This window comes from Triticum urartu, chromosome 7A (assembly GCF_056163025.1).
Source record: "Triticum urartu cultivar PI428250 chromosome 7A, HENAU_Tu73, whole genome shotgun sequence".
NCBI lineage: Eukaryota > Viridiplantae > Streptophyta > Magnoliopsida > Poales > Poaceae > Triticum > Triticum urartu.
This window is the reverse complement of record NC_141879.1, coordinates 69,153,638-69,441,995: the sequence shown is the minus strand read 5'-3', so window position 1 is coordinate 69,441,995 and position 288,358 is coordinate 69,153,638. Positions and strand designations below refer to the sequence as shown.

The 288,358-nt window shown below is 44.1% G+C and overlaps 2 protein-coding genes across 2 annotated transcripts; both read left to right on the top strand.

Annotated features, from left to right (window-relative positions):
- The first annotated feature begins 226,356 nt into the window (after positions 1-226,356).
- Positions 226,357-228,020, top strand: LOC125524324 (aspartic proteinase CDR1-like). The gene has a single exon (XM_048689395.2). The coding sequence runs from the start codon at positions 226,421-226,423 to the stop codon at positions 227,924-227,926; it is 1,506 nt and encodes a 501-aa protein (XP_048545352.2). The 5' UTR covers positions 226,357-226,420; the 3' UTR covers positions 227,927-228,020.
- Positions 228,021-254,863: 26,843 nt separating this feature from the next.
- LOC125525035 (uncharacterized) lies at positions 254,864-256,165 on the top strand. The gene has a single exon (XM_048690057.2). The coding sequence runs from the start codon at positions 255,074-255,076 to the stop codon at positions 255,755-255,757; it is 684 nt and encodes a 227-aa protein (XP_048546014.1). The 5' UTR covers positions 254,864-255,073; the 3' UTR covers positions 255,758-256,165.
- The last annotated feature ends 32,193 nt before the right edge of the window (positions 256,166-288,358 follow it).

Below are 288,358 nucleotides of genomic sequence, written 5' to 3'. Positions count from 1 at the left end.
TTTTTCTTAAGGCTATTTGCCGTGGCTATAAGCCGGCGTTTTAAGCGCTCTTGTTCGACGGGATCCTCTGGCACGACGAATTTGTCATCGCCGAGGCTTGCCTCGTCTTAGGAGGGGGCATGTAATTATCATCCTCGGCCTCTCCATCTGTCGCTCTCTCAGGAGGGCTGGCTCCTCCATCGTCCTGCTCTAAATCTTGCTGGAGGGGATTGTTGTTGTCTTCGGCACTATCTAGAGTGTTATTATCTCCTGTGCCGGTATCACCACTTTTGCTTTGGCGGGACTTAGAGCGGTGCCGCTGACGTCGGCGTTTGGGTTGCTTCTTGGAGGGGTCATCCTCCGCTATCTCGTCGCCATTGCCTTCTTTGGGTGTATCCACCATGTATATATCGTATGATGAGGTGGCTGTCCAGTGCCCCATGGGCAGTGGTTTCTCTTCGTCTCCCGCATCATCTTCCATACCGTCGATGTCTTCGGAGTCTAAGTCGAGCATGTCGGTTAAGTCATCGACAGTGGCTACTAAGTGGGTGGTGGGTGGGCCGCGAATTTCTTCATCATCCGCATCCCAATCCTGCCGAGCATAGTTCGGCCAGGATTCTCCTGACAAGGAGAGAGACTTTAATGAATTCAGTATATCGCCGAAGGGCGGGTGCTGGAAGATATCCGCGGAGGTAAACTCCATGATCGGCGCCCAATCAGATTCGATAGGAACGAGCGCAGGTGGTTCGGAGTCTGTGGCCGGAAAAGGATCCGGCAGTTTAACAACATGGCTCTCGTGCAAGGTAAGGTCGATGTTTGGCTCGATCGCCGCTGAGGGTAAGGCCTCCGTGGCGGGGTCCATCCACCCGTCCATGGGCGGCGCAACTGGCTCCAAATTGAGGGTCGGAGAGGCTGCCTGTGCGATCTCCTGAACACTGTCCGATGGTAGAGCTAAATCGTACTCATCGTGACTGCATGACGCACAAGACAGAGGCTCGAATCCATCGAAGATCAAGTTTCCACGGATATCGGCCGTGTAGTTTAAGCTTACAAACCTGACCTGGTGGCCAGGGGCGTAACTTTCAATCTGCTCCAGATGGCCAAGCAAATTGGCCCGCAGTGCAAAGCCGCCGAACACGAAGATCTTTCCGGGGAGAAAAGTCTCACCCTGGACTGCATCACTATCGATGATAGTAGGAGCCATCAAGCCTAACGGCGACAACATAGAGGAACTCTCAATGAAAGCACCAATGTCGGTGTCAAAACCGGCGGATCTCGGGTAGGGGGTCCCGAACTGTGCGTCTAAGGCGGATGGTAATAGGAGGAAGGGGACACAATGTTTTACCCAGGTTCGGGCCCTCTTGATGGAGTTAAAACCCTACGTCCTGCTTGATTAATATTGATGATATGGGTAGTACAAGAGTAGATCTACCACGAGATCGGAGAGGCTAAACCCTAGAAGCTAGCCTATGTTATGATTGTATGTTTTCCTACGGACTAAAATCCTCTGGTTTATATAGACACCAGAGAGGTTAGGGTTACACAAGGTCAGTTACAAAGGAGGAGATACACATATCCGTATTGCCTAGCTTGCCTTCCACGCCAAGTAGAGTCCCATCCAGACATGAGACGAAGTCTTCAATCTTTTATCTTCATAGTCTAACAGTCCGGCCAATGGAGAGAGTCTGGCTGTCCGGAGACCCCCTAATCCAGGACTCCCACAGCCATGCCTCCGCCTATGCCCATGGTATCTTGAGTGCGTAATTATGTACGCGCGGCGCAAATTTCGCCGCTTGACTGGGACTAGGACGGAGGCTGAATTGCTAGGCGAACTCTAAACGTGCCTAGCGATCCTCTTGCAGGGTACTCTGGACTCGCTTGAAGGTGTCCGGGGTCTTTTTCGGTGAATTTCTCATAAGGCTGCTTTGCACTTCTGCTGCGAGGGCCGCAGTGTGCTCCTCCGTGCGGAGCGAGCGTTTTGTGTTTCCATTAACTGTTATAACCCCACGAGGTCCTGGAATTTTGAATTGAGGTATGCATAATGCGGTACCGCATTGAATCTGGCAAATACGGTTCATCCGAGCAGTGCATGATAGCCACTTCGGAAGGGGACGACATCGAAGATTAACTCCTCGCTTCGGAATTTGTCCGGAGATTCGAAGACTACTTCCAGTGTTATTGAGCCCATGCAATAGGCCTCTACACCTGGGATGACACCTTTAAAGGTGGTTTTGTTGGGTTTGATCCTTGAGGGGTCTATACCCATTTTGCGCATTGTATCCTGATAAAGCAAGTTCAGGCTGCTGCCACCATCCATAAGGACTCGAGTGAGGTGAAATACGTCAATGATGGGGTCAAGGACCAATGCGGCAGAACCGCCATGACGGATACTGGTGGGGTGGTCCCTGCGATCGAAGGTGATTGGACAAGCAGACCATGGGTTGAACTTTGGGGCGACTGGCTCCATCGCATATACGTCCCTCAGTGCACGCTTCCATTCCCGCTTGGGAATATGGGTTGCGTATATCATGTTTACCGTTTTCACTTGGGGAGGAAATTTCTTCTGTCCTCCTGTGTTCGGCGGCCGAGGCTCCTCCTCGTCGCCGCTATGCAGCCCCTTTTCCTTGTTTTCAGCATTCAACTTGCCGGCCTGTTTGAACACCCAGCATTCTCTGTTGGTGTGGTTGGCTGGTTTATCGGGGGTGCCGTGAATTTGACACGAACGATCGAGTATGCGGTCCAAGCTGGACGGGCCCGTATTGCTTCTTTTGAATGGCTTTTTCCGTTGACCGGATTTAGAGCCACTGAATCCGGCATTAACTGCCGTGTCTTCGGCGTTGTCTCCATTGTTACGGCGTTTGTGTCTGTTGCGACATGGCCTGCCGTTGCTATCTTTGGCATCTGAATTGCCAAGGTTTCTTGGTGTGTTGTTGCTGCGAGCCAGCTAGCTATCCTTGCCCGCACAAAAGCGGGTCATGAGTGTCGTGAGGGCTGCCATGGACTTCGGCTTTTCTTGGCCGAGGTGTCGGGCAAGCCACTCGTCGCGGATGTTATGCTTAAATGCCGCTAAGGCCTCGGCATCCGGACAGCCGACGATTTGGTTCTTTTTAGTTAGGAACCGAGTCCAGAATTTCCTGGCTGATTCCCCTGGCTATTGGGTTATGTGACTCAAGTCATCGGCATCCGGTGGTCGCACATAAGTGCCCTGAAAGTTGTCAAGGAATGCATCCTCCAAATTCTCCCAACTGCTAATGGAGTTTGCTGGCAGGCTATTGAGCCAATGCCAAGCAGGACCTTTGAGTTTTAATGGGAGGTACTTGATGGCATGTAGATCGTCACCGCGGGCCATGTGGATGTGGAGGAGGAAATCTTCGATCCATACCGCGGGGTCTGTTGTGCCATCATATGATTCAATATTCACGGGTTTAAAACCTTCTAGGAATTCGAGATCCATTACTTCGGTAGTGAAGAATAGGGGGTGTGCGGCGCCTCTGTGCCGGGCTATATCACGCCGCAATTCATACGAGTCTTGTCTGCTGTATTCGGCCCGACCAGATTTGCTTTTGGTATATCCGGCGTGACGGTCGTCGTCACGCGTTGGGGCACGCCCCCGTGATCCGTAGATCGATCTTGCATGTCCTACCTTGTTTTCCAATACATCTCGCAGGTCCTACGTATTACCCCCGGCCTTGGTATTTTTGTTTAGCTGGCGATGGGGTGCGGGCTGGACTTCGGCTTGATATGCCGCTTTGTCTCGGCCGCGAGGTGGTTGGTCAGCCGCATCATACGCTGGGAGCGTAGGCTTTAATGCTTCCTCCTCGAGTTGGGGTAGCAACCTGCGCTTTGGTTAACTTTTGGTTGGGTGCTCGAGTTCGTATTCCTCGGCTACCAGCACCTCGGTCCATCTATCCACTAGTAGATCTTGATCAGCTTGAAGCTGTTGTTGCTTTTTCGTCACGCTCTTTTCTGTGGCTATAAGCCGGCGCTTGAAGCGCTCCTGCTCGATGGGATCCTCAGGCACGATAAATTCTTCATCGCTGAGGCTCACCTCGTCATCAAAGAGGGGCATGTAATTGTCATCCTCTAATTCTCTGTCTGCCGCCTGTTCCTTAGGGCTAACTTGCCCATCCTCCCGCTCGAAGCCTGGCTGGAGGGGATTGTCTTCATCTTTGGCACTGTCCACAGCGTTATTGTCTCTTGTGCCGGTATCGCTGCTTTTGCCATGGTGGGGCTTAGAGCAGCGCCGATGACGTCGGTGCTTAAATTGCTTTTCGAGGGGATTATCCTCCGTTTCCTTATTGCCATCGCTTTCTTTGGGGGTGTCCACCATGTATATTTCATATGATGAGGTGGCTGTCCAGCACCCTGTGGGCGGTGGTCCTGTTCTTCTCCTGCATCGTCGTCCATACCGTTGATGTCTTCGGAGCCGAAATCAAGCATGCCGGTTAAGTCGTTGACAGTGGCTATTAAGTGGGTGGCGGGTGGGGAATGAATTTCTTCGTCGTCCGCTTCCCACTCAAGCCGGACATAGTTTGGCCAAGGGTCTCCTGACAAGGAGAGAGACCTCAATGAATTTAGTACGCCGCCCAAGGGCGAGTGCTGAAAGATATCCACGGAGGTAAAATCCATGATCGGTGCCCAATCAGATTCGATAGGCACGGACGCAGGCGGTTCAGAGCCTGTGGCCGAGGACGAATCCAAGGGTCCGGCAACACAGGTCTCATAGGGGGTGAAGTCAGTATTCGGCTCTATCGCCACTAGGTGTGCGGCCTCCGTGGCGGGGTCCATCCACCCGTCCTCGGACGGCGCGATCTACTTCAGATTGAGGGCCGGAGTAGCCACAGGTGTAATCTCCCGAACACCGTCCGGCAGCAGAGCTAAGCCATGCTCGTTGTGACTATGCGGCGCACCTGACACGGGCTCGAATCTGTCGAAGATCAAGTCTCCGCGGATGTCAGCAGTATAGTTTAAGTTTCCAAACCTGACCTAACGGCCAGGGGCGTAGCTCTCGATCTGCTCCAGATGGCCTAGCGAGTTGGCCCGCAGTACAAAGCCGCCGAATACGAAGATCTGTCCGGGGAGAAAAACCTCACCCTGGATCGCATCGTTGCCGATGATCGAAGGATCCATCAAACCTTATGGTGACAACACAGTGGAACTCTCAATGAAAGCACCAATTTCGGTGTCAAAACCGGCGGATCTCGGGTAGGGGGTCCCGAAGTATGCGTCTAAGGCGGATGGTAACAGGAGGCGGGGGACACAATGTTTACCCAGGTTCGGGCCCTCTCAATGGAGGTAATACCCTACTTCCTGCTTGATTGATCTTGATGATATGAGTATTACAAGAGTTGATCTACCACGAGATCATAGAGGCTAAACCCTAGAAGCTAGCCCATGATTATGATTGTTGTTGTCCTACGGACAAAACCCTCCGGTTTATATAGACACCGGAGGGGGCTAGATCTACATATCCGAATTGCCAAGCTTGCCTTCCACGCAAAGGAGAGTCCCACCCGGACACGGGACGAAGTCTTCAATCATGTATCTTCATAATCCAACAGTCCGGCCGAAGGATATAGTGCGACTGTCCGAGGACCCCCTAATCCAGGACTCCCTCAATGCCCTACGGAGATCACTTCACCATCACCGTCACCACGCCATCGTACTAACGGAACTCATCTACTACCACGACGTCTTGCTGGATCAAGAAGGCGATGAACGTCACTGAGATGAACATGTGCAGAACGCGGGGGTGCTGTGCGTTCAGTACTTGATCGGTTGAAGCACGAAGAAGTTCGACTACATCAACCGCATTGTGAAACGCTTGTCGTGATTCTAAGTCTGACAGTAATGTAGGGGGTAGGTATGGAGAGGCAAGATCTTAGCTATGGAGTAGTTGTAAGCACACGAGGTTTACGAGTTCAGGCCTTCTCAGAGGAAGTAATAGCCCTACGTCTCGGAGCCCAGAGGCGGTCGACTGGATTATGCGTGTATGAAGTACAGGGGTGCGAACCCTTTACACTGACGAGAGGGGTGGCTTATATAGAGTTCGCCGCCCCCCTCCGGCCCTCAGTTATGCAGGGTTTTAAATACATTAAGGTCGGGCGTTACTGGTAACGCTCCTAATAAAGTGCTATGATGACCATAAAAGCTACTTAATGACCGACCGTTAGCATGCGGAGTGACTTTAGGTCTCCTGGCCGTCGAGTGGTTGGATCTTGGTCGAGTGATTGCTTCTTGGTCGAGTGTCTTCGAGTCTGTCGAGTGGAACACCTCCAAGTCGATTGAAAGGTGATTTCTTCTAGAGATGTCCTTGGGTAGGGCAGTTGGGACAGGTCCATGACCCTACCCTAGGTACATAGCTTCATCATTAGCCCCCGAATGGATCGAGGTTTGAGTGGGGAAGGAGTTGAGAACTTCTCCGACTCATTTTTCATGCCATGAGCATATCTTGTTTCAGATCAATGAACCTGAGTGATGACGACAACTTCCTTTTCAGTCACCTTGATACATTCTTAGTTTTTTGTCGAGTGAGTTTCTTTACTTGAAAAGCTCCGAGTGACGGCGTGGAGGAGATCTTCCGTCTGACAAGTTGTTCTGCTGCCCGCAGATTTCACGGGATTCGAATTTTGGGAAGCGCGCGGGACGGGGGAGGCCGCACTAATCGGATGGGATAGGGCGGAGCTGCCTCGATCTCCGTGCCACCTTTTTCGCCACGTACCGCGCGCGCGATTGTTACGGGATTTGACAGGACCATCTGGGCCTACCAGTCAGCCACTCGGAAGCGACCTCATATAAGGCGTCGGACCGGGGTTTCTTGAACAGTGTGTTCCCATTCCCTCTTCTCCTCTTCAGACTTCTTCGTCGCGCTCGCTCTCGCCCTAGCGCCACCGCTCCGTACGTGTCTCGCCGATGAAGATGGGGAAGGAGAAGACGGCGGCTCTGGAGCGGGCGAAGAAGGCGACGGCAAAGGCGAAGGGGAAGGCGACCAGTCGGGGTGGATCTTCCTCGCGAGCCGGCCTGCCGAAGGGCTGGATCCAGGGCGACTGGATCCGCTCGGCGGTCCGCCAAGAAGACCTCGATGACCTAGCCGACGGAGGGCTGATCCCCCATGGATCGGTGCGGCTTCCGGGGAAGGAATCCGAGCCACAACCTCGGGAGGGTGAGCGCGTTCTCCTTGCCACCCACATCGACCGTGGATTTTCCTTGCCTCCTCACCCTTTCTTTCGGGGATTTCTGAATTTCTTTGGGGCACAACTCCACCACTTCACTCCCAACACAATCGTGTATCTCGCTGCTTTCGTGTCTTTGTGCGATAATTTCTTGGGTTGTCGGCCTCACTGGGGTCTTTTCAAGCACATTTTCACCTGTCGTTCTCAGACGGTGAAAAAGGCCAATCCGAGTGACGAGAGAACACAAGTGATTCAGATGTGCGGGGGTCTTGGTGTTCAGATGAGAGGGAAAAGTTCCTTTCCAGCCATGATTCTTCCCGACTCGGTTCGCGGATGGCAGTCGACCTGGTTTTACTGCAAAGACCAGCCGACGCCAGGGTAGTCGACTGGCCTCCCTCCTTTTCCCATGGACCGAGTGAGGAAACCTTCCTCTTTGAAGGTGCTCCCGGAGGAGAAGGCGCAGGTTAGGGTGCTGGTCGAACGAGTGGTCTAGCTTATCCGTGACGGGGTCAACGGTATGGATCTCTTGGAGGTTTTCCTTCGGCGGCGCATCCAGCCTCTTCAAGCCCGAGACCATCCAATGTGGATGTATTCGGGTCTTGACGACACCACTCGGATTCACCCGGAGGAGGTCGACGACGACACATTGGAGAAGTGGCTGTCAGGCATCACCAGAAACAAGGACAACCCCAGGGGAGCTAGGAGAGTTCCTCCATTCGACCAGTCCCATGAACCAGAAAAGGTCTTATTCTGAGCTTTTGATTGTAATCTGAATTCACTCGCGCAGCTGTCTATACTGCATTGACTGACTTTATTCTTCCTGCTTTCTTTCAGGCCCTTATTGAAATGTATTCAATGCCCAATGGAGAGCAAATAGCAAGACCTGGAAGGAGAGGCGAGCGGCGGCGACAGTGGCGAATGGTATTCTGATGGTGAAGGGGATGAAGAAAGCGACGACCCAAGTGACGAAGAAGAAGTCGAGTCGCCTCCTCGCAAGGAGAGGCGATCCAAGCTTGACCAAGAATGACCGAGCGCCCGTGAAAAGGCGATTGCTCAGGCTGGTCAGTCTTCAAAGCGTCCTCGGACCTCTTCACCAACCCCAACTGAAAAAGCGTCAAAGCATCCCAAAGTTGCAGAGCGGAAGCCTCAGAAGGCGTTGCCGAAGATTAAGATTGACATCCCCGTCGCTTGTGCGTGAGTGTCTCCCTTTGTATTCACTCGACGCCCCGTACTGTTTGTTTTTTCTTGATTTAACCAGACGAACTTTGGAACTGGCAGCGCTGCTACTTCCGGGACCTCAGCTTACAAGGACGAGGACGAGGTAATGGAGGATGCGGTCACTTCCAATCTGGGTATGATTTCTGACATTCTGTCTTTATTTGGTCGACTCAACTGCAATGTGTACCATTGGGTGATGTGATTTTGGCGATTGATCTTTGAACAGCTCCTAACATTATTGACCTCCCCGATGATGATGATGAAGAGCCTGAGAGGCCTTTGACGAGGAAAAATAGGCAAGCTCCTGCAAGCAAAGTGCCACAGTCAACACCGAGGGCGGAATCAGTCATTCAGGACGCTAGTGATGCCAATCGGGGTTGTGTTACCTTCGCCGTACCATTGTCGAGTGCCTTGCCTTCTTCGTCGACTGCTCAGGCCCCTGTCGACCCACCTTCAGTTTTTGCGACCCATCATGTCCCAGAGGATGAAGTGAATGCTGCCAAGGAAGCCATACGCCAGGCGGGCATTATGATGGAGAAGATGAAGACGGTGCGGGACGCCAGTCAGGCCGCCTATGACGCCAGCTCGGCTCTCCAAAGCAACGTTCAGGTTAGTTGGTCACCGCTTGTTCTGTTAGGATATGCTATCTGAAGACTATATTTCGAAAATCTTTGCATCTGTACACCCACTGGGTGCGTCGATTGAATTTTTGAACTAGTGGGGGCACACTGAGTGCACCCACTGGGTGTAGTCCCCGAGACTACGGTGGACTGCTGGCAGTCGACTGTAGTCTTTGTATTTTGATTCTTTCGCTCGATCTGGTCTGGCCGCGTCGAGTGTAAACCGAACCGGTAGTTTGTCTCTTCTACTCGGTCTGGGCGAGTGAAATCAGAACCGGTGGGGGCACGCCAAGTGCACCCACCGGGTGTAGTCCCCGAGACCGCGGTCGACTGCTGGCAGTCGACTGTGGTCTGAGTTCTTCTTTCTCTCTTTTTTTACTCCCTACACTCGACTCCGGCAGGCCGGTCGAGTGGGATCAGAACCAGTGGGGCACGCAAAGTGCACCCACTGGGTGTAGTCCCCGAGACTATGGTGGACTGCGGGCAGTCGACCGTAGTCTTAGTATTTATTGCCTTTGTCGTTTTTCACTGTAAAATAACTTCTCCTCCCTGATTGCAGAAATCTTGTGATCTTGGAGCTCGCTTTGCTGACTTGGAGAAACAGCAGATCCAACTAAACCTTGACATGGAATTGGCCAAGACAGAGATACAAAAGGCCAAGGACGAGGCCAATGGTAAGACGAGCTTGTCGACTGGTTTGTCTTAGGCTTGAGTACCCTTCTGCTCTTTCCGAATCAAGCACCATTTCTTTGGAGAAAAACTGAGAGAAGATATGGCGAAGAAGGATCAGGATTTGGCTGCTGCTCAAAAGGAAGCTGATGACAGAACCGCTCTGGCTGAACAGAAACTGGCTTCAGTCGGCCAATTGGAAGAAGAGAACACCAAGTTGAAATCTGCTCTGAACGAAGCCAACAAGGAGTGCACACGCTTGAAGAAGGACAATCTCAACCTGTACGAGAAGATGGAAGGCATCGCTCACAGGAGGGACGATCTGGAGAGCTATCTGAGGAGCCTTGCCAAGAAGTTGTTCATCAAGCTTGAAGGTATACATTTTGTTCCAGCTGATGTTTTTTTGTCGACTCAGCATACAAAAATTGACTTATCCTTGGATCGTGAATGCAGAGTTTTGCCAGAACTTCGAGGAGGATACTGGGCGGATTGAGCCAGGTTTGGACCCAATCAATTCTCCCGTGAAAGATGAAACTGCCATGAATCTGCTCCGACTGGAATCCCGCATCGACGGTGTTGTGGATTACTTGGCTCGACTGAAGGTTGCCACGTCACGGATCGACACGGCACTTTGGCCAGAGGCCACACTCCAGAATGATCTTGAGTCCCTGATGACTCGACTTAACGAGATCCCTGATCGAGTGCAGGAGTGGAAGAAATCTTCTGCCCGGTGTGGTGCTGATGTGGCTCTGTCTTTGGTTCGTGTCCACTGCAAAGAGGTGTGACAAGATAAGCTGGCAGCAATCAAGGTCGCCAACACCCAGAGGCATGACTTCCGATCTTTTATGGAGACTTTTATTGCTGCAGCCACTCGGATCGCCGACGGCGCCGACCTAGATGAGTTCGTCGAGCCTGCCAGTCCTCCTCCTGCAGAGTGAACAAACTTTTATGCCCCACCTTAAATTTGCCTCGGAATGCCGAGTGGTTTTGGTAACCGTTAAACTCTTTCGTGCTGAATGCCCGAGTACTTTGATCTGTGGTCTGGAACCTTTAGGATTTATCTGAACTTGGTTTATCGTTGAATATATTCATGAATCCTCCATCGAGTGGAACTCGTTCTTCACTCAAGACAACTTTTGTATTTGTGGCGCAGCTCCGAAGGAGAAGGTAGCAGTCGACCTGCACTTCGTCGTCCTTGCGGGCCGATGATGGAGCGCACGTTGTGTTTGTGACGAAGCCCCGAAGGAGAAGGTGGCAGTCGACCTGCACCTCATCGTCCTTGCGGAGTGGGATGGAGCACATGTTGTATTTGCGGCGAAGCTCCCAAGGAGAAGGTGGCAGTTGACCTGCACCTCGTCGTCCTTGCGGATTGAGATGGAGCGCATGTTGTATTTGTGGCGAAGCTCCCGAGGAGAAGGTGGCAGTCGACCTGCACCTCGTCGTCCTTGCGGATTGAGATGGAGCGCACGTTGTATTTGTGGCGAAGCTCCCAAGGAGGAGGTGGCAGTCGACCTGCACCTCGTCGTCCTTGTGGATTGAGATGGAGCGCACGTTGTATTTGTGGCGAAGCTCCCAAGGAGAAGGTGGCAGTCGACCTGCACGTCGTCGTCCTTGCGGATTGGGATGTGTTTCGTACTTAGGTGAGTACTTGACTGCAGCTAAGCCCCCGAGTGGGAGGGTCTCTCTCCACTCAGTAGGATTTTTCAAACTTAGGTGAGTACTGGACCACAGCTAAGCCCCCGAGTGGGAGGGTCGCTCTCCACTCGGTAGGATTTTTCAAACTTAGGCGAGTACTTGGACTGCAGCTAAGCCCCCGAGTGGGAGGGTCGCTCACCACTCGATAGGATTTTCAAATACTTAGGCGAGTACTGGACTTCAGCTAAGCCCCCAAGTGGGAGGGTCGCTCACCACTCGGTAGGATTTTCAAATATTTAGGCGAGTACTGGACTGCAGCTAAGCCCCCGAGTGGGAGGGTCGCTCACCACTCGGTAGGATTTTCAAATAGTTAGGCGAGTTCTAGACTGCAGCTAAGCCCCCGAGTGAGAGGCTGGCGAGCCACTCGGTAGGATTTTCAAATACTTAGGCGAGTACTAGACTGCAGCTAAGCCCCCGAGTGGGAGGGTCACTCACCACTCGGTAGGATTTTCAAATACTTAGGCGAGTACTAGACGGCAGCTAAGCCCCCGAGTGAGAGGCTGGCTCACCACTCGGTAGTATTTTCAAATACTTAGGCGAGTACTGGACTGCAGCTAAGCCCCCGAGTGGGAGGGTCGCTAACCACTCGGTAGGATTTTCAAATACTTAGGCGAGTACTGGACTGCAGCTAAGCCCCCGAGTGAGAGGCTGGCTCACCACTCGGTAGGATTTTCAAATACTTAGGCAAAACGGGTTCGCAGCTAAGCCCCCGAGTGGGAGGCTGGCTCACCACTCGGTAGGAAATTATTTTACAAACTTAGGCGAAACGGATTCGCAGCTAAGCCACCCACTAGGGGATTTCTCATGCAAACAAAAACGATAACAATCACTGGGAAAATTACAATGCTCTTGTCTTTGATAAATAAACTACAGGAGTTTTTCTTATTACATCTCATCCGAGTGAGAATTCAAGTGTAAAAGGGGCGGAGCAGCTCCGCATTCCAGGCTCATGGCTCATCAATCTGGCGATCGACATTATAAAGGTGATACGCTCCATTGTGGAGGACGCTGGTGACTATGAAGGGACCTTCCCAAGTAGGAGCGAGTTTGTGTGGTTTCTGCTGATCCACTCGGAGGACCAAGTCTCCTTCTTGGAAGGCTCGACTCTTCACATTTCTGGCATGGAATCGATGCAAGTCTTGCTGATAGATGGTCGATCGGATCATGGCCATTTCTCTTTCTTCTTCCAGGAGGTCGACTGCGTCCTGCTGGGCTTGTTCTGCTTCATCTTCAAAGTAGAGCTCGACTCGGGGTGCGTTCTGAAGCAGGTCACTCGGCAAAACTGCTTCGGCTCTGTAGACCAGAAAGAATGGGGTTCTTCCAGTCGATCGGTTCGGGGTTGTCCTCAATCCCCAAAGAATTGATGGAAGCTCGTCGACCCATGCACCTGCTGCGTGCTTGAGATCGCGCATCAGTCGGGGTTTCAGTCCTTTGAGAATTAAGCCGTTTGATCTTTCCGCTTGTCCATTCGACTGGGGGTGAGCGACTGAAGCATAGTCGACTCGTGTGCCTTGAGAGGCGCAAAAGGCTCTGAATTTGTCAGAATCGAAGTTTGACCCATTGTCAGTGATGATGTTGTGCGGAACTCCATATCTGAATATCAACTCTCTGATGAAACTGATAGCAGTGCAAGCATCAAGATTCTTGATAGGCTTAGCTTCGATCCATTTGGTGAACTTGTCGACTGCCACTAGCACATGAGTGAAACCGCTTCTGCCCGTTCTTAGTGGTCCAACCATGTCCAGTCCCCAAACAGCGAAGGGCCAGACGAGTGGAATGGTTTTCAGGGCTGACGCGGGTTTGTGCGACATATTGGAGTAAAACTGACATCCTTCACATTTGTCGACTATCTCTTTCGCCATTTCATTTGCCCTTGGCCAGTAGAATCCCTCTCGGTATGCTTTAGCCACAATGGTCCGAGACGATGCATGATGACCACAGGTCCCCGAGTGGATATCATCAAGGATTATCCGACCTTCTTCTGGTGTTATACACTTCTGACTGACTCCAGTCACACTTTCTCTATACAATTGTCCCTTTATGATTGTAAAGGCCTTGGATCGACAGATGATCTGTCGAGCCTCTTCTTCGTCTTCTGGGAGCTCTTTCCTTAGGATGTACGCGACGTACGGTACCGTCCAGTCGGGAGTGATGACCAAAACTTCCATGATCAGGTCGACCACAGCTGGAACTTCAACTTCAATCAGATCCGTGGCACTTTTTGGCTGCGGGGCTTCTTCAATGAAGGGATCCTCCTGAACTGATGGTGTGTGGATGTGTTCCAAAAACACATTTCTGGGGATGGCTTCTCTTTCGGAACCTATTTTCGCCAAATCATCAGCTGCTTGATTTTTCAGTCGGGGTATGTGATGAAGTTCTAACCCCTCGAATTTCTTCTCCAGCTTTCTCACTGCATTGCAATAACCAGTCATGGCCGGACTTCTGACGTCCCACTCCTTCATCACTTGATTAACCACCAAATCTGAGTCGCCATAGACCATGAGGCGATGGACGCCGAGTGAAATGGCCATGCGCAACCCATATAAAAGTGCTTCATATTCTGCTTCATTATTGGAGGAATCAAAGTGGATTTGAAGAACATATCTGAGCTTATCTCCTCGGGGGGAGACCAATACTACCCCGGCACCGGAACCATTCAGCATTTTGGAAATGTCGAAGAACATGGTCCAATGCCCCGAGTAAACCTGAGTCGGCAGTTGTTGTCAATCCACTCGGCAACGAAATCTGCTATTGCTTGGGACTTGATAGCTTTATTTGCCTCAAACTTGATATCTAGAGGAAGGAGTTCAATCACCCATTTTGCCACTCGACCAGTTGCATCTCTGTTGTGCAGAATCTCTGACAATGGAGTGTCGCTAACGACTATAATGGAATGGTCAGAGAAGTAATGTGCAACCTTCTTCATGGTCATATAAATCCCATATACAAGCTTCTGATAATGAGGATATCTTTGCTTCGACGGGGTCAAGACTTCAGAAATATAATATACTGGGCGCTGAACTTTGAAGGCTTTTCCTTCTTCTTCCCGCTCGACTGTAAGTACTGTACTGACGACTTGTCCTATGGCTGCGATGTAAATCAGCAAAGGCTCTTTGCTGATCAGGGCAGCAAGCACCGGCTGGGTGGAGAGCAGAGCTTTGGGCTCTGCATACGCTGCATCAGCTTCAGGAGTCCACTCGAACTTGTCTGACTTCTTCATCAATCGGTAAAGAGGCAATGCCTTTTCACCGAGACGAGAGATGAATCGACTTAGAGCGGCGAAGCAACTAGTAAGCTTCTGGACGTCGTGCACTCGCACAGGACTTTTCATTCGGAGTATAGTATCGACTTTTTCTGGATTGGCGTCGATTCCCCGTTCGAAAACGAGAAAACCGAGTAACTTTCCGCCAGGAACTCCGAATGTGCACTTTGATGGATTAAGCTTGATATCATACCTCCTGAGGTTGGCGAAGGTTTCAGCAAGGTCAGTCAGCAGGTCGGAACCTTTCCGTGACTTAACCATAATATCATCCATGTATGCTTCCACATTCTGACTGATTTGAGTGAGCAAACACTTCTGAATCGTCCTCATGAATGTGGCTCCGGCATTCTCGAGGCCGAACTACATGGTAACATAAAAGAAGCACCCGAATGGAGTGATGAAAGTTGTTTTGATCTCGTCAGGTCCATACAGATGGATCTGATGGTACCCAGAATAGGCATCTAAAAAAGATAGTCGCTCACATCCCGCAGTCGAGTCGACTATCTGGTCGATGCGGGGGAGAGGAAAATGATCTTTCAGGCAGGCCCGATTGATATGTTTAAAGTCAATGCACATGCGGAGTGACTTGTCCTTCTTGGGGACCATGACAACGTTGGCGAGCCACTCGGAGTGGTAGATCTCTCGGATGAACTCCGCTGCTAAGAGCCGAGCCACCTCCTCACCAATAGCCTTTCTCTTCTGGATGGCGGACCGTCGGAGATGTTCTTTGACAGGTTTTACTTTTGAGTCGACTCGTAGGCGGTGCTCAGCCAGCTCCCTAGAAACACCCGGCATGTCAGAAGGCTTCCATGCGAAAATGTCCCAGTTCTCATAGAGGAACTGGATGAGCGCTTCTTCCTATTTGGAGTCGAGTGTTGTCGAGATATGAGTCGGAGCAGCACTGGGATTGGTCGGGTAAATGTGAGCCGGCTTCGTTTCGCCAGACGACTGAAAAGCTGATTCTGTAGCGGGCTTCTTGGCTCGCAACAAATCACTCGGGTCTGCAGTCTTCTGGTATTCCTGCAGCTCCACCACTGCCATCTGGGCATCAGCGATCTTTGAACCTTTCTGAAAACACTCTTCTGCTTTCTTCCGATTGCCCGTAACAGTGATCACACCTTTGGGACCAGGCATCTTCAATTTGAGATACACATAACATGGTCGAGCCATGAAGCGGGCATAAGCCGGCCTGCCCAAAATAGCATGATAAGCACTCTGGAAATCCACAACCTCGAACGTCAACTTTTCTTTGCGGTAATTCTTGGAATCACCGAAAACCACATCAAGAGCAATCTGGCCGAGTGACTCAGCCTTCTTCCTAGGAATGACTCCATGGAAACTCATGTTGCTGGTACTTAGTCTGGACATCGGAATGCCCATCCCTTTCAACGTCTCAGCATACAGTATGTTCAAACCACTACCACCATCCATCAAGACTTTGGTCAGTTGAGTGCCTTCAACAACAGGGTCGACCACCAAAGCTTGCCTCCCAGGGGTGGCAATGTGCGTTGGGTGATCGGATTGGTTGAATGTGATGGTAGTCTGAGACCACTTCAGATAACTGGGTGTCGCCGGAGCAACCATATTCACCTCACGGTTGATAAATTTCAGTCGAATTTTGCTTTCAACATCAGCAAAAATCATCAGGGTGGAATTGATCTGGGGTTATCCATCATCACTGTCTTCCTTGTCCTCAACTTTGTCCGACTCCTTTTCCTTGTCTTTGGACTGTTTGCCCTGGAACTGCTGGATCAAGAGACGATACTGTTGAGTGGTATGTTTCGGGTAAATGAACTTACCCTCTTCATCTTTCTTGGCGTGGATGTGACATGGCAAATCCAACACATAATTTCCATCTTGGTCTTTAACTTTCTTGGGGTTCCAAGGCCCTTTGGGTTTCCCCTTAAACTTTCCTTGAGTCGCAGCCAAGGCCTCCCCAAGAGCAGCTGGCTCAGCTTTCCGCTTCTGTTTCCGATTGGAATTTCCTCCTCCAGTTTCTTGGGCGACTGACTTGTGTTTGCCACTCCAGAGTCGATCCTCATCTTCACCATTAGCGTACTTGGTGGCAATCTCCATCATCCGATTCAGAGACATGTCTTCGATTCGACCGAATTTCAGATTCAGTTCTCTGTACTTGACGCCTTCTTTGAAGGCACAGACTGCTTGGTGATCAGGTACATTCTCTACCGTGTGATGTAACGTGATCCATCTCTGGATGAATCCCTAAAAGTTTCATTCGGCTTCTGCACGCAAGACCGCAGTTCCGTCAGCCCTGCCGGTCGCTTGCATGTTCCTTCAAACATGGTGACAAACACTCGGGCGAGATCTTCCCAAGTGTAAATGCTGCTGGGTGCTAACTGATTCAGCCACGCTCTGGTCGAACCCTCCAACATGAGAGGCAGGTGCTTCATGGCCACTTCATCATTGCCACCGCCAATCTGGACAGCCACTCGGTAGTCTTCAAGCCAAGTATCGGACTTGGACTCACCAGTGAACTTACTGACTCCAGTCGCCAACCTGAAGTTGGGAGGAATCACAGCGGCCCTGATGGCTCTACTAAAGCACTCTGGCCCCGAAACATGTACTCTGCTGCTGGTAGGTGCATCTCTGTCGTGACCTTCTCGGTGAGCTCTGTTCCTGTCGACCAAACCTTGAACGAGAATGGATCTCGCATCAAAGCCTGGTTCCCTGGGGTCGACTGGAAACCTTTGCCCAACACTATGAGGGCGCCTGTCATCCTGTTGTCGAGGCACATACGATCCACTCCTCGGGGGAGGGGTGGGCACTCGACGTCGATCGTCACGATCGAATCGGTGATCATACTGCTCACGATTCCCGTACTGATCACGCCGGTCCCCACGTCCCTCACGCCTCGGGGGCGATCTTGGGCTATGAGCCGACTGGACTATGTCTGCAGCAATGGATCTGCTATGAATCCTGTTCCGCGACTGAGAAACAGCGGAATTCTGGTCTCCTGCTGCCCGGAGTAATGCTCTGATCTGCATCAAGCCTCTGCCAGCCTCTGACTGGGAAGGCTGAATTGACTCTGCTATACGGGCTGCAGCTGCTAAATTCTGAATCGGAGTTCGATATACCCGCGGGGGCGGAAAGAGCTAACGTCGACTGGATTCTGGAACCCGTTGCCGCGCACGCTCGTCGAGTGCTTGCTGGAGGTTCTCCAGTCGAGTGCGCTCGGCCAACTTTGCCAGGCGCGCGTCCTCCAAGGCACGAGCCTCGGGGGTTTCTCCAACGATAAGAGTGTGCAGTGCATCCATGTTCCGGTGACGAAGTTCTTCTCTCTGCAGCGACATGAGAGGCTCGGGGAGATATTCCTCATGGGGACGCGACGGGTCGCCTCCACCCGCGCCTCCGTGGGTGCGGGGAAAACCGGGAGGACTGGGCGGTCCATCGACCATCAGAACCTCCACCGCCGGATCACTGCTGTCGCACTCGGATGCGGTCTCTGCGGAGCCAGTCGATAGGTCGAACAGGCCGTAGAGGGATTCGTCGGGCTCGATCGCCGCGACTTGAGGGGTGGCCGACTGGCGTGCCACCGCGTGTCTCACCCACCGCTGAAGTCTCGACCGTCCGGAACGCTTGCGCCGGCGGGAAACATGGAGGGAGGACAACACAGGAGTCGACCAATAATGGGTCGACGGTTGCCGCAAGAGGACGCCGCGGACGCACGCGCGAAAGTGCGCTGCCCCGTGGACAGGGAGTGCGTCCACGTCGAGCGGAGCCTCCTGAAGCCAAGCGGAGTCATCGGCGATGAACATGAGCGCGCCGAGACGGATCTCGCGGCCCTCCACCAAAACTCCGCCAGAAACCATGATGATTTGGATCGGAAAAGATCGCAACTCCTCCAACAGATCGCTAAAACACCTGCCCCATGATGGGCGCCAACTGTCGTGGTTCTAAGTCTGACAGTAATGTAGGGGGGTAGGTATGGAGAGGCAAGATCTTAGCTATGGAGTAGTTGTAAGCACACGAGGTTTACGAGTTCAGGCCCTTCTCGGAGGAAGTAATAGCCCTACGTCTCGGAGCCCGGAGGCGGTCGACTGGATTATGCGTGTATGAATTACAGGGGTGCGAACCCTTTACACTAAGGAGGGGGGTGGCTTATATAGAGTTCGTCGGCCCCCTCCGACCCTCAGTTATCCAGGGTTTTAAATACATTAAGGTCGGGCGTTACTGGTAACGCTCCTAATAAAGTGCTATGATGACCATAAAAGCTACTTAATGACCGACCGTTAGCGTGCGGAGTGACTTTAGGTCTCCTGGTGTAGCGACCCGACCCGAATGGGTCAAGTCTCTGTGCTTAAGTGTCATCCTTGGATCGGTATGCTAACACACACAGTACTCGAGGATTTATAATAGAGGTAAATCACATGTAAAAATAACGTAAATACTATTACCTCAATCCAAAATAGTGGAAGTAACAAGGTTGTGGATTCCCATCAACACCAACGACAAAGTTGAGTGTCGAAATCGTAACCCTAACATATCACTTACTCGTCGTAAGATAATCCTGCAACATGAGACGTTGCAGCCACAAAGGGTCAGTACATTGAATGTACTGGCAAATTCACACCAGAGGATAACGAATAAAGGCTATCACTACATGCATATTTGGCTGGTGGAAAAGCTCTATGGTTATAAGGTTTTTGCGAAATGCCAATTTTTCCCTACTACAAAGGAATAAATTTTATTTAACTATCATGGTGGTTGTTAAACATTGAGAATGGTTGACAGCATCATCAATCCCAATTAAGTAACATCATTAAACCCAACAAACTTAATTTAAAGTAACATGATGAGATTCACATGATAATCCAGGTACTAGATACTCAAGATGTCCATAACCGGGGACACGGCTAATCATGATTAGTTTATACACTCTGCAGAGGTTTGCGCACTTTTCCCCACAAGACTCGATTGCCTCCGTTTGGTTTCTCGCACTACATGGTGTTTGAGAAGACGGATGACCGAGACATAGTCTTTCAGAAGCGCTAGCACCTTGCGATGGATAGACCGTTACACCTACTTTCCCCTACATCTGCTAGTCTACCCTGTAAGAGTTCGCACGACATAATCAACTATGCTAGAGCCCATAATAGCTTGTGGCTGCACACGGAAGTTTCTAGTATGAAAAATCTCATGATCCCTTTGAGCCTGGGTGGCGGTCCATAAAAAAAATAGGCAATCCTGGTCTACCGAGGTGCCTAGACAGGAAATCCTGGAATACCCAGGTACCTCAATCCACCCAGATGTGTGTTTAAGTTGCCACCTTAAGTAAACCATTAATTAACAAACTCACATCTGTCATGAATACTCTCAAAACCCAATCCACGTCTACGAGCATAGCATGGCACTATAAGCATAATGTAATAGTAACTCCCAAGGTTTGAATGCAGGGCAATAGTTTCCTACCTCATCAACTACTTCCCAATACCAACAATTTAATAAGATCCTAATCATGCAATGTTTGAGGTTTGATGTAATGCAATAAAAACTGGGTATGAAAGAGGTATGATCAAAGTGTGAACTTGCCTGCAATGTTGATGAAGATGATTCTCACTCATAACTCTTGATAGTTCTACGTGTCACACTCCGTTTAATCTATCGTAGACAAGCAATAGTAACCACACATAAGCAATCACTCAAAAGATCAAAAAGATCGAAGAAAACGATTCGGAAAACATCAAAACCAAGCAAATAACTCTTGCAACATAACACAATTTCTAACAGTACCAAAATTATATGAATTTGGCCTTATCAGAAAGTTTAGGTCAAGAGCTTCGATTTGCAAAAAGAATCAACTCAAACGGAGCTACGAAACTCAAGTTATGATCAAACGAAGTTTGAATTCAAATCTGATCTAATTTAAATTTAAAACTTTTCAAAAATATGTTTGAGTTGGATTACTGGATAGAGGAGATCATAACGAAGAAGTGGGCGTTGGTTTCGTTGGATTTGGACAAACGAGTAAAAAGTTATGGCTCTTTGAAAAATCAGGGCCAAGCTGTTTTACGGAAGAAAAAATAGCTACGGGCTAGGGTCTAATGTATAAATGCGTAGACTTATTGGTAATCTAATTATTTTATCATATTAGTCTAAAAATAATAAACTATGGAGGTATAAGAACAAGAAAAAAACAAAGAAAGATATCTTCATAAGGCAGAGAAAAGATGACTTTGGAGAGAAGATAAAATTTCTAGAAGTCGTGCCGGAAAGGAGAAATATATTTTTCTTAAATGAATCTAGTCAAACCAAAATATTGATTTAACCCGAATCGTATGATTTTTGGAGGCTATATGGATCTATATTTATTGGTGAAAAGAGGGTTAGGGTCAAAGGCTACGCAATGTGAGACTAAACGTAGATGTAAATATATGCAACACAGAAAAAAAGAGGCGGATGGGCATAAAGGCCTTCGGCCGGCGGCGCGCACGCTGCGGCTGCGTTTATTTTAAAAGAAAATCGGCCTAAGAGAAAAAAATGAAAAGGCTGGCTGGGCCTGGCCCATTTAAGAGAAAAACATTGGGGCGCCAGAAGCTACTATACTGCGCATGTAGGCGATAAATAAATATGGGCCGCATGTACAGTTTTTTTAATAGAAACAGAAGGAAAACCGAATAACAAAATAAAATAGAAATTTTATATAGGCATATTATATATCAAAATTTTCGGAAAAAGATTTTCTACGACATGAACATTTTTCTAGCATTAAATAAAATACACACAAATTCTAATAATTCCAACTGTGCTCCTGCTCTAATAAGATCCAACAAAAATCATTTTAAAAGAAACAAAATGAAATCAAATTTATTTCTCTTTAATTTTCTGTTGTAGGGAATCATGTTACCCGATTTTCCATGTATTTTATTTTTAGAGAAAAATGATTTGAATAAAATCCAAATAACTCCAAATTGAAAAATAATTCCACAAAGACTTTGAATTTGATCCTTTGAAACTCCCAACTCATATTTCATATAATTTGAAGAAGTCATATTATCTTCTCTCATGAAAATCATTGAGTTGCTTGAAGTTTCTGAATTAAAAAATATTTCCAAATGAAATTCAAATCTTTGCAAAATTCTTTTCATTTATTTAAATGGAAGAAGTCATGTCATCTTCTCTCGAGGGTTTTGTATTTGAAAAGAATTTGAATTCACGGAGATCAAAATGCAAAAGGTGAAAGTTTGGGAAAGTCCTTTTATTCCCTCTCATTTAACTTTCAAAAAGTTTCGAATGTCACTCAATCAATCACACAACAATTGTAACGCCCCGAGACCGATGTGCGAGGTGTCTTCCAGTTATTCGATGTCGCTGTCATGTCATTTGCTTGCGTGTTGCATCTTATCATGTCATCATGTGCATTGCATCATCATGTTTTAAAACTTGCATTCGTCCGGGTTGTCTGAGTTCTCTCCGTTGTACCTTCTGAGCCCGACCACACTTGCACGCGCCCGCGGCATGTCCGAAATAGTATTTTTATAAGTGGCCATAAAATGTTCTCGGAATGGGTTGAAAGTTGGCATGCAGTGTTGTTATAGTGTTAGTAGGTCGCCTACCAAGTTTCATCGCATTCGGGGTTCGTTTGATAGGCCAAACATTAAACTATAGCGGCACTATAGCCGGTCTATCGTCGGACGTTTTCGGTCTCCGGAAACAGTCGTCGGGCCTCTCTCTCTTCTCTTCTCTCAGCCTGAGGACTTCTGCACAGTCCACTACTCACCGTCAGACCCTACCTAACCTCTCTCGTCAGCCCGCGGCTCTCCTCGCGCGCGCGTCCGAAAAGCTGTCCCGGACCCGACCCGGACTGTCGCCGCCGTTGTGTCCGGATCATCCCCAAACGTCTACAAAACATCTCAGTTTTGTTTATTGGACTTCCTAACCTATTTTTTTCTCAGCCGTCTGATTAAATCGAAGGGCTTCCATTAATCTGCGTATAGACCCACTATATAAACCTGCAACCCTAAATTCTAGGGGCCTTGTCCCATCCATCCTTTCCCTAGCGCCGCCTCCACTCTCTCGGGATATCTCCCGATCCAAACCCACCAATCACCAGCCCCTCTCGATCCCCTCCATCCCGAGAACCTCTGCCCGAGCTCCTCCCGCAGCTCCCCATCGCCCTCGACCTCGACCCACCGCCCCGCCAAGTCGTTGGAGTTCGCCGTGGCGTCCGATTTCCGCCGGAGTTGCTCCGTTCCTCGCACGATCTAGCAGGCCGTCCTCACCGCCCTGCCTTTTTTTCTCTCCTTCGCTGAAGCTCTCTCTGCCTCCCTGACCTCTCTTCCCCTCTTGGAGCAGCAGCAGCAGATGCTTCCGCTGTCGCGCCATGTTGCCGTTCCTCTGCTTCGACGCCGCCGGAGTCCCTCCTCACCTACAAGACCACCGCCGCCCTACCACCTCGTCTCCTCGTCCGACGCGACTCCTGCCTCCGCTGCTTCTTCCCCAGGCGCCCGAGGCATGCCTCTTCTCCCCTCGATCCTGAGTGGATCGTGAAGCTGTCCGAGGCCCTCTTCGCCCGACGACCAGCGCCGCTGCGTCGACCACCACCAAGAACAGCGCCACCTCTCCCTTCCTTTCCTATGGTTCCTTCCTTCTCTCATGTCTAGCCCCTCTCTGTGTTTTCCTCGCAGAATCCCCACGCCATGGATGCGCCCCACCGAAGCTTGAAGCTCTGTAGCCGCCATGCCCGACGCCTCCCAGGGACCTCCTTGCAGCCTTCCGTCCACAGCGTCTCGTGCTGGACCTCGCCAGACCACTTCATCGATGTCGCCGTCCCCTGCCTCGCCACCCCCTGTCGCGGCCTCCCCTGCTTCGGCCTTGCCGTCGAGCCGCGCCTCCGCATGTCCCCGTCTGATTCTGGCTGGGTCCCCGCCGAGGCCGGCTTGCCGGAGTTCCAGCCATCGCACCTCCAGGTCCTTGCCCCACCGTGGCCTCCCTAGCAGGTTTCCGCGTCCCCGTCGGTCCTCTGCAACCACAGCAGCAGTTGCTGTTCGCTCCCGTCGCCGGCGAGTCCCCGTGCGCCCGCTTCAGGTTGTGTCCTGGCCGAGGTGCCCACATGCTTTATTTTTTTGTCCATCTCCCTTTGCATCACAAAAAGAGAGCTAGCTCAATGGCTAACGAAGCCTCTATCCATTCGAGGGGTTTGGGGTTCGAATCCCAGCAGCCCCCATTTTGCTTATTTTGCTTTTTTTCCTGTTATTTTGCACACCCACGTCTGCTTCGGGCTAGATCTGCTGTTGGGCTTGCACAGTGCGTTGCATTCAGCCCGGCTTTTTTCCCCTGCTGACGAATTTCCTAATATCGAGTGCATGCATAATTACATCTTTTTGCCACTGTTTTGCATTGTTAATAACAAATTAACCACGCATTGGTTTAAAATGTTTTATCTGTCCAACTTGACTAAAATTTCATCTAGTTTCTTAATATGCCACTTTCATCCATGTTTAAAATGTTTAATATGCTAGTTGTTTAAATTTGCTTATTTTGCCACTGTTGGGCTTGCACAGTGCATTGCATTCAGCCCGGCTTTTTTTCCCTGCTGACGAATTTCCTAATATCGAGTGCATGCATAATTACATCTTTTTGCCACTGTTTTGCATTGTTAATAACAAATTAACCACGCATCGGTTTAAAATGTTTTATCTGTGCAACTTGACTAAAATTTCATCTAGTTTCTTAATATGCCACTTTCATCCATGTTTAAAATGTTTAATATGCTAGTTGTTTAAATTTGCTTAAATAACTTGTTAAGATGCTTTAATTCATAACTAAATAACCGTAGCTCGGATTTAAACAAACTTTATATGTAAATGGGGTAGAAAAATGCCTAGTTTAACATGGTGGCATCACTTTGCATGTTTAACAACTACAAAATATGGTTTAGGGGAGAACAGTACCAAAACAAATATATGCATATGAGGGTTTTCCGGACTTGTTGTTTGTTGTTCCGGCCTAATTTAAACTTGCCTAGATAGGTAGTTTTCATTTGCTTCACCCTCTTGCCATGTTTAACAACATTTAATATTGTTGGGGGTACATAAACGAGATCGAACTAAATAACTTGAATGTGGTATTTCGTCAATATGCAACGGAGTTGCATATTGTGCTCCATTTAATTTGTAGGGTTGCTTGTGCACTTTGCCATGCCATGCTTCATTAAACCGGACATGCATCATACTTGATTGTGCATCATGCCATGATTATGTGACGGTTGTTTACTATGTTGTTTGCTCCTTTCCGGTGTTGCTTCTTCGGGTTGGTTCAGGTAACGTTGCATTTGTGAGGATCCGTTGACTACGTCCGTTTGTCTTCTTCGTGGACTCGTTCTTCTTTCTTGCGGGATTTCAGGCAAGATGACCATACCCTCGAAATTACTTCTATCTTTGCTTGCTAGTTGCTCGCTCTTTTGCTATGCCTATGCTGCGATACCTACCACTTGCTTATCATGCCTCCTATATTGTTGAACCAAGCCTCTAACCCCCATTGTCCTAGCAAACCGTTGTTTGGCTATGTTAACGCTTTGCTCAGCCCCTCTTATAGCGTTGTTAGTTACAGGTGAAGATTGAAGTTTGTTCCTTGTTGGAACATGGAGATGTTGTTCCTTGTTGGAACATGTTTACTTGTTGGGATATCACAATATATCTTATTTAATTAATGCATCTATATAATTGGTAAAGGGTGGAAGGCTCGGCTTTATGCCTGGTGTTTTGTTCCACTCTTGCCGCCCTAGTTTCCGTCATATCGGTGTTATGTTCCCGGATTTTGCGTTCCTTACGCGGTTGGGTTATAATGGGAACCCCTTGACAGTTCGCCTTGAATAAAACTCCTCCAGCAAGGCCCAACATTGGTTTTACCATTTTCCACCTAGCCTTTTCTTTCCCTTGAGTCGGCCGGCTCAAGGGTCATCTTTGTTAAACCCCCGGGCCAGTGCTTCTCTAAGTGTTGGTCCAACCCAGAGCACCGTGCGGTGCCGTCCCTGGGCAACTTGGGTTACGTTGGCTCCCGTACGCTTAGCTTATCTGGTGTGCCCTGAGAACGAGATATGTGCAGCTCCTATCGGGATTTGTCGGCACAACGGGTGGTCTTGCTGGACTTGTTTTACCATTGTCGAGGATGTCTTGTAACCAGGATTCCGAGTCTGATCGGGTTTTCCCGCTAGAAGGAATATCCTTCGTTGACCGTGAGAGCTTGTGATGGGCTAAGTTGGGACACCCCTGCAGGGTTTTGAACTTTCGAAAGCCGTGCCCCCGGTTATGGGCAGATGGGAATTTGTTAATGTCCGGTTGTAGAAAACCTGAACTTGATCTTAATTAAAACACATCAACCGCGTGTGTTACCGTGATGGTCTCTTCTCGGCGGGGTCCGGGAAGTGAACACGGTGTTGGAGTAATGTTTGACGTAGGTTGTTCTAGGATCACTTCTTGATCATAGTTTTATCGACCGTTGCCTTGCTTTCTCTTCTCGCTCTCATTTGCGTATGTTTAGCCACCATATATGCTAGTCGCTTGCTGCAGCTCCACCTCATACCTTTACCTTACCCATAAGCTTAAATAGTCTTGATCGCGAGGGTGTGAGATTGCTGAGTCCCCGTGACTCACAGATACTTCCAAAACCAGCTTGCAGGTGCCGTTGAACCGAGCAGGTGACGCAACCAAGCTCAAGGAGGAGCTCGATGAAGATCTTATCCTTTGTGTTGTTCCGTTCTAGTTGATCAGTAGTGGAGCCCAGTTGGGGTCGATCGGGGATCTGTGTAGCATTTGGGGTAGTCTTCTTTCATTTTGGTTCCGTAGCCGGACCTTGATTGTATTTGAATGATATAATGCTTTATTCATGTATTGTGTGAAGTGGCGATTGTAAGCCAACTATGTATCTCTGTCCCTTATGTATTACATGGGTTGTGTAAAGATTACCTCACTTGCGACATTACTTTTAATGCGGTTATGCCTCTAAGTCGTACTTCGACACGTGGGAGATATAGCCGCATCGAGGGCGTTACAAGTTGGTAATCAGAGCCTTCCCCGACCTTAGGAGCCCCCTGCTTGATCGAATCGCTGGCGTATTTGAGTCTAGAAAAATGTTTTGAGTCATTTAGGAATTATATATATCGGAGAGTTAGGAATTCTTTTTACTCCCCAGTCCCTTCATCGCTCTGGTGAGGCATCCTGACGTAGAGTTTTGACTCTTCTCTTCTCAAATTTCACTAAAAAAAATTTAGGATCACGCGGGTATCTTGGAATCGTTCCGATGGTTTTGTGACGAGAAAATTGTTCTTGGTGCCTCCTGTCATTTAGGGTTGTGGCAGTGTCCCGGGGAGTTGAGCTCCGAGGTGTTGTCGTCACAATTTTATCATTGCAGTTCTGGAATACCTGAGTTTAGTTTCGCCGACATCGAAAATCTCTTTTATGCAGTTGTTGGTGAGATAACCTTGACGCCACCCAGTACTGGGGCGGGAGTTCGGGAGTATTGCCATAACTCGTATAACGGATGCTTTTCGAAGGTTGAGGTAGACGATTTCCGAAGGTTTCTTGGTTATGTGTTGAAGGATGGATACAACTGGATGTAGGATTTGCTAGTCTTGGGTGAGATATTATGCTTCCCCTGTATCCCCAACACCTGATTGCATAACTGGGAAAATTTCGGAAGTTTATAAGTGGGAATTCAAGTAGCTCTTAGGATATCTTTCCGACAGATGTATGATATGAAATTGGGGTTCGACGTCTAGTGGTCCGCCTATCCACGGTTGGTTTTACAGTGGTCTCGTTGTGTCTTAAAGAGTCCTTGGCTATGCCGACTCGGGGACGCTTCGTATGTCATGTGCACTGCCTTGTACATGATGGTGCTATACGATCGAGCCCGTGTAGGCCCCACCACGAAAACTTCGGACGAAATCTCTATCATATGTTTATTCCGGCTTATTCTGCAAGCCAATCCTTTGTTTTTGTTTTGAGTTGTGGTATTCGAGTTGCTTCGACGTCAAATGTTGATTCCATACCCTTTCTAAGCGGTGTTCTCATATTTCTTTGAGAATACAAATCCTTCTCGTTTATTGAGATTGTCATGTCAATCCTTTTTCACCGCTGTGTTTCTCTTCAAGTGGATCCGATCTTTTCAACTTTCACAAGATCCAATCTCAGTTTTCTCAACGGTGTTCGTTTCATCCGCCCCAAGTTGTCTTTGTTTTTTTCCCCACCCACCCCCCTTTTTTCTTCGAGGACTAAGATTTCTTATTCAAGTATCCTTTTATTGATGTGAAGTCTCTCCATTCTTTCCCTCCAATGTTCTTATCCGGTGATTCTCATGAAGATTCTAACGGAACCTCAAGTTCATCATTATTCATTCTCTTTCTTCTCCGGTGGAACTAATTCAGACTTTGTTGATCATATCCTTTCCTTGTTTCAAATGCCTTCTCATACCAGTGCACCTCATAATATTTCATTTCTCGATATTAAATTCTTCCGGAGTGTTCAAGATATTTCGAAGATTCGTGTTTCCACTCTACATTCGTTCAAGCTCTTTCGAGGATGTATTCTCATTCAAGTCATTTAATTCAACCGGTGAAACCTCTCTTTTAAATCATTTCAACGGTGTTTCTTTGAGTGGGCCCTAACCCACAGGTCTTTTTCCAGGATCTTACCTGACTCTTCTTATTTTTCCCGGAGGTATTCGCAAATTCTTTTCAAAGTTTGACGTAAGAATGATTTATCATCAGTCAAATGTCTTCTCCAAGATCTGTCAAAATCGTTTCATCGTTGGCTCAACCTTCCATTTTTCATCTCGGAGTATCTCAACAATTTAGTGGTGTTTCTCATCATGTGAAGACCGAAGAAGATTTTTTTCTCCCAATCTTGTTCTTGTCTCTTCAAGACTCGTCATTCTAGCTTGTTGCCATCCTCTCATAGTTGTTTTTGGATTGTGAGAATTTTTTCACCTATCCGGAGCAATTCAAGATTCTTTTCAGTTTGTTTCTCCGGAGCCCATCATCTCAGAATTTATTCATTCTCAGCTTTCAGCTATGGTTCTCCAAATCTTACCGGTGCTTCGTTCAAGTGATCTCTAATCAGTTCGTGATCCCTTCATTCTCATGTATCTCGTTTCTCTCGAGCATCTTTGTTCATTTGCAAATTCTTCCCGGTGATTCGTTATCTTTTATTCGTTCTTTTTCAATTCTTACGGTGGTTCGTTCAAGATTCTTCTTCCTTCATTTATCATATCAATTTATTCGTTGTTTCAATTCTTACGGTGGTTCATTGAAGATCTTCCCAAGTTTGTGCTATATCTATCTTAATCCTTTCTACGAGAATAAGTAGTGTGCCAAATCCATTTTATATCATCAATTTAACTGGTGAAGGACAAGCATAACATAATTCTTATTCTTGTTCATCCAGGTGATTAATTCCCTATTTCGGAGGTTCTTCAAATTCTCGGTTTCACTTGGGTCATCTCTCTTTTCCCGGAGTTCCAAGTTCTCTCAATTATATCATCACGGAGATCCATCTAAATCATTACAAGGTTTCACCTTGTGTTTTCAACTTCCCTTTCTTTTCGTCATCCTTTTGTTTAACGGAGTACTTCATCAAGGTGCTACATGATGGTTCATCAAAGAAATAATTCCTTCTCCAAGTGTTCATTGAGATTCTTTTCAAAGGAGCTTAAGCTTTCTTCATCTTGCAATCCGGAGTGCAATTTCTTTCTACCGTATCGTTGGAGGTGGTTTTATGTCACTCTTGATAATTTGAGTTCATGTTTCATGACTCACATGTTGTTAAGAATGTGGTATTTTAAATCCATCAATCTCGTCATTGGAGTTATCTAGGGTAATTGTTCACCTAAAGCCTTCCCTCAGGATTGTTGCTATTTATGGTGCTCATAAATGATCCAAGTTCTTCATTTATCCTCCCGGTGATATAGTTTCTCGTCTCCTTGTAATATCAATCCAATTTTTTTCTCGTGAGTGGCAGAATCTTACCTCATAGTTTTGAGTTGTTCTCCATAAGTCCACTACAAGATTACTCTTTTCGTTGTTGGTTTTTTTCCCAACAACTACGTTCGAACCTTCTCCTAAAGATGCTTCAATCTCATTCGAGATAGAAGATATTGTTTTCCTCCTCCATTCATTCCATTCCATTATCTCATTTATTCCGGAGGCATTGTGATGCTGCTCTCTTCAAACCTTCTTCTGTTCTTGTCAGGTTCTTGTTCTTTTCATGCTTATCCATTTAACCGGAGTGTTGTACCCATTTGCTCAAGTTCTTTTAATATTATCAAGTCTTGCTTAACTTCTTAACCGGAGTGGTTTCAATATATATCTTGCCCTTCAACCTCAAGGTTTTTCGCAATGTTCTTTGTTCCTATTTTCTATCGGAGTGTCGTCGACTTTGTTCACCTTCGTTGTATTCTTTTCTCGAAATTGTTCAACCTCGCAAGGTTCTTTGGTTTCACCCATTGGTCAAAGAAGCAACTTAGTTTTACCTCTTCTGTTTCTCTTCCGTTTTTCCCTCCGGTGCCATTCTAGATCTTGGGACGAGATCCTCTCATAGTGGTGGAGTGTTGTAACGCCCCGAGACCGATGTGCCAGGTGTCTTCCAGTTATTCGATGTCGCTGTCACGTCATTTGCTTGCGTGTTGCATCTTATCATGTCATCATGTGCATTGCATCATCATGTTTTAAAACTTGCATTCGTCCGGGTTCTCCGAGTTCTCTCCGTTATCCGTTCTGAGCCCAACCACACTTGCACGCGCCCGTGGCATGTCCGAAATAGTATTTTTATAAGTGGCCGGAAAATGTTCTCGGAATGGGTTGAAAGTTGGCATGCAGTGTTGTTATAGTGTTAGTAGGTCGCCTGCCAAGTTTCATCGCATTCGGGGTTCGATTGATAGCTCAAACGTTAAACTATAGCGGCACTATAGCCGGTCTATCGTCTGACGTTTTCGGTCTCCAGAAACATTCGCTGGGCCTCTCTCTCTTCTCTTCTCTCAGCCTGAGGACTTCTGCACAGTCCACTACTCACCGTCATGTTGGGGAACGTTGCAAAAAACAAAAAATTTCCTACTCGTTTCACCAAGATCCATCTAGGAGTTCATCTAGCAACGAGTGATTAGATGCATCTACGTACCTTGTAGATCGCGAGCGGAAGCGTTCAAAGAACGGGGATGATGTAGTCGAACACGACGTGATTCAAATCACCGATGATCAAGCACCCAACGGACGGTGCCTCCGCGTTCAACACACGTACGGAACGGATGACGTCTCCTCCTTTCTTGATCCAGCAAGGGGGGAGGAGAGGTTGATGAAGATCCAGCAGCACGACGGCGTGGTGGTGGATGCAGGGCGTCACAGTAGCAGGGCTTCGCCTATACTACGAGAGAGAGACGTAACAGGGAGAGAGGGAAAGCACCAAAGGCTGATGTATGAAATCCCTCCTCTCTTCAACTATATATAGGAGGGCCAAGGGGGGGTGGTGCGCAGCCTAGGAGATCCAATCTCCTAGGTGCGGCGGCCAAGGGGAGGTTTCCCTTCCCCCCAAGGCACTCAGGGGTGCCTTCCACTAGTGGGACTCCTCCCCCATGGAAACCCTAGGTGCATGGGCCTATAGGGGCTGGTGCCCTTGGCCCATATAGGCCAAGGCGCACCCCCTACAGCCCATGTGGCCCCCCGGGACAGGTGGCCCCACCCGGTGGGCCCCCGGGACCCCTCCGGTGGTCCCGGTACAATACCGATAACCCCGTAACTTGTCCCGATGGCCGAAACAGCACTTCCTATATATAATTCTTTACCTCCGGACCATTCCGGAACTCCTCATGACGTCCGGGATCTCATCCGGGACTCCGAACAACATTCGGGTTACTGCATACACATATCTTCATAACCCTAGCGTCACCGAACCTTAAGTGTGTAGACCCTACGGGTTCGGGAGACATGCAGACATGACCGAGACGACTCTCCGGTCAATAACCAACAGCGGGATCTGGATACCCATGATGGCTCCCACATGCTCCACGATGATCTCATCGGATGAACCACGATGTCGAGGATTAATCAACCCCGTATACAATTCCCTTTGTCAATCGGTATGTTACTTGCCCGAGACTCGATCGTCGGTATCCCAATACCTTGTTCAGTCTCGTTACCGGCAAGTCACTTTACTCGTACCGTAATGCATGATCCCGTGATCAACCACTTGCTCACCTTGAGCTCATAATGATGATGTATTACCGAGTGGGCCCAGTGATACCTCTCCATTATATGGAGTGACAAATCCCAGTCTCGATCCATGTCAACCCAACAGACACTTTCGGAAATACCTGTAATGCACCTTTATAGTCACCCAGTTACGTTGTGACGTTTGATACACCCAAAGCACTCCTACGGTATCCGGGAGTTACACGATCTCATGGTCAAAGGAAAAGATACTTGACATTGGAAAAGCTCTAGCAAACGAACTACACGATCTTTGTGCTATGCTTAGGATTGGGTCTTGTCCATCACATCTTTCTCCTAATGATGTGATCCCGTTATCAATGACATCCAATGTCCATAGCCAGGAAATCATGACTATCTGTTGATCAACGAGCTAGTCAACTAGAGGCTTACTAGGGACATATTATGGTCTATGTATTCACACGTGTATTACGATTTCCGGATAATACAGTTATAGCATGAATAAAGACAATTATCATGAACAAAGAAATATAATAATAATGCTTTTATTATTGCCTCTAGGGCATATTTCCAACAGTCTCCCACTTGCACTAGAGTCAATAATCTAGTTACATTGTGATGAATCGAACACCCGTGGAATTCTGGTGTTGATCATGTTTTGCCCTAGGGAGAGGTTTAGTCAATGGATCTGCTATATTCAGGTCCGTGTGTACTTTACAAATCTCTATGTCTCCATTTTGAACATTTTCACGAATGGAGTTGAAGCGACGCTTTATGTGCCTTGTCTTCTTGTGAAACCTGGGCTCCTTGGCAAGTGCAATAGCTCCAGTGTTGTCACAAAAGAGTTTGATTGGCCCCGACGCATTGGGTATGACTCCTAGGTCGGTGATGAACTCCTTCACCCATATTGCTTCATGTGCTGCCTCCGAGGCTGCCATGTACTCCGCTTCACATGTAGATCCCGCCACGACGCTCTGCTTGCAGCTGCACCAGCTCACTGCTCCACCATTCAACATATACACGTATCCGGTTTGTGACTTAGAGTCATCTAGATCTGTGTCGAAGCTAGCGTCGACGTAACCCTTTACGACCAGCTCTTCGTCACCTCCATAAACGAGAAACATTTCCTTAGTCCTTTTCAGGTACTTCAGGATATTCTTGACCGCTGTCCAGTGTTCCTTGCCGGGATTACTTTGGTACCTTCCTACCAAACTTACGGCAAGGTTTACATCAGGTCTGGTACACAGCATGGCATACATAATAGAACCTATGGCTGAGGCATAGGGGATGACACTCATCTCTTCTATATCTTCTGCCGTGGTCGGGCATTGAGCCGAGCTCAATCTCACACCTTACAAAACAGGCAAGAACCCTTTCTTGGACTGATCCATTTTGAACTTCTTCAAAATCTTATCAAGGTATGTGCTTTGTGAAAGACCTATGAGGCGTCTTGATCTATCTCTATAGATCTTGATGCCTAATATATAAGCAGCTTCTCCAAGGTCCTTCATTGAAAAACTCTTATTCAAGTAGGCCTTGATGCTGTCCAAGATTTCTATATCATTTCCCATCAAAAGTATGTCATCTACATATAATATGAGAAATGCTACAGAGCTCCCACTCACTTTCTTGTAAATGCAGGCTTCTCCATAAGTCTGCGTAAACCCAAACGCTTTGATCATCTCATCAAAGCGAATGTTCCAACTCCGAGATGCTTGCACCAGCCCATAAATCGAGCGTTGGAGCTTGCACACCTTGTTAGCATTTTTAGGATCGACAAAACCTTCCGGCTGCATCATATACAATTCTTCCTTAAGGAAACCATTAAGGAATGCCGTTTTGACGTCCATTTGCCATATCTCATAATCGTAGAATGCGGCAATTGCTAACATGATTCGGACGGACTTTAGCTTCGCTACCGGTGAGAAAGTCTCATCGTAGTCAACCCCTTGAACTTGTCGATAACCCTTAGCGACAAGTCAAGCTTTATAGATGGTCACATTACCATCCGCGTCTGTCTTCTTCTTAAAGATCCATTTATTTTCTATGGCTCGCCGTTCAACGGGCAAGTCAGTCAAAGTCCATACTTCATTTTCATACATGGATCCTATCTCGGATTTCATGGCTTCCAGCCATTTGTCGGAATCCGGACCCGCCATCGCTTCTTCATAGTTCGAAGGTTCACCGTTGTCTAACAACATGATTTCCAAGACAGGGTTGCCGTACCACTCTGGTGCGGAACGTGTCCTTGTGGACCTTCGAATTTCAGTAGGAGCTTGATCAGAAGTATCTTGATCATCATGAATAACTTCCTCTCTAGTCGGTGCAGGCACCTCAGGAACATTTTCTTGAGTTGCGCCATTTACCGGTTCAAGAGGTAATACTTCATCAAGTTCTACTTTCCTCCCACTTACTTCTTTCGAGAGAAACTCTTTCTCCAGAAAGAGTCCGTCTTTGGCAACAAAGATCCTGCCTTCGGATCTTAGGTAGAAGGTATACCCAATAGTTTCTTTAGGGTATCCTATGAAGACGCATTTTTCCGACTTGGGTTCGAGCTTTTCAGGTTGAAGTTTCTTGACATAAGCATCGCATCCCCAAACTTTTAGAAACGACAGCTTAGGTTTCTTCCCAAACCATAATTCATACGGTGTCGTCTCAACGGATTTCGACGGAGCCCTATTTAAAATGAATGCGGCAGTCTCTAAAGCATAGCCCCAAAAAGATAGCGGTAAATCGGTAAGAGACATCATAGATCGCACCATATCTAATAGAGTGCGATTACGACGTTCGGACACACCGTTATGCTGAGGTGTTCCAGGCGGCGTGAGTTGTGAAACTATTCCACATTTTCTTAAGTGTGTGCCAAATTCGTGACTCAAGTATTCTCCTCCACGATCTGATCGTAGAAACTTGATTTTCCTGTCACGTTGATTCTCAACCTCACTCTGAAATTCCTTGAACTTTTCAAAGGTTTCAGACTTGTGTTTCATTAAGTAGACATACCCATATCAACTCAAGTCATCAGTGAGGGTGAGAACATAACGATAGCCACCGCGAGCCTCAACACTCATTGGACCGCACACATCAGTATGTATGATTTCCAATAAGTTGGTTGCTCGCTCCATTGTTCCTGAGAATGGAGTCTTGGTCATTTTTCCCATGAGGCATGGTTCGCACGTGTCAAATGATTCATAATCAAGAGACTCTAAAAGTCCATCTGCATGGAGCTTCTTCATGCGTTTGACACCTATGTGACCAAGGCGGCAGTGCCACAAGTATGTGGGACTATCATTATCAACCTTACATCTTTTGGTACTCACACTATGAACATGTGTAGTAATACGCTCGAGATTCATTAAGAATAAACCATTGACTATCGGAGCATGACCATAAAACATATCTCTCATATAAATAGAACAACCATTATTCTCGGATTTAAATGAGTAGCCATCTCGTATTAAACGAGATCCTGATACAATGTTCATGCTCAAACATGGCACTAAATAACAATTATTGAGGTTTATAACTAATCCCGTAGGTAAATGTAGAGGTAGCGTGCCGACGGCGATCACATCGACCTTGGAACCATTCCCGACTCGCATCGTCACCTCGTCCTTCTCCAGTTTTCGTTTATTCCGTAGCTCCTGCGGTGAGTTACAAATATGAGCAACGGCACCGGTATCAAATACCCAAGAGTTACTACGAGTACTGGTAAGGTACACATCAATTACATGTATATCAAATATACCTTTGGTGTTGCCGGCCTTCTTGTCCGCTAAGTATTTGGGGCAGTTCCGCTTCCAGTGACCCTTCCCTTTGCAATAAAAGCACTCTGTCTCAGGCTTGGGTCCATTCCTTGACTTCTTCCCAGCAGCTTGCTTGCCGGGCGCAGCAACTTCCTTGCCGTCCTTCTTGAAGTTCTTTTTACCCTTGCCCTTCTTGAACTTAGTGGTTTTATTCATCATCAACACTTGATGTTCCTTCTTGACTTCTACCTCTGCTGATTTCAGCATAGCAAATACTTCAGGAATGGTCTTTACCATCCCCTGCATATTGAAGTTCATCACAAAGCTCTTGTAGCTTGGTGGAAGCGACTGGAGGATTCTGTCAATGACCGCGTCATCCGGGAGATTAACTCCCAGCTGAGTCAAGCGGTTATGTAACCCAGACATAGTGAGTATGTGCTCACTGACAGAACTATTTTCCTCCATCTTACAGCTGAAGAACTTATCGGAGACTTCATATCTCTCGTTCCGGGCATGAGCTTGAAAAACCATTTTCAGCTCTTCGAACATCTCATATGCTCCATGTCTCTCAAAATGCTTTTGGAGCCCCGGCTCTAAGCTGTAAAGCATGCCGCACTGAACGAGGGAGTAGTCATCAGTACGTGTCTGCCAAGCGTTCATAGCGTCTTGGTTCTGTGGGACGGGTGGATCACCTAGCGGTGCTTGTAGGACATAATCTTTCTTGGCAGCTATGAGGATGATCCTCAGGTTCCGGACCTAGTCCGTATAGTTGCTGCCATCGTCTTTCAGCTTGGTTTTCTCTAGGCACGCGTTGAAATTGAATACAACGTTGGCCATTTGATCTACAGGACATATTGCAAAGATTTTAGACTAAGTTCATGATAATTAAGTTCATCTAATCAAATTATTAATGAACTCCCACTCAGATTAGACATCCCTCTAGTCATCTAAGTATTACATGATCCGAGTGAACTAGACCGTGTCCGATCATCACGTGAGACGGACTAGTCAACGTCGGTGAACATCTTCATGTTGATCGTATCTTCTATACGACTCATGCTCGACCTTTCGGTCTTCTGTGTTCCGAGGCCATGTCTGTACATGCTAGGCTCGTCAAGTTAACCCTAAGAGTTTTTGCATGTGTAAAACTGTCTTACACCCGTTGTATGTGAACGTAAGGATCTATCACACCCGATCATCACGGCGTGCTTCGAAACGACGAACTGTAGCAACGGTGCACAGTTAGGGGAGAACACTTCTTGAAATTGTTGTAAGGGATCATCTTATTTACTACCGTCGTTTTAAGTAAACAAGATGCAAAACATGATAAATATCACATGCAATCAAATAATAATAGTGACATGACATGGCCAATATCACATAGCTCCTTTGATCTCCATCTTGGGGCTCCATGATCATCCTGTCACCGTCATACTCATCGACATGTAAGTCGTGATTCCTATTACAAGAACATGATCAATCTCATACATCACATATATCATTCATCACATCCTTTTGGCCATATCACATCACATAGCATACCCTGCAAAAACAAGTTAGACATCCTCTAATTGTTGTTTGCATGTTTTACGTGGCTGCTATGGGTTTCTAGCAAGAACGTTTCTTACCTACGCAAAGACCACAACGTGATATGCCAATTGCTATTTACCCTTCATAAGGACCCTTTTTATCGAATCCGATCCGACTAAAGTAGGAGAGACAGACACCCGCTAGCCACCTTATGCAACTAGTGCATGTCAGTCGGTGAAACCTGTCTCACGTAAGAGTACGTGTAAGGTCGGTCCGGGCCGCTTCATCCCACGATGCCGCCGAATCAAGATAGGACTAGTAACGGCAAGCATATTGAACAAAATCAACGCCCACAACTACTTTGTGTTCTACTCATGCAAGAGAACTACGCATAGACCTAGCTCATGATGCCACTTTTGGGGAACGTTGCAGAAAACAAAAATTTTCCTACTCATTTCACCAAGATCCATCTAGGAGTTCATCTAGCAACGAGTGATTAGATGCATCTACGTACCTTGTAGATCGCGAGCGGAAGCGTTCAAAGAACGGGGATGATGTAGTCGAACACGACGTGATTCAAATAACCGATGATCAAGCACCGAACGGACGGTGCCTCCGCGTTCAACACACGTACGGAACGGATGACGTCTCCTCCTTTCTTGATCCAGCAAGGGGGGAGGAGAGGTTGATGAAGATCCAGCAGCACGACGGCGTGGTGGTGGATGCAGGGCGTCACAGTAGCAGGGCTTCGCCTATACTACGAGAGAGAGACGTAACAGGGAGAGAGGGAAGCACCAAAGGCTGAGGTATGAAATCCCTCCTCTCTTCAACTATATATAGGAGGGCCAAGGGGGGGTGGTGCGCAGCCTAGGAGATCCAATCTCCTAGGTGCGGCGGCCAAGGGGAGGTTTCCCTTCCCCCCAAGGCACTCAGGGGTGCCTTCCACTAGTGGGACTCCTCCCCCATGGAAACCCTAGGCGCATGGGCCTATAGGGGCTGGTGCCCTTGGCCCATATAGGCCAAGGCGCACCCCCTACAGACCATGTGGCCCCCCGGGACAGGTGGCCCCACCCGGTGGGCCCCCGGGACTCCTTCGGTGGTCCCGGTACAATACCGATAACCCCGAAACTTGTCCCGATGGCCGAAACAGCACTTCCTATATATAATTCTTTACCTCCGGACCATTCCGGAACTCCTCGTGACGTCCGGGATCTCATCCGGGACTCCGAACAACATTCGGGTTACTGCATACACATATCTTCATAACCCTAGCGTCACCGAACCTTAAGTGTGTAGACCCTACGGGTTCGGGAGACATGCAAACATGACCGAGACGACTCTCCGGTCAATAACCAACAGCGGGATCTGGATACCCATGATGGCTCCCACATGCTCCACGATGATCTCATCAGATGAACCACGATGTCGAGGATTAATCAACCCCGTATACAATTCCCTTTGTCAATCGGTATGTTACTTGCCCGAGACTCGATCGTCGGTATCCCAATACCTTGTTCAGTCTCGTTACCGGCAAGTCACTTTACTCGTACCGTAATGCATGATCCCGTGATCAACCACTTGGTCACCTTGAGCTCATAATGATGATGTATTACCGAGTGGGCCCAGTGATACCTCTCCATTATATGGAGTGACAAATCCCAGTCTCGATCCGTGTCAACCCAACAGACACTTTCGGAAATACCTGTAATGCACCTTTATAGTCACCTAGTTACGTTGTGACGTTTGATACACCCAAAGCACTCCTACGGTATCCGGGAGTTACACGATCTCATGGTCAAAGGAAAAGATACTTGACATTGGAAAAGCTCTAGCAAACGAACTACACGATCTTTGTGCTATGCTTAGGATTGGGTCCTGTCCATCACATCATTCTCCTAATGATGTGATCCCGTTATCAATGACATCCAATGTCCATAGCCAGAAAATCATGACTATCTTTTGATCAACGAGCTAGTCAACTAGAGGCTTACTAGGGACATATTATGGTCTATGTATTCACACGTGTATTACGATTTCCGGATAATACAGTTATAGCATGAATAAAGACAATTATCATGAACAAAGAAATATAATAATAATGCTTTTATTATTGCCTCTAGGGCATATTTCCAACACATCAGACCCTACCTAACCTCTCTTGTCAGCCCGCGGCTCTCCTCGCGCGCGCGTCCGAAAAGCTGTCCCGGACCCGACCCGGACTGTCGCCACTGTTGTGTCCGGATTATCCCCAAACGTCTACAAAACATCTCAGTTTTGTTTATTGGAATTCCTAACCTATTTTTTTTCTCAGCCGTCTGATTTAGATCAAAGGGCTTTCATTAATCTGTGTATAGACCCACTATATAAACCTGCAACCCTAAATTCTAAGGGCCTTGTCCCATCCATCCTTTCCCTAGCGCCGCCGCCACTCTCTCAGGATCCCTCCCGATCCAAACCCACCAATCACCAGCCCCTCTCGATCCCCTCCATCCCGAGCACCTCTGCTCGAGCTCCTCCCGCAGCTCCCCATCGCCCTTGACCTCGACCCGCCGCCCCGCCAAGTCGTTGGAGTCCGCCGTGGCGTCCGATTTCCGCCGGAGTTGCTCCGTTCCTCGCACGAACCAGCAGGCCGTCCTCACCGCCCTGCCTCTTTTTTCTCTCCTTCGCTGAAGCTCTCTCTGCCTCCCTGACCTCTCTTCCTCTCTTGGAGTAGCAGCAGCAGAAGCTTCCGCCGTCGCGCCGTGTTGCCGTTCCTCTGCTTCGACGCCGCCGGAGTCCCTCCTCACCTACAAGACCATCGCCGCCCTACCACCTTGTCTCCTCGTTCAACGCGACTCCTGCCTCCGCTGCTTCTTCCCCAGGCGCCCAAGGGTTGCCTCTTCTCCCCTCGATCCTGAGTGGATCGTGAAGCTGTCCGAGGCCCTCTTCGCCCGACGACCAGCGTCGCTGCGTCGACGACCACCAAGAACAGCGCCACCTCTCCCTTCCTTTCCTATGGTTCCTTCCTTCTCTCACGTCTAGCCCCTCTCTGTGTTTTCCTCGCAGAATCCCCACGCCATGGATGCGCCCCACCGAAGCTTGAAGCTCTGTAGCCGCCATGCCCGACGCCTCCCAGGGAGCTCCTTGCAGCCTTCCGTCCACGGCGTCTCGTGCTGTACCTCGGCGGACCACTTCATCGATGTCGCCGTCCCCTGCCTCGCCACCCCCTGTCGCGGCCTCCCCTGCTTCAGGCTTGCCGTCGAGCCGTGCCTCCGCATGTCCCCGTCTGATTCTGGCTGGGTCCCCGCCGAGGCCGGCTTGCCGGAGTTCTAGCCAGCGCACCTCCAGGTCCTTGCCCCACCGCGGCCTCCCTAGCAGGTTTCCGCATCCCCGTCGGTCCTCTGCAACCACAGCAGTAGTTGCTGTTCACTCCCATCGCCGGCGAGTCCCCGTGCGCCCGCTTCAGGTTGTGTCCTGGCCGCGGTGCCCACATGCTTTATTTTTTTGTCCATCTCCCTTTGCATCACAAACAAAGAGCTAGCTCAGTGGCATCTCCCTTTGCCATGCCATGCTTCATTAAACCGGACATGCATCATACTTGATTGTTTTCCTGTTATTTTGCACACCCATGTCTGCTTCGGGCTGGATCTGCTGTTGGGCTTGCACAGTGCGTTGCATTCGGTCCGGCTTTTTTTTCCCTGCTGACGAATTTCCTAATATCGAGTGCATGCATAATTACATATTTTTGCCACTATTTTGCATTGTTAATAACAAATTAACCATGCATCGGTTTGAAATGTTTTATCTATGCAACTTGACTAAAATTTCATCTAGTTTCTTAATATGCCACTTTCATCCATGTTTAAAATGTTTAATATGCTAGTTGTTTAAATTTGCTTAAATAACTTGTTAAGATGCTTTAATTCATAACTAAATAACCGTAGCTCGGATTTAAACAAACTTTATATGTAAATGGGGTAGAAAAAATGCCTAGTTTAACATGGTGGCATCACTTTGCATGTTTAACAACTACAAAATATGGTTTAGGGCAGAACAGTACCAAACCAAATATATGCATATGAGGGTTTTCCGGACTTGTTGTTTGTTGTTCCGGCCTCATTTAAACTTGCCTAGATAGGTAGTTTTCATTTGCTTCACCCTCTTGCCATGTTTAACAACATTTAATATTGTTGGGGTACATAAACGAGATCGAACTAAATAACTTGAATGTGGTATTTCGTCAATATGCAACGGAGTTGCATATTGTGCTCCACTTAATTTGTAGGGTTGCTTGTGCACTTTGCCATGCCATGCTTCATTAAACCGGACATGCATCATACTTGATTGTGCATCATGCCATGATTATGTGATGGTTGTTTACTATGTTGTTTGCTCCTTTCCGGTGTTGCTTCTTCGGGTTGGTTCCGGTAACGTTGCATTTGTGAGGATCCGTTGACTACGTTCGTTTGTCTTCTTCGTGGACTCGTTCTTCTTCCTTGCGGGATTTCAGGCAAGATGACCATACCCTCGAAATCACTTCTATCTTTGCTTGCTAGTTGCTCGCTCTTTTGCTATGCCTATGCTGCGATACCTACCACTTGCTTATCATGCCTCCTATATTGTTGAACCAAGCATCTAACCCACATTGTCCTAGCAAACCGTTGTTTGGCTATGTTACCGCTTTGCTCAGCCCCTCTTATAGCGTTGTTAGTTGCAGGTGAAGATTGAAGTTTGTTCCTTGTTGCAACATGGAGATGTTGTTCCTTGTTGGAACATGTTTACTTGTTGGGATATCACAATATATCTTATTTAATTAATGCATCTATATACTTGGTAAAGGGTGGAAGGCTCGGCCTTATGCCTGGTGTTTTGTTCCACTCTTGCCACCCTAGTTTCCGTCATATCGGTGTTATGTTCCCGGATTTTGCGTTCCTTACGCGGTTGGGTTATAATGGGAACCCCTTGACAGTTCGCCTTGAATAAAACTCCTCCAACAAGGCCCAACATTGGTTTTACCATTTTCCACCTATCCTTTTCTTTCCCTTGAGTCGGCCGGCTCAAGGGTCATCTTTGTTAAACCCCCGGGCCAGTGCTTCTCTAAGTGTTGGTCCAACCCAGAGCACCGTGCGGGGCCGTCCCTTGGAAACTTGGGTTACGTTGGCTCCCATACGCTTAGCTTATCCGGTGTGCCCTGAGAACGAGATATGTGCAGCTCCTATCGGGATTTGTTGGCACAGCAGGTGGTCTTGCTGGACTTGTTTTACCATTGTCGAGGATGTCTTGTAACCAGGATTCCGAGTCTGATCGGGTTTTCCCGCTAGAAGGAATATCCTTCGTTGACCGTGAGAGCTTGTGATGGGCTAAGTTGGGACACCCCTGCAGGATTTTGAACTTTCAAAAGCCGTGCCCGCGGTTATGGGCAGATGGGAATTTGTTAATGTCCGGTTGTAGAAAACCTGAACTTGATCTTAAATTAAACACATCAACCGTGTGTGTTACCGTGATGGTCTCTTCTCGGCGGGGTCCGGGAAGTGAACACGGTGTTGGAGTAATGTTTGACGTAGGTTGTTCTAGGATCACTTCTTGATCATAGTTTTATCGACCGTTGCCTTGCTTTCTCTTCTCACTCTCATTTGCGTATGTTTAGCCACCATATATGCTAGTCGCTTGCTGCAGCTCCACCTCATACCTTTACCTTACCCATAAGCTTAAATAGTCTTGATCGCAAGGGTGTGAGATTGCTGAGTCGCCGTGACTCACAGATACTTCCAAAACCAGCTTGCAGGTGCCGTTGAACCGAGCAGGTGACGCAACCAAGCTCAAGGAGGAGCTCGATGAAGATCTTATCCTTTGTGTTGTTCTGTTCTAGTTGATCAGTAGTGGAGCCCAGTTGGGGTCGATCGGGGATCTGTGTAGCATTTGGGGTAGTCTTCTTTCATTTTGGTTCCGTAGCCGGGCCTTGATTGTATTTGAATGATATAATGCTTTATTCATGTATTGTGTGAAGTGGCGATTGTAAGCCAACTATGTATCTCTGTCCCTTATGTATTACATGGGTTGTGTGAAGATTACCTCACTTGCGACATTGCTTTCAATGCGGTTATGCCTCTAAGTCGTACTTTGACACGTGGGAGATATAGCCGCATCGAGGGCGTTACAACAATCAAACAAACAATCAATCTATCTATTTATTATAACATTCCAAAATTTAGAATTTTGGGATGTTACAAACCTACCACCCTTAAAATGAATCTCGTCCTCGAGATTCGGAGAGGCTAGAAAGAAAAAGGTTAGGGTTTGGGGGTCTCCTCAAAATCCATCAATTGTCGCAGGAGGGGGTCTGGGGTGCTACCACCCTTAGAAACATCGTTACGGTCCCATCAATACTCATATACTCCATCCTTATTCTTGACAGGTCCGGTCTTCTCAGATCATAAGGATAATTCCTTCTCTGGCTCTTCCGGCAGCGGCATAACCTTTTCCTCAATTCTTCTGTACTTTCATCCTGGTAAGGTTATTCCGAGACTGGGTCTTCTTAGTTAACGGGTCTGGCGCCAATACTAATCAACTATCAATATCTCATGGTGGTCAACAATTTATGGTTTCTCCTGCAGGAAATGGGTCTGGGTTGATCCTCACCGTATAACCTACAGTTGGCAAAAGTTGCCTTGTACAAGGGAAAATACTTATACCATTCTAAGGTTTAAACAAGGTTTTGATCGTCGTCTCTCTACTATAGGTAAGTCACTCAGATTTACCATCCCATATAGCAAGGAGAATAATAAGAGTAAGTCGGTATGGTGATCAATCCATCCCGCACCCAAATCATTACCCTGTATATGCTTTAGTGAATCTCGCATTCTAACACTCTGTCATCCTCACAAGTATTGCAGAATTTCTCTTGCCGATGAACCAAGGTTTGGATAAATCCATTGATTCTGCAATCCAAACAAACATCTATCGTCCCTTCACAACTCTCAGGTTTTGCGTTACTCCTATAAAATCGTCTGCCGATAAATGTCGTATCTTCCTCCAGGGTTTTTCTTTCAGCAAGAATGTGCTTGCTTCTTGGCAGGTCCTGGGGCCTGTGGGTTATGGCCCATCTCATCACTTGTAGTCCTTGAACTTATCATCGGGCAACTTATCATTATTCAAACTTCCAACTTCCTAGTATTCTTAAATCCATCCAATTCTATTGTCTTCCTTCCTTCTATTGGCACCAAACAACGAAATGATTACTCAGACTCATCATGGGGTTTCCATTGATCCATATTTCCAACATCATACCTCCTTTATATCCAATGGTAACTCATCTCTTCATCCTCATGGGATATCCCTCATACCGAGATAAAAACTTATACTTATGTAGTCCATATTCCACTTCGTGGAACATCATTATCCTTTCCGGGGTCAAGCGTCCTTACAGGGGAATATTGGCCATCTCTGCACGGCACTTCTTCAACTGGGAAATGTGAAACACATCATGAACTCCTGACAGTCCTTCAGATGACTCCAACTTGTTGGCGACTTCTCCCATACACTCCAAAACTCGGTATGGTCCTACAAATCTCGAGGCTAACTTTCCCTTAACTCCAAATCGTTTAACTCCTCGCAGAGGGCACACGAAGACATGCTTTGTCTCCAATTTCATAGACTACCTCCTTGTGTTTTTGAGTGTGTATAACTGTTCTGCCTGGACTGAGCTACCTTCAGTCTATCTCGAATAAACTTAACATTCTCTTCTGACTCCTTGATCACATTTGGTCCAAACAACTGACGGTCTCCACTTCATCCCACATACTCTTGGGGCATCACACATATCGAGACAAAACTCGTATTCATTTTGTCCGAAATCCACTCAATGGGGTATCCTTATGTTTTCCAGGGGTCAAGGGTTCTTACAGGGTACTACCACCCTTAAAATGCACAAATCTTCCATAGACCATATTTCTCATATCCTCAAAATGGCCAAAATTCTTCTTCATAGAGTAATAACTCATAAAATCCATAACAGTACCAACGATGCTAACTTTATTCATTCTCAAATGATTACAACCTCTCACTTTTCCATTACATGTTTCAACTCAACACCACAATATAAAAGAAAATGTTCTCACTTCTACTACTCCATTTCTTTTGTTGCAAACTCACTATCTAGCACAAGTTTCCTTCTCCTTGGGGCATTCTCTGGCAAAGTGCCCTGCTCCATTACAACTAAAACATATTACTTCTGACAAGTATCGAGGTTTCCTTTTGGGCAACTATTGAGGTAGTGCCCTGACTCCTTGCACCAGTAACAGGTGATACGACTCAGGTCCTTCCTGGAATCAAATCTGCTTCTCTTCCTAGACCTTTCCATGGCAATCATGGCTTCTATTTCCTGTGGGTCATATTCTACTTCCTCTGCCGGGATTTCTACTAGATCCCCATTCAAACAATTTTGGGAGATGTGTCCTTCTTCTCCACATGAATAGCAAGACTTAGTGTAGGGTTTTCTCGGGTCTTCTTTAGGTGTGTCCTCCATCTCTTCCTTCATCACAACTTCTTCTAAAATTTCCATGAGGACTCCTTTCATTACTTCTTTCTTCTGTTGGATGGTTCGTTGTACCATGGGGTAAATGTGACACTGAGCAGGATAGTGGGTAGTCCCTTCACACAAGAAACAAGTAATCTGCCTAATTAGGCATTCTTCAACTAGGTGACTTCCTTCACAATTAGGGCATTCATCCTTGTGTTCTTCATGGGTGTGTCCTATTTCTCCACAAATCATGCATGCACAAGGTTTCTTCATATCCTTTCCATAAAGCTTCAACTTCTGGGACACAAGCCGAGACTTTGGCAGAGTCAACTTAAATTCTTTCCAAGTGGTTTCTCCTTGCCATCCATTGATGGTTTGGTACATCCTCCACCAAGTAGTAGCACCTCTTTCAAAGCACTAAAGAGCATGCTGGGTCATATCATGTCCAACTATAGGGTTATTCTCCATGTGATCCTCCATGTTCTGAATCCATTGGTCTGTCTCCAATTGACTCATCGGTCTAGAAAATAAAGCTCATCTTCATTCATCCTCTATTGGGTCCATGGGTTTGGGGTGGGATAAGAGAGATAGAGAGGGATGCACATAATACAAACAAAAGTTTTGAAAAGACAGATTTTATTGTGGCTATCGGAAAACATCAAACAAATGACAGCTCACAATCATCGCATCTAACGTAGGCATATGAAAGGGGTTTGGTCTTCTAAAGGTCAATAAATCTTCAAGGTCGTATAACTCTTCAAGTCTCGTTCATGCCTCCAATGGCTTCTTCCAATCATGCTTGTCTTTCTCAAGTTCTTTTGCCAGATCAACTCTGTTGACGCGAAGTCTCTCGTGACGTCCTTTAAAATTCTGGAGTTGCGTTCCAACTTCTGGTTTCAACATCCTTCGCATGAACCATGGTCCTACTGTCCTTCAGTTCCTGACGAGTCTCCGGTATCTCGAGGTTTTGCTCCTCCAGCTTGGCTACTTCATCTTCTTGGACCCAAGTTCTTCACGAAATGCTTCCTTGTCATATACAACTTCCTACAAGTCCACCTTAAACTTCTTGATGTACTACTCCAGATCCTGGCGATACACCAGCTAAAGTTAAAACTTCGTCTTGCTGATAGGTGTTTTATCAGCCTTGTACCATCCAATCCTTCCATGCATATGCATGCTTTAACTCAGCACAGTGACAATAGCATAAGCGGGCGATAACCTCATGGATAGCCATGTTTCTGCTCTTGTCATTTCCATGAGCTATCTCTCCATAGTTGATATCTCCTACCTTAGGATGTTCCTTGACAGAACTTTGAGTTTTTAACTCTCCATGCTCCGGTCTTTCTCCGATACACCTTGATCTTGGGTATTGACAATTTCCATGGTCTGCCAAGTTCCATAAGTGTAGCCTTCCTAGGTCATACAAATCTGGGAATTCTTCAGAGCCTTCAAATTCTACTTGTCTTCGGTCTTCAACCGTTGTAGTTTCCATTATTCAGATGCATGGAAAATACTCTTCATTCCGAAGTGTCCTTAGTTGTCCGATATCTTGTACTTCTTGGAGTGGTCTCATCAGTCGAATCTTCGTGTGGTCAAAAGGGGAAAGGAGTATGGTCTCACTAAAGGGAATTTTTGAATAAACTCAGAAGAGAAGAGATGTAAAAGATCTTTTGAAAGGGAAAGATGTAGAGAAAAATCCTTGCTATGGGCTTGCCAGTTTCTAGGGTCACGTCCTATAGTCAACATGTGCTTTGATACCATCTTGTAGCGACCCGAACCGAATGGGTCAAGTCTCTGTGCTTAAGTGTCATCCCTGGATCGGTATGCTGACACACAGAGTACTCGAGGATTCATAACAGAGGTAAATCACATGTAAAAATAACGTAAATACTATTACCTCAATCCAAAATAGCGGAAGTAACAAGGTTGTGGATTCCCATCAACACCAACGGCAAAGTTGAGTGTAGAAATCGTAACCCTAACGTATCACTTACTCATCGTAAGATAATCCTGCAACATGAGACGTTGCAGCCACAAAGGGTCAGTACATTGAATGTACTGGCAAATTCACACCAGAGGATAACGAATAAAGGCTATCACTACATGCATATTTGGCTGGTGGAAAAGCTCTATGGTTATAAGGTTTTTGCGAAAAGCCAATTTTTCCCTACTACAAAGGAATAAATTTTATTTAACTATCATGGTGGTTGTTAAACATTGAGAATGGTTGACAGCATCCTCAATCCCAATTAAGTAATATCATTAAACCCAACAAACTTAATTTAAAGTAACATGATGAGATTCACATGATAATCCAGGTACTAGATACTCAAGATGTCCATAACCGGGGACACGGCTAATCATGATTAGTTTATATACTCTGCAGAGGTTTGCGCACTTTTCCCCACAAGACTCGATCACCTCCGTTTGGTTTCTCGCACTACATGGTGTTTGAGAAGACGGATGACCGAGACATAGTCTTTCAGAAGCGCTAGCACCTTACGATGGATAGACCGTTACACCTACTTTCCCCTACATCTGCTAGTCTACCCTGTAAGAGTTCGCACGACATAATCAACTATGCTAGATCCCATAATAGCTTGTGGCTGCACACGGAAGTTTCTAGTATGAAAAATCTCATGATCCCTTTGAACCTGGGTGGCGGTCCATCAAAAAAAAGGCAATCCTGGTCTACCCAGGTGCCTAGACAGGCAATCCTGGAATACTCAGGTACCTCAATCCACCCAGATGTGTGTTTAAGTTGCCACCTTAAGTAAACCATTAATTAACAAACTCATATCTGTCATGAATACTCTCAAAACCCAATCTATCGTAGACAAGCAATAGTAACCACACATAAGCAATAACTCAAAAGATCAGAAAGATCGAAGAAAACGATTCGGAAAACATCAAAACCAAGCAAATAACTCTTGCAACATAACATAATTTCTAACGGTACCAAAATTATATGAATTTGGCCTTATCAGAAAGTTTAGGTCAAGAGCTTCGATTTGCAAAAAGAATCAACTCAAACGGAGCTACGAAACTCAAGTTATGATCAAACGAAGTTTGAGTTCAAATCTGATCTAATTTAAATTTTAAACTTTTCAGAAACATGTTTGATTTGGATTACTGGATAGAGGAGATCATAACGAAGAAGTGGGCATTGGTTTCGTTGGATTTGGACAAACGAGTAAAAAGTTATGGCTATTTGAAAAATCAGGGCCAAGCTATTTGACGGAAGAAAAAATAGCTATGGGCTAGGGTCTAATGTATAAATGCGTAGACTAATTGATAATCTAATTATTTTATCATATTAGTCCAAAAATAATAATTATTTTATCATATTAGTCTAAAAATAATAAACTACAGAGGTATATTTTTCTTAATTGAATCTAGTCAAACCAAAATATTGATTTAATCTGAATCGGATGATTTTTGGAGGCTCTATGGGTTTATATTTATTGGTGAAAAAGAGGGTTAGGGGTTAAAGGCTAGGCAATGTGGGACTAAACGTAGACGTAAATATACGAAATAGAGAAGAAAAGAGGCGGATGGGCCTAAAGGCCTTCGGCCGGCCCCGCGCACACGGCGGCTGCGGTTTTTTTTTTAAAAAAAATTGGCCTAAGAGAAAAAAAATGAAAAGGCTGGCTGGGCCTGGCCCATTTGAGAGAAAAACAATGGGGCGCCAGAAGCTACTATACTGCGCATGTAGGCGATAAATAAATATGGGCCGCACGTACAGTTTTTTTAAATAGAAACAGAAGGAAAACCGAATAACAAAACAAAATAAAAATTCTATATAGGCATATTATATATCAAAATTTTCATAAAAAGATTTTCTACGAGAAGAACATTTTTCTAGCATTAAATAAAATATACAAAAATTCTAATAATTCCAACAGTGCTCCTGCTCTAATAAGATCCAACAAAAATCATTTAAAAAAACAAAATGAAATCAAATTTATTTCTCTCCAATTTTTTGTTGTAGGGAATCATGTTACCTATTTTCCTTGTATTTTATTTTTGGAGAAAAATGATTTGAGTAAAATCCAAATAACTCCAAATTGAAAAATAATTCCAAAAAGACTTTGAATTTGATCCTTTGAAACTCCCAACTCATATTTCATATAATTTGAAGAAGTCATATTATCTTCTCTCGTGAAAATCATTGAGTTGCTTGAAGTTTCTGAATTAAAAAATATTTCCAAATGAAATTCAAATCTTTGCAAAACCCTTTTCATTTTTTTAAATGGAAGAAGTCATGTCATCTTCTCTCAAGGGTTTTGTATTTGAAAAGAATTTGAATTCACGGAGATCAAAATGCAAAAGGTGAAAGTTTGGGAAAGTCCTTTTATTCCCTCTCATTTAACTTTCAAAAAGTTTCGAATTTCACTCAATCAATCACACAACAATCAAACAAACAAACAATCTATCTATTTATTATAACATTCCAAAATTTAGAATTTTGGGATGTTACACCTGGCCGTCGAGTGGTTGGATCTTGGTCGAGTGATTGCTTCTTGGTCGAGTGTCTTCGAGTGGAACACCTCCAAGTCGATTGAAAGGTGATTTCTTCTAGAGATGTCCTTGGGTAGGGCAGTTGGGACAGGTCCATGACCCTACCCTAGGTACATAGCTTCATCAACACTCCTGAAGGAAATATGCCCTAGAGGCAATAATAAAGTTATTAGTTATATTTCCTATATCATGATAAATGTTTATTATTCATGCTAGAAGTGTATTAACCGGAAACTTGATACATGTGTGGATACATAGACAAAACAAAGTGTCCCTAGTATGCCTCTACTTGACTAGCTCGTTAATCAAAGAGGTTAAGTTTCCTAACCATAGACATGTGTTGTCATTTGATGAACGAGATCACATCATTAGAGAATGATGTGATGGACAAGACCCATCCGTTAGCTTAGCATAATGATCATTAAGTTTTATTGCTATTGCTTTCTTCATGAATCATACATATTCCTCTGACTATGAGATTATGCAACTCCTGAATACCGGAGGAAGACTTTGTGTGCTATCAAACATCAAAACGTAACTGGGTGATTATAAACATGCTCTACAGGTGTCTCAGAAGGTGTTTGTTGGGTTGGCATAGATCGAGATTAGGATTTGTCACTCCGACAGAGAGGTATCTCTGGGCCCTCTCGGTAATGCACATCACTATAAGCCTTGAAAGCAATGTGGCTAATGAGTTAGTTGCAGGATGATGCACTACGGAACGAGTAAAGAGACTTGCCGGTAACGAGATTGAACTAGGTATGAGGATACCGACGATCGAATCTCGGGCAAGTAACATACCGAAGACAAAGGGAATAATGTATGTTGTTATTGCGGTTTGACCGATAAAGATCTTCGTAGAATATGTAGGAACCAATATGAGCATCCAGGTTCCGCTGTTGGTTATTGATCGAAGATGTGTCTCGGCCATGTCTACATAGTTCTCGAACCCGTAGGGTCTGCACACTTAACGTTCGATGACGATTTGTATTATGAGTTATGTGTTTTGGTGACCGAAGTTTGTTCGGAGTCCCGGATGAGATCACGAACTTGACGATGAGTCTCAAAATGGTCTAGAGGTAAATATTGATATATCGGACGATAGTATTCAGACACCAAAATGGTTTCGGAATGGTTCAGGTATTTTTTTGGAGTACCGAGAGGTTACTAGAACCCCCCGGGGAAGTATTGGGCCTACATGGTCCATAGGGGAGAGGGAAGGCAGCCCACAAGGGGTGGCCGCGCCCCCCTCCCATAGGGAGTCCGGATTGGACTAGGGGAGGGGGCGCGCCCCCCTTTCCTTCTCCTCTTCCCTCTCCCTTCCCCCTTTCCCACTCGATGAGAAGGAAAAGAGGGGGGCCAAATCCTACTAGGACTTGGAGTCCTAGTAGGACTCCCCTTTCCTTGGCGCGCCCCTGGTGGCCGGCCTCCTCCCCTCCTCCTTTATATACGTGGGCAGGGTACCCCTTGGAGACACACCAATTGTACCAAGCTGTGTGCGGTCTCTCTCTCCATAGTTTACTCCTCTGGTCATATTCATGCAGTGCTTAGGCGAAGCCGTGCACAGATCACATCACCATCACCGTCACCACCCCTTCATGCTGACGAAACTCTCCCTCGACCCTCTGCTAGATCAAGAGTTTGAGGGACGTTATCGAGCTGAATGTGTGCTAAACTCGGAGGTGTCGTACATTCGGTACTTGATCGGTTGGATCGCAAAGATGTTCGACTACATCAACCACGTTAACCTAACGCTTCGGCTTTCGGTCTACGAGGGTACATGGAAACTCTCTCCCCTCTCGTTGCTATGCATCTCCTAGATAGATCTTGCGTGATCGTAGGAATTTTTTTGAAATTGCATGCTACGTTCCCCAACAGTGGCATCCGAGCCAGGTCTATGCATAGATGATATGCACGAGTAGAACACAAAGAGTTGTGGGTGATCATAGTCATACTTCTTACCACCAACATCTTATTTTGATTCGGCGGTATTGTTGGATGAAGTGGCCTGGACCAACCTTACATGACCATGTTCATGAGACCGGTTCCACCGACAGACATGCAACTTATTTTGCATAAAGATGGCTGGAGGCTGTCTGTTTCTCCAACTTTAGTTGAATCGAATTTGACTATGGCCGGTCCTTGTTGAAGGTTAAAACAACAAACTTGATGAAAAATCATTGTGGTTTTGATGCGTAGGTAAGAACGGTTCTTGCTAGAAGCCCGTAGCAGCCACATAAAACTTGAAACAACAAAGTAGAGGACGTCTAACTTGTTTTTCCAGGGTTTGTTGTGATGTGATATGGTCAAGACATGATGTGATCTAAGTTATTGTATGAGATGATCATGTTTTGTAAAAGTTATCGGCAACTGGCATGAGCCTTATGGTTGTTGCTTTATTGTATGAAATGCAATCACCATGTAATTGCTTTACTTTATCACTATGCGTTAGCAATAGTCATAGAAGCAATAGTTGGCGAGACGGCAACGATGCTACGATGGAGATCAAGGTGTCAAGCCGGTGACGATGGAGATCATGATGGTGCTTTGGAGATGGAGATCAAAGGCACAAGATGATGATGGCTGATACGTCCATTTTGCATCATGCTTTTATATCGATATTTATTGCATTATGGGTTGTTATTACACATTATGTCACAATACTTATACCTATTCTCTCTTATTTTACAAGGTTTACATAAAGAGGGAGAATGCCGGCAGCTGGGATTCTGTGCTGGAAAAGGAGCAAATATTAGACACCTATTCTGCACAGCTCCAAAATTCTTGAAACTTCACGGAAGCTATTTTCAGAATATATAAAAAATACTGAGTGCAAGAAGTTCCAGAGGGGGCCCACACCCTGGCCACGAGGGTGGGGGGCGCGCCCTACCCCCCTGGGCGCGCCCCCTGCCTCGTGGGCCCCCTGGTGGCCCTCCGATGCCCATCTTCTGCTATATGGAGTCTTTCGTCGAGGAAAAAATCATAAGCAAGCTTTCGGGATGAGACTCCGCCCCCACGAGGCAGAACCTTGCCGGAACCAATCTAGGGCTCTGGCGGAGCTGTTCTACTGGGGAAACTTCCCTCCGGGAGGGGCAAATCATCACCATCGTCATCACCAATGCTCCTCTCATCAGGAGGGGGCCAATCTCCATCAACATCTTCACTAGCACCATCTCCTCTCAAACCCTAGTTCATCTGTTGTATCCAATTCTTGTCTCTAAGTCTAGGATTGGTACCTGTAGGTTGCTATTAGTGTTGATTACTCCTTGTAGTTGATGCTAGCCAGTTTATTTGGTGGAAGATCATATGTTCAGACCCTATATGCATATTAATACCCCTATGATTATGAACATGAATATGCTTTGTGAGTAGTTATGTTTGTTCCTGAGGACATGGGAGAAGTCTTGCTCTTAGTAGTCATGTGAATTTGGTATTCGTTCGATATTTTGATGAGATGTATGTTGTCTCTCCTCTAGTGGTGTTATGTGAACGTTGACTACATGACACTTCACCATTATTTGGGCCTGGAGGAAGGCATTGGGAATTAATAAGTAGATGATGGGTTGCTAGAGTGACAGAAGCTTAAACCCTAGTTTATGCGTTGCTTCGTAAGGGGCTGATTTGGATCCATATGTTTCATGCTATGGTTAGGTTTACCTTAATACTTCTGTTGTTGTTGCGGATGCTTGCAATGGGGGTTAATCAAAAGTGGGATGCTTGTCCAAGTAAGGACAGCACCCAAGCACCGGTCCACCCACATATCAGATTATCAAAGTACAGAACGCGAATCATATGAACGTGATGAAAACTAACTTGACGATAATTCCGACGTGTCCTCGGGAGCGCTTTTCTCTATATAAGAAATTGTCCAGGCTTGTCCTTTGCTACAAAAAGGATTGGGCCACCTTGCTGCACTTTATTTACTTTTGTTACTTGTTGCTCGTTACAAATTATCTTATCACAAAACTATCTATTACCTATAATTTCAGTGCTTGCAGAGAATACCTTGCTGAAAACCGCTTATCATTTCCTTCTGCTCCTCGTTGGGTTCGACACTCTTACTTATCGAAAGGACTATGATAGATCCATATACTTGTGGGTCATCAAGACTCTTTTTTGGCGCCATTGCCGAGGAGTGAAGCGCCTTTGGTAGGTGGAATTTGGTAAGGAAAAATTTATATAGTGTGCTGAAATTTACTGTCACTTGTTACTATGGAAAGTAATCCTTTGAGGGGCTTGTTCGGGGTATCTTCACCTCGACCAGTAGAGCAAAGAGTTGCTCCTCAACCTACTGAAAATGAAAATGTCTACTTTGAAATTCCTTCGGGTATGATAGAAAAACGGCTAGCTAATCCTTTTGCAATATGTGGGTGAAGTTTTTGGATTATTTAAGCTTGCAGGTATGCCCGATGATGTTATCAAGAAGAAGGTCTTCCCTTTATCTTTGAAGGGAGATGCATTGACATGGTATAGGCTATGTGATGATATGGGATCATGGAACTACAAACGATTGAAATTGGAATTTCATCAGAAGTTTTATCCTATGCATCTTGTTCATCGTGATCGTAATTATATATATTTTTTGGCCTCGCGAAGGAGAAAGCATCGCTCAAGCTTGGGGGAGGCTTAAATCAATGTTATATTCATGCCCCAATCATGAGCTCTCAAGAGAAATGATTATCCAAAAAATTTATGCTCGGCTTTCTGATAACTACCGCACCATGCTCGATACTTCTTGTGTTGGCTCTTTTATGATGAAGACTATTGAATTCAAATGGGATTTATTGGAAAGAATTAAACGCAACTCCGAAGATTGGGATCTCGACGAAGGTAAGGAGTCAGGTATGACACCTAAGTTTGATTGTGTTAAATCTTTTATGGATACCGATGTTTTCCGTAAATTTAGCACTAAATATGGACTTGACTCTGAGATAGTAGCTTCTTTCTGTGAATCTTTTGCTACTCATGTTGATCTCCCTAAGGAGAAGTGGTTTAAATATCATCCTCCCATGGAAGTAAAAGTAGCTGCACCTATTAAAGTTGAAGAAAAGACTATCACTTATAATGATCCTATTATTCCTACTGCTTATGTTGAGAAACCACCTTTTCCTATTAGAATAAAATATCATGCTAAAGCTTCAACTATGGTTCGTAAAAGCAAGATTAGAACCTATACACCTCCTGAGCAAGTTAAAGTTGAACCTAATATTTCTATTGTTAAGGATCTCTTGGCTGATAATATTGATGGGCATGTTATTTATTTCTGTGACGAAACTGCTAGAATTGCTAAACCTTGTGTTAAAGATAAACATAGACATGTGGTAGGCATGCCTGTTATATCTGTTGAAATAGGAGATCATTTTATCATGGCTTGTGTGATATGGGTGCCAGTGCTAGTGCAATACCTATTGACTTATACAAAGAAATTATGCTTGATATTGCACCTGCTGAGTTACAAGATATTGATGTCACAATTAAACTTGCCAATAGAGATACTATTTCACCAATTGGGATTGTTAGAGATGTTGAAGTCTTGTGTGGGAAAACTAAATATCCTGCTGATTTTCTTGTTCTTGGTTCCCCACAAGATAGCTTTTGTCCCATTATATTTGGTAGACCCTTCTTAAACACTGTTAATGCTAGGATAGACTGCGAAAAGGATGTCGTTACTATTGGTTTAGGTGATATGTCTCATGAGTTCAACTTTTCTAAATTTCGTAAACAACACCGTGAAGAGGAATTTCCTAGTAAAGATGAAATTATTGGTCTTGCTTCTGTTGCCGTACCTCCAGGTGATCCTTTAGAACTATATTTGCTAGACCATGAAAATGATATGTTTATGAATGAAAGAAGGGAAATGGATGAAGTGTTCTTTAAACAGGGACCTATTCTGAAACACAACTTGCCTGTTGAAATCTTAGGGGGTCCTCGTCCACCCAAGGGTGATCCCGTGTTTGAGCTTAAACCATTGCCTGATACTCTTAAATATGCTTATCTTGATGAAAAGAAGATATATCCTGTTATTTAGTGCTAACCTTTCAGAGAAGGAGCAAGAAAAATTATTGAAAACTCTGAAGAAGCACCATGCTGCTATTGGATATACTATTGATGATCTTAAGGGCATTAGTCCCACTCTATGTCAACACAAAATAAATTTGGAGAAAGATGCCAGACCGGTTATTGATCACCAACGAGGGCTGGATCCTAAGATGAAAGAAGTGGTAAGAAAAGAAATACTAAAGCTCCTTGAGGTAGGTATAATTTATCCCGTTGCTGATAGTCAGTGGGTAAGTCCTGTCCATTGTGTTCCTAAGAAGGGAGGTATTACTGTCGTTCCTAATGATAAAGATTAATTGATTCCGCAAAGAATTATTACAGGTTATAGGATGGTAATTGATTTCCGCAAATTAAATAAGGCTACTAAAAAAGATCATTACCCCTTACCTTTCATTGATCAAATGCTAGAAAGATTATCCAACCATACACATTTTTGCTTTCTAGATGGTTATTCTGGTTTCTCTCAAATACCTGTGTCAGCTGATGATCAATCAAAGACCACTTTTACTTGCCCTTTCGGTACTTTTGCTTATAGACGTATGCCTTTTGGTTTATGTAATGCACCTGCTACCTTTCAAAGATGCATGATGGCTATATTCTCCGACTTTTGTGAAAAGATTTATGAGGTTTTCATGGATGATTTCTTCGTTTATGGATCCTGTTTTGATGATTGCTTAAGCAACCTTGATCGAGTTTTGCAGAGGTGTGAAGAAACTAACCTTGTCTTGAATTGGGAGAAGTGCCACTTTATGGTTAATGAAGGTATTGTCTTGGGGCATAAAATTTCTGAAAGGGGCATTGAAGTTGATAAAGCTAAAGTTGATGCTATTGAAAAGATGCTGTGTCCCAAGGACATCAAAGGTATAAGAAGTTTCCTTGGTCATGCAAGCTTTTATAGGAGGTTCATTAAGGACTTCTCAAAAATTTCTCGGCCTCTGACTAATTTATTACAAAAAGATATACCATTCGTCTTTGATGATGATTGTGTAGAAGCATTTGAAATACTTAAGAAAGCATTAATCTCTGCACCTATATATCGTTCAGCCACCTGATTGGAATTTACCTTTTGAAATTATGTGTGATGCTAGTGATTATGTTGTAGGTGTTGTTCTAGGGCAAAGACTTGATAAGAAATTAAATGTTATTCAATATGCTAGTAAAACTCTAGACAATGCCCAGAGAAATTATGCTACTACTGAAAAAGAATTCTTAGCAGTTGTATTTGCTTGTGATAAGTTCAGACCTTATATTGTTGATTCTAAAGTAACTATTCACACTGATCATGCTGCTATTAAATATCTTATGGAAAAGAAAGATGCTAAACCTAGACTTATTAGATGGGTTCTCTTGCTACAAGAATTTGATTAGCATATTATTGATAGAAAGGGAGCTGAGAACCCCGTTGTAGATAACTTGTCTAGGTTAGAAAATGTTCTTGATGACCCACTACCTATTGATGATAGCTTTCCTGATGAACAATTAAATGTCATAAATGCTTCTCATACCGCTCCATGGTATGCTGATTATGCTAATTACATTGTTGCTAAAGTTCTACTACCTAGTTTCACATACCAGCAAAAGAAAAAGTTTTTCTATGATTTAAGACATTACTTTTGGGATGACCCACATCTCTGTAAAGGAGTAGATGGTGTTATTAGGCGTTGTGTACCTGAGCATGAACATGAACAGATCCTACGCAAGTGTCACTCCGAAGCTTATGGAGGACACCACGCTGGAGATAGAACTGCACATAAGGCATTGCAATCCGGTTTTTATTGGCCTACTCTCTTCAAGGATGCCCGTAAGTTTGTCTTATCTTGTGATGAATGTTAAAGAATTGGTAATATTAGTAGACGTCAAGAAATGCCTATGAATTATTCACTTGTTATTGAACCATTTGATGTTTGGGGCTTTGATTATATGGGACCTTTTCCTGCCTCTAATGGATATACACATATTTTAGTTGCTGTTGATTACATTACTAAGTGGGTAGAAGCTATTCCAACTAGTAGTGCTGATCATAACACCTCTATTAAGATTCTTAAAGAATTTATTTTTTCGAGGTTTGGGGTCCCAAGATATTTAATGACTGATGGTGGTTCACATTTTATTCATGGTGCTTTCCGTAAAATGCTTGCTAAGTATGATGTTAATCATAGAATTGCGTCTCCTTATCACCCACAGTCTAGTGGTCAAGTAGAATTGAGTAATAGAGAACTCAAATTAATTTTGCAAAAGACTGTTAATAGATCTAGAAAGAATTGGTCCAAGAAACTTGATGATGCATTATGGGCCTATAGAACTGCATATAAAAATCCTATGGGTATGTCTCCGTATAAAATGGTTTATGGAAAAGCATGTCACTTACCTCTCGAACTTGAACATAAGGCATATTGGGCTATTAAAGAGCTCAATTATGATTTCAAACTTGCCAATGAGAAGAGGTTATTTGACATTAGCTCACTTGATGAATGGAGAACCCAAGCCTATGAGAACGCCAAATTGTTTAAATAAAAAGTTAAAAGATGGCATGACAAAAGGATACAAAAGCATGAGTTTAATGTAGGTGATTATGTATTGCTATACAACTCTCATTTAAGATTTTTTGCAGGAAAACTTCTCTCTAAATGGGAAGGTCCTTACGTTATCGAGGAGGTCTATCATTCCGGTGCCATAAAAATGAACAACTTCGAAGGCACAAATCCGAAGGTGGTGAACGGTCAAAGAATGAAACATTATATCTCAGATAATCCTATAAATGTTGAAACCAATGTTATTGAAACCGTAACCCAGGAGGAATACATAAGGGGCACTTTCTGGAACGTTTCAGACTCTGAAAAGGAATAGGTATGTGGTACGGTAAGTAAACCGACTCCAAAACAGTTCTAATGGCAATTTTTCTCCGTTTTGGAATATTTAGAAAAATAGAAAATAAGAAGCAGTCCGGGAAGGACACGAGGGCTCCACGAGGGTGGAGGGCGCGCCCTACCCCCTGGGTGCGCCCCCTACCTCGTGGGCACCTCGTGTTCTCCGGACTCTGTTTTCTTACACGTTACGTATTTTGGTCGGTAAAAATTCATTATATAATCTCCCAGAGGTTTTGACTCCTGTATCACGCAATTGTCCTCTATTTGTGTTTCGATCTGTTGTTGCTGCAGATTAGAGCAAGATGTCCTCTCAAGAGTCAGTTGGGGAGAGCCGGGTGTCTCATCCGGCATCGAGATCAAGGACAAACAGCAATGCTGACCACTTTGGGCAAGTGCTACCTCTTGAGAACTGCGTTGGTTTTCCCTTGAAGAGGAAAGGGTGATGCAGCAAAGTAGCTAAGTATTTCCCTCAGTTTTTGAGAACCAAGGTATCAATCCAGTAGGAGGCCACGCACGAGTCCCTCGCACCTACACAAACAAATAAACTCCTTGCAACCAACGCAATAAAGGGGTTGTCAATCCCTTCACGTTCACTTACGAGTGTGAGATCTGATAGATATGATAAGATAATATTTTTGGTATTTTTATGATAAAGATGCAAAGTAAAGAAAGAAAAATAAACGGAAAAGGAAATAGCTTCTTGATGGAAGATTAATATGATGGAAAATAGACCCGGGGGCCATAGGTTTCACTAGTGGCTTCTCTCGAGAGCATAAGTATTATGGTGGGTAAACAAATTACTGTTGAGCAATTGACAGAATTGAGCATAGTTATGAGAATATCTAGGTATGATCATGTATATAGGCATCACGTCTGAGACAAGTAGACCGACTCTTGCCTGTATCTACTACTATTACTCCACACATCGACCGCTATCCAGCATGCATCTAGAGTATTAAGTTCAAGAGAACAGAGTAATGCTTTAAGCAAGATGACGTGATGTAGAGGGATAAACTCATGCAATATGAAATAAACCCCATCTTGTTATCCTCGATGGCAACAATACAATACGTGCCTTTCTGCCCCTACTGTCACTGGGAAAGGACACCGCAAGATTGAACCCAAAGCTAAGCACTTCTCCCATTGCAAGAAAGATCAGTCTAGTAGGCCAAACCAAACTGATAATTCGAAGAGACTTGCAAAGATAACAAATCATACATAAAAGAATTCAGAGAAGATTCAAATATTGTTCATAGATAAACTTGATCATAAACCCACAATTCATCGCTCTCAACAAACACACCTCAAAATAAGATTACATCGAATAGATCTCCACAAGAGTGGGGGAGAACTTTGTATTGAGATCCAAAAAGATAGAAGAAGCCATCTAGCTAATAACTATGGACCCGAAGGTCTGAAGTAAACTACTCACACTTCATCGGAGAGGCTATGGTGTTGACATAGAAGCCCTCCGTGATCAATGCCCCCTCTAGCGGAGCTCTGGAAAAGGCCCCAAGATGGGATCTCACGGATACAGAAAGTTACGGCGGTGGAATTAGACTTTTGGCTCCGTATCTGGTAATTTGGGGGTACGTAGGTATATATAGGAGGAAGGAGTACATCGGTGGAGCAACGTGGGCCCCACGAGGGTGGAGGGCGCGCTCGGGGGGTAGGCGCGGCCCCCTACCTCGTGCCTTCCTGGTAGCTTTCTTGACGTAGGGTCCAAGTCTCTAGATCAGGTTTGTTCCGAAAATCACGTTCCCGAAGGTTTCATTCCGTTTGTACTTCGTTTGATATTCTTTTTCTGCAAAACTCTGAAATAGGCAAAAAAACAGCAATTCTGGGCTGGGCCTCCGGTTAATAGGTTAGTCCCAAAAGTAATATAAAAGTGTATAATAAAGCCCAATAATGTCCAACACAGGATATACTATAGCATGGAACAATCAAAAATTATTGATACGTTGGAGACGTATCAGCCAGCAACGGAGGAAGAGATGGAGGATGATTTGAAGAGGATAGATGCCATGGAGGAGGATCAAGAAGTCACTTCTCGCTTCCGAGCTGGATTCACAATGGGGGAACTTCAGAGCTCGGCTATCCCAAACTTGGTTATCCCTTCCAATGTTAGATTTCTTTCTTATGAAAATATGAAGAAGAGTGTCACTTGTTCTCCCGCAACTATGCAACACCCTTGGGTGCAAGGAGCTTTGTCCGTTACAGGAAAGCTTTGAAAGGAAATAATGGACCTCAAGCAGCAAGTCAATAAGCTCGAAGAGGAGAATTGTATCCTGAGGGGCATCATCGCCAAGAATATCACATCACCATCCCCGAAAAAGGAGATATAATCACATGGGTATGGGCACTCCCCTTGGCAACTGCCAAGCTTGGGGGAGGTGCCCTGGTATCGTATCACCATCACTTTTATCTTTATCGTTTTTCTTAGTTTGATCCTTTTAGTAGTATCTTTATCTAGTAGAATAAAGTTTTTGGTATGATCTAGTTTTGAGTTTTGCTTTATGATCCCTCTATGTAATCGAGTCCGTGAGCTATATAATAAATATTAGTGTTGAGTCAAGGGTTTGATTATTTTGCCATGATCTTGAGTGAACAAAAATAAAGAGAAAGAATAAAAGAAATAAAAGAGATCATATGGATCTTATGGGGAGTAATGAGCTCACATATAAAGAGTGTGATGATTAAATGTTGTTGAGAGTTGACAAACATAGTTTTGGTCATCGTTGAAATTAATACGAAGTGATAAATAAAGAGAGGTGTTCACATATAAATACACTATCTTGGACATATTTTATGATTGTGAGCACTCATTAAAATATGACATGCTAAAGAGTTGACGTTGGACAAGGAAGACAACGTAATGGGTTATCTTTTCTTACATATGAGATAAATTATATTGTCATGGATCATCCAACATGATTGAGCTTGCCTTTACCCCTCATGCTAGCCAAATTCTTTGCACCAAGTAGAGATACTACTTGTGCTTCCAAATACCCTTAAACCCAGTTTTGCCATGAGAGTCCACTATATCTACCTATGGATTGAGTAAGATCCTTCAAGTAAGTTGTCATTGGTGCAAGCAATAAAAATTGCTCTCTAGCTAAATATGTATGATTGATTGGTGTGGAGGAAATAAGCTTTATACGATCTTCTAATGTGGAAGAAATAAAAGCGACGGACTGCATAATAAAGGTCCACATCACAAGTGGCAATATAAACTGACGTTCTTTCGCATTAAGATTTTGTGCATCCAACCATAAAAGCGCATGACAACCTCTGCTTCCCTCTGCGAAGGGCCTATCTTTTACTTTTATCTCCCACCTTACATAAGAGTCATGGTGATCTTCACCTTTCCTTTTTACATTATATCTTTTGGCAAGCACAATATATTGGAAAGATCCTGGTATATATGGCTAATTGGATGTGAGTTTTCATGAACTATTATTGTTGACGTTACCCTTGAGGTAAAACGTTGGGAGGCAAAACTATAAGCCCCTATCTTTCTCTATGTCCGATTAAAACTCCATACCCATAAGTATTGCGTGAGTGTTAGACATTGTGAAAGACTATATGATAGTTGAGTATGTGGACTTGCTGAAAAGCTCTTATATTGACTCTTTCCTATGTTATGACAAATTGTGATTGCTTCAATGACTGAGATTATAGTTTGTTAGTTTTAATGAAGTTTATGTTTCATACTTGAAATTGTGATTGAATTGTTACTTTAGCATAAGAGATCATATGACAATAACTATATCCGCTACTGTTCTAAGAACGATCATGATGCCCTCATGTCCGTATTTTATTTTTATCGACACCTCTATCTCTAAACATGTGGACATATTTTTCGATTTCGGCTTTCGCTTGAGGACAAGCGAGGTCTAAGCTTGGGGGAGTTGATACGTCCATTTTGCACCATGCTTTAATATCAATATGTATTGCATTATGGGCTGTTATTACACATTATGTCACAATACTTATACCTATTCTCTCTTATTTTACAAGGTTTACATAAAGAGGGAGAGCGCCGGCAGTTGGGATTCTGGGCTGGAAAAGAAGCAAATATTAGTGACCTATTCTGCATAGCTCCAAAAGTCCTGAAACTTCACGGAAGCTATTTTCATAATATATAAAAAATACTAAGTGCAAGAAGTTCCAGAGGGGGCCCACACCCTGACCACGAGGGTGGGGGCGCGCCCTACTCCCCTGGGCATGCCCCCCTGCCTCGTGGGCCCCCTGGTTGCCCTCCGATGCCGATCTTCTGCTATATGGAGTCTTTCATTGAGGAAAAAATCATAAGCAAGCTTTCGGGACGAGACTCCGCCGCCACGAGGCGAAACCTTGGCGGAACCAATCTAGGGCTCTGGCGGAGCTGTTCTGCCGAGGAAACTTCCCTCCGGGAGGGGGAAATCATCACCATCGTCATCACCAACGCTCCTCTCATCGGGAGGGGCCCAATCTCCATCAACATCTTCACCAACAGCATCTCCTCTCAAACCCTAGGTCATCTCTTGTCTCCAATTCTTGTCTCTAAGTCTAGGATTGGTACCTGTAGGTTGCTAGTAGTGTTGATTACTCCTTGTAGTTGATGCTAGCCGGTTTATTTGGTGGAAGATCATATGTTCAGATCCTATATGCATATTAATACCCCTCTCATTATGAACATGAATATGCTTTGTGAGTAGTTACGTTTGTTCCTGAGGACATGGGAGAAGTCTTGCTATTAGTAGTCATGTGAATTTGGTATTCGTTCGATATTTTGATGAGATGTATGTTGTCTCTCCTCTAGTGGTGTTATGTGAACGTCGACTACATGACACTTCACCATTATTTGGGCCTAGAGGAAGGCATTGGGAAGTAATAAGTAGATGATGGGTTGCTAGAGTGACAGAAGCTTAAACCCTAGTTTATGCGTTGCTTTGTAAGGGGCTGATTTGGATCCATATGTTTCATGCTATGGTTAGGTTTACCTTAATACTTCTGTTGTAGTTGCGGATGCTTGCAATGGGGGTTAATCATAAGTGGGATGCTTGTCCAAGTGAGGACAGCACCCAAGCACCGGTCCACCCACATATCAGATTATCAAAGTACCGAATGCGAATCATATGAACGTGATGAAAACTAGCTTGGCGATAATTCCCATGTGTCCTCGGGAGCGCTTTTCTCTATACAAGAAATTCTCCAGGCTTGTCCTTTGCTACAAAAAGGATTGGGCCACCTTGCTGCACTTTATTTACTTTTGTTACTTGTTGCTCGTTACAAATTATCTTATCACAAAACTATCTATTACCTATAATTTCAGTGCTTGCAAAGAATACCTTGCTGGAAACCGCTTATCATTTCCTTCTGCTCCTCTTTGGGTTTGACACTCTTACTTATCGAAAGGACTACGATAGATCCCCTATACTTGTGGGTCATCAATGGCCATATCATGTCACATATTTTGATTGCATGTGATGTTTATCTTTGATGCATCTTATTTTTCTTAGTACGGCGGTAGCATTATAAGATGGTCCCTCACTAAATTTCAAGGTATAAGTGTTCTCCCTGAGTATGCACCGTTGCTACAGTTCGTCGTGACGAGACACCCGTGATGATCGGGTGTGATAAGCTCTATGTTCACATACAACGGGTGTAAGACAGTTTTGCACATGCAGAATACTCAGGTTAAACTTGACAAGCCTAGCATGTACAGACATGGCCTCGGAACACTGAGACCGAAAGGTCAAACGTGAATCATATAGTAGATATGATCAACATAGAGACGTTCACCATTAAAAACTACTCCATCTCCTGTGATGATCGGACATGGTTTAGTTGATATGGATCACGTGATCATTTAGATGACTAGAGGGATGTCTACCTATGTGGGAGTTCTTTAGTAATATGATTAATTGAACTTAATTTATCATGAACTTAGTACTGATAGTATTTGCATATATATGTTGTAGATCAATAGCTCACGTATAGCTCCCCTATTTTATTTTTGATATGTTCCTAGAGAAATCTAAGTTGAAAGATGATAGTATCAATGATGCGGACTGGGTCTGTGATCTGAGGATTATCCTCATTGTTGCTCAGAAGAATTATGTCCTTGATGCAACGCTAGGTGACTGACCTATTACAGGAGCAGATGCAGACATTAGGAATGTTTGACAAGCTCGGTATGATGACTACTTGATAGTTTAGTGCACCATGTTTATGGCTTAGGACCGGGACTTCAAAAATGTTTTGAACGCCATGGAGCATATCAGATGTTCCAAGATGTGAAAATAATATTTTAGACTCATGCCCGTGTTAAGAGGTATGAGACCTTTGACAAGTACTTTTCCTACAAGATGGAGGAGAATAGCTCAAATAGTGATCATGTGCTAAGAATGTCTGGGGTACTACAATCACTTGAATCAAGTGGGAGTTAATCTTCCAGATAAGATAGTGATTGACAGAGTTTTCTAGTCACTAACACCAAGTTACTAGAACTTCGTGATGAACTATAATATGCAAGGGATAAAGAAAACAATTCCCAGGCTCTTTGCCATGCTGAAATCGGCAAAGGTAGAAATCAAGAAATAGCATCAAGTGTTGATGGTTAAACAAGAACACTAGTTTCAAAAAAGGGCAAGGGAAAGAAAGGGAACTTCAAGAAGAATGGCAAGCAAGTTACCAGTCCCGTGAAGAAGCCCAAAGCTAGACCCAAACCTGAAACAGAGTGCTTCTACTGCAAAGGAAATGGTCACTGGAAGTGGAACTGCCCTGGATACATGGCGGATAAGAAGGATGGCAAAGTTAACAAAGGTATATTTGATATACATGTTATTTATGTGTACTTTAATGGTGTTTATAGAAAGCCCTCGGTATTTGATATTGATTCAGTTGCTAAGAGTAGTAACTCGAAACAGGAGTTGCAAAATAAACAGAGACTAGTTAAGGGCGAGGTGACGATGTGTGTTGGAAGTGATTCCAAGGTTGATAAGATCACCATCGCACACTCCCTTTACCTTCGGGATTAGTGTTGAACCTAAAATAAATGTTATTTGGTGTTTGCGTTGAGCATGAATATGATTGGAACACGTTTATTGCAATACAATTATTCATTTAAGTCAGAGAATAATGTTTGTTCTATTTACATGAATAAAACCTTCTATTTTCATACACTCAATATAAATGGTTTATTACATCTCGATCATGGTGATACACATATTCATAATATTGATTCCAAAAGATGCAAAGTTGATAATGAAAGTGCAACATATTTGTGGCATGATACGTCCATTTTGCATCATGTTTTATTACTGTTATTTATAATGTTTTTATCCATAATAATGCTTTTTGGAGTAATTCTAATGCCTTTTCTTTCATAATTTGCAAGGAACACACCAAGAGGGAGGATTCCGACAGCTGGAAATCTGGACCTGGAAAAGCTACGTCTGGCCACCTATTCTGCACAACTCCAAATGAGCTGAAACTTCACGGAGATTTTTTATGGATTATTTAAGAAATACTGGAGCCAATAAACACTAGAGGGGGGCCACCCGCTGGGCAAAACCCACCTAGGCGCGGCAGGCCCCCCAGGCGCGCCCTGGTGGGTTGTGGCCTCCTCGGCCCACCTCCGGTGCCCATCTTTTGGTATATAAGTCATTTTGACCTATAAAAAATAAGGGGAGGACTTTCGGGATGAAGTGCCGCCGCCTCGAGGCGGAACTTGAGCAGGAGCACTTTTGCCCTCCAGCGGAGCGATTCCGCCGGGGAACTTCCCTCCCGGAGGGGGAAATCATCGTCGTCATCATCACCAACAACTCTCCCATCTTGGGGAGGGCAATCTCCATCAACATCTTCAACAACACCATCTCCTCTCAAACCCTAGTTCATCTCTTGTGTTTAATCTTGTTACCGGAACTATAGATTGGTACTTGTGGGTGACTAGTAGTGTTGATTACATCTTGTAGTTGATTACAATATGGTTTATTTGGTGGAAGATTATATGTTCAGATCCATTATGCTATTGAATACTCCTCTTATCATTAACATGTTTATCATTTGTGAGTAGTTACTTCTGTTCTTGAGGCCACAGGAGAAATCATGTTGCAAGTAATCACGTCAACTTGATATATGCTTGATATTTTGATAGTATGTATGTTGTTATTCCCTTAGTGGTGTTATGTGAACATCGACTACATGACACTTCACCATATTTGGGCCTAAGGGAATGCATTGTGGAGTAGCAATTAGATGGTGGGTTGCGAGAGTGGCAGAAGCTTAAACCCCAGTTTATGCGCTATTTCATAAAGGACCGATTGGATCCAAAAGTTTAATGCTATGGTTAGAATTTATTCTTAATACTTTCCTCATAGTTGTGGATGCTTGCGGGAGGGTTAATCATAAGTAGGAGGTTTGTTCAAGTAAGAACAGCACCTAAGCACTGGCCCACCCACATACCAAATTATCAAAGTAGCGAACACAAAACAAACCAACATGATGAAAGTGACTAGATGAAATTCCCGTGTACCCTCAAGAACGCTTTGCTTATCATAAGAGAACGTTTTGGCTTGTCCTTTGCCTCAAAAGGATTGGGCTACCTTGCTGCACTTTTGTTACTATTATCGTTACTTGCTCGTTACAAATTATCTTGCTATCAAACTACTCGCTACTTACAATTTTAGCACTTGCACACAAAACCTTACTGGGAACTACTTGTCATTTCCTTCTGCTCCTCGTTGGGTTCGACACTCTTACTTATCGAAAAGAGCTACAGTTGATCCCCTATACTTGTGGGTCATCAAGGCACTGCCATTTAGGTCATATTGGTGTAAAGCGCATGAAGAAAGTCCATGCGAATGAACTTTTGGAATCACTTGATTATGAATCACTTGATGCTTGCGAATCATGCCTCATGGGCAAGATGACTAAACTCCGTTCTCTGGAACAATGGAGCGAGCCACTGACTTACTGGAAATAATACATACTGGTGTATGCGGTCCGATGAGTGTTGAGTCTCGTGGCGGGTATCGTTATTTTCTAACCTTCACAAATGATTTGAGCAGATATGGGTATATCTACTTAATGAAACATTGAAAAGTTCAAAGAATTTCAGAGTGAAGTGGAAAATCATCATAACAAGAAAATAAAGTTTCTATGATCTGATCATGGAGGTGAATATTTGAGTTACGAGTTTGGTCTTCATTTGAAACAATGTGGAATAGTTTCACAACTCACGCCACCTAGAACACCACACCGTAATGGTGTGTCCGAACATTGTAACCGTACTTTATTAGGTATGGTGCAATCTATGATGTCTCTTAACGATTTACCACTATCGTTTCGGGGTTATGCTTTACAGATGGCTGCATTCACGTTAAATAGGGCACCATCTAAATCCGTTGAGACGACACCATACGAAATGTGGTTTGGCAAGAATCCTAAGCTGTCGTTTCTAAAAGTTTGGGGTTGCGATGCTTATGTGAAAAAGCTTCAGCTGATAAGCTCGAACCCAAATCAGAGAAATGCGTCTTCATAGGATACCTAAAGGAAATTTTTGGGTACACCTTCTATCACAGATCTGAAGGCAAGATATTCATTGCTAAGAATGGATCCTTTCTAGAGAAGGAGTTTCTCTTGAAAGAAGTGAGTGGGAGGAAAGTAGAACTTCATGAGGTAGTAGTACCTTCTCTCGAGTTGGAAAGTAGTTCATCACAGAAACCAGTTCCAGTGATGCCTACACTAATTAGTGAGGAAGTTAATGATGATGATCATGAAACTTCAGATCAAGTTACTACCGAACCTCGTAGGTCAACCAGAGTACATTCCGCACCAGAGTGGTACGGTAATCCTGTTCTGGAAGTCATGTTACTAGACCATGACGAACCTATGAACTATGAGGAAGCGATGATGAGCGCAGATTCTGCGAAATGGCTTGAGGCCATGAAATCTGAGATGGGATCCATGTATGAGAACAAAGTGTGGGCTTTGGTTGACTTGCCCGATGATCAGCAAGCCATAGAGAATAAATGGGTCTTCAAGAAGAAGACTAATGCTGACGGTAATGTTATTGTCTACAAAGCTCGACTTGTTGCGAAAGGTTTTCGACAAGTTTAAGGAGTTGACTACGATGAGACCTTCTCACCCATAGCGATGCTTAAGTCTCTCTGAATCATGTTTGCAATTGCCGCATTTTATGATTATGAAATTTGGCAAAAGGATGTCAAAACTGCATTCCTTAACTGATTTCTTAAAGAACAATATTATATGATGCAACCAGAAGGTTTTGTCGATCCTAAAGGTGCTAACAAAGTGTGCAAGCTCCAGCGATCCATTTATGGACTAGTGGAAGCCTCTCAGAGTTGGAATATACGCTTTGATAGTGTGATCAAAGCATATGGTTTTTGTTGGGGAGCGCAGTATTTCAAAAAAAAATCCTACGATCACGCAAGATCTATCTAGGAGATGCATAGCAACAAGGGGGGAGAGTGTGTCCACGTACCCTCGCAGACTGAAAGCGGAAGTGTTTAGTAACGCGGTTAGTAGTCAAACGTATTCGCGATTCAACCGATCCAAGCATTGAACGTACTGCACCTCCGCGTTCAGCACACGTTCAGCTCGATGATGTCCCTCGATCTCTTGATCTAGTTGAGGAGGAGGGAGAGTTCTGTCAGCACGATGGCGTGGTTATGGTGATGATGAAGTTATCGGCGCAGGGCTTCGCCTAAGCACTACGACGATATGACCGAGGTGTGTAACTGTGGAGGGGGGCACCGCACACGGTTAAAAGAAACTTGTGTGTTCTAGGGTGCCCCCTGCCCCTGTATATAAAGGAGGGGAGGGGGAGGCCGGCCGGCCCCTATAGGGCGTGCCAGGAGAGGGGAGTCCTACTAGGACTCCAAGACCTAGTAGGATTCCACATGGAGGAAGGGGGAGAAGGAAGGGAGAGGGGGAAGGGAAGGAAAGGGGGTGCCACCCCCTTTCCCTAGTCAAATTCAGACCCAAGTAGGGGGGCGCGTGGCCAACCCCTTGTGGCCCTTCTATCTCCCCACTAAGGCCCATGAAGGCCCATTAGTTCCCCCCGGGGTTCCGATAACCCTCCGGCACTCCAATAATTATCCGGTACCTCCCGAAACTCATCCGGTGTCCGAATAACATCGTCCAATATATCAGTCTTTGTGTCTCGACCATTTCGAGACTCCTCGTCATGTCCATGATCTCATCCGGAACTCCGAACAAATTTCGGTCATCAAATCACATAACTCATAATACAAATCGTCATTGAACGTTAAGCGTGCGGACCCTACGGGTTCGAGAACTATGTAGATATGACCGAGACACATCTCCGGTCAATAACCAATAGCGGAACCTGGATTCTCATATCGGCTCCTACATATTCTACAAAGATATTTATCGGTCAAACTGCATAATGATGTCTACTACACAAACTTCTTCTTGTAGATGTTGTTGGGCCTCCAAGTGCAGAGGTTTGTAGGACATTAGCAAATTTCCCTCAAGTGGATGACCTAAGGTTTATCAATCTGTAGGAGGCGTAGGATGAAGATGGTCTCTCTCAAGCAACCCTGCAACCAAATAACAAAGAGTCTCTTGTGTCCCCAACACACCCAATACAATGGTAAATTGTATAGGTGCACTACTTCGGCGAAGAGATGGTGATACAAGTGGTATATGGATGGTAGATAAAGGTATTTGTAATCTGAAAATATAAAAACAGCAAGGTAACAAGTGGTAAAAGTAAGCATAAACGGTATTGCAATGATAGTAAACAAGGCCTAGGGTTCATACTTTCACTAGTGCAAGTTCCCTCAACAATAATAACATAATTGGATCACATAACTATCCCTCAACATGCAAAAAAGAGTCACTCCAAAGTCCCTAATAGCGGAGAACAAATGAAGAGATTATGGTAGGGTACGAAACCACGTCAAAGTTATTCTTTCCAATCAATCCGTTGGGCTATTCCTATAAGTGTCACAAACAGCCCTAGAGTTCGTACTAGAATAACACCTTAGACACAAATCAACCAAAACCCTAATGTCACCTAGATACTCCAATGTCACCTCAAGTATCTATGATTATACGATATGCATCACACAATCTCAGCTTCATCTATTCAACCAACACATAGAACCTCAAAGAGTGCCCCAAAGTTTCTACCGGAGAATCACGACGAAAACGTGTGCCAACCCCTATGCATAGGTTCATGGGTGGAACCCGCAAGTTGATCACGAAAACATACATCAAGTGAATCACGTGGTATCCCATTGTCACCATAGATATGCACGACAAGACATACATCAAGTGTTCTCAAATCTTTAAAGACTCAATCCGATAAGATAACCTCAAAGGGGAAACTCAATCCATTACAAGAGAGTAGAGGCGGGAAGAAACATCATAGGATCCAAATATAATAGCAAAGCTCGCGATACATCAAGATCGTATCACCTCAAGAACACGAGAGAGAGAGAGAGATCAAACACATAGCTACTGGTACATACCCTCAGCCCCGAGGGAGAACTACTCCCTCCTCGTCATGGAGAGCACCGGGATGATGAAGATGGCCACCGGAGAAGGATTCCCCCTCCGGCAAGGCGCCGGAACGGGTCTAGATTGGCTTTCGGTGGCTACGGAGGCTTCAGGCGGCGGAACTCCCGATCTATTGTGCTCCCGGATGTTTTTAGGGTATATGGAGATATATAGGTGGAAGAAGTACGTCAGGGGAGCCACGAGGGGCCCACGAGGGTGGAGGGCGCGCCCAGGTTGGGTGGGCGCGCCCCCTACCTCGTGGCCTCCTCGAAGCTTCCCTTATGTGCACTTCAAGTCTTCTGGGCTACTTTCCTTCCAAAAATGGGTTCCGTGAAGTTTCAGGTCAATTGGACTCCGTTTGGTTTTCCTTTTCTTCGAAACCCTAAAACAAGGTAAAAACAGAAACTGGCACTGGGCTCTGAGTTAATAGGTTAGTCCCAAAAATGATATAAAAGTGTATAATAAAGCCCATAAACATCCAAAATAGTAGATAATATAGCATGGAGCAAAAAAAATTATAGATACGTTGGAGACGTATCAGCATCCCCAAGCTTAATTCCTGCTCGTCCTCGAGTAGGTAAATGATAAAAACAAAATTTTTGATGCGGAGTGCTACTTGGCATAATTTTAGTGTCATTCTTCTTAATTGTGGCATGAATATTCAGATCCATAAGATTCAAGACAAAAGTTCATATTGACATAAAAATAATAATACTTCAAGCATACTAACAAAAGCAATCATGTCTTCTCAAAATAACATGGCCAAAGAGAGCTATCCCTACAAAATCATATAGTCTGGCTATGCTCCATCTTCACCACACAAAATATTCAAATCATGCACAACCCCGATGACAAGCCAAGCAATTGTTTCATACTTTTGATGTTCTTAATTTTTTTCAATCTTCACGCAATACATGAGCGTGAGCCATGGATATAGCACTATAGGTGGAATAGAATGGTGATTGTGGAGAAGACAAAAAGGGAGAAGATAGTCTCACATCAACTAGGCGTATCAATGGGCTATGGAGATGCCCATCAATAGATATCAATGTGAGTGAGTAGGGATTGCCATGCAACGGATGCACTAGAGCTATAAGTGTATGAAAGCTCAACAAAAGAAACTAGTGGGTGTGCATCCAACTTGCTTGCTCACGAAGACCTAGGGCATTTTGAGGAAGCCCATCATTGGAATATACAAGCCAAGTTCTATAATGAAAGATTCCCACTAGTATATGAAAGTGACAACATAGGAGACTCTCTATCATGAAGATCATGGTGCTACTTTGAAGCACAAGTGTGGTAAAAGGATAGTAGCATTGCCCCTTCTCTCTTTTTATCTCATTTTTTATTTGGGCCTTTCTCTTTTTTATGGCCTCTTTTCTCTTTTTTTATTTGGGCTTCTTTGGCCTCTTTTATTTATTTATTTTTGTCCGGAGTCACATCCCGACTTGTGGGGGAATCATAGTCTCCATCATCCTTTCCTCACTGGGACAATACTCTAATAATGACGATCATCACACTTTTATTTACTTAGAACTCAAGAATTACAACTCGATACTTAGAACAAGATACGACTCTATATGAATGCCTCCGGCGGTGTACCGGGATGTGCAATGATGCATGAGTGACATATGAGTTTCCCAGCTGCGTGTGCAGGGAAATAAGTGGGTTGGCATTACTGGGCTTTAGCGCGTGGCCCATGTACGAAATTCTGGATAAACCATATTTCTTTTTCTAGCACATGGATGCACAAAAAATTAGTACCACCTCGGATAGTAAAAAAAATTTATTCACTGGACAACGGATGAAAATTTTGGAGAAACGCACCTTGCTTTCTTAGTAGGTATAGATGTATGAAAGAATTATGAACGGTGGCTTTGCCACAAATATGATGTCAAATACATCATCATGCAAAGCAGTATGACAATGATGGAGCGTGTCATAATAAACGGAACAGTGGGAAGTTGCATGGCAATATATCTCGAAATGGCTATGGAAATGCCATAATAGGTAGGTATGGTGGCTGTTTTGAGGAAGATATATGGTGGGTTTATGGTACCGGCGAAAGTTGCGCGGTACTAGAGAGGCTAGCAATGGTGGAAGGGTGAGAGTGCGTATAATCCATGGACTCAACATTAGTCATAAAGAACTCACATACTTATTGCAAAAATCTATTAGTTATCGAAAAAATTACTACGCGCATGCTCCTAGGGCGATATATTGGTAGGAAAAGACCATCGCCCGTCCCCGACCGCCACTCATAAGGAGGACGATCAATAAATAAATCATGCTCCGACTTCATCACATAACGGTTCACCATACGTGCATGCTATGGGAATCACAAACTTCAACACAAGTATTTCTCAAATTCACAACTACTCAACTAGCATGACTCTAATATCACCATCTCCATATCTCAAAACAATCATCAAGCATCAAACTTCTCTTAGTTTTCAATACTCTATATGAAAGTTTTTACTATTCTTGGATGCCTAGCATATTAGGATTATTTAAGAAAATTACCATGCTATTTAAAACTCTCAAAATGATATAAGTGAAGCATGAGAGTTCATCTATTTCTATAATACCACCACCGTGCTCTAAAAAGATATAAGTGAAGCACTAGAGCAAACGACAAACTACTCCAAAAGATATAAGTGAAGATCAATGAGTAGTCGAATAATTATGCAACTATGTGAAGACTCTCTAACATTTAAGATTTTCAAATCTTGGAATTTTATTCAAACAGCAAGCAAAACTAAATAAAATAAAATGACGCTCCAAGCAAAACACATATCATGTGGCGAATAAAAATATAGCTCCAAGTAAAGTTACCAATGAATGAAGACGAAAGAGGGCATGCCTTCCGGGGCATCCCCAAGCTTAGGCTTTTGGCTGTCCTTGAATATTACCTTGAGGTGCCTTGGGCATCCCCAAGCTTAGGCTCTTGCCACTCCTTATTCCATAGTCCATCGAATCTTTACCCAAAACTTGAAAACTTCACAACACAAAACTTAACAGAAAACTCGTAAGCTCTGTTAGTATAAGAAAGTAAAGCACCACTTCAAGGTACTGTAATGAACTCATTATTTATTTATATTGGTGTTAAACCTACTGTATTACAACTTCTATATGGTCTATAAACTATTTTACTAGCCATAGATTCATCAAAATAAGTAAACAACACAATAAAAACAGAATCTGTCAAAAACAGAACAGTCTGTAGTAATCTTTAACTAATGCAAACTTCTGGAACCCCAAAAATTCTAAACTAAATTTCTGGAGATTAGTAATTTATCTATTAATCATATTAAAAAATAATTAACTCAATAGAACTCTTCAATAAAAACTGGCAGCAATTCTCGTGAGCGCTAAAGTTTCTGTTTTTTACAGCAAGATCAACAAGACTTTCCCAAAGTCTTCCCAATGGTTCTACTTGGCACAAACACTAATTAAGAGCATAAAACCACATCTAAACATAGGCTAGATGAATTATTTATTACTAAACAGGAACAAAAAGCAAGGAAGAAAAATAAAATTGGGTTGCCTCCCAACAAGCGCTATTGTATAACGCCCCTAGCTAGGCATGATGATTTCAATGATGCTCACATAAAGGATAAGAATTGAAACATAAAGAGAGCATCATGAATAATATGGCTAGCATTTAAGTCTAACATACTTCCTATGCATAGGGTTTTTGTGAGAAAACAACTTGTGGGAACAAGAATCAACTTGCATAGGAAGGAAAAACAAGGATAACTTCAAAATTTTAAGCACATAGAGAGGAAACTTGATATTATTGCAATTCCTACAAGCATATGTTCCTCCCTCATAATAATTTTCAGTAGTATAATGAATTAATTCAACAATATAACCAGCACCTAAAGCATTCTTTTCATGATCTACAAGCATAGAAATTTTATTACTCTCCACATAAGCAAAATTCTTCTGATTCGGGAAAATGGGAGTATTATAAGAGACTTGAATACTATAAATTGTTTCCACATTAAAAGAGAAATGTTCAGAAAAGGGGTAACCATAATCATGGCAAGTTTTATAAATATAATCACTACTTTTTATAGCATAAGTATCATCACAATAATCATCATAAGTAGGAGGCATGCTATCATCATTATAAATTTGCATATCAAAACTTGGGAGACTAAAAATATCATCTTCATTAAACGTAGCATCCCCAAGCTTGGGAAAAAATTAATTGCAGCAAATATATTCTCAAAAACATCATCTTCATCAAAAATAGCATCCCCAAGCTTGGGCCTTTTCATATCATAAGCATAACCACTCTCATCATTAATAGTATAGATAGCACCAATATTATAGCAATTATCATATTCTTCCAAGCAAGTGCCAAAAAGATTTTCAAGATCATAAGAAGTATCATTATCTTCCACAATTGTATTTTCATGAGGCACAATAGTAATAGGAGCAGAATTATTTGGGAGAGATATATTTTTACCTCTCTTCCTTTTTCTTTTATTCTTCTTTACCATATCATGTGTGGGTTCAATCCTCTTTTTGGAGCTCCTTATTAATGAGATTGGTTAAATAGGAGGCTCCTCTTCGTTACCTGATTCATCATAAGAAATAATAGAAGGATATTGGGAAGCCTCTTCCCTTTCATTAGTATTCTCTTCATCTTCTATTTTTTTTCTTTTCTTTATGTAGTTGCCAATATAAGGATTTTCAATACAATTCACCGCACAATACATGTAAATCTTCTCTAGATCAAAATTAAGAAATCTATCAAGATTAAACTTTGGAATACCCTCAGTTATACGTTTCATTTCCTCATACCCCAAAAGAAGACTAAGCTCTTTATGATGCTCAAGGGTAATAAAATTATCACAATTTTTGGATACGATTCGGTCATGAAACAATTGCATTGGAGATTTAAATGACCATGTTCATTGCAAAGTTCACCAGGGGTGCGAAAAATATTGAATTTTTCAGCACAATCATCAAGAATTTCTTGCAACAATTTAGTTTCTAAATACTTATATCTCTTGCAATATCTATCTTCCTTATTTGGTGTGTACTTGCAAACCCAATGCGCTCCACAAAAATTGACATGTTTATAGGAGACATTTTCATCATAACTAGTGCAATCATCATTTGTACCATGGATATTCAAGGAGTTCATACTAACAACATTGCAATCATGCTCATCATTCAAAGATTTAATGCCAAACATTTTAATGCACTCTTCTTCTAACACTTTAGCACAATTCCTTTCCATCATACTCACGAAAGATATTAAAAAGATGAAGCGTATGAGGTAGACTCAATTCCAATTTTTAATTTTCTTTTATAAACTAAACTAGTGATAAAACAAGAAACTAAAAGACTCGATTGCAAGATCTAAAGATATACCTTCAAGCACTCACCTCCCACGCAACGGCGCCAGAAAAGAGCTTGATATCTACTACACAACCTTCTTCTTGTAGACGTTGTTGGGCCTCCAAGTGCAGAGGTTTGTAGGACAGTAGCAAATTTCCCTCAAGTGGATGACCTAAGGTTTATCAATCCGTAGGAGGCGTCGGATGAAGATGGTCTCTCTCAAGCAACCCTGCAACCAAATAACAAAGAGTCTCTTGTGTCCCCAACACACCCAATACAATGGTAAATTGTATAGGTGCACTAGTTCGGCGAAGAGATGGTGATACAAGTGGTATATGGATGGTAGATAAAGGTATTTGTAATCTGAAAATATAAAAACAGCAAGGTAACAAGTGGTAAAAGTAAGCGTAAATGGTATTGCAATGATAGTAAACAAGGCCTAGGGTTCATACTTTCACTAGTGCAAGTTCCCTCAACAATAATAACATAATTGGATCACATAACTATACCTCAACATGAAACAAAGAGTCACTCCAAAGTCACTAATAGCGGAGAACAAAGAAGAGATTATGGTAGGGTACGAAACCACGTCAAAGTTATTCTTTCCAATCAATCCGTTGGGCTATTCCTATAAGTGTCACAAACAGCCCTAGAGTTCGTACTAGAATAACACCTTAAGACACAAATCAACCAAAACCCTAATGTCACCTAGATACTCCAATGTCACCTCAAGTATCTATGATTATACGATATGCATCACACAATCTCAGATTCATCTATTCAACCAACACATAGAACCTCAAAGAGTGCCCCAAAGTTTCTACCGGAGAATCACGACGAAAACGTGTGCCAACCCCTATGCATAGGTTCATGGGCGGAACCCGCAAGTTGATCACCAAAACATACATCAAGTGAATCACGTGGTATCCCATTGTCACCATAGATACGCACGACAAGACATACATCAAGTGTTCTCAAATCTTTAAAGACTCAATCCGATAAGATAACCTCAAAGGGGAAACTCAATCCATTACAAGAGAGTAGAGGTGGGAAGAAACATCATGTGATCCAAATATAATAGCAAAGCTCGCGATACATCAAGACTGTATCACCTCAAGAACACAAGAGAGAGGGAGAGATCAAACACATAGCTACTGGTACATACCCTCAGCCCCGAGGGAGAAATACTCCCTCCTCGTCATGGAGAGCATCGGGATGATGAAGATGGCCACCGGAGAAGGATTCCCCCTCCGGCAGGGCGTCGGAACGGGTCTAGATTGGCTTTCGGTGGCTACGGAGGCTTCTGGCGGCGGAACTCCTAATCTATTGTGCTCCCGGATGTTTTAGGGTATATGGAGATATATAGGTGGAAGAAGTACGTCAGGGGAGCCACGAGGGGCCCACGAGGGTGGAGGGCGCGCCCCCCTACCTCGTGGCCTCCTCGAAGCTTCCCTTACGTGCACTTCAAGTCTTCTAGGCTTCTCTGCTTCCAAAAATGGGTACCGTGAAGTTTCAGGTTAATTGGACTCCGTTTGGTTTTCCTTTTCTTCGAAACACTAAAACAAGGTAAAAAGAGAAACTGGTACTAGGCTCTGGGTTAATAGGTTAGTCCCAAAAATAATATAAAAGTGTATAATAAAGCCCATAAACATCCAAAACAGTAGATAATATAGCATGGAAAAATCAAAATTATAGATACGTTGGAGACGTATCACATAACGACATACATTGTTCCCTTTGTCATCGGTATGTTACTTGCGTGAGATTCGATCGTCGGTATCATCATACCTATTTCAATCTCGTTACCGGCAAGTCTCTTTACTCGTTCCATAATGCATCATCGTGTGACTAACTCATTAGTCACATTGCTTGCAAGGCTCATAGTGATGTGCATTACCGAGAGCGCCCAGAGATATGTCTCCGATACACGGAGTGACAAATCCTAATCTTGATCTATGCCAACTCAACAAACACCATCGAAGACACCTGTAGAGAATCTTTATAATCACCCAGTTACGTTGTGACGTTTGATAGCACACAAGGGTGTTCCTCCGGTATTCGGGAGTTGCATAATCTCATAGTTAGAGGAACATGTATAAGTCATGATGAAAGCAATAGCAGTAAAACTAAACGATCATTATGCTAAGCTAACAGATGGGTCTTGTCCATCACATCATTCTCTAATGATGTGATCCCGTCCATCAAATGACAACACATGTCTATGGTTAGGAAACTTAACCATCTTTGATTAACGAGCTAGTCAAGTAGAGGCATACTAGGGACACTCAATTTTGTCTATGTATTTACACATGTACTAAGTTTCCGGTTAATACAATTCTAGCATGAATAATAAACATTTATCATGATATAAGGAAATATAAATAACAACTTTATTATTGCCTCTAGGGCCTATTTCCTTCAGTCTCCCACTTGCACTAGAGTCAATAATCTAGTTCACATCGCCATGTGATTTAACACCAATAGTTCACGTCGTCGTGTGATTAACACCCTTTAGTTCACATCGCCATGTGACCAATACCCAAAGGGTTTACTAGAGTCAATAATATAGTTCACATCGCCATTTGATTAACACCCAAAGAGTACTATGGTGTGATCATGTTTTGCTTGTGAGAGAAGTTTAGTCAATGGGTCTGCCACATTCAGAGCCCTATGTATTTTGCAAATTTTCTATGTCTACAATGCTTTGTACGGAGCTACTCTAGCTAATTGCTCCCACTTTCAATATGTATCCAAATTGAGACTTAGAGTAATCCGGATTAGTGTCAAACTTGCATTGACGTAACCCTTTATGACGAACCTTTTTGTCACCTCCATAACCGAGAAACATGTCCTTATTCCATTAAGGATAATTTTGACTGCTGTCCACAGATCCACTCCTGGATCACTATTGTACCCTCTTGCCAAACTCATGGTGAGGTACACAAGAGGGCTGGTACACAGCATAGCATACTTTATAGAACCTATGACTGAGGCATAGGGAATGACTTTTCATTCTCTTTCTATTTTCTGCCGTGGTCGGGTTTTGAGTATTTACTCAACTTCTGTGACGCCCCCGATTTAATCATACACTAATCATACACGCAAACGTGTACGATCAAGATCAGGGACTCACGGGAAGATATCACAACACAACTCTACAAATAAAAGTCATACAAGCATCATATTACAAGCCAGGGGCCTCGGAGGCTCGAATACAAGAGCTCGATCATAGACGAGTCAGCGGAAGCATCAATATCTGAGTACAGACATAAGTTAAACAAGTTTGCCTTAAGAAGGCTAGCATAAACTAGGATACAGATCGAAAGAGGCGCAGGCCTCCTGCCTGGGATCCTCCTAACTACTCCTGGTCGTCGTCAGCGGACAGTACGTAGTAGTAGGCACCTCCGGTGCAGTAGGAGTCATCATCGACGGTGACATCTGGCTCCTGGACTCCAGCATCTGGTTGCGACAACCAGAATGAAAGGAAAAGGGGGGAAAGTGGGAGAAAGCAACCGTGAGTACTCATCCAAAGTACTCGCAAGCAAGGAGCTACACTACATATGCATGGGTATCAAATGGAGTAAGGGTATCATATGTGGACTGAACTGCAGAATGCCAGAATAAGAGGGGGATAACTAATCCTTTCGAAGACTACACTTCTGGCAGCCTCCGTCTTGCAACATGTAGAAGAGAGTAGATTGAAGTCCTCCAAGTAGCATCGTATAGCATAATCCTAACCAATGATCCTCCCCTCGTCGCCCTGTGAGAGAGCGATCACCGGTTGTATCTGGCACTTGGAAGGGTGTGTTTTATTTAGTATCCGGTTCTAGTTGTCATAAGGTCAAGGTACAACTCCAAGTCGTCCTGTTACCGAAGATCACGGCTATTCGAATAGATTAACTTCCCTGCAGGGGTGCACCACATACCCCAACACGCTCGATCCCATTTGGCCGGACACACTTTCCTGGGTCATGCCCGGCCTCGGATGATCAACACGTCGCAGCCCCACCTAGACCAACAGAGAGGCCAGCACGCCGGTCTAAACCTAAGCGCCCAGGGGTCTGGGCCCATCGCCATTAGCACACCTGCACGTTGCGAACGCGGCCGAAAGCAGACCTAGCCTAGTGGCCTTCCAGTCCAATCCGGCGCGCGCCACTCAGTCGTCGACGTCACGAAGGCTTCGGCTGATACCACGACGCCGGGATACCCATAACTACTCCCGCGTAGATGGTTAGTGCGTATAGACCAAATGGCCAGACTCAGATCAAATACCCAGATCTCGTTAAACGTGTTAAGTATCCACGAACGCCGACCAGGGCCAGGCCCACCTCTCTCCTAGGTGGTCGGAACCTGCCCTGTCGCTCCACCTCAAAGATCCACTCGCGGGTGCTCCTACGAGCCGACCCGTCTTTAATCACCACATGTATCATGTATAAAGTATATAGTATATACCCGTGATCACTTCCCGAGTGATCACGGCCCGATAGTATAGCATGGCAGACGGACAAGAATGTAGGGCCACTGATGATAAACTAGCATCCTATACTAAGCATTAGGATTGCAGGTAAAGGTAACAACAGTAGTAGCAAGGATAGGCTATGCATCAGGATAGGATTAACGGGAAGCAGTAACATGCTACACTACTCTAATGCAAGCAGTATAGAGAAGAGTAGGCGATATCTGGTGATCAAAAGGGGGGGCTTGCCTGGTTGCTCTGGCAAGAGAGAGGGATCGTCAACTCCGTAGTCGTACTGGGTAGCAGCAGCGTCGGTCTCGGTGTCTAGCGAGAGAAGAGGGGGGAGAAACAATAAATATTTAAGCAAACAGATGCATAGCGATGCATGACATGACAAGTAGCGGTGCTAGGGGTGCCCTATCGCGGTATGAGGTGATACCGGTGAAGGGGGGAAACATCCGGGAAAGTATCCCCGGTGTTTCGCGTTTTTGCACAGATGAAACAGAGGGGGAAAGTTGCGTGTTCGCTATGCTAGGGATGCGTGGCGGATAAACGGGCTGCGTATTCAAACTCGTCTCGTCGTTCTGAGCAACTTTCATGTACAAAGTTTTTCCATCTGAGCTGCGGTTTATTTTCTATTAATTTTAAAAGATTTAATCATTTTCTGCTATTTTTATTAATTCGAAATTAAATATTAAATCGCTATGGGTACCCAGCTCTGTGTACACAGAAGTGTACACAGAGGATGACAAGTGGCTCAGAGGGCCCAGTTGACCAGTCAACATTTGACTGGTCAACAGGGGGTGGGGCCCTCTGTCATTCTCTGATCTACTAATTAACCTAGTTAATTTAGCTTATCAGGATTAGGTTAATTAATTAAGATTAACTAATTTAATCAAGGTAATTAAATTAATTAATTAACTATTATTTTTTTAACTACACTTTTCCTTCTCCCCTTTTTTTAACAGGGGCTGGGTTAGTGGGGCTAATTAAGTGGGGGGTAATTAGCTTAGCGCTAATTAGGCCGCGACAGAGGCTATCGTTGGCGCTAACCGGTGCGACAAAGGGGGCTCCGGCCGGCCGATTCCGGCGATGAGAGAAGGCGCGAGCGGGCGCGTTGGGGAGCGGACGGTGACGCGAATGGGGTGGTAGCCGCGGGGTGGCCGGCGGTCCACCGGACCGGTGACAGCGGCGACAGGAGCGGGGAGGGGGTCGTAGGCACGGCCCGCACGGACGGCAACGGGCAGAGGTGCGAGCAGCGGGGCGAGCAGTAGGGCGTAGCTGGGCGAGGCACAACGTGGTTGTGAGCATCGCCGAGTGCGGCTAGGAGGCCAGGAGCTGCCGGAGTGCGAGCTCGGGCGCGGGACGGCGGGGATTGGCCGACGCGGGCGCGTGGCCATGGTGGGGAGCGCGAGCGGCATGGTGGGGCAAGAGGTGGTGACCACAGGAGAGAGGAGGCAGAGGGGTTGTGGCTCACTGGGGCAGTAGGGGTTAGGCAGCGGGGGTCGAGGAGGATGACGGAGGCGACGCGTCGTGGAGGAGGCCGACCGGCGAGGAGGTCCGGCGAGGTCCTCGGGCGGCTGCGCAGGCTCCGTGCGGTGTCCGTGGAGCTCCGGGCGGCGGTGAATCGAGGACGAGGCGGTGGCGTACGGCGGATCGGATGCGGCGTCGGAGCTCGCAGTTCGGGAAAGGGGGAGGCGAGGAGGACGGCGGTGGGGCGGCGGGGACGTGCCGGGGCATCGGGCGGCGGCGCTGATTCCCCCCGATCCAGATCGGGGGAGGCAGAGGAGGGGCGAGGAGTTCGTGGGGGGGGAAGTGTGGGAGTGGGGCGATGGGTAGTGGCTAGGGTTTCGGGGTCCAGGGATAAGGGGAGTGGGGGTGGGCCGGTTGGGCCTTTTGGCCTGATGGCTAGCTGGGCCATTCGGCCCAGGGGGAGGGGGTTCTTTTTTTTGTTGTGTTTGTTTTCTGTTTTTTTTTCTGTTCTTTTTTTTATTTATTTTCTTTTCTGTTTTATTTTATTCCTCATTGTAATTTAGTTTTGTGAAGTACAAAAATGATCCCTAAATTGGTAATAGGAATTATACCACTGCCACAATTAACTTGGCACCTAAATATATAGGTTTGTAATTGTTTATCATTTAAAGCATTTAAATAATCATTTTTGCTACTGTTTTAGTTTATTTAGTGCATTTAGGTATTTTATTAAGAGATGATTTCTTCACCAGCATTTATTATGGATTATTAGACACATTAGGGACAATTTAGTTTTGACTTTTGAAAACTTTAATTGTTTTGACTTTAATTCAAATTTGAATTTGGTTCGGTTCCGAGCTAACACGAGATTATCAACAATAATCGAGGTGACGTGGCATCATTACCAGAGGATTACTGTAGCTTGATTACCCGGGCGTCACAACTTCACACCTTGCAACACAGGCAAGAACTCCTTCTTTGACTGGTCCATTTTGAACTACTTCAAAAACTTGTCAAGGTATGTACTCATTGAAAGAACTTATCAAGTGTCTTGATCTATATCTATAGATATTGATGCTCAATATGTAAGCAGCTTCACCGAGGTCTTTCTTTGAAAAACTCCTTTCAAACACTCCTTTATGCTTTCTAGAAAATTCTACATCATTTCTGCTCAACAATATGTCATTCACATATACTTATCAGAAAGGCTGTAGTGCTCCCACTCACTTTCTTGTAAATACAGGCTTCACCAAAAGTCTGTATAAAACCATATGCTTTGATCACCTTATCAAAGCGTATATTCCAACTCCGAGATGCTTGCACCAGTCCATAGATGGATCGCTGGAGCTTGCACACTTTGTTAGCACCTTTAGGATTGACAAAACCTTCTTGTTGCATCATATACAACTCTTCTTTAAGAAATCCATTAAGGAATGTAGTTTTGACATCCATTTGCCAGATTTCATAAAATGTGGCAATTGCTAACATGATTCGGACAGACTTAAGCATCGCTACGAGTGAGAAAATCTTATCATAGTCAACACCTTGAACTTGTCGAAAACCTTTTTGCGACAAGTCGAGATTTGTAGATAGTAACACTACCATCAGCGTCCGTCTTCCTCTTGAAGATCCATTTATTCTCTATGGCTTGCCGATCATCGGGCAAGTCAACCAAAGTCCATACTTTGTTCTCATACATGGATCCCATCTCAGATTTCATGGCCTCAAGCCATTTCGTGGAATTCTGGCTCATCATCGCTTCCTCATAGTTAGTAGGTTCTTCATGGTCAAGTAACATGACCTCCAGAACAGGATTACTGTACCACTTTGGTGCGGATCGTACTCTAGTTGACCTATGAGGTTTGTTAGTAACTTGATCTGAAGTTTCATGATCATCATCATTAGCTTTTTCACTGATTGGTGTAGGAATCACTGGAACTGATTTCTGTGATGAACTACTTTCCAATTCGGGAGACGGTACAATTACCTCATCAAGTTCTACTTTCCTCCCACTCACTTCTTTCGAGAGAAACTCCTTCTCTAGAAAGGATCCATTCTTAGCAACGAATATCTTGCCTACAGATCTGTGATAGAAGGTGTACCCAACAGTTTCCTTTGGGTATCCTATGAAGACACATTTCTCCGATTTGGGTTCGAGCTTATCAAGTTGATGCTTTTTCACATAAGCATCATAACCCCAAACTTTAAGAAACGACAACTTGGGTTTCTTACCAAACCACAGTTCATATGGTGTCGTCTCAATGGATTTAGATGGTGCCCTATTTAACGTGAATGCAGCCGTCTCTAATGCATAACCCCAAAACAAGTGGTAAACCGGTAAGAGACATCATAGATCGTACCATATATCTAATAAAGTACGGTCACGATGTACGTACACACCATTACACTGTGGTGTTCCAGGTGGCATGAGTTGTGAAACTATTCCACATTTTTAAATGAAGGCCAAACTCGTAACTCAAATATTTTTCTCCGCGATCAGATCATAGAAACTTTTATTTTCTTGTTACGATGATTCTCAACTTCACTCTGAATTTCTTTGAACTTTTCAAATGTTTCAGACTTGTGTTTCATTAAGTAGATATACCCATATCTGCTTAAATCATCTGTGAAGGTCAAAAAATAATGATACTCGCCACGAGCCTCAACAATCATCGGACCACATACATCAATATGTATTATTTCCAATAAGTCAGTGGCTCACTCCATTGTTCCGGAGAACGGAGTCTTTAGTCATCGTGCCCATGAGGCATGGTTCGCAAGCATCAAGTGGTTTCAAAAGCCCATCATCACGGAGTTTCTTCATGCGCTTTGCATATTCATTTAAAAATAAGTTGCACTATCATTATTAACTTTGCATATTTTCGCTTTAATACTATGAATATGTGTATCATTGTGATCGAGATTCAACAAACCATTGACATTGGGTGTATGACCATTGAAGGTTTTATTCATGTAAATAGAACAACAATTATTCTGTGACTTAAATGAATAATCGTATTGCAATAAACATGATCCAATCATATTCATGCTCAACGCAAACACCAAATAACATTTATTTAGGTTCAACACTAATCCCGAAAGTAGAGGGAGTGTGCGATGGTGATCTCATCAACCTTGGAATCACTTCCAACACACATCGTCACCTAGCCCTCAACTAGTCCCTGTTCATTTTGTAATTCCTCTTTCAAGTTACTTATCATAGCAACTGAACCAGTATCAAATATCCAGGGGCTACTATGAACACTAGTAAAGCACACATCAATAACTTGTGTATCATATATACTTTTGTTCACTTTGCCATCCTTCTTATCCGCCAAGTATTTGGGGAAGTTCCACTTCCAATGACCATTTCCTTTGTAGTAAAGCACTTAGTTTCGGGCTTGGGTCTAGTTTTGGGCTTCTTCATGGGAGTGGCAACTTGCTTGCCATTCTTCTTGAAGTTCCCTTTGTTTCCCTTGCCCTTTTACTTGAAACTAGTGGTCTTGTCAACCATCAACACTTGATGTTTTTCTTGATTTCTACCTTTGCCGATTTCAGCATCGTGAAGAGCCCGGGGAATCATTTTCGTCATCCCTTGCATATTATAGTTCATCACGAAGTTCCAGTAACTTGGTGATAGTGACTAGAGAACTCTGTCAATCACCATCTTATCTGGAAGATTAACTCCCACTTGATTCAAAAGATTGTAGTACTTAGACATTCTGAGCACATGCTTACTGGTTGAGCTATTCTCCTCCATCTTGTAGGCAAAATACTTGTCAGAGGTCTCATACCCCTTGACTCGGGCATGAGTCTGAAATACCAATTTCAACTCTTGGAACATCTTGTATGCTCCATGGCATTCAAAATGTTTTTGAAGTCCTGGTTCTAAGTCATAAAGTATGGTGCACTAAACTATCAAGTAGCCATCATACCAAGCTTTGTCAAATGTTCATAACGTCTGCATCTGCTCCTGCAATAGGTCTGTCACCTAGTGGTGCATCAAGGACATAATACTTCTGTGCAACAACGAGGATAATCCTCAGATCATGGAGCTAGTCCGCATCATTGCTACTAACATTTTTCAACTTATTTTTCTCTAGGAACATATCAAAAATAAACGGGGAGCTACATCGCAAGCTATTGATCTACAACATAGATATGCAAATACTATCAGGACTAAGTTCATGATAAATTAAGTTCAATTAATCATATTACTTAAGAACTCCCACTTAGATAGACATCCCTCTAGTCATCTAAATGATCACATGATCCATATCAACTAAACCATGTCCGATCATCACGTGAGATGGAGTAGTTTTCAATGGTGAACATCACTATGTTGATCATATCTACTATATGATTCACATTCGACCTATCAGTCTCAGTGTCCCGAGGCCATATCTGCATATGCTAGGCTCGTCAAGTTTAACCCGAGTATTCAGCATGTGCAAAACTGACTTGCACCTGTTGTATGTGAACGTAGAGCTTATCACACCCGATCATCATGAGGTGTCTCGGCACGATGAACTGTAGCAACGGTGCATACTCAGGGAGAACACTTATACCTTGAAATTTAGTGAGGGATCATCTTATAATGCTACCGTACTACTAAGGAAAATAAGATGCATAAAGGATAAACATCACATGCAATCAAAATAATTGATATGATATGGCCATCATCATCTTGTGCCTTTGATCTCCATCTCCAAAGCACCATCAAGATCACTATAGTCACTAGCTTGACACCTTGATCTCCATTGTAGCATCACTGTCGTCTCGCCAACTGTTGCTTCTACGACTATCACTACCGCTTAGTGATAAAGTAAAGCAATTACATGGCGATTGCATTTCATACAATAAAGCGACAACCATAAGGCTCCTGCCAGTTGCCGATAACTTTTACAAAACATGATCATCTCATACAACAATTTATATCTCATCACGTCTTGACCATATCACATCACAACATGCCCCGCAAAAACATGTTAGACGGCCTCTACTTTGTTGTTGCAAGTTTTACGTGGCTGCTACAGGCTTCTAGAAAGAACCATTCTTACCTACGCATCAAAACCACAACGATTTTTCATCAAGTGTGTTGTTTTAACCTTCAACAAGGACTGGGCGTAGTCAAACTTGATTCAACTAAAGTTGGATAAACAGACACCCGCCAGCCACCTGTGTGCAAAGCACGTCGGTAGAACCAGTCTCATGAACGCGGTCATGTAATATCGGTCCGGGCCGCTTCATCCAACAATACCACTGAATCAAAGTAAGACGTTGCTAGTAAGCAGTATGTCTATTATTGCCCAGAACTCATTGTGTTCTACTTGTGCATACACTAGTGCGCGTCGGTGCTAAACAAACAGTTTTTAACCCCTTTCCGCGATGGCATTTGGAACCATCGCCAAGTGAGTGTGGGCGATAGGGGGGTCCTTCCCACACGACCCAGAAATCGTCGGGGATAGGCCCTCCTGGGACACAGGCTGGGGCTGTGTGCGATTGGGTGAGGCATCGAATCCAATCATTTCCGTCGGTATGTATATCCCAAATGGTAATCTGAGAAAACATTTTCGTAGGTATGTACATCCCACACGGTGAATCCCAGAAAATCATTTCTGTAGGTATGTACATCCCACATGGTTAATCCAAGGAATATGTTTCCGTTCTTATGTACATTCCACACAGTCAATCTAGGGAAAATGTTTCCGTTCATACGTACATCCGAAACAGTTTTATGTGTAGGCTCGTGTGTGAAATGTGTAACTATCACACACGGTCTGTCTTGGTTAACTGTTTGCTTTTATCAACTATATCACACACGATTTGATGAAAAAACTGTGTGGCATTGGACTATCCGTCGCAAGCGCTTTTACTGCTAGAACTGTTTGCAAAGGTCCATTACACATTTAGCAGGTTTATTAGTTTACAATTAATAATTCCAATATTACGCAAATTCACATTTCATATCGAATAGTTGTTTGCCAATTTCATATCAGGCACATAAATATATTATAAGATCACAGTACTGTAGCTACATGAAAACAACACAGTACAACATATAGCCAGTTCAACTTCATAAGAACAATATATTCATTTCCTTAATCGAGATCATCCAGGTTCTTCTTATTCACCTCTGCTTTTAGTTCAGTAAGAACCTGTTTTGCACGGGCCAACTGGGAGAGTGCCTCCTCCTTCGCCAACACCATCTTAGCAAAGTCTGATTTAAAAATCTAAACTCATTCTCCACCTTCAACTTTTTATCCCGCATCTTCAAATATTCTTCAACGTTGACAACAATTTCTCCAAGCCTACGTCTGTTCTCTTCCTTATACATGCTCCAGAGCTTCACTAAGCACATCTACAAAGACTGTGGGCACTCTTGATCAACCCACTCCAAGTAAGAACACTTACGCTCATCCTATAATATTTAAAACTAGATTAGTAACAATTGTAGGGGAAATGGGTTTATAGCAACATAGAAATCACCATTGCTTATTTTGAAAAACTGAAGAAACATGTTAATTATGACATATCTTCTCAAAAAGATCAATGTGCAAATGAATTTATTGCTACTGAGACAACAACCAAATTCTGGAACATCAGAAGCTATAATTAACTACAACAACACTACAAGTTCTTACTCATGTACAATAAATAACAAATTGAACATTTTATGAGGAAGGTAAATATAATTGCAACTGCATAGCGACAGTGTTTGGATGACATCAAATTGATACTAACATGTGTGTACATGCACAAATTTAGTAACATAGAACTAATAGCACTAAGGTCGTCCACTATGTATGCCAAAACTGGGGTAAAGACAACTGTTGCTACATCTCGCGCCGGTGCCCTGCACTAGCGAGCTGATACAACGAAAAAAAATCAGGGACCCAGACTACGGAGCACATAGTTGCTCTGATGCCCAATTCCTTCGTGCCATAAAGATTTAGTATTTTACTGCTTGGCTGCTCGGATGTGTGGACCAAAGTTGGCTGCACAAACGGATGAAGCAGTGCCAAATAAATTTCTAATGGCACCGCTGATGAGATGGCAACAATTTAAGATACTAGGTACAAACTGTGACACTGTCTTAGGATGCATTTGGTCGAAGGTGTGGTATGAATGGGTTGGGACTGTGACAGTGTCTAAATCACATCTACCAAATGATTTGTAACAACGAAAGAGGGTCTAACCTTCTCTACACATGCCAGAAACTCCCTCCTACTATCCACAGATTCAAACGCAACTAGCTTCACTCATGGAGATTGATGGTGACAACGAGCAGATAGATCTTCAGCCACCCCGCTCCATTTGTTGCCATTGATGGTCCTAGGGAGATACAAGAGGAAGAAATGACTCAAATCGACTGCCGGGTAAAAATCCTTCATTCCAAGTTATAGCCCGAGAGAGAGAAGAGAGGCATACCCAGGTGGTGAAGGAGTCATCGCCGGAGGAGGAACCGCTGGAGAGGTCTTTGAAGAAGACCATGGCGACGCCGACGGTAGGATGCGTGACAGCGCGAGCGAGGAAGCGACTATATCTTAGGAAGGAAGGAAGGAAGGAGGAAACATGGGAAATGTGACTTGTGGTTGGGAAGAAAAGGGCATGGGGAAGGGGGGTGATGTCTACTATGCAACTTTATTCTTGTAGACATGTGTTGGGCCTCCAAGCGCAGAGTTTTGTAGGACAGTAGCAATTTTCCCTCAAGTGGATGACCTAAGGTTTATCAATCAGTGAGAGGTGTAGGATGAAGATGGTCTCTCTCAAACGACCTTGCAACCAAATATAAGAAATCTCTTGTGTCCCCAACACACCCAATACAATGGCAAATTGTATAGGTGCACTAGTTGGGCGAAGAGATGGTGATAAAAGTGTAATACGAATGGTAGAAGTATATTTTTATAATCTGAATAAATAGAAACAGCAATGTAGAAAATAGTAAATGGGCACAAAAACGGTATTGCAATGCTTAAAAATGAGGCCTAGGATCTGTACTTTCGCTAGTGCAATCTCTCAATAGTGCTAACATAGTTGGATCATATGATTATCCCTCAAAGTACAGCAAAGAATCACTCCTGAGTTCCTATTAGCGGAGAACAAAAGGTAGGAATTGTTTGTAGGGTGCAAAGCCACCTCAAAGCTATTCTTTCCAATCGATCTATTCAAGAGTTCGTACTAAAATAATACAAAGCTATTGTTTCCGTTCGATATATCCTAGATTTCGTACTAGAATAACACCAAAGCAAATTCATATTCATAATAATCAATCCACACAAAGAACTATAAAGAGACCCCAAAGTTTCCATCGGATAAAAACGTGCATCAACCCCTATGCACAGATTACCCAATATCACTGCAGGAATCCGTGAGTTGAATGCCATAACATATATCAAGTGAATCAATAAGATGCCCCAATTGCCACCTCAAGTATTCATACCGCAAGACATATATCATGTGTTCTCATCTCTGAATATTCAATCCGACAAGACAAAACTTCAAAGGGTAAAGATTCAATTCATCACAACAAGAGTATAGAGGGGAGAAACATCATATGATCTGACTATATTAACAAAGCCCATGATATAGATCACGAGAGAGAGAGAGAGAGAGAGATTAAACACATAGCTACTGGTACAAACCCTTAGCCCCGAGGGTGGACTACTCCCTCCTCATTGTGGTGGCCCCCGGGATGATGAAGATGGCCACCAGAGATGATTCCCCCCTCCGGCAGGGTGCAGGAATGGGTCTAGATTGGTTTTCGATGGCTACGGAGCCCTGTGGCGGTGGAACTTATGATCTAGGTTAACCCCGAAGGGTTTCAGAATATTTGGGAATATATAGTGCAAAGAGGGAGTGCGGGAGGCCATCGAGGTGGGCACAACCCACCTGGGCACGCCCTGGCGCGCCCTGGTGGGTTGTGGCCCCCTCAGGGCACTCCCTCAGGTGGAGCTCTAGCCCATTGGGTTCCTTCTAGTCCAAAAAAATACCCGTAAAGTTTCACGGTGTTTGGACTCCGTTTCATATTGATTTCCTGCGATGTAAAAAACAAGCAAAAAACAACAACTGGCACCGGGCACTGGGTCAATAGGTTAGTCCCAAAAAATGAAATAAAGTTGCTATAAAATGATTGTAAAACACCAAAGAATGATAAAATAACATCATTAATACTTCATAAATTATAGATACGTTGGAGACGTATCAGGGGGCGGGGGTAGATATTTTGGCGGTAGGCCAAAATTTTGGAATTTGCCGCCGGACCATTCACTTTGAATGATTGTGTGCATCACAAATGATTCTTCTGGTTTACATGCATGGGATGAGTTTGATAATTCAAATTTTGGTGGAAAGTTCCCCGGTACGTCATTGTATAATTTAACATCGCCTGCTAATTTTGGCACACAAAAGAACGTACAGCAGACAAACCACACTTACTGAATCAGGCAATTTTAGTAATTAAACAGAGCCAGTTGACCTAAACATCACTCTAACAAAAGACCAGCATTAAAAACAAAGCCTAAGTATGCATAATTTTAACAAATCCGCCACCGCGCCGGCCTATGCATCGCCGGTGTGAAATGAGACGTCGATGACTTGTCCTGGCGACATGCCGCCGTCGGTGGACTCCGCGTCCCCCCTGCTGAAGTCAACCGCGTCCTCGTCCTTGTCCTCGGCACCGCCCTCAAGGTTTTAGTACTCGTAGTAGTGGCTACGCCAGAGCTCGCATTGGTACTCCACCGCCGATTCTTCGACGGACAGACTCTTCTCTACCTCGACCTCGTCCACACGCAACTCCTCCTCCCGACGCACCTCGATCTCCGCCGCCTCCTGCATCTCCAGCTCCCGCTCGGAGACCTCATGAGGAAGCAGATGCTCCATGGCCACCGCCGCCTTTTCAGACGTGGGTTGCGTGCTGGAGTCCGAGGTGGCCCGGAATATCTTGGTGTGTGCATCCCCGATCTTGGCGTGGATGGCCTGGACCCGGGCCAGGGCGACATCGGTGGCACGGACGTCAGCTCGAGCGCTCTCGACGTTTGCAGCCGCCGTCGCAGCAGCAGCTGCAGCCAGCTCGGCTCTTGCAGCTGCCCTGCCGGCTGTCGCAGACGCCCTCTCGGTGGAAGCGGCCGTGCTCAATGCAGACATGGCGACACTCTCAGCGTAGGCGGTAGCGCTCTCGGCGCAGGCGGCGGCGCTCGGGGGGGGGGGGGGACGCGGCCATTGTACGGGCCTTCATGAAGGATTTCCACAATGTCATCTTTGCAAGAAGGGGGTGCGGGAATGGGGATCAGGATTCATGGATTCGGGGGTTGCTGACACTAGAGCAGACGAGCTGACGAAGCTTAAGAAGGGAGACTTAAATAGACCCAGATATTTTCATCGCAAACGGTTCCTAGAAAACAACTATGTGTGATGTTGTAGATATTTTTTATTAGCTATGAAAGAAGAATTTGGAGTAAAGTGGCAACGGATGGTGTTTTAAATGAACGAGAAATTTGGTAGTACTAATACAACTGTGATGTGAAATTTTGGAAAATTCCAGAGGTCATTTGACCTTTTAAGACATTTAAGTGATTTTCTAGCCATTTAATGACCGTAATTGAAATTTGAACTACATGTACATGCAACAGCTAACCATAACGGTTTGAAAACTCATATTTTGTGTACTTGTGTCCGACTTAATTCCATGTGCAGTAAATTGGAAGGAATTTTCCAACATATTTGTCTAACGGTTATGACACAATTAAGCATGGCATGATATGGCATTTTAATTCCAAAAAATAAAAAATGAGAAACACATGAAAACCTTGGTTGATGTAATGTCATGCCACCAAGATGATGTAGTAAAGAAATTGGCATGTTTGATGAAACAATGCATGTTTGATGACGAACGGGAGATAGCTTCCTCTTACAGCCTTCAATTTTTTCTACGTCTAACGTGCACTACTACAACTGTAATGTGAAATTTTGGAAAATTCTAGGGGTCGTTTGACCTTTTAAAGACATTTAAGTGATTTTCTAGCCATTTAATGACCGTAATTCAAATTTGAACTACATCTACATGCAATGCCTAACCAAAACGGGTTGAAAAATCATATATGTGTACTTGTGTGTGAGTTAATTCCATGTGCAATAAATTAGAAGCAATTTTCAAACATATTGGTCTCAAGGCATGGGCACATTCATACGTATGCATGGACTTCCATGGCATTTTAATTCGAAAAAAATAAAAAATAATTAGAAAAACATGAAACCTTGGTTGATGTAATGTCATGCCACCAAGATGTGTGGTAAATAAATTGGCATCTTTGACGAAAGTTTGGACACACACCCCTCACAAATCGGAGCAACTCACTAGAAGGTTCGTGGTTCCGAGAGGAAACAATGCATGTTTGATGACGAATTGAAGATAGCTTCCTCTTATGGCCTTCAAATTTTTTTCTACATTTACGTGCACTAATACAACTATCATGTGAAAATTTGGAAAATTTCAGGGGTCATTTGACCTCTTAAAGACATTTAAGTGGTTTTCTAACCATTTAATGACAGTAATTCAAATTTGAACTACATCTACATGCAACGCCTAACCAAAACGGTTTGAAAAATCATATTTTTGTGTACTTGTGTGCGAGTTAATTCCATGTGCGGTAAATTAGAAGAAATTTTCAAACATATTGGTCTCAAGGCATGGGCACATGCATGGAGTGCCATGGCATTTTAGTTCCAAAAAATTAAAAATGATCAGAAAAACATGAAACCTTGCTAGATTTAATGTCATGCCACCAAGATGATGTGGTAAAAATATTGACCTGTTTGACAAAAGTTTGGACACACACCCCTCACAAACCGGAGCAACTCACTAGAAGGTTCGTGGTTCCGAGAGGGAACAATACCTATTTGATGACGAACGGGAGATAGCTTCCTCTTACGGCCTTCAAATTTTTTTTCTACGTTTAACGTGCACTAATACAACTGTCATGTGAAGATTTGGAAAATTTCAGGGGTCATTTGACCTTTTAAAGACATTTAAGTGATTTTCTAACCATTTAATGACCGTAATTCAAATTGGAACTACATCTACATGCAACGCCTAACCATAACGGTTTCAAAAATCATATTTTTGTGTACTTGTGTGCGAGTTAAAAAATCATCAGACGATGTAAATATTTGGTGTTCAAGAAAGAAAATGTAAAGATCTGGCAAGAAAACTGGCCCCCACACGATTGACACTCTATCTCGTGGCCCGAGATTTGGTAGGTGAGTGGCGGGGATCATTAATCAGACACGGTTCTTTATTGGAAACCGTCGGCTATTATGTTCACACACGGATTTTCCTGCGGGAATCATGTGTAACTCAAACCATAGTACTCGTAAATTCCGGCGACCGGCGTATGTACTGTCCCCGTCGATCTAGATTCCGACCGCCAATAAATACTCCCTTGATCACGTTGTCCCTCCTGCATTCTCATCTACATCTTCCCCTCGCTTGCCCTCTATCTCTCTCTCACAAATCTCTACCATGGCGCTGCCGGTCTGCCCACGCGCCGACGAGGAGTCACCGCCCCCCGAGGACGCTCAATCGAATAGCAACGACGAGGACCCCTACGCGCAACCTGACGAGGTTGCGCCAGACCCCCCAACTTTGGATTGGTTTTGGGGCAAGTACAATCTTTTTCTGTGGAAGTCGCTGTCGCTGACTGAGAAAGCAAGGGAAGTGGCATTCAAGAAGGAGATGGCGGAGGAGGAAGGCAGGTACCAGGCGGCCTGTGAAGCCTGTGATGCCGCCTGGAAAAAGGAGGTGGTGGAGCTTTGGGGGCGGGCGCGTCTTCGTGCAGAGGAGGTGTACGGAGATGGGTACTTCGCGAGGAAGGTCATATGCGCTGGGCACCTCGTCGCTGCATAGAGGTGGGCCAATAAGCTCCGACGTGCCACCGACGAGGACCTCCGGTGGGCGGCCAACGAAATGGCAAGATCATTCGCGCACGTCCGCCAGCAAGAGGTAGATCGGTACATCAAGTGCTGTGAGGTGGAGGAGGCGGAGTACTGCCTCTGTAGTGGGAAGACGCGTGCACCAGGGAGCTGCTGGCGAGGGGCTGCCGGAATATTGGCCCCAGGAGGGATTATTAGTTTTAGTATTGTTTGTTTTCAATTTTATGCATTGTCCTTAGTAGTTAAGTATCATCACGTATATGTGATAATATTATATATATATATATATATATATATATATTATGTGATGAACTAATGAACAATTAATATATATATATATGTATATATATACATGTATATATATACATAAACACTATTCTGCTCATGGGATCAATCAGAATAATATTCTGATCATAACCTGAACTGCCTGAGTAACGCGTCTGAACTTCCCTCTATACGAACCTGACCTTCGGGCTATCTTCGCAATCGTGTCTTGTGACGCCCGGATAATCAAGCTACAGTAACCTCTGCTAATGATGCCACGTCACCACTCTTACTGTTGTAAATCTCACGATGGTTCAATCCCGTTCGATTTCAAAAATTCAAAATCAAGTCAAATGGTAAAGTTTTCAAACATTAAAATTAAAATGTTCTAGAGGTGGCAAATAATGCTTAGGTAATTATGGTGGAGGATCACATTTTATAAAATAATTAAAAGCACTAAACTAAATAAAACAGTGGCTTATTCAAATAATTAGATGCATTTTATAAATATTAAAACATTAAACTATTTTATTAGGTATGAGAAATTAATGTGGCAATAGAGTATTTATAAATACTAATTTAGGGGCTAGTGGTATATTTTATAAAACTAAAAGTAAATAAAACAAAAGAAACTACAAAAAACAGAAACAAACAAAAAAAGGGGAAAAAGAGAGAAAGGCCCCCCTGGGCCGTGGCCCAACTGGGCCAACCCAACCGGCCCAGCCGGCCACCCCACCAGGCCGGCCCAAACCCCACTCCTTATCCACTCCCCTCACCCCCCGCAACCCTAGCCGCCACCCACTCGCCCCCCCACTCGCTCTTCCCCCTCCTCTCTCCCGATCTGGATCAGGATCCAGAGGAGCCGACGGAGCTCGCCGCCCCTCCCACGCCAGGACGCCGCCACCTCGTCGTCCTCCTCCGCTCCGTCGCGCGTCCCCGTCCCCCTCCACAACGGCCCTCCCCGGCCTCCACCAACCCCCGCTGCCCCTCTCCCTACAACGCACCGCGAGCCGCCCCCTCCTCCTTTCCCCGCGGTCACCGCCGCTCACGCGCCCGCCGCCCGCGCCCGCTGCCGCTCGGCCATGCCCTTGGCCGCAGCTTCCACCCCGCGCGCGCTCCGGCCCCGCGCTCACCGTTGCCGCGCCGCGCCTTGGCCGCGCACCGGCGCCCGTGCAAAGGCCTCCTGACGCTGGCCGCGGCCCCCTTCCCCTCTGTGCCCGCCGTGGCCGTGTCCCGGCTCCCTCCGCCTCCCTACCGTTGCCGGCCCCGCCCCAGGCTGCCGTGCCTGCCACTGCCATGCTGGCCGCCTCCGCCGGGCCCCCCTCAATGGCTGCCGCGCCGCGGTCGTCCGCCGGTGGCACCCGGTGGCCTCGCCACGTTTTTCCCCTGTCGGGCTCGCCCCCCCCCCCACTCGGGCCATCGCCCGTTCGGGTGGAGCCCGTAACCCGCACGCCCGCATAGACCCCAGTGGCCCTATGACAATGGGGCCCCACTCCAAAACGTTTAAAAAACGAAGTAAAAATAATTAATTAATTAATTAATTAATTAATAATTAAAATAGTTAATGAATTAATTAAGTTAATTAACCATGTTTAATTAAACTAATTAAGTAGATAGTTTAATTAAACCCTAATTAGACCAATCAGTCAATGACGAATGTGACCCACACGTCAGTTGACCAGTCAACGCCTCTGTTGACTACTGACGTCATGCTGACGTCATGCTGACGTCAGCATGCACTGTTCCGGATAATGTTGAATTTAAATAATTAAATAAATCCTAAAAATGAATTAAGTATTTTAAAATTAATATAAAATAAACCGTAGCTCAGATGAAAATACTTTCTACATGAAAGTTGTTCAGAACGACGAGACGAATCCGGATACGCAACCCGTTCGTCCGCCACACCCCCCTAACCAATCGAACATGCAACTTTCCCCCTTCGGTTCACCGGTCCGAAAACGCGAAACACCGGGAATACTTTCCCGGATGTTTTTCCCCCTTCACCGGTACCACCTCGTACCGCGTTAGGGCACACCTAGCATCGCGCTTTGTCATGTCATGCATCGTCATGCATTTGTTTGCATTATATTTATTGTTTCTCCCCCCTCTTCTCTTGCTAGACATCGAGACCGACGCCGCTGCTACCCAGTACGACTACGGTGTTGATGACCCCTCTCTCTTGCCAGAGCAACCAGGCAAGCCCCCCCTTTGATCACCAGATATCGCCTACTCTTCTCTATACTGCTTGCATTAGAGTAGTGAAGCATGTTACTGCTTTCCGTTATTCCTATCCTGATGCATAGCCTGTCCTTGCTACTACTGTTGTTACCATTACCTCCTATCCTACTGCTTAGTATAGGATGCTAGTGTTCCATCATTGGCCCTACACTCTTGTCCGTCTGCCATGCTATACTACTGGGCCGTGATCACTTCGGGAGGTGATCACGGGCATATACAATATACTTTACACAGTTACATTACCTGTGATACTGTTCGGAGATGGGGGCTGAAGGGGCAGGTGGCTCCATCCCGGTAGAGGTGGGCCTGGGTTCCCGACGGCCCCCGACGGTTACTTTGAGGCGGAGCGACAGGGCAGGTTGAGACCACCTAGGAGAGAGGTGGGCCTGGCCCTGGTCGATGTTCGCAGATACTTAACACGTTTAACGAGATCTTGGTATTTGATCTGAGTCTGGCCACTGGCCTATACGCACTAACCATCTACGCGGGGACAGTTATGGGCACTCGACGTCGTGGTATCAGCCGAAGCACTTCGTGACGCCAGCGACCGAGCGGCGCGCGCCGGGTTGGACCGCGTAACGTGACTTCCTTTGTAATGGAGGTTGCTAGGTCTGCTCTCCAGCCACGTACGCAACGTGCAGGTGTGCTATGGGCGATGGGCCCAGACCCCTGTGCGCTTAGGTTTAGACCGGCGTGCTGGCCTCTCTGTTGTGCCTAGGTGGGGCTGCGACGTGTTGATCTTCCGAGGCCGGGCATGACCCAGAAAAGTGTGTCCGGCCAAATGGGATCGAGCGTGTTGGGTTATGTGGTGCACCCCTGCAGGGATGTTAATCTATTCGAATAGCCGTGATCTTCGGTAACAGGACGACTTGGATTTGTACCTTGACCTTATGACAACTAGAACCGGATACATCCGGTGATCGCTCTCTCACAGGGCGACGAGGGGAGGATCATCGGTTAGGATTATGCTATGCGATGCTACTTGGAGGTCTTCAGTCTACTCTCTTCTACACGCCGCAAGACGGCGGCTGCCAGAAGCGTAGTCTTCGAAAGGACTAGCTATCCCCCTCTTATTCCGGCATTCTGCAGTTCAGTCCACATATGATAGCCTTATTCCATTTGATACCAATGCATACATATGTAGTGTAGCTCCTTGCTTGCGAGTACTTTGGATGAGTACTCACAGTTGCTTTCTCCCTCTTTTCCCCCTATCCCTTCTACCTGGTTGTCGCAACCAGATGTTGGAGCCCAGGAGCCAGACGCCACCTTCGACGACGACTCCTACTACACCGGAGGTGCCTACTACTACGTGCTGCCCGCTGACGACGACCAGGAGTAGTTTAGGAGGATCCCATGCAGGAGGCCTGCGCCTCTTTCGATCTGTATCCCAGTTTGTGCTAGCCTTCTTAAGGCAAACTTGTTTAACTTATGTCTGTACTCAGATATTGTTGCTTCCGCTTACTCGTCTATGATCGAGCTCTTGTATTCGAGCCCTCGAGGCCCCTGGCTTGTAATATGATGCTTGTATGACTTATTTTATTTGTAGAGTTGTGTTGTGATATCTTCCCGTGAGTCCTTGATCTTGATCGTACACATTTGCGTGCATGATTAATGTACGATCAAATCGGGGGCGTCACAAGTTGGTATCAGAGCCGACTGCCTGTAGGAATCCCCCTTCCACACTGCCTGGCCGAAGTTGAGTCTAGACATTACAAAATCTTTTACTAACATGGCTGTGTGCCTTACGGGCCCACATCGCCATCTGGGTGGTATTAGGATCTTTTATTTCTCGTCTATACTCTGGGACTCTGAACTCTCTCCTATTCGGGTTTAATAAATTTACTAAAAATCTAACTTAGGTACTCGAAAATACTTTCTCCCGGAGAACCCCCTTCAGTCCAGATGATCGTCGGCTGCACTAGAGGATTTCGAAGATACTCTCCGATATTCTGTTGAAACCTTATGCCATTGCTTTTGCAAGTCCCTACCATCAAAATATCCCTATGGATAAGTATTTAGACCTGACGTGCTTACTTTTATTCCCAGTCGATCTTGTTATTATAAGATACCCCGAGAATACTTTGTGCCTACTACCTTGCAGTTCTTTGCCATATGCATACCACTAAGGATAATTACTCGCATTTATCGAGTATCCGCTCATCCCTAGATATTCATGCAGTTCACAAAATTCTTCGAAATACCATTCGGTCTTCCGAAAATCCTGAGCAACCTATTGCTCCTGTAATTCTTGCTTGCTTGCATTATGGTTAATCCCATAAGTATAGTAATCTTATTGGAAACCTTTGTCAATATCATTTTGAGTCCATTGACTCAATATGTTGCGAATTCTCACAATCCTCACTCAGATCATAGAATTCATCCTTCCAGCTCAGATGTCATTTAAAACGTGAGCTGGTCCTCGGCCAATCAGATTGCCATCGATTGTACCCCTAAGTCTATTCAACTTGTCCGTCCTTGATCAGAGCGTTTGCTCCTGATCCCTTGATTTGAAAATCATAATTCCTTTGTTATTTAAACGTTGAATTATTCAGATGTTCTGTAAAACGATGCTTTTGCATTCTTTCTTCCTCTGATTGGGTATCGATACTCACATCAGCTCCATTGTGGATCACCATATCCACTGTTGGATTATTATCCGACAATGTCCTTCATAATTAATCACCTTGTGAGTTCTTTCTCCGATACATAATGCCTTTGGTAATTTGTATCCTCTCCTTTTACCAACCATGCTCTGCTTTCGAGCTGGTAATATTTACTCTCAAAGCTTGTGGTATATGTTTCCACGATACCCTGACGGGTTGAACCTATGCCTTCCTTAATTTGTGTGACCTCGAAATTTATGCGGGTTATACCCTGCTGACGCTTCGTCAGATAACTTTTCAACACTACAACTTCGAAAAGGGGAGGTAAATGTAAGGTTATGCATTGAAGAAGTGGGAGTCGACCTTGAACTTTGTGTTCATGCCCATGGACACGATGTAGATCTTATCGTTGAAGCTTCTCTTAAATTAATTACTCCCTTGGTATAAGTTCATATTATATCTGGGATCTGGCCTTTTGCAATCGTGGTTTCGACCATGTTCTCTTTTAGGTACCGTTTCTCGTGCAAGTTTAAGCACTTGTCTTCTGCAGAGCAATACCCCAGTCCAACCTCTACTTTGATCTGTCATCGAGTATTACCCCCTGGTATCTCGAGGATACCACGGGATACATAACTTCTTATGAGTTCTTCATCAACTAATATTCTTGCCGATTCCATTTTTCCAACGGGTTCTCAATTGTTAGAACCCCTCAAGGAGACCGACAACTGAATTGAGTCCGCACTATGATTCAACAACTCTTGGTAACCTTCATTACTTACGAGTCTGAACTCGATCACGTCATTCCGAGCCTACTCGGCTATATCATTATCGTGCCAAATTTTAACTGTTCTACCTGGTCCTTCTTTCCGGAGCACAATTTCGACGATGGGCTAAGCTTACGTCGATCTTCCTTGTCTTATTGATTCACCTCAAACAACAAACTTGATTTCAAGTTTGTGTCTCACCCATGGTTCCAATAACCTTTCGCTCCATCATTCGTTTGACTTGATGTCATCGCCGACCGATTACATCTCCATGAAACCTCTCGACAGAAATTGTCATGATCATCATCAACATTTTGAGCTCCTCAAGGATATCAATTGAATTCCTGATGAGAAATACCATCCTTGCCCTCGATGATTTGTGTTATCATCGACCACTCGATTGCCTTCCGTTCAACACAAACTTGTTCGTGTTTTGTGTTATACCTTGAGATCCTTGCTATCCAGCATTTGTTCTCCTTTACCTTGGAGTATTACCATCTTTTATGTCAAGAATGTTGTGAGAATTTCACCACCTCTTAAGAATTGTTGGTATCGTGATACTTCTCACCATCACCATTCTTTCTAGGTCCTCGTGTTGATTCCAACCGGGGTACCAACAAGTGAACGGTGTTGTTTGGATTCTGCACTTCTAGCAACCCTATTGCTTTGAAGTTAATGGTCGGCTGTTCGTTCTTAGACTACTGATTATTGAATCACCATTATGACATTGGTCGTGCAACCCAACCCATATTTTGGGCGCACCTTTCAACCAATGTTTAATTGTGTATGTTTTCCGTGAGCATACTTCCTTATATCATTTGATCTGACAAATGTTATCTCCTTGTTCACTTAATTGTGGAAATCCATCTTTTGTTAATCTCGATGAATTGTCGCTGATTCCATCAGCCACCTCCTCATTCTATCCTTGATTTAATAATGAACTCATGATTCGGAACTTGCTTCCACAGTTCAATTCCCGAGAATCTTACAATGTCGTCTCGTCAATTTGTCTTGCACCTTTTCTTCTCAGGCATCTTGAGTCTGAGGTTTCCTAACACCGATCAGATCTGAATCTCGGTCAGATATGATGGTTGGAACATACTTTCAAGAGTTATAACATTGATCCTCATATGACCTGGTAAGGTAATTTCATGCCAGCACACCTGGCCGGAGGACCATAGTTTTCTTATTAGCAAGGTTATCCATTCTTCCATGAGGAAATTGCAAGACTTATACTATAAGTTGTTCCTGATGAATCCTTGGTGTATCCAAAGTACGACCTTTGCTTGAAGACTATGTCAATGCTATCTCGAAGCATGTCTATGGTACTCCAATTTTCAACAAGAACATTTAAAGCCCAATGCTAAATGTTTCCTGCTCGATTCTCCAAACACCGTTGTATGGGTAATGCCATGAAATCTCTCTCCCATTACATAAAGAGTTTTCTACATTATATCATCTCATGGATAACATGCTCTGCTTATCCTTGGAAAGGATATACCCCTGAAATATGTGTTTAAACACATTTTCCTTTCCATTGTTTTCTTTAACCTTTCTTGCGACCAATATGATCTAAGCAGTAACAATTCCCTGCTTATGTAAACACCTCGGTGTACGATTCTGTCAGTGAGACCCTGTTTCTACTGTTGATGTCTTTCCAGTAATCGCCGATGGACGAGAACTTTGCCTACTGATCCGCCTCGTTCAACGAGCAGGAAAATGGTTCTCTTCGTCCCTCGCCCTTGGTACTGATGTTGTTGCTGACATAACTGACAGGCTATCCTCTGACATACCTTGCTTACTTGATCATGCAAGACATTACCGCCCTTTCTACTTTTAACCCACATGGTGGGCCCATAACCCACAGTTCCAAAGGATCGAAACCTGACTCTCCTGTACCCCCTATTTCCAAAAGTTATTCCTCACGCGCGGCCTTGTATGTAATTCACGAGCCACCTTACGAGAGCTCACCAATTCTGGTATCCGAAACAATACTTATGCCCATTGCTCTGAACCACTTTCACACTCTGTTTCAGGCAACAAATGATTGCCTATCCGCTTGAAACTTCTTATTGTACCTCCGTACCTTACTCTCGATGCATTTTATATGTTCAACTCGAGAGATAATCTTATGCTGATTCATGGGTTAGCCCTAGATTGTTTCCCTCATAAGCATTATGTCGTCACCGAGCTGACCTTTACCCATTCGTAAGTACGTTGGAGTTCCCGAAGAAAAGGACGACTTCACCATGATGACCTGAAGCAAAGAAATGAAGACATCAATGTAAGGGGTCAACCTCTTTGAGAAGAGAAAGCCAGGATGAGAAGACCCGCTAGATTCGTTACCAAACCTTCCCCCTTTTCGCTACCTCTTAAATCTCGGGACAAGATTTCTTGTAGTGGAGGAGAATTGTGATGCCCGGATAATCAAGCTACAGTAACCTCTGCTAATGATGCCACGTCACAACTCTTACTATTGTAAATCTCACGATGGTTCAATCCCGTTCGATTTCAAAAATTCAAAATCAAGTCAAACGGTAAAGTTTTCAAACATTAAAATTAAAATGTTCTAGAGGTGGCAAATAATGCTTAGGTAATTATGGTGGAGGATCACATTTTTATAAAATAATTAAAAGCACTAAACTAAATAAAACAGTGGCTTATACAAATAATTAGATGCATTTTATAAATATTAAAACATTAAACTATTTTATTAGGTATGAGAAATTAATGTGGCAATAGAGTATTTATAAATACTAATTTAGGGGCTAGTGGTATATTGTATAAAATTAAAAGTAAATAAAACAAAAGAAACTACAAAAAAACAGAAACAAACAAAAAAGGGGAAAAAGAGAGAAAGGCCCCCCCTGGGCCGTGGCCCAACTGGGCCAACCCAACCGGCCCAGCCGGCCACCCCACCAGGCCGGCCCAAACCCCACTCCTTATCCACTCCCCTCACCCCCCGCAACCCTAGCCGCCACCCACTCGCCCCCCCACTCGCTCTTCCCCCTCCTCTCTCCCGATCTGGATCGGGATCCAGAGGAGCCGACGGAGCTCGCCGCCCCTCCCACGCCAGGACGCCGCCACCTCGCCGTCCTCCTCTGCTCCGTCGCGCGTCCCCGTCCCCCTCCACAACGGCCCTCCCCGGCCTCCACCGACCCCCGCTGCCCCTCTCCCTACAACGCACCGTGAGCCGCCCCCTCCTCCTTTCCCCGCGGTCACCGCCACTCACGCGCCCGCCGCCCGCGCCCGCTGCCGCTCGGCCATGCCCTTGGCCGCGGCTTCCACCCCGCGCGCGCTCCGTCCCCGCGCTCACCGCTGCCGCGCCGCGCCTTGGCCGCGCACCGGCGCCCGTGCAGCGGCCTCCTGACGCTGGCCGCGGCCCCCTTCCCCTCTGCGCCCGCCGTGGCCGCGTCCCGGCTCCCTCCGCCTCCCTACCGTTGCCGGCCCCGCCCCAGGCTGCCGTGCTTGCCACTGCCATGCTGGCCGCCTCCGCCGGGGCCCCCTCAATGGCTGCCGCACCGCGGTCGTCCGCCGGTGGCACCCGGTCGCCTCGCCCCGTTTTCCCCTGTCGGGCTCGCCCCCCCCACTCGGGCCATCGGCCGTTCGGGTCGAGCCCGTAACCCGCACGCCCGCATAGACCCCAGTGGCCCTATGACAATGGGGCCCCACTCCAAAACGTTTAAAAAACAAAGTAAAAATAAATAATTAATTAATTAATTAATTAAAAATTAATTAATTAATAATTAAAATAGTTAATGAATTAATTAAGTTAATTAATCATGTTTAATTAAACTAATTAAGTAGATAGTTTAATTAAACCCTAATTAGACCAATCAGTCAATGACGAATGGGACCCACACGTCAGTTGACCAGTCAACGCCTCTGTTGACTGCTGACGTCATGCTGACGTCAGCATGCACTGTTCCGGATAATGTTGAATTTAAATAATTAAATAAATCCTAAAAATGAATTAAGTCTTTTAAAATTAATATAAAATACACCGTAGCTCAGATGAAAATACTTTCTACATGAAAGTTGTTCAGAACGACGGGACGAATCCGGATACGCAACGCGTTTGTCCGCCACACCCCCCTAACCAATCGAACACGCAACTTTCCCCCTCCGGTTCACCGGTCCGAAAACGCGAAACACCGGGAATACTTTCCCGGATGTTTTTCCCCCTTCACCAGTACCACCTCGTACCGCGTTAGGGCACACCTAGCATCGCGCTTTGCCATGTCATGCATTGTCATGCATTTGTTTGCATTATATTTATTGTTTCTCCCCCCTCTTCTCTCGCTAGACATCGAGACCGACGCCGCTGCTACCCAGTACGACTACGGTGTTGACGACCCCTCTCTCTTGCCAGAGCAACCAGGCAAGCCCCCCCTTTGATCACCAGATATCGCCTACTCTTCTCTATACTGCTTGCATTAGAGTAGTGTAGCATGTTACTGCTTTCCGTTATTCCTATCCTGATGCATAGCCTGTCCTTGCTACTACTGTTGTTACCATTACCTGCTATCCTACTGCTTACTATAGGATGCTTGTGTTCCATCAGTGGCCCTACACTCTTGTCCGTCTGCCATGCTATACTACTGGGCTGTGATCACTTCGGGAGGTGATCACGGGCATATACAATATACTTTACACAGTTACATTACCTATGATACTGTTCGGAGATGGGGGCTGAAGGGGCAGGTGGCTCCATCCCGGTAGAGGTGGGCCTGGGTTCCCGACGGCCCCCGATGGTTACTTTGAGGCGGCGCGACAGGGCAGGTTGAGACCACCTAGGAGAGAGGTGGGCCTGGCCCTGGTCGATGTTCACGGATACTTAACCCGTTTAACAAGATCTTGGTATTTGATCTGAGTCTGGCTACTGGCCTATATGCACTAACCATCTACGCGGGGACAGTTATGGGCACTCGACGTCGTGGTATCAGCCGAAGCACTTCGTGACGCCAGCGACCGAGCGGCGCGCGCCGGGTTGGACTGCGTAACGTGACTTCCTTTGTAATGGAGGTTGCTAGGTCTGCTCTCCGGCCGCGTACGCAACGTGCAGGTGTGCTATGGGCGATGGGCCCAGACCCCTGTGCGCTTAGGTTTAGACTGGCGTGCTGGCCTCTCTATTGTGCCTAGGTGGGGCTGCGACGTGTTGATCTTCCGAGGCCGGGCATGACCCAGAAAAGTGTGTCCGGCCAAATGGGATCGAGCGTGTTGGGTTATGTGGTGCACCCCTGCAGGGATGTTAATCTATTCGAATAGCCGTGATCTTCGGTAACAGGACGACTTGGAGTTGTACCTTGACCTTATGACAACTAGAACCGGATACTTAATAAAACACACCCTTCCAAGTGCCAGATACATCCGGTGATCGCTCTCTCACAAGGCGACGAGGGGAGGATCATCGGTTAGGATTATGCTATGCGATGCTACTTGGAGGTCTTCAGTCTACTCTCTTCTACATGCCGCAAGACGGCGGCTGCCAGAAGCGTAGTCTTCGAAAGGACTAGCTATCCCCCTCTTATTCCGGCATTCTGCAGTTCAGTCCACATATGATAGCCTTATTCCATTTGATACCAATGCATACATATGTAGTGTAGCTCCTTTCTTGCGAGTACTTTGGATGAGTACTCACGGTTGCTTTCTCCCTCTTTTCCCCCTATCCCTTCTACCTGGTTGTCACAACCAGATGTTGGAGCCCAGGAGCCAGACGCCACCTTCGACGACGACTCCTACTACACCGGAGGTGCCTACTACTATGTGCTGCCCGCTGACGACGACCAGGAGTAGTTTAGGAGGATCCCAGGCAGGAGGCCTGCGCCTCTTTCGATCTGTATCCCAGTTTTTGCTAGCCTTCTTAAGGCAAACTTTAACTTATGTCTGTACTCAGATATTGTTGCTTCCGCTGACTCGTCTATGATCGAGCTCTTGTATTCGAGCCCTCGAGGCCCCTGGCTTGTAATATGATGCTTGTATGACTTATTTTATTTGTAGAGTTTTGTTGTGATATCTTCCCGTGAGTCCTTGATCTTGATCGTACACATTTGCGTGCATGATTAGTGTACGGTCAAATCGGGGGCGTCACATGTCTCCCCACGCGAATTGTTCTGGTTAGTTGTGTTCTATATGATGTTAGTGTAATCTAGAAACAATTTTCAGCAACTAAATGCCCGTTTTAAATAGGAATCTCGCTCGTTGACAGATTTTCCTCTCGTGTTGTGATGAAATTGTGTTTTTTGCAATTTTACTACCTGAGTTGTTTGACTTGAACTTCTCCTAGTGCTAGGTTGAACTTCCGCCAACATTGCCCAAATTTGGATTGCGATATACCATTCGAAAACTATGGACACCAGTATCATGACACAAGTTAAATTTTTGGCAAAATGTAAGCGATTTAAGAGCAGTTTTGAAACCCGTTTTTTCGTCATACAAAAAATGTGAATTGTATTTTTGATCGCATTTCTAAACCATTTATCAACATGAGGCGAATAATATGGCATTCGAAAGCTGCTGTAAAACCGCTCCTTCCACATGTTGAAAGTTTTCTCTAATTCCCTATGGTTAAAGAGTAATTTGGAAAATCGTAAAATTTCGCAAACCAAACAGCCGAGTTCGTATTTTTGATGTCATTTCTAAATGGCTAGTCCAATTAAGGCAAATGATATGGCGTTGGAAAGCTTATGAAAATGCGCTACTTTCTCATGCTGAAAGTTTTTTCTAATTTTGAACGTTTTAAAAGTAATTTAGAAAATGGTGCAAGTTCACCAAGTTTGTATTTTCGAGCAAATTTTTTAACCCTACGTCCGAATGCAGCAAATGATATGGCGTTGGAATGCTTGACGAAATGCGAAACTTTTATGTATATATTGTTTCTCTCAATTCCTTGTTGTTTTAAGTCAATTTTAAAAATGGCTAAAAACGTATTTTCACCGTAATTTCTACAAACTTTATCGAAATGGGGCCAATAATATACCGTTGAAAATCTAAGGAAAATGCGAAACTTGTTCATGTTGATGGTTTCCTCTAATTGGTAGCCGTTTTCAAGTAATTTTCTAAACGGCGGCATCATACGTTCTGCCTTTATCGCGAAACAGATTCTTCGAAAATGCATCACGTAAAGAACCTGAACTTCTCGGCATGTCTACTTGAACTTCACTCTGTTTTTCACGTGCATTTTTTTGACCTTGGCTCTCCATCCACTCACCAGAATTGAGCAAGTGATATACTAGTGGAAAGCTGCTGTGAACATGCAACTTTCCCGTGTTGATCGTTTTTTCAAACTCACGGCGATTTTAAAGGTTTTTCATCTGAAATCCATCCACTGTAGTAGTTGAACTTCCTGCTATTTTCAGTTGAACTTCTGTGATGTATTTTCATTTGTAATTTTCTCATCCATTTGTCAGTGTTACATAAATGATAATCCTTTTGTACAAATCTCTCTCACAATAATTTTTTAAATTTCTCCAACAAAGGACTTGAACTTATAACAACAAAACTTTTAGCCTTTGCTTTTTTATTCTTTTTTAATACAAAATGCACACCGTGTAGTACATGAACTTCTGGCAGTTATCAACCTGAACTTCTCTCAGTTACATGAAAATATTTGAGTTTTTTATGAATTTTTAATCTGATTTTCTTAATCCTTTTTTATGAATTTTGAAGCGCTCTATTTTTAATAGTTGAACTTCTTGTTATTTGATGACCCACAAGTATAGGGGATCTATCGTAGTCCTTTCGATAAGTAAGAGTGTCGAACCCAACGAGGAGTAGAAGGAAATGATAAGTGGTTTTCAGCAAGGTATTCTCTGCAAGCACTGAAATTATCGGTAACAGATAGTTTTGTGATAAGGTAGTTTGTAAGGAGTGGCAAGTAATAAAAGTAAATAATGTGCAGCAAGATGGCCCAATCCTTTTTGTAGCAAAGGACAAGCCTGGACAAACTCTTATATGAAGGAAAGCGCTCCCGAGGACACATGGGAATTATCATCAAGCTAGTTTTCATCACGTTCATATGATTCGCGTTCGGTACTTTGATAATTTGATATGTGGGTGGACCGGTGCTTGGGTACTGTCCTTACTTGTACAAGCATACCACTTATGATTAACCCCTATTGCAAGCATCTGCAACTACAACAGAAGTATTAAGGTAAACCTAACCATAGATGAAACATATGGATCCAAATCAGCCACTTACGAAGCAACACATAAACTAGGGTTTAAGATTCTGTCACTCTAGCAACCCATCATCTACTTATTACTTCCCAATGCCTCCCTCTAGGACCAAACAATGGTGAAGTGTCATGTAGTCGACGTTCACATGACACCACTAGAGGGATGACAACATACATCTCATCAAAATATTGAATGAATACCAAATTCACATGACTACTAATAGCAAGACTTCTCCCATGTCCTCAGGAACAAATGTAACTACTCACAAAGCATATTCATGTTCATAATCAGAGGGGTATTAATATGCATAATGGATCTGAACATATGATCTTCCACCAAGTAAACCAACTAGCATCAACTACAACGAGTAATCAACACTACTAGCAACCCAAAGGTACCAATCTGAGGTTTGGACACAAAGATTGGATACAAGAGATGAACTAGGGTTTGAGATGAGATGGTGCTGGTGAAGATGTTGATGGAGATTGATCCCCTCCCGATGAGAGGATCATTGGTGATGACGATGGTGATGATTTCCCTCTCCCGGAGGGAAGTTTCCCCGGCAGAATAGCTCCGCCGGAGCCCTAGATTGGTTCCGCCAAGGTTCCGCCTCATGGCGGCGGAGTTTCGTCCCGAAAGCTTGATTTTGATTTTTTTTCCTTGATGAAAGACTCCATATAGCAGAAGATGGGCATCGGAGGGCCACCAGGGGGCCCACGATGCAGGGGGGCGCACCCCCCACCCTTGTGGCTGGTGGGTGGCCCCCCTCTGGTACTTCTTGCGTTTAGTATTTTTTATATAATCTGGAATAACTTCCGTGAAGTTTCAAGACTTTTGGAGCTGTGCAGAATAGGTCTCTAATATTTGCTCCTTTTCCAACCTAGAATTCCAGCACCCTTTCTATCAATAATATGCAAATCAAATTCTTGTAGCAGGAGAACCCATCTAATAAGTCTAGGTTTAGCATCTTTCTTTTCCATAAGGTATTTAATAGCAGCATGATCAGTGTGAATAGTTACTTTAGAATCCACAATATAAGGTCTGAACTTATCACAAGCAAAAACAACAGCTAAAAATTCTTTTTCAGTGGTAGCATAATTTCTCTGGGCATTGCCTAGAGTTTTACTAGAATATTGAATAACATTTAATTTCTTATCAACTCTTTGCCCTAGAACAGCACCTACAGCATAATCACTTGCATCACACATAATTTTAAAGGGTAAATTCCAATCAGGTGGCTGAACAATAGGTGCAGAAATCAATGTTTTCTTAAGTATTTCAAATGCTTCTACGCAATCATCATCAAAGACAAAAGGAATATCTTTTCGTAATAGGTTAGTCAGAGGCCGAGAAATTTTTGAGAAGTCCTTAATGAACCTCCGATAAAAACTGGCGTGACTAAGGAAGCTTCTTATACCTTTATTGTCCTTGGGACATGATGACCCATAAATATAGGGGATCTATCGTAGTCCTTTCATTAAGTAAGAGTGTCGACCCAACGAGGAGCAGAAGGAAATGATAAGCGGTTTTCAGCAAGGTATTCTCTGCAAGCACTGAAATTATAGGTAACAGATAGTTTTGTGATAAGATAATTTGTAACGAGCAACAAGTAACAAAAGTAAATAAAATGCAGCTAGGTGGCCCAATCCTTTTAGTAGCAAAGGACAAGCCTGGACAAACTCTTATATGATGTAAAGTGCTCTCGAGGACACATGGGAATATCGTCAAGCTATAAACTAGGGTTTAAGCTTCTGTCACTCTAGCAACCCATCATCTACTTATTACTTCCCAGTGCCTTCCTCTAGGCCCAAATAATGGTGAAGTGTCATCTAGTCGACATTCACATAACACCACTAGAGGAGAGACAACATACATCTCATATTCTCATCAAAATATCTAATGAATACCAAATTCACATGACTACTAATAGCAAGACTTCTCCCATGTCCTCAGGAACAAACGTAACTACTCACAAAGCATATTCATGTTCATAATCAGAGGGGTATTAATATGCATATAGGATCTGAACATATGATCTTCCAGCAAATAAACCAACTAGCATCAACTACAAGGAGTAATCAACACTACTAGCAACCCACAGGTACCAATCCCGGACTTGGAGACAAGAATTGGATACAAGAGATGAACTAGGGTTTTGAGAGGAGATGGTGCTGGTGAAGATGTTGATGGAGATTGCCCTCTCCTGATGAGAGGATCACTGGTGATGACGATGGCGATGATTTCCCCTCCCGGAGGGAAGTTTCCCCGGCAGAACAGCTCCGCCAGAGCCCTAGTTTGGTTCCGCCAAGCTTCCTCCTCGTGGCGGCGGAATCTTGTCCGGAAAGATGGCTTATGATTTTTTCCTCGTCGAAAGACTTCATATAGCAGAAGATGGACATCGGAGGGCCACCAGGGGGCCCATGAGGCAGGGGGCGCGCCCAGGGGGTAGGGCACGCCCCCACCCTCGTGTGCAGGGTGTCGCCCCCCTAGTGAACTTCTTGCGCTCAGTATTTTTTCTATATTCTGAAAATGACTTCCATGAAGTTTCAGGAAGTTTGGAGCTGTGCAGAATAGGTCTCTAATATTTGCTCCTTTTCCAGCCAAGAATCCCAGCTGCAGGCATTATCCCTCTTTATGTAAACCTTGTAAAATAAGAGAGAATAGGCATAAGTATTGTGACATAATGTGTAATAACGGCCCATAACGCAATAAATATCGATATAAAAGCATGATGCAGAATGGACATATCAACTCCCCCAAGCTTAGACCTCGCTTGTCCTCAAGCGAAAGCCGAAATCGAAAAATATGTCCACATGTTTAGAGATAGAGGTGTCAATAAAAATAAAATACGGACATGAGGGCATCATGATCATTCTTAGAACAGCAACTTATATAATTCTTGTCATATGATCTCTTATGCTAAAGTAACAATTCAATCACAATTTCAAGTATGAATCATAAACTTCATTGAAAACTAACAAACTATAATCTAAGTCATTGGAGCAATTGCAATTTGTCATAACATAGGAAAGAGTCAATATAAGAGCTTTTGAGCAAGTCCACATACTCAATTATCATATAGTCTTTCACAATTGCTAACACTCACGCAATACCTATGGGTATGGAGTTTTAATCGGACATAGAGAAAGATAGGGGCTTATAGTTTTGCCTCCCAACGTTTTACCTCAAGGGTAATGTCAACAATAATAGTTCATGAAAACTCACATCCAATTAGCCATATATACCAGGATCTTTCCAACATGTTGTGCTTTCCAAAAGATAAAATGTAAAAAGGAAGGGTGAAGATCACCATGACTCTTATGCAAGGTAGGAGATAAAAGTAAAAGATAGGCCCTTCACAGAGGGAAGCAGAGGTTGTCATGCGCTTTTATGGTTGGATGCACAAAATCTTAATGCGAAAGAACGTCACTTTATATTGCCACTTGTGATATGGACCTTTATTATGCAGTTCGTCACTTTCATTTCTTCCATATCACACGATCGTATAAAGCTTATTTTCTTGCACACTAATAAGTCATACATATTTAGAGGGAAATTTTTATAGCTTGCGCCGATGACAACTTACTTGAGGGATCTTAGTCAATCCATAGGTAGGTATGGTGGACTCTCATGGCAAAACTGGTTTTAGGGTGTTTGGAAGCACAAGTAGTATCTCTACTTGGTGCAAAGAATTTGGCTAGCATGAGGGGGAAAGGAAAGCTCAATCATGTTAGATGATCCATGACAATATAATTTATCTCAGATGTAAGAAAACATAACCCATTACGTTGTCTTCCTTGTCCAACGTCAACTCTTTAGCATGTCATATTTTAATGAGTGCTCACAATCATAAAAGATGTCCAAGATAGTATATTTATATGTGAAGACGTCTCTTTCTTTGTTACTTCCAATTAATTGCAACGATGACCAAAACTATGTTTTTCAACTCTCAACAACTTTCATTCATCATACTTTTTATATGTGAGTTCATTACTCTCCAGAAGATCCATATGATCTCTTTTATTCTTTTTATTCTTTCTCTTTTCTTTTATTCACTCAAGATCATGGCAAAAAAATCAAGCCCTGGACTCAACACTAATCTTTATTATATATAGCTCACGGACTTGATTACATAGAAGGATCATAAAGCAAAACTCACAACTAGATCATACTAAGAGCTTTATACTACTAGATCAACATATTACCAAAAGGATCGAGCTAAGAAAAACGGTAAAGATAAAAGTGATGGTGATACGATACCGGGGCACTCCCCCAAGCTTGGCAGTTGCCAAGAGGAGTGCCCATACCCATGTGATTATGTCTCCTTTGTTGGTGAAGAAGTTGATGGTTTTGTTGATGGTGTGGGCTTGTCGTCCTTCTTCCAAGGCATAGGCTCACCATCATAGAAAGATGATCAAGTCTCCTAAAACCTCAAATCTGCACCCAAACTCATCCTGTTGAATCTATATTCATACTCACAGTTTTGATTTTGCAGGTCATAGATCTGGGCATGGAGGTGCTCAATTTTCTCATGAAGCTTGAAGATGACCTCCCCAATGTCGTTGATGTCCAGCTTTTGGTTGTTGGTGAACTCCGTGATCATAATGTGATTGGAATTGAGTCCACGCTCCACCATCTCCTGACACTTGAAAACTTCTTGCTCCAATGCCTCGAGCCTTGCCTCTGTGCTTCCGGTCTTCCTTGGTCCCTCAACATCATGGATGTGCAACAACCCCTCACGCATCTCAATGGTTTGAGGGTGTTGCAGCACTTCCGCGAGGTAGGGGTTGATGACCTTCTCGGAGAACTGGTTCTTGGAGGCACTTGAAGACGACATGACGACCTGGATCTGTCAGAAAACAGCTCAAAACAAAGACAGGAGATTTTTGCGTGATACGGTGATCAAAACCTTCGGGAGGTTATATAATGAATTTTTACCGACCAAAATACGTGACGTGTAAGAAAACGGAGTCGGAAGAGCACACGAGGTGCCCACGAGGTAGGGGGCGCGCCCTCCACCCTCGTGGAGCCCTAGTGCCCTTCCCGGACTGCTTCTTATTTTTCTATTTTTCTAAATATTACAAAGCGGTTATGTATTCCTTATGTATTCCTCCGGGGTTGCGGTTTCAATAAAATAGGTTTCAACATTTATAGGATTGCATGAGATATAATGTTTAATTCTTTGACCGTTCACCACCTTCGGATTTGTGCCTTCGAAGTTGTTGATTTTTATGGCACCAGAATGATAGACCTCCTCGATAATGTAAGGACCTTCCCATTTAGAGAGAAGTTGTCCTGCAAAAGAATCTTAAACGAGAGTTGTACAGCAATACATAATCACCAACATTAAACTCATGTTTTTGTATTCTTTTGTCATGCCATCTTTTAACTTTTTCTTTAAATAATTTGGCATTCTCATAGGCTTGGGTTCTCCATTCATCAAGTGAGCTAATGTCAAATAACCTCTTCTCACCAGCAAGTTTGAAATCATAATTGAGCTCTTTAATAGCCCAATAAGCCTTATGTTCTAGTTCGAGAGGTAAGTGACATGCTTTTCCATAAACCATTTTATACAGAGACATACCCATAGGATTTTTATATGCAGTTCTATGGGCCCATAATGCATCATCAAGTTTCTTGGACCAATTCTTTCTAGATCTATTAACAGTCTTTTGCAAAATTAATTTGAGTTGTCTATTACTCAATTCTACTTGACCACTAGACTGTGGGTGATAAGGAGATGCAATTCTATGATTAACATCATACTTAGCTAGCATTTTACGGAAAGCGCCATGAATAAAATGTGAACCACCATCAGTCATTAAATATCTAGGGACTCCAAACCTTGGGAAAATAACTTCTTTAAGCATCTTAATAGAGGTGTTATGATCAACACTACTAGTTGGAATAGCTTCTACCCACTTAGTAACGTAATCAACAGCGACTAAAATATGTGTGTAACCGTTAGAGGCAGGAAAAGGTCAATATAATCAAAGCTGCAAACATCAAATGGTTCAATAACTAGTGAATAATTCATAGGCATTTCTTGACGTCTACTAATATTACCAATTCTTTGACATTCATCACAAGACAAGACAAACTAACGGGCATCCTTGAAGAGAGTATGCTAATAAAAACCGGATTGCAATACCTTATGTGCAGTTCTATCTCCAGCGTGGTGTCCTCCATAAGACTCGGAATGACACTTGTGTAGAATCTATTCCTGTTCATGCTCAGGTACACAACATCTAATAACACCATCTACTCCTTTATAAAGATGTGGGTCATCCCAAAAGTAATGTCTCAAATCATAGAAGAACTTTTTCTTTTGCTGGTATGTGAAACTAGGTGGTATAAATTTAGCAACAATGCAATCTTATATTTACTAATTGGAGGCACCATTCATGATCTCTCACTAATCCACATCAAAATTAATTAAACCGTTAGATTGTAAAATTTATGGTCAAGATAAAAGGAAAACTTACGTAACGCAAATGATCCAGATCTCTAAAAAACACATGTGACACGTCCAACCATTTTTTTATGAATCATGACAAGTCCAACAGTAGGGAACAAAAGAAGGAAAGGCTCACGCAAAAAAAACAAGGTAATCCCCACGCGAGAAAAACACACAAGGAAAACATTCGTGATTGTCAAAAGAATAATAAGAAGGAAACCCCACAAAAAAAAGGAAAGCCTCCGTTAAGATCTCCAACCATAAATAAATGTCAAAAAACAACGATGAAAGAATCCACGATCCCACTAATTGCCCATGGAATAAAAATACCAAATGGAGCCTCTGGTAAAATCTCCAACGAGAAAAAAAATACAACGATAGAAGAGATCCACGATCCGGCTGATTGCCCGTGAAACAAATATACCGATGGAAACTCCACATTAATTTTCAGAAAAAAAAACATAAAATAAATCTGTATATGTATTATACATCTACCGTTCATATCAACAAGTGAATGTGGTTAGAGTCATAGCAATACGCAATTTGTAAATCAAGCAAAACAATCACGGGCGTTGTCGGTGTCAAAACCGGCGGATCTCGGGTAGGGGGTCCCGAACTGTGCGTCTAGGCCGGATGGTAACAGGAGGCAAGGAACACGATGTTTTACCCAGGTTCGGGCCCTCTTGATGGAGGTAAAACCCTATGTCCTGCTTGATTAATATTGATGATATGGGTAGTACAAGAGTAGATCTACCACGAGATCAAGGAGGCTAAACCCTAAAAGCTAGCCTATGGTATGATTGTTGTATCATGAAGTTGTCCTACGGACTAAAACCCTCCGGTTTATATAGACACCGGAGAGGGTTAGGGTTACACAAAGTCGGTTACAATGGTAGGAGATCTTGAATATCCGCATCACCAAGCTTGCCTTCCACGCCAAGGAAAGTCCCATCCGGACACGGGACAAAGTCTTCAATCTTGTATCTTCATAGTCCTGGAGTCCGGCTGAAGGTATAGTCCAGCTACCCGAACACCCCCTACTCCAGGACTCCCTCAGTAGCCCCTGAACCAGGCTTCAATGACGACGAGTCCGGCGCGTAGATTGTCTCTGGCATTGCAAGGCGGGTTCCTCCTCCAAATTCTTCATAAAAGTTTGTGAACACCAAGAGTAGTGTCCGGCTCTGCAAAATGAGTTTCCAGGTATTGCCGCAGAGAGAAAATAATATTAACACAAATCTAATCCGCTGACATATTCCGCAGCGTGACATCACACTACGGCCAAGCCTTTATTCGAATCGTTTTCACTTTTCCACCTCAGCATGTTTTGCGAGGCATTTTCCTTGGCACGTCTTGTCAAAGCAGAGATCGTGTCCCCTTTATTTACGGGATTCTCATCAATACGGACGTGGGTAACCCAATCGTGCCCGTTAGCATGTCTTCTCGATTAAAGGCGAGTCCCAAACGGTCACGGGGAGGGCTCCTGGTATTCAATCTCTTATAAAGAGACCAAGGCCTTACTCCTTTTCTCCAATCTCAAAACAAGTTTGCCCGTCGCCTCGAGTTCCAACACCCTAGGCTCCAGATTCCAGGCGCTTCGGACCTTCGACAATGTCTGGTTCCGACCTTCAAGGCCGATGGATGCCCTCCGCCGTCACGGAGGAGGACGTGCTAAAGTTGAGAGAGGCCAAGTTCTTGACCGCCGAAATTTTGCATAGGTTGCCCGCTCAAAGGCAGGTCATTCCCAGTCCCCAACCCGGTGAGAGCATAGTGTTCAAGTCTCACTTCCTTCGGGGGTTAGGCTTCCCGATGGATCCCTTCGTGAGGGGGCTGATGTTCTATTATGGGCTGGAATTTCATGACTTAGCTCTGGAGTCCATCCTCCACATTTCCTCATTCATCGTTGTGTGCGAACCGTTCCTCCGTGTTACTCCTCACTTCGGATTATGGCTCAAGACTTTTGGAGTGGAGCCGAAGATGATCGAGGGACGGCACGCAAAGTGCGAAGGCGCTGTCATAAGTAGGAATGTTGATGCTCCATGGCCCGAGGGCTCCTTTCAAGAGGAGCTCGGCTTGTGGCAACGAGAGTGGTTCTATATCACCGCTCCCAGGAGCGCCAAGTGGGTGGCGCCTCCTGCCTTTCGCTCGGGTCCCCCACCACGGCTAGCGTCATGGGTCAACAAAGGATTAGATTGGGGGTTATCCAAAGACGTGCCCTTGTTGCAGGGCCGCATTAGGGATCTCTTAGAAAGAGACCTCAACCTGGTCAAGGTGACGCAGGTCATGCTGATTCGTCGAACACTGCCCCGCAAACGTCGCTCCCTTCGTCTATGGGAGTTTAATCCAGAGGGACCACGAGCTCTCCAGCATTTTATGGGCGCAACGCCCGTGGAGATGTATAAAATGTTCTTCGGATCACAAGCAATGTGTCCGGATTTGACCGAGGACGCAGGTTTAAGCTGCAATCGCCCGGATACTCAAGTAAGTAACCTTGTGCCCGGACTCGCTATCCGTAAAATTGTCATAAATTCGCCCCTAAAAGAGTTGTCCTTTTAAACAGGAGTGGATAGCGAAGGTAAAGCTGATCAGGTGTCCGGCTCCCCTTCCTGAGACCAGGCCGGATCCCGTGCTAGTCAGCATGTTGAAGATCATGCCTTTGGAAGGAAATGAGGGGGAGGACAAGGAAACTATGGCCTCCTCGAAGGAGGTTGCTCCGAAGGGAAGAACTGACAATTCTTCTCCTAAGGGGAAGAAGAGGGCCGCCTCTGACGACCCGGAGACCATGGCCTCAAAGCAGGGGGAAAATTCCTCGTCAGAGGGTCCGACGCCGGGGAGATCCTCGGTCGAACTACGCCCTCAAAGGGATCAGCCCTCCAGCGAGCCGTAAGTAGAGAAAGATTTTCCTTTAGAGGGATGAGAGAAATCCTTGACTTTTATCTGAGAGGATTAACCGAAATTTTACTTTGTAGCTCGGACCTCAGCCCTTCTCAGCAGAGCTCGTCTTCGGGGGATCTTCTTCCGGAGATGATGGAGAGTGGAACGCCTCCCTTGCCGTACCGCCTGGCGAGGCGGGCGACCCTGAGGTGTCGTTGCAAAGGGTTTCTCCGAATCCGGCAGGGGTGGAAGGTAGCCATATGTCCCCCCAAGGTTCTCCGCATCCGGCCTTCGATGGAGGTCATAGGACGAGTCTGGCACCGTCCGATGCGCGGTCGGAGGAGCTGATGATTCTGCTGGGGCAAGCTTCTATCTCAGAGGAGCACCGTGTATTGATGGGTACGGTGATTGGAAGGATTTCGTCTGCGGAAAGCGGATTGCATGAGGCCGTCAGAAGTTTGCTGACGGGTTTTGAGGTACGTTTGATAATGTACTTCTTTGTCAGTTGCGCATAAACAGGATGCGCCCTGTGTAGATAGTAGCCCCTGAGACTCTGTGCGTTGTCAAAATTGATGGCGCGCAGAGGATCATAATCCCAGGTCTAAAATGTCGCCTTTGTATACAGGTGGCGAAGTGTCCGGAATCGAGCCGAACTGATGATTTTGCTCAACTAAAGCGGCAACTTGATGTGGCGGATGCCGACATCGCGCTCGTCAACGAGCGGCTTGATGAGGCTCAAGGTATGCAATTCCTCGGGCGGCATCTGGTAAGAGGAGCTTTATGCCAGTATCTTACAATGTGTGTGCTTGACGCAGATGGTGCGAACGCCGTGGAGAGTCTTCGGGCGGAACTTGCCTGAGCTAAGGAACAAGCCAGGAAAAGTGATGCGGCTGCCGAGAAGGCCCTTGAAGAGCTGAGAGCCGAACAGGCTGCTCACTGCCGAAGCAAGAAGGAGATGGCCGTGAAGTTAAAAGGTGCTGCTGACCGTTGCAAGTTTCTTGAGAAAGAAGACCGGGCGAGACAGACGGACTTAGAGAAGGCCGTTGCTGATGCCAAGGATGCCCGCTCTGTGATGAGAGCTGCGAAGGAGGAGCTGCGTCAGGCCCGACAGATTGCGGCTGGAAAGCCCTTTATGCTGCGGAGGAAGTTTTGCGATCCGAAGTTTTTTCCGTTGGACCGGATGTGGAGTGCGGAGGACACCTATCTGGATTTGGCAGCGAGTGCTGCTGATGCGACCGAATACTTTCGAGATCAAGAAGATCGCGAAGTGGAAAGGCTTTTCTGGTTGCAGTTCCAGAATCCAGAGCGTCCACTGGCAGTGGACGATCGTCTGGCTCAATGGGCCGAACTGAATAGATTGTCCGGACTTGCCATGAAGTACGTCATGGGTCATCTGTGGCCGGGGAGATCGGAGCCGAAGAGTTATTTCAGCTTGGTGCAGCAATTCCTTGACGTGGTGCCACGTATCAATGCGATGAAGAGGTCAGCATGCATAGAGGGTGCACGGATGACTCTTGCCCGTGTCAAGACATACTGGGCAGAGATGGAGACCACCGTTGTTGCATCCCGAGATTCGGACAAAAGCCGAGTACCCTCCGAGCACTATTTTCAGGAAGTCCTTGAAGGTGCTCATGTAATAGAGACGCAGTGCTCGAAGGATGCTATGTTCTGATAGCATATGTAATTATAAAGCAATATTTTGATGAATTGTAGTAGCCTTTTATACTTGTGCCTTCAAGTATTTGGAGCACCTCCTGTGCGGCCGTTTTAACATATATATACAAAATCTGAAAGATTGCAGTCGTTGGCTTCAGCCCCCACGCACATAGTGCGGGGGTGCTCGCAGAAGGCGCATTTTCACACTTAATCCAACGTCTTGGTCCTACAAAGGAGGTGATAGCGCAGCGAGCTAGGCAACCGGACTATAATGCTTTAACACTTTCACTTAGCCATAGGAGCTTGACAATGGGACTATTTAGGTAGCCCCTGGTGGCGACTGCGCTCGCCCGAATTCGGGGTGCATATGTGCCTGGCCGGGAAACGACCCTTCGTTAATGCGGAGGAATCCTACAGATTCTGGAGAGTCATCGAGTGGTTGACCAGTCTCACGCCATATCATGACAGTCGGTTTTCGGCTTTCTCTACTGAGGTGCTCGCCTGGCCGAACCAGGGCACAATCGCAGTAGTTCTCCTGGTGCCACCTTAGCCGATAGAGCGGAACGTAAGGCGGCCAAACATAGGAGCCAGGCAACCCAACATTTGACCAAAATCATGACTCGGAGCTGATGCATATAAGGCCAAACTCGTGACGCCGAACACTCCCTAAGGTATTCGGTCTTTATGAGAGCGGGCGAGGTAACGCTCTGAGGTATAAGCCCCTAGTGTCCAGGTACGCGCAAGAATTCTGACGTGGCCACATGCCAAGACGCCAGCCTCCTCCTTGGTCATAGAACCAGGGGATGTGTATCAACAAGAGACAGTAAAAAGGTTTACGCAGGGTCTTAATCTGAAAAGAATCCTTGGAACGGGTCCCTACTGCACGTTTGCGCCTGTGTCTCCGTTGTGCCGTATCCTGGACGGGCGCAGCACGACGTTCATCTGTAAAAAGAGAGCAATTAAGTTGAAAAAGGGGCGTGCCGAACAAAAGTTATATGAAATAAACAAAGTGTAAAGTAAAATATGAAAAATTAAGCTTTATTGTCTCTTATTTTATACATGTGAAGCCCCTAGTGCAGGGGTATATGGTCACTAAGCCTTTATCAACGATACTTTTGTGCCGGACTCGTCTATCCGTGTCCGTGGTCTTAATGACCTGTTCCGATGTTCTGGCTGGTAAAGTCATTGTATTGTGGGGCTGTTAAAGCGGCCGCACAATCCTCCGCTTGGGGGAGGTGTTCTCACTTCTTCCCCTTTAAGGAGATGATGCCGCGTGGACCGGGCATCTTAAGCGTAAGAGATGCATAATGTGGTATTGCGTTAAAGCGGGCGAAAGCTTCGCGTCCCAGTAGTGCTTGATAGCGACTTGAGAATGGGACGATGTGGAAAGTTAGCTTTTCGCGACGGAAGTTATCGGCAGAGCCGAAAATAACCTCGAGCCGGAGAAAACCCATGCAATGGGTGTCCGGACCTGGCGTTACTCCTTGAAAGGAGGTTTTGCTGTGGCGAATTCTTTTTGGGTCGATCCCCATGTGGCGGATTGAGTCCTGATATATCAGGTTGAGTCCGCTGCCACTGTCCATAAGGACATTTGAAAACTGGAGTCCGACAATTATTGGATCGAGTACCAGGGCAGTCCAGCCTGGGTTCCTGACACTTCTAGAATAATCCAGATGATCGAAAATGATTGGTTTTGACAACCAGTGGCGGGATTCCTTTGGGATAGGCCGTGGGGCGCGTACCTTTATGGGCGCCGCACGTTTTGTTATGTGGAGTAAGTTTACTGTTTTTACTTCTTGTGGGAAATTCTTTTGCTTCCTGGTACTTTGCTTTTGGGGTTCGTCCTCGTCTTCGCTTGGTGTGTCGAGCCCCTTGTGTTCGGCGTTGAGTCTGCCGAATTGTTTGAAAACCCAACAATCTCTGTGGGTATGGTTAGCAGGCTTTCCGGGAGTGCTGTGTATTTGACATATCCTATCCAAGATTTTGTTTAGGTTGGATAGGTCATCCCTGTTATCTTGGAGGGGCGGCTTTTTCTGATTCTGTCGTGAGCTTTTGAATCCGCCGTTGACTGCCGTGCTCTTCGGACTTTTTTCCTTAGTCCGGCGACGGTCCTTATTGCGTCGCGGTTTTCCGTTTCCATCCCTAGTTTCGGATGTACTTGGGTCACTGGTGTTGCATCTTGCCAACCAGCTGTCCTCTCCTGCGCAAAAGAGGGTCATGAGGCTTGTTAGTGCAGCCATTGTTCTTGGCTTTTCTTGGCCGAGGTGTCTGGCGAGCCATTCGTCTCGGACATTATGCCTGTAAGCCGCTAAGGCTTCAGCGTCCGGATAGTCGACTATCTGATTCTTTTTAGTAAGAAATCTATTCCAGAATTGCCGAGCTGACTCTCCGGGCTGTTGAGTTATGTGACTAAGATCGTCTGCATCCGGAGGGCGGACATAGGTCCCTTGAAAATTTGCTCGGAAAGCGTCCTCGAGCTCTTCCCAACTTCCGATTGTGTTTTCTGGAAGGCTTCTGAGCCAATGCCGGGCTGGCCCTTTAAGCTTGAGGGGTAAGTATTTTATGGCGTGGAGGTCATCTCCTCTAGCCATATGTATGTGGAGGATATAATCCTCGATCCAGACTCCAGGGTCTGTTGTTCCATCATATGCCTCTATGTTTACGGGTTTGAATCCCGCTGGAAATTCATAATCCAGGACCTCATCGGTGAAACATAGGGGGTGTGCGGCACCCCTGTATTTGGGTGTGCCGGATTCTGATAATGGCTTTACTGCATTGCTTACGAGAGCTTGATTTCTTGGCCCGTAAATGGACCTGGCTGGGCCATGATGCGAATCCTTAAGTGGGTCGCATGCCGGCTTAAGTGCGGCGCTGCTTGCCGCTTTATGCTGGCCATGGGGTCGTCTATCCGACTGTGTGGCTTTCTCACTTTTGGAATGTGAGGGCTCTAAGGCCTCGTCGTCGAATTCAGGCAGTAGCTTTCTCTTCAGATAGCTTTTAGTGTGGCGACTGTCGCCGTATTTATCTGCGGTATTGATTACTTTACTCCATCTGATCCTGAGTGCATCTTCCGCAGTTTTCAGCTTCCGCTTCTGCTTTTTCAGGCTATGTGCAGTTGCAACGAGCCGTTTGTGGAGGTTCTTCTGCTTCGTGGGCTTGTCCGGCGTAGGGTCGTCCAGAATGCCATTTTCGCCGGGGGAGGGATGTTCGGTTTCTCTATCTGGGTTGTCCTGTTGGGACGGTTGCTCTAAGGCATGCTCGTCGTCTACCGGCTCATCCTGCTCTGTGGCTGGGTCTTTATCGAGGCGGGGCTTGGGTCGGCGTTTACGCTGGCGCTTTGATTGTTTTTTGAGAGATCGATCACTCTTTCCATCCCCGTTTTCCTCGTTGTTGCTTCCTTTAGGGGTATCCACCATGTACACATCGTGAGATGAGGTGGCTGTCCAATGCCCTATAGGCGTTTGTTCTTGGTTGTCTCCTGCATCGTCGTCCATACCGTCGATGTCTTCGGAGTCAAAGTCGAGCATGTCGGTTAAGTCGTCGACAGTGTCTACGAAGTGGGTGGTGGGTGGGTTTTGAATTTCTTCATCATCCGAATCCCATCCTTGCTGACCGTAGTCCGGCCAGGGCTCTCCTGATAAAGAGAGAGACTTTAGCGAATTCAGGATGTCGCCAAAGGGCGAGTGCTGAAAGATGTCTGCGGCGGTGAACTCCATTATCGGCGCCCAATCGGATTCGATCGGCAGGGGCGCGGGGGGCTCGGAGTTCGAAAAGGAATCCGGCTCCTCGGAGTCACGGGCCATGCGGAGTGCGGGGCTGGAGTTCGGCTCGATCGCCTCTGAGATCGCATCCCCTGAGGCAGCGTCCAACCGCTGATCCTCGATCGGCGCAGTAGGCTCCGAATCAATGGTCGGAACCGATGCGTGTGCGGCCTCCAAGGCGCTGTTCAGCGGCAGAGCTATATCATGCCCATCGAGACAGTGCGGCACGCTTGGCTGTGGCTCGAATCCGTCGAAGATCAAGTCCCCGCGGACGTCAACCGTGTAGTTTAGGCTTCCAAACCTGATCTGATGGCCAGGGGCGTAGCTTTCGATTTGCTCAAGGTGGCCAAGTGAATTGGGCCGCAGTGCAAAGCCGCCGAAGACGAAGATCTGTCCGGGGAGAAAAGTCTCACCCTGGACTGCATCATTGTTGATGATCGAAGGAGCCATCGGGCCTAAAAGCGACGACACAGAGGAACTCTCAATGAAAGCACCAATGTCGGTGTCAAAACCGGCGGATCTCGGGTAGGGGGTCCCGAACTGTGCGTCTAGGCCGGATGGTAACAGGAGGCAAGGAACACGATGTTTTACCCAGGTTCGGGCCCTCTTGATGGAGGTAAAATCCTACGTCCTGCTTGATTAATATTGATGATATGGGTAGTACAAGAGTAGATCTACCACGAGATCAAGGAGGCTAAACCCTAAAAGCTAGCCTATGGTATGATTGTTGTATCATGAAGTTGTCCTACGGACTAAAACCCTCCGGTTTATATAGACACCGGAGAGGTTTAGGGTTACACAAAGTCGGTTACAATGGTAGGAGATCTTGAATATCCGCATCGCCAAGCTTGCCTTCCACGCCAAGGAAAGTCCCATCCGGACACGGGACGAAGTCTTCAATCTTGTATCTTCATAGTCCTGGAGTCCGGCTGAAGGTATAGTCCGGCTACCCGAACACCCCCTAATCCAGGACTCCCTCAGGCGTCCTGTCAAAAAGGAAAGAAATCATTAGACTGTAAAATCATTATGAGGCTAAAAGGAAAACATCATGGAGTCCTCGGCTCCTCGCCTAATGATCCAGTTTTCCAAACTCTAGTGTTGTATGGAAGAAAAATAAACTCCCATCATCAAGCCGCTGCGGCATCCTCGAGAGAACCTAATTCCTCTATTCTCCATGCCATCATCAATTTTGAAGTTTCATGCACACAACGCCGGCCTCGGACTAGCTAGATGGCCTTGACGCATATGATTCATCCTAAACTGGACGGCCTCCTATTAAGACTGCATGCATGCGTGCACCAGCCTCGGATGTAGGCTTGCTGATCTGCACACTGGAGACGCGAGAATACAAGCCGGCCTCAGTTGCAGGCATGGAGGAGGATACGGCGGCGTGCACTAACACGTTGCCGGTCAGCCGGCCGGCAATGCTAAAGTAACCACAACATAGAACCAATTGATTTCACATGTTCAGTATGAATCTGCTCGATGTGCGGACGACTACAGGCTCATGCGTTATTAGTGATGGCAGGCAGGAAGTTCTTGATCATCAGCGTCATGAATTACCATTGGAACATCACAAACTACGCAACATGGCATGAGCTGAAGCGATGATGACGGAGAACACATGGTGAGTTCAACTTAGCTATATATAAACTGAAGAAAACATATCCGAGACAAGTGTTACTATTCTCACAAAGCAATGAAGTCAGCAGTTCTACGTTAGATCAACAATTAGTTTTGCTACCCTGTATGCAGTTTCTTTGTTGATAAAAGGTCAGATACTGGAAGTAGGTCGAGATACCATCAACTATTATGACTTTAGAGTTCAACTTTTTGCTGCCCTGTAGGGTGACATATATAGGTGACTACGTGACAAACTCCATGTATGTAAACACAGGTGGAATTGATCAAGCAGGCAAGCACACATGTGGATTGATCCTTACATGAAGGCTGACACATGCACGTATGAAACTACAAGGCCGTCGGCCACTTGCTTGATGGACGTCCCGATGCGATGAAACACACACATAGGCGAACTTCACAAGGACATGAGTTGATCGCAAAAGTCCTGTATCGTGCCTTTGGATTTTATTGCTTTTATGTTTCATAGTACAGATTACATAAGTGGTAAATGTCTGCAAACAAGCTAAACTATCCTACTCTAAATCCTATTCGGTGAACGATACTACTCCCAGTCCGTGCCCGACAAGTACAGGGAAACCTAATCGTGGTTCGTCCCAACAGTCCTGCTAACTTCGATGGTGGCGTCATTGAGTTAGGGTGTGTAATGCATGTACACACATGTGCAATGAACTATTCATATAAATATATATGATGATGATTTATACTCCTCAGGTATATAAATACTTATTATGTTTATATTCTTCACAGATCAAATACACTACTCCCATTAGATGACTTTCTATCATTTGCTAAACACGATATCTAGACATATTGCGAATCTTTTGGGTTATAACAGTACAGATGCATAAGCAATTGTTACATAAACAACACACAGATGTCATCAGTGTGACAGTCATGAGATATTTTAAAATGTAAAAAATGTAACATATGCATGTAAATGCAAATTTAAGTTTAGCAGCGACTTGTGGTGGCATCAATGTTATGGAAGCAATCACTTTGAACAGGTATATGACTTTATATGCATATTAATTATTAAATTAACAATTACTTCCATAAAATATTTCATTGTAACTTTCTAAAATGCACAGTCTCTACTCTTGATATCAGGCAATTGTTCCGCTATACTAGAAGGGAGATTTGGTTGGACACCAGTAATTAAGCATTGGTTGCTTAAGTGGGTATGCACAAATGTTACTAAATGTAAACATTGAAGTTTCTCAAGTTTGTATTATATAGATTTGACGAATCTCATCTACATGTTGCAACAAAAACAATATCATGCAAGAAAAATGGTATCAAATTCCTAAAGTATACTACCCTACTATATATAATAAGAAAACTGCTATAAAGTTTCTAAGTTTGTAGCAGCTCAACTCATATATGCATTGTTTAAATTTGTTGTCTAACTATATTGTATTTTATGTGGAAGGAAAAATTAAAAGCTAACCTTTTGAAAATGAAATTAAATTCACTTAAGATTTCTAATTATCATACTATTTATAAATTGTTACATATCAGTCAAAAGTTCTCAAATTCTAGCCCGTGCAGTTGCGCGGGTTGATGACTAGTTAGCATAATCAGCATACCATGGAGCAGTGTGAGAAGCATTTATGACATTTAATTGTTCATCAGGAAAACTATCATCAATAGGTAGTGGGTCATCAAGAACATTTTCTAACCTAGACAAGTTGTTTGCAACGGGGTTCTCAGCTCCCTTTCTATCAATAATATGCAAATCAAATTCTTGTAGCAAGAGAACCCATCTAATAAGTCTAGGCTTAGCATCTTTCTTTTCCTTAAGATATTTAATAGCAGCATGATCCGTGTGAATAGTTACTTTAGAATCAACAATATATGGTCTAAACATATCACAAGCAAATACAACTGCTATGAATTCCTTTTCAGTAGTAGCATAATTTCTTTGAGCATTGTCTAGAGTTTTACTAGCATATTGAATAATATTTAATTTCTTATCAACTCTTTGCCCTAGAACAGCACCTACAGCATAATCACTAGCATCACACATAATTTCAAAGGGTAGATTCCAATCAGGTGGCTGAACAATCGGTGCAGAGATCAATGCTTTCTTAAGTATTTCAAATGCTTCTACACAATCATCATCAAAGACAAATGGTATATCTTTTTGTAATAAATTAGTCAGAGGCCGAGAAATTTTTGAGAAGTCCTTAATGAACCTCCTATAAAAACCGACATGTCCAAGGAAACTTCTTATACCTTTGATGTCCTTGGGACACGGCATCTTTTCAATAGCATCAACCTTGGCTTTATCAACCTCAATACCTCTTTCAGAAACTTTATGCCCCAAGACAATACCTTCATTAACCATAAAGTGGCACTTTTCCCAATTCAAGACAAGATTAGTTTCTTCACATCTTAGAAAAACTCGGTCAAGGTTGCTTAAACAATCATCAAAAGAGGATCCATAGACGGAAAAATCGTCCATGAAAACCTCACAAATCTTTTCACAAAAGTCAGAGAATATGGCCATCATGCATCTTTGAAAGGTAGCTGGTGCATTACATAAACCAAAAGGCATATGTCTATAAGCAAAAGTACCAAAAGGGCAAGTAAAAGTAGTCATTGATTGATCATTGGCTGCCACAGGTATTTGCGAGAAACCAGAATAACCATCTAGAAAGCAAAAATGTGTATGTTTGGATAATCTTTCTAGCATTTGATCGATAAAAGGTAAGGGGTAATGATCTTTTTAGTAGCTTTATTTAATTTGCGGAAATCAATTACCATCCTATAACCTGTAATAATTCTTTGCAGGATCAACTCATCTTTATCATTAGGAACGACAGTAATACCTCCCTTCTTAGGGACACAATGGACATGACTTACCCACTGACTATTAGCAATGGGATAAATTATACCTGCCCCAAGAAGCTTTAGATTTCCTTTCTTACCACTTCCTTCGTCTTAGGATTCAGCCGTCGTTGATGATCACGAACTAGTTTGGCATCTTCCTCCAAATTTATTTTGTGTTGACACAGAGTGGGACTAATGCCCTTAAGATCATCAAGAGTATATCCAATAGCAGCATAGTGCTTCTTCAGAGTTTTCAATAATCTCCCTTCTTCATGCTCTGAAAGGTTAGCACTAATAATAACATCATATATCTTTTTCTCATCAAGATAATCATATTTAACAGTATCAGGTAACGATTTAAGCTCAAACACGGGATCACCCTAGGGTGGAGGAGGATCCCCAAGGATTTCAACAGGAAAATTGTGTTTCAGGATGGGTTCCTGTTTAAAGAATACTTCATCTATTACCCTTTTTCTTTCATAAACATATCATTTTCATGGTCTATCAAATATTGTTCTAAAGGGTCACTAGGAGGTATGGCAATAGAAGCAAGACCAATAATTTCATCTTTACTAGGCAATTCCTCTTCACGGTGTTGTCTATGAAATTTAGAGAAATTAAACTCATGAGACATATCACCTAAACCAATAGTAATAGCATCCTTGTTGCAGTCTATCCTAGCATTAACAGTGTTTAAGAAGGGTCTACCAAATATAATGGGACAAAAGCTATCTTGTGGGGAACCAAGAACAAGAAAATCAGCAGGATATTTAGTTTTCCCACTCAATACTTCAACATGTCTAACAATTCCCATTGGTGAAATAGTATCTCTATTGGCAAGTTTAATTGTGACATCAATATCTTCTAACTCAGCAGGTGCAATATCATGCATAATTTCTTTGTATAAGTCAATAGGTATTGCACTAGCACTAGCACCCATATCACACAAGCCATGATAACAATGATCTCCTATTTTAACAGAAATAACAGGCATGCCTACCACAGGTTTATGTTTATCTTTAGCACAAGGTTTAGCAATTCTAGCAGTCTCATCACAGAAATGAATAACATGCCCATCAATCTTATCAGACAAGAGATCTTTAACAATACCAATATTAGGTTCAATTTTAAACTTGCTCAGCAGGTGTATAAGTTCTAATATTGCTTTTACGAACCATAGTTGAAGCTTTAGCATGATCCTTTATCCTAACAGGAAAAGGTGGTTTCTCAACATAAGCAGTAGGAACAATAGGATCATTATAAGTGACATTCTTTTCTTCAACTTTAATAGGTGCAGCTACTTTTACTTCTATGGGAGGATGATATTTAAACCACTTCTCCCTACGGAGATCAACATGAGTAGCAAAAGATTCACAGAAAGAAGCTACTATCTCAGAGTCAAGTCCATATTTAGTGCTAAATTTACGGAAAACATCGGTATCCATAAAAGATTTAACACAATCATACTTAGGTGTCATACCTGACTCCTTACCTTTGTCGAGGTCCCAATCTTCAGAGTTGCGTTTAATTCTTTCCAATAAATCCCATTTGAATTCAATAGTCTTCATCATAAAAGAGCCAGCACAAGAAGTATCGAGCATGGTGCGATTGTTATCAGAAAGCCGAGCATATAAATTTTGAATAATCATTTCTCTTGAGAGCTCATGATTGGGGCATGAATATAACATTTATTTAAGCCTCCCCCAAGCTTGAGAGATGCTTTCTCCTTCACGAGACAAAAATTATATATATATAATTGCGATCACGATGAACAAGATGCATAGGATAAAACTTCTGATGAAATTCCAATTTCAATCGTTTGTAGTTCCATGACCCCGTATCATCACATAGCCTATACCATGTCAATGCATCTCCCTTCAAAGATAAAGGGAAGACCTTATTCTTAATAACATCTCTGGGCACACCTGCAAGCTTAAATAATCCACAAACTTCATCCACATATATTAGGTGCTCATCAGGATGCCTTGTTCCATCTCCTGCAAAAGGATTAGCTAGCAGTTTTTCTAACATACCCGAAATACTTTCAAAGCAGACATTTTCATTTTCAGTAGGTTCAGTAGGTTGAGGAGCAACTCTTTGCTCTACTGGTCGGGGTGAAGATACCCCGAACAAGCCCCTCAGAGGATTACTTTCCATAGTAACAAGTGATAGTAAATTTCAGCACACTATATAAATTTTTCCTTACCAAATTCCACCTACCAAACGCGCTTCACTCCCCGGCAACGGCGTCAGAAAAGAGTCTTGATGACCCACAAGTATAAGGGATCTATCGTAGTCCTTTCGATAAGTAAGAGTGTCGAACCCAATGAGGAGCAGAAGGAAATGATAAGCGGTTTTCAGCAAGTTATTCTCTGCAAGCACAGAAATTATAGGTAACAGATAGTTTTGTGATAAGATAATTTGTAACGAGCAACAAGTAACAAAAATAAATGAAATGCAGCAAGGTGGCCCAATCCTTTTTGTAGCAAAGGACAAGCCTGGACAAACTCTTATATGATGTAAAGCGCTCCCGAGGACACATGGGAATATCGTCAAGCTAGTTTTCATCACGATCATATGATTCGCGTTCGGTACTTTGATAATTCGGTATGTGGGTGGACTGGTGCTTGGGTGTTGTCCTTACTTGGACAAGCATCCCACTTATGATTAACCTCTATTGCAAGCATCCGCAACTACAACAAAATTATTAAGGTAAACCTAACCATAGCGTGAAACATATGGATCCAAATCAGCCCCTTACGAAGCAATGCATAAACTAGGATTTATGCTTCTGTCACTCTAGCAACCCATCATCTACTTATTACTTCCCAATGCCTTCCTCTAGGCCCAAATAATGGTGAAGCGTCATGTAGTCGACGTTCACATAACACCACTAGAGGAGAGACAACATACATCTCATCAAAATATCGAACGAATACCAAATTCACATGACTACTAATAGCAAGACTTCTCCCGTGTGCTCAGGAACAAACGTAACTAGTCACAAAGCATATTCATGTTCATAATCAAAGGGGTATTAATATGCATATAGGATCTGAACATATGATCTTCCACCAAATAAACCAACTAGCACCAACTACAAGGAGTAATCAACACTACTAGCAACCCACAGGTACCAATCACGGACTTGGAGACAAGAATTGGATACAAGAGATGAACTAGGGTTTTGAGAGGATATGGTGCTTGTGAAGATGTTGATGGAGATTGCCATCTCCCGATGAGAGGATCGTTGGTGATGACGATGGCGATGATTTCCCCCTCCCGGAGGGAAGTTTCCCCGGCAGAACAGCTCCGTCGGAGCCCTAGATTGGTTCCGCCTCGTGGCGGCGGAGTCTCGTCCAGAAGGATGGCTTAAGATTTTTTCCTCATCTAAAGACTTCATATAGCAGAAGATGGACATCGGAGGGCCACCAGGGGGCCCACGAGGCAGGGGTGCACCCAGGGGGTAGGGCGCGCCCCCACCCTCGCGGGCAGGGTGTGGCCCCCCTAGTGAACTTCTTCCGCTCAGTATTTTTTATATATTCTAAAAATGACTTCCGTGAAGTTTCAGGACTTTTGGAGCTGTGCAGAATAGGTCTCTAATATTTGCTCCTTTTCCAGCCTAGAATCCCAGCTGCCGGCATTCTCCCTCTTTATGTAAACCTTGTAAAATAAGAGAGAATAGGCATAAGTATTGTGACATAATGTGTAATAACAGCCCATAATGCAATAAATATCGATATAAAAGCATGATGTAGAATGGACGTATCAACTCCCCCAAGCTTAGACCTCGCTTGTCCTCAAGCGAAAGCCGAAATCGAAAAATATGTCCACATGTTTAGAGATAGAGGTGTCGATAAAAATAAAATACGAACATGAGGGCATCATGATCATTCTTAGAACAGCAACTTATATAATTCTTGTCATATGATCTCTTATGCTAAAGTAACAATTCAATCACAATTTCAAGTATGAACCATAAACTTCATTGAAAACTAACAAACTATAATCTCAGTCATTGGAGCAATTGCAATTTATCATAACATAGGAAAGAGTCAATATAAGAGTTTTTCAGCAAGTCCACATACTCAATTATCATATAGTCTTTCACAATTGCTAACACTCACGCAATACTTATGGGTATGGAGTTTTAATCGGACACAGAGAAAGATTGGGGCTTATAGTTTTGCCTCCCAATGTTTTACCTCAAGCGTAATGTCAACAATAATAGTTCATGAAAACTGACATCCAATTAGCCATATATACCAGGATCTTTCCAACATGTTGTGCTTGCCAAAAGATAAAATGTAAAAAGGAAGGGTGAAGATCACCATGACTCTTATGCAAGGTAGGAGATAAAAGTAAAAGATAGGCCCTTCGCAGAGGGAAGCAGAAGTTGTCATGCGCTTTTATGGTTGGATGCACAAAATCTTAATGCGAAAAAATGTCACTTTATATTGCCACTTGTGATATGGACCTTTATTATGCAGTTCGTCACTTTTATTTCTTCCATATCACACGATCGTATAAAGCTTATTTTCTCCCACACTAATAAGTCATACATATTTAGAGGGAAATTTTTATTGCTTGCACCGATGACAACTTACTTGAGGGATCTTACTCAATCCATAGGTAGGTATGGTGGACTCTCATGGCAAAACTGGTTTTAGGGTGTTTGGAAGCACAAGTAGTATCTCTACTTGGTGCAAAGAATTTGGCTAGCATGAGGGGGAAAGGCAAGCTCAATCATGTTAGATGATCCATGACAATATAATTTATCTCAGATGTAAGAAAACATAACCCATTACGTTGTCTTCCTTGTCCAACGTCAACTCTTTAGCATGTAATATTTTAATTAGTGCTCACAATCATAAAAGATGTCCAAGATAGTATATTTATATGTGAAGACCTCTCTTTCTTTGTTACTTCCTATTAATTGCAACGATGACCAAAACTATGTTTGTCAACTCTCAACAACTTTCACTCATCATACTTTTTATATGTGAGCTCATTACTCTCCAGAAGATCCATATGATCTCTTTTATTCTTTTTATTCTTTCTCTTTTCTTTTATTCACTCAAGATCATGGCAAAACAATCAAGCCCTGGACTCAACACTAATTTTATTATATATAGCTCACGGACTTGATTACATAGAAGGATCATAAAGCAAAATTCACAACTAGATCATACTAAGAGCTTTATACTAGTAGATCAAGATATTACCAAAAGGATCGAACTAAGAAAAACGGTAAAGATAAAAGTGATGGTGATACGATACTGGGGCACTCCCCCAAGCTTGGCAGTTGCCAAGGGGAGTGCCCATACCCATGTGATTATGTCTCCTTTGTTGGTGAAGAAGTTGATGGTTTTGTTGATGGCGTAGGCTTGTCGTCCTTCTTCCAAGGCATAGGCTCACCATCATAGAAAGATGATCGAGTCTCCTAAAACCTCAAATCTGCACCCAAACTCATCCTGTTGAATCTATATTCATACTCACAGTTTTGATTTTGCAGGTCATAGATCTGGGCATGGAGGTGCTCAATTTTCTCATGAAGCTTGAAGATGGCCTCCCCAATGTCCTTGACGTCCAGCTTGTGGTTGTTGGTGAACTCCGTGATCATAATGTGATTGGAATCGAGTCCACACTCTACCATCTCCTGACACTAGAAAACTTCTTGCTCCAATGCCTCGAGCCTTGCCTCTGTGCTTCCGGTCTTCCTTGGTCCCTCAACATCGCGGATGTGCAACAACCCCTCACGCATCTCAATGGTTTGAGGGTGTTGCAGCACTTCCGCGAGGTAGGGGTTGATGACCTTCTCGAAGAACTGGTTCTTGGGGGCACTTGAAGACAACATGACAACCTGGATCTGTCAGAAAACAGCTCAAAACAAAGACAGGAGATTTTTGCGTGATACGGTGATCAAAACCTTCGGGAGGTTATATAATGAATTTTTACCAACCAAAATACGTGACGTGTAAGAAAACGGAGTCGGAAGAGCACACGAGGTGCCCACAAGGTAGGGGGCACGGCCTCCACCCTCATGGAGCCCTCGTGTCCTTCCCGGACTGCTTCTTATTTTTCTATTTTTCTAAATATTCCAAAGCGGTTATGTATTCCTTATGTATTCCTCCGGGGTTGCGGTTTCAATAAAATAGGTTTCAACATTTATAGGATTGCATGAGATATAATGTTTAATTCTTTGACCGTTCACCACCTTCGGATTTGTGCCTTCGAAGTTGTTGATTTTTATGGCACCAGAACGATAGACCTCCTCGATAACGTAAGGACCTTACCATTTAGAGAGAAGTTTTCCTGCAAAAAAATCTTAAACGAGAGTTGTACAGCAATACACAATCACCTACATTAAACTCACGATTTTGTATTCTTTTGTCATGCAATCTTTTAACTTTTTCTTTAAATAATTTGGCATTCTCATAGGCTTGGGTTCTCCATTCATCAAGTGAGTTAATGTCAAATAACCTCTTCTCACCAGCAAGTTTGAAATCATAATTGAGCTCTTTAATAGCCCAATAAGCCTTATGTTCTAGTTCGAGAGGTAAGTGACATGCTTTTCCATAAACCATTTTATACGGAGACATACCCATAGGATTTTTATATGCAGTTCTATAGGCCCATAATGCATCATCAAGTTTCTTGGACCAATTCTTTCTAGATCTATTAACAGTCTTTTGCAAAATTAATTTGAGTTCTCTATTACTCAATTCTACTTGACCACTAGACTGTGGGTGATAAGGAGATGCAATTCTATGATTAACATCATACTTAGCTAGCATTTTACGGAAAGCGCCATGAATAAAATGTGAACCACCATCAGTCATTAAATATCTAGGGACTCCAAACCTTGGGAAAATAACTTCTTTAAGCATCTTAATAGGGGTGTTATAATCAGCACTACTAGTTGGAATAGCTTCTACCCACTTAGTAACGTAATCAACAGCGACTAAAATATGTGTGTAACCGTTAGAGGCAGGAAAAGGTCAATATAATCAAAGCCACAAACATCAAATGGTTCAATAACCAGTGAATAATTCATAGGCATTTCTTGACGTCTACTAATATTACCAATTCTTCGACATTCATCACAAGACAAGACAAACTTACGGGCATCCTTGAAGAGAGTAGGCCAATAAAAACCGGATTGCAATACCTTATGTGCAGTTCTATCTCCAGAGTGGTGTCCTCCATAAGACTCGGAATGACACTTGCGTAGAATCTGTTCCTGTTCATGCTCAGGTACACAACATCTAATAACACCATCTACTCCTTATTTATAAAGATGTGGGTCATCCCAAAAGTAATGTCTCAAATCATAGAAGAACTATTTCTTTTGCTGGTATGTCAAACTAGGTGGTATAAATTTAGCAACAATGTAATTAGCGTAATCAGCATACCATGGAGCAGTGTGAGAAGCATTTATGACATTTAATTGTTCATCAGGAAAACTATCATCAATAGGTAGTGGGTCATCAAGAACATTTTCTAACCTAGACAAGTTGTCTACAACGGGGTTCTCAGCTCCCTTTCTATCAATAATATGCAAATCAAATTCCGGTAGCAAGAGAACCCATCTAATAAGTCCAGGCTTAGCATCTTTCTTTTCCATAAGATATTTAATAGCAGCATGATCATGTGAATAGTTACTTTAGAATCAACAATATATGGTCTAAACATATCACAAGCAAATACAACTGCTATGAATTCCTTTTCAGTAGTAGCATAATTTCTTTGAGCATTGTCTAGAGTTTTACTAGCATATTGAATAACATTCAATTTCTTATCAACTCTTTGCCCTCGAACAGCACCTACAGCATAATCACTAGCATCACACATAATTTCAAAGGGTAGATTCCAATCAGGTGGCTAAACAATCGGTGCAGAGATCAATGCTTTCTTAAGTATTTCAAATGCTTCTACACAATCATCATCAAAGACAAATGGTATATCTTTTTGTAATAAATTAGTCAGAGGCCGAGATATTTTTGAGAAGTCCTTAATGAACCTCCTATAAAAACCGGCATGGCCAAGGAAACTTCTTATACCTTTGATGTCCTTGGGACATGGCATCTTTTCAATAGCATCAACCTTGGCTTTATCAACCTCAATACCTCTTTCAGAAACTTTATGCCCCAATACAATACCTTCATTAACCATAAAGTGGCACTTCTCCCAATTCAAGACAAGATTAGTTTCTTCACATCTCAGAAAAACTCGGTCAAGGTTGCTTAAGTAATCATCAAAAGAGGATCCATAGACGGAAAAATCATCCATGAAAACCTCACAAATCTTTTCACAAAAGTCAGAGAATATGTCCATCATGCATCTTTGAAAGGTAGCTGGTGCATTACATAAACCAAAAGGCATACGTCTATAAGAAAAAGTACCGAAAGGGCAAGTAAAAGTAGTCTTTGACTGATCATTGGCTGACACAGGTATTTGAGAGAAACCTGTAATAATTCTTTGCGGGATCAACTCATCTTTATCATTAGGAACGACAGTAATACCTCCCTTCTTAGGGACACAATGGACATGACTTACCCACTGACTATTAGCAACGGGATAAATTATACCTGCCCCAAGAAGCTTCAGATTTCCTTTCTTACCACTTCCTTCGTCTTAGGATTCAGCCGTCGTTGATGATCACGAACTGGTTTGGCATCTTCCTCCAAATTTATTTTGTGTTGACACAGAGTGGGACTAATGCCCTTAAGATCATCAAGAGTATATCCAATAGCAGCACAGTGCTTCTTCAGAGTTTTCAATAATCTCCCTTCTTCATGCTCTGAAAGGTTAGCACTAATAATAACATCATATATCTTTTTCTCATCAAGATAATCATATTTAATAGTATCAGGTAACGATTTAAGCTCAAACACGGGATCACCCTAGGGTGGAGGAGGATCCCCAAGGATCTCAACAGGAAAATTGTGTTTCAGGATGGGTTCCTGTTTAAAGAATACTTCATCTATTACCCTTCTTTCTTTCATAAACATATCATTTTCATGGTCTATCAAATATTGTTCTAAAGGGTCACTAGGAGGTATGGCAATAGAAGCAAGACCAATAATTTCATCTTTACTAGGCAATTCCTCTTCACGGTGTTGTCTATGAAATTTAGAGAAATTAAACTCATGAGACATATCACCTAAACCAATAGTAATAGCATCCTTGTTGCAGTCTATCCTAGCATTAACAGTGTTTAAGAAGGGTCTACCAAATATAATGGGACAAAAGTTATCTTGTGGGGAACCAAGAACAAGAAAATCAGCAGGATATTTAGTTTTCCCACTCAAGACTTCAACATGTCTAACAATTCCCATTGGTGAAATAGTATCTCTATTGGCAAGTTTAATTGTGACATCAATATCTTCTAACTCAGCAGGTGCAATATCATGCATAATTTCTTTGTATAAGTCAATAGGTATTGCACTAGCACTAGCACCCATATCACACAAGCCATGATAACAATGATCTCCTATTTTAACAGAAATAACAGGCATGCCTACCACAGGTTTATGTTTATCTTTAGCACAAGGTTTAGCAATTCTAGCAGTCTCATCACAGAAATGAATAACATGCCCATCAATCTTATCAGACAACAGATCTTTAACAATACCAATATTAGGTTCAATTTTAAACTTGCTCAGGAGGTGTATAAGTTCTAATATTGCTTTTACGAACCAAAGTTGAAGCTTTAGCATGATCCTTTATCCTAACAGGAAAATGTGCTTTCTCAACATAAGCAGTAGGAACAATAGGATCATTATAAGTGACATTCTTTTCTTCAACTTTAATAGGTGCAGCTACTTTTACTTCTATGGGAGGATGATATTTAAACCACTTCTCCCTAGGGAGATGAACATGAGTAGCAAAAGATTCACAGAAAGAAGCTACTATCTCAGAGTCAAGTCCATATTTAGTGCTAAATTTACGGAAAACATCGGTATCCATAAAAGATTTAACACAATCATACTTAGGTGTCATACCTGACTCCTTACCTTTGTCGAGGTCCCAATCTTCAGAGTTGCGTTTAATTCTTTCCAATAAATCCCATTTGAATTCAATAGTCTTCATCATAAAAGAGCCAGCACAAGAAGTATCGAGCATGGTGCGATTGTTAGCAGAAAGACGAGCATATAAATTTTGAATAATCATTTCTCTTGAGAGCTCATGATTGGGGCATGAATATAACATTGATTTAAGCCTCCCCCAAGCTTGAGCGATGCTTTCTCCTTCACGAGACAAAAATTATATATATAATTGCGATCACCATGAACAAGATGCATAGGATAAAACTTCTGATGAAATTCCAATTTCAATCGTTTGTAGTTCCATGACCCCGTATCATCACATAGCCTATACCATGTCAATGCATCTCCCTTCAAAGATAAAGGGAAGACCTTCTTCTTAATAACATCTCCGGGCACACCTGCAAGCTTAAATAATCCACAAACTTCATCCACATATATTAGGTGCTCATCAGGATGCCTTGTTCCATCTCCTGCAAAAGGATTAGCTAGCAGTTTTTCTAACATACCCGAAAGACTTTCAAAGTAGACATTTTCATTTTCAGTAGGTTCAGTAGGTTGAGGAGCAACTCTTTGCTCTACTGGTCGGGGTGAAGATATCCCGAACAAGCCCCTCAGAGGATTACTTTCCATAGTAAGAAGTGATAGTAAATTTCAGCACACTATATAAATTTTTCCTTACCAAATTCCACCTACCAAACGCGCTTCACTCCCCGGCAACGGCGTCAGAAAAGAGTCTTGATGACCCACAAGTATAGGGGATCTATCGTAGTCCTTTCGATAAGTAAGAGTGTCGAACCCAATGTGGAGCAAGGAAATGATAAGCGGTTTTCAGCACGGTATTCTCTGCAAGCACAGAAATTATAGGTAACAGATAGTTTTGTGATAAGATAATTTGTAACGAGCAACAAGTAACAAAAGTAAATGAAATGCAGCAAGGTGGCCCAATCCTTTTTGTAGCAAAGGACAAGCCTGGACAAACTCTTATATGATGTAAAGAGCTCCCGAGGACACATGGGAATATCGTCAAGCTAGTTTTCATCACGATCATATGATTCGCGTTCGGTACTTTGATAATTCGGTATGTGGGTGGACTGGTGCTTGGGTGTTGTCCTTACTTGGACAAGCATCCCACTTATGATTAACCTCTATTGCAAGCATCCGCAACTACAACAAAATTATTAAGGTAAACCTAACCATAGCGTGAAACATATGGATCCAAATCAGCCCCTTACGAAGCAATGCATAAACTAGGATTTATGCTTCTGTCACTCTAGCAACCCATCATCTACTTATTACTTCCCAATGCCTTCCTCTAGGCCCAAATAATGGTGAAGCGTCATGTAGTCGACGTTCACATAACACCACTAGAGGAGAGACAACATACATCTCATCAAAATATCGAACGAATACCAAATTCACATGACTACTAATAGCAAGACTTCTCCCGTGTGCTCAGGAACAAACATAACTAGTCACAAAGCATATTCATGTTCATAATCAAAGGGGTATTAATATGTATATAGGATCTGAACATATGATCTTCCACCAAATAAACCAACTAGCACCAACTACAAGGAGTAATCAACACTACTAGCAACCCACAGGTACCAATCACGGACTTGGAGACAAGAATTGGATACAAGAGATGAACTAGGGTTTTGAGAGGATATGGTGCTTGTGAAGATGTTGATGGAGATTGCCATCTCCCGATGAGAGGATCGTTGGTGATGACGATGGCGATGATTTCCCCCTCCCGGAGGGAAGTTTCCCCGGCATAACAGCTCCGCCAGAGCCCTAGATTGGTTCCTCCAAGGTTCCGCCTCGTGGCGGTGAAGTCTCGTCCAGAAGGATGGCTTATGATTTTTTTTCCTCATCTAAAGACTTCATATAGCAGAAGATGGACATTGGAGTGCCACTAGGGTCCCCACGAGGCAGGGGGCGCACCCAGGGGGTAGGGCGCGCCCACCACCCTCGTGGGAAGCGTGTGGCCCCCCTGGTGAACTTCTTGCGCTTAGTATTTTTTATATATTCTGAAAATGACTTCCGTGAAGTTTCAGGACTTTTGGAGATGTGCAGAATAGGTCTAATATTTGCTCCTTTTCCAGCCCGGAATCCCAGCTGCCGGCATTCTCCCTCTTTATGTAAACCTTGTAAAATAAGAGAGAATAGGCATAAGTATTGTGACATAATGTGTAATAACAGCCCATAATGCAATAAATATCGATATAAAAGCATGATGCAGAATGGACGTATCGGGACATGGCATCTTTTCAATAACATCCACTTTAGCCTAGTCAACTTCAATACCTGTGTTAGAAATTTTATGCCCCAAGATAATACCTTCATTAACCATAAAGTGGCATTTCTCCGAATTCAGAACAAGATTAGTTTCTTCACATCTCTGCAAAACACGATCAAGGTTGCTCAAGCAATCATCAAATGAGGATCCATAAATGGAGAAATCGTCCATGAAAACCTCACATATCTTTTCACAAAAGTCAGATAATATAGCTATCATGCATCTTTGAAAGGTAGCAGGCGCATTACATAAACCAAAAGGCATACGTCTATAAGCAAAAGTACCAAAAGGGCAAGTAAAAGTGGTCTTTGCTTGATCATCAGCTGACACAGGTATTTGAGAGAAGCCAGAGTAACCATCTAGAAAGCAAAAATGTGTATGTTTGGATAATCTTTCTAGCATTTGATCAATAAAAAGGTAAGGGGTAATGATCTTTTTTAGTAGCCTTATTTAATTTGCGGAAATCAATTACCATCCTATAACCTGTAATAATTCTTTGCGGAATCAATTCATCTTTATCATTAGGAACAATAGTAATACCACCCTTCTTAGGGACACAATGGACAGGACTTACCCACTGACTATCAGCAACGGGATAAATTATACCTGCCTCACTAGTAGAAAACAGGGCTATGGTCCAGGCCGGCTCAGCCCATTAGTCCCGGTTCAGTGTAGAACCGGGACTAATGTGGGCATTGGTCCCGGTTCGTGAGCCCAGGGGGCCGGCCGGGCCACGTGGGCCATTGGTCCCGGTTCGTCTGGACCTTTTGGTCCCGGTTGGTGGGACGAACCGGGACCAATGGGCCTCGCTCCTGGCCCACCACCATTGGTCCCGGTTGGTGGCCTAAATCGGGACCAAAGGCTCCCCTTTAGTCCCGGTTCTTGCCACAATCCGGGACCAATGAGGTGCCTATATATACCCTCGCCCGCGAGCAGAGCACTCCAGTGCTCTGTTTTTCTCTGGCCGGCGAGGGGAGGGGTTTGTGGTGCTCTAGCTCACCTCCTATGCACATGAGGTGTTCGATGGAATGCCCGAGCCACACTACTTAAACTTTCTCCTCTCGAAGTTCGACCTCCAAGCTCCATTTTCCTCGAGATTTGTCTAGATTTAGCGGTCCGTCACGCCCCGTCCCCGTCTTCACCGCCGTCGATCACCCGCGCTGATCTCATCACCGACACCACCGTGGTGAGCCTCTTGTTCTTATCTTCTTTCTGAAAGGAAAAATATTCTTACTTGTCTTTTTAGATAGATACTTGTATCATTTTCTTACATTTATTATTGCATCTTATATAGTGCGATGGTTTTGGTATCCGCCCCCGTCGGCCCTCGTCCTGTCTATGATTCGGATTTGGTATGTATATTGTCTTCATAACTACTGGTTCATTTATTGTTTATGAAAATTATGCCGACCAACGTGACATAGATTTTATTTATCTAGGATGTATGTGAATCGGAAATGCCAACCGACCCTATTGTCGAGAGGTTAAATTTAGTTGAAGAAGAAAACAATTTGTTGAAGGAAAAAATAAAAAAAATTGAGGAGGAGAAGATGATATTGGAGTTGCATGTTGCGGATGTCGTCGATGATCACAAGATCAAGATGGATGCAATGCGCTTGAAGATTAGAAAGATTAGAAAATATGCCATTCATACCGAGGCTTGGTATCATTATGCCGTTGGATCAATTGTTACCTTGGTTGCGATTATGATCGCATTTGTTTTCGCATTGAAATGTTTTACATAGTTTCAATGTACAGTTTAATTAATTAGATGCTATGGAGAGCTATATGTTGTTAGATGAGAACTATGTATGCACTTTGGTTTTAATGTGATGATGAACTTCTATTAATTTGGACACTTAATTATATATAATGCACGCAGATGAACCGGCAATGGATGTACGGTGACAGACACACCCGCGAGTACATTAAGGGCGTGCATGAGTTTCTCGATGCGGCTGAGGCAAACAAGCAGAATGGTTTTATGTGTTGTCCATGCACTGAATGTGGGAATACGAGGTCTTACTCTAACCGGAAAATCCTTCACTCCCACCTGCTTTACAAGGGTTTCATGCCACACTATAATGTTTGGACGAGGCACGGAGAAATAGGGGTTATGATGGAAGACGGCGAAGAAGAAGAGTACGATGACAACTATGTGCCCCCTGAATACGGTGATGCTGCAACGGGGGGAGCTGGTGAAGATCAAGAGGAACCAGACGATGTGCCCAATGATGCTGCCACGGGTGAAGCTGCTGAAGATCAAGAGGAACCAGACGATGTGCCCGATGATGATGATCTCCGCCGGGTCATTGTCGATGCAAGGACGCAATGCATTAGTCAAAAGGAGAAGCTGAAGTTCGATCGCATGTTAGAGGATCACAAAAAAGGGTTATACCCCAATTGCGAAGATGGCAACACAAAGCTCGGTACTGTACTGGAATTGCTGCACTGGAAGGCAGAGAATGCTATGGCTGACAAAGGATTTGAGAAGCTACTGAAAATATTGAAGAAGAAGCTTCCAAACGATAACGAATTGCCCGACAGTACATACGCAGCAAAGAAGGTCGTATGCCCTCTAGGATTGGAGGTGGAGAAGATACATGCATGCCCTAATGACTGCATCCTCTACCGCGGTGCATACAAGGATCTGAACGCATGCCCGGTATGCGGTGCGTTGCGGTATAAGATCAGACGAGATGACCCTGGTGATGTTGACGGCGAGCCCCTCAGGAAGAGGGTTCCTGCGAAGGTGATGTGGTATGCTCCTATAATACCACGGTTGAAACGTCTGTTCAGAAACGAAGAGCATGCCAAGTTGATGCGATGGCACAGTGAGATCCAAAAGAAAGATGGGAAGTTGAGAGCACCCGCTGATGGGTCGCAGTGGAGAAAAATCGAGAGAAAGTACTGGGATGAGTTTGCAAAGGACCCAAGGAATGTATGGTTTGCTTTAAGCGCGGATGGCATTAATCCTTTCGGGGAGCAGAGCAGCAATCACAGCACCTGGCCGGTGACTCTATGTATGTATAACCTTCCTCCTTGGATGTGCATGAAGCGTAAGTTCATTATGATGCCAGTTCTCATCCAAGGCCCTAAGCAACCCGGCAACGAAATTGATGTGTACCTAAGGCCATTAGTTGAAGAACTTTTACAGCTGTGGAATGGAAACGGTGTACGTACGTGGGATGAGCACAGACAGGAGGAATTTAACCTTAAGGCGTTGCTGTTCGTGACCATCAACGATTGGCCCGCTCTCAGTAACCTTTCAGGACAGACAAACAAAGGATACCACGCATGCACGCACTGTTTAGATGACACTGAAAGTATATACCTGGACAAATGCAGGAAGAATGTGTACCTGGGCCATCGTCGATTTCTTCCGACCAACCATCAATGTCGAAAGAAAGGCAAGCATTTCAAAGGCGAGGCAGATCACCGGAAGAAGCCCGCCATGCACACCGGTGTTCACGTGCTTGCTATGGTCAATGATTTACACTACGTAATCTTTGGAAAGGGTCCCGGTGGACTAGCTGTTCCGAATGACGCTGAGGGACACGCACCCATGTGGAAGAAGAAATCTATATTTTGGGACCTACCCTACTGGAAAGACCTAGAGGTCCGCTCCTCAATCGACGTGATGCACGTGACGAAGAACCTTTGCGTGAACCTGCTAGGCTTCTTGGGCGTGTATGGGAAGACAAAAGATACACCCGAGGCACGAGAGGACCTGCAACGTTTGCACGAAAAAGACGGCATGCCTCCGAAGCAGTATAAAGGTCCTGCCAGCTACGCTCTTACGAAAGAAGAGAAAGAAATCTTCTTTGAATGCCTGCTCAGTATGAAGTTCACGACTGGCTTCTCGTCGAATATAAAGGGAATAATAAATATGCCAGAGAAAAAGTTTCAGAACCTAAAGTCTCATGACTGCCACGTGATTATGACACAACTGCTTCCGGTTGCATTGAGGGGGCTTCTACCGGAAAACGTTCGATTAGCCATTGTGAAGCTATGTGCATTCCTCAATGCAATCTCTCAGAAGGTGATCGATCCAGAAATCGTACCAAGGCTAAGGAGTGATGTGGCGCAATGTCTTGTCAGTTTCGAGCTGGTGTTCCCACCATCCTTCTTCAATATCATGACGCACGTCCTAGTTCATCTAGTCGACGAGATTGTCATCCTGGGGCCCGTATTTCTACACAATATGTTCCCTTTTGAGAGGTTCATGGGAGTCCTAAAGAAATATGTCCGTAACCGCGCTAGGCCAGAAGGAAGCATCTCCATGGGCCATCAAACAGAGGATGTTATCGGGTTTTGTGTTGACTTCATTCCTGGCCTTAACAAGATAGGTCTCCCTAAATCGCGGTATGAGGGGAGACTGACTGGAAAAGGCACTCTTGGAAGAGACTCAATAATATGCAGGGACGGATATTCTTGGTCTCAAGCACAGTACACAGTTCTACTGAACTCTACCTTGGTGACCCCGTATGTCGATGAACACAAGAACAGTCTGCGCTCCAAACACCCGGAGCAATGCGACGACTGGATTACATGTGAACACATCAGGACTTTCAGCAGTTGGTTAGAAACACGTCTCAGAGGTGACAACACTGTTTGTGATGAGTTGTACTTGTTGTCCAGGGGACCATCTTTGACTGTATTGACTTACAAAGGATACGAGATAAATGGGAATACATTTTACACGATCGCCCAAGATCAAAAGAGCACCAACCAAAACAGCGGTGTCCACTTTGATGCAGCAACCGAGAGCGGAAAGGACACATATTATGGTTACATAGTGGACATATGGGAACTTGACTACGGATCGGATTTTAAGGTCCCTTTGTTTAAGTGCAAATGGGTCAATCTGTTAGGTGGCGGGGTACAGGTAGACCCACAGTACAGAATGACAACAGTGGATCTGAAAAATCTTGGGTACACTGACGAACCGTTCGTCCTAGCCAATGATGTGGCACAGGTTATCTTTCTGAAGGACATGTCTACCAAACCGAGAAAAAGAAAAGATAAGGAAGCGAATACATCATACGATGAGCCAAAGCGCCACATAGTTCTTTTAGGAAAAAGGGACATCCTGGGAGTGGACGGCAAGACAGACATGTCTGAAGATTATGAAAAGTTTCATGAAATTCCTCCCTTCAATGTCAAGGCTGACCCAAGCATCCTGATAAACAATGAAGATTATCCATGGTTACGGCGCAATAAGCAAATGACACAAGTGAAGAAAAAGTGAAGACTTTCTCCCGCAATAAGCAAATGCTATGTGGGTGAAATTATGATACCATCCCAACTTTCAACTTTTTCAGAGTTCATTTGAAATGCTTTCATGTCTTATGGTTCGAAACTTTGATACTTCGAAAGTGATTGTCCATTTTGTATACGAAGTGCATCAAGTTTTTGTCGTAACCCTCTCTACTTTTTAGAACATGCTATGTGGGTGAAATGATGATACCATGCCAACTTTCAACCTTTTCAGAGTTCATTTTGAAATGCTTTCCAATTTCGGAGTCATTTAGCTCAAAGAATGAATTAATAGCAAACAGAATGAACTACAAAACTTTTATGAAAATAAAAACAATCAATTAAAATATTATGTTATGATCAACTAAAATAAAACTATAATATTCTTCAATAGCAAAAAGAATATAATATTTGTGACCTAAAATCAAACTATAAGTATTTAATTGTAAGTATAAATAAAAAATAAATAGCAAAGAAGAAAAAAAAATTCTATTTTTATAGTAAAGTTATTTATAAACTAGTGATTCACACAAATTTTATAAAATTCCAATTTAAACTATTCAAAATTTTAAAACTAATGGCACTAACAGAAAGTTTATAATTTTTGTGACCTAAAATCAAAAAGAAATCACTAAAAAACTATAAGTATTTAGTTGTAAGTATAAATAAAAAATAAATAGAAAAAAATTTCTATTTTTATAGTAAAGTTATTCATAAACTAGTGATTCACACAAATTTTTAAAAATTCAAATTTAAAGTATTCAAAATTTAAAACTAATGGCACCAACAGAAAGTTTATAATTTTTGTGACCTAAAAGCAAAAAGAAATCACTAAAAAACTTTAAGTATTTAGTTTTAAGTAGAAATAAAAAAATAAAAAACCAAAAAAATGTAGAAATAAAAAAGAAAAACCAAAAAAAATGCCACCTACTAGGCCTCCACGGCCTGAATACGACTAGAAACCCTACATGGGCCAGGATTCAGGCCCGCAGAGGCCCAATAGGCCCACAGGCAGTAGCAAGTTTAGGCCCAAAAGCCTGCATTAGAGAGGAGCTCGAATGGGGAGGCAGAGCAGCGCTTATAAACCAGTGCCGGCGCCCTTCAGCTAGCGATGTGGGACTAAACTTTTGGGCGCGGGGCGCACAAGGGCATTGGTCCCGGTTGGTGGCACCAACCAGGACTAAAGGGGGCATTGGTCCCGGTTCATGGCACGAACCGTGACCATTGCCCCCCTTTAGTCCCGGTTGGTGCCACCAACCGGGACCAACAGCCTTCGCTTCCCGCCCTTTGGGCTGCCGAAAATTGGCCTTTGGTCCCGGTTCGTGGCACCAACCGGGACCAAAGGGTGGCATTGGTCACGGTTCGTGCCACGAACCGGGACCATTGCTCTGGCTATATAAGCCAACACTTGCGAAATTTTGGCCAACCGCTCCCATTCGCCCCGACGCCGCCCGAGCCCGTCGTCGTCGCCGCCCCGAGCCCGTCGTCGCCCCGCGCCCGCCGCTGTCGCCCCGCCCCGCCCCGCCGTCGCCCCGCCCTCCCCGTCGCCGCCCCGAGCCCGTACGTCGTCGCCCCGCGCCGTCGCCCCGAGCCCGTCGTCGCTCCGCGCCCGCCGCCGTCGCCCCGCCCCGTCGCCGCCCCGAGCCCGCCGCCATCGCCCCGCCCTGTCGCCGCCCCGAGCCCGTCGCCGCCCCGCCCCGTCGTTGCCCCGCGCCGGCGCCGGCCCTATGTTGATGATATGATGATGTTGATGATGTTTTTTTTTCCTGTTGATGATATGATGATGTTTTTTTCTGTTGATGATATGATGATGTTTTTTTTCTGTTGATGATATATGTGATGATGTTTTTTTCATATATGCATTTTTTCATATATGTATTAATTTTTTTAAGTTGTTAGTAGATATCGATTTTAGGTTAGTGCATTTTATCACTGATTTTAGGTTAGTTGAGCCTCTTTAGTGCATTTTATGTTTGTTGCATTTTAGGTTAGTGCATTTTATGTTAGTGGAGAGGAAAAAGTAAAATAAGGAAAAGGAAAATAAGTAGAGAAAGAAGGAGAAGAAGAAGGAGAAGACGAGGAGAGGAAGAAAAGGAAGAGGAGAAGAAGAAAAGAATAGAGGAGAAGAAGAGAAAATTAGAATATATATTCTATTTTCTCTTTTCTCCTCCATTCCTTTCTTCTTCTCCTCTTTTTTTTCTTCGAAACATGGGGGGGTCGAGAACGTCGGACATTCATGAGAGAGGCGAGGAAGAAGGGGAAGAAGAGGGAGAAGAAGAGGAGAGGAAGAAGAGGAAGTCTTCTCCTCTATTCTTTCTTTTCTTGTTTTTTCTTCTTCTTCTTCCTCTTTATTTTATCGGGAACGAGGGTCGTCGAGGGTCGCCGAGCGGTAGAGGAGAAACCCTAAATAGAAAGTATCGTCGGTGTGAGATACATGTACCGTCGGTGTCGGACACTACATCCACATCCCACATGTGGCGCGGGCTTCGACGCCCACGTCACTTGTGGGACGTGGATGTAGTGTTCGACACCAAAGGCCACATGTATCTCACACCCACGAAACTTGCTAGCTATTTAGGGTTTCCTCTACCGAAAAGAAGAGGAGAAATAAATAAGAACAAGAAAAAAGAAGAAAAAGAAGAGGAGAAGAAGAAAGGAATAGTGGAGAAGAAGAGAAAATAGAATATATTCTATTTTCTCTTTTCTCCACTATTCCTTTCTTCTTCTCCTCTTTTTTTTCTTCTTTTCTTCTTCTTATTCTTCTTCTTCTTATTCTTATTAGCCGGAAGTAGAGAGAGGTTTCCTAGTGTCAAAGTATTGAAGAAATCCATGCCTTCATCATTAGCCGGAAGTAACCAGGGCATGTTGGTACGAAGTTCTGCAAAATTGTTTTGGAATGGAGTCCCGGATAGAATAATCCGCCTTTTGGTACCAATTCAGCAAAGGCCTTCCAAATAGCGATATTCGGAAGGCTCTTGCTGAACTTTGTACCAAAAGGCGGATTATCCTATCTGGGAGTCCGTTCCAGAACAACTTTGAAGAGCTTCGTACCATCATGCACATGTTACTTTCGCCTAATGATGAAGACATGGTTTTGTTGAATCCTGAGACACTACGCAACCTCCCGACCCCTCGGCGATCCTATCGAACATGAGAGGAAGAAGAGGATAAAAAAAGAAGAGGAAGAAGAAAAAAAGAGGAGAAGAAAGAATAGAGGAGAAGAAGAAAGAATAGAGGAGATCTTCTCCTCTATTCTTTCTTCTCCTCTTATTTTTCTTCTTCTTCCTCTTTTTTTTATCGGGAACGAGGGTCGTCGAGGGACATAGATGTAGTGTCGTCATTGTCGATATATACCCCCTCCCGATAGCTTACTATGATTAGGTAGCTAGTTCTACGTTTGGCACTAATATATCCATCTATCATGTTTGAATAATAATTGCCATGTTGTAAATATTTGTAGAAACTATGGACACCGCCCTAGACGAAGCAACAAAAGAAGCGTTGTTGAGGGACATAATCGCAGAAGGAAGTGATGACATCTCGTTGTTTCTCAACGAAACCAATGGTCTGGAAGGAGAGGGTGAACAAGATGGCTACGGTGACCTAATGCCGGTGCAAGAAGAAGAACATGAGGACGGCTCCGGTGACCGAACCGAGTCCGGCCAGGTATATATATTAGTTAAGCCTATGCTGACTAGCTGATTGATGCATTCATTGTTTTGGTATGTACACATATTAATTAAGTCTTTGTTCTTTTTTCTAGCCCTCCGGATCAAGCACAACTTCGGTAAAGAGACGAGGCCCGAAGAAAAAGTTGAGCTCGGATGAAAAGTTTGAGATCATAGCAATCGCGCCCGACGGCCAACCTATTGAACCCCTCCGGACAAAGAGCGCATTTGTTGCTCAGTGCGGGGTTCTGGTTAGGGACAAGATCCCGATAAGCATCCAGCAATGGTTTAAGCCGGCTACAGAAGACCCTGAGGTCTCTTATGTCAATGATATGCAGAAAAATGATCTTTGGACTGAGCTGAAGTCAAATTTCACCCTACCACCTGAGGATAATCCAGAGAACCCAGTTAAAGAGAAATTAATCGAGTCTTTTGCTCTGAAGAGGATGGCAGAACTATTCAAGAGGTGAAAGAAAGAGCTGAATAAGTTTGTCGAAAATAATGAGACACCAGAATTTAAGGGTAGATATGAGAATATCAGAGATCACTGGCCCGCATTTGTGGCCCACAAGACATCGGAAAAGAGTAAGAAGATGTCGGCGACAAACAAGCAAAATGCTGCGAAGAAGAAGCTTCACCATCGCACGGGGTCAGGTGGCTACCTCGTAGCCTGGCCTAAGTGGTCCAAGACTGAGAATGATCTGGTTCATAAAGGGATCGAACCAGAGACAATTAACTGGCCAGACCGTTGCCGGACTTGGTTCTTCGGGGCTGGCAGAACACTGGACCCTGTAACAGGGAAGTGCATTTGGACGAACGATCAAATGGACATACCAGTCAGTAAGCTTAAGCAGTATATCGAAGCAGCGCAGGAAGGGACGTTCTTTCCAGACAAAGAGAACGACGAGCTCACAATGGCCCTCGGGAATCCTGAGCACCCTGGACGGACACGAGGCACGCCAGGCTCCATTCCGTGGAAGGTTGGGTTTCCGGACGCAGGCGGTTACAAATCCCATGAGAGGAGGAAAAAAGTGCAGCAGACCCAAATGCAGGCGCTGCAAGCAAGGGTAGACACGATAGAGGAACGAGAAGCAAATCGCAGCAAACGTACTACCGAAGCCTCCCCCGAAGCTACCCCGCCATCTCAGCGCAGAAGCAGCGTGGCTTCCACCGAGCTGCTTCAGCCGGAGCATGCCTTGACGGCTCCTGCCAGCTATCCCGTGGATGCTATAACAGAATCTCAAAATTGCCACCTTATGACGCAATGGATGAATTTGAAGGTCAAGGCGGCTGTTGGCTCTATTTTTCCTACTGAACCCGGCGCAACTTTTCACTGCCGGCCGATTCCAGAAGGATATGCTAGGGTGATGGTGGATGAGATAACGGAGGGATTTGAGGACCTCCAGCTTGACCACCCTACCGGTGAAGGGGAGACTCGGCTGGGGTCTGCTCTGAAGACTCCATGCCTATGGCGGAAGGAGCTCATCAACCTTCCGAACTGGACGCCACCACCTCCTCCTCCTCCTCCGGCGAGTCAGGGCACTCCGCCTCCACCGCCTCCTCCTCCGGCGAGTGACGATCAGGGCCCTCGGATGGCTCCTTCTCCGGCGCGCGGCGGCACTCCGCCTCCTTCTTCGCCTGCGCCGACGCGCCCGAGCAGCCAGCCTCCTCCTTCTCCGCCTCGTCAGCAAGGGCGGAAGAGACCTGTCGCCGCTCCAGCTGCTCCGGCGCGTCGTAGTCCTTCTCCTCCGCCTCTTAAGCAAGTAAAGAAGACAACCGCTACGTCTGCTCGGTCGGCGTCTAGCAGTACAACCAGAGGTGGGAGGACATACGGATTCGGTCCTTCTCTGAAGACTCCAGAGAAGTTATCATACGAGAGGACCCAGGAGGAGAACGCCGAGATCGCGCGAGAAGAAGTGAAGAAATTCTTTGAAGGGGTGAAAGCAAAGAAACATCCACCTCCGGAGGAGAAGGTAGATCGGGTGAAAGTGAAGCGCACTCTGGCTGCCCTGACAAAATCACCGAAGTCTGATTCGCCGAAAGGAAACTATGACCGCATTATTGGAAAGGAATTTGCCGAAGCGGAGCGGTCGGGAAGTACTGTCAGTGATCAAAGGCTGAAAGAACGACGAGCTGGGAAACAAATTGCCCAGCTCGGCGAACAAGCGAAGCAATCGTGCCCCCCGCTCAAGGTGCCTAGCCACAACATCGATAATGATCCGAGGATGGTGCCCGGTTATAGCAATCTTGCAGATTACCTGCCCGACGAAGTACATTATGAACCCATGGACGTGCAGATACAAAGATACGAGTACGGGAAGCCTCTCGTCAAAGATGAAAGATCTCTATCAACGATGATGCGAAGATTGCATGATTGGTACTTGAAAATCTGTAGAGACTCTGGGGGGAGGAGTACTTTGTATGCGAGAGTTAAACCGGAGCATGACCTCGTTGGAATTGATCTGTTGCCTGTTCCATTTGAGGAGTTCTTTCAGTTTTTCAATCAATTGGCCCTCGATAAAGCAACGGTCACCTGCTACTGTCTGTAAGTAGTACTACTTGTGTCATTAAGTCTCTCTATATAGCTCAGCTCTTTCATTGCATGTATTTATAATTATCCTCACTATATTATGCAGATTGAAGATCGTCGAATTGAAGAAAAGACAAATCGGTGATATTGGGTTCATTAACACAAATATCATAGATGCAACTCAGGTTAAATTTCATGTCGCAGCTACCGCGGCCAACTTGCTACGATCGTTGGTAATAAATGAAAACAAAGATATAATACTCTTTCCTTACAACTTCAAGTGAGTGTTACTGTCTTGTGCATATTCGGTTTCCCTTATGTATTAGTCAAGGTTATAGTAATGTAATTGATGAGTTATGCATGCGTGTGCAGTTTCCACTATATTCTCCTAGAGATTAAGCTTGAGCAGGGACTAGTAACTGTCTTAGACTCAAGACGAAAAGATCCCCAGGACTATGCGGACATGACTCAAATGCTCGAGAAGTAAGTTAAATCGATCATTATCCAACATATCAGCAACTTTGTTCATTTCCTGATATATCAAGTAATTGTTTTCTTTGTCTGGCAGGGTTTGGAAAAAATTCACCAAAAAAGCTCCGGGACTCCCGAAGAAGCTGCAATTTAGACACCCGAAAGTAAGTACTATAGTAGCATGTTCCGCGCATCTCCTATTGATTCAAGCGCTAGTTTCATCAATACCATTTGGCATTCTTGCTTATCAGTTTGATTGACCTCTATTTCTTGTAAAGTGGTTGTGGCAGGAACAAGGGAATGATTTCTATGGATACTACATTTGCGAGTCCATCCGCCACACGACCTGTGAGCGGGGCTACTCTGATGAACAATATGAAGTGCGTAATAAACAACATTCACAATTTTATTTTATTACCATCATTTGTGTTGAGTTTCATTCATTCATATATATATATATATATATATATATATATATATGTATTGACCCCCTTCTTCAAATTAGATGTTTCGGAAGCGGGATGAACTCCTAGCACCATCTCGCATGCGAGCAATTCAAGAGGAATTGGCGGCATTCTTTCTTGACCACGTGATCCCTGAAGACGGAGAATTCTATGTGGACCCTGAGTCCGTATGATTACATTTGTAAGAGATAATTATTGTATATATGTAGCCGGTAGTGTCAGATAGATATACGAGAACTTGTTGTTCGACCAATCTCTCGGAGAAGGAGAGGTGGTCGATATCACTTCTCTCTGTATATATGCATATATGTTCATGACGATCTTCTGTTTCCTTCGTTTGCTTACTAGCTAGCTAGCGTGTCTAGTCCTCTCTATATACGTATGTATAGTACGTAGCGTCGACCAAGCACGGACATAAGAGAGGACACTTCTCTCTATTAATTATAACTAGCTAACACAATATATGAAACACCTAAATTAACCCCGCAAAACCCCCAACCCCCCCCCTTTCAAAAAAAAACAAAAACCCCAGCCACAGAAGTGCTGACGCGTGGATGCCTATTGGTCCGGTTGGTGCCACCAACCGGGACCAAAGGGTCTCCTGACTGGGCTCTGCGCAATGCCCACGTGGAGGGCCTTTAGTCCCGGTTCTGGCTTGAACCGGGACTAAAGGGGGGAGGTATTAGTACCGACACTTTAGTCCCGGTTCCGGAACCGGGACTAAAGGCCCTTACGAACCGGGACTATAGGCCCTTTTTCTACCAGTGCCTCAAGGAGCTTTAATATTTCCTTTCTTACCACTTCTTTCATCTTAGGATTCAGCCATCATTGGTGATCAATAACTGGTTTGGCGTCTTTCTCCAAATTAATTTTGTGTCAACATAGAGTGGGACTAATGCCCTTAAGATCATCAAGAGTATATCCAATAGCAGCACGGTGCTCCTTCAGAGTTTTCAATATTTTTTCTTCTTCATGCTCTGAAAGGTTAGCACTAATAATAACAGTATGTGTCTTCTTTTCATCAAGATAAGCATATTTAAGAGTATCAGGTAATGGTTTAAGCTCAAACACGGGATCACCCTTGGGTGGAGGAGGATCCCCTAGGATTTCAACTGGCAAATTGTGTTTCAGAATGGGTCCTTGTTTAAAGAATACTTCATCTATTTCCCTTCTTTCATTCATAAACATATCATTCTCATGGTCTAGCAAATATTGTTCTAAAGGATCATTAGGAGGCACAGCAATAGAAGCAAGACCAATAATTTCATCTTTACTAGGCAATTCTTCATCACGGGGTTGTCTATGAAATTTAGAAAAATTAAACTCATGAGACATATCATCCAAACCAGTAGTAACAACATCCTTCTTGCAATCTAGCTTAGCATTAACAGTATTCAAGAAGGGTCTACCAAATATAATGGGACAAAAGCTATCTTGAGGGGAACCAAGAACAAGAAAATCAGCAGGATATTTAACTTTCCCACACAAGACTTCAACATCTCTAACAATCCCAACTGGTGAAATAGTGTCTCTATTGGCAAGCTTAATTGTGACATCAATCTCTTCTATCTCAGCAGGTGCAATATCATGCATAATTTCTTTGTATAAGGAATGAGGTATTGCACTTGCACTAGCAGCCATATCACATAAGCAATGATAGCAATGATCTCCTATTTTAACAGAAATAACAGGCATGCCTACAACATGTCTATGTTTATTTTTAGTATCGGGCCTAGCAATTCTAGCAGTTTCTTCACAGAAATAAATAACATGCCCATCAATATTATCAGCCAAGAGATCTTTAACTATAGGGGGTTTGTTTGTCCTAATATTACTTTTGTTGAATAGAGTTGAAGCTTTAGCATGATCCTTTATTCTAACAGGGAAAGGTGGTTTCTCAACATAAGCAGTAGGAACTATAGGATCATTATAAGTGATAGTTTTTTCCTTCAACTTTAATAGGTGCAACTAATTTTACTTCAATGGGAGGATTATATTTAAACCACTTCTCCTTAGGGAGATCAACATGAGTATCAAAGGATTCACAGAAAAAGCTACTATCTCAGAGTCAAGTCCATATTTAGTGCTAAATTTACGGAAAACATTGGTATCCATAAAAGATTTAGTGCAATCAAACTTAGGTGTTATACCTGACTCCTTAGCTTCATTGAGATCCCAATCTTCAGAGTTGTGTTTAATTCTCTCCAATAAATTCGACTTGAATTCAATAGTCTTCATCATAAAGGAACCAGTACAAGAAGTATCGAGCATGGAGCGATTGTTGTCAGAAAGCCGAGCATAAATTTTTTGAATAATCATTTCTCTTGACAGCTCATGATTGGGGCATGAATATAACATTTACTTAAGACTCCCCCAAGCTTGAGCGATGCTTTCTCCTTCGCAAGACCAAAAATTATATATATAATTACGATCACGATAAACAAGATGCATAGGATAAAACTTCTGATGGAATTCCACTTTCAACCATTTGTAGTCCCATGATCCCATATCATCACATAGCCTATACCATGTCAATGCATCTCCCTTCAAAGATAAAGGGAAGACCTTCTTCTTGATAACATCATCGGGCATACCTGCAAGCTTAAATAATCCACAAACTTCATCCACATAGATTAAGTGTAAGTCGGGATGTAATGTTCCATCTCCTGCAAAAGGATTAGCTAGCAGTTTCTCTATCATACCCGAAGGAATTTCGACGTAAACATTTTCATTTGGTTCAGTATGTTGAGGAGCAACTATTTTCTCTACCGGTCGGGTTGAAGATACCCTGAACAAGCCCCTCAAAGGATTACTTTCCATAGTAACAAGTGACAGTAAATTTCAGCACACTATATAAATTTTTTCTTACCAAATTCCACCTACCAAAGGCGCTTCACTCCCCGGCAACGGCGCCAGAAAAGAGTCTTGATGATCCACAAGTATAGAGGATCTATCGTAGTCCTTTCGATAAGTAAGAGTGTCGAACCCAACAAGGAACAGAAGGAAATGATAAGCGGTTTTCAGCAAGGTATTCTCTGCAAGCACTGAAATTATCGGTAACAGATAGTTTTGTGATAAGGTAATTTGTAACGAGTAGCAAGTAATAAAAGTAAATAAGGTGCAAAAATATGGTCCAATCTGTTTTGTAGCAAAGGACAAGCCTGGACAAACTCTTATATGAAGGAAAGCGCTCCCGAGGACACATGGGAATTATCGTCAAGCTAGTTTTCATCATGTTCATATGATTCGCGTTCGGTACTTTGATAATTTGATATGTGGGTGGACCGGTGCTTGGGTACTGTCCTTACTTGGACAAGAATCCCACTAATGATTAACCCCTATTGCAAGCATCCGCAACTACAACAGAAGTATTAAGGTAAACCTAACCATAGCATGAAACATATGGATCCAAATCAGCCCCTTACGAAACAACGCATAAACTAGAGTTTACGCTTCTGTCACTCTAGCAACCCATCATCTACTTATTACTTCCCAATGCCTCCCTCTAGGCCCAAACAATGGTGAAGTTTCATGTAGTAGACGTTCACATGACACCACTAGAGGGATGACAACATACATCTCATCAAAATATCGAACGAATACCAAATTCACATGAGTACTAATACCAAATCATCTACTTATTACCATGTCCTCAGGAACAAACGTAACTACTCACAAAGCATATTCATGTTCATAATCAGAGGGGTATTAATATGCATAATGGATCTGAACATATGATCTTCCACCAAGTAAACCAACTTGCATCAACTACATGGAGTAATCAACACTACTAGCAACCCACAGGTACCAATCTGAGATTTGGATACAAAGATTGGATACAAGAGATGAACTAGGGTTTGAGATGAGATGGTGCTGGTGAAGATGTTGATGGAGATTGACCCCCTCCCGATGAGAGGATCGTTGGTGATGACGATGGTGATTATTTCCCCCTCCCGGAGGGAAGTTTCCCGGGCAGAACAGCTCCGCCTGAGCCCTAGATTGGTTCCGCCAAGGTTCTCGTCCCGAAAGCTCGCTTATGATTTTTTCCTCGATGAAAGACTCCATATAGCAGAAGATGGGCATCGGAGGGCCACCAGGGGGCCCATGAGGCAGGGGGCGTGCCCAGGGGGGTAGGGCGCGCCCCCCACCCTCGTGGCTGGTGGGTGGCCCCCCTCTGGTACTTCTTGCGCTCGGTATTTTTTATATAATCTTGAAATAGCTTCCGTGAAGTTTCAGGACTTTTGGAGCTGTGTAGAATAGGTCTCTAATATTTGCTCCTTTTCTAGCCTAGAATTCCAGCTGTCGGCATTCTCCCTCTTTATGTAAACCTTTTAAAATAAGAAAGAATGGGCATAAGTATTGTGACATAATGTGTAATAACATCCCATAACGCAATAAATATCGATATAAAAGGATGATGCAAAATGGATGTATCATTATTTTATTTTTGAACTTCTTGTTTCCATTCTTTAATAACGTGGAAAATCTGAGTTTTCTATAATCATCGAACTTCTCCATATTTTTAATATGGACTTCCTGGTTTTATTTCTTAATCTTTTTTATGAAATTTTGAAGCGTTATATCTTTAAAAGTTGAACTTCTTGTTTTTTTATTTTTGAACTTCTTGTTTCCATTCTTTAATAGCGAGGAAAATCTAAGTTTTCTATAATCATGAAACTTCTTCATCTTTTTAATATGGACTTCCTGGTTTTATTTCTTAATATTTTTTATGAAATTTTGAAGCGCTCTATTATTAAAATTTGAACTTCTTGTTATTTAATTTTTGAACTTCTTATTGCCATTCTTTAATAACGAGGAAAATCTGAGTTTTCTTTAATAACAATAATTTTTGACTTCCGAGGGAAGAGCACTTAAACTTTGCCTTTTTTATTCTTTTTTTCTCATACGAAAAGCACAGAATGCAATACGTGAACTTCTAATAGTTATCAATTTGGACTTCTCTGTGTTTCGATTTAAAAAACAAGAAAATTCTTTTAAGACTTTTTTGATTTTCCTTTTTTATTTGAACTTCTTCATTTTATTATTTAGTAACGACAAAACATGTAAGTTTTTTTACCTTCGATTTTTTTTACTTTGAACTTCTTAGAAAAATATGGTTTTACATAAGCAAACAATTTTCTAGGTTTTTAAATTTGAACTTCTAGGTTTTTTACCTTCTCAGTTATTTGAAATTGAACTTCTAGGGTTGTCAAATTTGAACTTCTACATTTTTTGACCTCTCAGTTATTTCAAATTTTCTAGTTTTTTTAATCCAGTTTTTATAAAAAAAATTGGGACTGCTCTGTTATTTTGAGTTGGCCTTCTCTCTTATTTTTTTAGAAACGAGGAAAATCTAACTTTTATAAAATTTGTTTATTTTTTAAAAAACAAGAAAAGTCCAAAAGTTTTAATGAGCATCGAACTGATCTGTTCTTTTAATTTGACCTTCTTGGTTTTACTTTTAGAAATAGGAAAAATCTCCACAGCGTTGATGCATTTTGGAGATAAACTTGGGAGAAACCAACCTGTGAAACTGAAACCAGTCGATGAACAAACCAGTTTTTTGCACCTGGAGATACAACTGAACATGCCCACTAGCTAGTACTCTATATCTGCATCACACACACACAATCACACTTTCAGTATTATCTTCTTATTTTTTGATCTAATTCTGCACATTCCACAGAACTCTTGTTCAAATACATTTTTGTTATAGTTTTCCTATTTTTTTATCTAGTCTGTTATCTTTGAACTTCAGCTATTTTTGTATCTGACTGTTATCTATGAACTTCAGTTGTTTTTCTATCCGACCTGCCACACATTCTATTTTATAGGAACTCATCCAAATTCATTTTTATATCAAAGCAAATGCCCTGTTGAACATACAGTGACATTCTTGCAAAGTGCATCCAAGTTCAGACGAGAAGAAAAAACATTCAGAAGCTCAATATTACTTATTCTGCGGGAAGTGGCAAGTTGTATAGTACCAAGATCACATTACGCATACAGATACCAAGCCTAGTGGTTGACATACAAACTGCAGAGCTAATGGCTTTGGGCAGGCCATCACTGCGCGCGAACATACACCAAGGGAACACCTCCCTCTCACTTATTTCTGATCGTACCTCCCCTGCTCGACCCGGTGCTTGAACTTGTCCTTGTCATCGCCGGACTCGCCGAGCACCACCTCCTTGGTCTCCTGCACCGTCTCCTTTGTGCCCTCGGCGACGTCGTCGGTCTTCTCCTTGGCCATCTTCAGGAACTCCTCCGCCCTCGTCCTTGCCTTCTCTCCGATTTTGCCCAGCATGCCACTGTCATCGTGTTTCTCGGTCGAGTGGTGCTCAAGATGGCAACGGGGACGAAACCCATCGGGTTTTGTTTGCCCAAACCCATCCCCACGAGAAAATCGCAAACCCATCCCCGTCCCCATCAACATGCGCGGGGTTAAATTTTCGCCCGTCCCCTAAACCCATCGGGTTTTCAAAACCCACGGGGAACCCGTCCCCACGAGCAATCAATGAAAACAGCAACATTTGGAAGAAAAACAGGAGCATATTACAGCAGCAGGCGACGGCTGGGGGACCTAGGTTTAGGTTTAGGTGCCGTGTTGTGCGGGAGAGAGAGTCCTAAAGAGCGAGCAACACTGCAGCGACCGAGTGAGGGGTTGGTTTGTACTCCACGGCCTCAATGTTGTGGGGCTCGGCTCCTCGTGCACTGTGGCTTTGGGCCACTTGAGTCAAGATGGATCAGTGCATGCTAAATAATGTATTTTGACGAGTGTTGTTGGGTTTCGGGTTCAGGTAGTACTCAAACGGGTTTAAACCCGTGAAACATGTTGGGTTTAATAATGTACCCATGAGCAGCCCCGCGGGGATAGAAAGTCGCCCATCCTCGTCCCCTAATAGGGTAAAAACCCGCGGGGACGCGGGTTTCGGGGCCCCATTGCCATCTTGAAGTGGTGCTGGCAAGACCAAGCGAAAAGAGAAGGTTGTAAAACACACTATCAAATGTACTACTAGAGATCAATTTCAGTAGTACATGATTACGTATGTAACTCTGTAGTATGTACACTGGACTAATAGCATCATCACAATATCCATAGTTGTGTTGCTACATCCAAAGATAGCTACATCACCTAACTTCATCCAAAAAAGTACAGGGAGCAGCAGCAGTTTGTAGGAGGCCAGGGGGGTCGGGCAGGTCGCTAGTGGTGGCGCACTGGCGTATGCAGGCGGATGCGGGATGGCGGACTCAAGCGCCGCACTGGGGTCAATGCCAGTGCTGGGATTGGGCGGAGCTGGGGGAGCCACACCGCTACCACAAACGAACACAGCGACGCCATGACGGACCTCTGTCAGCCTTCTTCCTCGGATCATGCCGCCAGCCTTCTTCCTTGTCACCATGGCAAACCTGTGCTGTAGCCCCGAGCTCCGCCCTCTCCCCATCTCCACCAAAGCAGCGGATCTCTCCGGCCTCCAGTTGACGTCGCGATGGCAGTTGGACATGTGGTTGGATGTGGTAGAGGGGGAAGAAGCACAGAGGAGAGGGTCTGGCGTGGCGGTTGGAACGATGGTTGGGGCCCTGGCTGCGGCGGCAGGATCCGGCGGTAGGATCCCTAGCAGCGGCGGCAGGAACTGGTGGTTGGGGAGGAAAATCTCTTGAGTGGGATGGGGGCGCCCGGTTGCCAACGAGTGCGCTGGCGAGGCAACGACTCCGGTGGCCGGCGAACGTGCCGGCGAGGAGGCGGCACCTGTTGCCGGTGATGTAACGGGATCCTCCGCCCACGCTGGTTTGGTGAGGGTGGGTGGGGATTGGGGACAGGGTGGCTGCCGGGAGGTGCGGGAGCTGGTGGGATCGGGATCGGGGGAGGTGGGGTGGGCTTTTTCCCCATCTTTTTCTGTGGTTGCCCAGTTTGGGAGTTCGAGAACAGCCTCATCGGGCCTGTACAGGGGCTGTGATCCAAATAGTTATTCTGATCCCACGATTAATAATGCTACCATATATATATATTATGAATTCCATTGTCTATTTGTTTTTGTATACTAATTCGAATCTAGCTGTTATCATCCACATATACAGAATGGAAAGCGTATATACACACATTGAAACAGAACATATAAGAACGGAAAACAGAGTCACACATTGAAATAGAAGAATAAGCAGAGCAATACTATGATGGCTATGAATACATAGCTATCCACGTCGAAACGACTCAACAAAATAAAACGCGTCCATGAGACCATGACCAGCAGCCCTTGCCTACGGTAGCTCTTGGCTCTGCCTGAACTCGTGCAGGTGTTCGTCCAAGCGGTCGACACGCTCGCGGTATATCTAGAGCGTGATCTCGAGCTCCAAGTTGGTTATTTCATCGGAGATCACCAGCTCGAAGATGCGACGGCCATGTTCCTCTACTACGCCTAGATGGACACCTGGGCCAAGGAGGCGGTCGAGCCTACGGACCAGCGCGTTGGCATCCAGCGGGCCGCGGACAAGGCGAACGGCGCGGCGGGCGTCCGGTGCAACTACGGCGCGGCCGGCCTCTGGTGCAAGTACGGCGCTGAGGGCCTCTGCCCACTCCTGGCGAGGAATGGGGGTACTGACGGGACGTGTACCTAGCTGTGACGCCGTGTCGACAGTAGGCAAGCGCTGATGGTTCCGCTCTTGCTCTACGGCGCGCCGCGCCTCTCGTTCTGCGGCACTCCAACGGTCTCGTCGTGCGGCGAGCCGCAACTTATCCGCGCGGACGCGCCTAGCTTGCTCTGCGGCGCACCATCGATCATGTTGTGCGGCGAGCTACAGCCTGTCGGCGCTAACATGCCTATCTTGATCCGTGGCACTCAAGCATCATGCGCCAAAGGTCTGCTCAACCCTGGCAATGGCACGCATCACGGCGTCATCCATCGCGTTGCCGGGGAGCGCCTCGGCCTTGACGGGTCGTGGCGCCTGCTCGTTTTCCTCGTCGACGAGGTTGACGGCAGAGGTGACATTTTGGTGGGTTGGCATGCTTGGAAAAGGTGGATGTGCTACAGGCTGCGCTTGTCGCCTCCGTGCGTCGCGCGCCGCCTAGGTTTATGTGCAATATCACTGGGTGGCGGGAAACATGTGAGGAAATGGCGGGAAATGGTGGCGTATTCATAAAACGCCATCAATTAATGGAAACTTAGCATAGAAGGAACGTCGAGCTAGCACAAGAGGTAGATGATGATCAAATGAACACGGACCACACTAGGGAACCCGTCGGTGATGAATTCATCAATCGCAAATGGTTGAATACTAGCAAGTGTTTCCCACAACACACATGGCTTATTCCATCACAAATAGGTCGGATGGATCAACTGTATGCCACGTATCATACATTGTCAAAAAGTAATGCGGTAGACCTTCTTTAACATGTGTTAAAAAATAAAAAATAAAAAACAAGAACCTCGAGGTTAAATTAACTCATGGGATGGGTCATACCAGTCATTTAATTTGACAAATACGACCCAGCCTATCAGTTAATTTAACATCAACAGAACTTCCCATCCAGTCACCCATCTGATGGCTGCTCCAGCCTGAGCACACTTTTTTGAGAGTTCTCTTACATGAGCTACTAGTGGAACAACTAGTCCTTGCTGATATAGGATGCCTATTCGCATCCTTATGGCGTATCCGGATGACCGCACGTCCCCCAATGGCCAATAGATGTTGTGTAGACAGAGCATATCACATACGTCTTATTAGAAGCAATCGTATGTGTTATTATCGGTCTTCGCACACATTTCTGATTATAGACCTGTTTGCCGCGTATCACACACATCTTGTTAAGTTGAACCGTTTCTGTTCCCATGCCTCAACACAAACAGTTTATCCGAGTGAATCGTATGTTGTACAAAGCACACACCTTGATCTGGCCGACCATTTCTTTTGTGTTGCCTAATCACAAACAGTTCGTCCGAGTGAACCGTATGTTGTACATCGCACACATCTTCATCTGTCCGCCCGTTTCTTTTGTTCCTCCTCATCGCAAATGGTTGATTGAATTGAATCGTATGCTCTACATCGCACACGCAACTAAAATCTGAACCGTGTTTGATGCATCCTCCATCGCAAACGTTTTGCACCTTTTTTGACGATTTTTACACCACTGTTTGCGATTATGGCATCACACACAGTTTCGTCGAAGGGTCTCTGATCGTAGTGTCGCATTAGTAGCATCCTGCAGTAGTGATATAACATCTACGCATAGACCTGGCTCCGATGCCACTATTGGGGAATGCAGTGTTTCAAAAAAATTCCTATGATCACGCAATATCTATCTAGGAGATGCATAGAAACGAGAGGGGAGAGTGTGTCCACATACCCTCGTAGACCGAAAGCGGAAGCGTTTAGTAACGTGGTTTATGTAGTCGAACGTCTTCGCGATTCAACCGATCCAAGCACCGAACGTATGGCACCTCCGCGTTCAGCACACGTTCAGCTCAATGACGTCCCTCGATCTCTTGATCCAGTTGAGGATGAGGGAGAGTTCCGTCAGGATGACGGCGTGGTGACAGTGATGATGAAGTTACGGCCGCAGGGCTTCGCCTAAGCACTACGATGATATGACCGAGGTGTGTAACTGTGGAGGGGGGCACCGCACACGGTTAAGACAAACTTGTGTGTTCTAGGGTGCCCCCTGCCCCCGTATATAAAGAAGGGGAGGGGGAGGTCGGCCGGACCCTGTAGGGCGCGCCAGGAGAGGGAAGTCCTACTAGGACTCCAAGTCCTAGTAGGATTCTACATGGAGGAAGGGGGAAGAAGGAAGGGGGAGGGCAAGGAAAGGAAAGGGAGCGCCGCCTTTCCCTAGTCCAATTCGGACCCAAGGAGGGGGCCGCATGGCCAGCCCCTTGTGGCCCTTCTCTCTCCCAACTAAGGCCCGTGAAGGCCCATTAGTTCCCCCGGGGGGTTCCGATAACCCTCCAGCACTCCGATAATTATCCGGTACCTCTCGAAACACATTCGGTGTCCGAATAACAACGTCCAATATATCAATATTTATGTCTCGATCGTTTCAAGACTCCTCGTCATGTCCGTGATCTCATCCGGAACTCCGAACAAATTTCGTCATCAAATCACATAACTCATAATACAAATCGTCATCGAACGTTAAGCGTGCGGACCCTACGGGTTCGAGAACTATGTAGACATGACTGAGACACATCTCTGGTCAATAACCAATAGCGGAACCTGGATGCTCATATTGGCTCCTACATATTCTATGAATATCTTTATATGTCAAACCACATAAGAACATACGTTGTTCCCTTTGTCATCGGTATATTACATGCCCGAGATTAGATCGTTGGTATCATCATACCTAGTTCAATCTCATTACCGGCAAGTCTCTTTACCCATTCCGTAATGCATCATCACATGACTAACTCATTAGTCACATTGCTTGCAAGGCTCATAGTGATGTGCATTACCTAGAGGGCCCAGAGATACCTCTCCGATACACTGAGTGACAAATCCTAATCTCGATCTATGCCAACTCAACAAACACCATCGGAGACACCTGTAGAGCATCTTTATAATCACCCAGTTACGTTGTGACGTTTGATAGCACACAAGGTGTTCCTCCGGTATTCGGGAGTTGCATAATCTCATAGTTAGAGGAACATGTATAAGTCATGATGAAAGCAATAGCAGTAAAACTAAACGATCATTATGCTAAGCTAACGGATGGGTCTTGCCCATCACATCATTCTCTAATGATGTGATCCCGTTCATGAAATGACAACACATGTCTATGGTTAGGAAAATTAACCATCTTTAATTAACGAGCTAGTCAAGTAGAGGCATACTAGGGACGCTCAGTTTTGTCTATGTATTCACACATGTACTAAGTTTCTGGTTAATACAATTCTAGCATGAATAATAAATATTTATCATGATATAAGGAAATATAAATAGTAACTTTATTATTGCCTCTAGGGAAAATTTCCTTCAGTTTTATATAGACTTTTGGAGAAGCATGTATTTACAAGAAAGTGAGTGGGAGCTCCGTAGCATTTCTAATATTATATGTGGATGCCATATTATTGATTGGAAATAATACAGAATTTCTGGATAGCATAAAAAGATACTTGAATAAGAATTTTTCAATGAAATACCTCGGTGAAGCTGCTTACATATTGGGCAGCAAGATCTATAGAGATAGATCAAGACGCTTAATTGGACTTTCACAAAGCACATACCTTGATAAAGTTTTGAAGAAGTTCAAAATGGATGAGTTAAAGAAAGGGTTCTTGCCTGTGTTACAAGGTGTGAAGTTGAGTCAGACTCAATGCCCGACCACTCCAGAAGATAGAGAGAAAATGAAAGTCATTCCCTCTGCCTCGGCCATAGGTTCTATCATGTATGCAATGCTGTGTACCAGACCTGATGTGTGCCTTGCTATAAGTTTAGCAGGGAGGTACCAAAGTAATCCAGGAGTGGATCACTGGACAATGGTCAAGAACATCCTGAAATACCTAAAAAGAACTAAGGATATGTTTCTCGTTTATGGAGGTGACAAAGAGCTCATAGTAAATGGTTACGTCGATGCTAGCTTTGACACTGATCTGGATGACTCTAAGTCACAAACCAGATATGTATTTATATTGAATGGTGGATCTGTTAGTTGGTGCAGTTCCAAGCAGAGCGTCGTGGTGGGATCTACGTGTGAAGCGGAGGCATAGCTGCTTCGGAAGCAGCAAATGAAGGAGTCTGGATGAAGGAGTTCATATCCGATCTAGGTGTAATACCTAATGCATAGGGTCCAATGAAAATCTTTTGTGACAATACTGGAGCAATTGCCTTAGTGAAGGAATCTAGATTTCACAAGAGAACCAAACACATCAAGAGACGCTTCAATTCCATCCGCGATCAAGTCAAGGAGGGAGACATAGAGATTTGCAAAATACATACAGATCTGAATGTTGCAGACCCGTTGACTAAGCCTCTTCCATGAGCAAAACATGATCAGCACCAAGACTCCATGGGTGTTAGAATCATTATAATGTAATCTAGATTATTGACTCTAGTGCAAGTGGGAGACTGAAGGAAATATGCCCTAGAGGCAATAATAAAGTTGTTATTTATATTTCCTATATCATGCTAAATGTTTATTATTCATGCTAGAATTATATTAACCGGAAACTTGATACATAGACAAAACAAAGTGTCCCTAGTATGCCTCTACTTGACTAGCTCGTTAATCAAAGATGGTTAAGTTTCCTAACTGTCGTGGCTTTGTCACGGCAGATGTCCTAGAGAAAGGACTTAGTCGTGGAGCCATCGCGACGGGTTAGCTTGAAGGGGTTAAAGCGGACACAGGAACGCAAGAGAGTTTATACTAGTTCGGCCCCTTCAAGGAAGGTAAAAGCCTACGTCTAGTTATGATGGAATTGATAGGGTTTCGATGACTAGGGAGCAAACAAGCTTCGCCTATGTCTCGAATTGTTGTCTGTTGTCCCTTGAACCGCCGTCGGGTCGTCCCCTTATATACACGGGTGACTCCCGTCGGCTTACGGAGTCCCAATACCGGCTCATAGATGTATCCGGTTTGGTCTCTATTTATTCCTAACTTACAATACAAGTTAACTACTAACGCCAGTTTACGGCTACAGGCCTTGAACCGACCATGGGCCTTGAGCCTTCCTCTGTCTTCTTGGGCTTTAACATACTTAACTACTGACAAAGTTAACCCGGCCCAGATAGGCCGGTTTACGCCCAGTAGTAATATCCCCAACATTAGGCCCCAGATTGACTTGAACGGGTTCATGTCAATTCTTTAATAAAAGCTTCATCTTCAACATCTTCTTATAACCGCCATGATGTCATCTTCTCTGATTGCTGTAAACCGGAGTGACGTCACCTGGCATAATGAAGCTATCCATTATGCTTCTTTGTTTAATAGATCGGCGGAAATCGAGGCGACAGCTCCGTTTTGTGGCCCCTTGATTGTCACGCCTGACTCATGTTCTTTTGCCTTATAAATAGGACCGAAGGGTCATTTCTTTTCTCCTTCCGTGCCTTCTTCGTCTTCCTCGCGTCGCCAGCCTCGGAGCTCCGCCGCCACCGTCGACCTCTGCCTCATCCTTGGCCGCTGCATCAACCTGAGCGCACCAGAACATCACGGCAACCTTCCGCATCTTCCTCAGCTCCGGTAAATCTTCTATCCTTTCCCCTGCAGATCTGACCTAGGGTTTCGCAGTTCTTCAGTGTTCATCGTCTGCCTCTTGCTCATACGATAGATCTTTAGATGAATCCGCAAATCTTTACTCTGTGCAATGATAGATGTTTGACCTTCGCCTTCACTTATGCATCTCAAACCATAGATCTATATGAACGTTTTGCTCATTGGTTCGGTACTGCTCCTTTGAACCTCTAAGTATTTATCTCTTTTTCTGAACTTGCTTCAGATCCAATGCTATAAGGAAATCTTGTGAAACCTGTTTCTGCGTACTTGTCCATCCGCAATGCTTAGATCAGGCGGTTTAACCTTATAGAAAAAATTTCCAAACCGGTATATGCCATTAGTCCCCTTATTGAACCGCTAGATGCTTGTTGCTTCATAAAACTCCGGTTCAGATAGTTTTGTCTCCGGTTTAACAGTGCCCATACCAATGTATCTTGATCAAATGCATTTTTGAACTGGGATCTTCTACCTTGTAGATTCCATCATGGCCAAACAAGTGTATGAGTGCAATTGGGTTCCTTCTCGCATCACAGAGGTTGAACTGGACGATTTAGTCCTGATTGGCGCTTTAGGCAGCAAAGATACCATCCATTGGAGGGCTCCTGGCAAAGAATGCCCTCCCACACCTCGAGAAGGAGAGGTTGTTGTTTTCGTAGATCACTTAGCCCGGGGCTTTAAGCCGCCCGGTTCTAAATTTTACCGGGATGTTTTAGCCGATTTCCAGCTCCATCCACAAGATACTGGCCCCAACTCTGTTACAAATATGTGTCACTTCCAAGTGCTCTGTGAAGCGTTCTTTCAAGAGGAGCCCACAGTGGAATTTTTCAGAGATCTTTTCCATCTAAACCGCCGTACTGAGTTTACTGACGGCTCCAATACGGAGTTGGGTGGCGTGGCGATTCAGAAAAGGAAAGAGGTCACATACCCTCACGCCAAACTGCATAGCCACCCCAAAGAATGGAATCAGACATGGTTCTACTGCAAAGACACCTCCCCTGCTGGTGAGAATCCCTTGCCTGGCTTTCGTCCGGAGCGGCTCAGCAATACACACCCTTTTCCACAAAGATTGACTGCTCAGGAGAGAAGTAAATATGCTCCTCAACTGTCAAAGCTCAGAGCCTTTATGGCCAACGGTTTAACAGGGGTTGATCTCGCTCGCTGTTGGATATCATGGAGCATACTGCTCCTTAGTCAGCGCTCCGATTTGATATGCGAGTATACTGGCAGTGTTGATGACCCACTGCGACATTCCAAAATCCAGCTCACCAATGAAGAAATCACAGAGGCTGTGAATAAGATGCTGAATGAACTGGAACACGCCTGTGCTAGAAACGGCATGCTTCCCTTCTGTGCCACCAACAAACCGCCAGCTGTAAGACTTTGATTTTTCTTTTTGCTAAATCTGTTAATGATATATCTGGTCTTTGTTTAATATCAGTGTCTGTGTAATCAGGGCAATGATCCATTTTGGAGCAAGAAACTGCCGCAGGAGAAACCAGAAAAACCAGACAAACCGGAAAGAGCAACTCGGCAAAAGACTAAAGCTGTGAAGAAGACTGCCCACAGGAAAAGAACCACTGCATCTTGTAATCCGACCCCTGATGATGATGTGGATAATCCGGACTTTGAGGTAGAGCTTGACTCACTTGGTTTATTTTTCATGCGTCTTATTGATGATGATATTTGTCAGGATGATGCTGAAGCTAGCCACGCGGATGTTGCAGAGGTAATTATTCACTCTTCTAATTCAGAAACCTTGAATTCACAAAAAATCCGTCAGGCAAACCAGAAAGTTAAATTTTCTCATCCTCTTGCTTATTTGGATCCTAAATTTCTTATGAAGACCCAACAACACGAAGCTTGCCGCACAACTCGGCACAGCGGCCAGGTAGTTACCTCCGCCGGTTTACCGAACAGTCCGATTCGGAAACGCCATTCAGAGGTCTCTAATTTGCTTGTCAGTGCTTGTCCTAAAGCGGGCTGCTTTCGTCAACCACTTAATCCGTCTGACTCCGATTACCAGGTTACTTCCCACTCATCTTCTGGCGAGTCATCGGCTACTCAGCTCCCACCACTCAAAACGGTGCTTGGGTAAGCTATACTTATTGTGATGTTTGCAGTACATCGCCTTAGAACATATGTTGTATTTGATTTGTTATTCTTCTCAGGGCCAAACCTAGGCCAAGCAAGAAGGCCCTCCTGGACAAAGCGGCCGAAGAAGATGTCATTCTTGAACCAGGCAAGACACCCAATCTTGAAACGGCTATTCCTGAGGATATACCCAACGATCCACCGCAGCAAGACGATGATCTTATTGCTGAAGAGAGACCTACTGACGCCTCAGGTCCTGTCAATCAGCCCATAGGTTCCATCCGGATTGAAAGCTCCACCGGTCCAGCAAAACCTACTAACAAGCCAACAGCCCCAGTGCAAACCGGCGGTACCCAGGATGATGAGGTTGTCATTACTGGCACTGGCCATACTGAGCCAAGCAATCATGTCGCTTTATCCAAACATTCTGCCAAGGAAGAATTTGCTGCCTTTGGCAAAGGCAAGTGGAACGCTGATCTGACGACTTATGCTGCTCTGAACGCCCAAGATATCCATTCCGGCTATCTGAACCGGTTGTATACCAGTCACGACTATGAAGCCGGTCTGGTTAATATGATGAAAGAGAAATATGAGGTAACTTCCATATGCTCCTTCCTGCTTGTATGCTTCCATTCTTGCTGACTCTCCTAGCCCCCAAGGGCCGGTTTGTAATATTCTTTCAAACCGGGACTTACCAATATAAATCTTGATGCTTTGAAATTCGCTGATGTAGCCCCCAAGGGCCGGTTCAACTTAACGTAGTTAAACCCGTACTTTAAGTAATTGAAATTGCCGCATCAGAATATATACGAGCAAATAGCCATTAGCCCCCAAGTGCCAAGTTGAATACTTGTATTGATCTTGGGACTTTGTAAGCAATTGAAAGATGAAGATCGAATATGCATTAGCCCCCAAGTGCTAAGTGCATAACTTGTTATGTGATTGGTACTTGAATCCTTATACCGATTTGTTGAAGCATATATCTGTATGCATGCAGGCGGAGCTGCAGACGAAAGAAAACCAAGTCACCGATCTCCAAGAAAACCTGAAAACCCAACAGGCTGAAACCTCCAAAGCAAAAGAGGAATTGGCCAGCGCTTTAAGCGCCATGGAACAGCTTAAGGAGAGCTTCAAGAAGAAGCGGGCGGATTGGGCCACTGAAAAGTCCGCTTTGATCAAACGAGCAGAGGATGCCGAGGCTGCACTAAAACCAGTGGCGGATGAACTGACCAGCATAAAGCGGCACGTGCATGCCATGACTACTGCTATCTTTGGTAAGCCACTTTGCCTTCTAAATTGGCTCTGCCTCCTTACAGAGTCGCCGGTTTATTAACCCTTTATGGTATTTCAGGGACACGCATTGGTCACTTGGGGTCAGATGTGCGGAAGAAACTGAAAGCCGCCTATACATTGGTTGAACAATTGTATACTGGTGCCCAGCGGATCATCTGTACCGCATCTCATAACAAACCGGCGCCCACTTTGATTCAAGATACTCTGATGAAACTGTCGGTGCTTCCTGCCCGGGTTGAAGAGCTGAAGAAATCTGCTGCTCGAACCGGTGCAATCAATGCCTTAATCCGGGCAAAAGCCTGGGTGCCGGATTTTGATCCTATTGAAGCGGCTCAGGGCTATCCCAGCTTGAAGGAAGATGGGTCAGAATTTGGTGAAGCGGATCTACGAGCAATAAACCGGGAGGTACGTCTAGCTTGTCAATTGGCTGAAGAAGCAGACTTGTCTCATTATCAAGCCCAATATGACAGTCAGAACAAGCGAATAGCCGCACCAATCCATGAATCGGAAAATCTGATCCCTCCAATCCGTAAGCATACTTACGCTCCCGATATTGACCCGTCATTGCTGATCCATGATGAAGCTGTTTTTCAAGCATTAATGGGAATTGACTGGACAACTGTGGATTTCAAGCCACTGGGTAGAGAAACAGAGGCTGAAGCGGCGCAGGATGACCCACAACCATCAGGCCAGGCTGGTAACCAAGCTTGAACCGGAAGCTGGTTTTAAAACTGCCTCTCCTTTGCGAAAAACAATTATATTATTATGGGCACCATGTTGCCTTGTAATAGGCTAGCTGATACCTTTGATGTTGATATGCCTTCGTGCATAATTTGTTCTTCCTGTGGTAATGAACTTTCCAAGTCACTTTGTGAAATGAAAAATTCGTCAAGTGCCACCGCGGTTGTACCGTCAGGCGGAATATGATGTCTGCATATATGAAATCAAAACATCCAAAACAAAATTTTAAGTATATGATCAAATTTTTTGAGATACATAATACCTGTCATCGTTGAGCGTGAAGTTGGCTTGGCCAATCTTGAAGCGGAGTTTTGCAAACCCACACTATTGGAGGAGATAACAGCTCCTGTATATATATGACGCTGGTTTACCATGTAAACCATGCCGGGTTATAATAAACACCGTGTTACTCCATAAGAGGATGTTAACAACAAGGATCAAACCGGGCAAATAGTCTTCAGATTGACGTGAACTGTGTTCCGTCAATTGATTTGTTAAAAAACTTTGTCGGTTTAAGAAACGCAATAAAAAGCAAAAAAAACCTTCATAGAAAAGTGTAAATCAAGTGCAATGACAAAACGTTGCAAAAAAGGTTTATTTGAGCTGATCAGATGGTGTTACCATGGCCGAACACGACCAAGCTCCCGTTAGGTGTAACTATGGTTCTAGTTAGCCAGGTCCCCAAATGAAACCGTGGCATTTATGCCGATCAAGTGGCATGGTCATGGTTCGGGTTCGACCAAGCCCCCAAGTGATTCTGTGGCCTTAAGCCGACCAAGAGGCATGACTGGTTCAGACATGACCAAGTCCCCAAGTGATCTGGTGGCTCTCGCCTATCAAGAGGCATGGTATTGGTTCGGACACGACCAATCCTCCAAGTGATATAATACGATGCTTTTAGCAAAGCGAACTCAAGGGGTAAACCGGAAGCCGCTTTTAGAACAACTCCGTGTAACCACACATGATGTAAAAGAACAGATACCCCGCTTTAGCTGAGGTTCCGGTTTATTATAGTTAATATATACATCGTTATAATATGTACATAAGTAGAACCAATGGCTCAGGTATAATAAGGCCGAAGATGAGCTATGTTCCACAGCCTGTTGGTCTCCTCCTCTGATGTACGTGAGTCCTTATGTTCTCGAATATCGATCAGATAGTATGACCCATTGTGCAGATTCTTGCTGACCACGAAAGGCCCCTCCCAAGGTGGGGATAACTTATGCATATCAGTCTGATCTTGGATGAGCCGAAGCACCAAATCTCCTTCCTGAAAGGTTCTGGTTCTGACTCGGCGACTGTGATAACGACGAAGATCCTGCTGGTAAATCGCCGATCGGGCGGCTGCGATATCACGCTCTTCATCCAACCGGTCCAAAGCATCTTGTCGTGCTGTCTCGTTGTCCGCTTCAATATAAGCCGTTACACGAGGTGAATCATGACGGATATCACTGGGGAGAACCGCCTCCGCTCCATAAACCATGAAGAACGGTGTGTATCCTGTTGATCTGTTGGGCGTTGTATTGATGCTCTATAACACAGATGGTAATTCTTCTACCCAACAACCCGGCGTTCTCTGCAAAGGAACCATGAGCCGGGGCTTGATGCCTCTCAAGATCTCTTGATTAGCTCTTTCTGCTTGACCATTGGACTGTGGATGTGCCACTGATGAAACGTCAAGCCGAATGTGCTCCCGTTCGCAGAACTCCTTCATAGCACCTTTGGACAAATTGGTACCATTATCTGTGATGATACTGTGTGGAAAGCCAAACCAGAAAATCACTTTTTTAATGAATTGAACCGCCGTGGCCGCATCACACTTGCTAACAGGTTCTGCCTCCACCCACTTTGTAAACTTGTCAACCGCCACCAGGAGGTGGGTCTTCTTATCTTTGGACCTTTTGAAAGGCCCAACCATATCCTGCCCCCAAGTCGCAAACGGCCAAGTAATTGGAATCATTCTCAATTCTTGAGCCGGTACATGAGCACGTCTTGAAAACCTTTGGCAACCATCACATCGTCTGACCAGATCCTCCGCATCAGCATGAGCAGTTAACCAATAGAAGCCATGGCGAAACGCTTTAGCCACCAGAGACTTTGAACCGGCGTGGTGACCACAATCCCCTTCGTGTATCTCATGCAAAATTTCACGGCCTTCTTCAGGAGACACGCAGCGTTGAAAAGCTTCTGATACACTGTAATGATGCAACTCGCCGTTGATGATAGCCATGGACTTGGATCGCTGGATTATCTGCCAGGCCAGAATCTCATCCTCTGGCAACTCGCCCCGGTTCTTGTACGCCAGGTAAGGAAGCGTCCAATCCGGAATAACATGAAGAGCCGCCACCAATTGAGCCTCCGGATCAGGAATAGCCAAGTCCTCTTCACCAGGGATCTTGACCGACGGGTTGTGCAGCACATCCAGAAAAACATTGGGAGGGACCGGTTTGCGTTGAGAGCCCAGCCGGCTTAAAGTGTCCGCCGCTTCATTTTTCCGCCAGTCCACGAGGTCCACCAGATAGCCTTTGAAATAACCTGCAACAATATCCACCTCCCGACGATACGCTGCCATGAGTGGGTCCTTGGAGTCCCAAGTGCCAGACACTTGCTGAGCCACAAGGTCCGAGTCACCGAAGCACTTAACTTGACTTAGATTCATCTCCTTAGCCATCCGGAGACCATGGAGCAAGGCTTCATACTCAGCTGCATTGTTAGTACAAGGGAACATTAAGCGGAGAACATAACAAAACTTATCACCTCGTGGGGAAGTTAATAGGACTCCAGCCCCCGAGCCTTCCAACTGCCTGGATCCGTCAAAATGGATGGTCCAATACGTGTGATCCGGCTTTTCTTCAGGTGCTTGCATTTCCGTCCAATCATTGATGAAATCAACAAGTTCTTGAGACTTAACCGCTGTCTGAGGCACATACTTCAAACTGTACGGCCCCAGCTCTATGGCCCACTTTGCAATCCGGCCAGTTGCTTCCCGGTTCTGGATGATATCTCCCAAAGGAGCAAAACTGACCACCGTAATTGGGTGCCCTTGGAAATATTGTTTAAGCTGCCGGCTTGCCATAAAAACTCCATAAACCAGCTTCTGCCAATGCGGATACCTTTGCTTGGACTCAATGAGCACCTCGCTGATATAATAGAACGGACGTTGAACCGAATGCTCCTTACCTGCCTCCTTTCGCTCCACCACAATAGCCACGCTGACCGCCCGAGCATTAGCAGCAACATATAGCAGTAACGGCTCCTTGTCAATGGGAGCGGCGAGCACAGGCGGATTGGCCAATTGCCGCTTTAAGTCCTCAAATGCTTCATCAACAACAGAACTCCAGACAAACTGATCCGTCTTTTTCAACATCTGATACAAAGGGATTGCCTTCTCACCAAGGCGACTGATAAACCGGCTTAGTGCGGCAATCCGGCCTGCCAGGCGTTGAACATTGTTGATACACTTCGGTTTAGCCAGGGAGGTGATAGTCGTGATCTTCTCCGAATTAGCCTCAATTCCCCTGTTGGACACCAGAAAACCCAATAGCTTGCCCGCCGGTACACCAAAGACACACTTGTCCGGATTAAGCATCATCTTGTATGTTCTCAGGTTATCAAAGGTTTCCTTCAAATCATCAATCAGAGTCTCCTTCTCCCTAGACTTAACCACGATATCATCCACGTAAGCATGTACATTACGGCCAATCTGCTTGTGAAAACAATTTTGTACACACCGTTGGTAAGTTTCCTAGGCACTCTTGAGCCCGAAGGGCATAGACACATAGCAGAAGGCTCCAAAGGGGGTTATAAATGTTGTCTTCTCCTGGTCCTTAACTGCCATTTTGATCTGATGATAGCCAGAATACGCATCCAAAAAACTTAAACGCTCACAACCCGCCGTAGCATCAATAATTTGATCAATACGGGGGAGGGCAAAAGGATCTGCTAGACAAACCTTATTAAGATCTGTGTAATCCACACACATGCGCCAGGTGCCGTTTTTCTTGAGGACCAGCACCGGATTGGCAAGCCACTCAGGGTGAAAAACTTCAACAATAAAGCCAGCTGCTAAGAGCCTGGCTACCTCTTCTCCAATCGCCTTGCGTCTTTCTTCGTCAAACCGGCGGAGGAACTATTTCACCGGTTTATATTTAGGATCCACATTAAGTGTGTGCTCAGCGAGTTGCCTCGGTACACCTGGCATGTCAGAGGGCTTCCATGCAAAAATGTCCCGATTCTCACGGATGAACTCGATGAGCGCGCTTTCCTATTTCGGATCCAAGTTGGCATTGATGCTGAACTGCTTGGACGAATCGCCAGGTACGAAGTCAACAAGCTTAGTTTCTACTGCCGATTTGAACTTCAGGGCCGGATCATGTTCCGTAGTTGGCTTCTTCAACGGAGTCATGTCCGTCGGATCAACATTGTCTTTATAGTACTTCAACTCCTCGGTGGCACAAACCGACTCTGCATAAGCCGCATCTCCTTCCTCGCATTCCAAAGCGATTTTGCGGCTTCCGTGAACCGTTATTGTCCCCCTGTGACCCGGCATCTTGAGCTGCAAATACACATAACAGGGCCGTGCCATAAACTTGGCGTAAGCCGGTCGCCCAAACAGGGCGTGATATGGACTCTGGATTTTCACCACTTCAAACATCAATGTCTCCGACCTGGAATCATGGTCATCCCCAAAGGCCACTTCTAGAGCTATCTTGCCAACAGGATATGCTGATCTGCCAGGTACTACACCGTGGAACACCGTATTAGACGGTTTAAGATTTTTATCTGTCAGTCCCATACGACGGAAGGTCTCATAGTACAAGATATTAATGCTGCTACCTCCATCCATGAGAACTTTGGTGAACTTATAACCTCCCACCTGAGGCGCCACCACCAGAGCCAACTGACCCGGATTATCGACCTGGGGTGGGTGATCCTCTCTGCTCCATATGATTGGCTGTTCAGACCAACATAGATAGCGGGGCATGGCCGGTTCAACAGAGTTGACTGCCCCCCTCTGAACCTTCCGGTCTCGCTTGTCCAAGCTAGTGGTGAAGACATGGTACTTCCCACTACTCAACTGCTTTGGGTTGCTCTGGTAGCCTGACTGTTTCTGCTATTGGTTGTAACCACCCTGGTTGTTCTGACTATTTTGACCATTATGTCCGCCCGGATTACCATTGAATCCTGAACCGGAACTTCCTCCACCGTAACCCGGCCCGGATCCTGAGCCACCGCCAGATTCGTGATCATACCGGAAATTATTACAATTCTTGAACTCCTGCATAATAAAGCAATCCTTCCAAAGGTGGTTCGATGGCGCCTCCTTCGTCCCATGTCTTGGACAGGGCTGGCTTAGCAGATAGTTTAGGCGGTTTGGGTTAGGGTTGGGCGCTCCATTACGATTTTTCGGTCTACCCTTGCGTGGCTGGCCATTGTCATGTGCGTTGGTATTAGCCACAAAGTCCATGTTACCATCCGCTTTACTCTTGCCTCCACCACCATTGCCTGCCCAGTGACGATGCTGACCTTTGGAGCTGATGTTCTTCTTTCCCTTCCCTATCTTGTCATCATCAGATTCGGGATCCTTGGTACTATCAGAATCAGCATATTTCACCAAAGCGGCCATGAGGGTCCCCATGTCAGTGCAATGACGCTTCATGCGTCCCAACTTCAGCTTCAGGGGCCCAAACCGGCAGTTGCCTTCTAGGGTTAATACTGCGGTGTCAGCGTTGATGCGGTCTGATGACTGCAACACTTGTGAAACCCGGCGCACCCAATGAGTCGTTGATTCTCCTTCCTCCTGGACGCATGCAGCTAAATCCACTATCAACATAGGCTATTTACAGGTATCCTTGAAATTGCTTATAAACCGGGCTCGTAATTGGGCCCATGAACTGATAGAATTAGCCGGCAAGCTTTTTAACCAAGTACGGGCCGTTCCTTCAAGCATCATGGTGAAGTATTTCGCACACGCCGTGTCATCCACATCAAGCATCTCCATGGCCATCTCATAGCTCTCCACCCATGTCTCTGGAGGTTGATCCGCCGTGTAATTTGGTACCTTGCGCGGGCCATTGAAATCCTTGGGCAGGCGCATGTTGCGTAAAGCGGGGATAAGGCAAGGCACCCCCAAAGAACTAGAAGTAACACCAGGTTCAGTCAAGGTGGTTGGACGAACCGGTGTGAGCTGCCGAGCCTGATGCTGTGCGGCTAACTCGGCCTCCCTGCGCGCTCGGGCCCGGTTCACCACTTCCTGAGCGTCATCAGCACCACCCGTCGGGTTGTTGCCACGGGGTGCTCCACGTCATTCATTACTCGACACTGCTGGTTCATCCATATGTCTGCTATAGCTCCGGCTTGGACGGGGGGTCGAGTGGATCCAGTCGCGGCTGTACGAGTATGCTTCCTGTTGGGCCAAAGCTGTCCTCAGAAGTTCCTTGACCCGTCGCGTCTCTACTGCCTGCGGCGAGTCACCTTCAATTGGAATGGCCTCCAGCCGTGCAACAGCGGCAACAAGATTGTCCATTGGGTTGGAATAGTGACCCGGAGGTATTAAAGCATCCTGAGGTATAACGGCGTTTTGACGAGGCGGGTCCATCTGACGAGGCATAACCGGTGCACCGGTCCCAGGGGCTTCTGCCCGGTTTCCCTCCAGCGGATTGCCGGCTCTTGGTCCTGGAGTGTTGAAAAGGTCTCTGGCCTCAAAAACCGGAGGTAAGCGGTATCGGTGCTTCCTCCTCATGACTTCATGCGACGCGCTCTGGTCCAACATAAGCCTGTAGGCCTGTGCGTCTAAAGCGGCCCGCTCTGCGGCCATCCTGGTGTCCTCAGCCGCCAGATCCGCCTTGGCCTGGGTGATCTGTTCCTTTACCTGTGCAATCTCCGCATTGTGAACGTCTTGATCCGGCGGATTAACCTCCGCCATAAGCACAGCCAACGCATCAAATAGTTCTGATAGAACCTGAGCCGGCGGGCGCACAGGGCCTCCTGCCCCAGCAGCCGTTGTTGTTGCTGAACCGGAGGTCCTTGCCGCAGCGGTCGAAGAATGAAGCGCTGCTTGTGTGCCAGTCATGAATATTCCAACCCGGTTGGGCAGATGAGAGGGGTCCGGAATACTGTCGCCATCGGAACAGCCCCCAATTCGGCCGTCTTGTAGCTGATAAAGAGATTTGGTTTCTCCGGTCGATGACTCGTCATCAGAACAAACGACGGCATCGCCGCGAGATTCCTATCCATCCTCATAACTTCCTCTATGGATAACTCCCACGAAGGCACGCTTCATGGCCGGTTTAACCCGGGCGGATCGCGCACGCTGAGCCATCTCGACGAGGTTGGTGCAGATGTCCGGCTCAGGGCCCGGTTCATCGATCTTGCCAATGAAAACGTGAATGCTACCAAAGGCGACCCGGTACCCGTACTCAATTGAGCCGGCCTCGGGGCCCCAGCCTGCGTCGTCGATGTAGAGCTTGCCGCGACGACTCTTAGTAATCCGGCCTACAGTGTAGCCCTCGAGTCCTTCAAAGCGGCCCTCCAAGAACCGGAAACCATCGTGCGATAGCCCCACAGTGGGCGCCAACTGTCGTGGCTTTCTCATGTAAAAAATGTTATGTGTGACAGTCATGAGATATTTTAAAATGTAAAAAATGTAACATATGCATGTAAATGCAAATTTAAGTTTAGCAGCGACTTGTGGTGGCATCAATGTTATGGAAGCAATCACTTTGAACAGGTATATGACTTTATATGCATATTAATTATTAAATTAACAATTACTTCCATAAAATATTTCATTGTAACTTTCTAAAACGCACAGTCTCTACTCTTGATATCAGGCAATTGTTCCGCTATACTAGAAGGGAGATTTGGTTGGACACCAGTAATTAAGCATTGGTTGCTTAAGTGGGTATGCACAAATGTTACTAAATGTAAACATTGAAGTTTCTCAAGTTTGTATTATATAGAAAACTGCTATTCCTAAAGTATACTACCCTACTATATATAATAAGAAAACTGCTATAAAGTTTCTAAGTTTGTAGCAGCTCAACTCATATATGCATTGTTTAAATTTGTTGTCTAACTATATTGTATTTTATGTGGAAGGAAAAATTAAAAGCTAACCTTTTGAAAATGAAATTAAATTCACTTAAGATTTCTAATTATCATACTATTTATAAATTGCTACATATCAGTCAAAAGTTCTCAAATTCTAGCCCGTGCAGTTGCACGGGTTGATGACTAGTTAGCATAATCAGCATACCATGGAGCAGTGTGAGAAGCATTTATGACATTTAATTGTTCATCAGGAAAACTATCATCAATAGGTAGTGGGTCATCAAGAACATTTTCTAACCTAGACAAGTTGTCTGCAACGTGGTTCTCAGCTCCCTTTCTATCAATAATATGCAAATCAAATTCTTGTAGCAAGAGAACCCATCTAATAAGTCTAGGCTTAGCATCTTTCTTTTCCTTAAGATATTTAATAGCAGCATGATCCGTGTGAATAGTTACTTTAGAATCAACAATATATGGTCTAAACATATCACAAGCAAATACAACTGCTATGAATTCCTTTTCAGTAGTAGCATAATTTCTTTGAGCATTGTCTAGAGTTTTACTAGCATATTGAATAATATTTAATTTCTTATCAACTCTTTGCCCTAGAACAGCACCTACAGCATAATCACTAGCATCACACATAATTTCAAACGGTAGATTCCAATCAGGTGGCTGAACAATCGGTGCAGAGATCAATGCTTTCTTAAGTATTTCAAATGCTTCTACACAATCATCATCAAAGACAAATGGTATATATTTTTGTAATAAATTAGTCAGAGGCCGAGAAATTTTTGAGAAGTCCTTAATGAACCTCCTATAAAAACCGACATGTCCAAGGAAACTTCTTATACCTTTGATGTCCTTGGGACATGGCATCTTTTCAATAGCATCAACCTTGGCTTTATCAACCTCAATACCTCTTTCAGAAACTTTATGCCCCAAGACAATACCTTCATTAACCATAAAGTGGCACTTTTCCCAATTCAAGACAAGATTAGTTTCTTCACATCTTAGAAAAACTCGGTCAAGGTTGCTTAAGCAATCATCAAAAGAGGATCCATAGACGGAAAAATCGTCCATGAAAACCTCACAAATCTTTTCACAAAAGTCAGAGAATATGGCCATCATGCATCTTTGAAAGGTAGCTGGTGCATTACATAAACCAAAAGGCATACGTCTATAAGCAAAAGTACCAAAAGGGCAAGTAAAAGTAGTCATTGATTGATCATTGGCTGACACAGGTATTTGAGAGAAACCAGAATAACCATCTAGAAAGCAAAAATGTGTATGTCTGGATAATCTTTCTAGCATTTGATCGATAAAAGGTAAGGGGTAATGATCTATTTAGTAGCTTTATTTAATTTGCGGAAATCAATTACCATCCTATAACCTGTAATAATTCTTTGCGGGATCAACTCATCTTTATCATTAGGAACGACAGTAATACCTCCCTTCTTAGGGACACAATGGACATGACTTACCCACTGACTATTAGCAATGGGATAAATTATACCTGCCCCAAGAAGCTTTAGATTTCCTTTCTTACCACTTCCTTCGTCTTAGGATTCAGCCGTCGTTGATGATCACGAACTAGTTTGGCATCTTCCTCCAAATTTATTTTGTGTTGACACAGAGTGGGACTAATGCCCTTAAGATCATCAAGAGTATATCCAATAGCAGCATAGTGCTTCTTCAGAGTTTTCAATAATCTCCCTTCTTCATGCTCTGAAAGGTTAGCACTAATAATAACATCATATATCTTTTTCTCATCAAGATAATCATATTTAACAGTATCAGGTAACGATTTAAGCTCAAACACGGGATCACCCTAGGGTGGAGGAGGATCCCCAAGGATTTCAACAGGAAAATTGTGTTTCAGGATGGGTTCCTCTTTAAAGAATACTTCATCTATTACCCTTTTTCTTTCATAAACATATCATTTTCATGGTCTATCAAATATTGTTCTAAAGGGTCACTAGGAGGTATGGCAATAGAAGCAAGACCAATAATTTCATCTTTACTAGGCAATTCCTCTTCAAGGTGTTGTCTACGAAATTTAGAGAAATTAAACTCATGAGACATATCACCTAAACCAATAGTAATAGCATCCTTGTTGCAGTCTATCCTAGCATTAACAGTGTTTAAGAAGGGTCTACCAAATATAATGGGACAAAAGCTATCTTGTGGGGAACCAAGAACAAGAAAATCAGCAGGATATTTAGTTTTCCCACTCAAGACTTCAACATGTCTAACAATTCCCATTGGTGAAATAGTATCTCTATTGGCAAGTTTAATTGTGACATCAATATCTTCTAACTCAGCAGGTGCAATATCATGCATAATTTCTTTGTATAAGTCAATAGGTATTGCACTAGCACTAGCACCCATATCACACAAGCCATGATAACAATGATCTCCTATTTTAACAGAAATAACAGGCATGCCTACCACAGGTTTATGTTTATCTTTAGCACAAGGTTTAGCAATTCTAGCAGTCTCATCACAGAAATGAATAACATGCCCATCAATCTTATCAGACAAGAGATCTTTAACAATACCAATATTAGGTTCAATTTTAAACTTGCTCAGCAGGTGTATAAGTTCTAATATTGCTTTTACGAACCACAGTTGAAGCTTTAGCATGATCCTTTATCCTAACAGGAAAAGGTGGTTTCTCAACATAAGCAGTAGGAACAATAGGATCATTATAAATGACATTCTTTTCTTCAACTTTAATAGGTGCAGCTACTTTTACTTCTATGGGAGGATGATATTTAAATCACTTCTCCCTAGGGAGATCAACATGAGTAGCAAAAGATTCACAGAAAGAAGCTACTATCTTAGAGTCAAGTCCATATTTAGTGCTAAATTTACAGAAAACATCGGTATCCATAAAAGATTTAACACAATCATACTTAGGTGTCATACCTGACTCCTTACCTTTGTCGAGGTCCCAATCTTCAGAGTTGCGTTTAATTCTTTCCAATAAATCCCATTTGAATTCAATAGTCTTCATCATAAAAGAGCCAGCACAAGAAGTATCGAGCATGGTGCGATTGTTATCAGAAAGCCGAGCATATAAATTTTGAATAATCATTTCTCTTGAGAGCTCATGATTGGGGCATGAATATAACATTGATTTAAGCCTCCCCCAAGCTTGAGCGATGCTTTCTCCTTCATGAGACAAAAATTATATATATAATTGCGATCACGATGAACAAGATGCATAGGATAAAACTTCTGATGAAATTCCAATTTCAATCATTTGTAGTTCCATGACCCCGTATCATCACATAGCCTATACCATGTCAATGCATCTCCCTTCAAAGATAAAGGGAAGACCTTCTTCTTAATAACATCTCCGGGCACACCTGCAAGCTTAAATAATCCACAAACTTCATCCACATATATTAGGTGCTCATCAGGATGCCTTGTTCCATCTCCTGCAAAAGCATTAGCTAGCAGTTTTTCTAATATACCCGAAAGACTTTCAAAGCAGACATTTTCATTTTCAGTAGGTTCAGTAGGTTGAGGAGCAACTCTTTGTTCTATTGGTCGGGGTGAAGATACCCCGAACAAGCCCCTCAGAGGATTACTTTCCATAGTAGCAAGTGATAGTAAATTTCAGCACAGTATATAAATTTTTCCTTACCAAATTCCACCTACCAAACGCGCTTCACTCCCCGGCAACGGCGTCAGAAAAGAGTCTTGATGACCCACAAGTATAGGGGATCTATCGTAGTCCTTTCGATAAGTAAGAGTGTCGAACCCAATGAGGAGCAGAAGGAAATGATAAGCGGTTTTCAGCAAGGTATTCTCTACAAGCACAGAAATTATAGGTAACAGATAGTTTTGTGATAAGATAATTTGTAACGAGCAACAAGTAACAAATGTTAATGAAATTCAGCAAGGTGGCCCAATCCTTTTTGTAGAAAAGGACAAGCCTGGACAAACTCTTATATGATGTAAAGCGCTCCCGAGGACACATGGGAATATCGTCAAGCTAGTTTTCATCACGATCATATGATTCGCGTTTGGTACTTTGATAATTTGGTATGTGGGTGGACCGGTGCTTGGGTGTTGTCCTTACTTGGACAAGCATCCCACTTGTGATTAAACTCTATTGCAAGCATCCGCAACTACAACAAAAGTATTAAGGTAAACCTAACCATAGCGTGAAACATATGGATCCAAATCAGCCCCTTACGAAGCAATGCATAAACTAGGATTTAAGCTTCTGTCACTCTAGCAACCCATCATCTACTTATTACTTCCCAATGCCTTCCTCTAGGCCCAAATAATGGTGAAGTGTCATGTAGTCGACGTTCACATAACACCACTAGAGGAGAGACAACATACATCTCATCAAAATATCGAACAAATACCAAATTCACATGACTACTAATAGCAAGACTTCTCCCGTGTGCTCAGGAACAAACGTAACTAGTCACAAAGCATATTCATGTTCATAATCAAAGGGGTATTAATATGCATATAGGATCTGAACATATGATCTTCCACCAAATAAACCAACTAGCACCAACTACAAGGAGTAATCAACACTACTAGCAACCCACAGGTACCAATCACGGACTTGGAGACAAGAATTGGATACAAGAGATGAACTAGGGTTTTGAGAGGATATGGTGCTGGTGAATATGTTGATGGAGATTGCCATCTCCCGATGAGAGGATCGTTGGTGATGATGATGGCGATGATTTCCCCCTCCCGGAGGGAAGTTTCCCCGGCAGAACAGCTCCGTCGGAGCCCTAGATTGGTTCCGCCTCGTGGCGGCGGAGTCTCATCCAGAAGGATGGCTTAAGAGTTTTTCCTCATCTAAAGACTTCATATAGCAGAAGATGGACATCGGAGGGCCACCAGGGGGCCCACGAGGCAGGGGTGCACCCAGGGGTAGGGCGCGCCCCCACCCTCGCGGGCAGGGTGTGGCCCCCCTGGTGAACTTCTTCCGCTCAGTATTTTTTATATATTCTGAAAATGACTTCCGTGAAGTTTCAGGACTTTTGGAGCTGTACAGAATAGGTCTCTAATATTTGCTCCTTTTCCAGCCTAGAATCCCAGCTGCCGGCATTCTCCCTCTTTATGTAAACCTTGTAAAATAAGAGAGAATAGGCATAAGTATTGTGACATAATGTGTAATAACAGCCCATAATGCAATAAATATCGATATAAAAGCATGATGTAGAATGGACGTATCAACTCCCCCAAGCTTAGACCTCGCTTGTCCTCAAGCGAAAGCCGAAATCGAAAAATATGTCCACATGTTTAGAGATAGAGGTGTCGATAAAAATAAAATACGAACATGAGGGCATCATGATCATTCTTAGAACAGCAACTTATATAATTCTTGTCATATGATCTCTTATGCTAAAGTAACAATTCAATCACAATTTCAAGTATGAATCATAAACTTCATTGAAAACTAACAAACTATAATCTCAGTCATTGGAGCAATTGCAATTTATCATAACATAGGAAAGAGTCAATATAAGAGCTTTTCAGCAAGTCCACATACTCAATTATCATATAGTCTTTCACAATTGCTAACACTCACGCAATACTTATGGGTATGGAGTTTTAATCGGACACAGAGAAAGATTGGGGCTTATAGTTTTGCCTCCCAACGTTTTACCTCAAGCGTAATGTCAACAATAATAGTTCATGAAAACTGACATCCAATTAGCCATATATACCAGGATCTTTCCAACATGTTGTGCTTTCCAAAAGATAAAATGTAAAAAGGAAGGGTGAAGATCACCATGACTCTTATGCAAGGTAGGAGATAAAAGTAAAAGATAGGCCCTTCGCAGAGGGAAGCAGAAGTTGTCATGCGCTTTTATGGTTGGATGCACAAAATCTTAATGCGAAAGAATGTCACTTTATATTGCCACTTGTGATATGGACCTTTATTATGCAGTTTGTCACTTTTATTTCTTCCATATCACACGATCGTATAAAGCTTATTTTCTCCCACACTAATAAGTCATACATATTTAGAGGGAAATTTTTATTGCTTGCACCGATGACAACTTACTTGAGGGATCTTACTCAATCCATAGGTAGGTATGGTGGACTCTCATGGCAAAACTGGTTTTAGGGTGTTTGGAAGCACAAGTAGTATCTCTACTTGGTGCAAAGAATTTGGCTAGCATGAGGGGGAAAGGCAAGCTCAATCATGTTAGATGATCCATGAAAATATAATTTATCTCAGATGTAAGAAAACATAACCCATTACGTTGTCTTCCTTGTCCAACGTCAACTCTTTAGCATGTAATATTTTAATGAGTGCTCACAATCATAAAAGATGTCCAAGATAGTATATTTATATGTGAAGACCTCTCTTTCTTTGTTACTTCCTATTAATTGCAACGATGACCAAAACTATGTTTGTCAACTCTCAACAACTTTCACTCATCATACTTTTTATATGTGAGCTCATTACTCTCCAGAAGATCCATATGATCTCTTTTATTCTTTTTATTCTTTCTCTTTTCTTTTATTCACTCAAGATCGTGGCAAAACAATCAAGCCCTGGACTCAACACTAATTTTATTATATATAGCTCACGGACTTGATTACATAGAAGGATCATAAAGCAAAACTCACAACTAGATCATACTAAGAGTTTTATACTAGTAGATCAAGATATTACCAAAAGGATCGAACTAAGAAAAACGGTAAAGATAAAAGTGATGGTGATACGATACCGGGGCACTCCCCCAAGCTTGGCAGTTGCCAAGGCGAGTGCCCATACCCATGTGATTATGTCTCCTTTGTTGGTGAAGAAGTTGATGGTTTTGTTGATGGCGTAGGCTTGTCGTCCTTCTTCCAAGGCATAGGCTCACCATCATAGAAAGATGATCGAGTCTCCTAAAACCTCAAATCTGCACCCAAACTCATCCTGTTGAATCTATATTCATACTCACAGTTTTGATTTTGCAGGTCATAGATCTGGGCATGGAGGTGCTCAATTTTCTCATGAAGCTTGAAGATGGCCTCCCCAATGTCCTTGACGTCCAGCTTGTGGTTGTTGGTGAACTCCGTGATCATAATGTGATTGGAATCGAGTCCACACTCCACCATCTTCTGACACTAGAAAACGTCTTGCTCCAATGCCTCGAGCCTTGCCTCTGTGCTTCCGGTCTTCCTTGGTCCCTCAACATCGCGGATGTGCAACAACCCCTCACGCATCTCAATGGTTTGAGGGTGTTGCAGCACTTCCGCGAGGTAGGGGTTGATGACCTTCTCGAAGAACTGGTTCTTGGGGGCACTTGAAGACAACATGACGACCTGGATCTGTCAGAAAACAGCTCAAAACAAAGACAGGAGATTTTTGCGTGATACGGTGATCAAAACCTTCGGGAGGTTATATAATGAATTTTTACCAACCAAAATACGTGACGTGTAAGAAAACGGAGTCGGAAGAGCACACGAGGTGCCCACGAGGTAGGGGGCACGGCCTCCACCCTCATGGAGCCCTCGTGTCCTTCCCGGACTGCTTCTTATTTTTCTATTTTTCTAAATATTCCAAAGCGGTTATGTATTCCTTATGTATTCCTCCGGGGTTGCGGTTTCAATAAAATTGGTTTCAACATTTATAGGATTGCATGAGATATAATGTTTAATTCTTTGACCGTTCACCACCTTCGGATTTGTGCCTTCGAAGTTGTTGATTTTTATGGCACCAGAACGATAGACCTCCTCGATGACGTAAGGACCTTACCATTTAGAGAGAAGTTTTCCTGCAAAAAAATCTTAAACGAGAGTTGTACAGCAATACACAATCACCTACATTAAACTCACGTTTTTGTATTCTTTTGTCATGCCATCTTTTAACTTTTTCTTTAAATAATTTGGCATTCTCATAGGCTTGGGTTCTCCATTCATCAAGTGAGTTAATGTCAAATAACCTCTTCTCACCAACAAGTTTGAAATCATAATTGAGCTCTTTAATAGCCCAATAAGCCTTATGTTCTAGTTCGAGAGGTAAGTGACATGCTTTTCCATAAACCATTTTATACGGAGACATACCCATAGGATTTTTATATGCAGTTCTATAGGCCCATAATGCATCATCAAGTTTCTTGGACGAATTCTTTCTAGATCTATTAACAGTCTTTTGCAAAATTAATTTGAGTTCTCTATTACTCAATTCTACTTGACCACTAGACTGTGGGTGATAAGGAGATGCAATTCTATGATTAACATCATACTTAGCTAGCATTTTACGGAAAGCGCCATGAATAAAATGTGAACCACCATCAGTCATTAAATATCTAGGGACTCCAAACCTTGGGAAAATAACTTCTTTAAGCATCTTAATAGAGGTGTTATGATCAGCACTACTAGTTGGAATAGCTTCTACCCACTTAGTAACGTAATCAACAGCGACTAAAATATGTGTGTAACCGTTAGAGGCAGGAAAAGGTCAATATAATCAAAGCCGCAAACATCAAATGGTTCAATAACCAGTGAATAATTCATAGGCATTTCTTGACATCTACTAATATTACCAATTCTTTGACATTCATCACAAGACAAGACAAACTTACGGGCATCCTTGAAGAGAGTAGGCCAATAAAAACCGGATTGCAATACCTTATGTGCAGTTCTATCTCCAGCGTGGTGTCCTCCATAAGACTTGGAATGACACTTGCGTAGAATCTGTTCCTGTTCATGCTCAGGTACACAACATCTAATAACACCATCTACTCCTTCTTTATAAAGATGTGGGTCATCCCAAAAGTAATGTCTCAAATCATAGAAGAACTATTTCTTTTGCTGGTATGTCAAACTAGGTGGTATAAATTTAGCAACAATGTAATTAGCATAATCAGCATACCATGGAGCAGTGTGAGAAGCATTTATGACATTTAATTGTTCATCAGGAAAACTATCATCAATAGGTAGTGGGTCATCAAGAACATTTTCTAACCTAGACAAGTTGTCTACAACGGGGTTCTCAGCTCCCTTTCTATCAATAATATGCAAATCAAATTCCTGTAGCAAGAGAACCCATCTAATAAGTCCAGGCTTAGCATCTTTCTTTTCCATAAGATATTTAATAGCAGCATGATCGTGTGAATAGTTACTTTAGAATCAACAATATATGGTCTAAACATATCACAAGCAAATACAACTGTTATGAATTCCTTTTTAGTAGTAGCATAATTTCTTTGAGCATTCTCTAGAGTTTTACTAGCATATTGAATAACATTCAATTTCTTATCAACTCTTTGCCCTCGAACAGCACCTACAGCATAATCACTAGCATCACACATAATTTCAAAGGCTAGATTCCAATCAGGTGGCTGAACAATCGGTGCAGAGATCAATGCTTTCTTAAGTATTTCAAATGCTTCTACACAATCATCATCAAAGACAAATGGTATATATTTTTGTAATAAATTAGTCAGAGGCCGAGAAATTTTTGAGAAGTCCTTAATGAACCTCCTATAAAAACCGGCATGGCCAAGGAAACTTCTTATACCTTTGATGTCCTTGGGACATGGCATCTTTTCAATAGCATCAACCTTGGCTTTATCAACCTCAATACCTCTTTCAGAAACTTTATGCCCCAAGACAATACCTTCATTAACCATAAAGTGGCACTTTTCCCAATTCAAGACAAGATTAGTTTCTTCACATCTCAGAAAAACTCGGTCAAGGTTGCTTAAGTAATCATCAAAAGAGGATCCATAGACGGAAAAATCATCCATGAAAACCTCACAAATCTTTTCACAAAAGTCAGAGAATATGTCCATCATGCATCTTTGAAAGGTAGCTGGTGCATTACATAAACCAAAAGGCATACGTCTATAAGCAAAAGTACCGAAAGGGCAAGTAAAAGTAGTCTTTGACTGATCATTGGCTGACACAGGTATTTGAGAGAAACCAGAATAACCATCTAGAAAGCAAAAATGTGTATGTTTGGATAATCTTTCTAGCATTTGATCGATAAAAGGTAAGGGGTAATGATCTTTTTAGTAGCTTTATTTAATTTGCGGAAATCAATTACCATCCTATAACCTGTAATAATTCTTTGCGGGATCAACTCATCTTTATCATTAGGAACGACAATAATACCTCCCTTCTTAGGGACACAATGGACATGACTTACCCACTGACTATTAGCAACGGGATAAATTATACCTGCCCCAAGAAGCTTCAGATTTCCTTTCTTACCACTTCCTTCGTCTTAGGATTCAGCCATCGTTGATGATCACGAACTGGTTTGGCATCTTCCTCCAAATTTATTTTGTGTTGACACAGAGTGGGACTAACGCCCTTAAGATCATCAAGAGTATATCCAATAGCAGCACAGTGCTTCTTCAGAGTTTTCAATAATCTCTCTTCTTCATGCTCTGAAAGGTTAGCACTAATAATAACATCATATATCTTTTTCTCATCAAGATAATCATATTTAATAGTATCAGGTAACGATTTAAGCTCAAACACGGGATCACCCTAGGGTGGAGGAGGATCCCCAAGGATTTCAACAGGAAAATTGTGTTTCAGGATGGGTTCCTGTTTAAATAATACTTCATCTATTACCCTTCTTTCTTTCATAAACATATCATTTTCATGGTCTATCAAATATTGTTCTAAAGGGTCACTAGGAGGTATGGCAATAGAAGCAAGACCAATAATTTCATATTTACTAGGCAATTCCTCTTCATGGTGTTGTCTATGAAATTTAGAGAAATTAAACTCATGAGACATATCACCTAAACCAATAGTAATAGCATCTTTGTTGCAGTCTATCCTAGCATTAACAGTGTTTAAGAAGGGTCTACCAAATATAATGGGACAAAAGCTATCTTGTGGGGAACCAAGAACCAGAAAATCAGCAGGATATTTAGTTTTCCCACTCAAGACTTCAACATGTCTAACAATTCCCATTGGTGAAATAGTATCTCTATTGGCAAGTTTAATTGTGACATCAATATCTTCTAACTCAGCAGGTGCAATATCATGCATAATTTCTTTGTATAAGTCAATAGGTATTGCACTAGCACTAGCACCCATATCACACAAGCCATGATAACAATGATCTCCTATTTTAACAGAAATAACAGGCATGCCTACCACAGGTTTATGTTTATCTTTAGCACAAGGTTTAGCAATTCTAGCAGTCTCATCACAGAAATGAATAACATGCCCATCAATCTTATCAGACAAGAGATCTTTAACAATACCAATATTAGGTTCAATTTTAAACTTGCTCAGGAGGTGTATAAGTTCTAATATTGCTTTTATGAACCAAAGTTGAAGCTTTAGCATGATCCTTTATCCTAACAGGAAAATGTGGTTTCTCAACATAAGCAGTAGGAACAATAGGATCATTATAAGTGACATTCTTTTCTTCAACTTTAATAGGTGCAGCTACTTTTACTTCTATGGGAGGATGATATTTAAACCACTTCTCCCTAGGGAGATCAACATGAGTAGCAAAAGATTCACAGAAAGAAGCTACTATCTCAGAGTCAAGTCCATATTTAGTGCTAAATTTACGGAAAACATCGGTATCCATAAAAGATTTAACACAATCATACTTAGGTGTCATACCTGACTCCTTACCTTTGTTGAGGTCCCAATCTTCAGAGTTGAGTTTAATTCTTTTCAATAAATCCCATTTGAATTCAATAGTCTTCATCATAAAAGAGCTAGCACAGAAGTATCGAGCATGGTGCGATTGTTATCAGAAAGACGAGCATATAAATTTTGAATAATCATTTCTCTTGAGAGCTCATGATTGGGGCATGAATATAACATTGATTTAAGCCTCCCCCAAGCTTGAGAGATGCTTTCTCCTTCACGAGACAAAAATTATATATATAATTGCGATCATGATGAACAAGATGCATAGGATAAAACTTCTGATGAAATTCCAATTTCAATCGTTTGTAGTTCCATGACCCCGTATCATCACATAGCCTATACCATGTCAATGCATCTCCCTTAAAAGATAAAGGGAAGACCTTCTTCTTAATAACATCTCCGGGCACACCTGCAAGCTTAAATAATCCACAAACTTCATCCACATATATTAGGTGCTCATCAGGATGCCTTGTTCCATCTCCTGCAAAAGGATTAGCTAGCAGTTTTTCTAACATACCCAAAAGACTTTCAAAGCAGACATTTTCATTTTCAGTAGGTTCAGTAGGTTGAGGAGCAACTCTTTGCTCTACTGGTCGGGGTGAAGATATCCCGAACAAGCCCCTCAGAGGATTACTTTCCATAGTAACAAGTGATAGTAAATTTCAGCACACTATATAAATTTTTCCTTACCAAATTCCACCTACCAAACACGCTTCACTCCCCGGCAACGGCATCAGAAAAGAGTCTTGATGACCCACAAGTATAGGGGATCTATAGTAGTCCTTTCGATAAGTAAGAGTGTCGAACCCAATGAGGAGCAAGGAAATGATAAGCGGTTTTCAGCACGGTATTCTCTGCAAGCACAGAAATTATAGGTAACAGATAGTTTTGTGATAAGATAATTTGTAACGAGCAACAAGTAACAAAAGTAAATGAAATGCAGCAAGGTGGCCCAATCCTTTTTGTAGCAAAGGACAAGCCTGGACAAACTCTTATATGATGTAAAGCGCTCCCGAGGACACATGGGAATATCGTCAAGCTAGTTTTCATCACGATCATATGATTCGCGTTCGGTACTTTGATAATTTGGTATGTGGGTGGACCGGTGCTTGGGTGTTGTCCTTACTTGGACAAGCATCCCACTTATGATTAACCTCTATTGCAAGCATCCGCAACTACAACAAAAGTATTAAGGTAAACCTAACCATAGCGTGTAACATATGGATCCAAATCAGCCCCTTACGAAGCAATGCATAAACTAGGGTTTAAGCTTCTGTCACTCTAGCAACCCATCAGCTACTTATTACTTCCCAATGACTTCCTCTAGGCCCAAATAATGGTGAAGTGTCATGTAGTCGACGTTCACATAACACCACTAGAGGAGAGACAACATACATCTCATCAAAATATCGAACAAATACCAAATTCACATGACTACTAATAGCAAGACTTCTCCCGTGTGCTCAGGAACAAACGTAACTAGTCACAAAGCATATTCATGTTCATAATCAGAGGGGTATTAATATGCATATAGGATCTGAACATATGATCTTCCACCAAATAAACCAACTAGCACCAACTACAAGGAGTAATCAACACTACTAGCAACCCACAGGTACCAATCACGGACTTGGAGACAAGAATTGGATACAAGAGATGAACTAGGGTTTTGAGAGGATATGGTGCTGGTGAAGATGTTGATGGAGATTGCCATCTCCCGATGAGAGGATCGTTGGTGATGACGATGGCGATGATTTCCCCCTCCCGGAGGGAAGTTTCCCCGGCATAACAGCTCCGCCAGAGCCCTAGATTGGTTCCTCCAAGGTTCCGCCTCGTGGCGGCGGAGTCTCGTCCAGAAGGATGGCTTATGATTTTTTTTCCTCATCTAAAGACTTCATATAGTAGAAGATGGACATTGGAGGGCCACTAGGGGGCCCACGAGGCAGGGGGCGCACCCAGGGGGTAGGGTGCGCCCACCACCCTCGTGGGAAGCGTGTGGCCCCCCTGGTGAACTTCTTGTGCTTAGTATTTTTTATATATTCTGAAAATGACTTCCGTGAAGTTTCAGGACTTTTGGAGATGTGCAGAATAGGTCTAATATTTGCTCCTTTTCCAGCCCGGAATCCCAGCTGCCGGCATTCTCCCTCTTTATGTAAACCTTGTAAAATAAGAGAGAATAGGCATAAGTATTGTGACATAATGTGTAATAACAGCCCATAATGCAATAAATATCGATATAAAAGCATGATGCAGAATGGACGTATCAGGACATGGCATCTTTTCAATAACATCAACTTTAGCCTAGTCAACTTCAATACCTGTGTCAGAAATTTTATGCCCCAAGATAATACCTTCATTAACCATAAAGTGGCATTTCTCCGAATTCAGAACAAGATTAGTTTCTTCACATCTCTGCAAAACTCGATCAAGGTTGCTCAAGCAATCATCAAAAGAGGATCCATAAATGGAGAAATCGTCCATGAAAACCTCACATATCTTTTCACAAAAGTCAGATAATATAGCTATCATGCATCTTTGAAAGGTAGCAGGCGCATTACATAAACCAAAAGGCATACGTCTATAAGCAAAAGTACCGAAAGGGCAAGTAAAAGTGGTCTTTGCTTGATCATCAGCTGACACAGGTATTTGAGAGAAGCCAGAGTAACCATCTAGAAAGCAAAAATGTGTATGTTTGGATAATCTTTCTAGCATTTGATCAATAAAAAGGTAAGGGGTAATGATCTTTTTTAGTAGCCTTATTTAATTTGCGGAAATCAATTACCATCCTATAACCTGTAATAATTCTTTGCGGAATCAATTCATCTTTATCATTAGGAACAATAGTAATACCACCCTTCTTAGGGACACAATGGACAGGACTTACCCACTGACTATCAGCAACGGGATAAATTATACCTGCCTCAAGGAGCTTTAATATTTCCTTTCTTACCACTTCTTTCATCTTAGGATTCAGCCATCATTGGTGATCAATAACTGGTTTGGCGTCTTTCTCCAAATTAATTTTGTGTCAACATAGAGTGGGACTAAAGCCCTTAAGATCATCAAGAGTATATCCAATAGCAGCACGGTGCTCCTTCAGAGTTTTCAATATTTTTTCTTCTTCATGCTCTGAAAGGTTAGCACTAATAATAACAGTATGTGTCTTCTTTTCATCAAGATAAGCATATTTAAGAGTATCAGGTAATGGTTTAAGCTCAAACACGGGATCACCCTTGGGTGGAGGAGGATCCCCTAGGATTTCAACTGGCAAATTGTGTTTCGGAATGGGTCCTTGTTTAAAGAATACTTCATCTATTTCCCTTCTTTCATTCATATACATATCATTCTCATGGTCTAGCAAATATTGTTCTAAAGGATCATTAGGAGGCACAGCAATAGAAGCAAGACCAATAATTTCATCTTTGCTAGGCAATTCTTCATCACGGGGTTGTCTATGAAATTTAGAAAAATTAAACTCATGAGACATATCATCCAAACCAGTAGTAACAACATCCTTCTTGCAATCTAGCTTAGCATTAACAGTATTCAAGAAGGGTCTACCAAATATAATGGGACAAAAGCTATCTTGAGGGGAACCAAGAACAAGAAAATCAGCAGGATATTTAACTTTCCCACACAAGACTTCAACATCTCTAACAATCCCAACTGGTGAAATAGTGTCTCTATTGTCAAGCTTAATTGTGACATCAATCTCTTCTATCTCAGCAGGTGCAATATCATGCATAATTTCTTTGTATAAGGAATGATGTATTGCACTTGCACTAGCAGCCATATCACATAAGCAATGATAGCAATGATCTCCTATTTTAACAGAAATAACAGGCATGCCTACTACATGTCTATGTTTATTTTTAGTATCGGGCCTAGCAATTCTAGCAGTTTCTTCACAGAAATAAATAACATGCCCATCAATATTATCAGCCAAGAGATCTTTAACTATAGGGGGTTTGTGTGTCCTAATATTACTTTTGTTGAATAGAGTTGAAGCTTTAGCATGATCCTTTATTCTAACAGGGAAAGGTGGTTTCTCAACATAAGCAGTAGGAACTATAGGATCATTATAAGTGATAGTTTTTTCCTTCAACTTTAATAGGTGCAACTAATTTTACTTCAATGGGAGGATTATATTTAAACCACTTCTCCTTAGGGAGATCAACATGAGTATCAAAGGATTCACAGAAAAAGCTACTATCTCAGAGTCAAGTCCATATTTAGTGCTAAATTTACGGAAAACATTGGTATCCATAAAAGATTTAGTGCAATCAAACTTAGGTGTTATACCTGACTCCTTACCTTCATTGAGATCCCAATCTTCAGAGTTGTGTTTAATTCTCTCCAATAAATTCCATTTGAATTCAATAGTCTTCATCATAAAGGAACCAGTACAAGAAGTATCGAGCATGGAGCGATTGTTGTCAGAAAGCCGAGCATAAATTTTTTGAATAATCATTTCTCTTGACAGCTCATGATTGGGGCATGAATATAACATTTACTTAAGCCTCCCCCAAGCTTGAGCGATGCTTTCTCCTTCGCAAGACCAAAAATTATATATATAATTACGATCACGATAAACAAGATGCATAGGATAAAACTTCTGATGGAATTCCACTTTCAACCGTTTGTAGTCCCATGATCCCATATCATCACATAGCCTATACCATGTCAATGCATCTCCCTTCAAAGATAAAGGGAAGACCTTCTTCTTGATAACATCATCGGGCATACCTGCAAGCTTAAATAATCCACAAACTTCATCCACATAGATTAAGTGTAAGTCGGGATGTAATGTTCCATCTCCTGCAAAAGGATTAGCTAGCAGTTTCTCTATCATACCCGAAGGAATTTCGAAGTAAACATTTTCATTTGGTTCAGTATGTTGAGGAGAAACTATTTTCTCTACCGGTCGGGTTGAAGATACCCTGAACAAGCCCCTCAAAGGATTACTTTCCATAGTAACAAGTGACAGTAAATTTCAGCACACTATATAAATTTTTTCTTACCAAATTCCACCTACCAAAGGCGCTTCACTCCCCGGCAACGGCGCCAGAAAAGAGTCTTGATGATCCACAAGTATAGGGGATCTATCGTAGTCCTTTCAATAAGTAAGAGTGTCGAACCCAACAAGGAGCAGAAGGAAATGATAAGCGGTTTTCAGCAAGGTATTCTCTGCAAGCACTGAAATTATCGGTAACAGATAGTTTTGTGATAAGGTAATTTGTAACGAGTAGCAAGTAATAAAAGTAAATAAGGTGCAGAAAGATGGTCCAATCTGTTTTTTAGCAAAGGACAAGCCTGGACAAACTCTTATATGAAGGAAAGCGCTCCCGAGGACACATGGGAATTATCGTCAAGCTAGTTTTCATCATGTTCATATGATTCGCGTTCGGTACTTTGATAATTTGATATGTGGGTGGACCGGTGCTTGGGTACTGTCCTTACTTGGACAAGAATCCCACTAATGATTAACCCCTATTGCAAGCATCCGCAACTACAACAGAAGTATTAAGGTAAACCTAACCATAGCATGAAACATATGGATCCAAATCAGCCCCTTACGAAACAACGCATAAACTAGAGTTTACGCTTCTGTCACTCTAGCAACCCATCATCTACTTATTACTTCCCAATGCCTCCCTCTAGGCCCAAACAATGGTGAAGTTTCATGTAGTAGACGTTCACATGACACCACTAGAGGGATGACAACATACATCTCATCAAAATATCGAACGAATACCAAATTCACATGAGTACTAATACCAAATCATCTACTTATTACCATGTCCTCAGGAACAAACGTAACTACTCACAAAGCATATTCATGTTCATAATCAGAGGGGTATTAATATGCATAATGGATCTGAACATATGATCTTCCACCAAGTAAACCAACTTGCATCAACTACATGGAGTAATCAACACTACTAGCAACCCACAGGTACCAATCTGAGATTTGGATACAAAGATTGGATACAAGAGATGAACTAGGGTTTGAGATGAGATGGTGCTGGTGAAGATGTTGATGGAGATTGACCCCCTCCCGATGAGAGGATCGTTGGTGATGACGATGGTGATTATTTCCCCCTCCCGGAGGGAAGTTTCCCGGGCAGAACAGCTCCGCCTGAGCCCTAGATTGGTTCCGCCAAGGTTCTCGTCCCGAAAGCTCGCTTATGATTTTTTCCTCGATGAAAGACTCCATATAGCAGAAGATGGGCATCGGAGGGCCACCAGGGGGCCCATGAGGCAGGGGGCGTGCCCAGGGGGGTAGGGCGCGCCCCCCACCCTCGTGGCTGGTGGGTGGCCCCCCTCTGGTACTTCTTGCGCTCGGTATTTTTTATATAATCTTGAAATAGCTTCCGTGAAGTTTCAGGACTTTTGGAGCTGTGTAGAATAGGTCTCTAATATTTGCTCCTTTTCTAGCCTAGAATTCCAGCTGTCGGCATTCTCCCTCTTTATGTAAACCTTTTAAAATAAGAAAGAATGGGCATAAGTATTGTGACATAATGTGTAATAACATCCCATAATGCAATAAATATCGATATAAAAGGATGATGCAAAATGGATGTATCATTATTTTATTTTTGAACTTCTTGTTTCCATTCTTTAATAACGTGGAAAATCTGAGTTTTCTATAATCATCGAACTTCTCCATATTTTTAATATGGACTTCCTGGTTTTATTTCTTAATCTTTTTTATGAAATTTTGAAGCGTTATATCTTTAAAAGTTGAACTTCTTGTTTTTTTATTTTTGAACTTCTTGTTTCCATTCTTTAATAGCGAGGAAAATCTAAGTTTTCTATAATCATGAAACTTCTTCATCTTTTTAATATGGACTTCCTGGTTTTATTTCTTAATATTTTTTATGAAATTTTGAAGCACTCTATTATTAAAATTTGAACTTCTTGTTATTTAATTTTTGAACTTCTTATTGCCATTCTTTAATAATGAGGAAAATCTGAGTTTTCTTTAATAACAATAATTTTTGACTTCCGAGGGAAGAGCACTTAAACTTTGCCTTTTTATTCTTTTTTTCTCATACGAAAAGCACAGAATGCAATACGTGAACTTCTAATAGTTATCAATTTGGACTTCTCTGTGTTTCGATTTAAAAAACAAGAAAATTCTTTTAAGACTTTTTTGATTTTCCTTTTTTATTTGAACTTCTTCATTTTATTATTTAGTAACGACAAAACATGTAAGTTTTTTTACCTTCGATTTTTTTTACTTTGAACTTCTTAGAAAAATATGGTTTTACATAAGCAAACAATTTTCTAGGTTTTTAAATTTGAACTTCTAGGTTTTTTACCTTCTCAGTTATTTGAAATTGAACTTCTAGGGTTGTCAAATTTGAACTTCTACATTTTTTGACCTCTCAGTTATTTCAAATTTTCTAGTTTTTTTAATCCAGTTTTTATAAAAAAAAATTGGGACTGCTCTGTTATTTTGAGTTGGCCTTCTCTCTTATTTTTTTAGAAACGAGGAAAATCTAACTTTTATAAAATTTGTTTATTTTTTAAAAAACAAGAAAAGTCCAAAAGTTTTAATGAGCATCGAACTGATCTGTTCTTTTAATTTGACCTTCTTGGTTTTACTTTTAGAAATAGGAAAAATCTCCACAGCGTTGATGCATTTTGGAGATAAACTTGGGAGAAACCAACCTGTGAAACTGAAACCAGTCGATGAACAAACCAGTTTTTTGCACCTGGAGATACAACTGAACATGCCCACTAGCTAGTACTCTATATCTGCATCACACACACACACAATCACACTTTCAGTGTTATCTTCTTATTTTTTGATCTAATTCTGCACATTCCACAGAACTCTTGTTCAAATACATTTTTGTTATAGTTTTCCTATTTTTTTATCCAGTCTGTTATCTTTGAACTTCAGCTATTTTTGTATCTGACTGTTATCTATGAACTTCAGTTGTTTTTCTATCCGACCTGCCACACATTCTATTTTATAGGAACTCATCCAAATTCATTTTTATATCAAAGCAAATGCCCTGTTGAACATACAGTGACATTCTTGCAAAGTGCATCCAAGTTCAGACGAGAAGAAAAAACATTCAGAAGCACAATATTACTTATTATGCGGGAAGTGGCAAGTTGTATAGTACCAAGATCACATTACGCATACAGATACCAAGCCTAGTGGTTGACATACAAACTGCAGAGCTAATGGCTTTGGGCAGGCCATCACTGCGCGCGAACATACACCAAGGGAACACCTCCCTCTCACTTATTTCTGATCGTACCTCCCCTGCTCGACCCGGTGCTTGAACTTGTCCTTGTCATCGCCGGACTCGCCGAGCACCACCTCCTTGGTCTCCTGCACCGTCTCCTTTGTGCCCTCGGCGACGTCGTCGGTCTTCTCCTTGGCCATCTTCAGGAACTCCTCCGCCCTCGTCCTTGCCTTCTCTCCGATTTTGCCCAGCATGCCACTGTCATCGTGTTTCTCGGTCGAGTGGTGCTCAAGATGGCAACGGGGACGAAACCCATCGGGTTTTGTTTGCCCAAACCCATCCCCACGAGAAAATCGCAAACCCATCCCCGTCCCCATCAACATGCGCGGGGTTAAATTTTCGCCCGTCCCCTAAACCCATCGGGTTTTCAAAACCCACGGGGAACCCGTCCCCACGAGAAGTCAATGAAAACAGCAACATTTGGAAGAAAAACAGGAGCATATTACAGCAGCAGGCGACGGCTGGGGGACCTAGGTTTAGGTTTAGGTGCCGTGTTGTGCGGGAGAGAGAGTCCTAAAGAGCGAGCAACACTGCAGCGACCGAGTGAGGGGTTGGTTTGTACTCCACGGCCTTAATGTTGTGGGGCTCGGCTCCTCGTTCACTGTGGCTTTGGGCCACTTGAGTCAAGATGGATCAGTGCATGCTAAATAATGTATTTTGACGGGTGTTGTTGGGTTTCGGGTTCAGGTAGTACTCAAACGGGTTTAAACCCGTGAAACATGTTGGGTTTAATAATGTACCCATGAGCAGCCCCGCGGGGATAAAAAGTCGCCCATCCTCGTCCCCTAATAGGGTAAAAACCCGCGGGGACGCGGGTTTCGGGGCCCCATTGCCATCTTGAAGTGGTGCTGGCAAGACCAAGCGAAAAGAGAAGGTTGTAAAACACACTATCAAATGTACTACTAGAGATCAATTTCAGCAGTACATGATTACGTATGTAAGTCTGTAGTATGTACACTGGACTAATAGCATCATCACAATATCCATAGTTGTGTTGCTACATCCAAAGATAGCTACATCACCTAACTTCATCCAAAAAAGTACAGGGAGCAGCAGCAGTTTGTAGGAGGCCAGGGGGGTCGGGCAGGTCGCTAGTGGTGGCGCACTGGCGTATGCAGGCGGATGCGGGATGGCGGACTCAGGCGCAGCACTGGGGTCAATGCCAGTGCTGGGATTGGGCGGAGCTGGGGGAGCCACACCGCTACCACAAACGAACACAGCGACGCCATGACGGACCTCTGCCAGCCTTCTTCCTCGGATCATGCCGCCAGCCTTCTTCCTTGTCACCATGGCAAACATGTGCTGTAGCCCCGAGCTCCGCCCTCTCCCCATCTCCACCAAAGCAGCGGATCTCTCCGGCCTCCAGTTGACGTCGCGATGGCAGTTGGACGTGTGGTTGGATGTGGTAGAGGGGGAAGAAGCACAGAGAAGAGGGTCTGGCGTGGCGGTTGGAACGATGGTTGGGGCCCTAGCTGCGGCGGCAGGATCCGGCGGTAGGATCCCTAGCAGCGGCGGCAGGAACTGGTGGTTGGGGAGGAAAATCTCTTGAGTGGGATGGGGGCGCCCGGTTGCCAGCGAGTGCGCTGGCGAGGCAACGACTCCGGTGGCCAGCGAACGTGCCGGCGAGGAGGCGGCACCTGTTGCCGGCGATGTAACGGGATCCTCCGCCCACGCTGGTTTGGTGAGGGTGGGTGGGGATTGGGGACAGGGTGGCTGCCGGGAGGTGCGGGAGCTGGTGGGATCGGGATCGGGGGAGGTGGGGTGGGCTTTTTCCCCATCTTTTTCTGTGGTTGCCCAGTTTGGGAGTTCGAGAACAGCCTCATCAGGCCTGTACAGGGGCTGTGATCCAAATAGTTATTCTGATCCCACGATTAATAATGCTACCATATATATATATATATATATATTATGAATTCCATTGTCTATTTGTTTTTTATACTAATTCGAATCTAGCTGTTATCATCCACATATACAGAATGGAAAGCGTATATACACACATTGAAACAGAACATATAAGAACGGAAAACAGAGTACACACATTGAAATAGAAGAATAAGCAGAGCAATACTATGATGGCTATGAATACATAGCTATCCACGTCGAAACGACTCAACAAAATAAAACGCGTCCATGAGACCATGACCAGCAGCCCTTGCCTACGCTAGCTCTTGGCTCTGCCTGAACTCATGCAGGTGTTCGTCCAAGCGGTCGACACGCTCGCGGTATATCTAGAGCGTGATCTCGAGCTCCAAGTTGGTTATTTCATCGGAGATCACTAGCTCGAAGATGCGATGGCCATGTTCCTCTACTACGCCTAGATGGACACCTGGGCCAAGGAGGCGGTCGAGCCTACGGACCAGCGCGTTGGCATCCAGCGGGCCGCGGACAAGGCGAACGGCGCGGCGGGCGTCCGGTGCAACTACGGCGCGGCCGGCCTCTGGTGCAAGTATGGCGCTGAGGGCCTCTGCCCACTCCTGGCGAGGAATGGGGGTACTGACGGGATGTGTACCTAGCTGTGACGCCGTGTCGACAGTAGGCAAGCGCTGATGGTTCCGCTCTTGCTCTACGGCGCGCCGCGCCTCTCGTTCTGCGGCGCTCCAACGGTCTCGTCGTGCGGCGAGCCGCAACTTATCCGCGCGGACGCGCCTAGCTTGCTCTGCGGCGCACCATCGATCATGTTGTGCGGCGAGCTACAGCCTGTCGGCGCTAACATGCCTATCTTGATCCGTGGCACTCAAGCATCATGCGCCAAAGGTCTGCTCAACCCTGGCAATGGCGCGCATCACGGCGTCATCCATCGCATTGCCGGGGAGCGCCTCGGCCTTGACGGGCCGTGGCGCCTGCTCGTTTTCCTCGTCGACGAGGTTGACGGCAGAGGTGACATTTTGGTGGGTTGGCATGCTTGGAAAAGGTGGATGTGCTACAGGCTGCGCTTGTCGCCTCCGTGCGTCGCGCGCCGCCTAGGTTTATGCGCAATATCACTGGGTGGCGGGAAACATGTGAGGAAATGGCGGGAAACGGTGGCGTATTCATAAAACGCCATCAATTAATGGAAACTTAGCATAGAAGGAACGTCGAGCTAGCACAAGAAGTAGATGATGATCAGATGAACACGGACCACACTAGGGAACCCGTCGGTGATGAATTCATCAATCGCAAATGGTTGAATACTAGCAAGTGTTTCCCACAACACACATGGCTTATTCCATCACAAATAGGTCGGATGGATCAACTGTATGCCACGTATCATACATTGTCAAAAAGTAATGCGGTAGACCTTCTTTAACATGTGTTAAAAAATAAAAAATAAAAAACAAGAACCTCGAGGTTAAATTAACTCAAGGGATGGGTCATATCAGTCATTTAATTTGACAAATATGACCCAGCCTATCAGTTAATTTAACATCAACAGAACTTCCCATCCAGTCACCCATCTGATGGCTGCTCCAGCCTGAGCACACTTTTTTGAGAGTTCTCTTACATGAGCTACTAGTGGAACAGCTAGTCCTTGCTGATATAGGATGCCTCTTCGCATCCTTATGGCATATCCGGATGACCGCACGTCCCCCAATGGCCAATAGATGTTGTGTAGACAGAGCATATCACATACGTCTTATTAGAAGCAATCGTATGTGTTATTATCGGTCTTCGCACACATTTCTGATTATAGACCTGTTTGCCGCGTATCACACACATCTTGTTAAGTTGAACCGTTTCTGTTCCCATGCCTCAACGCAAACAGTTTATCCGAGTGAATCGTATGTTGTACAAAGCACACACCTTGATCTGGCTGACCATTTCTTTTGTGTTGCCTAATCACAAACAGTTCGTCCGAGTGAACCGTATGTTGTACATCGCACACATCTTCATCTGTCCGCCCGTTTCTTTTGTTCCTCCTCATCGCAAATGGTTGATTGAATTGAATCGTATGCTCTACATCGCACACGCAACTAAAATTTGAACCGTGTTTGATGCATCCTCGATCGCAAACGTTTTGCACCTTTTTTGATGATTTTTACACCACTGTTTGCGATTATGGCATCACACACAGTTTCGTCGAAGGGTCTCTGATCGTAGTGTCGCATTAGTAGCATCCTGCAGTAGTGATATAACATCTACGCATAGACCTGGCTCCGATGCCACTATTGGGGAATGCAGTGTTTCAAAAAAATTCCTATGATCACGCAAGATCTATCTAGGAGATGCATAGAAACGAGAGGGGAGAGTGTGTCCACATACCCTCGTAGACCGAAAGCGGAAGCGTTTAGTAACGCGGTTTATGTAGTCGAACGTCTTCGCGATTCAACCGATCCAAGCATCGAACGTATGGCACCTCCGCGTTCAGCACACGTTCAGCTCAATGACGTCCCTCGATCTCTTGATCTAGTTGAGGATGAGGGAGAGTTCCGTCAGGATGACGGCGTGGTGACAGTGATGATGAAGTTACGGCCGCAGGGCTTCGCCTAAGCACTACGATGATATGACCGAGGTGTGTAACTGTGGAGGGGGGCACCGCACACGGTTAAGAGAAACTTGTGTGTTCTAGGGTGCCCCCTGCCCCCGTATATAAAGAAGGGGAGGGGGAGGTCGGCCGGACCCTGTAGGGCGCGCTAGGAGAGGGAAGTCCTACTAGGACTCCAAGTCCTAGTAGGATTCCACCTGGAGGAAGGGGGAAGAAGGAAGGGAGAGGGCAAGGAAAGGAAAGGGGGCGCCGCCTTTCCCTGGTCCAATTCGGACCCAAGGAGGGGGCCGCATGGCCAGCCCCTTGTGGCCCTTCTCTCTCCCAACTAAGGCCCGTGAAGGCCCATTAGTTCCCCCGGGGGGTTCCGATAACCCTCCAGCACTCCGATAATTATCCGGTACCTCTCGAAACACATTCAGTATTTATGTCTCGACCGTTTCAAGACTCCTCGTCATGTCCGTGATCTCATCCGGAACTCCGAACAAATTTCGTCATCAAATCACATAACTCATAATACAAATCGTCATCGAACGTTAAGCGTGCGGACCCTACGGGTTCGAGAACTGTGTAGACATGACCGAGACACATCTCTGGTCAATAACCAATAGCGGAACCTGGATGCTCATATTGGCTCCTACATATTCTATGAATATCTTTATATGTCAAACCGCATAAGAACATACGTTGTTCCCTTTGTCATCGGTATATTACATGCCCGAGATTAGATCGTTGGTATCATCATACCTAGTTCAATCTCATTACCGGCAAGTCTCTTTACCCATTCCGTAATGCATCATCACATGACTAACTCATTAGTCACATTGCTTGCAAGGCTCATAGTGATGTGCATTACCGAGAGGGCCCAGAGATACCTCTCCGATACACTGAGTGACAAATCCTAATCTCGATCTATGCCAACTCAACAAACACCATCGGAGACACCTGTAGAGCATCTTTATAATCACCCAGTTACGTTGTGACGTTTGATAGCACACAAGGTGTTCCTCCGGTATTCGGGAGTTGCATAATCTCATAGTTAGAGGAACATGTATAAGTCATGATGAAAGCAATAGCAGTAAAACTAAACGATCATTATGCTAAGCTAACGGATGGGTCTTGTCCATCACATCATTCTCTAATGATGTGATCCCGTTCATGAAATGACAACACATGTCTATGGTTAGGAAAATTAACCATCTTTGATTAACGAGCTAGTCAAGTAGAGGCATACTAGGGACGCTCAGTTTTGTCTATGTATTCACACATGTACTAAGTTTCTGGTTAATACAATTCTAGCATGAATAATAAATATTTATCATGATATAAGGAAATATAAATAGTAACTTTATTATTGCCTCTAGAGAAGGAATCGGAGAAGTGTGTCTTCATAGGATATCCAAAGGAAACTATTGGATACACCTTCTATCACAGATCCGAAGGCAAGACTTTTGTTGCTAAATTCGGAAACTTTCTTGAGAAGGAGTTTCTCTCGAAAGAAGTGAGTGGGAGGAAAGTAGAACTTGACGAGGTAACTGTACCTGCTCCCTTGTTGGAAAGTAGTACATCACAGAAAACTGTTTCTGCGACACCTACACCAATAAGTGAGGAAGTTAATGATAATGATCATGAAACTTCAGAACAAGATACTACTGAACCTCGTAGATCAACCAGAGTAAGATCCGCACCAGAGTGGTACGGTAATCCAGTTCTGGAAGTCATGCTACTAGATCATGATGAACCTACGAACTATGAAGAAGCGATGGTGAGCCCAGATTCCGCAAAGTGGCTTGAAGCCATGAAATCTGAGATGGGATCCATGTATGAGAACAAAGTATGGACTTTGGTTGACTTGCCCGATGATCGGCAAGCAATTGAGAATAAATGGATCTTTAAGAAGACTGACGCTGATGGTAATGTTACTGTCTATAAAGCTCGACTTGTCGCAAAAGGTTTTCGGCAAGTTCAAGGGATTGACTACGATGAGACCTTCTCACCCGTAGCGATGCTTAAGTCCGTCCGAATCATGTTAGCAATTGCCGCATTTTATGATTATGAAATTTGGCAGATGGATGTCAAAACTGCATTCCTGAATGGATTTCTGGAAGAAGAGTTGTATATGATGCAACCGGAAGGTTTTGTCGATCCAAAGGGAGCTAACAAAGTGTGCGAGCTCCAGCGATCCATTTATGGACTGGTGCAAGCATCTCGGAGTTGGAATAAACGCTTTGATAGTGTGATCAAAGCATTTGGTTTTATACAGACTTTCAGAGAAGCCTGTATTTACAAGAAAGTGAGTGGGAGCTCTGTAGCATTTCTAATATTATATGTGGATGACATATTGCTGATTGGAAATGATATAGAATTTCTGGATAGCATAAAGGGATACTTGAATAAAAGTTTTTCAATGAAAGACCTCGGTGAAGCTGCTTACATATTAGGCATTAAGATCTATAGAGATAGATCAAGACGCTTAATTTGACTTTCACAAAGCACATACCTTGACAAGATTTTGAAGAAATTCAAAATGGATCAAGCAAAGAAAGGATTCTTGCCTGTGTTACAAGGTGTGAAGTTGAGTAAGACTCAATGCCCGACCACTGCAGAAGATAGAGAGAATATGAAAGATGTTCCCTATGCATCAGCCATAGGCTCTATCATGTATGCAATGCTGTGTACCAGACCTGATGTGTGCCTTGCTATAAGTTTAGCAGGGAGGTACCAAAGTAATCCAGGAGTGGATCACTGGACAGCGGTCAAGAACATCCTGAAATACCTGAAAAGGACTAAGGATATGTTTCTCGTATATGGAGGTGACAAAGAGCTCACCGTAAAAGGTTACGTTGATGCAAGCTTTGACACTGATCCGGATGATTCTAAATCACAAACCGGATACGTGTTTACATTAAACGGTGGAGCTGTCAGTTGGTGCAGTTCTAAACAAAGCGTCGTAACGGGATCTACATGTGAAGCGGAGTACATAGCTGCTTCGGAAGCAGCGAACGAAGGAGTCTGGATGAAGGAGTTCATATCCGATCTAGGTGTCATACCTAGTGCATCGGGTCCAATGAAAATCTTTTGTGACAATACTGGTGCAATTGCCTTGGCAAAGGAATCCAGATTTCGCAAAAGGACCAAACACATCAAGAGACGCTTCAATTCCATCCGGGATCTAGTCCAGGTGGGAGACATAGAGATTTGCAAGATACATACGGATCTGAATGTTGCAGACCCGTTGACTAAGCCTCTTCCACGAGCAAAACATGGTCAGCACCAAGGCTCCATGGGTGTTAGAATCATTACAGTGTAATCTAGATTATTGACTCTAGTGCAAGTGGGAGACTGAAGGAAATATGCCCTAGAGGCAATAATAAAGTTATTATTTATTTCCTTATAATCATGATAAATGTTTATTATTCATGCTAGAATTGTATTAACCGGAAACATAATACATGTGTGAATACATAGACAAACAAAGTGTCACTGGTATGCCTCTACTTGACTAGCTCGTTAATCAAAGATGGTTATGTTTCCTAACCATGAACAATGAGTTGTTATTTGATTAACGAGGTCACATCATTAGTTGAATGATCTGATTGACATGACCCATTCCATTAGCTTAGCACACGATCGTTTAGTATGTTGCTATTGCTTTTATTCATGACTTATACATGTTCCTATGACTATGAGATTATGCAACTCCCGTTTGCCGGAGGAACACTTTGGGTGCTACCAAACGTCACAACATAACTGGGTGATTATAAAGGAGCATTACAGGTGTCTCCAAAGGTAGATGTTGGGTTGGCGTATTTCGAGATTAGGATTTGTCACTCCGATTGTCGGAGAGGTATCTCTGGGCCCTCTCGGTAATGCACATCACATAAGCCTTGCAAGCACTGCAACTAATATGTTAGTTGTGAGATGATGTATTACGGAACGAGTAAAGAGACTTGCCGATAACAAGACTGAACTAGGTATTGGATACCGACGATCGAATCTCGGGCAAGTAACATACCGATGACAAAGGGAACAACGTATGTTGTTATGCGGTCTGACCGATAAAGATCTTCGTAGAATATGTAGGAGCCAATATGGGCATCCAGGTCCCACTATTGGTTATTGACCGGAGATGTGTCTCGGTCATGTCTACATTGTTCTCGAACCCGTAGGGTCCGCACGCTTAAGGTTACGATGACAATTACATTATGAGTTTATGCATTTTGATGTACCGAAGGTTGTTCGGAGTCCCGGATGTGATCACGGACATGACGAGGAGTCTCGAAATGGTCGAGACGTAAAGATTGATATATTGGAAGCCTATGTTTGGATATCGGAAGTGTTCCGGGTGAAATCGGGATTTTACCGGGTTACCGGGAGGTTACCGGAACCCCCCGGGAGCCATATGGGCCTTCATGGGCCTTAGTGGAAAGGAGAAAGGGGCAGCCCAAGGTGGCTGCGCCACTTCCCCCTCCCCTAGTCCTATTAGGACTAGGAGAAGGTGGCCGGCCCCCCTCTCTCTCTTTCCCCCTTTGGGGAATCCTAGTTGGAATAGGATTGGGGGGGAGTCCTACTCCCGGAAGGAGTAGGACTCCTCCTGCGCCTCTCTCCCTGGCCGGCGCCCCTCTCCCCCTTTGGCTCCTTTATATACTGAGGTAGAGGCACCCTAGAACACACAAGTTGATCCACGTGATCTATTCCTTAGCCGTGTGCGGTGCCCCCTGCCACCATATTCCTCGATAATACTGTAGCGGAGTTTAGGCGAAGCCCTGCTGCTGTAGTACATCAAGATCGTCACCACGCCGTCATGCTGACGGAACTCTTCCCCGACACTTTGCTGGATCGGAGTCCGGGGATCGTCATCGAGCTGAACGTGTGCTCGAACTCGGAGGTGCCGTAGTTTCGGTGCTTGATCGGTTGGATCGTGAAGACGTACGACTACTTCCTCTACGTCGTGTCATCGCCTCCGCAGTCGGTCTGCGTTGGGTACGTAGACAACACTCTCCCCTCTCGTTGCTATGCATCACATGATCTTGCGTGTGCGTAGGAAATTTTTTGAAATTACTACGAAACCCAACAGCCTCTTCCATGAGCAAAACATGATCAGCACCAAGACTCCATGGGTGTTAGAATCATTATAATGTAATCTAGATTATTGACTCTAGTGCAAGTGGGAGACTGAAGGAAATATGCCCTAGAGGCAATAATAAAGTTGTTATTTATATTTCCTATATCATGCTAAATGTTTATTATTCATGCTAGAATTATATTAACCGGAAACTTGATACATAGACAAAACAAAGTGTCCCTAGTATGCCTCTACTTGACTAGCTCATTAATCAAAGATGGTTAAGTTTCCTAACTGTCGTGGCTTTGTCACAGCAGATGTCCTAGAGAAAGGACTTGGTCGTGGAGCCATCGCGACGGGTTAGCTTGAAGGGGTTAAAGCGGACACAGGGACGCAAGAGAGTTTATACTAGTTCGGCCCCTTCAAGGAAGGTAAAAGCCTACGTCTAGTTATGATGGAATTGATGGGGTTTCGATGACTAGGGAGCAAACAAGCTTCGCCTATGTCTCGAGTTGTTGTCTGTTGTCCCTTGAACCGCCGTCGGGTCGTCCCCTTATATACACGGGTGACTCCCGTCGGCTTACGGAGTCCCAATACCGGCTCATAGATGTATCCGATTTGGTCTCTATTTATTCCTAACTTACAATACAAGTTAACTACTAACGCCAGTTTACGGCTACAGGCCTTGAACCGACCATGGGCCTTGAGCCTTCCTCTGTCTTCTTGGGCTTTAATATACTTAACTACTGACAAAGTTAACCCGGCCCAGATAGGCCGGTTTACGCCCAGTAGTAATATCCCCAACATTAGGCCCCAGATTGACTTGAACGGGTTCATGTCAATTCTTTAATAAAAGCTTCATCTTCAACATCTTCTTATAAATTGGTAAACCGCCATGATGTCATCTTCTCTGATTGCTGTAAACCGGAGTGACGTCACCTGGCATAACGAAGCTATCCATTATGCTTCTTTGTTTAATAGATCGGCGGAAATCGAGGCGACAGCTCCGTTTTGTGGCCCCTTGATTGTCGCGCCTGACTCATGTTCTTTCGCCTTATAAATAGGACCGAAGGGTCATTTCTTTTCTCCTTCCGTGCCTTCTTCGTCTTCCTCGCGTCGCCAGCCTCGGAGCTCCGCCGCCACCGTCGACCTCTGCCTCATCCTTGGCTGCTGCATCAACCTGAGCGCACCAGAACATCACGGCAACCTTCCGCATCTTCCTCAGCTCCGGTAAATCTTCTATCCTTTCCCCTGCAGATCTGACCTAGGGTTTTGCAGTTCTTCAGTGTTCATCGTCTGCCTCTTGCTCATACGATAGATCTTTAGATGAATCCGCAAATCTTTACTCTGTGCAATGATAGTTGTTTGACCTTCGCCTTCACTTATGCATCTCAAACCATAGATCTATATGAACGTTTTTCTCATTGGTTCGGTACTGCTCCTTTGAACCTCTAAGTATTTATCTCTTTTTCTGAACTTGCTTCAGGTCCAATGCTATAAGGAAATCTTGTGAAACCTATTTCTGCGTACTTGTCCATCCGCAATGCTTAGATCAGGCGGTTTAACCTTATAGAAAAATTTTCCAAACCGGTATATGCCATTAGTCCCCTTATTGAACCGCTAGATGCTTGTTGCTTCATAAAACTCCGGTTCAGATAGTTTTGTCTCCGGTTTAACAGTGCCCATACCAATGTATCTTGATCAAATGCATTTTTGAACCGGGATCTTCTACCTTGTAGATTCCATCATGGCCAAACAAGTGTATGAGTGCAATTGGGTTCCTTCTCGCGTCACAGAGGCTGAACTGGACGATTTAGTCCTGATTGGCGCTTTAGGCAGCAAAGATACCATCCATTGGAGGGCTCCTGGCAAAGAATGCCCTCCCACACCTCGAGAAGGAGAGGTTGTTGTTTTCGTAGATCACTTAGCCCGGGGCTTTAAGCCACCCGGTTCTAAATTTTACCGGGATGTTTTAGCCGATTTCCAGCTCCATCCACAAGATACTGGCCCCAACTCTGTTACAAATATGTGTCACTTCCAAGTGCTCTGTGAAGCGTTCTTTCAAGAGGAGCCCACAGTGGAATTGTTCAGAGATCTTTTCCATCTAAACCGCCGTACTGAGTTTACTGACGGCTCCAATATGGAGTTGGGTGGCGTGGCGATTCAGAAAAGGAAAGAGGTCACATACCCTCACGCCAAACTGCATAGCCACCCCAAAGAATGGAATCAGACATGGTTCTACTGCAAAGACACCTCCCCTGCTGGTGAGAATCCCTTGCCTGGCTTTCGTCCGGAGCGGCTCAGCAATACACACCCTTTTCCACAAAGATTGACTGCTCAGGAGAGAAGTAAATATGCTCCTCAACTGCCAAAGCTCAGAGCCTTTATGGCCAACGGTTTAACAGGGGTTGATCTCGCTCGCTGTTGGATATCATGGAGCATACTGCTCCTTAGTCAGCGCTCCGATTTGATATGCGAGTATACTGGCAGTGTTGATGACCCACTGCGACATTCCAAAATCCAGCTCACCAATGAAGAAATCACAGAGGCTGTGAATAAGATGCTGAATGAACTGGAACACGCCTGTGCTAGAAACGGCCTGCTTCCCTTCTGTGCCACCAACAAACCGCCAGCTGTAAGACTTTGATTTTTCTTTTTGCTAAATCTTTAATGATATATCTGGTCTTTGTTTAATATCAGTGTCTGTGTAATCAGGGCAATGATCCGTTTTGGAGCAAGAAACTGCCGCAGGAGAAACCAGAAAAACCAGACAAACCGGAAAGAGCAACTCGGCAAAAGACTAAAGCTGTGAAGAAGACTGCTCACAGGAAAAGAACCACTGCATCTTCTAATCCGACCCCTGATGATGATGTGGATAATCCGGACTTTGAGGTAGAGCTTGACTCACTTGGTTTATTTTTCATGCATCTTATTGATGATGATATTTGTCAGGATGATGCTGAAGCTAGCCACGCGGATGTTGCAGAGGTAATTATTCACTCTTCTAATTCAGAAACCTTGCCTTCACAAAAAATCCGTCAGGCAAACCGGAAAGTTAAATTTGCTCATCCTCTTGCTTATTTGGATCCTAAATTTCTTATGAAGACCCAACAACACGAAGCTCGTCGCACAACTCGGCACAGCGGCCAGGTAGTTACCTCCGCCGGTTTACCGAACAGTCCGATTCGGAAACGCCATTCAGAGGTCTCTAATTTGCTTGTCAGTGCTTGTCCTAAAGCGGGCTGCTTTCGTCAACCTCTTAATCCGTCTGACTCCGATTACCAGGTTACTTCCCACTCATCTTCTGGCGAGTCATCGGCTACTCAGCTCCCACCACTCAAAACGGTGCTTGGGTAAGCTATACTTATTGTGATGTTTGCAGTACATCGCCTTAGAACATATGTTGTATTTGATTTGTTATTCTTCTCAGGGCCAAACCTAGGCCAAGCAAGAAGGCCCGCCTGGACAAAGCGGCCGAAGAAGATGTCATTCTTGAACCAGGCAAGACACCCAATCTTGAAACGGCTATTCCTGAGGATATACCCAACGATCCACCGCAGCAAGATGATGATCTTATTGCTGAAGAGAGACCTACTGACGCCTCAGGTCCTGTCAATCAGCCCACAGGTTCCATCCGGATTGAAAGCTCCACCGGTCCAGCAAAACCTACTAACAAGCCAACAGCCCCAGTGCAAACCGGCGGTACCCAGGATGATGAGGTTGTCATCACTGGCACTGGCCATACTGAGCCAAGCAATCCTGTCGCTTTATCCAAACATTCTGCCAAGGAAGAATTTGCTGCCTTTGGCAAAGGCAAGTGGAACGCTGATCTGACGACTTATGCTGCTCTGAACGCCCAAGATATCCATTCCGGCTATCTGAACCGGTTGTATACCAGTCACGACTATGAAGCCGGTCTGGTTAATATGATGAAAGAGAAATATGAGGTAACTTCCATATGCTCCTTCCTGCTTGTATGCTTCCATTTTTGCTGACTCTCCTAGCCCCCAAGGGCCGGTTTGTAATATTCTTTCAAACCGGGACTTACCAATATAAATCTTGATGCTTTGAAATTCGCTGATGTAGCCCCCAAGGGCCGGTTCAACTTAACGTAGTTAAACCGGTACTTTAAGTAATTGAAATTGCCGCATCAGAATATATACGAGCAAATAGCCATTAGCCCCCAAGTGCCAAGTTGAATACTTGTATTGATCTTGGGACTTTGTAAGCAATTGAAAGATGAAGATCGAATATGCATTAGCCCCCAAGTGCTAAGTGCATAACTTGTTATGTGATTGGTACTTGAATCCTTATACCGATTTGTTGAAGCATATATCTGTATGCATGCAGGCGGAGCTGCAGACGAAAGAAAACCAAGTCACCGATCTCCAAGAAAACCTGAAAACCCAACAGGCTGAAACCTCCAAAGCAAAAGAGGAATTGGCCAGCGCTTTAAGCGCCATGGAACAGCTTAAGGAGAGCTTCAAGAAGAAGCGGGCGGATTGGGCCACTGAAAAGTCCGCTTTGATCAAACGAGCAGAGGATGCCGAGGCTGCACTAAAACCAGTGGCGGATGAACTGACCAACATAAAGCGGCACGTGCATGCCATGACTACTGCTATCTTTGGTAAGCCACTTTGCCTTCTAAATTGGCTCTGCCTCCTTACAGAGTTGCCGGTTTATTAACCCTTTATGGTATTTCAGGGACACGCATTGGTCACTTGGGGTCAGATGTGCGAAAGAAACTGAAAGCCACCTATACATTGGTTGAACAATTGTATACTGGTGCCCAGCGGATCATCTGTACCGCATCTCATAACAAACCGGCGCCCACTTTGATTCAAGATACTCTGATGAAACTGTCAGTGCTTCCTGCCCGGGTTGAAGAGCTGAAGAAATCTGCTGCTCGAACCGGTGCAATCAATGCCTTAATCCGGGCAAAAGCCTGGGTGCCGGATTTTGATCCTATTGAAGCGGCTCAGGGCTATCCCAGCTTGAAGGAAGATGGGTCAGAATTTGGTGAAGCGGATCTACGAGCAATAAACCGGGAGGTACGTCCGCTAGCTTGTCAATTGGCTGAAGAAGCAGACTTGTCTCATTATCAAGCCCAATATGATAGTCAGAACAAGCGAATAGCCGCACCAATCCATGAATCGGAAAATCTGATCCCTCCAATCCGTAAGCATACTAACGCTCCCGATATTGACCCGTCATTGCTGATCCATGATGAAGCTGTTTTTCAAGCATTAATGGGAATCGACTGGACAACTGTGGATTTCAAGCCACTGGGTAGAGAAACAGAGGCTGAAGCGGCGCAGGATGACCCACAACCATCAGGCCAGGCTGGTGACCAAGCTTGAACCGGAAGCTGGTTTTAAAACTGCCTCTCCTTTGCGAAAAACAATTATATTATTATGGGCACCATGTTGCCTTGTAATAGGCTAGCTGATACCTTTGATGTTGATATGCCTTCGTGCATAATTTTTTCTTCCTGTGGTAATGAACTTTCCAAGTCACTTTGTGAAATGAAAAATTCGTCAAGTGCCACCGCGGTTGTACCGTCAGGCGGAATATGATGTCTGCATATATGAAATCAAAACATCCAAAACAAAATTTTAAGTATATGATCAAATTTTTTGAGATACATAATACCTGTCATCGTTGAGCGTGAAGTTGGCTTGGCCAATCTTGAAGCGGAGTTTTGCAAACCCACACTGTTGGAGGAGATAACAGCTCCTGTATATATATGACGCTGGTTTACCATGTAAACCATGCCGGGTTATAATAAACACTGTGTTACTCCATAAGAGGATGTTAACAACAAGGATCAAACCGGGCAAATAGTCTTCGGATTGACGTGAACTGTGTTCCGTCAATTGATTTGTTAAAAAACTTTGTCGGTTTAAGAAACGCAATAAAAAGCAAAAAAACCCTTCAAAGAAAAGTGTAAATCAAGTGCAATGACAAAACGTTGCAAAAAAAGGTTTATTTGAGCTGATCAGATGGTGTTACCATGGCCGAACACGACCAAGCTCCCGTTAGGTGTAACTATGGTTCTAGTCAGCCAGGTCCCCAAATGAAACCGTGGCATTTATGCCGATCAAGTGGCATGGTCATGGTTCGGGTTCGACCAAGCCCCCAAGTGATTCTGTGGCCTTAAGCCGACCAAGAGGCATGACTGGTTCAGACATGACCAAGTCCCCAAGTGATCTGGTGGCTCTCGCCTATCAAGAGGCATGGTATTGGTTCGGACACGACCAATCCTCCAAGTGATATAATACGATGCTTTTAGCAACGCGAACTCAAGGGGTAAACTGGAAGCCGCTTTTAGAACAACTCCGTGTAACCACACATGATGTAAAAGAACAGATACCCCGCTTTAGCTGAGGTTCCGGTTTATTATAGTTAATATATACATCGTTATAATATGTACATAAGTAGAACCAATGGCTCAGGTATAATAAGGCCGAAGATGAGCTATGTTCCACAGCCTGTTGGTCTCCTCCTCTGATGTACGTGAGTCCTTATGTTCTCGAATATCGATCAGATAGTATGACCCGTTGTGCAGATTCTTGCTGACCACGAAAGGCCCCTCCCAAGGTGGGGATAACTTATGCATATCAGTCTAATCTTGGATGAGCCGAAGCACCAAATCTCCTTCCTGAAAGGTTCTGGTTCTGACTCGGCGACTGTGATAACGACGAAGATCCTGCTGGTAAATCGCCGATCGGGCGGCTGCGATATCACGCTCTTCATCCAACCGGTCCAAAGCATCTTGTTGTGCTGTCTCGTTGTCCACTTCAATATAAGCCGTTACACGAGGTGAATCATGACGGATATCACTGGGGAGAACCGCCTCCGCTCCATAAATCATGAAGAACGGTGTGTATCCTGTTGATCTGTTGGGCGTTGTATTGATGCTCCATAACACAGATGGTAATTCTTCTACCCAACAACCCGGCGTTCTCTGCAAAGGAACCATGAGCCGGGGCTTGATGCCTCTCAAGATCTCTTGATTAGCTCTTTCTGCTTGACCATTGGACTGTGGATGTGCCACTGATGAAACGTCGAGCCGAATGTGCTCCCGTTCGCAGAACTCCTTCATAGCACCTTTGGAAAAATTGGTACCATTATCTGTGATGATACTGTGTGGAAAGCCAAACCAGAAAATCACTTTTTTAATGAATTGAACCGCCGTGGCCGCATCACACTTGCTAACAGGTTCTGCCTCCACCCACTTTGTAAACTTGTCAACCGCCACCAGGAGGTGGGTCTTCTTATCTTTGGACCTTTTGAAAGGCCCAACCATATCTAGCCCCCAAGTCGCAAACGGCCAAGTAATTGGAATCATTCTCAATTCTTGAGCCGGTACATGAGCACGTCTTGAAAACCTTTGGCAACCATCACATCGTCTGACCAGATCCTCCGTATCAGCATGAGCAGTTAACCAATAGAAGCCATGGCGAAACGCTTTAGCCACCAGAGACTTTGAACCGGCATGGTGACCACAATCCCCTTTGTGTATCTCATGCAAAATTTCACGGCCTTCTTCAGGAGACACGCAGCGTTGAAAAGCTCCTGATACACTGCAATGATGCAACTCGCCGTTGATGATAGCCATGGACTTGGATCGCCGGATTATCTGCCGGGCCAGAATCTCATCCTCTGGCAACTCGCCCCGGTTCTTGTACGCCAGGTAAGGAAGCGTCCAATCCGGAATAACATGAAGAGCCGCCACCAATTGAGCCTCCGGATCAGGAATAGCCAAGTCCTCTTCACCAGGGATCTTGACCGACGGGTTGTGCAGCACATCCAGAAAAACATTGGGCGGGACCGGTTTGCGCTGAGAGCCCAGCCGGCTTAAAGTGTCCACCGCTTCATTTTTCCGCCGGTCCACGAGGTCCACCAGATAGCCTTTGAAATAACCTGCAACAATATCCACCTCCCGACGATACGTTGCCATGAGTGGGTCCTTGGAGTCCCAAGTGCCAGACACTTGCTGAGCCACAAGGTCCGAGTCACCGAAGCACTTAACTCGACTTAGATTCATCTCCTTAGCCATCCGGAGACCATGGAGCAAGGCTTCATACTCAGCTGCATTGTTAGTACAAGGGAACATTAAGCGGAGAACATAACAAAACTTATCACCTCGTGGGGAAGTTAATACGACTCCAGCCCCCGAGCCTTCCAACTGCCTGGATCCGTCAAAATGGATGGTCCAATACGTGTGATCCGGCTTTTCTTCAGGTGCTTGCATTTTCGTCCAATCATTGATGAAATCAACAAGTTCTTGAGACTTAACCGCTGTCCGAGGCACATACTTCAAACTGTACGGCCCCAGCTCTATGGCCCACTTTGCAATCCGGCCAGTTGCTTCCCGGTTCTGGATGATATCTCCCAAAGGAGCAGAACTGACCACCGTAATTGGGTGCCCTTGGAAATATTGTTTAAGCTGCCGACTTGCCATAAAAACTCCATACACCAGCTTCTGCCAATGCGGATACCTTTGCTTGGACTCAATGAGCACCTCGCTGATATAATAGAACGGACATTGAACCGAATGCTCCTTACCTGCCTCCTTTCGCTCCACCACAATAGCCACGCTGACCGCCCGAGCATTAGCAGCAACATATAGCAGTAACGGCTCCTTGTCAATGGGAGCGGCGAGCACAGGCGGATTGGCCAATTGCCGCTTTAAGTCCTCAAATGCTTCATCAGCAACAGAACTCCAGACAAACTGATCCGTCTTTTTCAACATCTGATACAAAGGGATTGCCTTCTCACCAAGGCGACTGATAAACCGGCTTAGTGCGCCAATCCGGCCTGCCAGGCGTTGAACATTGTTGATACACTTCGGTTTAGCCAGGGAGGTGATAGTCGTGATCTTCTCCGAATTAGCCTCAATTCCCCTGTTGGACACCAGAAAACCCAATAGCTTGCCCACCGGTACACCAAAGACACACTTGTCCGGATTAAGCATCATCTTGTATGTTCTCAGGTTACCAAAGGTTTCCTTCAAATCATCAATCAGAGTCTCCTTCTCCCTAGACTTAACCACGATATCATCCACGTAAGCATGTACATTACGGCCAATCTGCTTGTGAAGACAATTTTGTACACACCGTTGGTAAGTTGCCTGGGCACTCTTGAGCCCGAAGGGCATAGACACATAGCAGAAGGCTCCAAAGGGGGTTATAAATGTTGTCTTCTCCTGGTCCTTAACTGCCATTTTGATCTGATGATAGCCAGAATACGCATCCAAAAAACTTAAACGCTCACAACCCACCGTAGCATCAATAATTTGATCAATACGGGGGAGGGCAAAAGGATCTGCTAGACAAACCTTATTAAGATCTGTGTAATCCACACACATGCGCCAGGTGCCGTTTTTCTTGAGGACCAGCACCGGATTGGCAAGCCACTCAGGGTGAAAAACTTCAACAATAAAGCCAGCTGCTAAGAGCCTGGCTACCTCTTCTCCAATCGCCTTGCGTCTTTCTTCGTTAAACCGGCTGAGGAACTGTTTCACCGGTTTATATTTAGGATCCACATTAAGTGTGTGCTCAGCGAGTTGCCTCGGTACACCTGGCATGTCAGAGGGCTTCCATGCAAAAATGTCCCGATTCTCACGGATGAACTCGATGAGCGCGCTTTCCTATTTCGGATCCAAGTTGGCATTGATGCTGAACTGCTTGGACGAATCGCCAGGTACGAAGTCAACAAGCTTAGTTTTTGCTGCCGATTTGAACTTCAGGGCCGGATCATGTTCCGTAGTTGGCTTCTTCAACGGAGTCATGTCCGCCGGATCAACATTGTCTTTATAGTACTTCAACTCCTCGGTGGCACAAACCGACTCTGCATAAGCCGCATCTCCTTCCTCGCATTCCAAAGCGATTTTGTGGCTTCCGTGAACCGTTATTGTCCCCCTGTGACCCGGCATCTTGAGCTGCAAATACACATAACAGGGCCGTGCCATAAACTTGGCGTAAGCCGGTCGCCCAAACAGGGCGTGATATGGACTCTGGATTTTCACCACTTCAAACATCAATGTCTCCGACCTGGAATCATGGTCATCCCCAAAGGCCACTTCTAGAGCTATCTTGCCAACAGGATATGCTGATCTGCCAGGTACTACACCGTGGAACACCGTATTAGACGGTTTAAGATTTTTATCTGTCAGTCCCATACGACGGAAGGTCTCATAGTACAAGATATTAATGCTGCTACCTCCATCCATGAGCACTTTGGTGAACTTATAACCTCCCACCTGAGGCGCCACCACCAGAGCCAACTGACCCGGATTATCGACCTGGGGTGGGTGATCCTCTCTGCTCCATATGATTGGCTGTTCAGACCAACGTAGATAACGGGGCATGGCCGGTTCAACAGAGTTGACCGCCCGCCTCTGAACCTTCCGGTCTCGCTTGTCCAAGCTAGTGGTGAAGACATGGTACTTCCCACTACTCAACTGCTTTGGGTTGCTCTGGTAGCCTGACTGTTTCTGCTGTTGGTTGTAACCACCCTGGTTGTTCTGACTATTTTGACCATTATGTCCGCCCGAATTACCATTGAATCCTGAACCGGAACTTCCTCCACCGTAACCCGGCCCGGATCCTGAGCCACCGCCAGATTCGTGATCATACCGGAAATTATTAGAATTCTTGAACTCCTGCATAATAAAGCAATCCTTCCGAAGGTGGTTCGCTGGCGCCTCCTTCGTCCCATGTCTTGGACAGGGCTGGCTTAGCAGATAGTTTAGGCGGTTTGGGTTAGGGTTGGGCGCTCCATTACGATTTTTCGGTCTACCCTTGTGTGGCTGGCCATTGTCCTGTGCGTTGGTATTAGCCACAAAGTCCATGTTACCATCCGCTTTACGCTTGCCTCCACCACCATTGCCTGCCCAGTGATGATGCTGACCTTTGGAGCTGATGTTCTTCTTTCCCTTCCCTATCTTGTCATCATCAGATTCGGGATCCTTGGTACTATCAGAATCAACATATTTCACCAAAGCGGCCATGAGGGTCCCCATGTCAGTGCAATGACGCTTCATCCGTCCCAACTTCAGCTTCAGGGGCCCAAACCGGCAGTTGCCTTCTAGGGTTAATACTGCGGTGTCAGCGTTGATGCGGTCTGATGACTGCAACACTTGTGAAACCCGGCGCACCCAATGAGTCGTTGATTCTCCTTCCTCCTGGACGCATGCAGCTAAATCCACTATCAACATAGGCTATTTACAGGTATCCTTGAAATTGCTTATAAACCGGGCTCGTAATTGGGCCCATGAACTGATAGAATTAGCCGGCAAGCTTTTTAACCAAGTACGGGCCGTTCCTTCAAGCATCATGGTGAAGTATTTCGCACACGCCGCGTCATCCACATCAAGCATCTCCATGGCCATCTCATAGCTCTCCACCCATGTCTCTGGAGGTTGATCCGCCGTGTAATTTGGTACCTTGCGCGGGCCTTTGAAATCCTTGGGCAGGCGCATGTTGCGTAAAGCGGGGATAAGGCAAGGCACCCCCAAAGAACTAGAAGTAACACCAGGTTCAGTCAAGGTGGTTGGACGAACCGGTGTGAGCTGCCGAGCCTGATGCTGTGCGGCTAACTCGGCCTCCCTGCGCGCTCGGGCCCGGTTCACCACTTCCTGAGCGTCATCAGCACCACCCGTCGGGTTGTTGCCACGGGGTGCTCCACGTCATTCATTACTCGACACTGCTGGTTCATCCATATGTCTGCTATAGCTCCGGCTTGGACGGGGGGTCGAGTGGATCCAGTCGCGGCTGTACGAGTACGCTTCCTGTTGGGACAAAGCTGTCCTCAGAAGTTCCTTGACCCGTCGCGTCTCTACTGCCTGCGGCGAGTCACCTTCAATTGGAATGGCCTCCAGCCGTGCAACAGCGGCAACAAGATTGTCCATTGGGTTGGAATAGTGACCCGGAGGTATTAAAGCATCCTGAGGTATAACGGCGTTTTGACGAGGCGGGTCCATCTGACGAGGCATAACCGGTGCACCGGTCCCAGGGGCTTCTGCCCGGTTTCCCTCCAGCGGATTGCCGGCTCTTGGTCCTGGAGTGTTGAAAAGGTCTCTGGCCTCGAAAACCGGAGGTAAGCGGGATCGGTGCTTCCTCCTCATGACTTCATGCGACGCGCTCTGGTCCAACATAAGCCTGTAGGCCTGTGCATCTAAAGCGGCCCGCTCTGCGGCCATCCTGGTGTCCTCAGCCGCCAGATCCGCCTTGGCCTGGGTGATCTGTTCCTTTACCTTTGCAATCTCCGCGTTGTGAACGTCCTGATCCGGCGGATTAACCTCCGCCATAAGCACAGCCAACGCATCAAATAGTTCTGATAGAACCTGAGCCGGCGGGCGCACAGGGCCTCCTGCCCCAGCAGCCGTTGTCGTTGCTGAACCGGAGGTCCTTGCCGCAGTGGTCAAAGAATGAAGCACTGCTTGTGTGCCAGTCATGAATATTCCAACCCGGTTGGGCAGATCAGAGGGGTCCGGAATACTGTCGCCATCGGAACAGCCCCCAATTCGGCCGTCTTGTAGCTGATAAAGAGATTCGGTTTCTCCGGTCGATGACTCGTCATCAGAACAAACGACGGCATCGCCGCGAGATTCCGATCCATCCTCATAACTTCCTCTATGGATAACTCCCACGAAGGCACGCTTCATGGCCGGTTTAACCCGGGCGGATCGTGCACGCTGAGCCATCTCGACGAGGTTGGTGCAGATGTCCGGCTCAGGGCCCGGTTCATCGATCTTGCCAATGAAAACGTGAATGCTACCAAAGGCGACCCGGTACCCGTACTCAATTGAGCCGGCCTCGGGGCCCCAGCCTGCGTCGTCGATGTAGAGCTTGCCGCGACGACTCTTAGTAATCCGGCCTACAGCGTAGCCCTCGAGTCCTTCAAAGCGGCCCTCCAAGAACCGGAAACCATCGTGCGATAGCCCCACAGTGGGCGCCAACTGTCGTGGCTTTCTCATGGCAGATGTCCTACGGAAAGGACTTAGTCGTGGAGCCATCGCGGCGGGTTAGCTTGAAGGGGTTAAAACGGACACAGGGACGCAAGAGAGTTTATACTAGTTCGGCCCCTTCAAGGAAGGTAAAAGCCTACGTCTAGTTGTGATGGAATTGATGGGGTTTCGATGACTAGGGAGCAAACAAGCTTCGCCTATGTCTCGAGTTGTTGTCTGTTGTCCCTTGAACCGCCGCCGGGTCGTCCCCTTATATACACGGGTGACTCCCGTCGGCTTACGGAGTCCCAATACCGGCTCATAGATGTATCCGGTTTGGTCTCTATTTATTCCTAACTTACAATACAAGTTAACTACTAACGCCGGTTTACGGCTACAGGCCTTGAACCGACCATGGGCCTTGAGCCTTCCTCTGTCTTCTTGGGCTTTAACATACTTAACTACTGACAAAGTTAACCCGACCCAGATAGGCCGGTTTACGCCCAGTAGTAATATCCCCAACACTAACCATAGACATGTGTTGTCATTTGATGAACGGGATCACATCATTAGAGAATGATGTGATGGACAAGACCCATCCGTTAGCTTAGCATAATGATCATTAAGTTTTATTGCTATTGCTTTCTTCATGACTTATACATATATATTCATCTGACTATGAGATTATGCAACTCCCGAATACCGGAGGAACACTTTGTGTGCTATCAAGCGTCACAATGTTGTAAATGGGTGATTATAAATATGCTCTACAGGTGTCTCTGAAGGTGTTTGTTGGGTTGGCATAGATCGAGATTAGGATTTGTCACTCCGAATATCGGAGAGGTATCTCTGGGCCCTCTCAGTAATGCACATCACTATAAGCCTTGCAAGCAATGTGACTAATGAGTTAGTTGCGGGATGATGCATTATGGAACGAGCAAAGAGACTTGCGGGTAATGAGATTGAATTAGGTATGAGGATACCGACGATCGAATCTCGGGCAAGTAACATACTGATGACAAAGGGAATAATGTATGTTGTCATTGCGTTTGACCGATAAAGATCTTCGTAGAATATGTAGGAACCAATATGAGCATCCAGGTTCCGTTGTTGGTTATTGATCGGAGATGTGTCTCGGTCATGTCTACATAGTTCTCGAACCGGTAGGGTCCGCACGCTTAACATTCGATGACAATTTGTATTATCAGTTATGTGTTTTGGTGACCGAAGTTTGTTCGGAGTCCCTGATGAGATCACGAACATTATGAGGAGTCTCAAAATGGTCGAGAGGTAAAGATTGATATATTGGGCGATAGTATTCGGACACCGGAATGGTTCGGGTATTTTTCGGAGTACCTGGAGGTTACCAGAACCCCCCCCCCCCCCCCGGGAATATTGGGCCTACATGGGCCATAGGGAAGAGGGGAGGCAGCCCACAAGGGGTGATCGTGCCCCCTTCCCATAGGGAGTCCGAATTGGACTAGGGGAGGGGGCGTGCCCCCCCTTTCCTTCTCCTCTTCCCTCTCCCTTCCCCCTTTCCCCCTCCATGAGAAGGAAAAGAGGGGGGCGAATCCTACTAGGACTTGGAGTCCTATTAGGACTCCCCTCTCCTTGGCGTGCCCCTGGTGGCTGGCCTCCTCCCCTCCTCCTTTATATACGTGGGCAGAGCACCCCTTGGAGACACACCAATTGTTCCAAGTTGTGTGCGGCGTCTCTCTCCACACTTTACTCATCCGGTCATATTCACGTAGTGCTTAGGCGAATCCCTGCGTGGATCACATCACCATCACCGTCACCATGCCGTCATGCTGACGAAACTCTCCCTCGACCCTCTGCTGGGTCAAGAGTTTGAGGGACGTCATCGAGCTGAACGTGTGCTGAACTCGGAGGTGCCGTACGTTCGGTACTTGATCGGTTGGATCGCGAAGACGTTCGACTACATCAACCGCGTTAACCTAATGCTTCCGCTTTCGGTCTATGAGGGTACGTGGACACACTCTCCCCCTCTCCTTGCTATGCATCTGCTAGATAGATCTTGCGTGATCGTAGGAAATTTTTTAAAATTGCATGCTACGTTCCTCAACAACTCCCCCCTTGTTGCTATGCATCTCCATGGATAGATCATTGCGTGTGCGTAGAAAAATTTTGTTTTCCATGCAATGATTCCCAACAGCATTAAGCATAGAAAATTCATAGCAATATCAACCTCAGAACATAGTGGATACTAAGGATCAAGTCCTAACAAATTGAATTGACTACATGACAAATCTCATTCAACTCCATCACCGTCCAGCAAGCCTACCAAGGAATTACTCACTCCCGGTGGTGAGCATCATTGAATTGTTGATGAAGAAGCGTTGATGATGAGGACGACAATGAATCCTCCTCTCCGAAGCCCAGAACGACTCCAGATCAGCCCTCCCGATGAAAGCATGAGGTGGTGGCGGCTCCGTACTGTAAAACGCGATGGTTCCTTCTCTTTGATTTTTCTCTCCATGAGACAGTACTTATGGAGTTGGAGTTAGGGCTAACGGAGGCATGTGGGACCCAAGAGCTCATAGGGCGCGCCCTGGGGGGTAGGCACTCCCCCTGAGCTCGTGGCTCCTGGGTACGAGCCACCCAGGAGCCACAAAATTTTAGTGAAGAGAACTACTGGAGGGGGGCCACGAAATTTTTACATATTGTGGAAATAATCTCCCTAAAATGTCAACCAAATCCAAGAACTTTTATTTCTGCACAAAAACAACACCATGGTAGTTTTGTTGAAAACAACGTCAGTCCAGGTTAGTTTCATTTAAATCTTGCAAATTAGAGTCCAAAACAAAAGCAAAAGTATTTGGAAAAGTAGATACATTTGGGATGTATTAGGGACACAACGACAGACCAAGGCGCTGGTGATCAGACAAAGTGTGCAGAGGGTGCGGAAGCGGTGTTGATGAGTACCAGATTCAAGTTGGTGACTGGGTCTATCAGTACCTGCCGGTTGATGGACGGGAGTTAACCATGGGAAATCTAAAAAAGTGTCGGAAAGCCTGAAAAGTGAAAAGCTGAGAGAGTACATAGTTGTATATCTTGTGGTGTTCAGTGCACATGGCAAAGTGCGGATGACAATTATAGAAGGAGACGAAGTGCTATAGCGATGAGACATGTCAGAGACTATCCGGAAAGAGGATGACACAACTGCGATTTTGACTCAAGATGAGATTGGGCAACTATGAAATTCCTTCAAGTTTCAGACAGACAATCAAGAACGGGCGAGGGTATCGAGTTCGGGTAACTCTTATATGGGTCCAATACGTGACTTGTTCATTTTCATGCATATAGTGATTAGTGTGTGCTAGCGTTGCACGGATACTCCAGAAGTTGGGAGCGCAACTGTTAACCTGGGCGTACGCACGATGTTTGTTGTAATATATTTTGCTGAGAAGCGATGGATGGAATGGAATCACTGAGGGGTAGAACAAATGGAAGCTTAAGAAAGGGGAGAAAATAAATGTCTGTTTAATCCCTTGCCGTTTCTCAAAGATTTACTGTTTGACATACTGACAACAATCAATCACTGCCAGCCTTGGCAAGTAATCTTTTATCAGGAATTAATAGCAAAATCTTCAGTTTCACGCACAAGATGATCTCCTCCTCCTCTCCAGCTCTCCAATACATGGAATCTACCCTTAATTCCATATACTTGGTGCAGAAGATAATTAAATGCGCATATTTACGCAGCGGGCTGGCAAATATTCGTCAACAATCAGCACTTCATATCACATATATATCCTGACTTGCCCAATTCATCTCGCCATTAATTACTTTGGCAAATTCCCCTATTTATATATACTTGTCTACTCTGCATAACAGCAGCAGCAACCGATCCTTGGGAGTTGAGTTCCACTAGGTCACAATGGCTGCGACGACGAGGGTATCTCTCGCTCTCCTGCTCGTCGGCGTCGGCGTCGTCCTCACGGCGCAGCTGTGCGCTTGCACGGCGTACGGCGGCGATGGGTTCAGTGTGGAGTTCATCCACCGCGACTCCGTCGGGTCGCCGTTCCACGATCCCTCGCTCACCGCGCACGGGCGCGTGGTCAAGGCGCTCGCGCGCTCCTACGCCCGCGCCGACGCACCGTCGGCCCACGGCGTCGTGTCTGAGCTCACCTCCACGCCGTTCGAGTACCTGATGGCCGTGAACGTGGGCACGCCGCCCACCCGTCTGCTCGCCATCGCCGACACCGGCAGCGACCTGATCTGGCTCAACTGCAGCAAGAAGGGAGCCCACGGTCCTGGCCCGGCGTTTGCCGGCGACGCGCCCTCGCCCCCGCCGCGGCCGGGCGTCGTGTTCGACCCCTCCAAGTCCAAGACGTACCGCCTCGTGGGCTGCGACTCCGGCGCGTGCCGCGCTCTCCCGGACTCGTCCTGCGCCGGCGGCGACAAGTGCACCTACTACTACTACTACGGCGACGGCTCGGCGACGAGCGGCCTCCTCTCCACCGAGACCTTCACCTTCGCCGACGCCCCCGGCGCCCGCTGCGGCGACCGCACGACGCGCGTGCCAAACGTCAACTTCGGCTGCGGCACGAACTTTGTCGGCTCCTTCATCGGGGACGGCCTCGTCGGCCTCGGCAACACCAACCTCTCCCTCGTCACGCAGCTCGGCGCACACGCCTCGGTCGGCCGGAGGTTCTCCTACTGCCTCGTGCCCTACTCCATCAACGCCTCCTCCGCGCTCAACTTCGGCGCCCGCGCCGCCGTGACGGACCCGGGCGCGGCCACGACGCCGCTGATCCCGTCCAGGGTGAGGACCTACTACACCATCGAGCTCGCGTCCGTCAAGGTCGGCAGCGCGACCTACAGGGCGCCGCGCCAGACCCCCGCCATCGTCGACTCCGGCACGACGCTGACGTTCCTCGACAAGGCGCTGCTAGACCCGCTTGTGAAGGAGCTGGCCGGGCGGATCAAGCTCCCGAAGGCCCCGCCGCCGGAGGACCTCGAGCTGCCGCTGTGCTACAACGTGAGCGGGCTAAAGGAGGGGCAGATCGCGGCGAAGATCCCCGACGTGAAGCTGGGGCTGGGCGGCGGTGCGACGGTGACGCTGAAGCCGTTGAACACGTTCGTGGTGGTGCAGGCGGAGACCCTGTGCCTGGCGATTGCGCCGGCGTCGGAGCGCCTTCCGACGTCGATCATCGGGAACATCGCGCAGCAGAACATGCACGTCGGGTACGACCTCGACAAGCGCACCGTCACCTTCGCCGCAGCCGACTGCGCGAGGTCGCACCACGGCCGCGGCCACGGCCACGCGCCCGCACCGGCCCATCATGCCCACGCTCGCGCACCCGCCCCCGCCCCGGCACATGCCCCCTCCCGCGCACCCGCCCCCGCACCCGCACATGAGCGGCTCCGTGTAGGCGTGTAGCCATAAATCTGTAAACCGTCTGCTTATTTTTTTTCTTTGAAAATGATCACCGTTACTAGCAGTTGGTATTTTCAGACGAGGGGATGTTTATTTTCTTGTGGCCGCGTGCATCAACATTGTGAAACCAAAACAAACATTCTAAAAAAACAAAAATAAATAGTACAAAAAAGGGTGTGGCTAGATCTCAGTCGACTGAGATTTTAACCAAGTCTTAGTCAAGTGCTATAACATGTACGAAAGAAAAAAAATAGAAAAGAAAAAATGCATGAATCTCGACATAAGATCTAATGAATATAGCATCGACTGAGACATAATCAAGTCTCGGGACTGAAAATTGTTCTCCGTACCCCCCACCCACCCCCACACCCCGCGGTTGTATTGACATGCGCACTCCCTCCTAATAATACATCAAAAGAAAAATATGATACTTTGTTTGTGAATTAAGAAAAATATGATACCTCACTACGTATGCACAAAGACGGTGGCTACATTCCTCCTTCAGTGGTCTCTAGGGCAACAAACTCCAGTGCACACGCTGCATTGCAAACAAAACCGCAACAAAAAAACAACATAGCAACAATCAGCGAGATACCCACTGTTCTTACAAGTTGGATTTGGCTAAAGCCTATGATAGGGTTGACTGGGAGTAGTGAGGCAGTTGGGTTTGACCAAAAGTGGATAAACTGGGTGATGATATGTGTCAAATCAGTCACCTTTTCGGTCAAATGTTCTGGCGTGTTGCTGGATGCTTTTGAGCCCACAAGGGGTCTGGGACTGGGGGATCCGTTGAGCCCCTATCTATTATTATTTGTGACCGAAGGTTTGTCCACTTTACCACAAAGAGAGATAGGGTAGGGCACCGTCACTCCCCTAAAAATTGCCCGTGGAAACTCTAGTGTCTCTAATCTCCTTTTTGCAGACTCTTTTTCAAAGCCACCGCCGACCAAGCAAGAAAGATCAAGGAAATCTTAGAACTGTTTCAGAAAAGCTCAGGCCAACTTCTAAGCCTAAGCAAGTGCTCTTTGCTGTTTAGGGAGGCTTGCTCCGAAAGTGTAAGAGAGGAAATAATGAGAACACTAGAAGTGGAAGCCACAACATTTGAAAGTAAATACCTGGGCCTCCCTACGCCGGAAGGAAGAATGAAGAATGAGCACTTCCAACCTATCTTGAACAGATTCGGAAAAAAGTGTAATGATTGGAATGAAAGGTTCATGTCACAAGCGAGGAAAGAAGTCAACGTCAAATCCACCGCCCAATCTTGGCCAACTTATGTCATGAGGGTTTTCAAGTTAAACCAAAATTTCGATAAACTATGAAAGGGTAATTCATTTGATGCGGAAGAAATCTGTAAAATTCGGATCCCGGCAAGGGAAGTTGAGGATTGTGTGGCGTGGCACTATGAAAAAACCTGCATCTTCACCGTCAAGAGTGCCTATAAGTTGGCTGATAATCTGAAAAATAAATGGCAAGGAAGCACCATCCAGCTCTACAAGCTAGCCCGAAAATAAAAGCATTTGGAATTTGATCTGGAAGGCAAATATACTGGAAAAAATTAAAAAAAAATGGATGGAGAGTGGCAACCCAATCCCTGGCTACCAAGTACTTTCTGAAGGACCATTGTGAAAGAGGACGTATGTGACATGCATATGTGGGATGGAAAGCGAGGATGGATTTCATATTGTTGTTTCATGTACTCGAAGCAGGGCCTTGAGAGCTGCATTGAGGGCTGAATGGGAAATCACAAAAGAGAATGAGTTTGGGAGGACGGGAGATGACTGGTTACGGAACCTATATTCGATAATATAAATATAAATAATTTTATCCATAAACTCAGTCAAAATTTGTAAAATTTGAATTTTTTTAATCTATATGCACTACATTATGGAACAGAGGAAGTAATATGTTCAACGAGGTTCCAAAACTATATCAACGGATAAAAATGTTTCACATGAAAAAAGTGTTTAAAAATGATTTTTTCTATGTTACTTGATTATGTCCATGTATGGCAAATAGTGTGTTCACGCTTGTCAAATAAAATGTTTAGAACACTTCTATACAAGTCCAAAGAGAAAAAACGATCATATTATATATTTAAGAAAAGCATTCAGAAAAAACTAATACGAATTGTTCCATTTCCCATGAACAAAGACAATAGACTACCTTGTGTGAAATTTTATTTTATTTCTTCAAGGCAAAAATACTCTACCAAGGAAGCTATTTGGAACATTTTTTTTATCATTTCCTATACAACATAACATAAAACCATAAAAAAATTAAAAATATACAAATATACAAAAATAAAAAATAAAAGCATCGAAAGGAAAAAAGAAACATCCAAAGTAGAATACAAAATCATGCCAGACTAATAGATCGGAGATATTATATGTCTATAAATCATGCAAGAAAGAACTCATAAAAATCTAAACTTAGATCTTATCATAAAGTGACAATGCATCACACCGCAACAAACACATCGGTAATTACACCAGTTGGATCACAATCATTTAGTGCAGTTCATGTAATCTTTGTACCGAACAATGTAGCCTCTTCATTGACATTCCTAGTTTACTACTCCCCACATTCCTAAATTTAAGTCCTTTCAGAGATTTCAATACGGACTACATACAGAGCAAAATGAATGAATTTACACTCTAAAATATGTCTATATACATCCTAATGTAGACTGTGTTGAAATCTCTAAAAGGACTTATATTTAGAAACAGAGAGAGTAGTTTTCGGTTTTCGACATGGAGCAACGTTCTGAGCATATGTTACCTGGGGTTCTTAGTAGAGATTTGGGCAAATGTGTTTAGGTGATAATTTATATGCTTGATTTCCCTAAAAAGTACAATCCTTGGCCCCTTTACCTAATTCAAAGATTTCAGTCAAAATGAAAGTAATCTCACATAAAATTGGACTATCTACAAGCTCATAAAATGCTACAACTTGTGTTCGGAAATACTGGATGCTGATTCAGTAAATTCCGAATGGAGGGAGTAATATAAGGATGAATGGAAGGCCATTTTTATTTATATCATGTGGCTGATAATTGTTACTCCCTCCATCCACATATACATGGCCTAATATGTTTTTCGAGGTTACTTTTGACCATGGCTTAGCACAATGATATATGACATGCATGTTACATGAAGCATATCATCAAATTCGTATGTGAATGAAGTTTCTAATGATATAATTTTACATCATAGACCTTATATACTAGGCCCTGTATATTTGGACGGAGGGAGTATCCGTTTTCCTTTTCTTCCAATTCAGAACTTAGCGTCGGAGTGTTTTTTTTGGTACCCTATACGCGAGAGGGGAGAGAGCGGTATATTGAAATCCGACAATTGATTTTCTAAGGGTAGTATAGACATTTTGTGTTTTATAAGAAAAATAAGTGTGAGAGATTTTTGTCATGGGCCTAGGTTTTGAGCCTATGTTTTAAGGTGAAATGAATGGCTACTCCACAAATGGGCTCAGCCGATCGATCCATTGATCTGTTCGACCCATGCCTTCTCTCTGCCGTCGCCCTGGCCGCCGCCCAACTCCCGCGGCCGCGCCACCCTGGTCGGGGTAGCCGCCCCCGCCATCGTCGACCCACCCCCGCCATTGTGGACCTCCGCGGCGCGTCCCTGTCTCTCGATCTGGTAACAATTGCTCCTGTGACTCACTCGACCCACCTTAGCTCCGTCGCTGGTTCTAATCCGGGCCAGCGATTTCATAGTTCATATGTTCGTCGCACGGAAACACTAGATTTGGCATAATTCCAGTTCGTGGAAAAGTCATGTTGAGTATTGCAGCACGATGGGATTCTTTTTTTCGTAATTAGGTCCTGCAATGCACACCCGAGAAAACGAATGTTTTTCTGTATGCCATTGCCGCCCGGTACATGGTGTCTATCAGTGGGTAATTTGTGCTGGGTAGCTCTCCCTCGGTCCCATAATATAAGAGGAGTAGTAGTTTTGATTGGTTCAGGATTTTTCTCCCAATTTATTTTGTGGCTTAATATTGGAAAAAGAAAAGAGTAGCCACAGTTTTTGACCTTTTGGTTCGGGATTTACAAGTGTACTGTTGTTTAGTGCGGTCTAGGAACCTCAAGAAATCATGGTTCAGTTTTGGTTGAAAACGAAAAACAGTACCAAATGTTGTTCAGTGACCTACTGGGCATATTTAGTTTTTCTGTTTGATTATTTTTTTGAACCGGGCAAACCCCCTTTCCATTATTTAGAACGGAAATATAAAGTTCGACGGAAAGTCCAAGAACAGAAAGAAGGGGAGAGCGAGTTCAACGCACTGCTAGGAAACCCACCACACTCGCCCGCCATCGAAATGAGTGTTATGGGGCGAAAACCTAAGCAGCACCAAAATGAGACTAGCCCTATTACAAAAGCAGAGTTTGAGCGATCTCACACAGTATCTCAAAGCGGAGTTAAAATAGTCTTAGTAACAAAACAACCACCACAGGAGATCTTCATCGAAGTAGTCACAGATGAAGAGACGAGACCGAAACCAGCGCTGCACATCACTTGGACGCCTCGCAGGCCCTCATCAGCAGCACTGTCCCGTTACGGATCATCTCAGCACCCGCTCGAAGTTGCTTGATGTCTTCCCCCGTCTGCAAACCTGCCCAATATAAGAGAAAAGACACTGCCGTAAAGACGATCTCAAAAGGAGATTTGATCATTTTTTTCTCAAACATAGCTCTGTTTACGAGCCAACCAGATGGCCCAAGTGACCGCCCCAAGCGCCACAGTATAAAAGGATTCGTATCCAGGTAAGAAAGAGTAGCACCAAACAAAAAATTGCCAGTAATTACTAGGGCACAAATCTGTCCCAAGCGTGACCCCAATCGACCGCCAAACAACCTTAGCTACAGAGCAACCAAAGAACAAGTGCTGGGTCTGATGACAAAAGGAACACTCAGGGTTCCCTTGCCACTTTCGCTGGCGCATCACATGCCTAGTAAGCACCGCATCTTGAGCAAGTTGCCAAAGGAAGATTTGTATTTTAAGAGGAAGTTTAGCTTTCCAAATCCACTTATAGGCGCATCCACTAAGTGGTCGCTCCAACCACTTGTACATGGACTTGGTAGTGAATTTACCTGATTTATTCAACCCCCAGTACACAGAATCTTTTTCTCCGGACAAATTCAGCTTACGAACAGAGCTCTGTAGAGACAGCCATTGTTTTGTCAAATCATCATCCAATCTTCTACGGAAAAAGTCAGCACAAACTACATTCTCCATTTTATCCAGCGTGCAATTCTGTGCCACGCAAATGTTGTAGAGCCTAGGATACTGGTCCATGAACGGAGTCAGCCCGTTGATGGAGTCCTTCCATAATCGTGCCAAATCACCAGATCCCGTATGTATCCTCCTACCAATCATATACAGATCTTTGATTTTCAAGAGATTTTTCCAGCAAGGTGAGTCATTGAAGCGGACCTCAACAGTCGCAACTGTCTGATTTCTTAAGTAGCGAGCTTTCACAACATCTTGCCAAATCCCATGTTGGGTATCCAATTTCCACCACCATTTAAGCATAAGATTGATGTTTTGCTTGCGTAAGTCTTTGATACCCAGTCCACCCTTCTCTTTGGATCTACAAATTCTGCTCCATCGAACCAAATGATATCGACGTTTTTTATTGGCACCCTGCCAGAAAAATCTCTTCCTATGTTTATCCAGCTTTTCCACAAAGGTCTTATTCATCAGCCACATTGACATGTGGTAAAGAGATAATTGAGTGACCACCGAATCCAAAAGGGTGTGTCTCCCTCCCATAGAAGCAGCATTACCAACCCAAGCATCGAACCTGATTAAGTATTTGTCCACTATGAACTCCCAATCCGAGTTCCGGAGGGCAGTAAAGCTCACAGGCATCCCTAAGTACTTAAGAGGAAAGTGCCCAATATCACAGTTAAAGAGATCTGCATAAGCTTTATTTATATCGTCATCACCCCCCACAGTTAAGATTTCACTCTTGTGGAAATTAACTTTTAACCCAGCCATCATTTCAAACATATACAGGAGTAGCTTTAGGTTTACAGCCTTCTCCAGATCATGCTCTAAGCAGATAATCGTGTCATCCGCATATTGCAGGACCGCGACCCCATTAGGGATCAAGTCAGGGGCCAAACCCACAATCAGGTTATTTTTCTGGGCATTTTTAATCATCTTAGTTAGGCACTCCACAGCAAGGTTGAAAAGGAAAGGTGAGTGGGGATCACCCTGCCGTACCCCCTTAGCACTTTGGAAATACGGCCCCACACAATTATTGAGTTTAATGCTAACCGTGCCATTGCGGAGGATTTGCTCAACCCAACCGCACCATTTCTGGTCAAAACCCCGAAGCTTATGGCAGTCCAATAGGAAATCCCAGTTAACCTTATCGTATGCTTTCTCAAAATCGAGTTTGAGAACTACCCCGACCCTTTTCTTAACATGAGTATAGTTGAGAAGTTCATGAAGGGCCAGCACCCCATCCATGATGCTCCTGCCTTTCACAAAAGCATTTTGAGTAGGACTAATAAGGATATTTGCATATCTAGCAACCCTTCTGTCCATAACCTTTGTGATGAGTTTGTATGGACAACGAAGCAAACATATGGGACGAAATTGTTGTATACGGTCAGCTCCAGATATCTTGGGTAGCAGAGTAATAGTACCATAGTTTAGACGTTGTACATCCAAAGTACCTTTATGGAAGCTATCAAAGATACGCATAATATCAATCTTAACTATATCCCAACAACACTGATAAAATTCAGCAGGAATGTTATCCGGGCCGGGGGCTCTGTTGACCTCCATGTCAAATAAGGCTTCTTTGACCTCTTCTTCAGAGAATTCTCTGATAAGGTCAGCGTTATCATCTGCAGATAATTTCTCATCGTCTGCCCAAGTATCAGGATCAAGGTGGAGCTGATTACCAGATGCTGGGCCGAATATGTCTTTATAAAAGTTAGTGGCATGGGCCAGGAGGTTGTCTGTGCCCTCAATCTCGACCTCGCCGCATTTGAGGGCATGAATTGTGTTTTTCCGTTTACGGCCATTGGCTATTTTATGAAAATAGTTTGTATTACGATCCCCTCTCAAGAGCCAGCGCTCATGAGATTGTTGCAGCCAGTAAATTTCCTCTGCAGCCATTTAATTTTCTGTTTGATTATATACCCATGCATTGTTACTGATGCAGTTTGATCTTGTAGTCCATAATTTTAGCATGAAATGCTAAGGCTGCTTTATTCTTCATACTGAAACATGTTTAGTTTCATGAGTGGAATTCAAATAATTTAGATTTGATGCTTTATTGATTGATGTATTTGACATGCCTAGAGGACATTGCAGAATATGATATGGTGATCAGTCAAATTTTTGGTAGTGAGGAAGAAGGTTACAAGTACTCAATGCATATGCTCAACCGAAGGGTTTTGATGTTAGAAAGGAAGAACTGACTAGGAAGTCGGACATGAACATGGCTTGTCGGTGCCTCTATGTCTGCTGTAAAGAAGGATATGACATCAGGCGAGGAAGCACTTTGAGAAAACTAAATGGGTGTGAACTCCTAGGCCACTGTCACGTTGTGGATGTGGCGCTCGGATGACGATCGAGCTTCATATGGATAGTGGTGAATGGCTTCTAAACATTTTGTGGACAAACTTAATCATCCACTTGTTAAGGTTGGCCAGAGAGATTTCATAAGGTCACATCATGGGTTGAGTGACGCGCAAAAGGCCAATGTCATTGAGTATGGATTGGTGGCCTTCGAAAACATCTGATAATGGAAGTGGAGAAGGAGAGTGGTGGTTACGACAAGGTAGGCTTTGATTCGGGTAATTTCTCACCAACAGATTCAAAGGTAACTTGTCATTCCTAAGTTAGGTAGTTCTTAGTCCACCAATAGTTCATAATTTGCTACATGGTGGTAAAGCTTTATGATCTTGTTTTAAGAGTGAAGAAAGATTTGATGGCACAACATCTAGAGACCCGCCACACAACAGCTGCGCATATTCAGACAAATTGAGAAGAACTCAAATTTGAGAAACTGGATACATGACGTCTTGAACACCAATCTAAGTACCGTCAACTAAAACACACTAAATCACTCTCTTCTTACCAAATATAAAATAGTGATAGGCAGTAAGCATGGCTATTGGAATGGACCAACATCTAAGTGCAACGACTTAAACAAATTCGATACCTCTCCCCTACGAGTGAGTCTGACTTGGGCCCAGAATTTGAAGTAAAATACTAATTTTGTTGATTATGTGGGTTATTTTTTACAAGCTCTCCCCTACGACCTACAGGGTGATTGGGATGACGCCAAAGATGAGTACAAGAACTTTGACACTCAGTACCCTCTACATACGTGGTGGTGGTGACTTTGCCCTAAAATTAGAAGTAAGTAAAAATACATTAATTATGTGAGTTACATATTTTTACCAAGTCAGTTCCATGACCCGCAGGGTGCTCGGGATAACACAATGGAAGTGTCTACAATAACAAAGTAAAAGAAAATTAGTAATTAAATCATTATCGAGGAAGACGACATGGAGGCAGAGCACGACAACGGCAACACGACAATCATTATCAAGGACGACGACACACTGTTGGCCTGAGTTGCACACGAGATCGCTGCGATGGGTGATCGTGCTTCCCATGGAAGTGCCACCCTAATCGAAATGCATACCTTTTTTACTCGTCGACTTAAAAAATGGTGATGCTGTATGATTTGACTCAAATGGGGTATCCATCGGTTATTGTGTAATTTCCTTCCCTACAGGCATCCTATTAGATTTATATAAGAACTTAAAGGTTGCTAAGCTCTGGGCGTTTTCCTGTGTTTGAGGCTATCGGTAACTCTGGTCTTCTAGCGACCCGTGTTCCCGGCTCACCCCCTGCTTTGGCCTGGTTTTTCGGCTGTTTTTTTGGTCCACCCTATGTCGTATCGGTATGTTTATTCGAGCGTTTCTCATGTGCTATTTCTTCAGATGTTTCTGAGCTTGACACGTTTGTTTTTGCCGTGGTCGCTGCCATGTATTCTCCTCAGTCCTATCTTTCTGGCTCTTTCAACGTGCGGAGGATTCGGCAAGTTTGCGCAGTTTGCGTTGGGATATGAGGCTGTTGGTATTCTCCCATCCCTCCTCTTGGTTCCTACGCTCCCAAACCCTGGTAATTTTTACATGTTCATGATCCTTTTTGTGCCTGTATGTCAGTTTTCCTTCCTTTTAACATTTTCATTAACAAAACATATTCCATGTTGCAGAGCGTACTTGAAATATAAATGGAGGATCGACTGTGACTTCACTGCGGCAATGACACAAGAGGGGCGAGCGGGGCGGCCGCCCCGAGCCCCAAAAGTCAAGGGGCCCCTCCCAGGTATATGTACGTAGGCATACAGGTCAGGTCTTCGAGTCTTGGGGCGGAAAATATTTGAAGCCGATCTCAGCACAACGCCTCAGTGTTCGTGCTAGGTCTAGGAAGTAAAAATAGATATGATGGGCATGGCCCGTGTTTGCACATACGTGCAGACTGGGTAGGAAAGGAATCGTTCGATTCACTAATCAGGATTTCCTGCAACTCGATCCTTCCCTGTTCCGCTGTTCGTCCCTAATTCTCTTTAATTCTCCCTCCCTCACTGAACGAACGACGCGACCACTATGCCGGCAGGTACGCCTCGTCATGCCCACTTCCCTCGCATGTTCTTCTCTTCCTATTTCTTTTTTTTTTCTAATGTTGATTTCCAGATTCTCGATCGACCAAACAGGTTAATAGGAAATTGTTGATAGCACGATCGAAGTTGCACACACATAGCCAGATTAGATTATAAAAAGAAGTTATTATACTAGTTACTATGTCCTAGCAGATTTTGTCGTCATATTAGATGATCTTTTATACTCCATTTAAAAATTATTAGATTTTTGCTAATAATTTTTAAATATTATGGAGTACTTAATCTAATATTTTAATTAGATTAATAATTTTTAAAAGATGGAGTACTCATTATGGAGTTCAGAAAAACATAATTAGTTTTATTAAGAATAGATTTATTAGACGGAGTATAAAAGCTAATTAAAATATTAGATTAAGTACTCCATAATGAACTGAGAATTAAACTGAGCAAACATGAAATAATTGACAAAGAATTACAACAACAAATCATAAAAATGAGGAACACATAAGGCAAGTTTTATTAAGAATAGTTGTCATTGTGAAATTTCTTGGTAAACGCAATTTGGATTTTAGAGGATCCAGCGAGAAACTATATGATGATTCCAATGGCAATTTATTATCTTGTGTGCATATGGTTGCAGAATTTTTATTTGGTAATGCAAGATCATCTTAGGCGTATTAAAAAATCCATTACCAATTTTTAGCCATATTATTCAGAACGAGTTGATTTCTCTTATGGCTGCTGACATTATAAATTTTGTATCAAAATTGTCAAAGTAGCCAAATATTTCACTGTTATCCTAGATTGTACCCCGAATGTCAGTCATAAAAAATAGAATGAGTTTGTTGGTTCGATGTATTCATATGTATAATGGAAAAATACAAATTTTGGAGTACTTTGTTGGTTTTTTGGTAGTGGACGACACATCTGGTTTGGGAATTTTTAAGGTATTGGTTGATTCTATGAAGTCCTTTGATCTTAATATTGATGACATTAGGGGCAAGGTTATGACAATGGATCTAACATGAAAGGAAAATACAAGGGGTGCAAAGTCGGTCGCTTGAGGTAAATCCAAGAGCTTTGTACATGCATGTGTTTGCCACAGCCTCAATCTCACTCTCTGTGATATGGCCAAACCTTGTGATAAAGTTGTTTATTTTTTGGAATTGTGCAACGAATATATGTACTATTTAGTGGTTTTAACAAAAAATGGAAAGTTTTTGTTAGCCATGTGAAATATTTAACTATGAAATCTTTGAGCAATACTCGCTGGGAGAGTCAGATTAGAAGTGTTAAAGCAATTAGATTTCAACCTCCTAACATAAAATCAACTCTACTTGAGTTAAGTGAAGATAGTGGTATCGAACCCAAAGTAGAGCGGATCTTATTAGGAGCTTGAAATCTAATTGCTTTTAACACTTTTGATCTGACTGTCCCAACGAGTATTGCTCAAAGATTTCACAGTTTGATTTTTCACATGGCTAACAAAAACTTTCCATCTTTTGGTACAATCACTAAATATTACATATATTCGTTGCACAATTCCACAAAAAGAAAACAACTTTACCACAAGATTTAGCCATATCACAAAGAGTGAGGTTGAGACTGTGGCAAGCACATGTCATATACAAAGCTCTTGGATTTACCTCAGGTAACCGACTTCACACCCCCTTGTATTTTCTTTTTTGTTAGATCCATTGCCATAACCTTGGCCCCTAATGTCATTAATATTAAGATCGAAGGACTTCATAGAATCAACCAATACCTTAAAAATTCCCAAACCATATGTGTCATCCACTACAAAAAACGAAGAAAGTACTCCACAATTTGTATTTTTTTCATCAGACATATGAACATCGAACCAACAAACTCATTTTGGTTTTGATGACTCACATTCAGGGTACAATCTAGGATAACAGTGAATTATTTGGCCACTTTGACAATCTTGATGATAAAATTTCTAATGTCAGCAGACATACGAGAAATCAACTCATTCTGTATAATATGGCTAAGATAATGGCAATGGATTTTTTTTTAATACGCGCAAGAAGATCTTGCATTACCAAATCAAAATTCTACAACCATCTCCACACAATATAAGAAACTGACATTGGAATCATCATAAAGTTGCTTGATGGATCCTCTAAAATCCAAATTGCGCTTACCAAGAAATTTCGCAATGGCTACTATTCTTAATAAAACTTGCCTTATGCGTTCCTTCATCTTTGTGATTTGTTGTTGTAATTCTTTGTCAATTGTTTCGTGCTTGCTCAGTCTAATTCTCAGTTCATTCCAAGAGTTCTAGTTGGTAATGTGGTCGACACTAGGTTCATGTTTTTCCAGTCTCTCACTAATATGCCGTCAATCATAAAACTCATCACGCCCCAATGAAATCTTGCATTTATCGGAATTGAAAAGATTACAGCAAAAACAAAACACTTTTTTCGTGTTTTGAAAAAACTAACCATTTGCTATCACTCATCTCTCCATTGCTCATTTTTCTTGAGTAATGGCTATACGAAAAATGTCTTGAAGTTTCATCTAAAGGATATTTGGTATTTTTCTTTCCTTCCCTTTAGGCCTCTTTTCCACTAATATGCCCCTCGCTTTGTTATCAAGACTACCAAATTTCTTGGATCATAAATATCCATAGTAATAACCGGTTCCTCATCAACACTAGCAGATTCTGCCCACAGATGGAACTTCACGATTGGTATCATCCATGTTGATGTCAACATCGTATTCTGTAGGAGTATGACCATCATCTTCCTGAATTGACATTAGTTTGGTCATCCGTAAGAACTATCGCCAACTCGTCTGGATTTCTTCGAGTGCTCATATCGCTCTTATAACATTTGCTTCTTTCTTCTCATCCGCTTTCTTCTTCCCTTTTCTTTTTATCACTTCCGGATGAATACTTTCAACCCAAACTCGATATAACTCTGCTGAAATTGAAAGGAACAAATAGTTTTTAAAATTAGCGCAAAGCTAATTAAAATATTAGATTAAGTACAGAAGATCATCTAATATGATGACAAAATCTGCTAGGGTATACTAATTAGTATAGTACCTTCTCTTTGTAATATAATCTGGTTGTGTGTGCAATGATTCGAGCGCCCTATCAACACTTCCTTGTTAACCTATTTGATCGATCGAGAATTTGGGAATCATGACTAGAAAGAAAAGAAACATGAAGAGAAGAACATGTCAGGGAAGATGGCATGATGAGACGTACCTGCCGCCACAGTGGTCGCGTCGTTCATGCAGCGAGGGAGGTAGAGTTGAAGAGGATTACAGATGAACAACAGAATAGGGAAGGACGGTCCAAAGTTACATGAAAATGTGATTAGTGAATCGAACGATTCCTTTCCTATCTAGTCTGTACGTACGTGCAAACATGGGCCAGACCCATCGTATATATTTTTACCTCCTATGCCTAGCATGAGCGCTGAGGCGCTGCCGCTGAGATTGGCTTCAATTTTTTCTCTCTCGAAGACCTGACCTGTATGCCTATGTACATGTACTTGGGAGGGCTCCCCTGACTTTTGGGGGCCCAGGACGGCCGCCATGCACCCCCCCCCCCCCCCCCGGGGCGGCCCTGGCCTTTGGAAAACTAGCATTAAATCACCCTTGATAATCTCCTAGCAACTCTTGAAGAACGACCTCGAGAAGTCGTCTAGCCCAGACGCCTTGTCCATCGGCATGTCCTAGATTGCCTCCTTAATCTCCCCCCGCGTGAAAGGCCGCTCGAGCTCATGCATGTCGTGCTTCAGCAAATTTAGCCTGTCCCAGTTGAAAGGGGCCGCCATGCATGCGCTGGTTCCCATGATCCCCTGAAAGTGATCAGCTAGCAAGTCCAGAATTTTGTCCTGCTCATCCACCATGGTGCCGTCAACGGCAACGATGGAGTGGATGTGGTTCTTGCGAGACCGAGAGTTGGCTTTTATGCGGAATAACTCGGAGTTAGCATCGGTGGCCCGCAGCCATGAAACCCTAACTCGCTGTTTTTGCTTGATCCACATCAAAACAGTCAGGCCTAGGTGGCATGATTTGAGAGCTCCCGAAGGCGGGTCTCATCTGCAGTTAAAGTCCTAGAATCCTGGGCCATATCAAGGCGCAAGGTAATCTCATGAACCATGTTAATCTGCCGCTTGAGATTTCCAACAGAGCACTTTCTCCAAGTGGAGAGGGCCTTCCTAACCCGACGCAGCTTGATGTGAGTCGTGTTGATGGGGTCCGCACTCCCTACCAGCAAGTTCCAGGAGGCAGAAACAACGTCGCTGGAACCACCGCAGCTTGATGTTGGAGATGCTCTAATAGAACACGTAGTCGGCAACCCTAAAGCAATGGCAAACAACAAAGCAGGCGAGTGAAACATGTATATAGGACCACAGAAAAACACTAACAGTACAAGCACCACGGGCACGTGCAACAGACATATAAGACCACAGTTCTCCAAAAAACAGACATATAAGACCACAGAAAACCCCTTTGCTTTTTTTGAGGAAAAGAAAACCCCTTTGCTTCACGACAGAAAATCGCACACGGGCTTCTCATTGGGCCTGCTAGTATGGATCACTAAGGGAGCTTCTGCAGTGGACAAACAGCGGCGACGGTACAGCAATTTGGAAAACCCTATTTGCCATTGGCTGCAGCGAACTGTCGGGCAATCTCCTGGGTTGTTTCTTTTCTGTTTTTTTACTTTATATTTTTTTTCGTTTTTTTATTTTGTTTTTCCTTTTCTTTTGTTCTGTTTAGTTTTTCAAGTTTATTTCCACTTTTAAAAAATATTCAGAAATTTCAAAAAATTGTTCAAAATTTCAAAAAAATATTCACTTTTCAAATTTTGTTTCGAAATATAAGAAAATATTAGAATGTCAATATTTGTTTGCTTTTTGAAAATTTGTTCACAAACACAAAATTTGTTGTAGTTTTCAAAAAATTTGCACAAATTCAAAAATTATTCACTTTTTTTAATTTGTTCGCAAATTCAGAAAATGTTTGGGGAATTTCAAAACATGTTCGCATTTTCAAAAAATTGTTCATAATCTCAAAAAATGTTTGGGAATTACAAAATTTGTTCATAAAGTCAAACAATGTTCTCAAATTCAAAAATGTTCATGCTTAATATTTTTTACAAGTTCAAAAAATCTTTTGGAATTTAAAAAATTGTCCGTGTTTCAAAAAAATCTTTGTAATTTTGAAAAATGTTCATGTTTTCAAATTGTGTTCCTGTTTTTCAAATTTTTTAGAAATTTCCAAAATATATAAATGTATATAAATTTCAAATTTTGTTGAAACTAAAAATGGTTGCGCTGTCATCCCTCACGAGCAGCTACTGGTTCCGGTGGTTAGTAGCACTATTATTTAATTTTGATGTCACGAGTTTGATTCCTCCCTGCAGCATTTCATTTTGGTATTTTTGTCACGCTACACAGCTAGCTTTACTGTTTTCGAGTGGGCCGGCCCAGTCGAGGTCCCTTTTTGTGTTGGCTGTGGAAGGAGGAGCTAGTACGAGCAGTATTCATACCTATTGACGCTGAAGCAATATTGAGAATCCCCTTATGTACAAAGGTGGATGATTTTTGGGCATGGAGCAAGGAGATTCGAGGAAACTTCACTGTATGTTCAGCATATAGGATGATTCAGAATACAAAGTTAACCCGAGAGAGTTGGCTATATGAATTGAGAGGAACATCGAATGCTGATGAAAGCAATGGTTGGTCATCTTTGTGGCACACCCAGGTCCCCAACAAAATACGGGCGTTTCTTTGGCGTCTCGTCAGGGAATCGATTCCTACCTGTGACCTTCTACATCATCATAACATGGCTAATTCGCCGGCATGCCTGCCGTGTGGCGTGGTCGATTCGTGGAGGCATGCATTGCTCGAGTGCACCATGTCAAGGAGTGTTTTGGCTTTATCTTCGGAGTCTCTTGTGGAATAGATGAGCATAAATGCGAATCCAACCGCCAAGCACTACTAAAAGTCTAGCAACAGCACGGGTTTTAGGACTATCAGTAGCGCGGGCAGGAGCGCTACTGGTACAACGCTACAGCTAAAGGTTAGCAGTAGTGTTGGTTAACCCACGCTACTGCTACACCGACTTAGGGCATATTCTGATCTCCTCCCAACTCCATGAACTCCACGATTCTAGCTTCCCATCTCAGCTTCTCACTCCACGCAGCGAGACAACTTCGTTCGGCTCCGATCGCTAGCTTCTCCCATCACTACTATGGGCTGGCAGCATGGGTGGCCCGCCTTAGCACCCTAATGGGCCGGTTGGAGGCAGCCCAGCTTGGCTTTCCAGCGAGAGAAGGAGCACAAAGTATCAATTCGATCGAGCGATATGTTCCACGAGCTAGTGTACCGGTTCGATGTGCCATCACTTGGCGGTGGCATTTGTACGTAATTTGAGCGAACTTCTCCTTTTCTAATCCGTGGAGCTGGACTTTTGGTGCTTCACGTTTTTACACTAGCGGCTGGCCAGGCTTCTCGCTTCTAGCTTCTTGGCCCAAACTCGTTCGGCTCAGCTCCACTCCAGAAATTTGTGAAGCTTGGAGCTCGAGAGCCTTCGAACACGCCCTTAGTAGTAGCGCTTTCTCGACGCGGCGCTACTGGTAATTACTAGTAGCGCTTCTCCCAGCCCGCGCTACTACTATTATTTCATATTTTTTTTATTTCATGTTGTATTCATACACCTCTATACAAGTTTTCATACAGCAGCAATTTAGAGATTGTTTTTACATCATAATGAGTTATTACATCATTGAGTGAAAGAACCGTGGATTAGTTTCAAGTGGATGGCATCCACTTGAAACTAATCCGCGGTTCTTTCACGCAATGATATAATAAATATCATCATTATATCATTAATAACTTATCATCATAATACATCATTGTCATATAACACCTCCTGTTGATCATCGTTTTGATCGATGAGACATCACATAGCAAGTTGGTCACTAGTCATAATCACAACTAATCCTCATTATCAACTCTAACACATTGTACCACATAATAAACATATTGTACCTCATAGGACCTACTACATTCTCTTATGACCTACTATATTCTCTAAGGTAAAATAGCAAAAAACAAGATAGCCCCTGGCTCTTCATTATGGAGAATGCAGATTATCCTGTCTCCAATTCTTGTCTTTTGCTTAATGTTGCTTCCAAGAACCTCCTTACGAATGTCCAAACATTTTTTCCACTCTTTGATTAGCATGTGTTCACCGGTTTCAGAAATCCGATATGCACATGTGAGATCCGTAGGATGACCTGGCTGTATGTTCAGAACTTTAAGGCGACCATTGTAATACATCAGATGAGGCACATAATCCATCGGGATTTTCTGTTGAAAAACATAGTAATAACTTCATAGTTAGCAATGATGTACTAGTTTTAGAAGTATGCAAAAGATGCACGGATATCGTAATAGTAAAAAATCTTACCAGGGTATCTTCATAGAAGTTATCGTGGTTCAACACGTGCACTAGTGGCACGTATTCACCATAATTTGGAGGGGTTTGATAATAGGTATTGTAATTCTCAAAAAAGTACAAAATACGATCAGATGATTTTTCTCCTTATAAGTTAATTCGGAGCCATCAGTGTAGTGGGTTTTGTCTACCATCTTCCACACATTCTTTGAAGAATGAAAATAAGCTGTCAATGGAAATAAGTTGTCAACTGTTTTGAAATAAACAATATAAATTAGTTAATAACTATGTTTGAGAAACTCACATAGCGGTAGAATCGGAAGCGTATCAACAAGGACCCAAATGTCCATATTGTTTTCCTCGATGTCAGGATCACCAAGATCCATGGTGACAATCATACCCTCATAAAAACCATACATTTTGCAAAGTGCTTCCCAATTTTGGCAACCGGGTTACGCTCTGAGAATTGTACAGATTTACTTCAAAATCCATATCATGATGGGTCCTTAGGTATATTTTCTTTGTTTCAAAATTTTCATGGTCTTCAAAACCCATCCTCTCCAAGACATAGCGTCTTGCATGGCATGGGATAAGCTAGTCGAATTGTAAAAGATGAAAATTAGACGTTGAAATAGTTGAAGTCGTGCTTAATTACGAAAAAACCACTTGTCGTCGTTGCGTACCGTTTCAATATCGAAGGTCTCCTCGAGCTTAATGCTGAAGTGCCGATCATCGTCCAGGTGAGGGTACCTGTCGCACATACCTCGATCGTTGTGGCACCAGCTGCACTCCCTTGGGAGACTTTCGTCATCCGAGTATGACATTTCCTACGTTCATAATTCAAAGATTAAACTTGTACAATTAAGTATATGTACTAAAAACCTAAATTAGATCATTATTTTTCGAGAAAATCCAGGCCACTCGATATTTCCTACATATTCTAGCACAAGTCATGCCAGAATTCACGGAAAAATCCAGCATGACCTTTGCTAAAAAAAGGACATATCGAGCGCCTGAAATTTGCTGGAACGGAAATTAATCAACACTCCGGCAAAACATAGGCCACTCGGAGGTATAACCTGAACATGACCGGCCACTTGAGCAACCACATATCCTATTTGAGCAACACAGGATATACATGTTTTTATCTACATCATATATATATATATATATATATATATATATATATATATATATATATATATATATATATATATATATATATATCTTATAGGACTCATATTGACATGGAGATTTGGCTGGTCTCACCTTGAGGTCGGAGGGGGTCGGTGACGGGGACGACAGTGGGGATGATGGAGGGGCTCCTTGATTTTTGCAAAAGCAAAAACCCTATAAGTTATCACTAATACATCCCGAATAATTTCTTAAAATATAAAAATAACAACAAATATGACATGTTCAACTAGTTCTATTAATTCAACTAGTTATTACTAAATATAAACTTACTATAAATAGAAAAAAACTAGTTTTTTCTAAAAATAAAGTAGTCCAACTAGTTTATTAATTTACTTACTAATTATTTTAAACACTTACTAAATAAAGTAGTTCTATTAAGCACTTACTATAAATAAATTAGTTCTATTAAGCACTTACTATAAATAAACTAGTTCTATTAAACACTTGCTAAAAATTCTACTACCCTAGTTCTACCCTAAATTTTCTTACTTCTATTTTATTCAAAACACCTAAAATAGTCAAAAAAATATTCTATTAAAAAACCTACATTCTACAATGTCTACATTCTAAAATCTACATTTAAATTATCTACAATTTGCAAGAACAGAGACAAGGGAGGGATGGAGGAGAGAGGAGGGGGAGGGGCCGGCCGGAGGAGGAGGAGCGAGGGGCAGTGGGAGGAGGGCTGCCGGTGGAGGAGGAAGGAGGGCACTACTAGGAAAAGAGCTACTAATGGCGCACCAGTTTTGCCTACTAATGGCGCATCACTGGTGCGCCATTAGTATCATGCCACTAGTATTTTTTACTAATGGCGCACCACTGGTGCGTCATTAGTATCTGATATACTAATGGCGCACCACTGGTGCGCCACTAGTATAGGCCACGGTGCGTCATTAGTATAGGCCACTGGTGCGCCATTAGTATAGGCCACTGGTGCGCCATTAGTATTTTTGAATTTTGAAGGCGGGAAAATAGTAGTGGCGCACCGTCTAACCCCCATCGTGCGCCATTGCTATTTTTGAATTTTGAATTTGGATCTGGATCGTGATTTTTTTGCCCATCTTTTGCTCGTTTTTTGGCACGATATTATTTCAAATTTTGTTCCTGTTTTTGGATCTTGTACGTTCTTTTGCCGTGTTCTTTTGCCGGAGAGGAGTTCGCCGGAGAGGAGGAGGAGGAGGTCACCGGAGAGGCGCTCGCCTACATCGCCGGAGAGGAGGAGGAGGAGTTCGCCGGAGAGGAGGAGGAGGAGGTCGCCGGAGAGGAGGAGGAGGAGGAGGTCACCGGAGGAGTTCACCGGAGCATCGGAGAGGAGGAAGGAGAAACCATGAGGGGATGGGAGGAGAGGAGGGAGGAGGAGCTCACCGGAGAGGAGGGAGGAGAAATCGTGAGGGGAGGGGAGGGGAGGAGAGGAGGGAGGAGGAGGTCGCCGGAGAGGAGGAGGAGGAGGTCGCCGGAGAGGAGGAGGGTAGTATGGTGGAGGAGAGAAGGGAAGATGGAGTGGAGGAGAGGAGGAGATGGAGTGGAGGAGTGGTGGAGTGAAGGAGAAAAATGAAGTAGGAGAGGACCACGCCCAGCCATATATATGGCATAGTAATGGCGCACCGCGGGCAGTTGCGCCATTACTAACTTTTTTTAATTTTTTTGATTTATTTTGAATTTTGAAGGCAGGAAGATACTAATGGCGCACCATGGGCAGGTGCGCCATTAATAACTTTTTTTGACTTATTTTGAATTTTGAAGGCGGGAAGATAGTAATGGCGCACCATAGGTAGGTGCGCCATTAGTAAGTTTGATTTTTTTTGAATTTTTTTGCCTCTCCAGATCTTAAAAATCCCGTATCTTTTTTTTCTGTTAGGTTTTTGAGGTTTTTGAAAATGTTTAACGAGGTTCCCTGGTTAAATTCGGATGTAACTTTTCGAGTAGATGATTTTTCATATAAAAAACTTTTTCATCCGAGTTCGTACGCAAAAGTTATGCCCAATTTTACAAATTCTCGAAAGATTTCACAAATAAAGTCGAAATTCATATTTGTAAATTTTCACAACAACTAGACCACATATCACATGGGAAACTTATTTTTTTTATTTTTTTGACATTTCCATCATTTTTGTTTATTTTTTAAAACTGAAAAGGCGGTCCACGGGGCGGGGGGGGGGGGGGGGGGGCGGCGCACCGTGGGGGTGGTGCGCCATTACTAGCGTGGGAAAACTTTTTTTACTAATGGCGCACCGTGGAAGTGGTGCGTCATTACTAGCATGGGAGTGGTGCGCCATTACTAGTTTTGATGTATTTTTTTAAAAAAAATTTTACTAATGGCGCACCGTGGATGTGGTGCGCCATTAGTATTTGCACACTAATGGCGCACCAACACATGGTGCGCCATTAGTATATAGTAATGGCGCACCACATGTCTGGTGCGCCATTAGTGTCAATTCCATTTATAGCCCTTTTCCTAGTAGTGGGGAGGAGGGGGCGGCCGGAGGAGGAGGAAGGAGGGGGCGGCCGGAGGCGGAGGGAGGAGGGCGCGGTGGGAGGAGGAGGGAGGAGGGCGCAGTGGGAGGAGGAGGGAGGGAAGGAGGGAGTACCTCGGTGGAGGACGGACGACGGCGGCGGACGACGGGTATCGGCGTGGGCGAGAGTGACTGAGAGGGAGAGTGAGTGAGAGAGGGTCAGCCGCGTGGGGAGGATAAGGTAGGGTTAGGAGTAGCGCGTGTGTGAGAAAAGCGCTACAACTAAGGAGAATAGCAGTAGCACTGGGCGAGGATACGCGCTACTGCTAAGTTGGGCTAGCCATGTGCGTCCAGTTCAAACATAGTAGCAGCACTTTTTGCTAGTACACGCTACTGCTAAAGTTATAGCAGTAGCGCGGTTTATTTACGAGCGCTGCTACTAAGTAGCAGTAGCGTATGATTTTGTCTAGCGCTACTGCTAAGGTGTTGTGTATAAAATTTTCCTTAGTAATAAAGCAATGATTGTTTAACCTGCAGAGCTTTGCTATCTCATGCCGATTTCACAGGATAGAAGTTACACTTTGGGTAATATGGAGTTCGATGAGGAAACTGATATCCGGGGATATACACCACACACCTTTCGCCACAAATACCTTTGTGAACTTCATTAATGATCTGGAGGTGCTGAGGATGCCATCCGGCGAGCCAGCAAATGTCCCGCCCCGGCCAAATTGGTGGATTGCTCCTCCGGAGAATATGAGCAAGATTAACGTAGATGCGGCGTTTACGCGGAACATCTCGGCTGGATCTGTTGCAGCTGTTTGCAGGGACCATGATAGACTCTTCATGGGGGGCATCGCCGATTACTTTAATTGGTATTAATGATCCCACAACACTGGAAGCGCTAGCAGTCCGGGAATCACCGGCTTTGGCAGATGACTTATATGAACGAAGGATCTTTGTAGCTTCTCATTGCAATATCGTGATTGATGATATCAAGCAAAGGAGTGCCGCTGTCTACGGAGCCATCATTCGAGAGATCTCAGATCGATCTAGACTTTTTACCGCTTGCACTTTTAGCCGTGAATTTATGAGCTCGAATACCGAATCTCACAAAGCATGCTCTTTCACTTGGGATTGGCCGCCGCGTTTGGTTAAGCAATCCCGTGATCTTTCTTTTGTTTCTGTAAACATTATGACGAGTTAAATAAAAAACTTTGTAAGATTGTTAGAAAAAGGGAGTGTCTAATTTTCAGTCATCTGTTTTCCCATTTGGTTTAGGTCGTTTTTCTTGTCCACACAGTTCTTTACACGTGTCTTTGTAGTAGTTTCAGTCCAGACTGTAGAGCCAAAAAAACAATTGTTTTCATTTCAGTTTCAGGTCGTATTCTCCCTCCCCCTCGTCTACCTTCAAACACATGTTGGCGCCTCTCCCTAACGGGTCACTTGCAAACCCGCTACTGATTCATACCTTGACATATTGTGTGGACATGGACTAAATGGGAGTGACAGTATAGCTTAAAAAAAGTAACAAAATAGGAGCCAAGTAAACATGATGCTGGATGCAAACCAGAGTCTCGCTTAGCTATATGTCCCTTGAACTTTCTTCTCTAGTTCAAAACTGACCACAACAAGAATATACTGGAGACCATAAAACTGAAGATTGAATAGTCACACTGAAAATGAACAAAAAAAGATGCACAAATGGCAACCCATGTATCCGTTGGTCAATATAGTAGAGTTTCATACAGCTTTGCACTCTCTCTTGCCTTCTTCTTCATGTCTTCCGTGAACACATCAGCCTCAAGCGCTAGATCAGCCTGGTTGGGAGGTGGCGCAACCATGCAAATCAGCAATTTTGGCACTGGTCCATCGAGTACAAAATGGAGCAAAACTCCGTCACTGAGATTGTTCAACGTGATGAAGTCCTCCCACCCAACGCCACAGATGCAGGTCCTCCTGTGTTCTTTCCTGATCTCGGTGATGAATTTGCGCCCCTCAAATTCCTCAAAAAGCATGCCGCCAGTGGCGCAATTGAATTCGACCGTTCAGTGGCATGGGATAAACTGCAGGAAAAAGCAAAAAAAAAAATGGAAAAGGAAGAACAAAAGATAGGCTATCCTCATGCTTGTTGGGGCATGAGACGTTTGCAGATGAGACTGACAAATAGCTAAACTCTAAAAATTGATAGACTAAAAAGGAAAATGAATGCAACAAAAGTAATGACCGAAAATTAGAAAAAAAAATCTAAGAAAAAGCTAAAGTTGCTATAATTCTATCAGCTAAAAGGACTAAGTTTATATCTGAAAAGAAAAAAAATGAAATCATACACGAACTAAAGAAGAAATGAAATGTTTAACTGAACAGGACAACTATTATGCTATCACAAAACACACAGGGAGGTATGGTAATATCCACATCATAGCCTCCTATAAATGCGTGATGAATGAAAAATTGACCATAACAGATAAGTAGACTGTAGTGATAAATTAATAACTGACCATGACAGGGAACTAGACTATACTGATAAATTAAGCATATTCAAAATTATGTTACCACTGAGCTTTCAATGTCTTCAGACAATCAAACACCAAAATTTAAACCCGATGAGTGATGGCTAGCTCAGTCGGACTTGCAGATTGGGCACACCATCCCTGTTACTGTTACACATGTGGCAGAAAAAAAAATATTTGTTAGCAAAAAGATGACTGAAAAATTAAGAATAGAAACTCACCAGATAACTAATTTAAGCTACAGGAATTATAAACACATATCAAGTCTAACCATTTCAAAATGAATGCTGAAAATACAAGAACAACAAAATAAATTGAAAATAATAAGCTGAATGGAAAGTACACTAATAAATGACTGAACATAAAACTGATAGACAAGAACAAACACTGACCAAATAACTAAATAGAACTACAATGAGACACTTAAGATACTGAACAAACACTGGCGAAATAATAACCACTTAACATAAAGCTGAAGAGAACTGAGACTGATACTTAGGTATACTGACGACTAAAAATTGAAAATAATCTAACAAAAAACCAGTGCAGAAACTGAAAAAATTTAGCACTTACAGGAACATAAGATTCACAACAGAAATAATCATCTACTAAAAGACAAGACCCATGAGAGATAGGACTGAAGAAAGATGCAAATGATAATTAAATATGATAAAATGAATACTGATACTATTAAGATAAACTAATATAAGACTAAGAAGGCAAGCTTACAGACCGACGAACAAAAATAATGAAAAATGAACACTTAAGAATATGAACAAAAAATGAATGTGATGTTTTCATGTTATTTGATAGAGATGCAAAGAGGGACTGATTCGAGACATCTTTGTTAGAGTCTTCGTAGCAGTAGTGAGAATGAGCATGGCATCTGTCAAAAAAGAGCGGCCCACAGAGTGAGGTTTTAAAAAAAATCACATCGGTAGAAAAGTGATACACACCGCATAATGAATTAAGAACCTACGGGTTCGGACACTAAACTGACAGACGCGTAACATTAGAAAAACTGACACTTAAGATACTGATATGGTGGGGTACTGGTAGGTGGTGTGCAACAGGAGAGGTCCCAAGACTGATAAACCTACAAAACCTAACACTGAAGACTGACACCTGAGTAGCATAGTATAACAAACCTAACTTGATTACTGAATCCGAAAAGAAATCATAACAACAAGCAACACTACACTGAAATCGTACTCAAGAATACACACTGAATAAGTGAATATGACTTGAAGACCTTGAGTACTGAATCTGAAACAGATGACTGATAGAAAGAAAAAATCATACTGAGGAATGCACACTGAATATGACTTGAAGAACTTGATTACTGAATCCGAAGCAGATAACTGATGGAAATAGAGGACTGATAGAAAGAAGAACTCATAAAAATAACTAAGAATAATAAGACTGAGAAGAATACCAAGAAGACTAAGGAATGAAGATAACTAAGGACTGATAAATAAGAAAAGACGACATGGAGACTGAAGAGTACTAAAATAAGTGGGACAAATGAGAGACTAATCTACTATCATTTTTAGCTGAAAAAGCTATGCTAACTGAGACCAAAAAAAGAGACAGAATACTGCAAAAAATGAAGAAGTGGAAATGATGAATGGCAAGGAAAATTAAGTGAAGACTTTCCATCCTGTATAAATGACAAGATGGAGAAGAACAAGGCGGATAAATGAAGAATGACAAGTAAACAGATAAATGAAAAAAAAATGTAATAGCAAGCCTACAGAATGATAAACAAAGTCCAGATTGAAAAAATAGAGGGGGCGAGACTGAAGAAGGATGAGAATGAGGATTCGGTAACGGCCATGCCTATCTGGAGCCACTTAAGTAGGACACTCCTATTTATATACAAAAAATGAAAACTAAAGAAAAAAGAGTGAATAGTTACCAAAAGGATAGCCAATTTTAAGTTTTGAGCTTGAATTTTAAAAGGTAGACACTTAAGTAGGACACTACAAACTGATTTGCAAGAAGAATAGTAAGAAGTCAGTTGTTCATCTTAGAATTAATATATAGAGAAAATGCTAGATAACAATATAAGAGACCAAAACAGGAGACTTAGGAAGAAATGGACAAAAGACACTATAGTGAAGAAAATGAACAAAAACCACTAGGTCATGACCACACACGTCTCTAGCCAGCTGGCCAACACCTTACAATAGTGTATAATGACATCTACGATTCCGTGCTCGTGCAACACTAGCGATCTTCCTAGTGTATATGAGAATGGGCCAGAGCTCAACTGATTAGGAACCAAGGGGAAACTTGGCCACCTCAAGCAATCTGGTTGAGACTACTCATAGAAAAAAAGGAACTACAGCTTTTGCATAAGTATCAATACATTCGTAGAAAAAAATCCCCATATGAATTGGTTGGGGGGGGGATGTATATGTTTAACAAAACACTAGAGACGAAAAGAAAAAGATGGGGTTGCATAGACTACAACTTAAGCTATATAAAGTTGCAATGAAACCTTCTGAATTTTGAAGAAAAATAATGGTCAAGGGAAGCAACAAAAACTTATATGCATACTCCCTGTACAAGCTTAATGACCGAGAAACAGGGACTTACGCGACAAAAAAAAAGAGAGAAAGATATAGAGACAATAAAATAAGATGGAACACCTCAGAGTATGTGATTCAGGGTACTGCTTGTACCAAATTGCTGCAGTTTTTCATATGTGCAGAATGTAACACAAGACTACAGCATTCATGGACACCATGAATCAAAACAAACACCTAGTAACTAGTATATGTAGTATACTATCTTTACAAGCTAGCACGACTTTCACATTAAATAAAATTGAGCATATGGTAGCATTTTAGTTCCATCTTGACACAACAAAATCATCACAAAGTGTCACATCACAAAAGCATTGCTGTTACCTTCTTTTTAATTGATCGCTGCAGAGACTTGAAAACTGAATTCCAATCAACCTGAAACAGTGGAAAGGGATTAGGACTTGATTGTTGCAGATTTGCAAAACTGAACCCGAATTAACCTATACAAAAACACAGAGAATTAGGATTTGAGATCTGCTTGTGTTTTAGGGTTCAAGAAGAGAGAGGACAGACTCATAGACACAAGAATAGAGAGTAATGAGGCGCCACATGAAGAAGGGAGGGGGAGGGGTGCCATGGGAAAGGAGAGAGGGGCACCATGAGAGGGGAGGGAGGGAGAAAGAGAAGGCGCCATGGTAGGGAAGGGCATGCTAGAGGAGAGGGGCAACAAATGGACAGAAGAAAGGGAGGAGATATGCTAGTGAAGATAATATCTGAAGGTTTACATGCGCCGCCGTCGCCTCGAGCTCGCCATCGTCGCCATGGATGAGGAGAGACCAGATCCTCCACGCGACCCTGAAAAAACAAAGCGGGTGCGAAAATAATCCGAACCAATCCACTGAGACCCACTAAGACAAAGCGGGCCCGAAAAGGACACCGCACCAGCGTAGATCTCAGAACTAAATCCAACGATTGAAAATTCGACTTGAAGCCAATATGAAAACAGACGACTGATTTTTAGTAAAACTGTAAAAAAAAGCAATTTGGATCGGTGACATAGGCCGACGGCGGGCGCTGCACACGATAACTTCATAACATAATGGAGTGTAACGTCAAAAAACCGGTGTTCAGTCTGCCGCGGGTGGCACGAGCACGACGGCCGTGACCCGGCTCTGCATCCTTGGCTGGCCGTCCGGAGTGCGGGCGCACACTGACAACGAGCACTGAGAGTGAGAGAGCAGCTCGCGCCTCACCCAACAAGGTTTCCTTTCCTTCCTTCCTCGGTAAGCTGGCTGGGATATCGATCGGATCAGGGGGAACCGCCCCGCCGAGCTCCGGATGGCGACGGCGCGGCCGCTCGGCGTGAGGCTCCTCGTCGGCGCCGAGGCGCCGACGCCCCTCCAGGATTCGGCCGAGGACGCCGCGGCCTTCCTCGCCCTGCCGGTCAGCCTGCTCGGCAAGGAGTGCCTGATGGACAGCGCCGGCAACCTCTACGCCAGGGTCGAGGCCCTGCCCCGCGCGGGCGCGAGCGCGGGAGAGGACGCGCTCCTCCGCGCGCCGGCGGGCGCGGTCGTCGTCGGCTCCGCCCAGCGCCTGCTCGCCCTCGCCGGGGCAATGAGAGTGGCGGAGCGGCTGGCCGGCCGGACGGCCCCCGCGGACCGCGCCGAGCCGAGCACCGCGGCCGACATGGACATCGACTCCGGCGGGGACGCCGTCTCCTCGAGCCATTCGGGCAGGGATTCGGGCGCCAAAAGGAGGCGCGGCGGCGGCGTCGACGAAGCGCCATGCGTGCTCCAGAGGCCCGCGAAGCGCCGGATCCTCGCGTGGAGGGTGCGCCGGTACCGGTCCCTGGTGGCCAAGGCCAAGGCGACGGCGAGGAGGGCCAGGATCCGGGCGGTGAGGAGGAGGGCGCCCGCTTGGAAGTGCGTCCAGCGGCAGCTCGCGCGCGCCACCCTGAGCTGCGACGGCCTGCACAGATGGAGCCCCGGCGGCGCCGGCGGTGGAGGAGGAGGAGCTGGTTAGCAATAGAAAGATCCGCTGGTAACTAAATCAGCTCAATCCTCATGCTAATTAGGGAATGGGATTAGCACCCTAGCATTTTGTTTTCCTACTCGATTAGACAGTGCTCCTTATCCGAATGACAGGGGTGCTCAGCTCAATTAGGTTGGTCTTTTGTGATGTTATCCAATTGCGTGTAGAAATTCCATCTTATGCTCTGAAAAACTTACTAGTGGGGAATTAAGCAAGAATTTAGGCTATTTACTACGGACACCCTGACAGACAGCAGCATATATTAGTGTTCTAGAGTTCTTGTGCACTTCAGCTCAATTAGGTTGGTCTTTTGTGATCATCCAGATGAGTGTAGGAATCACATCTTTATGCTCTGAAAAACTTAATAGTGCAGAATTAAGCAAGAAATTAGACTATTTACTACTGACACTCTGACAGGCAGCAGTATATACTGTATTAGTGTTCTAAGGTTATTGTGCATTTGAGCATTTGTGCTCTAAGTTGATTTACCAGATGACAGCATCAGTCTCGACTGATTTTGCATCTTCATTCATGCCTTCCACTGGGCACTGATCTGTCTCCAGTCTCCACCGCATTTCGCTGGGAGCAGTTTTCGCTTTTTCAGCAGACAGGCATCACATTTCCGATTTATTTGGCCTCTTCAGTTTTCCTTTTCTTTCTCTTTTGATACAGTGGAGGAAACATCCTTGATTTCAGCAAGTAAATTACCAGAAATTACAAAGTTGGTCGAAAAAGCTAAATAAATGAACCAAACAGCAAATGGCCTCTCTCTAGGCACTGTAGACAAATTTGGCATTCAGACCATCTTGGCACAAGGATATTTCCATCCTTGTGAGGTCTGAGCTATCAAATATTCAAATGCCTTGACTTCTCTGGCTAATGCAATAGCCTTGGAGTATCACCCTGTTTACACATTTAGAATGCAGTTAGATGATTCTAGTGCACGAGATTCTACAGGATCAATGAACCACATGAACAATTCTCAAGTTTTTTTGAAGCTTGGATACAATTCAATTTTTTTTGGGAGAATAGTTCACTCTTTTGAATAGCTACAACTAGTCAACTAGGCCAATCAGGACTAGTAAACTAGGCGGTATACACAGTGCTGTGAGCTCTGCTATACTTTTGGCGGATTTTACAGCAACAGTGTTTCAGGGAATCTAGTCACTGATTCCAGAGTTGAAATGTTTTTGGTACCGTGAGGCTGCTTGCGTGTGGTGTAGCTAGTTTCTTTCATGAATTAGTGTGTATACTGGTTCAAACCTCGTGCTAAGGAATGTGATTAGGTACTGTAGCTACCATTTTGTACTGTTACTCTATAGAGAGTGCCCTTGATCCCAAGGACAGGGGTGCTCAGCTCAATTAGGTTGGTCTTTTGTGATGTTATCCAATTGTGTTTAGAAATTCCATCTTTATGCTCTGAAAAACCTACTAGTGGGTAATTAAGCAAGAAGTTAGACCATTTACTACTGACATTCTGAAAGACTGCAGTATATATTAGTGATCTAAGGTTATTGTGCACTTCAGCATTTCTGCATTTGTGCTCTAAGTTGATTTACTAGATGACAGTATCAGACTCAGCTGAATTTACAGCTTCATTCATGCCTTCCACTGGGCACTGATCTGTCTCCAGTCTCCACTGCATTTCACACTATGAGCTGTTTTGGCCTCTTCAGCAGAGTTCCTCTTCACATATTGCCTGTCCACTAGGGGCCGTTTCAGCTTTATTTGGCTTCTTCAGTTTTAGGACCCTCTTTCATTTTGATAAAGTGGACGAAATATCCCTGATATCGTTAATGGAATTGCCAAACCTTACAAAGTTGATGGAAAAACTAAACAATGGAATGGCCTCTCTAGAGTCATTGTAGACAAATTTGGCAAGTGAAAAGTTTCAGACCTTCTTGTTACAAGGATCTTTCCACCTTGCCTTGCGAGGTCTGAGATATCATATGTTCAAATGCCTTGACTTTCTGGCAAATGCAATGGCCCTGGAGTATCACCCAGTTCACACACTCAGAAGATTTTTTGCAGTTGACGATTCTACAGCAAGAGATTCTACAAGATCAATGAACCACATAAACAATGCTCAAGTTTTGCAACTTGGATGCAGAATAGTTCGATCTTTTAATAAGCTACAACTACTCAACTAGGCAATCCACGAGTAGTGAAGTACTCCCTCCGTTCCAAAATAGATGACCCAACTTTGTACTAACTTTATACTAAGGTTAGTACAAAGTTGGGTCATCTATTTTGGAACAGAGGGAGTAGGTGATATACACAGTGTTATGAGCTCCGCTATATCTTTGTAAGACTGCAGATTTACAGCAACAGTGTTTTAGTGGATCTAGTTGTTGATTCCAGAGTAGTCATATACTTATGAGTAGAAGTGTTTATGGTATCGTGAGGCCTCAAACATGTGGCGTACTAGCTAGTTTCTTTCATGAATTAATGTGTACTGGTTAAATACATATTTTTTTTAGCTGTATTACTACTCTACCCTCACATATGCAATGTAAAAGATTGGAGATCGCCTTGTGAGTGTTGGTACATAACTAAATCTCTTCTAATAATTCGGTGTTATTTCGAAAAACAATAGGAACCATTAGATGAGGTTATAATCTTTATCGGGGAAAATGATGAAGGTTAATATTTGCTGGGCATATTGCACACATTGATTGGAAGCCTTAAAAAGCTAAGATCGTGTTGTATGCTCTATTCTTGAACAAGTCTTTCTTTTTATGTCCTTTTTGCTGGTTTGATCAAGTTTTAAAGTGCAATTTTGATAAACTTTCTCAGGGTATCATAGCATGCACACGGGTTTTCTGTAGTATGCTACGATTACCATCTGAACCTGTGCATGTGAAACTCCTTAATCATTTGTGCCAAGCCTTCTGCAGTGTTAAGACGAATAAGTCATTACAAGTAGGTATGAACTGAGTGTGCATTATGGTTAAATGACACACTTGGAAAATATTTTAACACTAGGAAAGGACTTAGGCAGGGGGTGGGGTCCCTTTTTGCCCACTTTTATTCACCATTGCGGCTGATGCCTTGGCTGTCTTGATTAAGGGTCTAGTTACCAATTTGCTGGATGACGGGCTAGCCATCATCCAGTATGCCAACGATGCTATTTTCTTGTTTTAGGATGATGTAGAGAGCGCCAGAAATCTTAAGTATATTTTGTGCATTTTTAACATTTTACTGGTTTGAAGATTTATTTATAAGTGCTGTCAAAGGATTGTTGGTGACGATATGAAAACAAGACATATACTCAGAATATTATCGTTCATAAAGTTTTCTCCAGGGGCATAGACAGGTTTTGGCCATTTAGGCGCTTTTTGAGAGGATACTCACACCATGTGGCAAAACCTGAAGCAAATGTGCAGTCAGGGTTGAGCCTGAACCAGATAGAGTGATGTGGCTTTTGACTAACTCAGGTAAATTCTCTGAAGTTCTATGTACCCATTATCTGATTATTACTAAGAGGGTTATTTCTCCGTACACAATGTTGTGGATCCTTAAGCTTCCCCTAAGTATTCTGTTGGTTGGTAGCCTGAAACTGTATTCTGACAAGGGACAACCTGAAAAGTAGGGATGTAAGGAAGTTGACCTGTGTGAGTTTTGTGATGAGCCCCTGTTCTTCCAATGCCCTCTCGCAAGATATGTTTTGGGATGTTGGAAGTGCGTCTCTAGGGATATTGACATTGACTGTCAGCCTTCATGCTTTAGAACTTACTAGCACAAATGCACGTGCGTTGCAACAGGCTAAAAATTCGTAAAACCTGCTCTGTATGACAGCATGCATCATTTTATATATCTAGTTCTGATAAACATCAACATAAGTTTATAATGTTATCTCTTTTCGGAGTATGACGCATGGATGTAAATAAGCCACCCTAACATCTTTCATCAATGAACGAGTAGTGCTGCATGGAATAGTCTAGTAATTGGTTCTATTTTTACTTTTCAGAAAACACAAATATTTCTATATTATAAAATAATTAAACAATTTTGAAATTTTTAATCTTTCTATTATACCCGAAACATCTTTTGAAGATGAACATTTTTTTGAACACATGTTTTTTAACTATGAAATTTGAAAATTTTGTGGTCAAATTTAAATGGTTTTGTTAAAAAGAGTTGGAACATTTTTTTGGAGTTTTGTGCATTTTTAAACAAGCGTGAACATATTTAAAAGCATGTTTTTTTAAAAAAAATAAGAAGAATTTGAAACACTCTTTATCTAAAAAAACACACACATTTGGTGTCCGCAATTAGAAAAATAATTGTTGGTGTCTAGACCATGTAAAGTTGAGAAAGTCGTCAAGAGTGTCCTTTGATGGTCCTTCCTTCATCTTAGCACTATCATCGATGGAAAAGCAATGGTGTAAGTGTTTTTAGCAGGATGCACCGACGTAAAATTGTTTGAGAGTTTAATAACTAATCTAAATGTTTTTTCTTAGAATTTTGAAAATATTTAAATGCAAACAATTTTTTTTGGATGGAAGAGTAGTGGTGCATTGAAGTGGGATTGTTTATATACATATTTTGGTTAATATTCGAAAGCAAACAGGTTTTTACTATGTTGATATTTTTTTTAAGAAAAAGTTGGTTGCTTGGTTTGCAAGATTATATTATGTTTTTTTTCCTTTTGCACTACTTGAACTTGGCCCAAAGACCGAACCGCACTCACTCTCACTCATCACCATAAAAAAGGCAAACTTTTTTGATAAATTTCATGTGAAGGCGACGTACACCATCCATCACGTATATATGCTTCTTCTACATTTCAGCAAACATAGCAAACAATCCCCACCGAGTAATCCTCCTGTGTGGCCCTCTTTTATCCACGCAGTGCTGCGCTGCTCCTCCTTCACATCCCGTCCAGTAGGCCAGCACCCAATAGGCCAATATCCCAGTAGCGCTGCTCCTCCTTCTCCGCCCCCCATCAGCGCTGCTCCTCCTTCTCCGCCCCGGCCCCAAGTTCCCACCCCCACCTACGGCGCCGCGTACTCCCCTCCCCTCTTTCCTCTTCCACAGCCAATCAAGTAGAACAGATCGAGCACGCGCGGCGCGGTCACACCCCTCCCTCCTCCCTCGGCGGCGACGAGCAGCGGTGTCCGTTGGTGCCCTTTCTTCCTCCGCCTCCAGTCTGGGCCAGGAGACCCGTTGGTGCCCTTTTCTTCCTCTGCTCCGACGCTCGGCCTTGCTTGGCCGAGCTCGCGGGGCTCCGTTCCATTCCATTCCATCCTTCCAATTCCGTTATGTTCCCTCTCTCCTGGAGTTGCCGATTGCGTGCTTATTTTGAGATTCTTCCTTCAGACCTACTTGCTCTTCGCGGATTAATTCCTTCGTTCTGTTCCTCTCAGAGGCTTGTTGATTTCTGATGCGGAAAAGTCACCCGCGTATATAAATTGATTGAATTGGTTGAAAAGGAGCAAGGTGGGACTATTTATGAGTTCTAATCCTCACGCAGAAAGTATTTTTCGCTGCTCCTCTGCTCATCGGTTTAGTAAAATGTGGGCTATGTCAGTTCGGCCCATGCGCGTGACAACGAAACTTACGTCCTCATGGGGTAATGCCTGAGCTACGCCCGCGGGTCATTGGCCTGTTTCTTCGTTCTTGATGGGCTGTTTCGTTCGCTTTCTCGGTGTCGAGCGATCTGAGCGAAATCGATGAACGGTTTAGTACCATCTCAAGTATATGTTTTAAATTCAAACTGAAAGCATAAATTCACAGAAAGAAAGCGTATTGTGACAGTGAACCACGGAGTCAATCCGTGCTTTATTATTAGGGATAGATGGTAATCTTGGTTTGCTGCTTTCACTGGGAGGTACAGGAAAGTGGTGATGTTCGGTTCTGGTGCTATTTTCAGGACTGCATGGAAGCAAATGAGTTCTTTAGTGATCTAAAACGTCTTATATCTGTTTACAAGGAGAGTACTAGTAATTGAAGCAGTTCATGATTTTCTCTAGTTTTATTATAAAAAATCTTGAAAACTTCAATTTTTCTTTTTTCAACGAAAGAATCATATCTATTATAAAAGTTGCCCGGAATTATGAAGCACCTCAATAATGTAGAACTTGGATGTACAATACTTAGAGCACATCTAGATATGCTTTAGCAAAACTGTTAAAAATCAATTTGTTGGTTGTTCATTAGTAGTACAATCTAAGAGCACCCTTAACAGATCCTCGATATGGTTTTAGAGGAGCAAAATAAAGAGTTAACTGCATCTAATCGATCCCTTAGAGGCGGAAAATTGTAATCCTTTTAAGTTTACCCCAGTGCCCAACTCTTCTATTTTCACTCCTCCGCGACACTGCTGCTTAAAAACTTTCAGTACCTTTTCTCACGTCCGCCGCTACCGGAACCCACGTCGCCAAGACAGAGCTCCAGGAATCTGAAGAAACAACGCCGGCAACTCGAGGAGAGATGAGCAGGCAATATTGTTGAACCTAAAACAAGGAAACGGGAACCAAGATCTGGATAGAATCCAAAATCCGAGCCATGAGCCCAGACCTGGAACCAATATTTCTGTTCTAATTTCTGCCGCTTCTTCTCCCTCTGAATCAAATTTTTTTTTTGATCTCTCGACCCCAAGAAGAAACTTTATTCACTGGCACGAGGAAGAAGAAACGGAAGAAGCAAAAGATCGGGGAATGGTTTCTTAACAAGCTCGACTCGGACGCATAACAAGATGGGATACATAACATAACCATCGGAAATCCACCGGGAGGACACACATCAGGCGGCCAAACCCCCGCCTTCCTGCCGCTCGAAGAAATCGATCACGTCGCCGTCCTCCATCTCGAGCTCCGCCGGCGTGCGCCAGCCGACCACGCGGACGGCGTCGTAATGGAAGGTGCCGGTCCCGTACTCGACGTCGGGGACCTGGCTGTGTCCATGACGGCCTGGAGCTTGTCCGTCATCCTGATGGCGTGGCGGATCAGGTTCTGCTTCTGGTCCACCACCTTGAGCGTCACGAACAGGGGCGCCACCGCCGCCTTGGAGTCCTCCTGCTCCTCCTCCCTGGCCGGCGACGCCATAGCTTCAGAGTTCAGACTTCTTCTTTTTCGTTACGCCGCCACGCCGATTTTTCGTTATGCGACGAGGAAGGGCTAGGGCGTCTGATTATATACAAACTAGTCATAAACCCGTGCACCGGCACGGGCTAGCATTTCGTGTGTGCATACATTCTACTTGGTGCTTCTAAAATATATATTTTATTGTACCTTTTCAGTTTATACTATCGTATGTGGCATGCTTTTTCATGCTGGCTAATGAGCGACAACTATAGAGCAGCTATGACACCCGTTAACTATTTCTTGCAAACTGCGATGAAATGGCCCATTATGGGATACTTTCTGATGTTTCTATGTCAGACACGTTTATTTTCTTTCCATCACTTACATGCAACCACAGTTCAAGCGTGAAGTACAAAAACAGGTTATGTTTCAAAAATTAAAAAAACTGGATCATATAGATCATAAACCATGCTTATCGAATTAGGCTATTACTATTGAATCCGGGCAATCCATAGACTGGAATTACAATTAGCTGGCTTAGTTTTGTGTTTTCTCTAGGATCGATGAGAGGTCTAGAATTGGCATTGTAGTCTACTTTGGTGTTAATCACTAAGATACACCACAAAATGAGTTGACAGTAATTGCATGCTTCAACAACCTTACTATAGTACATATCACTTACAAATGAATGAAATAAAAGCTACGCTGCAATATTTGAAATGAACTACACCTTCGCAAGTTTCTCAGTTTGACATTGCTAGAAATGGATGAAAGTCTGGATCTTGCAATCCAATACTAAAATCAGACTATGAATGTCTCTGGCTAAAACAGATTTGTTAGAGATGTTCCTGAAGGAAATATGCCCTAGAGGCAATAATAAAGTTATTATTTATTTCCTTATATCATGATAAATGTTTATTATTCATGCTAGAATTGTATTAACTGGAAACATAATACATGTGTGAATACATAGACAAACTTAGTGTCACTAGTATGCCTCTACTTGACTAGCTCGTTAATCAAAGATGGTTATGTTTCCTAACCATGAACAAAGTGTTGTTATTTGATTAACGAGGTCACATCATTAGTTGAATGATCTGATTGACATGACCCATTCCATTAGCTTAGCACCCGATCATTTAGTATGTTGCTATTGCTTTCTTCATGACTTATACATGTTCCTATGACTATGAGGTTATGCAACTCCCATTTGCCGGAGGAACACTTTGTGTGCTACCAAACGTCACAACGTAACTGGGTGATTATAAAGGAGCTCTACAGGTGTCTCCAATGGTAGATGTTGGGTTGGCATATTTCGAGAATGGTTTTGTCACTCCGACTGTCGGAGAGGTATCTCTGGGCCCTCTCGGTAATGCACATCACATAAGCCTTGCAAGCATTGCAACTAATGAGTTAGTTGCGGGATGATGTATTACGGAACGAGTAAAGAGACTTGCCGGTAACGAGATTGAACTAGGTATTGGATACCGACGATCGAATCTCGGGCAAGTAACGTACCGATGACAAAGGGAACAACGTATGTTGTTATGCGGTCTGACCGATAAAGATCTTCGTAGAATATGTAGGAGCCAATATGGACATCCAGGTCCCGCTATTTGTTATTGACCGGAGACGTGTTTCGGTCATGTCTACATTATTCTCGAACCGTAGGGTCCGCACGCTTAACGTTACGATGACAATTATTATGAGTTTATGCATTTTGATGTACCGAAGTTATTTCGGAGTCCCGGATGTGATCACGGACATGACGAGGAGTCTCGAAATGGTCGAGACATAAAGATTGATATATTGGAAGCCTATATTTGGACATCGGAAGTGTTCCGGGTGAAATCGGGATTTTATCGGAGTACCGGGAGGTTACCGGAACCCCCTGGGAGCCATATGGGCCTTAATGGGCTTTAGTGGAAAGGAGAAAGGGGCAGCCCAAGGTGGCCGCGCGCCTCCCCCCTCCCCTAGTCCTATTAGGACTAGGAGAGGTGGCCGGCCCCCCTCTCTCTCTTTCCCCCTCGGGGAATCCTAGTCCAACTAGGATTGGGGGGGGGGGAGTCCTACTTCCGGAAGGAGTAGGACTCCTCCTGCGCCCTCCTCCTGGCCGGCGGCCCCCTCCCCCTTGGCTCCTTTATATACGGAGGCAGGAGGCACCTCTAGACACACAAGTTGATCCTTGAGATCGTTCCTTAGCCGTGTGCGGTGCCCCCTGCCACCATATTCCACCTCGGTCATATCGTTGTAGTGCTTAGGCGAAGCCCTGCGTCGGTAGAACATCAAGATCGTCACCACGCCGTCGTGCTGACAGAACTCCTCCCCGACGCTTTGCTGGATCAGAGTCCGGGGATCGTCATCGAGCTGTACGTGTGCTAAGAACTCGGAGGTGCCGGAGTAATGGTGCTTGGATCAATCGGATCGGGAAGACGTACGACTACTTCCTCTACGTTGCGTCAACGCTTCCACAGTCGGTCTGCGTGGGTACGTAGACAACACTCTCCCCTCTCGTTGCTATGCATCACCATGATCTTGCGTGTGCGTAGGAAATTTTTTGAAATTACTACGAAACCCAACAGTGGCATCCGAGCCTAGGTTTTATATGTTGATGTTATATGCACGAGTAGAACACAAGTGAGTTGTGGGCGATATAAGTCATACTGCCTACCAGCATGTCATACTTTGGTTTGGCGGCATTGTTGGACGAGACGACCCGGACCAACATTACGCGTACGCTTACGCGAGACCGGTTCCCCCGACGTGCTTTGCACATAGGTGGCTTGCGGGCGACTGTCTCTCCAACTTTAGTTGAACCAAGTATGGCTACGCCCGGTCCTTGCGAAGGTTAAAACGGAGTCTATTTGACAAACTATCGTTGTGGTTTTGATGCGTAGGTGAGATTGGTTCTTACTTAAGCCCGTAGCAGCCACGTAAAACTTGCAACAACAAAGTAGAGGACGTCTAACTTGTTTTTGCAGGGCATGTTGTGATGTGATATGGCCAAGACATGATGCTAAATTTTATTGTATGAGATGATCATGTTTTGTAACCGAGTTATCGGCAACTGGCAGGAGCCATATGGTTGTCGCTTTATTGTATGCAATGCAATCGCGATGTAATGCTTTACTTTATTACTAAACGATAGTGATAGTCGTAGAAGCATAAGTTTGGCGAGACGACAACGATGCTACGATGGAGATCAAGGTGTCGCGCCGGTGACAATGGTGATCATGACGGTGCTTCAGAGATGGAGATCACAGGCACAAGATGATGATGGCCATATCATATCACTTATATTGTTGCATGTGATGTTTATCTTTTTATGCATCTTATCTTGCTTTGATTGACGGTAGCATTATAAGATGATCTCTCACTAAATTATCAAGAAGTGTTCTCCCTGAGTATGCACCATTGCCAAAGTTCGTCGTGCCCAGACACGACGTGATGACCGGGTGTGATAAGCTCTACGTCCATCTACAACGGGTGCAAGCCAGTTTTGCACACGCAGAATACTCAGGTTAAACTTGACGAGCCTAGCATATGCAGATATGGCCTCGGAACACGGAGACCGAAAGGTCAAGCGTGAATCATATAGTAGATATGATCAACATAAACGATGTTCACCATTGAAAACTACTCCATCTCACGTGATGATCGGTTATGGTTTAGTTAATTTGGATCACGTGATCACTTAGAGGATTAGAGGGATGTCTATCTAAGTGGGAGTTCTTAAGTAATTTGATTAATTGAACTTAAACTTATCATGAACTTAGTACCTGATAGTATCTTGCTTGTTTATGTTGATTGTAGATAGATGGCTCGTGCTGTTGTTCCGTTGAATTTTAATGCGTTCCTTGAGAAAGCAAAGTTGAAAGATGATGGTAGCAATTACACGGACTGGGTCCGTAACTTGAGGATTATCCTCATTGCTGCTTAGAAGAATTACGTCCTGGAAGCACCGCTGGGTGCCAGGCCTGCTGCTGGAGCAACACTAGATGTTATGAACGTCTGGCAGAGCAAAGCTGATGACTACTCGATAGTTCAGTGTGCCATGCTTTACGGCTTAGAATCGGGACTTCAACGACGTTTTGAACGTCATGGAGCATATGAGATGTTCCAGGAGTTGAAGTTAATATTTCAAGCAAATGCCCGGATTGAGAGATATGAAGTCTCCAATAAGTTCTATAGCTGCAAGATGGAGGAGAACAGTTCTGTCAGTGAGCATATACTCAAAATGTCTGGGTATAATAATCACTTGATTCAGATGGGAGTTAATCTTCCAGATGATTGCGTCATTGACAGAATTCTCCAATCACTGCCACCAAGCTACAAGAGCTTCGTGATGAACTATAATATGCAAGGGATGAACAAGACTATTCCCGAGCTCTTCGCAATGCTGAAAGCTGCGGAGGTAGAAATCAAGAAGGAGCATCAAGTGTTGATGGTTAACAAGACCACTAGTTTCAAGAAAAAGGGCAAAGGGAAGAAGAAGGGGAACTTCAAGAAGAACGGCAAGCAAGTTGCTGCTCAAGAGAAGAAACCCAAGTCTGGACCTAAGCCTGAAACTGAGTGCTTCTACTGCAAGCAGACTGGTCACTGGAAGCGGAACTGCCCCAAGTATTTGGCGGATAAGAAGGATGGCAAGGTAAACAAAGGTATATGTGATATACATGTTATTGATGTGTACCTTACTAGAGCTCGCAGTAGCACCTGGGTATTTGATACTGGTTCCGTTGCTAATATTTGCAACTCGAAACAGGGACTACGGATTAAGCGAACACTGGCAAAGGATGAGGTGACGATGCGCGTGGGAAATGGTTCCAAAGTCGATGTGATCGCGGTCGGCACGCTACCTCTACATCTACCTTCGGGATTAGTATTAGACCTAAATAATTGTTATTTGGTGCCAGCGTTGAGCATGAACATTATATCTGGATCTTGTTTGATGCGAGACGGTTATTCATTTAAATCAGAGAATAATGGTTGTTCTATTTATATGAGTAATATCTTTTATGGTCATGCACCTTTGAAGAGTGGTCTATTTTTGATGAATCTCGATAGTAGTGATACACATATTCATAATGTTGAAGCCAAAAGATGTAGAGTTGATAATGATAGTGCAACTTATTTGTGGCACTACCGTTTAGGTCATATCGGTGTAAAACGCATGAAGAAACTCCATACTGATGGGCTTTTGGAACCACTTGATTATGAATCACTTGGTACTTGCGAACCGTGCCTCATGGGCAAGATGACTAAAACACCGTTCTCCGGAACTATGGAGAGAGCAACAGATTTGTTGGAGATCATACATACAGATGTATGTGGTCCGATGAATATTGATGCTCGTGGCGGATATCGTTGTTTTCTCACCTTCACAGATGATTTAACCAGATATGGGTATATCTACTTAATGAAACATAAGTCTAAAACATTTGAAAAGTTCAAAGAATTTCAGAGTGAAGTTGAAAATCATCGTAACAAGAAAATAAAATTTCTACGATCTGATCGTGGAGGAGAATATTTGAGTTACGAGTTTGGTGTACATTTGAAAAATTGTGGAATAGTTTCGCAACTCACGCCACCTGGAACACCACAGCGTAATGGTGTGTCCGAACGTCGTAATCGTACTTTACTAGATATGGTGCGATCTATGATGTCTCTTACAGATTTACCGCTATCGTTTTGGGGTTATGCTTCAGAGACGGCCGCATTCACGTTAAATAGGGCACCATCAAAATCCGTCGAGACGACGCCTTATGAACTATGGTTTGGCAAGAAACCAAAGTTGTCGTTTCTTAAAGTTTGGGGCTGCGATGCTTATGTGAAAAAGTTTCAACCTGATAAGCTCGAACCCAAATCGGAGAAATGTGTCTTCATAGGATACCCAAAGGAGACTGTTGGGTACACCTTCTATCACAGATCCGAAGGCAAGACAATTCGTTGCTAAGAATGGATCCTTTCTAGAGAAGGAGTTTCTCTCGAAAGAAGTGAGTGGGAGGAAAGTAGAACTTGACGAGGTAACTGTACCTGCTCCCTTATTGGAAAGTAGTACATCATAGAAAACTGTTTCTGCGACACCTATACCAATTAGTGAGGAAGCTAATGATGATGATCATGAAACTTCAGGACAAGATACTACTGAACCTCGTAGATCAACCAGAGCAAGATCCGCACCAGAGTGGTATGGTAATCCTGTTCTGGAAATCATGCTGCTAGATCATGATGAACCTACGAACTATGAAGAAGCGATGGTGAGCCCATATTCCGCAAAATGGCTTGAAGCCATGAAATCTGAGATGGGATCCATGTATGAGAACAAATTATGGACTTTGGTTGACTTGCCCGATGATCGGCAAGCAATTGAGAATAAATGGATCTTCAAGAAGAAGACCGACGCTGATGGTAATGTTACTGTCTACAAAGCTTGACTTGTCGCAAAAGGTTTTCGACAAGTTCAAGGGGTTGACTACGATGAGACTTTCTCACCCGTAGCGATGCTTAAGTCTGTCCGAATCATGTTAGCGATTGCCGCATTTTATGATTATGAAATTTGGCAGATGGATGTCAAAACTGCATTCCTGAATGGATTTCTGGAAGAAGAGTTGTATATGATGCAACCGGAAGGTTTTGTCGATCCAAAGGGAGCTAACAAAGTGTGCAAGCTCCAGCGATCCATTTATGGACTAGTGCAAGCCTCTCGGAGTTGGAATAAACGCTTTGATAGTGTGATCAAAGCATTTGGTTTTATACAGACTTTCGGAGAAGCCTGTATTTACAAGAAAGTGAGTGGGAGCTCTGTAGCATTTCTAATATTATATGTGGATGACATATTACTGATTGGAAATGATATAGAATTTCTGGATAGCATAAAGGGATACTTAAATAAGAGTTTTTCAATAAAGACCTCGGTGAAGCTGCTTACATATCAGGCATAAAGATCTATAGAGATAGATCAAGGCGCTTAATTGGACTTTCACAAAGCACATACCTTGACAAGATTTTGAAGAAGTTCAAAATGGATCAAGCAAAGAAAGGGTTCTTGCCTGTGTTACAAGGTGTGAAGTTGAGTCAGACTCAATGCCCGACCACTGCAGAAGATAGAGAGAAAATGAAAGATGTTCCCTATGCTTCAGCAATAGGCTCTATCATGTATGCAATGCTGTGTACCAGACCTGATGTGTGCCTTGCTATAAGCTTAGCAGGGAGGTACCAAAGTAATCCAGGAGTGGATCACTAGACAGCGGTCAAGAACATCCTGAAATACCTGAAAAGGACTAAGGATATGTTTCTCGTATATGGAGGTGACAAAGAGCTCACCGTAAGAGGTTACGTTGATGCAAGCTTTGACACTGATCCGGACGATTCTAAATCGCAAACCGGATACGTGTTTACATTAAACGGTGGAGCTGTCAGTTGGTGCAGTTCTAAACAAAGCGTCGTAGCGGGATCTACATGTGAAGCGGAGTACATAGTTGCTTCGGAAGCAGCGAACGAAGGAGTCTGGATGAAGGAGTTCATATCCGATCTAGGTGTCATACCTAGTGCATCGGGTCCAATGAAAATCTTTTGTGACAATACTGGTGCAATTGCCTTGGCAAAGGAATCCAAATTTCACAAGAGGACCAAGCACATCAAGAGACGCTTCAATTCCATCCGGGATCTAGTCCAGGTGGGAGACATAGAGATTTGCAAGATACATACGGATCTGAATGTTGCAGACCCGTTGACTAAGCCTCTTCCACGAGCAAAACATGATCAGCACCAAGGCTCCATGGGTGTTAGAATCATTACAGTATAATCTAGATTATTGACTCTAGTGCAAGTGGGAGGCTGAAGGAAATATGCCCTAGAGGCAATAATAAAGTTATTATTTATTTCCTTATATCATGATAAATGTTTATTATTCATGCTAGAATTGTATTAACCGGAAACATAATACATGTGTGAATACATAGACAAACTTAGTGTCACTAGTATGCCTCTACTTGACTAGCTCGTTAATCAAAGATGGTTATGTTTCCTAACCATGAACAAAGTGTTTTTATTTGATTAAAGAGGTCACATCATTAGTTGAATGATCTGATTGACATGACCCATTCCATTAGCTTAGCACCCGATCGTTTAGTATGTTGCTATTGCTTTCTTCATGACTTATACATGTTCCTATGACTATGAGATTATGCAACTCCCGTTTGCCGGAGGAACACTTTGTGTGCTACCAAACGTCACAACGTAACTGGGTGATTATAAAGGAGCTCTACAGGTGTCTCCAATGGTAGATGTTGGGTTGGCGTATTTCGAGAATAGGATTTGTCACTCCGACTGTCGGAGAGGTATCTCTGGGCCCTCTCGGTAATGCACATCACATAAGCCTTGCAAGCATTGCAACTAATGAGTTAGTTGCGGGATGATGTATTAAGGAACGAGTAAAGAGACTTGCCGGTAATGAGATTGAACTAGGTATTGGATACCGACGATCGAATCTCGGGCAAGTAACATACCGATGACAAAGGGAACAACGTATGTTGATATGCGGTCTGACCGATAAAGATCTTCGTAGAATATGTAGGAGCCAATATGGACATCCAGGTCCCGCTATTGGTTATTGACCGGAGATGTGTTTCGGTCATGTCTACATTATTCTCGAACCGTAGGGTCCGCACGCTTAACGTTACGATGACAATTATTATGAATTTATGCATTTTGATGTACCGAAGTTAGTTCGGAGTCCCGGATGTGATCACGGACATGACGAGGAGTCTCGAAATGGTCGAGACATAAAGATTGATATATTGGAAGCCTATATTTGGACATCGGAAGTGTTCCGGGTGAAATCGGGATTTTATCGGAGTACCGGGAGGTTACCGGAACCCCTGGGAGCCATATGGGCCTTAATGGGCTTTAGTGGAAATGAGAAAGGGGCAGCCCAAGGTGGCCGCGCGCCTCCCCCCTCCCCTAGTCCTATTAGGACTAGGAGAGGTGGCCGGCCCCCCTCTCTCTCTTTCCCCCTCGGGGAATCCTAGTCCAACTAGGATTGGGGGGGGGAGTCCTACTCCCGGAAGGAGTAGGACTCCTCCTGCGCCCTCCTCCTGGCCGGCGGCCCCCTCCCCCTTGGCTCCTTTATATATGGAGGCAGGGGGCACCTCTAGACACACAAGTTGATCCTTGAGATCGTTCCTTAGCCGTGTGCGGTGCCCCCTGCCACCATATTCCACCTCGGTCATATCGTTGTAGTGCTTAGGCGAAGCCCTGCGTCGATAGAACATCAAGATCATCACCACGCCGTCGTGCTGACAGAACTCCTCCCCGACGCTTTGCTGGATCGGAGTCCGGGGATCGTCATCGAGCTGTACGTGTGCTAAGAACTCAGAGGTGCCGGAGTAACGGTGCTTGGATCGGTCGGATAGGGAAGACGTACGACTACTTCCTCTACGTTGCGTCAATGCTTCCGCAGTCGGTCTGCGTGGGTACGTAGACAACACTCTGCCCTCTCGTTGCTATGCATCACCATGATCTTGCGTGTGCGTAGGAATTTTTTTGAAATTACTACGAAACCCAACAGTTCCGATGTGGGTAAATTTGATATGCGGGCTACATATCATAAACTAAAACTTTACACTAACGAATTTGCCATGCCAGAATAGTCAATTTGAGTTTTTGCGAACCCCCTCTATTATCATTGCAAAGGCTATAATTCTACTTCACAAATAAGGAACAAATTGGCACAAAATCTCCATCACTCGAGTTTGAAGGCAGATCATCTTCTAATTGGTAATTTAATCAGATAAAGATGTTATATGTAGATCCTCGACACTATTCTTAGACAATACGAAGAACAAAGATTTCCCAATTTAAGTTACCTGATAGTAATAACCTTAAAGGGTGAACAAATAGGGAAAATGGTTGAGGCAATAAAAATTACAATGCAGGTGAATCCTTCTTAAAACATAGGTGTAGTTAGGCACTGCGATAGATAAAATTTTCTAAAGCAATAGGTGAATCAAATCATTGCATGAACTGTTGAACAAAGGGGTCTTGTGAATAACTTGTTGCTAGATGCAAATAACATGGCTAGCTAACAACCTTCTCAAAGGAACAAATGGCTAAATTGTTTCTATCATGTCCTTAAGAACAATTTATTGATCCCTTTCACTCGGTGTTGGAAGAGAAAAACACAAATCAACCAAGAGACCAATCAGTTCCATACCATAAAAATGGAGAACCTAGTCAAACCTGAAAGATTGTACTTATTTTTACTGTGGTATTAATTTCACCCAAATCGTGGAATATATTTCTCGTAAATTTGTACAGCGTATTTTCACCATTGTCCAGTTCACTAAGATTATTTTACTGACATAGAGGCCCATGATTATTGTACATGACCTCTAAAGCAACATAGGAGAAAAAAACGTTGTTGCCCCTTTTTAGTGAAAAATCATATAAAAACACAATTAGGACTTTTCTTCTTTGATTGAGATAATCATTTTTTTGGTCCCTTAGTTCTGGCGTCTGGTTACTACCCATGCTTAAAAACATAGAAAATATCATCAAGCATTTGAAACATTTTACTTGCGAAAACCTAAGAATACCTTTGGAAAAACACCTCGTCTCCTACTGTGTGAGCTAAACTCAATTCTTGGTAACCGAAGACTAAACTGTTCATATAACATGTTAGTACAGCATCATAATTGCACATAAACTGCTATTTAGTATTCCTCAATATACAGTAAAAACATTAACACAACCTCTGATGCATATATATAGGGTGCAGTAAATAGGAACTGTAAATAAGATAACCACAGCAATAATGTTCGTTCATTGCAAACTTTGAACTGTACCAAAAGGATTCACAACATGTAGAATGCGGTGGTTCCGGTTGCAGAAGCTGAATGTTCAGGTTACACTATTTAGCACATGGTCATCTAGGCACGTTTTGTACTGCTTCATCTAGGGAAGCTGGTCGTAAGTAGTTAGAGATTGACTATGTACTCACTCTCCTCACGAACAAAAAGTACACCTTCAAGCATGAGCTGTTAGGATGTACATGGACAAAATGAAATTGTAATAAGTGATCGTGAGTGGGTTTGCTTTATGATCTGAAGTTCTGATAAAACAAAAGCTCATTGAAGTTTCTACATAAATTGGTTTTTACCATGAACGGGTAATGCATTGCCTAAAAGGATGTACCAAAAAGCTCGAACACAAATTACAATTCCGTTTAGTATTAGAAGAGCTACAAAATCATAGCCATAAGATAAAAATGCACTGCCTAAAAGGATGTAATGCATTACGAACAAATGTAGAGGTGATATTTCTGTCGGGATATAATTTTACTACCAGATTTTCCTGCACTCTTGCTATTCTGTTGTATCTAAAAAGTTGATCAGTGCATGCAATTATTCTTTACTGAAATTACGACAACTGCCTTGCAGGTATAAAAAGCAGGAGATGCATCATTAAGTTGGGAAGAATAAACTCACCAGTTGAGCGATTGTGCCTCATATAAGAATGTCAAGCAAAGGAATAGTTGTCATTGACATTACCAGATACAAAAATACACTCGCCAGTAAACAAAATTCAGAATTATGTGAAGTTTTATTTATTGCAAATTAACTTGTCATACTATATAGAAGTTGAAAAGATGTGTTGTAATTATCCAGAATTGATGTTCAATTAGCTATCTGGTTAGATAATTTTATCCAGCTCCAAGAAAGTCTGAGGTACTAAGTATTTAATAACTTTCAGCTAGCATGCAAGAGAAAGTCACCTAGCCTTTCATATGCTAAATGAGGATTCCTCCTTCAGGTGCATTTCATTAGCACAAAGTTTCTTTGTAGCTCAGGCTATATGAAACCTCTTATCCTCAACCCTCCAGCCTTTGTGCTAATGAGTGTGGTTTTCTATGGTTCTCTGTAGCCTCTTATCCTCAACCCTCCTTTGTGCTAATGAGTGTGGTTTTCTGTAGCTCAGGCTACACGGTACCCCTTATCTTTGCCATCCATTTATGCATCAAGATCCGTGCAAACACATTTGTCTTTTTTGTTTCTCTCAAACGACACAACATATGAACTTCAAATTTTGCAGAACAATAATACATTCTAACTACAATATAGGAAAAAACTTTCAGAATTTTTCATGTATTTTAAATACTTGAAATAATATTTTTATTCAAAGAAAATCTCATTTTGTATATTTATATCAGACCAAAAAATCTGAAAGTTTTTTCACACATTGATGTTCTAATGTTTGTTCGGTCTGCAAAGTTTGAAGTTCATATGTTGTTTCATTTTCGAGAAACAAAAAAGAGAAATCTTGTTGTTGTTAGTTAGTTGGAGAGTACGGATCTCAAACCACACTCTTACATTAGACAACATGTAAAAGTTGGAAGAACAAATACCAAATGGATGATCCATGACATTCTCCAAGTAAATATCTCACAACATTATACCTTATTGCAACAAAATTATATTAAAAAATCAGCGGCAAGAACTCTAGCTGGACAAATAACTAAAAATATTCTGCAGTGGGAGTCAACACAGATATAATACCGGATTTATATCTTGGCTGATGTAGAACCTATGCACAGAAGCCACTTCAAGTCTTTGATTCTCAGGTTTCACCATGAGCTCGAGACTGTTATAATTTCCGTCAGGTTGCCTGCGGCTCCCTTAAGTTCTTGGTGTGCTTCAGTTTGTGATATATTGCAATAATATGATCCCTTGAATCTTCTTTTGCGTGCTGCCTGCTGTGCAATTATGCCTCCGGTACGCCAACTATATATCTTCATTTGCTTAATATGGTTTCATCTAGGGCAGGGCCACACCCTTGATCCCTCAAATAATCATGGTTAATTTTATTTCAATCTACTGAATTTATTCAAGGGAGCCATATAATGCACATGAAGCATCTGACTGTCGAAATCGGCACCAAAATTTCCATCCAATCATTTATGCATCCTCCAATATCGAAAGCAGGGCAGCAAGGTAAGTACCAAGGAAAACAAATCGGCAAACCTGAAGGTCCATCAGATCTAAATAAGTCCTTGCTGCCAGATCGATTCATCTTCGTTCAGGAGTGCGACCCTAGGAGATGGCCCTCAGTTATGGTGCCGAGGAGCGTGGGAGGATGATGGTGGGTGCAGCGTATGGCTCACCACGGGTGAGATCTACGCCAGGCATCTGAGGAAAACATACAGGTGTAGTCGCTGGAAGAAGAGGCACATCCCTAATTCTCCTTTTTAGATGTACATCGCTAATTCTCTATGTTAATGTAAACCTAGCGTGGTTTATTTTTTTACATGGATGCTCGAAAGCTTGACGGGATGAAGGGGAATCCTTTGAAACGTGACAGAGGAGGAGACCTTTTTTTTTGACAATGACACACAAGGAGACCTTTTTTTGACAATGACACACGAGGAGACCTGTTTATGACGGCATTATAGGCTTTGAAACGTGACAGGAGAGGAGACCTATTTATGAGGGCGAGGTAGGCTATTTCATCATGGCTTTTCACACAAATTGGATGGTCAGAATTTACTCCTCCTGAGGATTAACGGTCAGAATTTACCCTCATGAGAATTAACGTGGAGGCTTAATTGGTGCCTCCAATTAGTATATATATATATATGTGTGTGTGTGTGTGTATAGGGTCGCGCTATTCATCACCCTGGGTGAGGAATAGTTATTCTTCACCCCCCTCTATTTTACCATCAATGCACCGTAATTTTATGTTTCGTAAATTTTGTCTTATTTCCGACGCAAAAAATGGACCGTAAGAAAATATATAAACGCCGTAAAAAATATTTTATATTATGTAAAATTACAAACGTAAAAATATAGTCTAAAATACACATAAACTGCAAATTTACTTGTCTTATGACCTATATATTTATTTTCTTATGTCAAATTTTACTTAGCGAATCAATAGAAATGTAACTATTTGAATTCCAAACGTAATTTAATTATGAAATGATCGTAAGATTACCTCGGGTGAAGAATAACTTATTCTGCACCCTGGGTGATGAATAGTAACACTATATATATATATATACATCTGGGCTATTTTGTTACTAGTAACCGAATATTATTCTGTTACCCTTTTTGAACTGACGGTTTCAGATGGTTGAACTGATGTTTTCGAAGCGAGTTGAACTGACGCTTCAGTTGTGTTTAACACATCGTTTTCTTTAGTTCAAATTTTTTTTGTAATATTTTTGTCGGAACGTGGCGTGTAATATATCGTTGGAAAGCTCTTGACAACCATATTTCAAGTATATTGAATGTTTTTACAAAATCATTATGGTTTAAGAGCAGTTTTAAAAAAACCATTTTTTTAAAAACCGAAAACGTGAATCGTATTTCGGACTCAATTTTCAAACGGTTTGTCAGAATTGAGCAAATAAGATGGCGTTCGAAAGCTGGTCAAAATCCGCATCTTCCATATATGTATTGTTTTTTCTAATTCTATATGATTTAAAAGTAATTTGAAAAACGGTGAAATTCTGGGTGAAACGTATTTTTGTGATTTTTTGCAAACGGTTTGTCGGGTTGACGCAAATGATACGGTGTTGGAAAGCTATGTAAAATGCGCAACTTTTTCGTATAGAAATATTTTTCTAATTCCTTACGGTTTAAAAACGAATTCGAATACGGTCAAATTTGATTTTGAACGCGATTTTTTAAAAAGTTTGTCGAAATATGGCAAATAATATACCGTTGGATAGCTATCTAAAATGCAAAACTTAGTCATTTGAAAGTTTTCTCTACTTCGCAACCGTTTAAGAGTAATTTTGAATACGGCATGACGGATCCTGCTGTTTTCTCGTGTGAAAAACAGAGTAGTCGTACTGATATATATGTATGTTTGTACTGAGCTATTTTTTGTAGAGTAATTTTGAATGGTTCCGAAAAAGGATGCTTGTACTGATGCTTGCATGGGTTTGTACTAAGCGTGTTTTCACTAACTAGACTTTGCTCTATTTTTTTGGTAATATTTTTCTCGTAAGTTTTCAACGGTTTACTGTATCGTCGCCCCTGTACTTGTATGTTTTGTATCATCGAACTGAATGATATTTTATTCAAAAAGAAAATGTGTTTGTTTTGTTTCCTTTTTTTAACTCAACATTTTTTGACAACATTGTTCTGAACTTCTCTCATTTTACGACTTGTACTGAGGTACTTACTAAGCAGGATTTTCATGGGGTTTCTTTTTTTGCTTGAACTTTACAATTTCAATTTCTGCCATTTCTTTTATTCCGAACGGACCACCGTTTTAAACTCGTACTGAGGTACTTACTACGCCCGAACTGGGGTGGCTGTCGCGACGCAAGGAAGATGTTGTGCGGCGGCGTGAGGTGAGACGCCGGCTGCGTACAGAGGATCACGTGGAAGCGCTGCGTAGAGCATGGTCTAGCGGCACGCTGGAGGGAGGACCATGGCGGGGCGGCACGCTCGAGGGAGGGGGTGTGGGGCGGCACGCTGGAGGGAGGGACTACGGGGCTGCGCGCTGGGGGGAAGGGGTGGCGGGGCTGCGCGCTGGAGGAAGAAGAAAGGCGGGGTAAGTTGGGGGTCACCGCGGCATGGGTCTGGTCCGGCGGCATCGGGGTGCGTCGGGCGGGGGTGTCGCGCGGCGGGGAGGGAGGAGGTGGCGCGCCGGCGGGGAGGGGGCAGTGCACGGCGGGGGAGGGAGGAGGCGGCGCACAGCGGGGGAGGGAGGGTGCGGCGCACCGGCGGGGGAGGCGCACGGTGGGGGAGGGAGGGGGCGGCGCACCGGCGGGGAGGGAGGGGGCGGTGCGCGGTGGGGAAGGGAGGGGGAGGAGTGCCGGCGGGGTGGGAGGGGGCGGCGCGCTAGAGGAGGATTTGGGGATCGGGAGGGAGGTGGTGGGTTCGGTCGCCGTCGCTCCTATATAGGGCCGAAGGGTAACATAATATTATTTTGTTACTAGTAACAGAATAGCCCTGTCCTATATATATAAGTGTGAGTATAGAATAGCTTATTCTACACCCTCTAGTAATTCTATCACTAGCAGAAAAAGGGTCAAACGTGAAGCACATTAGTGCCGGTTTGAATTTGAGTCGGCACTAATGTGTGCATTAGTGCCGGTTCCAATGGCTAGCCGGCCGCTCTCATTAGTACCGGTTCGTGGCGAACCTTTAGCACCGGTTCGTGCCACGAACCGGTACTAAAGTGAGTGGTGGCAGGATGTTGTCAGTCCGGGGCCCCTCCAGCACCTTTAGTATCGGGTCGTATCACGAACCGGTACTAAAGGTCGTCCTACATAGATCCTTCGTCCACCCGAACTCGCTCTGTTCTTCCCCTTTCCCCTCTCCTCTTTATTCTTTTCCCTCTTCCTCTCAAGCTCATCACACATTTTGCCCAAAATTTGTTAAGATTTGAAGGCCCCCATCCATTCAAATGATCATAAAGGTTAGCAACTTTGTCCTTTCATCTCTCATTGCTAGATTAGCTCGTGCAATGCTTTATATAGTGATTGATTTTTGAGTTTAGTAATTTGGGAGGAATTATATATATGTGCTACTATTTGATTTATATGCAAAGTCAAAAATAACACTTAGTTTGCATATGTAGGTGTGGTTTACTTAGTACCTTCTAAATCTCTGTCGTAACCACCGTTGATTGCTCGCAACGTCCCGTCGCCGGCACCACCTTGTGGTGAGCCTCTTGTTCATGAAGTTTTATATAAAAAATTGATGTTTGTGTGATTTGGATATATAGTTACTCGTATAATTATCTTACCCATACGTTGTTTGTTATACATAGTGCCATGGTTTTGATATCCGTCCCCGTCGGCCCTCGTCCGGGTTATGATTCGGATGTGGTATATTCACTTTTAAAACTATTCATTGCATTTCGTGTTTATGACAAATTATGCCCATCAAGTTGACATAGATATTTGTATGTAGGAGGTAGTTCAACCGGAAATTCCAACCGACCCTATTGTCGAGAGGTTAAATTTAGTTGAAAAAGAAAACGAGGATTTGAAGGAAAAATTGAAAAGAATTGAGGGGGAGAAGATGGAATTGGAGTTGCATGTTGCCGATGTCGTCGATGATCACAAGATTAAGATGGAGAAAATGCGCTTGAAGATCAGAAAGATTAGAAAATATGCCATTCATAGTGAGGCTTGGTATCATTATGCTGTTGGATCAATTGTTACCTTAGTTGCGATCTTGATCGCATTTGTTGTTGCATTTAAATTCTTTAGCTAGAGAGTTATTTGTTTGTTGCATTTAAGTGTTGTATGATCTTTATGTATGAACTTTATGTATTGTATTAATTTGGTGTTTTTGGTGCTGTGTATTGAAGATGAGCCGACAATGGATGTACGATGACCGATGCTGTCCCGAGTTCATTAATGGCGTGCGCACTTTTCTGCTTGCGGCTGAGGCAAACAAGCGGGCAGATGGTTTTATGCCTTGTCCATGTGCTGGCTGTAAGAATGGTCACAATTACTCTACGTCAAGAACCATTCACGTCCACCTGTTTGAGTCCGGTTTCATGCCCCACTATAATATTTGGACCAAGCATGGAGAAAGAGGGGTTATGATGGAAGACAATGAAGAAGAAGAGGCCGACGACAGCTATCCTGGCCATGGGTTCCCTGAATACGATGATACAACAATGAGGGAAGAAGCTGAGCCGGTAATGCGGGAAGAAGCTAAGCCGGCAATGCGGGAAGAAGCTGAAGAAGAGGCATCGGATGAGCCCGTTGATGATCTAGGTCGGGCCATTGCCGATGCAACGAGAAACTGCGCAAGTGATTTGGAGAAGAAGAAGTTGCAGCGCATGTTAGAGGATCACAAAAAATTGTTGTACCCGAATTGCGTAGGTGACAAGAAAAAGCTGGGCACCACACTGGAATTGCTACAATGGAAGGCAGAGAATGGTGTATCTGACAAGGGATTTGGAAAGTTGCTGGTAATGATAAAGAATATGCTTCCAAAGGACAACGAATTGCCCGAGAGTACGTACGAAGCAAAGAAGGATGTCTGCCCTCTAGGGTTAGAGGTGCAGAAGATACATGCATGCCCTAATGATTGCATCCTCTACCGCGGTGAGTACGAGGATTTGAACGCTTGCCCAGTATGCGGTGCATTGCGCTATAAGATCAGCCGCGATGACCCTGGTGACGTCGAGGGCGAGCGCCCCAAGAAGAAGATTCCTATCAAGGTGATGTGGTATGCTCCTATAATACCACGGTTGAAACGTTTGTTCCAAAACAAAGAGCATGCCAAGGCGATGCGATGGCACAGAGAAGACCGTAAGAAAGACGGAAAGTTGAGAGTACCCGCTGACGGGTCGCAGTGGAGAAAAATCAAAAGAAAATATGGGAAGGAGTTTGCAGATGACGCAAGGAACGTATAGTTTGGTCTAAGCGCAGATGGCATTAATCCTTTTGGGGAGCAGAGCAGCAACCATAGCACCTGGCTTGTGACTCTATGTTTGTATAACCTTCCTCCTTGGTTGTGCATGAAGCGGAAGTTCACTATGATGCCAGTGCTCATCCAAGGCCCTAAGCAACCCGACAACGACATTGATGTGTACCTAAGGCCATTAGTTGAAGAACTCTTACAACTGTGGAATGGAACAAGTGTACGTGCGTGGGATGAGCACATGGGGGAAGAATTTGACCTAAAGGCCTTGCTGTTCGTGACCATCAATGATTGGCCTGCTCTCAGTAACCTTTCAGGACAGACAAACAAGGGATACCGCGCATGCACGCACTGTTTGGACGATACCGACACTATATATTTGGCTAATTGTAAGAAGAATGTGTACCTGGGACATCGTCGATTTCTTCCGAGCAGGCATCCCGTAAGAAAGAAAGGCAATCATTTCAAAGGTGAGGTGGATCACCGGATGAAGCCTCGCCACCGTACTGGTGCTGATGTACATGATATGGTCAAGGATTTGAAGGTGGTCTTTGGAAAGGGTCCTGGTGGACAACCTGTTCCGAATGACGCCGACGGATGCGCACCCATGTGGAAGAAGAAATCTGTATTTTGGGACCTGCCCTATTGGAAAGACCTAGAGGTCCGCTCTGCAATCGACGTGATGCACGTGACGAAGAATCTTTGTGTGACCCTGATTGGCTTCTTGGGCGCGTATGGGAAGACAAAAGATACACCTGAGGCACGGGAGGACCAGCAACGTATGCACGGAAAAGACGGCATACATCAGGGTCATGCAAGCTACGCTCTTACCAAAGAAGAGAAGTAAATCTTCTTTGAATGCCTGCTCAGTATTAAGGTACCGTCTGGCTTCTCGTCGAATATAAAGGGAATAATAAACATGGCAGAGAAAAAGTTCCAGAACCTAAAGTCTCATGACTGCCACGTGATTATGACGCAACTGCTTCCGGTTGCATTAAGGGGGCTTCTACCGGAAAACGTTCGATTAGCCATTGTGAAGCTAAGTGCATTCCTCAATGCAATCTCTTAGAAGGTAATCGATCCAGAAATCATACCAAGGTTAGAGAATGATTTGGTGCAATGTCTTGTCAGTTTCGAGTTGGTGTTCCCACCATCCTTCTTCAACATCATGACGCATGTCCTAGTTCACCTATGTGAAGAGATTAACATTTTGGGTCATGTATTTCTACACAATATGTTCCCCTTTGAGAGGTTCATGGGAGTCTTAAAGAAATATGTTCATAACCGTGCTAGGCCAGAAGGAAGCATCTCCAAGGGCCATGAAAATGAGGAGGTCATTGAGTTTTGTATTGACTTTATTCCTGACCTTAAGCCGATTGGTGTTCCTGAATCGCGGCATAAGGGCAGACTGGATGGAAAAGGCACGCTAGGAGGGGAACAAATAATATGTATGGACGGACATTCTCTCACTGAAGCACACTACACAATTCTACAGAATTCCGTCTTGGTGGCTCCGTATATGGACGAACACAATAATTTGCTACGCTCCAAACACCCGGAGCGATCTGATGACTGGATTACACGTGAACAAACCAGGAGTTTCGCCAGCTGGATGCAGACATGTACCATGCATGACGCCTCTATTGAAGATGACCTGTACTTGCTGTGCCAGTTACCATCTTTGAATATAATGACTTTCAAAGGGTACGAGATAAATGGTAATACATTTTACACGATCACCCAAGATAAGAAGAGCACCAACCAAAACAGTGGTGTCCGATTTGATGCAGAAACCAAGACGGGAAAGGAAACATATTATGGTTATATACAGGACATATGGGAACTTGACTATCGACGTGGTTTGAAGGTCCATTTGTTTCGGTGCAAATGGGTCAATATGACACGAGGCGGGGTAACGGAAGACCCGTAGTACGGAATGACAACAGTGGATCTCAACAATCTTGCGTATGCAGACGAACCATTCGTCCTAGCCAATGATGTGGCACAGGTTTTCTATGTGAAGGACATGTCTACCAAGCCGAGAAAAAGAAAAGATAAGGAAGCGAATGCATCGTATGATGAGCCAAAGCGGCACATAGTTCTTTCTAGGAAGAGAAACATCGTGGGAGTGGATGACAAAACAGACATGTCAGGAGATTATGAAAAGTTTGATGAAATTGCTCCATTCAAAGTGAATATTGACCTGAGCATTCAGTTAAATGATGAAGATTTTCCATGGCTATGGCGCAAAGGGACACACGCGAAGAAAAAGTTTCACACCCAAAGATCTGGGATGTGATCGGCTTCACTATCATCACTTTCTTCTGTGTTTCACACCCAGGAGGGAATCTCTGTAATAGTTAGGGTAGCTAGTTATGTGTTTTGGCATTTGAAACGCGAAGAAATTTTATGTGCAAGCAAATTCTTTCATGCATTTACTGATTTTTTTCAGCTAAATGACCCTGAAATTGAAAAGCATTTCAAATGAACTCAGAAAAGGTTGAAAGTTGGCATGGTATCATAATTTCACCCACATAGCATGTGCAAAAAAGTAGAGAGGGTTACCGCAAAAACTGGATGCACTTCGTGTACAAAATGGACAATCTCTTTCAAAGTATCACGGTTTCGGACGAAAACTCATCCGTTACAAAGGCATTTCATTTTTTAAATAACCTAAGCATTACCAAATTGAATATAATGATAAAACACACTAATATTAAACATAAGAAAAAAGAATCACTGAAAAATCTATTTTTAAAGTTAAGTTATTCACAAACTAGTGATTCACACAATTTTCAAATAATTCAAAATTTAAACTATTCAAAATTGTAAACTACCGGTACTAACAGAAAGTTTGTAATTTTTTGTACCTAAAGAAAAAATATTCACAAACAAACTCTAAATACAGCAAAAAAAACTCTAAAATAAATAAAACAAAAATAAATAAAGCAAAAAAAGAAAAAAATGCCCACCTACTGGGCCACTGTTGGGCCAAGATGCAGGCCCACTAGCCCAGTAGGCCCAACAGGGCATCACAGAAGAGGTAGGCCCAGAAGGCCTGCTTAAGAGAGGAGCTCGAGACAGCAGCGATGGCGGGGCTTATAAGCAGGTGCGAGTGCCCCTCGGCTAGCGAGGTGGGACTAAACTTTTGCGCCCCTCGCCTGGCAGCGCACACCCTTTAGTACCGGGTCGTGGCTCCAACCGGTACTAAAGGGGGGGTCTTTAGTACCGGTTGGAACCACCACCCGGTACTAAAGGGGTGCCGTTCCCACCGCTTGGCCTGGCCAAAACAGACCTTTAGTACCGGTTGGTGGCTCCAACCGGTACTAAAGGTTGTTCTATAAAAGAAAACACTTCAAAGAAAATTGTCAGTTTCTCATCTCTCCCTCCTTCTTTCTCCTCTGCCCCGTCGCCGCCGCCCCTCGTCACCGCCCCCGTCGCCGTCCATCGCCGTCCCCGTCGCCGTCTGTCGCCGTCGCCGTCCCCGTCCCCGTCGCCGCGCCCCGCCCCGTCCTCCCGTCGTCCCCGCCCGGCCCGTCCTCCCGTACGTCGTCCCGCCCGGCCCGTCCTCGTCCCCGTCGTCGCCGCCCCGTCCCCGTCGTCGCCGCCCCGTCTCCGTCTTTGTCCCCATCCCCGTCGCCGCCCACTGTCGTCGCACCTCGCCGGTGAGCTGTGCCCCGGCCGCCAACCACACACACACACACATTGTTATAGAATTGTTAGCAATCTTTCTGTTTTTTAGTTATAAAATTATTAGAAATGTTAGTTTTAGTTATAGAAATGTTAGTTATATATAAATGTTAGTTATATATAAATATTAGAAATGTTAGTTATATAGAAATGTTTTTTAGTTATAGAAATATTAGAAATGTTAGTTTTAGTTACAGAAATATTAGAAATGTTAGTTTTAGTTATAAAATTTAAAATTTGCATATATGAAATCACAATCCATCATTTAAAAAATGTTACTTTACTTTTGCGGCATATAGTATTTGTTGTCGACGATGCCCGGCCCGCATCCTCGCCGTCGACACGTTCGCGACGACGTCCTGCTTCAGAGGACCCATGTCCGGGACTGGGCTCCGCCGGGCTGGCACTGGGAGGTGCTACCTTCAGGGGCGCAACGCTTGATGAGGAACCCGACCCCGGGTCCCGTCGTCAACCCTCATCTCCTTTGGTGGCGTTCGCGTGGGCCACTTTCGGTGCGGAGGGAGCCGGCCCCGCCGGAGGTGGTACGTCGCCGTGTCAGGGAGGAGGACGAGCACGTCCATCGCTACATGGCTGCTATGGACGTCAGGTTCTCCAATACCTGACAGGTTCTTTTGGGAGATCACCCGAGCTATGATCCAGTGATGGTTCCTTCTCTTTGGGTGTCCACCGCCCGCACCTCAGGAACTGTGAGTGGCCTAGATTACTCTGTAGTATTCGATCTTTATTAGCTTGCTAGCTAGCTAGCTAGTGATGTATTCGATATTATATCTATTATTCGAGACGATGTATTCGAGATTATATCTATTATTCGAGACGATGTATTCGAGATTATATCTATTATTCGAGACGACGTATTCGAGATTATATTCGATGATGCTTATTATGTACTATGGTTGATTCAGTTTTTCCTTATTAATTGATTGCATCCATGCATTGTAATTTGAATATATTTCTTTTGGATTAGTTAAACAAAACCTATGGCAGACAATACCGGCAGAGAGGGAGAAGAGGCCCTGTTCAATATCATACGCAATCCTCGCGGGCCAGATGATGATCAGAATGAAGAAGATTATGACGGCTCCGAATATCTAAACAACACCGGGGAGGGTGATATGATATTCGATCGCGACGACCGAATTGATGAATTCATGAACTATGAACATGACGAAGAAAATGTTGATCTTGAAACAACAAAGACCGGCGAGGTATATATATTTATATAAGCAGGCATCTGGTGATCATCACATGTTTTAAATGACTTGAAGATATATTAACGAATCGATCTTTCTTCTTTCAGCCATCCGGATCGAGCAAATCTTCAGGCAACAGGAAACGTGGCCCGAACAAAAAGTTGAAGGAGCGCGTAAAGTACAATATCGAGGCCATCAGACCTAATGGCGAACCATTAGCACCTAAGAAGATTGCGGACAAGTTCATTCGTCAGTGCGGAGTTCTTGTGAAGGACCAACTCCCGATCTCCCTTCAAGAATGGAGAGAGCCAGCAAAGCCACGTCCAGGAGTTACTTTTGTCGACGACAGACAAAAACTTCTGCTTTGGGAAACGCTCATGGAACATTTCACCCTACTAGATCATTTCATAGATGCAGATGTGGAGAAAGTCAAGGACGCTGCTCTTAGAAAGATGGCGGTTGCATTTAAGAACCACAAGATTCGTGAATGGGACAAGTACATCAACGGAGGAAGGAAGACTCCAGTATTTGAGGGAACACTAGAGAAGCAAAGTGCTCATTGGGATGATTTCGTGAAATTAAAGGATTCGGAATTATCTAAGGAACGGTCGAGAATAAACAAGGCCAATGCCGCAAAAAAGGATAAGTTCCATAAGCTGGGCCAGGTGGCTATGCAGTGGGAATGCCTAAGTGGGATAAGTCTGAGAAAGAGATCCTGGATGCAGGTGTCACTCCAGAAACATTGAGCTGGCCCCCCAGGTGCAGGACTTGGTTCTATGCGCATGGGGGGAGTTGGACCCGAAGACATGCAAAGTTTCGAAGAAGGCATGTCTGGACGGAGCCAAAGATAAGCTACTTGTTGCAATAGAAGAGGCTCGATCGGGGTTGTTCGAGCCCAACAGAGAGAACGGCGAGCTTACACGTGCCCTGGGAAATCCTGAACACCCGGGAAGAACACGAGGCATGGGCGCTATTCCGTGGTATGACGGGTTTTCGGACTGGAACACCGACTACAGAACCCGTGCGAGAAAGAAGATTGCGGAGGAGAAGAAGAGGAAGATGGAGGAGGAGCAGAGGAAGCTAGACTATGAACGCCTTCAAGGCCTAGAATCAGCGCACGCGAACTTGGCAGTCAAATTCCAGCGGCAGCATGAGCAGATCGACTCACTTAGCCAGCAAAGGGGGTCTCAGCAGCTAGCGGATGATCCACCATTGGATAGCACCGTCCCATCCATGCCGAGAAGCAGCGTGGGTTCCGCCTCGGGCAACGCATTGCTGGATAGCTACCCAATGGATGACATCATGGAGAACACTAACTGCGAGCTACACTTCAAAATGAAGAACATATCCATGAAGGTGGCGGACGCCCTTGCTTTTACAAATCCCCCCGAGGCAACCTTCCATTGCAACCCGATTCCAGTGGGAGATGCTCGTGTCTTGGTTGATGAGGTGGTGGACCAATATTCGGGGCTAGAGCTTGACATTCCTGGAGGTGACGATGAGCACACACTAGGAGAGGCCAACCATCGTATCATCCTACGGAGAAAGGATTGCATCATCTTTCGAAGGCCACCGACACCGCGTCATCCGACTCCTCGTCGCAGTCCGCCACCGAGTCAGCAGACTCCCACTCCTCCAAGTCCACCAACGCGTGAGGCCACTCCTCCTCCAAGTCCGGTACAGCTTCAGGCCACTCCTCCTCCTCCAAGTCCGGCAAAGCGTCAGGCCACTCCTCCTCCAAGTCCGGCACAGCTTCAGGCCACTCCTCCTCCAAGTCCGACACAGCTTCAGGCCACTCCTCCTCCTCCAACTCAGCCACGTCAGCCGTTTTCGCCGCCTCAGCAATCATGAAAGAGAGCCGCCTCAGCTATGGTGCGTAGCGGTACAAGTCGAGGTAGTACTGGAGGTACAGGCGGAGGCAAGCGATTTCAATATGGTCCAAGCCTCGCGCCTCTTCCGCAGAGGCCTTACGACAAGTCCGAGGAGGAAAACGTAGCCATATCGAAGGCCGAGGTGGAAGCCCATTTTGCATCGAAACCGCCACCGCCGCCAAGGGGGAAAGTGCCTGTGGAAAAGATTGACCACTTCATTCGTATGGCTAGAGCACCAGCTCCCAAACCTGTTGACACAGACTATGAGCGCCACATCAAGAAGTTAAATCGAGCACGTCTATAGAAAGAGGCGAGCTCGAGCTCGAGCAAATCAGCTGGCAAAAGGAGCGGTAAAACCGTTCCCCAACTGGGAGAACAGGCGGCGCAATCAATC

Coding starts and splice junctions, on each gene's coding strand:
- LOC125524324 (XM_048689395.2), top strand. CDS start 226,421: ATGGCTGCGACGACGAGGGTATCTCTCGCTCTCCTGCTCGTCGGCGTC.
- LOC125525035 (XM_048690057.2), top strand. CDS start 255,074: ATGGCGACGGCGCGGCCGCTCGGCGTGAGGCTCCTCGTCGGCGCCGAG.